The 244,723-nt window shown below is 42.8% G+C and overlaps 4 protein-coding genes and 1 pseudogene across 38 annotated transcripts; 3 read left to right on the forward strand and 2 right to left on the reverse strand.

Moving 5' to 3' along the window:
* Window positions 1–24,400: 24,400 nt before the first annotated feature.
* LOC139333566 (solute carrier family 25 member 32-like) lies at window positions 24,401–28,067 on the reverse strand. Of its 2 annotated transcripts, XM_070966038.1 has the most exons (7): window positions 27,559–28,067; window positions 27,157–27,302; window positions 26,810–27,026; window positions 26,202–26,356; window positions 25,666–25,779; window positions 25,339–25,484; window positions 24,401–25,248 (listed from the first exon to the last, which is right to left on the reverse strand). In XM_070966038.1, the coding sequence occupies exons 4-7, from the start codon at window positions 26,256–26,258 to the stop codon at window positions 25,122–25,124; spliced, it is 444 nt and encodes a 147-aa protein (XP_070822139.1). In that variant the 5' UTR covers window positions 26,259–26,356; window positions 26,810–27,026; window positions 27,157–27,302; window positions 27,559–28,067; the 3' UTR covers window positions 24,401–25,121. The 2 variants fall into 2 exon arrangements, with proteins under 2 accessions (XP_070822139.1, XP_070822138.1); XM_070966037.1 differs by having other exon boundaries at window positions 26,202–27,026; window positions 27,559–28,051.
* A 574-nt stretch (window positions 28,068–28,641) lies between these two features.
* On the forward strand, window positions 28,642–35,947 carry LOC139333571 (DDB1- and CUL4-associated factor 13-like; annotated as a pseudogene).
* An 856-nt stretch (window positions 35,948–36,803) lies between these two features.
* rims2a (regulating synaptic membrane exocytosis 2a) lies at window positions 36,804–172,373 on the forward strand. Of its 34 annotated transcripts, none has more exons than XM_070966039.1 (34): window positions 36,804–37,707; window positions 57,471–57,503; window positions 58,376–58,462; window positions 62,957–63,167; window positions 63,845–63,856; window positions 74,957–75,249; window positions 104,936–105,885; window positions 113,862–114,073; window positions 115,320–115,439; window positions 116,949–117,048; window positions 117,171–117,294; window positions 118,334–118,380; window positions 118,650–118,762; window positions 119,953–120,000; window positions 122,061–122,191; window positions 122,623–122,815; window positions 123,105–123,258; window positions 125,264–125,332; window positions 127,817–127,955; window positions 128,377–128,478; window positions 130,021–130,086; window positions 130,921–131,037; window positions 134,299–134,484; window positions 136,162–136,268; window positions 136,611–136,643; window positions 142,331–142,363; window positions 144,311–144,411; window positions 146,320–146,486; window positions 153,779–154,023; window positions 168,520–168,661; window positions 168,879–168,991; window positions 169,236–169,337; window positions 169,489–169,628; window positions 169,740–172,373. In XM_070966039.1, the coding sequence occupies exons 1-34, from the start codon at window positions 37,517–37,519 to the stop codon at window positions 169,941–169,943; spliced, it is 5,085 nt and encodes a 1,694-aa protein (XP_070822140.1). In that variant the 5' UTR covers window positions 36,804–37,516; the 3' UTR covers window positions 169,944–172,373. The 34 variants fall into 34 exon arrangements, with proteins under 34 accessions (XP_070822140.1, XP_070822175.1, XP_070822144.1 ...); XM_070966074.1 differs by lacking the exons at window positions 130,021–130,086; window positions 142,331–142,363 and adding exons at window positions 123,632–123,658; window positions 147,051–147,290 and having other exon boundaries at window positions 122,644–122,815; XM_070966043.1 differs by lacking the exons at window positions 113,862–114,073; window positions 119,953–120,000 and adding an exon at window positions 113,586–113,653 and having other exon boundaries at window positions 122,644–122,815.
* Window positions 172,374–173,408: 1,035 nt separating this feature from the next.
* Window positions 173,409–175,055, forward strand: LOC139334153 (dendritic cell-specific transmembrane protein). Its single transcript, XM_070966915.1, has 3 exons — window positions 173,409–174,373; window positions 174,670–174,906; window positions 174,996–175,055. The coding sequence occupies exons 1-3, from the start codon at window positions 173,435–173,437 to the stop codon at window positions 175,053–175,055; spliced, it is 1,236 nt and encodes a 411-aa protein (XP_070823016.1). The 5' UTR covers window positions 173,409–173,434.
* Window positions 175,056–178,152: 3,097 nt separating this feature from the next.
* Window positions 178,153–189,790, reverse strand: dpys (dihydropyrimidinase). Its single transcript, XM_070966252.1, has 9 exons — window positions 189,524–189,790; window positions 187,055–187,213; window positions 186,671–186,850; window positions 184,776–184,965; window positions 184,382–184,538; window positions 183,923–184,064; window positions 182,864–183,006; window positions 179,833–180,040; window positions 178,153–178,674 (listed from the first exon to the last, which is right to left on the reverse strand). Exons 1-9 carry the CDS (start codon window positions 189,773–189,775, stop codon window positions 178,615–178,617), a joined length of 1,491 nt encoding a protein of 496 aa, XP_070822353.1. The 5' UTR covers window positions 189,776–189,790; the 3' UTR covers window positions 178,153–178,614.
* Between the last annotated feature and the right edge of the window lie 54,933 nt (window positions 189,791–244,723).

The raw sequence follows: 244,723 nt of genomic DNA on the forward strand, positions 1-244,723 counted from the left end.
CAAACAGAGCCGACAAACAATGGAGGACATCGAGGCGATGTTGTATTTGCTGCTCGGTTTATGGCTTTTTGTCACACACAAAGCAAGAGAAGAAACCCAGAAAAGGCTTCGGGCTGCAAGGCAGAACACTCTGGAAAAGTACAGGCGAGTTTGGGAATTCATTCAGCAGTGTGATGCCGAAGATGAGATGCTACGAGCTGCTAAGAGGCGATATATTAGGGTAAGCTAATGAAAGCTAACGCTAGCTTGCTAGTAATCATCGTACACAATAAGTCCATTGTACAATGTTGTAATGACTTGTAATGGTCTAAAATATGCTTGGTTTGTGTGTTTGTTTCAGATGGATCTCTCATCCCAAAATCGCCTCCATCATTCTTCAAGGTGTTGTTGATGGAAAGGGGCTGTTCTGGAATGTGTTTGCTGGAATGCCAGGGAGCTTGCATGATGCCAGGGTTCTGAGACTGTTCACACTGTGGGAGTAAGCCAGCAGGGGAAACCACTTCCCAGCTCACACAAGAGACATTGGTGGGGTGACTGCTGGTTATTACATCCTTGGAGACTCAGCATATCCCTTGCAGAACTGGCTCTTGAAACCATTTCATGACGCCGGATGACTGACAGCAGAAGAGCAAGTCTTCAACAAAAAATGCAGTCAAGCACGGGTGGTGGTGGAAAATGCTTTTGGCAGGCTGAAGGGAAGGTGGCGTTGCCTCCTGAAAAGGAATGACTGTGATGTGCAGCTGGTGAAATCCATGGTGCTGACTTGCTGCGCGCTGCATAGCCTCTGTGAAACTCATGGAGAGACTTTTGAGACTGAATGGGACGTACCCACAGCAGCAACTGCAGTTGAACCTGTGGTGGCAGCAGACTAGGGTGTAGAGGAGGAGGGCAGAGATGTATGGGAGGGTCTGATGCGTCATCTGTTAGCAAATAGCTAAAATTTTTTTTGTTTTTGCCTGTCATCATGTACATACATCGATTGTGGTTTGAGATGACTGACCGTTGACAAACAATAAACTTTTGTAATTTTGTCTCCACTTTTGTTTACCATAAATTTCATGTGTGATGATTGGGGTTGATGTGGTGTAAAAAGTCACTTGAAATCATGAGGGATAAAATGAATGTATAAGACAAATGCTTAAAATGATGACATGAACAGTCAAAATTATGGAATAAGGTTAAAGGTAAATAAGGTTAAAGTCAGGGTTACATTGTTAATTCTTGGCAAAAAGGCACAATTATGACAAATCAAAATTATGTCAATGTCAGTGTAATATATGTAAATTCTCAAATAGATACGACTTATAGAATATGATGTAAATAATCAACAGGAATGTGTTTATAATGACTGTTTATAAAGGCAAATTTGCCTCTGGGCGCCTTCAGACTCTGTAACTGTTACTTTAATGCACACATTACTTTTTGGGTTATTTTAACTGCTTAAGTTACTGTGCTGATTGGTGTTGGCTCTAGCTAAAGTGCCAAAACTATATCATACAAAATAAAACAGTATATAGTAACAGTACTGGCAAATTCAAGATGAGTACTATTTGTTTTGTGAGTGATGACTTCTTTTCCGAACAGTGTACCGCCAGGGGAAGTGTAAATTCATGACACAATCACAAGTCATTAATAAATGAACTGTTTATTTAGAAAAATAGAAAAATAGCGCAAAAATTGGTGCAACACAGCAAACTATTTACAAAAGTGGGTCAGTCTTTTTTTGTGTGGATCACACACGCCGGCTGCTCAGTGCCTGCACCATCTGGCCCAGCACGCCAAGGAAGGCCTGCGGCGTTCTGTGCGTTCTCCTCCCTTCTGAAGGCAGCCTCCACCTCCCTTGCCTGGCGTGCCTCTTCGAGGAGTATCTGGAGATGCTGATCCCTCTGTGCCCTGTTCAGCTCCTGTTGCCTCACGTCCTCGAGATTTATCTCCCCCAGGTCTGTGGCCTGCTCCTGCAGGAACAGGGACCTTTTCCTCTTGCTTAGATAATCAAGAAAGGCAGAAATAGGAGGTGGTTAAACCAAAGCAAGTTTTTTTTTTTTTTTTTAATGTATACTGTATTTGGGCAAATTCATTCATGATGTGAAGCTTGTTTATTATTTCGTACCAGGGCCAACACGTTGCTGTGTTGTGCTGGAAGATGCAGGTGCCCGTGTTGAAGCTGCTGCTGGAGTAGGGGCTGGCCCAGGGGTGCTGGGGCGGTCGTCACCGGTGGTAGTGGCCGAACTCTCCGCGCTTATGGGAAGGGAGTCTTGAACAAAAGAGTTCACACACAGGACTTCAGTACAAGCACAACACAAAATGGCAACATGTACGACACAACACATCAGACAGTAATAATGCAAGCTTACGTCATCAGATGTACACAACCGTTGGATATGCTAACTTGAAGCTAACTGGCATTGATGGCTAACTAGCTGGCTCGCTGTTGTTACTTTTTACATGTTTGTCTTTAAACGCACAACACTCGTAACATGTTTAAGTGAGATTTCCCCTAACGGAATAACTAATGTTAAAAGTTGTATTAAAGCAGACTATGGACTAAAGTCACAAAAACACTTACCATCCTCCACCATCGCTTCCAACAAAGACGTGGCCGTGTCGAGGCCACCCGCCCTCGCCCACGGTGATATTTTACGAGCAGCCATTTCCCTCAAGTGAGAATAAAGAATAAAGTCAGCGGTTGCTGTTGCCCGGCATTACAATGCAGGGGGCGGGATTGTTTTTCCGGTGTTGGACGCGCTAGTGGAAATGTAGCAATAGTGTATGACTCTCACTAGTACAGCGTCTTCCTGTTGCTTGTCCTGGAGCTCTTTAAGAGAGAATATAGGTAACGCACTTTGGCCTGGTGGGGTGAGCTTCTGCACGTCATGGGCCAACCAGGAGATCACTCTCCCTTTCGACCCCTCCTCCCATTCCATTTGGCCATCCAAGACTGCTGTCACTTCTTCACTGCTCATGGTCTGACATCCCACCTCAGACTCACACTGTTTCACCTCTTGACAGTTTGTGCTCATCCGGAAGACATTCTGTATGGAATCGTCTCTGACCTGTTGGGCCTCTTTGAGCAAGACACCATATGGCTCTGTCACGATCCGCTCACTGACACGTGTCTGTATGAATGGTTGTCTGCACAGAGCATCGGCGATGACATTCTTGGTGCCTGGGATATACTGGATGCTAAAGTTGTATGGTGCCAACTTTGCCACCCACCGCTGCTCACAAGCATCCAGCTTGGGCTTTGTGAGGATGTACGTTAGCGGGTTGTTATCTGTCCAAACAGTTAAAGAGTGCCCCTTCAGCCAGTGGCTGAACTTGTCACAAACAGCCCATTTGAGGGCAAGAAACTCCAGACGGTGAGCTGGGTACTTGGTATGTGCATGAGTCAGGGACTTGCTCGCGAAAGCAATGGGACGTGCCTTGCTCCCCCCCTCAGGGACTTGAGAGAGTACAGCGCCCAACCCATCCAATGATGCATCTGTTGAGAGGATGAATGGGCGACTGAAGTCAGGGTGAGCTAGCACTACAGAACTCAGCAGAGCAGCTTTCAGCTGGTTAAATGCGTTACTCTGTTCTTGAGTCCAATCTCTTGGGCTGAGTCTCTTGAAGTGCATAGCACGTCTTGCGTTGGCCCTGCCTGTTGCAGCAGCGGTCAGGGCGAACAGAGGCTTTGCCATGCTGAAGCAGCTTTGTATGAATCTCTGGTAGTACATCACCATACCGATGAAGGATTTGATTTTCTTTGCTGAGGGCGTGACCCCATCCTCCATCATCAGGTCCACTTCACTCATGGCAGTAATGGCTTGCACTTTCTCTGGGTCGGTGGCGACCCCATTCTCGTCAATGATATGACCCAAGAACTTGACACTCCGCCGAAGGAAGTGACACTTCTTTGGGGCCAACTTCAGCCCGTGCTCTCTCAGCCGACCAAAGACCATCTCAAGCCTTTTGATGGCTTCTTCCTCATTTGGGGCGAAGACTAGCACATCATCAAGGTAGCACAACAGCATCAAGAAGTTTTGGTCTCCGAAGATGTTCATCATGAGGCGCATAAAGCTTGCTGGGCTGTTACACAGGCCTTGTGGTAATCGGTTGAAGTTGTGGAGGCCTACCAGTGTGGTGAAGGCTGTAAACTTTTTGTCCTGCTCGTGCATGGGGATGTTATAGAACCCCGATGTCAAGTCCATGGCGCTGAATACAGTATTTCCCCCTAGCGCGGCCAGGCAGTCAGCTTGGTGGGGTACTGGATAGGCATCCTTCACCGTGCAGGCGTTAAGCCACCGGTAGTCCACACAGATACGCAACTCCCCATTCTTTTTCCATACGAGTACCAGAGGATAGGCCCACTCACTGGAGGATTTGCGTATTATGTCCTTCTCTTCCATCTCAGAGAGGGCTTCTCTTAACTTCTGGTACTGGCCTGGTGGAACACGGCGGTATGGTAGTCGGAATGGGTGGTCATCTGTTAGGTGGATTCTGTGGACGAAGTCCTTGGCATGGCCACAGTCCAGTTTGTCCTTGGAAAACACGTCCCCATACTTCTGTATGAGTTCCACCAGCAGACTCTTCCAGAAGGGAGATACTTCACATGAGTTAATATCGATTTTATCCAGTCCAAGACTGTTAAGTGTGTTCTGGAGAGTAGGAGCTACAGGGGTGCTGTGGGCATGGTATATGCCCTTCTGCATACTCTGGTTTTGTGCCTTCAACTCTATGTCATGGGCGTGGTTCATGCTGAGCTCAAATCTTCCAACGCCACACATGGCGAAACATCAGCCAGCTTTGTGTTTCTTCTCAGTGTTACAGGCTTATCACTTGTGTTTACAATTTTTACCGTCACCCATCATTGAGGCCACGGTTCTCCCTACAATGATGTCCTTCTTGTGTGACTGGGACTTTGACGGCTCCATTAGTATGGCACTTCCCTGAGAGACAGGAGCATTACCAGGAAGCTTGCCCCACACTATGTGCTCATGCTTGGGCATGAGTGTCACGGCATTAGCGAGCTTTACAGTTCCAATGGTGTCTCGAATCGCTTCGCCCTTCCATCTTGTTATGCCTGAGAGCATACTTAGGAGTTATTCAATGCCTGACTCACCAGAGGAATTCGCTTGGCTCATCACACACCAGTAGCTGGGGTCTCTCTTGAACTGACGTACCAGGTGTTTGATCACATTGCTGCCTACTATCATCTGGTCACATTGGCCTGGTACAACCAGTGTGGGCATGCTCATTTCCTGTCCATAGACACTCAACTTTAATTTATATATGCACTTGGGCCGCACTTTCACACCGCCACAGCCCACCAGAACGATATCCTCATCGGATTGAGTGCTCTCTGGTGGCAGTCCTGCTTTGTGGAGTTCCTCTTCAGCGCCTTCACTCATTGTGCAAGCCATAGAGCCACTATCAAGCAGAACCCGCAATCCGATTTGGTCATTCACCAGCACGTCAGTGTAAAATAAATCGTCTGCCTTCTCAAGCCTGTGTATGTTTTGGTAAATTATGACACTGCCGTTCTGAGCAGACTTGCAGCTTTCTTCATACAGTGAGCATAGGTCTTCTTCTAGTTCGAGGGTCTGAAATGATGCACTCACACTTTGCCCTCCGGAGTGTGAGTGACTCAGTTTCCCTGGTTGGGTGTGCGGCTCCCTGGCTGGGTCTGGTGTGGCGTGGCTCTTGTGCAGTCTCTCTTCTGGTGACCAGGTTCCAAGCATCCCAAACACCTTTTCTCCTTCATGCAGTGTTCACGTGTCATATGAGTCTTCTCGCCACACACACGGCAGGGTGAGGGGCGTGACCACTGGGTCGGCTGTTGAATTGGAGAAGCCATCCTGGTCAGGAGGCTTTCCAGCATGTTCAGCACTCTTTCTAATGCCCCTGCCTCTGGAGTGGTGACTGCACTCTTTTTAGCCTGTGCAGTGGGTTCTTGAACACTGGCTCTCATTGCAGTTATCTCCTCTGCCATAGGGCTGCAATTAGCTGTTGCTGCCGTTGCCGCCACAAATCTCTCCGCTCTAGAGGGCCTCTTTCTTGTCTGATGTTCCCTCTGGTGCTCATCGATGGCCTCTTGGACTTCCATAGCTGACCATTTGCTGATGGGCTTACACCTGAACACACTGGAGAGGTCAGAGTCAGGGCAGTTTCATATGAACATCATGGCAACTTCCACTGACATATTCTCCATCTTCCCTCCACTCTTCCACAGGTGTCTGTCAGCGTGTTCGGCTGCTGTATTTAGTAGTCCACTGGGTTCTCATCCACATCTGGGTGGACACCTATTGGGCTGCACGGTGGGGCAGCAGGTAGTGCAAGTGCCTCACAGCAACAAGGTTGCCGGTTCGATTCCCGGGTCGGGCCTTTCTGTGTGAAGTTTGCATGTTCTTCCCATGCATGCGTGGGTTTTCTTCGGGCACTCCGGCTTCCTCCCACAGACCAAAAACATGCTCATTAGGTTAATTGATGACTGTAAAGTTGCCCCTAGGTGTGAGTGTGAGTGCGAATGGTTGTGTGTTTGTGCCCTGCGATCGACTGGTGACCGGTCTAGGGTGTACCCCGCCCCTCGCCCATTGACGGCTGGGATAGGCTCCAGCAGAAAATGGATGGATGTCATATATTATTTCAGGATCTGCTGCCTTGTCAGAATTACTCTTCAGCCTTACCTTGGCTCGCCCCAACAGGTGACTGAACACCTGCTCCCCAACAGAGCAGTCCCTTTTGCACAGCTATGTGTCCATCACATCTATCCACTCTTGGATGGTGTATTTGTCTCTGCCATCTCCTCTATACACCACTGGTTCCGTGGCATCTGTCTTCACTACAACACTCAGTCGGGACATGTCAGGTGTGAATGGTGAGGGATCTAGCAGTGGGAGAGTACTAGGGGGTGGGGAACCTCTTACAGATGCAGTTACCTGGTTGGCTAAAAGGCGATTAACAACAGAGTCACCAATCTGGGTCCCTAGCTCTCCTAGCAGGTCACGTATCTGCCCTAGGGTGTCATTATCAGTGATGATGGGGGTGGAAGCCTTGGGCTTTGCTACAGGTGTGACATTGTCCATACTCAGACTAGACTTGGGCTTCACTATGGGCATAGAGAGCTCTGGCTTCTCTACAGATGTGGCCTCATCCATACCTAGATCACTACCGAAGCTGAGCTGCCCTACCTGCTCTTTGACTGGGGCACCTGCGTATCTCAAGCCTCTACCCCTCCCGATACTAGAGTAAACTCCATGGCAGTTTAAATGTACTCAATACAGTGCAATACACAATGTGATAAATACAATATGATCGAACAGTTAGCTGTGTAAAGCCAGTATGGAAATAACCAGCAGTTGCCGAATTAAGAGGGAAAATTTAAAATGGAGATGTTTTGGTTTTATATATATATATATATATATATAAATATATATATATCATCGCTGTCGATGACAGGTATCACGTATCTCCACTTTTAACGATTTTGACTTTCCATTGGCTAAGGAATATTCACATTCTCCTCCAGCAACAGGTAGCATTGGGGATCCAAGTTTATTACATCATATATTTAACACGTATCTCCATTGGGTGTCAGAAGTGTCCATCAATGCGCGTATCTCCCGCCTCTGGCCCTTCTGGCCCGCCTACCCTTTGTTGAGGAATAGCATCTGTGGAAGTCAGAAGCCAGAGTCCGGTCATCAGTTTCGTTCACCAGGAAGGTAAAGTATAACCGTAAATCTATTGTATGACAACTGTGTTCAAGTTTTCAACTAGTTAACAGACATTCACGATTGTCATTTGCACGTAGTATTTCACATATTTTCGTTCTGTACAACTCAATCCTGAGGGCTAACCGCTAGCTAACCTTAGCCGGCTAATGGTGATTAGATGGCTAACATTAGCTAGCATCCTGTTGATACTGATAATTATGTTTCAATCTAAAATGAGCTTTGTTGCTGCCAACCTCTACTAACGTTGCCTGTATATATGATTTGTCATGTCCGTAAACACAGACTGTATACCGTCAGTACTTGGCAGACTTATCATAGCATCTAACGCTAGGCTAATGTTGTCCTTGCATCGAGCGATGCCGTTCAAAAACTTTTTATAACCATGACAGTGTTGTTTACGTTAGATTACTGACCGAGATGTATTCATTGACGTCTGATGTGTCTGTTATGTGATGTCTCTCACGTTAGAGGAGCTATGTGCAATAGCAAAAGTAAAATACAGTAGAGCAGTTGAGGCAGAGAGGAGGGTCAGCAGCAGTGACCTTTTCAAGATCTTTTCAAGATTCACCTGAAAGTGACAAAGATTCGGAGGACTATGTTCCTGATGAATCAGAAAATGAAGGTAGGTATTATTATTATTGTTGTTATTTTGGCATCTTTTGTTTAGAAACCTTCCCACAAAAAACTGTACCTCAAAGAGATTTCACAGATCTCACAATGTGAGAACATTATTTCACAGTAAATGTTTTTTAATGTATGTTTATGTGTTTATCTTATTTAATCAGAAGGACAAGATGAAGTGGACTCTTCAGGTGGTGAGGTTCGTCTGGGAAGGCGGAGGAAGAAGGCTGATCCTGAAACCTGGAAAATAAATGTCCAGAAAAGGAGGAGAATGAGGGGTCAATCCTATCTCGGTAGGAGAGATAAAGAGCCTGCGTTGAAGGAGGCGAGACATATGGGGATGCCCTGCCAGTCTGTGGCCTGCCAGTCTGTGGCCTGCCAGCGGTCCTCTAAACTGCACTGCAGACAAGTTGACGAGTCAAAGAGGGAGGAGATTTTTAAATACTTTTGGGAGAAATTAGACTCGAGAGAGAGGAAAATTTTTGTCCAATCTTTAGTGGAGGTAAGCAGTGTGAAGCGGCGGCAGACAGGAGCAGATGAGTCCAGGAAGTCAGCATCCATTTTTTGTCACCTTGTTGTGGATGGTAGAAGACTTCGAGTGTGTCAACGCATGTTCCTGTCAACACTGGGGATAAAGCAATGGTGTTTTTTGAAGTGGGTGGGGAGAAGAGGGAAGAGCCCTGAACAGACTAAAAGAGTAAATGTGAGAGTGAGGGCAGGGACAGAAGCGCAAGAGTTCTTGAAGACCTTCCTTCTAGACTTGCCAAAAGTACCATCGCACTACTGTAGGTCGTCCTCTTCGAAGATGTACCTGGAGCCTATTTTCAAGTCTATCAGCCACCTCCACACAAAGTACAAGCGCTCTTGTGCAGAACACGGTTTCCAGCCTCTGTCAAGGCAAGTGTTTTCCACCATTTTTCACGACCTGAATCTTTCTCTTTTTCATCCCAAAAAAGATCAGTGTGATACCTGTTGCACATTCAAGGCTGGGAACCTCGACGCTGCCACGTGGGAGGAGCATTGCATTAAAAAGGATACCGCACGAGCCATGAAGCAGAAAGACAAAGAAGAGGCAGGTGAGAAGACCTTGTTGGTGTGCATGGATCTACAGGGGCTCCTGCTCTGCCCTAAGCTGCAAGCCTCCGCCCTTTATTACAAGACCAAGCTCAGTGTTCATAACTTCACCATCTTTGACATGAAATCACATGATGCAACAAATTACCTGTGACATGAGGGTGAAGCTGGTCTTTCTGCCAACGAGTTTGCTTCCTGTATTGTGGATTATCTTGAAGCACACCCACTGTATGATGAGTACATCCTGTGGAGTGATGGATGCGGCTACCAGAACCGAAACCTGCTATTAAGCAATGCCCTCCTCAAGTTTGCCACTGAAAAACAGAAGCCAGTGACACAAAAGTACCTTGAAAAAGGTCACACACAAATGGAATGTGATTCTGTGCATAGCGTGATAGAGAGAAGACTGAGGCACAGAGAAATCTGAGTACCAGCTGAGTATGCTGCAGTGATCTGGGGTGCTCGCTCCAATCCCAGGCCATACGAGGTGAGGTACGTCAACCATGCTTTCTTCAAAGACTTCAAGCAGCTGAACCTCTGCAAATCCATACGACCAGGAAAAACTGCCGGCGATCCTACAGTGCATGACCTCCGAGCAATCAGGTATTTTATTATACACATACATTCTCACACAAATGCTGCCTAATTATTTTTAGATACTACATAGGACATAAAAACAGAAAGAAATAACCATGTATGGTTTCACTTAGTTTTCACGTTAGATTTCATCACTAAATAATTCCTTAATGTACTGCATCAGCATATTAATAGATCTGACAACACATATTTAGAAAACTAGGTATGAAGATTATCACAACTTCTTTCCTCTAAACACATCATTTCAATGTGTGAAACATCAAATACAGTAATTTAGCTTTATTTCATAACATCCATTGAACTACATTTCCAGCCAGTATGCTAGCTTAACAAGCCATTAAGGGCAGAAACAATAACTTGATGAACACACATCATACTTATCTCTGAACATAATCTCCAGCTTGTATTTATAACAAGAATGTCATCACAACTTAGCATCAATACTTGAAAAAGGAATTCAACACACCTTCTATGTTAATACACTGTGTAATCTCTGTCCACTGTCTGTCTTTTCTCGTCCAATTCTTTCATCTGTCTATTAGGTACAACGTGGATGGCACTATGGCCTACAAGATTCATCACTCAGATGACTGGACACCCTACCCATGCTCGTCTCTCAGAAGAAAGAGTGTCACTACAGTGACCCCACTGTATGCATCCAGCCAAAAAATAAAAGAACTCAAGTTCAGGCACCTCCAAGAATTGAAGAAGGTTTTGCCACAAGACTTTCATGCCTTCTACGACGGACTGCAACATGAGTGATTGCCATCACCAGCTGGAATCAACACACGCACACACACAAATGTTCATAGTTGTGCCAAAGTAGTTAAGTAGTTACAGTTTCAGTGCACAAATCAGTTTTGTTTGATGTTCTGTTCTTTGTTGTGTTTTGTTGTTGATGTTAAATGCATTATTAATAGCAGTATTCAGTTTCTCCAAATCGTATGTGTAAATCACATCCAACTACTGAGCTGTTCTGGTCAGTGGTCACTGTATAGCTGAAGCAGTTGTTTTCCCATTATGTTATGATTTTTATTGGACTGTCTGCAATGAGACAGTCTTATTGGCTACAGAAATTCAGGTGTGAGGTTTGGATATTAATTTAAATTGTAGGCCTGCTCAGTGCTTACTCATGATTTTTAATGTGACTAAATCCCCTTTTATACTGACAAACTTGCTGTTCTCTTCAATGGGAAAGGGAGCATACAATATTCAGTCCTGAGTCAAATTACACTGCATTAGTTGTAGTTGTATTAGTTCAGCAGTGATGAAAACACAACACCCAGGTCGGCACAATATTGTCACACTTTTCTGGCAGAGGAAATTAGGGCTCGTCACCACTTTTGCTCCTTTTTCATTCACATGAGCTGCTTGACAGCACAGCACAGCACAGCAAAGTTTACAGCAAACTGAAGGTGTGTGTAGTGATGAAGAGCTTGTGTTTAGTCAAGCGGCTAAACAATGTATAGCATTTTACTATATTGTATTTTGACATGTAAAAACTTAATATTTATTTATTCTTAATTAATTTTAAGTGCTCAAACACGTATTTATTTCATTAAAAGCCTGATTTCCATTTCCTGTCTGTTCATAATTATAATTGTGATGTTGTCATGTATTCTGTGATGTCTAAACTATTTTTTTTTAATTAATGAATGCAACGAATTCTATTATTGAATCTTGATTAAAGCAGTTTCACTCTATTTGGTCATCATTATCTGCTAACATTTAAAAATATAACATGTTAATATGGTTGTTAAAACATCTTAACAGCTTCCCCTGTTTTGGGGGTTTAGGGTATTTTTTTCAGCAGGCCAGTCTTCCAGGAAAAGGATCCCCTCCTGTCTCCCATTAGCAGAAAGTGCACTTTATGTTAAGGATGTTTTTTTTTTTCGGCAGAACACCTGCAGGATTTGTAAAATGTAGCCAAATGTATCTGTTCAGGAGGAAACACTGCACCGTTTCTTGTACCAAAGCGTCTTAATAGCCCACCGATATACGTAGGCCGAAAGGTAAGTTTCTGCAGTAATTTGTGTGGTGCAGTGTTACGCAGGAACAGAGAAATTATGACAGGGGTTTAGATGATATCTTTGGGTAAATAACGTTAGGTTTTAAGCAAGGGATAGACGATAAACTCTGTATATAGTTTATATATAAACTATGTATATACACACACACACACACACACACACACACACACACACACACACACATATATATACATACATATATACATACATACATATAGACACACACACACACACACACACACACACACACACACACATATATATATATATATATATACATCCATTATCTATCCCTTTCGGGGGCTGGAGCCTATCCCAGCTACAATGGGCGAGAGGCAGGGTACATCCTGAACCGGTCGCCAGCCGATTGCAAGGCCACATGCAAGGACAAACAAACATTCACACTCACACTCACACCTACAGACAATTTAGAGTCATCACTTAACCTAATGTCTGTGGGAGGAAGCCGGAGTGCCCGGAGAGAACCCACGCATGCACGGGAAGAACATGCAAACTTCACACAGAAAGGCCCCGCCTGACCCGGGGATCGAACCGGCAACCTTCTTGCTGTGAGGCATGCGCACTACCTGCTGCGCCACACACACACATACACACACACACTTACTTGCTCACAGCTTGACCTCTGTGATCTGCAGTGGCTGATCTGAAGCATCCATCAACACCATTTGTAGCAGCTGTATTTCTGCGTTGTATTATCAAGTTAGGTGAGACGCACACCGGGGTTGAGAATTGATGAGCATTTAATCTTCAGAATGAAGGAAAAAGAACAGGCATCACACACACCAGTCAACACTTCAACTCTCCACCACAGCTCAGAGCACACACAGCTCTATGACGCTAGGTGGTATAACGCCAAAACATCGCCCCAGGGGAACAAAGGGCATACACTTGGAAAACATCAAAAGAACCTTTCTTTTCTTTTTTTCACAGAAGGAAAAAATAATTTTGGGGAAGTTCATAACACAAAAGAAAGATTTTAGGAAAAATAAATAAACAAAACATAATAACAAAATTTGACTTGGCTACATATGGAGATCCTATTAACAGTGATAGTAGGGCAGCCATCCTACCCTGTATCACTTCCACTTCCTCTAAGTGGGCCGTTCACCACCAACCTCCAATAGGGTTCGAACAGCATATGGCTGTTGATGATTTCCCAAGGTTCCAAAAGCTTTTGATCATTTGTGCCAATCAACAAATTCACCCCGACATCAAGTTTGGGAATTTAAATCTTTTGAAGATAAGGCCATTCTCTGAGATCTTTTTCTGTTATAATGTTGTGTGTTGTAACTGGCATGGTTTGCTGAGTGTGAACCTCAGGTAAGTCACCTGTTGTCATCATAACCAGCTACTTCCAATCCAGTCAGAATGTGAGTCTTTACAGTTTGTGCTTGTCCCATAGTTCGCAGGAAAATTTGTGCGTGGATGCCGTCCATGTTTAGCTGTCTCATCAGGCATTCTGTACAAAAGGTAGCTGTGCTTCCTGGATCCAGGAAAGCGTGAGTTGTCAAAATTTTATTTGCATTCTTGGCCTTTACTTGTACAGGTTTAATTGAGAGAACACATTCCTGTTTACCGGCCCCAGTATGAGCACAGGTCTGCTGAGGGACGACAGCATTTCTTGGCTGTTCAGATACTCTGGGTTTAGCTGCAATGTGCAGCATTGTGGGATGCTTGGAGTTGTATACATTACATGTTTAACGGTTTCTGTGACTGTTCTTAAGTTGCTACAATATTATGCAAAAGTGAAAGGAAAGAAGTAATTTTTCCCCAAAATGCTTTCAAGACACATCAACCATCAAAACACAAGTGTGAGCTCCAGTCAGATTCATCAAAAATAACAGAAAGAGCTGCTGTTTCAAAACAATGATAAAGGCTTTCCATTGGCCTTCTGTAGATGGAAGGTTTCAGTCATTACAAGAAACCATGTTTAAAAATCAAACAACATGCTTTTTCCAGAACGAACTGGAAGGCTGCTTCCAAACCAAACCATAAACCTGTAGGATGGCTGCAAGTTTACATTCACATTATTGACATCTGGCAGATTATCACACTTTGTTTTTGTACTTCTGCTGACAATGTTTTTATCGTTAGGCTTGTAAATGTGTGACAACACCTGAAGTTCAAACATTAATGCTCATTCACACAACATGCCCCTTGTTTGGCACTCAAAGGGAAATTAGCATTAAATTATTATTTTATATACTGTACATGTGTGTGCAGATTGTGAGTGAGTAATGAAAATTGCTGTAATTTTGCATCATCATGTTGGTTGAAGGTCTGATACACACATTTAAAGTTTCCTTTCAGCTCTTTTACGGTTTCTTTTTCAGTATTAATGATCAACATGTCGAGTTTCATGTATCAATCATAGTGACAAAACCCCTCAGAATTATTGCCCCCTTATGCTTTTAAGCCCCTTTTGGTTCACTCTCATCAACACTGTTTCTTGCAACAGCTCTGATAAACCAGGTGTGCACTATATACCTGCCCAGCATCAAAATGGCAAACAGGCAGTTAGTTAGATAGTCAAGGAAGTGGAAGATGTAGCAGGAAAAAAGACAAATATTCCTCTCAGCAATTACAGGTGACCAAACCAGAACTGAAAGGAACACTGCATTGACCGAATGGACAGAAAAGAACTCCAAGTGAATGCTAATGTTGCTTCAAGTGGCTGGATGTGCAAACAGGTGCACTGACATGCCATCCAGAACTCTTTTAGTCAACATTAGACTCACAGAATAGTAATCAGGTGGACAGACGTGTGTCTGTAATAGATAGAAAAAAACAGCCATGAAAAAAACATTTTGTTGTTAACACTGTGACTTTATATTTTGTTACTGATACTGTTACTGGTGATTTATCCGTTTTATAGCTTTATTTTGAAGGAGTCGCTTTATTTTGAAGTTGCCAGAGCTTCCTGTGCGGAGACAATGCGTTGGTGGTGTCATTCAATACAGAGCTACATGAGACTAACATCGTGTCGTAGTGTTTGTACTGACTTTCTGCCCCTTCACAGGTAAGAATGTGTTCAAAAACACTGTTGTGATTTGGTAGTAGCATATATACATTAATTAGATCGCGGAAATGATAGCTACATGCAGCGGGAGTTGTTGGCATCACCTAAACTAACTCTGAGCAAAGTTGGGCCAGCCGCTTTCCACGTCTGTAAGCTAGCGCCCTCTGTATCGCGCGTTATCGGCCAAGCTACGTTCGGCAGAGGCGGGAGAGTGACTTGGTTGTCCGAGAGATATTCTTGTGAATTAGTATGTCAATTACAGCTGTATTTGGAAGGTATAATAACATGATTTTGTGATTTCACTAGAGTGTATTTGTCATTGTTGTTAAAAAGAATAAGTATTTTAGGATTTGAAGTTGATTTAAAATGTTAAAAGTAATATGAGTTCATGATTATAGGTATGTTGATTGTTGCAGGAAGATATTTCCTTTGTTTTCATTGATATTGTGTTAATAGGTGATGATGTATTCTGTTAAGATAAAAAAACAAATGTAATCATTCAATACAGAGCTACATGAGACCAACATCATGTCGTAGTGTTTGTACTGACTTTCTGCCCCTTCACAGGGGTGTAACATGTCATTAACTGAAAGCCTTTAAAGGATGAGTTGTTTAATAAAATTATTATGCGATCTAATCCTATATAAAAACACCTTGTGAGCCTTTTGAAAACAGAGACTTTGGAGGGCACAACCAGATCAAATTAAGACAGACATTTGGCTGCAATCAAATTAGTCAATTTAATTAAATTAAATTAAATTAAATTCAATTCAATTCAATTCAATTCAATTCAATTCAATTCAATTCAATATACCTTTATTTGTACCGTAAGGGGAAATTCCAACTTACAGCAGCATCAGTGAAAGATACCTAGATAGCAATCAGACCCCGCATCGGATCCGTTCCGGACCTTATGAAGCCTCCGGAACGGAAAACACATTCGGATCGGAGTCCACTTGCACGGCGGGACAGATCCAGATAGGATGAGGATCACGGATCCGGTCCAGCTCTGGCCCAGAACCAACCCAGATAGCAATCAGACCCCGCACCGGATCCGTTCCAGAGGCTTCATAAGGTCCGGAACGGATCCGCAAAACACTTTCGGATTGGAGTCCACTTCCATGGTGGGACAGATCCAGATAAGATGAGGATCCAGTCTTGTCCGATTCAGATCTGATTTTAATCCGTTCATTCAGTCGCTAATTTGCTATTGACCCATTCCAGAGCCCCTGTTTAAAATGTCTCATCTGTCCAAAATTAGTTACATAAATTTAATCCAACATCACACTGACCAAAATCTAAATTTTCTATAAATAAATTTCATTTTACCACTGTGTGCAATGGCAATAAAGCTTCCTTATTCTGATAAAAGCTTTAATACTTGTTATGACCAGTGTATCTTAATTAATCAATATTTGCTTTGATTAACACTTGGAAAATATAGAAAATAAATTTGAAGCCACTCTATGGTTCTTAAAGAAGTACAGAAATTCTACTATAGGTGCGTTGTGAGCCACGAGCATGGATGGCCACGAGTTGGACAACATCCAATCAAATTCCTTTGAAACACTCAGTGTCTGGCCTCAAACATACAATATCTCACCTGTTGGATAACGCCCAATCAAATTCGTTTCTCGTGTAAACTTGGGTAAAGTCAGGGAAGGGGACAGGACAAATGGCCATTTCGGTACGACTTTAAGTCTTTACAGTAAACACTACAGGGAATATTGTTATTGTTTTTTTTTTGTTTTTTTTTATTTGCAGAACAAACTGCAATTCCTCATTTAAGAGATATACAGAAAACTTTATATACACAATATCAATTTAATTTAATCAATTTAAACACCAAATACTATTTTAAAAAACTGTATTTCAAAAAAACCTAGAAATTTTAACTTGAAACAGATACCTTCAGATATCTCGACACTAAAGCAATTCTTCTTAATGTGACTGTCTACTGATCCTCAGGGGTGACGCTGCTGACAGTGGCACGCCTCCTTGAGCTTCCCCTATCTGCAGCAAGGCTGAACCACCGTATAGCATGCCTTTGGATCTCGTCATCGGTGGCAGAACGGACAGCATGATTTTTTCGCACAGAATCTGTAATCACACAAAAAAATATGATTTTCATATAAATTGCAAATGACAAAAAACCTTGGGAGCACCGACCTGTCAAATTGACAGGCCAGTCACGCCTTCCGCGGTCAGTTCACCCCCTCCAAGATACTGCTCCAGGTAGGGCAGAGCATACTATGCTCCCTCGTCCCTGCTGATGGTCTTCTGGCCCTGCTTCCTGATCTCGATGGCCTCCCTGATCCAGCGCTGATGTTTGTTTTCTATAATGCGGGTCACTCTGGCGTTCTCCCAGTTCATGATGTGATTTTCCTGTTTACAGTGGTCTGTGATGGCTGACATGTAGTTATCCTGCTGTGCCTTTTCTTTTATTACTCTTGTTAGTCTTGTTGCTGTCTCCTTCTCACATTCCTTCTTATATTCTTCTTTCTTGTAATGAAGCTACTCCCTGTCTCCCTGATGTATGTTTTATTGCATGATAGGCATGGATTCTCATATATGGTGTTGCACTTGTCTGGATGTATTTTATCTTTGGGATGAACCAGGATCTGACGGAGTGTTGTGTGTGGTTTGAACCAACAATACATCCAGACAAGTGCAACACCATATATGAGATTCCATGCCTATCATGCAAACAAATATCAGGGAGACAGGGAGGAGCAAGACAAACAAGAGCAATAAAAGAAAAGGCACAGCAGGATAACTACACGTCAGCCATCACAGACCACTGTAAACAGGAAAATCACATCATGAACTGGGAGAACGCCAGAGTGACCCGCACTACCATCAGTGTCACTCTGCTGAAGGCAGAATAAGTCCGCCGAAACATGTAAGGTAAATGACCTAAGAAAATCATGTCTGTGATGAAAGAAAATCAGGAAAACGATTCTAAAAAGAAGACATGAAGAACTTGGTCCAACTATGGTTTTGTAGTCCTCTCCACTCCCTGAAAAAGTTGCAGTGGTGCTTGTGCGCATCTCTGTGTGTTGGGTGGGGCTTAAACAGAGTCCTGAGGTGACTCTACTTTCACATTTTGTTGGCTTTAGATTTCTACCTAGCTTCAAGACCGTAGTGTGCTTTCAAGTGGTTTATAGTTACTTACGCAGGAGCAATGTCTTCGATGCCATCTGGCTGAAAGGCTTTTTCCCATTTATCCCCTTCCAATTAAGCTGTTTTTCAACATCCACACGGGTCCTCCGTCTTAAGGTGGAGCTGGAGACAGACACAGTCTTTCTATTCATTATGTCTACAAGAAAAATTTTAGAAACACAAAGGACACATTTTAACCAGTACCTGTGGTGTTTTTTTTTGTTTTTCAAAATAAAAACATGCAGGTACACTGGTCAATAGAACATTTTCACTAATGACAATATTTTGTTATGGCTAATATTAAGGAGGCATTATATTTTGGGGAAAGGAAGAAAATAAACACAAAAGATGTTTTGAGAATTTTTTTTGTTATTTGTTTTTAGGAAAAAACTTATTACCATATTTAAACAATTTTTCAGCAATAGATTAATTTGAAAGCACTTTTTTTGATCACCATCTGTTTATTACAAGTGTCTGTAACCTCCTAGATGCAGCTTTGACTTACAAATGAGCATCCTGCTCACTTCAATTTGGGGTGGTTCTCAGTGAGTTCGCTTTAGAGTGATAATTTTTTTTGTGTAGTTGGAACTGATGGGTAGTGCATTACCTGCAGTAGTTTACGCTCTACAGTCCACACTGTCTCTGGTCTCAGTTTGAGGAAGCCTGTTCAACTTTCAGGGCCAGGAGTTAGGAGTGTACTGCTGTGGATGGTGACATGAGTGTGTCACCCACACACGCACGCACGCACGCACGCACGCACGCACGCACACACACACACAGCACACACCTGAGGAACAAGAACACACCTCAAGAACACACCTGTTTGCCGTGTGCCACGATTAATGACATGTTACAATTACACCCTAGTACTTGTGAGTACCTGACCCAGCAGGACACTGCTGCAGGTGAAGACATGCCGCTGTGATTTATTTTCGTTTAAAAAAACGAAAGAAAAGAAATTTGAAAGAGCGGCAGTGAGGGTTATGATGGCCCACTGCTATATGACCGTGGAGTAAACACTGTTTCAGAATGAAAATTTGAAGCAATATTGCCTGCACTAGACGGCTTTATGGCCGTTGAGAAAGCCAAAAGGCTCCACCATGAGTGGCACGTAAAGTGAAGGTGAACAGTACAGTATAAGGTGGGTGCATTTCAGTATGAATCGCATTGAAAGCTTATATTTTGGTCAAAATGTAGAAAACTGTTAAACATGTCTGGCGTCTGCGTCTTCCGTTAACTTTAATCCTGATAACTGACAGCTCGTCGGGCATGCTCCTTTACACCCACAATCACATTGGGTGCATATCTCATTCAGTACACTTTAAATTAATTAATTCAATCAGTATACCAGCACGCAGCGGTATTCATATTAGTTTTAGAAGGGGCTAAGTGACCTGCATCCTGTTAGCCTAAATAAAGTTAGCAACAACAGCCGGTCAGATAAACTGCTGGCCAGGGTAGAAACCGTTAACGTGCCCGTGACTGAATTAAATTTAGCAGAGGATTCGATGTTAATGAATCAGTTAAACTTATAAACAAAATCAAATGCTAACTTTAACTAACTCAAATCCACCTCAGATGATGCTAGCTTATATTTGGCTATTACGGTTGAGCTATCGCCAACTTAAAGTATCACAAACACGAACACTAAAAACACCATGGGATTAAGAACTTTGTAATTTTACTTGTAAATGACTGAAATGAATAAAACACGTCTTCGTTTCGTCTTCATATCGTATCGTGTTTTACTTACGGTGCTGGTGTCCGCTGCTGCCGTCGGAAAGTTGGAAGAAAAAAGTAGCACGTCCGCCAACTCTCCGCGGGGAATGCGCCTTGCGAAAATACACTGTGTGGAGGCTGACCGTGTCGTCGGGCGGATGTGCCGACGTGAGGGCGGATCCGCTGCGGAGTCTTTTGCTATCTGGGTAGAATTAAGTAAAAAACAGCACGTATATACAAAAGAGAGTAATACAAGGTTCCGGGCCTTGTTAATAAGGCTGACAGCAGACGGGAAAAAACTGTTCTTGTGGCGTGAGGTTTTGGTCCTGATGGACCGCAGCCTCCTGCCAGAGGGGAGTGTCTCAAAGAATTTATGTCCAGGGTGGGAGGGATCAGCCACAATTTTTCCTGCACGCCTCAGGGTTCTGGAGGTGTACAAGTCCTGGAGAGACGGGAGATTCGAACAGAGCTCCCAGGCGACTCCAGGTGAGACAGGGCTCGATGGAGGAGGAAGATGAGGGTATTGTCCACTCCGATGCCAGGCTGGTACACGAACCGCAGCGGGTCCATGGAGGAGCTCACCAGGGGGCGCAGGTGGACAAGGACCAGTCGCTCCAAGGCCTTCATGAGGTGCGATGTTAGTGCCACCAGCCTGTAGCAGCTAGGGTCCTTGGGATGTGGTGTCTTTGGCACAGGATGTCTTCCAGAGTCGCAACACCCTTCCCAGCCTCAGACTCAGGTTGAACAGATGTCCAAGTCGTAGTCTTAGTCGTTACCTGACCATGCATGCGTTTATTTAATACAGGAACAGCACGAAACCCTAGAAGGCCTATAGAGAGCCACTTCAAAATGATGAGCTACCGAATATATCTTGAAGCACTGCCTGTACTGAGCTGGCATGCAGTGCTGGCAGTGCTGAATCCAATTATCTACAAAGATTTCATGTGATTTTTATGCACCCAGCATTCGGGCTAATCTCCCTAAAACACAATGTAGCCTTTGAAGTGTTGGTATTAAATGACTTGTGTGGCCTTTGACTTGGTCCTGGAACATCAGAGTGGGAACATGCTTGATCTCATACTGCTGAGGGCCAAGAATGTAACAGAACACTGCCTTTTTCACAATGTGGCTCCTGTCAACACATCTTTCTGGTACCTTGCTTGTTACCCAGAGTGCGACATGGGACATCTTATTTGAGCCGTTGAGTTTGTGGCCTTTCAGCACCTGTCAGCAGGGCACCCAGTCTGAGATGCTCAGAGGGAGAGCAGAGCAGAGAGCATCGGCTCAGCCCTCGGGGATGGGCTGAGAGGGATCGTGTTATTGTCCATCATCACATTGAGACGTTGGCTTTTGCTCCCAGCTTTATTTAACCTGCACACCTGAGTTCAGGCCTGTACTGACAATACTGAAGGAATCATAGAGTCTTTGTTTTTTAACCTGTTGCCACCTTCGGGATTTGTCTCTGATTTGACAGCTCATCATCATCATCATCATCATCATGTCTTCTAATAATCTTGTGTTCTTCGTCTTTGTCTGCTTTTGGTGCTGCTATTTCAGGCCTCCTATCCTCCACGGGGAGCTCAATCACAGAAACACTCCCCACAGATGAGGTTCTGCTCTTAACACTGTGGGCCCCCTCCTGAGTCATTGTTGGCTTGCCCAGAACACTCTTCAGCTGCACCCAGAAAAAAGCCTGCTGGTTGTCCTGCTGGGACCACTCAAGGTACGTCTTGTTACTCAGCATCTTCTGGTCCAGTACTGAGCGACTTGTAGCGAGAGGGAGCACGGATATCAAAGAAGCAGCAGGGAAAACAGCGTTCAGAGCCGCAACAGTTTCCAGCTCGCTGATTCAGACTCATTTCAACCAAACCAGAGCGGGTGATGGTTGGAACAGTGGGAAGACAAACCAATGAGGTTTGAGTACGTTTTATTTTGTTTCTGCAGGGTTTGAAGGGAGTGTGTTTGACGATGATAAAATGACTCATCCTGTAGATGGGGTCTGGTGGCTTTTGTGAGGCTGATAGAGCAGAGTAACAATCTGAGGCTCTAAGTGGCAAAAACAAGCAATTTTAGTGGAAGCTCTTTTGATGGTGTACAATTATCTGCAGGAATTACACTGCAGCCATTTTCAGGGCTGCAGCTTCTCGCTCCAGATTGGACCCGTTCCAAAAATTGTCACGAACGACTCTACAGCTAAGATCAGATCTGTGTATGAGCGTGATTCAGATCTGTATGCAGAGGACCAGCTGCCTCCATCAACTCGGGTGCAGGAAGAAAGGTCTCCTTTTGTTGCCCGTCTGCTGCTTCTTGTCTGCTTGGCTTTACCTCTTTATGGCGTGGAAAAGGTGAGAAATAGAGGATACCGAAAGGATCCTGATGCTGACAAGGTAAGACAGAGTTTGCGCGAAGATTACCATGTAGCCGCTGTGATCATTTCCAAAAGTAGACATGTGGCATTCCAGGAGAAATTTTGTAGCTTCTCAGAACGAAAAATTCACCGGAAATACCAATTTGAGAAATATAAGGAAAATATAATGATTGTACTGAAATGACGTTATTGTCACTTATTGTGCATCTCTGTATGCTTGAACGCATCTCTGTTAACATGCGCATGTTATGTTCCTAAAACTACTCCTGGGATTACTTTTTCTTGCGGAAACAGCTAGCCTGGCTCTGTCCAAAGTTAATATCCACCGCTCTCTCTGCTGCCTTGTAATCACTCTGCCCACGGGTTTCAATGGTAGCAAAGGGGGTTGGTTGCTCTGCGAAGCCTCATTCCTCATAAGGCCCGCTCTCCATGGCGTGAGCCTCACCAAGACCCCAGTGCCTCTCGCCATGACTCGTCTTCTGTGGCCTAAGGGCAGAGCGCCCCAGGCTTCAGAGTCAGCTGTGACGCTGTCTGATAGCAGGATGAGAGGCTAGTACACCGTGCACACACACACACACACACACACACACACACACACACACACACACACACACACACACACACACACACACACACACACACACACACACAAACACCACTGCCCTCCCTTACTCCCCACCGTTTGTTGTCATGCTGCTTTGCCAGCATCGAACATAATGAGACTGAAGCTCACACACGTGTTTTTATACTTTACAGAAAGGAGATATTGGAAATTTATCACAAGTTGCAGCGTTTTCTTGACCTGTGATTGGCCAAAGTCTCTCATTGCAGGCAAGATTTTATAAAGCCCATAAACAGAGGCAAGAGGAGGTGCAGAAGTCTAGTTTTCTGTCAAACCACTCCAATTACAATATGCTGAAAGTTTATTATGGAATCTTTGGCCAGTGGTGCCAAAATAAAACTTCCTACAGCAGCTTCAATGAAATGTACCTAACAGCACCTCTAAAGCTCACTAAGTAATGTGATATCTTGTTTAATCCATTGAAAAACGTAAGTGTAAAAACTACAAGTTGCGGTTTGCAGGGGATTATGTGCTGGAAGCTGTAATTTCTGAAGTTTCCACAGGCCGCCTTCAGTGGCTGCTCCCAGCTTTTGTTACCTTTGTAGCATTTGAGCACGCACAGGTACTACATTTCCCCCTTCATAAACAGTCATTTTACTTATTTTTGTTGCCTTTGGATGGAGCCAGACTTGCTGTTTCCAGTCTTTATGCCAAGCTAACTCACTGCTGACTGTAGCTGTACACACAGATATGAGAGCATCAGTCTTCTCTCATCTTGGAAAGAGAGTGAATAAGCAGATTTTCCTCATCCTTTAAGTGGTTATTTAACTGCTGTGCTAAAGTTATACTCTTCCAATTAGGGTTTGGAAAATAAAACAATGAACGTTTTCCTCCTCCTGAGACAGTCTGGGTGTTCCCTGGATTTCATTTGTGTTGTCTTCTCTTTGCTCCCTCCAGTTGAAGGGCTGTGTGAGGGTGTCAAAGCAGGGTTGGTGGATGTGGCTGTGTGGGTGGGGACCTGTGCTGACTACCCCAGAGGTGACGCGTCTACAGGGTGGAATTCAGTATCCAGGATTATCATTGAGGAGCTGCCCAAATAAAAAAAAAAAAGGGTTTGTGTTCAAGGGAGGGACCAGCGCTGGTCGTTTAAGTGTATGTTATCTGGCCTTCAAAATGATCGGGTATGGTTTGCTGAGGGGTCACAGCATCACTGATGGTAACTTGAATGTTTTTGTTTTCTTTCAGTGCCATACTAGTTGACAGGCCTATAAACAAGAATACTGTGTCATTCTGTCTTACATAAACTTTGTACTGTAGCTGTACTGCTCATGGCTGCTGTTGGTTTACAGTAACCATTTAACAGACATCGCAACAAGACACTGACGATATTTGAACTATGTACTCATGTGACCTGTTTGTATTCATTATTACTGTTAATAAAGTCTTTTTTTAAAGAACCGAACACAAACTATACGACTCCTTGTTGAGCAGCTTTGAAATACCACACATTTAATTCAGTGTAGCCACAAAAGCAATAGATTTAATGTATTTGTCTGTATCAAATACTGACAATGCAGTTTATGATTTGTTGCCAGCAAACAAAGATAATCTGAACAAACCTATGAACTGAGGGATAAATGTGTTGGTGTGTCGGGAACTAAAATCACCTCCGTCGCTGTGGTCTGTAAAGGAATAATTTAAGACACAAACTCATTTTACACACACAGGCAACTGGAAACCTGAGAAGATTTGCTGTTGATAATCAGCTTTTCACATTTCAGCCTGCGTCCCTTTCTGCCATCAGAAAACACCAAACGGAAACAGAACTATGGGGAAACACTGAGCAACCTCCTCTGACATGAGCATGATATGCTGATACACACATCACTTTTAAAAAAGACAAACATCGTGGCAGCATGTCCTTTGGTGTGTACGGCAACATGATTTTCCCATGAGTCAAAGTGTCTGTTATGCATCAGTGACAAATGCCATCTTCAACATCATCACATTTCACTAAAACACAATTTGTATTTAAAAAACAAACAAAAAACTAAACACAGTTCATTCCATTAGACAGTTTGGCATCTTCTTCATTCATTCAGTGCAAATGACCGTTTCACATCAGCACATTTACACGCACACTGTGCATAGGGTTCGCTTTCAGTCTCATACTTTTCGCCTTGTGCGTCTGAATGGCTCAGAGTCGTTGCAGCTATCCATGCCATGCTTTAAAGCCTCATTTATGTTTTCCCAGAAGGAAACTAGACACATTCTCATAAACTACGAAGGTGATGCAGCAGGCAGGAGTGACACGAATCACGTTGGGGATGATGCCTTTGTAGAAACCAATGGCGCCTTCGTTCCTGCCGAGACAAGGGGGAAAAAAAAAAAAAATTTAGACACTGAGACTAGATGGCATGTTCGGCTGCTTTGTGAGTGGATCAGTATCATACCTCCATGTCCGTCTGATGACATCAATAACTCCATTGTATCTATTGTGCTGGTCTTGCAGGCGGGCTCGCACCACCTGATATAGGTATGTTGTGGCCACAGCAAATATTTTGGATAATGCTGCCATTGTGATATATTCCAATGCGTTCTGTTTACACAGATAAACAGATGGAGAGAGAGTGAGGGAGCAAAGTAGGAAAACTGATGAGTCACTGCTAGTTATCAACTGTGGGCAGAGTTTTATTAAACTGAAAAGTTACAAGCCTGAGTTTTATTAAACGCTGAGCTTGTCTCCAGACTGCTTGTGACAGATGGGGTTAATGACTCACCAGCTTTGAATCTGAAGGCGCTTTCCTGTATTTGTTGTAGTCTCTCTTGAGCTCTTCGTAGGCCATGAACTGCAGTGCTCCATGAGATGTGCCAAACAGACCAGGAACATAACCCTATGACAAGCATATTATTGGAAGTCAATCTTTCATGGCGTACTAATATATCCACAATATCCATCATGTAGAAGTGGGGAAGCCTTATATTTGTAGGCATGTGCTTATTTAAAAGCTAATTTATCAGGTTTTTATCCTGCCAGGACAATAGAATTCACATAAAGCTAAAATGTACCTTAAAAATTCTAGATGTTATGGCCAAAACCCAGGGGTTGTTGAGTTCTCCACTAAATCTAATGTAGGCTGGTGATGCCCTCTAGTGGTGATTCATGATCAATACAAACCAGCATTTCAGCCCAGTAGGTCAAAGGGCAACTGTTGCTGTAGTATTTCCTCTACCAAACAGCTTACCTGTCATTGGGTAAAACAAGCATCTTGTGCACTGCTATATTGAACATACAAAGATACCCCTGATATCTAACCTTGTACAGTCCGGGCACTCCCTCGTGGCGGTAGATCTTGACCAGAGCATCGATCATCCCCTTGTACTGTTTACCAGTTGGGTCAGCATTGTACTGCAGCACCAGTCGGGTCTTGGTCACCCATATTGGGTTAGTTATGGTGAGCGTTAGGGCGCCTAGGTGAGGACAGGAAGGCACATTAAGAGTGAGGCTGACCGCATGTACCAAACAGATTCTCTGGAGTGCATTCAGCAGCTACTTTAATAACCGTTAAGTGTTTTTAACATTATTAACAGCACGTCTTGACATCTATTATAAAATGGTGAGAGTATAGTCACATTGACACCATGAATCCATGAAACTAATTAACCTCTTTTAAAGAACGACATGCTGGTATCGTGCCATTTCCTGACTCACATTAGATCCCAACATGCCATCTGAGCAGCAAGAGCATTTCTAGCTTAATGCTTCATGCGTGAAAGGCTGTTGTGTGGGCAAACTACGAGTCAGGTGTTTCTAATAAAAACCCTACAGAAGCTTCACTTTCAGCCCCTAACTTTAACTGGCCCGTGGGAGGCGGATCAATGTGCCCCTGTGAAACTAAAATGAACAGAAGGAGTTAGTTTAACCTAATTTGTGTTTGCCTCCTGCCTGAGGAAGCCAGCTCAGAGCAGTATTATCTGGCTGTTGTTGTTGACTGTGTGCTGATGGTGTGTGTGTGTCAGCAGGGCCGCAGTGTTCAGTTCCACGTAAGGCCAACTTGCTGCAGCTGCAGAGACCAGGTGCTCCGTGGCACTCAGCTCAGTCTGACGATCCTCCTTCGTGTATCCTTTGATTGCACTGTAGCTGTAAGGGAGGGAGTGTGGGAAATAAGACATGTTACAGTTACATTTCCTTTTAAAAGCCCAAAACAATTCATGAAAAATAGCATGACGCAGACATGGTCCGAATGGTTTATAGCTTATAGGTTACGTACAACAAGAAGTAGAGACCCCAAGATGATCCAGCACCCCAAACATTGGGTGTCACTCCCTGGTACAGTCCTCTCAGTCCCTCCTGCAGCCACACACTCTTCATACAGTGCAATATGCCACTGTACTTTGGTCTTAAATCCAATCCTTACTATATTGAAAGGACATCAAATACCTTTGTTAAGTCATGTCGTCTGAAAGCCATAGCAGCATGGTATCGCTGTCATCAAGCAAATCAATTTAAAAATATACGATTTCTAACAGGAGTGCTGAACATATGTTTCCATGCAAGCAACAGAAACAGTAGGTTCACACTTCCCAGAGCTCCTCAGCGGTATTATTATTATTAAGCATTACCGATGACATGATTACGACATACAGTGATCAGGACTTGAAAAACATTATACCTGCAAATCTGATTTTGACCAGATCCAGAGGGTGAAGCACAAGTGTTGACACCACACCTCCACTGAGTCCCGCGACCAGATTTTCTATCTTGACATGATTAAAGACCTGTCGGACGTGTTCGGCTATTGAGAAGGCAGAAATAGGTTTACGTGACAGACCTGGTTCTGGGACGCTAACGGCGCCTGGATTTGGAGCGGAGCTCATGTTTACTCGTAATTAACTTTTAGCTAGCTCCTGTCAGCTAGCTGTGTTAACACCGCGAGGTAAGGTAATGCTAAAATCTTAAACCAGTGAGACGACGACTCAGTAACACTGGGGCAAAATGCAAATGTGGTATACAGACGGTACTAATTCCCGGAAACTTCTTCATTTTCTAACTAAGTCGAGCCACGTTGTTGACATGCGGTAATACTCCATAGCTGCTGTAACATTAAACATCATGTCATGCAACGGTGCCACTGCGCGACCTTGCTGCTAGTATTAACTATCTGTGAAGCTGCAATAATTTAAGGTGCTTCCGGTTGTAACCTTCAAAATAAAACCACTTTAGATGAAATAGGTATGTGTTGGGGGATCAGCACTGAACTTTGTTGACGTTGAAAATGTGAATGGGATTTTTTTTTAAATGGTCTCAAGACATCTGAATGACGCTGATAAAAACGACAGTAATAAGAGTTTCAAAATTTTCCATGAAAAATTTACAGTTCACATTTGTTCAAGCCTGTGTATTTTCTCATTATTTATCTCTTAAAGAATGCTGAATACTTAATCATTATGTCGATTATGTATTGCCTCACAGCAAGAAGGTTGCCGGTTCGATCCCCGGGCGGGGCCTTTCTGAAGTTTGCATTTTCTTCCCGTGCATGCGTGGGTTCTCCCCGGGTACTCCGACTTCCTCCCACAGACCAAAAACATGCTCATTAGGTTAATTGGTGACTCTAAAGTTGCCCCTAGGTGTGAGTGTGAATGGTTGTCTGTCTTTGCATGTTGTCCTGCAACCGGCTGGCGCCCGGTTCAGGGTGTACCCCGCCCCTCGACCGTTGAAGCTGGGATAGGCTGCATTCCCCCCGATCCTTAGGTGAAAGTATGGAATCTGACCAAACGCGAATGTGTCCGCACGCTCCAAGCACATGAAGGTTTTGTCCGGGGAATGGTCGTCCGCCACTGTGGAACATCCTTCTTTACGGTGACTGCTGCCCTGCAACATCTCAGAAGACTTTTCCCAGTCTTCTTTAATTAGCTGACCGCCAATGCAGCTTCTGTTTTCTGTCTCGGCATGCTGACTGTGACAGGTTGGTGACGACAAAACAATCAAGCAATGGAAAATAGAGGTGCCAGGTTATGGAGAGGAAGAGGAGCCACTCAACACTATTCTGGGCAAGGTATGATCAGTGGGCGTCTGCTGTAGTGTTGTTATCAAAGACAGTTGTGGTTACATTGTGATTATGGTAAAATCCTGCTCTTTTGATGACCATGGCCTCTGTCCTCTCAAGGGACAGTGAAATATCACTTTTTTATTATTGTAAGAAAAGATACTTGCCCCCTGCAGACAGTCTTCACAGGACTGGACCACCACCGGAAGGAGGCTGTGTTTGCAACATGTGGCCAGCAGGTGGACATCTGGGATGAGCAGAGGAGCAGCCCAATCCGCTCTTTCACCTGGGGCATCGACAGCTTCAGCTCTCTCCGCTTCAACCCTGTGGAGGTAAGACACAATGTTTCCACCAAACTCAGACGGGCCCTGTCTTGTCCCTGAGTGAAGAACGCTTTGTCCATGTCCATACTCACATCAAACTGGTTCTAGTCAGACTTCTTTAAATCCGCCACCCTGCTGATGGCCTTTGAAGTCAAATGAAGACTACAAGTGAGTTGAGGGTGTTGAAGATTGTTGCAGGGAGAGTAATGCATGTGATAGTACTTGTGCACTGAATGAAGTCTTCTGTTCACCTGCTCAAGAGTCAGTACTCCAACAGAAGGATTCTTACATGTAAAAATGTTGAGCTCTGCATCATTGTCAGACCTTCAAAACAGATGGGAGATAAATGCACTTTCCCATTGTTGTTTTACTGATGTGTTTTCCAGTAAAGTGCAGTTTTATTCATGGGCCTAATTTTGCTCTTTCTTCATCTCCTCAGTCTCTACACATATGACATGAGGTACCTGGAGCAGCCAGTCACAGTGCACATGGACCATGTCTCTGCAGTGCTGGATCTTGACTACTCTCCCACTGGGAAAGAGTTTGCATCTGCCAGTTTTGACAAAACCATCCGAATCTTCCCTAAGGATGGTGGCCGCAGCAGGTCAGTAACACCAGTATAAAAGATGACCGTTGTCTTTGTGTTATATGTCTACAGTGATTATATTAGTGGTCCATAATCAACTACTATTTCTGCTGGTCTGAATGAGTCGCAGTAGAGTAAGCAATACAAGGCTTTTACTTTACTCTGTATATTTACTTTATTCTGTATATATATACATGATCAGACTGTGTTGATTGGATCACATCATACCTTTTGAGTGGTTTATTGATATTTAAACTAAAGAAACAGCAGCACCCGTGTCTTACCTACTATGGCAACTCAAAATGTCTGCTGTGAAATCAACCTATTGGCTAGCATAGCTGATAATAGTTTCTTGGTGATAAAGCTAGTATGGCATGCTAGTTGTTATGACTGACCTTCTTACCCACCAAAAAAACAAAACAAGACATAGCATTTATTTGGTCGCTATGTGACGTAATGGGACATGCAGTGCTCTTTGTTCTTTTGTCGAGCTCCAGAACAAATAGCCACAGTTGTGCTGCAGTAGCATCACATCAAGGCCAGGTCCAGCCTTACAATGCTAAATAACTGTGTTGTAGAAACATCTGAGAACATTTGGAACTTGGCAATGTGTGGATATATATTTTTTTCCTGCCAGTATAGACCTTTTATACAGCACATTTTGACTTGTCATAACAGGTTAGTAAAATTAACAGTGGTCTCAATTAATCACACCAGGGCCATGGTAGTGAGAGTAAAGCAGGAAGAAGTGTGACATTGTTGTAGAGCCACAAATTAGATGAATAGGTCCACAAAACCTGGGATTTTAACAAGCGACACTGCTGTTAGCAATCCAAAACATTATTTATAGGTTTATGATAAGTGTTGCAGCAGCATCGTGTTCCTGGTCAGAGTGAGTGGTGGTAATCCTGTGTATTGTAACACTTGATTCTGTATATGTGCTTATTTTGTTTGCTAACAAAGGTGCTGTGCTGCCTTATTTTTTTTTCTTTTTCTTTCTTTTTTTTCTCTCTTTGAAATTTAGGGAAGTGTACCACACCAAACGCATGCAGCATGTCATCTGCATAAAGTGGTCAGCAGACAGCAAATACATCCTGAGCGGGTCTGATGAAATGAATATCCGACTGTGGAAAGCCAACGCGTCTGAGAAGCTCGGAGTGGTGAGTCCTGCCTTGTCTTCTCTGTCGTTCCTGCTTCCACTTGTGTTTTCAGCTGTTTTCATATTTAAGGCAGCTTGCTGCTTATTAGTGGTGGCCTGTGTACCAATCAACAGCTGTATTTCCCTCAGCTGTCAGATGCACTGTATACTGTATGTCCCTCCAGTCTCTTACCTGATCTTGTTTTATGAGTTCGCTGCATTCTTCCACACAGCTGTGGCCCTGGGCCCACCTCAGCAGGGTAAGCGTGGGGGACTGTGCCAGGAGCTCCTGTTGCCAAATGCCCTGATGGATGCTGACTTAGGGTAGAATCATTCTCAATAAGTACAATGTACCAGTTGGCACAGCTACTCCTGTGGCAGGTGGAAGTCCAAAAAACTCAAAAGACTTGTGCGGTTGTTTGTCAGATCGGCAACAAAAGATTCAGCTAAAACGCTCACATCTCTATTGACTTTTAATATCTGGTTTAATAAGGATCGTGTATATTCTGTTCACGTAATATAGGCTGTGCTAGCAGAAACGATGGCCTTAATGTATGCTCAACTGTCACATAAAGCTCCTGTAAAATGCTGGGAAGTGTTCCAGTGCCCCAAATCCCAGTTATGGCTGATTAATAAAAATCAATGGCGTCTCATGTGCCATCACCAACAGCCATCTTTCATTCCTAATCGGATTCACCCTTGCTTATTCTCTTAATGCAGCTTCAGAGTGGAAAATTGGCCCGCTTTTGGCACTTGTTTTACTGTCCCGGTGTAAGAGAAGATTTATTCGCAAGCTTTGCACTTAAAGAGATCAGACAAGGGCTGCTCCTATCAGCAGTTTAAATCGGCCAATCACTTAAAGCGGGCTACTCTGAACATAATGAAGTATTAACAATCAAGTTGTTCTGAAAGGGTCTTTAATTATCAAGAAATGCTGAAATGCTGAATCGAGGCTTTGTCTGTATCTGAAGGCATCACACTGGGCCGATTGGGACTTCTCTATCAGTTGCAGCATATCACTTTTTTTCCCTCATAACTTTGCAGCAGCAGCCTCTTGACTGCAGTGTAAATAAGGCCCTCTGTGAGACCTAAAACATGTCGAATCGATCAACTCCTGTTTATTTTCAGTCCGGTTAAATTTATTTGCCCTGCGCTCAGAGCCTCGACTCATCACTATCAATTCATTTAAGGTTGGAAAGTTTGGACTGACTGACATTGATGTGCTGTGTTACTGTTTGGCTTGTGTGCTCCATTGATCAAATGAAGAATATTCAGGTATTTACAGTCTGATCAAAGACACCATGTAGCATCATTAAAGGAGAATGGGACATTATTACAAATTGAGTCTCATCTCTGTGGGTTCGTCCATCATTTCTACTGCTTGCAATCATGCTGTGCTTACCAAGTTGATTGCTGATGTCAGGGAACATGGCGGCATTGCTAGAAAGAAGTCAGAGAGGGAACAGCAGCGCAGCAAGAACGGCTTCAGTCCTCTGCCCGTGTGTGCACTGGAAGTGTTCAGCGTAACGCTGCTGTGTGGTCACTCATGTCCGAAGCCAATGCGCAGCCAATGTAGTTACACATGTGAAGTGGACTTGAAGCTTAAAAAGATATGCGTGTGAGTGCAGCTTGAGCTTCGCACAGCCGGTGGAGACAGCTGTATTGATTACAGATAGAAGCGCATGAGTTCCTCATTTGACCTGGGCAAGTGGAATGAGGCTGAAACTTCTCCTGTGAGGACCAGGAGCAAGAAACACGAGCACTCAGGCAGTCTTTGGAGGACTCTGCGGCTTTAGCAGTTAGTAGGTATAACACCGTCAGCTGCTCATATGTTTGACTGTTTGAGAAAAGGATCAAACTTGATGCAGCATAAGCAGAGATCAGCTTGTGATCCATGCATTCTTCTCTCTGGTCAAAGCGAGGAGCAGGTTACAGAGATCTAGTCAGCTCACTTCTTTTTGACGTCACTGTGTGACTCCTGGCACGCTGCTGTAGACTCTCTAATAATTGTCTCTATGTTGAACTCATTCTTCAAGCTTTTTGACTGCCCCTGCAATCATGCCTCTGTTGTATTTTCATATTTCTGTGCTAAATAGGTACAAATCACATGATCCCCGCTATCCAAACAAAAATCTAAATGAAGCCTCATCCTCTGCTATCTCATATCCATCTTGTTGAGATTATACAAACAGTGTTTAGCAGCCTAACCGTGTGTGTATCCAGGGGAATTAGTTTAGTCCAACAGGATCAGCGTCTAACAGCTCTTCTCCACCAAATTGAATCTGAGACAAATCATTGCTTTTAATTAGAATAAAAGCCTTCGAGGAGGGCAGCCTCAGCCAGGACGAGTAGCTGGTGGTTTTTACGAGGGAGACAGAGAGGGAGGGATGTTGTTGAGCTGGTGTCTTCACTTTTTTAACGGACATCGATTCCGTTTTGAATGAGTATGTTGTCAAAATGAAGTTGCTTACTGTACCGGCCAGCAGTTTATGATGTAAGACAGGGTCCGGTAACTGTCAGTAATTAACAAAATGCCACCTGAGGCGAATGCAAACTGCCTCTTTCTAGCCTTTTATGGGCTTGTTTAAGAAGTAGAAGTAAAATATAGTAAGTTGGTGAATCATATCAGCAACCATCTCCAGCCTGACACTTCTCTCACCATCAGAGCCCACTGTGCTGTTCACATTCATGTTCACGCTGCAGGTATCAATACAACTTTACAAGTTAAATGCCTGTAACAAGGCCACTGACTCATCTCTAGAAGGTATCCTGCTTCTCCATTCAGAGAGGGTCCTCCTCTGTAGCCTGTTCTGAAGGATACACTTCTCACTAGAACAACAGCAGCATTGGTGGTTTAGATGCCTAAAACTACCAGTGTTTACCTGAAAATGATGTTTTGTGGCAGTATGAATTACTGTTGTCTTTCAGAAGCAGCATTTTTGCTTTTTTCCCCAAAAGTTAGATGAGAAGATTGATACAACTCATGTCTGTCTGTTGCCAGCACGACACATCATGAACCAAAAAAGCAAATGAATTTTGTGTGAACGAACTCACATTAGATTCATGTTTCCAAGTTGTTTTCTTGGCTCAATAAGACCTCGACCTCACCAGTTCCCTATATTTAGCAATGTAGTTGACAAAATAATCTCACTGCGAGCTGCATTTTTTTAATCCACCCCACCTTTCTTCTGTTTTAACCGCCTGAATCTAACTAACCTTCAGCCATAATGACGGCAGATCAGAAAACAGTCGTAGAAGCCATTTTTGGGATACTTTGGAACACGGCAACAGCATTTTTCTTTTCTAACAAACTCATCCTCTCTTGTTTCATGTAGCTGTCACCGAGGGAGAGGGCTGCCACCAACTACAGTCAGAAGCTGAAGGAGAAGTTCCAGCACCACCCGCACATCAGACGCATCGCCCATCACCGACATCTACCGAAGAGCATCTACCATCAGAGAGCGGAGCTGGGGATTATGAAGGAGGCTCGCCGCAGAAAGTACGTGTTCATTGTTTCTCCTCTCGGTTCCTTTTTGGAAAACGGAGCTCGCTAATTTATCTATAGGAATGACACGACGTCCCCTCTGCGTCGCTGTAGAGGTGATGGGGTATGTCTGACCTGCGCAGTCACACCGACCTCATGGAAAATCTCACAGATGGGACTGCCCCCAGTGACATGGTCTCAGTAGGCCTTACATACTCATCTACAGCTCGTATGGTGGATTGGTTGTCCCAGCTTGCCCTGCTGTCCAGTGATTCATAGCTCAGTCTGTGGCTTTTTTTTCCTTTTTCCTTTTTTTCCTAATTACTGGTTACTGGTATTGTGACACACCAGTCATGTGTTTGGACTGTGAATGATTTACTATTCATGCTGTATGCATTATTTTCAGAGAGCATTAGTGTAGTCGCTGACGTAGGTGTTAGGTCAACAGTCTCATATTCAGTCTCTTCGTCCTTTCTGTTTGCTGATCCCTCCCCCCCTCCATCCCTTCCTGAATATTCTCACCAGCAGATTGAGTCACTCGCATCTCTTCCTCTTTTGTTTTCCAGGGAGAGTAATGTCCGCAAGCACAGCAAACCCGGAACAGTTCCTGTGGTGTCTGAGAAGGAGAAGCATGTTGTGACTGTGGTCAAGTAGACGGAGGCAGAGAAGAGAGCATAGGACAGAGGGGCTGCCATCGAGAGATGAGGTGGAGCCCAAGATCACACCCACATGGGACACGTTCAGACTGCTCTCACTTAAGAATAAAAGAAAAAGGTTGAATGTGTCGGTCATGGGAAGAGCAAGTGACCAATTGAAGTACAAGGACACCAATTCCAAAGCATTCTTTCTCCGCCGTTCACTTGAGTGACTAATTCCCACCACTATGACAGTTTAAGGAATTAAGAACAGATTAAATTGATCTCATGTTTAAAGAAAGAAATGTGCTATAGTTGATTATTAAAACTAGCAGAGACGGTGTAAAGGTTTCAGTATGCTTCACATGACAAAAGTGTTCTGCTCCTGAAAAAGCTTGCTGTCGTAGCCTCATCCTGACATCGAGAGCTTGGCAGTGAAGTTCAAACGCTGTTCTGTTCACACCTGACCAACTGCTCCATGAAGTGCCGTCAACATTAGACGATCTGACCAACATTTCTTTCAATGCATACTGACGCCTTCAGGTTGTTTCCTACTTTTTACTACTTTTTTTTGCTAATGCTGTGACATCTTAAGTTGACTTTTAGCCATTGTACTGGACATTAAACCCTGATGTTTGTAAAATAACCAGCCTGAAAGAGGGCAAAGAAGGTGGGTTTACCATCAAGAGTGGCAAGGACATTTTCCCTTCAGTTTTTCCATGGTCCCCCTCAGTTCTGGAGTATTTAATTACATTTTTAGCTGGCACACCACACTCAACTCTGTATCTCTAAGGGACCTACACTCTTATTTGCTGATGTGTATTTATGATAAACTTCTAAACTAAGTGTAAGCTGGGAAAACATGTCATTTCCAAAAAGTCATGATCTTGTTGCAGCAGATTACTGCAAAGGTGCTGATTTACTTAACAGCCATAATGAGGTAGAGGCTCTATCCTCTTAATGTTGTCTTTCAAATCCGATCAGTGCCGCAGCGTCAGAGAGAGAGAGCTGTGTTTGGGGAAGGGTTTGGGACCACGAGGGTGGTCTTAGTCAGGAGTCAGATGAGAATGTGGCAGTTGAGAGGATTTGCAAAAGGGCTGCCGTGAACGTGAAGTTGTGATCAAACACTGAAGCATCTGGATGCTAAAGAAGTCCACTCTGGTTTTCCAAACAGATAGTGACGTGTGACTCCCGGACACTTCAGTTGTCGCAGCATTTTTTTTATTCCTTCAATGAAGCGCATCCACACAGGCCTCTTATAACTGCTCAAAACTACCATCCCCAAAACTTCTCCCATTAGCTGCCAGCACAGCCAGTGTGAGCTGACTGGAACCACAGCCACACCTGCGCTACCAGTCACATTCTGTATCTCCCCCCACAGCTCCCCCTGCTCTCACTGTGTCATGATCTGGTTATGAAATATGCATCAGGCTCCTGTGGCAGCGCTGCTCCAGCTGCTCACAGTCCCTCCACTCCGTGTTTTTGCGGCTGCTGTGTGCCTGCTGTCAATGAACATCCAGCGTCCTCTCGGCTTTATTCTTCTACGTGTTTCCATCGCTCCGCCTCTTCTTCCTATCTGGATTTTTTTCCCTCCTCCTCTCTCTCTATCTTTCTCTCTCTCTGTCTCTCTCCCTCCCTCCCCCCCTCCCCCCACCCTCTCTCTCTCATTGCATCCATTTTTGTGCATTTAAGAAATCTCCAAGAATTACCAACCTGGAGGAGAGCGAGCTAACCGGAGTGTCAGAGGAGGGTTAAGGACTCCAAACGAAAACAAACAAGGACGGAGCGGGCGGCTTTATTCCAACATGCCAGTAAAAGCTTTCTAAAGGATGGCCGCGATGGGTTAGACAGGATTTAACATGACTGCGAAATAAAAGGCAAGAGTTGTTCTCTAAATGTATTTTTCTACTTTTCCTCTGTGGATGGATGGATGGACGGAGGCGTGTGTTTGGAATACCTGAAGGTTGTAGCCTTACAGCCCGTGCACTCTCGCAGCCTTTCAGGGCATCTGTATCTAATCTCGAGTGTTTTCTGTTTCAGACGTTTTCATGTGTAAATTCGCCGTTTCAGCCTGCAACAGCTTGAATATTGCGAACTCCCCGCTCGCAGGCAGCGCTCATTGGGCTGCAGCACGTTTGATAAAGCCCATTATGAGCGTTTAATAGAAGAGGGTGAAGCCTGTAATTCATATTTTGACGCTTGTTTCTTGCAGCACAGTGTACTACGCGCATGATACCCCCAACCAAGATGTCATGCCGTCTCTGAGCCACGGTGCCTCCAGCAAATCCCACCGCCGCTTTGCATTTTGACAGCATGAAATGTAAGAAAAATATCGCGCAGAATGCTGCTGGTTGACGGTGATTTTTCTCGTTTTTTTTTTTTTTTTTAATTTTTTTTTTTAGCCACTGTGTGTAAAAGATGTCTGCTCCACGCGGGCCCCGGGGCGGCCCTGGCCCTGCTGCTGCTGCTGCTGCTGCTGCCGCCTCAGCGGCCGGCGCCATGCCGGAGCTGCCGGACCTCAGCCACCTCACCGAGGAGGAGAGGAAGATCATCCTCGGTGTCATGGACCGACAGAAGAAGGAGGAAGCGCAGGAACAGTCGATGTTAAAGTAAGAAAAGGCGGGCATGGCTGCTGTCGTTGCTGGTGAATAACCCCGGGTGTCTGTGGGCTGCTGTTACAATGTGAATTTCCGTAAGCGTCTCTCTGTGAGATGCAGGTGGATCATGTTGCCTCTTGACAGCGAATCCCCCCCTCGCCTGCTTGTCGTCTCTTGACTCCCCCTTTAGAGGATACTCTATTTGAATGGCTGAGTATCATTTTATAATGCGGCATACACTCCAACCTCTTTCCCCCCACTTTGTTGTAGCTCGAGCTGTACTACAGTGGGCCGGGTTAGCAGCAGCGGGCGCCATTTTCACGTAAAAAGCACGCCAAATTGCTTAACCTTTCCCCACGAACGTCACCGAGATTACACAATATGACACTGGAAAGATCATTTAAGGTGTCCTTTGTGGTGATGGCGCACGCGGGGTGTGTGTGATTTCAACGTTAAAGTCCCGGTGGACCCCCCCGCTCCTCTTGTGTACAGATGTCGCTCGGAGCTGTTTCAGCACCACGGCGCTGTCCACTGTAGGCTTTTAGTTTTTAAGGTGGACCGGACTGTTTCCGCCATCGTCGCTTTAACCTTTACCGCGTGAGCCATAACTCTGCTTTATGGTGGAGTATTACACTCTGTGGGCTGGCCCGGGTCGTAAAAACACACTCACTTGATGTAGTGTTAATTAAAAAATTTGGTTTGACCTGCTTAGGGAAGCCGTGCTAATGAGAGGAGAGGGATTTCGGGGCTGTGGCCTTAAATGTTTCCATCCTGTTGATTTTCTTGTAGTGTTCTTCTTCAATGAAAAGGATGCAGATGCTTGCATGCTCACAAGGCAGGTGACGAGCGACCTGACTGTTTGATTTGAATGCAGCATAAAAACCACGTAGTGATGAGTAAGTCTATCCAAGTTTCTGCTGGAGATCTCTGGCATGGTTTTACTGCTGCTGCAGCCTCCCAGCATGGCCAGTGACATTAGTGTAAAAGATGTCTGCCACTATCACTGGAGCTGTTGTCCTCCATCATCGGGTAAATATTTGGGCCAAGGCAGCATTCCTAATGGAGTGAAAGTTGTGCAATCCCTACCTAGTGCTGCTGCATGACAAACATGACTCATGTACTCCAAGACATGGCTACCTCAGCCGCTGCGGTGTGTGCTGTGTGAATCATCCAGGCCTTTTCCGCCTTCCCTCTGCTTTCACTGTCCTCCCCTCCTCCCCAATAGCTGAGTGTTTTTCCTATTTCTTTCTCTGAGGTAAAGGGGATTGTCAGTTTTAGTCACTCTTAGTCTGACAGTGATGTCAAAGCCTTATCATGACTGAGCATGGGCAGAAGAGGCTGTTCTTTGCCAGGGACATGACTGACTGACTGACTGACTGACTGACTGACTGACTGACTGACTGACTGACTGACCGACCATAATGTTAGATAACTCTGATTTCAGGCCACACAAGCTGAAAGCATACAAGACATCGGGCGGTCAAAGAGGCCTTTGTATCGATTGCTTGCATGCTAATTTGCATAAGAATTATGTTTCCAGCACGGCATGTCTCCTGCATGTCTTGGTTACCTGGGTTTTTATCTCACCAGCAGGGCTGTAATGCAGATGCTTAGCCACTGACAAAAGACATGGAGTTAATATTAAGGGCTGGCTGCCACCTTTTTGTTGTGTTTGAGAGATTCTGGTGTGCAGGAAGGACCTCTTGACCCCTTTTTTGCCCCGATAGTAAAGTTTTATTTCAATATATTTCACGGCAAGACAAGTTCTCCTGTGTTCAGTCTATATGTGCAAGGTGACTCATCATGAGTCATCAAAAGAGTAAATCCCCACTTTCTTTGCCTATGAATCACACAAGCATAACATATCCTAAAGGAGCATTAATATGCTCAGCCCTTGCATAGGTACAACTGCAGTGGATTAACTTGTCATTGGATGGTTCCTAGCATTTTCAGCAGTGTCGGAAACAAACACCCACACTGCAACATCTAACCCTATAGCCCGTGCATCTGCGCTGTCGCGGTCACGGTCCAATCCCACAGCGGCTTGGATGGCTTTTTGGGAAAGTGGCAGTTTGAACATCGAAGTGTGTAATCTAACAGAGGGAATCCTGGGAGGATGGAGGGATGGAGAAGAGAGGGAGGGAGAGAGAGAAGCCTCCAGCTGCAGGGCTTGCCAACTTGCTGTCATCTCACTGGAGGTGCTACAGAGAGCGTGGATGGAAATCCAGTGCTGCTGACTCGCATGTAATTAGCTACCCTCTCTTAGGCTGCTCGTTCTTAGCAGGCCCGTATATGTGCGTGTCTGCATGTAGAAAGTGTGCTGCGCCAATGACAATCCATTTCTTAAAGTCCATAAGGCGGCGCTCTACACATCTAAAGCTCATTCTTAGAATTCTGTCCTAGAAAGCTCATCAAAGCTGCAGCCATAGAAGTATAATTAGTTCATAATCTTAATATTTCTACATACAAAGACACGTACAACTAAGCATGGCTCCAGGTGCATGTGTTCCATTAAACTGAATGCACAGGCGCTATCAGCTGTCTTTGCTTTCCATGCATCAGTGAATCTCTGAGCAGTACAGTAATGATGGTTATGGGATGCTCACCCCCACCCCCACCCCCACCCAGACACTGGGTATCCTACAGGCAGGCATCAGCTGCCTGTGATGGGGTGACCCACAGAATGCCCGGGGCTCCACTTCTCCTTTGTCCCCATTCCTCCAGTCCTCAAGGGCTGCTTTCTGGTTCTGCTTGGTGGTTTGAAGAGGGGAGCAGGAGGGGGTAGTAATGTTCTCCATCCTAACTCTGACTTTCTCTTTCACACCTCTACCCTCTAACGCTTTGTCATTGTTTCTATTTCTCTCACTACATATAGTGTTACCTGTATGTAAGGGCATGGGTTGATATTCGAGCGTACACACACACACACACACACACACACACACACACACACACACACACACACACACACACACACTCTCACCAAAGAAAGATGGCAAAACTTTGACCTTTAGGTGACAAGATTTGTGACACATGATGATGATTTAGCTGTCTGTCCACTTTAAAGGCCACACGACACAACAGTAGCATCCCAGTAAATATCCTAGTCCCAGTTCTTCCTTGTGACAGAGTTCAACTCATGAATTGGGGGGACTGTGTCATTCACTCAGGGACCTCCTTCGACAGTGCTAATTATACTGGCTGCCTTGTATAAGGGACTCCCACTGAGATACAGCTATTCCAGGGCTCTGAGGTGTCTGCTGCTCTGCCATCTATTTGGGCACCCCCATTTTTTTTTCCACAGGACCAAGGCTGCCCTGCGTTCCTGCTCTGTTTCTGCATCAGGAACATAATGTGTATCATGCGGTGTTAGGATGTTTCGTCTCAGAGATGAGCATTGTGTTTAAAGACCCCTGTCCGAGATCGTTTTTGTCCTCGGGGCCCCAATATTGGAAAAATAGATATTTTTTGGAATTTGTAATAATGATTTTTACATCATTTTCAATTAGTGTTTCAGTATTAAAATCTATCAACAACTGCACCTGTGCATTACACTTCCACTGAAGTGGGAGACTTGTGAGAGACAGATGGAAAAAGAAAAAAAGGTCAAAATTGAAGCAGCAGAGACTAAGATACCCTAACTTTGTGTCCATAATTTGTACTTTAAAAACACTATCCTACAATCCCCATAATGCAGCGTCCTAGAATTCTTCTACCCTCCCATGCCTGGTATAAGTGCATGTCTTTCAACGAGCCCTTAGTCTGGAATGTGAACTTCCTGTTAAACATTTGTTGGTTCAAAGGCCACATTTAGATGACCCTGATGACATCATCAAAGATATTTTTGGAAAAATCTCTAGAGCCACAGAACGCTGATTCGTACTCTTCACAGTGAGTCAACTGAATTTCAGCCATATTCCTCAGCCCTGTTTTAGATTTGATCTTGTTGCTATGTACACTGTCACACTGTAACTATTTACAGTACTGCATCAGCCTTCTGCACTGTACACTGAGAGGTTTTAGTGATGAGAATCCACAAGATATTCATTTTTTCAGTTGGACATGTCATTATGAATGGAGCTGTGGTGTAACTGAAATGTTTGCATGACTAACAAAAGAGCAAGGATCTTATTTTAATGATCCAAATCCAAATCAGCTGGTTACTTAACTGTACTTTGACTGACCCATCTAACAAGTCTCAAAATCATACTCCTGGTTAGCGAGAGGTGTAGGGGGTTGGTGTGTGTATGTGTGTGTTCAGCATGAAGAGCATTGACCTTTGAGCTCAGTGTACCAGCTGGGGTTAGAGCTACAGAGAGGCCCTGTGTCCCTGGAGGCTATACAGTAGGATCTCAGCCCCTCTGAGAGAGCAGGAGTGATAGAGCACACACACACACACACACACACACACACACACACACACACACACACACACACACACACACACACACACACACACACACACATTATAGAGGCCTATACATCAAAATTTAAATTTTGTTAATATCTTAATTCATTTTAAGAACTTGAATAAATGCACATGAGGTGACCACAACTTGCTGGACAGAGACAAACCTGGCAACCCAAAGAAAACACTCTTTGTGAGCTCTGCAAACAAGAGCAAGAGGCAGAGCAACACGTCCTACACACAGTGTAGCCTGTGTAAAGACAGGAGAAGCAAATCTTTACCAAAATAATAACGATAAACTCACTGTAGAAGCTGCAAAATATCCAAAATATGAGGAAACCAGCAAAGGCATACTGGAAACTGTACTGAGCTCTTTCAAAACATCGTTGCATCTGTGTCATGTAGTATAATTAACAGTACGTTGTGTGGTGTATGATGCAGTATAGAGTGTGGTGTGGTCACACACTGTAGTTCTCTACTGTAAACCTTGTACAACCTGCTATAGCAGTACTGTACTTAGTCATGTTTGTGCCAATAAAGCGAATTTGAATCTGAAAAAAAAAAAGAACTGAGAGAGAGAGAGAGAGAGAGAGAGAGAGAGAGAGAGAGAGAGAGACCTATGGTTGTGAAATGAGGCAAGGCAATGTTCAGAAGCTTCCCACTGGACAATATACAGTACACACACGCACTCTCTCTCTCTCTCTCTCTCTCTCTCTCTCTCTCTCTCTCTCTCTCTCTCTCTCTGCCTTCCTCTTGTTCCCTCAGCTCACTCACCCATGCTTCCTTTCCTTCCCATGCAAAGAGCAGATTCTGTCATGAGCGTTCCAGAGACTCCCATCCCCCATCACTCTCCCCAAGGGGGAGAGAGAGAGAGAGAGAGAGAGAGAGAGAGAGAGAGAGAGAGAGAGAGAGAGAGAGAGAGAGAGAGTGGAAGAGTGGATGCTGTCTCTATAAAGCCGAACGTACGCCAAATGAATACATCATCATGCCAATTAAAGTAACAATGTGTTTTGGTTATGGAAGGTTGGCATGTTATCAAGTTAGATTGGCTCAGCTGGACAGGAGATCTGGTTAGAACACAATTGCCATCATTAAAATGATATAAAAGATATGAAATTCTATATTTACAAGTTGCTCATTAGCTGTGAGCTTTTATGAGGGGGAAGTTGCATCACTCCAGTGTCGAGGTCCTTTGGCACTCGCCTATCCATATGTCTTTTTCTACATTTTAGCTAACATTTAACTTATTGTATCTGTCAGATTGCCTCCAGCCCTGGACGTGTATGTGCTCCTTTTCTGGTTTATCCTGTGCTGTATACTTCCCCAGTTGACTGAAAGTGTTTGTATGTGGGCTAATGATGCTACAGATTTGCCTTGGCTGAACCACAGTGGTATTATTTTCTTTGTAGGATAAGGCTGGTGTTGTTTTTCTTGTATATTTTTCTTCCCATCAATCGACCAAAACTGGCCCTGTGTTAGTCTGTCACTCGCTACTTTTCAGACCTCCCTGCTCTGCGGCACTCAGACCCAGACTCATATGTATGCTTTGCAGAAATGTATTGATTCGTCATTAACACTGAATGCACCATACGCATTCAGCAGAACTGTATTTTGGGCCACATAGTGAATGTGAGTTTAATATCCACTGTCTGTCCAGCTCTGTATTTGTCTACACCAACCACTGACAAATACACTGTGCCATTTGATGCTGGGTAGGTAGTGTACAGTGAGTTTATCAGAGATTTTATGTAGGAAACACAAGACACACAAGGTTAATGAGAGCTATGAGACTGTAAATGGTAAGATTGTGGGCCTAAAACAACAAATACTATGAGTTGAAAATGCTTAAATGCTACATAAAGCTGGGTGGAGATGTGGTGTGGTGTGATAGTTGTCTGCAGGTTTTTACACACAGCCCCTTTCGCATTACGCATGGCATTTGACCAATTGTCCACACAAAACTATTGATTTATTCATATTTAAAAAGGCTGGGTTATTTCAGCTGGGAGTCGTAATTTTAGCAAATGCCACTCAAACAGGAGTAAATATGCATTTGTAGGGGACTATTTTTATCAGAGGGTTGGTGCACAAGAGAATATTTATGGCAGCAGTGCGGTGCATGTGTGATTGACTCAAAATAAACTACAGTGCTTATGTTCAGGTTAATAAAGGAAAGTGTCATCAGGGACATCAATGTGGCTCACTGATGTGTTTTTAATAGTTTCTGGACTACCATGCAGCTCTTGCGTCACAGAGGAGGTTCAATCACGCTTTGGCTACCCAGGCAAAACTTGTTAGTAGGATCAGTTCATTGTTGGTTTTGGTTGTTTTGTGGGATTAGTGTTGGGGAGGAGAGGACTAATCAGGATAAGTTGAGATGGAACATAAGAGGAGACGAGAGGGCAGGACAAGAGGACAGGTTAGCGTGGGAGAGAGGAGAGGAAATGAGAAGGGACGAGAGGACAGGAAAGGATAAGAGAACAGAGAGAAAATGAGAGGAGAGACATTGACGTCTGAGATGCTATCAGGTCTCGGTGCTGATATGACAGCCTCAGTCCCCATTGACGGAGCAATCAGCCTGCCATCTCCCAGAGCCTGCTATTCTGTTGCGTGGCACAGCACAGCATCGGCCTCTATTGTCTCTCAGGGCTTTGTTCTAAATAACATCTGCATTTGTCAGCATAGGTTTTATTCTCTTCTGGGCTTTTATCCCTCAAGCAAAGTTTGAAGGGATTTTCCTGCCCCTGGCTGCGCAATTTGAAATGCCCTTGGCGAAACATGACAGTAGGAAAATATTTCAGAATAAGAAGGAGGTTGTGTTAACTCGTACAAGGGATGTTGTGTATTTATAGCAATGGATGATAAAGTGAACACTGCAGTGCAGGGTGATCCCTTTTTACTGTATGTGTTAAATAATTAGTCAACAGAGCCTCAAGCTGCTGTCATTTAACTTTATTTAAGCAGTTAGTGCTGGACTGGTAAAATCATGAGCAGATGCCTTCTATGTGAAGGTCACCAGTTCAAATCCCCAGCTAGAGAAAGCATTGTTTCTACTCCAACTTGCAAGTGAAAACGTATTTGAGAAATATGATGCAGTGTCTTACTTTCCCCATGTGAATAGATGAAAAAGAAGTGTGTGATTGCAACATTAGCGGCTACTGATCCTGGACTGAGCCAGAACAGAACCCAGTCACTGCTCCAGCACTAGAACATCTGGCCTGTTGTTACATAAGCCTCCCAGCATGCTGTGCAAGAGTGGCCTGATTGAGACCAACACAGTGCAATAGTAATGCAGATAGAGCTGAATAGTAGGTTACGAAGAGGAAAAACAAAAAAAAGGGAGATAAATAGGAAATGCAAAAGGGCGCAGAGGAGAAACATGCGAGCGAAAGGCACCGAGAAGGGGCCACTTTATCACTTTTATTGCCTGCCCCCCTCCCTATCCACCCTGAGTAGGGTCAACGTAGAGGAAGATATACAGCATCTGACCCTCTGAGGGAGGCCTTGTGCTTCTGGGGAACATATGTGCCTGCTGTAGAGTAGCTGGCAGCGCTGACGTTGAATGTATCTCTCAAAACTGTGGGGTAGTGCGACGATACAGTTGAGACAAATCAGCACAGCACACTAATGGGCTTTACACCACGCTCACTAATAGAGGAGGCCAAACAGGAAGCATGTTTGCTACTGATTTGTGTAAAGGGAAGGCTGTGGGACAGGTGCTGTGTCAGTGGAGATATTATAGTGAGGTGTGGTGTCTTTTCTATCTCCTGTGACATTCCCTCAGGGTTTGTTTTATGATTGTTGAACCCTGAAAGGTCACAGGAAAAAGACATCTCTCCACTCTGTGCAGCAGAGGTCTCAAACCACATGGCCTGGAGGGCCTGAATGATCCAGGTTTTCATTCTGACCGGGCTTCACCAGTGAGCTCTTAGGCTGTGGATGATGTGTGAATCAGTCAGTCACAAACCTGTGACAGAGGGTCTGCCGTACAGCATGCAAACTGCATATGTACTGTTTAAGTCTGTGTACATGTACTGTAAGCAAGGGAGTGAAAGCAGGAGAGAGGGACAGAGACATGTGGACAGAGAAAGGGAGAGACAGTTATGAGGCTGCTGAATGGCCCGTTACTAAAGGTGGAACGTGGCACCAGGTCATCTCAAGCTGATTGCACTCAAAGCGTGAGAACCCTCATGCTGTTAGTTGGACTATTAATAGTGGAGGCATTCAGCTTTCTGCAGAGGCCGGCAAGCAGCCAGACATCGAAACAGGCAGCAAGGCCTGCGGCCATTTAGGCATCCAGGAAAGCCAGGCAGCAAAGCAGGCAAGCTTACAGGACAAGCTCCAACCACCAATAAGACAGAGGGCATCCTCATGAAGAGGGAAAGCGTTGAGTTAATCAACAGAGTTAATGATAGAACAGCTGATCTATTCTATCTATTGTTAACTTTGTGCTTTGCTAAAGAAGTGAATTAGTTTTGATATTATATTACTTTAACAACAACAGAACCATTTATTACATCCTGACATAAAGATGACTTAGTAGTTCAATGTAGTTCGAGATTTCAATACCTCATCCCACTTTTCTGATGCACATTAACACACTTATTGTAAAGTGGCTGTTTGCATGCTCACTTATTAGTGTATTCATCAAGCGATGTTATAGCAGCTAGGAATTAAAACAGAAGAGAAAATTTATCTCACAAAAACTTTGTAGAAATCTTGTTGCTTGTTGAAATTAATAATAATAATACATTATGAATAATTTGTTTTGATTTGTCACAAGGAAGCAGGCTGGTGGCATTCAAACAGAGCCAAGTGCGAGTGTGGTAGCTGTTGAGGCAACAAAGAAAGTCCTGCATCAGGGGAATGAACAGTCCTGCCGTTGAAAATGAGAGGAATAATGTTACATTTGGAGAAATGGGATTGATTAGTCGTTGGTATATATGTTCAATATGTTAGATCTTGTTTGTTTATTCTGCACACAACCAGAAATATAAAGTGACAACTTATGATTTTAACCACGGACAGGACTGGTGATGTATGTGTTGCATTTATGCAGCAGACAGAGTGGCATCTGGTTCTTAACTACAGCATCTCTCAGCAATAAAGCCAAAAAGCATAATTCTATTCTTTTAATTTTATTGACTATTAATCCATCCCTCCATCCATTTCCTGCCCCTTGTCTGGGTTTCAGGTCACAGTGGTTGCAGGCAAAGCAACGATGTCCACTTCCCCCTCCTCAATGTCTAAACTGTTTCATAAAACCAGTGTCTTTGTCCAAGCGGTCAAGCAGCTGAACATTTAAGCTTAAAGAAAGGCCCACTCCTAGCAGCAAGCTAACAGCTAACACTGTCCTAACAGCTAAACTAACGTCCCTCATGCATGCCTTTGATACCAGCAGGTGAATGTTGCTGCTCCTGAGAAAGGAGTTCTTGAAGTTTTTTTTAGACCTGGACAACTCAGGTAAAGTTAGACTCACCCCAGAATGCAAGCTCACACATTTCATATGGGCCACCTTAATAAGTCCTATTTTTGGTAAACTAAAACCCAAAATAAGCTATTTTTCATGTTGCAGACTCTTAAAAATAAACACAACACAACCCTCGTAAGGATTTTTGTCCTAGATTTTGTGCTGTAGTGAGAGAAACTCAACAGAAGGGTGTACTGATACAGGCCTGAAATGAGTTTGCTTACTTTTTCATGGGTGTAAGAGCTGCTGCGAACCCAAATGTTAATTGTCCTCAGCCCCAGATGCTTTGCTCTGTGTGTGAGCTGGTATATTTACTAGCGGTAGTTTACACAGGGCGCTCTAATCTCTCCTTCCCTGTGTGTGTTTGTTTGTGTGTCTGATCGTGTTCTGCTCATTCAAGACTCAGCTGGTCGGAGCAGGTGCAAGCCGGTGACTCAAACACGTGCAAGCTGCCTGGCCGGCCCTTCTAATACACCTTTGTGTGGCCCAAAACTCAAACCATCCAGCGCTTTCTATAAACAAACACAGCCTCCCTGTATTCGTCCGACGCACGCACACAAATATACTACACTCTCAATGAAACACCCACACACTCGCACACAGCCGCTCCGTGGAGGCCTCACAACCAGACAGTAGAATTTATTATGTAATGATTGGTTCAGTGATTCTGTTGGAAAACTTTACGTTGCTTATGCAATCCCTGCTCACATCATAACAGGGTTTTTTTAAGGAGAAAACACAATAACTGATCACATGATATATCACTGATATTGCTCTGAAATGGCTTGCTTTATTCTTTTAGAATTTATTTCCTGTTTGCCCTGCACATAATTTATTTTCCAACTTTTATTGCTCCCTCGTGCCGTCGTAATTCTCCTTCTATCGCTTTGATTTGGTTACTGTTGTTAAAGGTCTGGCAGGAATAAGGGGTTTGATATTTAGCAGCATTACAGCGCTTTACATGTGCCGTAGATGCTGCTGTAGGTAGATTACAAAAGCAGCCGACTGACATAAACAGGGGAGGATAAAGAGCAACCATTATTATAACGTCACTAATGCAGCCGTGGCCCTTATATAAGCCCACTGTTTGAGCACCACACACAGGCGCTACCATGTAACCTACACGAGGACATACTGTACAGCATATAGACCACTGCTCACACTGCCTAGGGCTGAAGGTGGCTTTGTGGGAGCTTTAAATGCATTATTCCACAGATTCACTATCTGTATGTGAGCACGCTTTAGTGTATTCACGGTTGCTTGGTTTGTGTAGTCTTGCGTGCTCTGCAGTATCCACCATGAAAATAAGAGTGAGGAATAAGAGGCCTGTTTTTTTCATCACCATCATCTGACACTGATCAGGACAGAGACACAGAGAGCCGATGGTGTGATCCCAGGATCGTGCCCCTCGACCGAAGTCTGATGGAGGATCTCCTGCTAATCCCTTAATATCACTTGTCCCACTGAGATACTGCTGCCATCGCCATGGTGATGCTGAGATGGCCTGGATGTGTACTAGTGGAACGAGGAGGGGGGTGGGGGGTGGGGCATTACTGCACACCACTGTAGAAATCCTCCTTTGTGAAACATAAATACAGTCATTTGAAGTAGTGTCTCAAGGCAGGAAATGCAGGCATTTAAAGTCACCAGGCATCAGGCCATGAGGAGGAGGAGGAGGAGCAGAGGGAGGAGAGGAAGGGGGGGTTGCTGGGTTGGCTGTGTTTGCTGTAGACGGCGAGTAAAAGCTGGTCGCCTTATCCTCGAGTGGGCGGCTGCTTGGATGGTTTGTTGGCTGGTTGGCTTTAAATCTGCGTGGAGAGGCGACTAATGCAGGGGAATCCTTTGATTTGGGATTTTACAGCAGCCAACGTCAACCAGATCTTTCTGCCATCGGACAGATGTTGAGAGACAACAAGTTCAAGTTAATTTCAGCCGTACAGCACTGTGGTCACATCTGTTTATTTGGCTGAATGTGCCGACCTTTAAAGCCCCTATGGTGTGTCTTATGTGGTCCGTGCTGTGTATGACTTGATGAGGTAGCAGGTGCCTCATTTCCAAGCCGTGAAGCATTATAGCAGCAGTATTTTAGCGAAGTGATGGGTGTAACCTGTTTGCAGCGAGGCGGTATCAGATTGCTCTTGTGCTTGTCTGCCTGTGTACACTGTATGTAGTTTGGTTAAGCAAGCTCATAGTGACGTGCTGTAGCTTTGAATTGGGACAGGAAGGAGTAGAGCAGGGTATCTATTACCTCTCTATTGTTAGCCATAGCCGGGCTATTATTATAGCCCAGAGTGAGACACAGACAGCTGACTGCAGTTTCAGTACAGCCCACCTACTGCTGCCAGCCAGAACAACAACATCACAGAGGGTTTTGTACGTGTTTGAGGATGACACTAATGGAAGTTGAGTTGAGCAGCAGAGAGCTGAAAGTGTGATCACTAATTCTACTACAGTTGATTTTTTTTTAGCTGATGCACTTTTTTTCTCTTAAAAGATGAAACCTGAGATGCTCCAGTTACAAGATATTCACTCGCCAAAGAGACCAGGAGGAGAGGCTAGGCTTTTGCTGACTATGCGACTGGAAATAATAAGGCAATAGTGAGAGTGGACAGAATTGGCGCTCGAGGTTTGATGCTTCACCGTGTGTGTGGTAAAGGGTTAGAGGAGGACATGGAGCTGCATTCAGCCATCTCTGTCTGGCCGTTGGAGCTGGAGATTGGGCTAACTCAGAGGGCGGTGACCTAGCCGTTGTGGTGTTGGGGCTGAGTTTCTGCATTATTCCCAGTGGAGCTGTTGAGCCGTGTATGGGAGGAGCTGTGACGTTAGCATGCGACAATGTCAGCTGCCAAGAAAGTGCTGAGCACAGCCAGAATAAAATGTATCTGTGTCAGGGTGAATAAAGTGGGCTGACAGGAGAAGTAACCAAGCATTCACATCCAGAGAGAGACATGTCCGTACACACACCATTACCAAAGCAAACAAGCACATATGTGCAATAACACAATGCCTCTGACTAAATGTTGCTCATATAGTTGACACTGTGCAAGAAACTGTCTGTATTAGAATGAATATTGTGCATATGTTTCCTGCAAGCCTTGCATGGAAATACACTTGTGAATGTGTGGGCTGCTGGGTGATTAGCTGACTCTTTGCCACTTGGAAATCTCCCAGGAGGGGAGATATGGAGCAGCTCAATTGAATCCTGGCAGGTAATCTAAGGAAACAGATGGATTTTAGTTATATTTGGCAGCAGATTAGCCACTTCCCCGTTGCTCAGAAAATCTGCTGTTGCCAACTCTTGTTTGACAATCTGAATATTAGTCCTTGGTCAGGAGGTCTGGCTTGTGCGCTGTTAGATTGCCTATTCTGATGAGTGCGCCCCGCGGATTCAATCCTATCTGTGCTTTCTAAGGCCCAGCTGTGGTAGCTGGCCAACCCCTCCACACCGAGGCGCTTGCCCTCTCGCCGTCCCCCCTGCCCTGCCTATTGCGCTGTGCCAGCGCCCCGTGCCAGAGGAAGTTATCAGCGCTCTATCCCCTGCCCCTAATCCTCTCTGAGGTGGAGAGAAAGTGTTAAGTAGCACTTCTTCTGGCATTTACTGGAGAGGTAGAATGAACAGGTGTCTCAAGACCTAATCGTCTGTCTTTAAATGAGCTGCTATTTTTAGTGCACTCTCTCCCTTTCTCCAAGATTTGCAGGGAATGTACAGTAGAGGTGGTACAGTGGGAGATTTCTGTTTTCTATATTCTGCAGGAATAATGCTGACAGTCAAACACAGTGCATGTTGATTTTCCTTATCTGGTTGGGTGGAGTACAGTAACACATTTGTATAATGTGGTTGGAGTTTCTGCTCGATTTTACAGTAATTACATTTTTCTTCCTCTTAACTATCCAACATCTGCTTATTCAGTGTTGCTCCCACATTTTGGACGTTTCTTTACAAGTATATAATAAATATTGGCTTCATTACATGCTGTATACACTACATTTTAGTGGAGTTTTCTCTGCCATGAATAACCTGCACATAACGTATATTAATAACCGTTTTTTACACCTGTGTTGAAAGTTGTATACATAATATTATACCTCTGCTGGTCTCTGGTGTGCCTCAACACCTGCAAATACTCTGTTGCTGGACCATTTAGGCATTTATACACGTGACTTGCTGCTGAATGCTGGGTCCCGTTAGCAACGATTAACCATTGTGTCATTTAAAATGACCTGCATTGCATGTGTATTTCTTCATTGTACTATTGTCATACGTAACATTTTCTGTCAGGAAACTTTTATTTTTCAATTTAAAACCAAGACCACCAAGAAATGTGACTATGGTGTGGCCTGTTTTTATGAGTCTTCCTCACGAAATACATCATTACAGCATGTGCATGAACATCATACCATACTGTACCAACATGCAATTTGTATCGTCCTGTTACAACCAAGGCAAAAACAGAATTTAGCAGCGCCACAGTCTCCAGTGAGACATTCCCCTGTAGGTCACTTGCCTCTGAATGAGTTCTGACAGACATTAACCTCATCTCCTGGCAGTACTGACCGGCTGGGATGGTGTTAATGATGTATGTAGTTGGTATTTACTCACTGAGCCAGATTACTCCCTTATGATCCAATTATCACTCAGTCTGTAGTGGACTCAGAGGGCCTGCAGGGTCACTGCTTAGCCATGAGATCCTCTATTACAGATTTTCTACTTAAGTGTTGTTGCCAAGACGGTTCTGCATCTCTTGATCTGTTCAAACTGCCAAGCATTGTGGGATGCCAATGTGCTACACTAAAATCATTTCCGGAGGCACGTGTAGCATTTCAATGTAGCATCTCTGCTGGGAAGTGCTGTCAAGTCAGTCTGACGTACGCTCTGCAAGGAAGCTCTGCAAAGAAGCTCTGCAAAGAATCCACAGCAAATCAATACACAGATGCCTATGGATGTAGACATGCAGCGCAGACACCTTCGTCACAGTGTAACAGGGCTCTGTAGAAGCCCACATTAACGTTTAAACTGAAGTTTAGCTGATGAGTTGGAAGCCATGTTGAGGCTTGATTTTTCCTCTGCTCATTATAATATGTGAGAAGTCACACTTTTCCCAGAGGAGTGCGCCGCCGCCGTAGATCTCACCACATCCCTACTGTTCTTAGCTGTTCCAACAACATCCGGCCGACGTTTGAGAAGGAAAGGTCCTGAGCAGCAGTTTGTTCAAAGACAGGATTAGAAAGACAGAGAGAGACCTCAGAGTGACTGGCTGGGCTTACCCGGCACACTTTGGGCAGGGGAGGTGGTGTAATTGCAAAGTAATTATGCCTTGGGTGGCATGTGTGGAAGCTCAGTACAGTGTGACAGAGACTACAGTGTGTGGGGCTGCTGTTAGTGCCTAAAATGGACAGAAGAAGATAGTAACTGTTGATCTGCAGCCAACAAATTGGTGGAAATTCTTTTTCCTGTTATTTTTGACATAGTTTTGATGCTGATACAGCAGATTGCATAAGAAAATTGTTGTGTCCCGTAGCTGCTACCTGGCACCTAAATATCTTTTTCTGGTGATAGTTTCAATAATGAGCCTTATTTTTCTGTTTCATAGAGATCTATGTTGTCCAAAGGGTCTTAAAACCACATCAATGCCCCACATAGGTTTCCTTCATTGAAAATAGACAGACTAACAGATTGTTGGTTTCAGTGTTTTTGTAGGATTTGCTGACATTCACAAACACACACTTCAGACCCGAACCCGTAGATGCATTTAACTAGATATCTATCATAAAGATAAATAAACTATCATTTCCTAAGAATTAGTCAGTGGAGCCAATAAGTGAGTAAGACCAAAACAATGAGCCGAGAGATGCTAAAACACACTGTAGATCCGAGGGGACCTGCAGGCTCGGCTGATAAAATGTTTCCAAATGTTTCTTCTGTAATTTGTCAGTTGATTTTACAGTCAGTGCCCAAATGTTTTGACTACAATATCAATGAGCGACTGCGTCCTCCGTGCCAGGCCTTTACTTGGCATCTCGTTCAATGAAGTGGGCGGGCGTCTGTTTCTGCTGCCCATCACAAGTTGTTAGATGCACATTAGCTGTTGCTGGACCTGCTGTGGTGGACGTGACATGTTGCCAGCATTGTTCCGGGTGTGGGGGAATGTGATGATTCAGGGATTGTTGTATAGCTGTCACATCAGTGCATTTGTCTGAACACAACTGCGGCAAAGCAATAGTTTATGGTGAAAGAGATATGGAGAGTGCACAGTTTATAGGGAGGTAGGCTGTGTTTTAAAGGTCCTCTCCTCTCCTCTCCTCTCCTCTCCTCCTCAGATTAATTAACTCTCTGGGATCTTACTAAAGTTTTCAGGTCCTCGTGACAGCCTGCTGTTAAATTATCCTGCTGTCTGTACAGAAGGAGCTGCATCAATCCAGCTCTACTAAGGATCTCACTCCTGTCTGAGTTCAACAAAATCCTCAGCCAGAGAGCCATGGATTTTGACATTTCCCAGGGGAGAAAAATCAGTGTTGTCTTTCAAGTCGTTCCTTAAAGGGCCAATGCATGAGCTTCAAGTGGATTTTGTAGACATCTTTGGTGCTCAGCAGTGTAACTCGTTGAGGACAGTCCAGATGATGGACAGCAATGGTCGCTTGCTGTTGATGTTTGTCTGTAGTGTTGTTTGTTAGTTTCCTTCACCACGGTGGGGTTACTGCTGTTACTGGTGCACGCATCACCTCCTGTACAAATGAGACTTTTTACAGACAGATCCATGTGGTGGCAGGCAGCTATGGAAGGCTTTCTGCTTATTGTTTCAGCTGCAATTGTGCTAAAATAGGTATAATAACAAACTGACAATGAAGACTAAGAAAAACAGACTGTGACATTTGAACCTGTGTGACAAATGTGACATTTACAAGCAGTTACTTCAAGGGTCCCTTTCTTGTGTCGGCAACTGGAGATATTTGTCCTCGCAGAAGGATCCGCTGATTATTTTCTAAAACTTTGTTTCTAAAATGTTAGAAACTTTTTGGAAATATTACAATTAGAATTTCCCTGAGCCCAAAGTGAGAAATTTTTGATGTTGTCCAGATATTAGAGTCACAAACAGACAAAAACCAGGAAATATTCACACTTAATAAACTGGGAGCAGCAAATGTTTGGCATTTTTGCTTGAAAAGAGACTCTAACCATTAGTCAATTACCACAAATAGTTGCAGATTTATTTTTTTGCCAGTTGACTAATTGATTTTTTGGCTTTACTTTGTTAACATAACCACATGCTGTATCCTCCGTCCTTCACTGAATTAACAAAAGGCTGCAGGTCAGTTTCACTATTTCATTTCCTTTAACTCCCTTCTTCTATTTTCTGTTAATGCGTAATTTCCAAAAGACATGACAGCAGCACAGAAACAGAATCAAAAATGGCTTAAAATCTTCATGGAACACCAGAAATCTAGATCTTCCAAGTTTATGCAGCACAGCTGTCCACTAGAGAGCAGTGTCACATCAGTCATCGTCAAGCCTGCCTGCTTCCCTATGCAAAGCCAGAGAGGCAGAGAGGGTTAAAACCCAAATACAGAACAAAATAACAACAGAGACTAAAAATACCAGCAGCATGTGGCTGATTAAGACTCCAAACTGCCACTCTGACACAGAAAAAAGAGAGAATCCTACATTGATTTGATTGCTTCTACATGAAGCTTTTCCTAACTTTGTACCAGTGCTTGTTTCTTTTTTTCTGTGTGTTGGGGGGGGGGGTGATGGGAAGCAGAGTGCAGGTTAAAGAGCTGGAAAAAGGAGACTGTGTCTGCCCTGCAGGCCTCCTCAGCAGCCAGGTTACTGAATGCGTCACTTGTGACATTTTACACTCACTCATTTTACTGCCCCATGTCAAATAATACACTGTGCGCTCACACTCACATATGCACACGAGTACAGTACACACATGGATATGGGCACACGCACACTGGATGCATAGACGGATACTCACGCACACACTCTGTCCGGCAGCCGTCCAGGCAGGCAGGCAGGCAGGCAGGCAGCCGTCCAGGCAGGCAGGCAGGCAGCAGGCAGGCTCGATCAGATAAATATGAGGCTTGTAATGCGACCACAGAGACGGGTCTGATGGGATCAATAAAGAACGGCGCTGCAGGTCATCGGGAGAACACAGCGAGGGGATAAATATGGACTGGCTCATCGGAAAACAGAGCGGCGAGACTGATGGGTACACAGGACTATATCTTCTCTCGTATGTTCTCTCACCCATCTGACGCAGATCAGACAGACAGATTTCTCACTCTGGTGTGCTTTACCTCTGTTGGGAGGCTTCAGTGTATTCTGAGGCCCTGCATGAGAATTGTCTTAGCCTCAGTATTTGTTTGGGAGTTCATTTGGCGTCCACTTAGTGTACAATTACAAGTATTGGATTTTTGCTTGATGGAATGTAGTTTTTGGTGGACATTTTATTCACTTTCCAATAGATTTTGTGAATGAATTCTTCAATATCAGGCAACTATTAGCTGTAGTTTGTATAGTAACTCTGCTTTGAGGAGCTTTAACTGTCTTTAATGGAGGGTTTAAGTGTCACATGACCTGAAAGCTGCTTCTGAGATGTGACACTTTGCTGCTGCTCTGTGTTTTATATTATAATTTTAATATCTGTGAGTTTTGGACGGTTACCTGGACAAAACTAGCAATATGTGATGTGGACATTGGGCCCTGGGAAATTGTGATGTGCATTTTTTTAATGAAAATGTTCATTAGCTGCAGCCCTCATGCTAAACCTGAGTGCTGGTGTTGATATGAGCTGACAAATATAAGAATTTAAGGTGTCACATCGCTCAGCATCTCGGCCGCAAACAGACAAAATCCAATTAACACATTCCATTTCACACAGCTGTATAACACTGACGATGTTCTTTACACAAGTGGCGATGAAGTGTGTGAAGATGTGACGTGTGATTCTTGGCAGCAACTGGTCTCAGTTCTGCTGATGGTGACATCTGCACCTAAACCAGGAGAGAATGGCTGAACTGGCAGCTTCAGTGTTAGATGGTATGCCGTGAGTGAGTGTGTGTGTGTGTGTGTGTGTGTGTGTGTGTGTGTGTGTGTGTGTGTGTGTGTGTGTGTGTGTGTGTGTGTGTATGTGTGTGTGTGTGTGTGTGTGTGTGTGTGTGTGTGTGTGTGTGTGTTTGAGTACTGGTTGTGTCTTGGCTACTTCTATTCGTGAATCAAATCAAGATGATCAAAGTGAAGTGATGTTTACATGAGGGATGCTGCAGTTAGCTGTTCGGCTAACCAGGCTTTCAGCCATAATGGGTCTAATCATGCATGTGTTGCTCGGCTTAGTTGAACTTTACACAAAACGAGCCACTGCCTCCATCCTCCCTTCAGCTCAGCGTGCAATTCAAGGCAGCGCTCAAATGTCACTCAGCTGGATTGCTCTTCTTGCTGGTGACTCTGAACTTGTGCGTGGTTATTCTTTCATGGAGCTGGAAGGCTCATGCTGACAGAGACCCCTGCTCATTCTGAATTTCTTCAACTCTTTGGTGTTGAATAAGATGCTTGTCACGCCCGTCCATACACCATGATAGAGGGTGTTACTCACATGAAGCGGCCATTTTTAAGCTTAAGTTTAAGTCAATCTCTTATTTTAAGTCATCTTTAAAGTCATGGTGAATGTTCATTTTTTTCATGTTGTTTACCTCATCACCACTGTCATGTTCATCAGAGCATCATCTATAATATCCTGAATATTATTCATATTATAGTTGAAGTATTATTTATGTCATACACATTTTCAGTGCTATCAGTTGTGTCAGTACTTTGTGTCTTAGCTTGTTTTCCTCATCTCTTTGTGTTCTGTATGCACTGAGCTGTGCACACCTTTTTTTTATTTTTTTATGTTTTAGGATCAAAGAAGAACCAAAGCCTCAGCCAGCACAGTAAGTAAACTGCATTACCCAGAGTGCTCAAGGCTTTGACACTTCTTCCTGTCAGTCGGTGCTGTGTGCTTCATGTGGCTTTCTCCTCTTTGTCTGGGAGGAAAATGAAAGAAATGTCGCTAATGTCATGGAAAGCCACTGCGAATGCAGAGTGGCCTTTTATTTTTTAGAAGCTCTGAAGGAGAAGCGTTGCCCAGATTGTTCAGTTCTGCGCTGGACACTAAACAGACGGCTTCCATGACATCAATGACAACGGCTTTCCCTTTCTATCAGCTTTGTTATAGCCAGGCCCCAGAACCCTTTCCCCTTGTCCCTGGTCTCTCACTGGCTGCCCATTCTCATCCAGTGTGTCATCTGCACTCTGATTGGCTTGTGCAGACTTGTAATTCAATCACACATGTGGACTAGATGCACCAGCCCTGCTCCACTGTACTGTAGCTGCATTTTGACTAAATCCACCTGTAGATCCACCCTGTCTGATAACCTGACCCCCACTGCACCACCAGGCTGGAATAATGACACTCCAGTTACCCTCAGCTCAGCGTTTGATGCAGCTCTCATTTCCATTGGCTGTAGAGCTTTCCTGCTTCTTCTGTCCTTCCCTCGACTATACGCCTGTCTGTATCATCCTCTCTTCTTCTATCTTCCTCTCTGTATTTCTGACACTGTGTCTGGTTGTCAGTGTTCCACTAATCGCTGCTCTGCCCGTGTCCCGGCCTTCTTCTCTCTCTGCGCTGGTTGTAGTGAATGTCCCTGCTATTGTTAACTTCTTAGAATCTGACCTGCCTCATAAAAACCGCTTTCAGGACAGATTGTTTTCTCCCATGATGACTCACTGTGATGTTCCAGTCACACTTTGCTTATTTGAACAGGTGGTTTAGTGGGATCACTGAGCTGGTAAATAACGTCCTTCAGCCCCAGCAAAAGTCCCAAAATGACAAGGAGCCAGAGCCAGACGCGTAAGTAATAGTACAGACCCCTTTTGATCTCCCCCCAGCAGGCGCAAACATACAGCGGTGACCCAGCAGCTGGACGCACAGTATGTTTGACCCTAGTGGATATTAGATAGCGTTACACAGTTTCTCAGTGTGCTTCTTGAAGCGTACAAGGAGAGAAGTGGTGGTGTGGGAGTGGTGTGCCACGCTGCATTCGACTTGTGACAGTGACATAATGGTAATGCTCTGTGACGTGCTACCAGCACCAATATATTAAACTCAAGAGGAAATGCAATGCATTTCATGTGATGAGAAAATGGCATAAAATAGAGTTTATTACCTCGTGTTATATACTGCAATGCTTCTTAACTCTCATTATTTGTTCTGTGATTAAAACACCAACAAGTACATTGTTTTATTAATGCTTTTTGTTTCAATTAATTATATTTCAAATCAATACACTTTAATGGGGACAAAGAGTCATATGGAGCTCCAACAGCCTGTCTCCTCAACAGCTGCTAGTGCTGCCAAACTAACCACATGACCAACTAAGGTAATGCAATATGGTTAGAGTTGGGTGGTTCAGGTTGTTCGATAATATTTATCTACATATTTTGTTCTACTCAACACTCAGAGCTCTGTTTATTCTCATACAGTCCACTCAGGTACTTATTTACACCTTGGACAGCAGGTGACTGCAGTTAACTCCCAGGCTGCTGTGTGATAGACGGGTCTATGGAGTTAAATTAGTTTAAAGTGCCTAGTCTACTACAGATATAGAACAATATAAAGACTGATGAATTTTAAGCCTAAATAAAAACAATCACATCCCAAGCAACCTCAGAACAACAACCTGTCTTTCAACTGGAGCAGACAATGGTAACTGCAGACAACTGACCGAAGAAGAGGAGAACCTGGCTTGTAATTTGTGGTTTTCTAACAATATGCTGGAGAGTACAGGGGAAGGAGTTGTTGGAAACTCAATGTAATCTCTTAAAATTCATTTATTAATAGCTTACATAGCAATTGGTTTATTAATATTTCTGCTGGAGCGAATGGCAGTGAGTAGCTTCAGTCAGTCATCTTGTATAGTTTTAAACAAGTTTCCCAGAATACAGAGTGAATTAGTCAGCTAATAAGAAGGTTTTGAGGAATTGAGCTGCATCCATTCACAACTTTGTGCACTTTGTTTCTTTCCACCATTTTATATGAGTGTCCAAATTCTTAGTGTAAAATCTGTGCAATATACCATATAGTGTCCAAAATCCGCATTTCACTGTAAACTACTGGGTGTTTATCATGTATGGAATAGTGAATAAGTAAACTGGGGAGTGATTTAGAGTTTTTTCAGAGCAGACATTTTGACTTGACATGGAAGGGATAGTGTAATCCACTACACTGACACTGGCCCTGTCCCATTAAATGTCCCAGTGTGTCATGGAGGAGCCAGCATGACCAACACCAGGACTGTGGAACATGCACACCTGAGTGTAATTTAACCATTATCAGTGTTATTAATTACACCTGACCTTCTCCAGCTTTTCCATGTCAGCTGTGTAAAAGGCCCAAGGGCCGCATCCCATTTAGTTTGGCTAGTTCCAGAGCCCCAGTGTTGTGCATGATAGCTAACTGTTATGGTACTTAAGTGGAGCTGAGGCATCCTTAATGTTATTAGCTACACCTGCGCTCCCCCTGCTTTAACGAGTCACAACGTGTGCCCTATGAAAGGTTGTGGAAGGAAGGCAAAGGGTTGTGAGAGGCCACGGCAGAAGACTCATGCTGGAGTGAACAGAACTTAGCAACTTCAATACCACTGTTTACCTAATGTACATAGCAAAATTGTCCCAAACTGCTATTTGTGTATGGCTATGAGTAATGTGAAAAGGCAGCTAGACAAAACTAGCAACTAGCTTGGGCAAACAGTAAAGCAGCTAGCAAGCTAAGCTAACAGTTCATGGAGACCAAAGCAGAGCAGAGAGGAGGATGAATAATGTACTGATAATCAGTCACAAAGTCAGGAACTTGTCTACAAATGAATGGTAATGTTGTTTTCTGCTGGATGTGTAGCCCAAGTAAACAACTGTTGGATAACTTGTTAGCCATATCAGCTTGTTAGGGTTGTGGGTTTAGGTAGTTAAGCTAATGTTAGCTTTAGGTCAAGAGCTGGAAAACTTTGGTATATATAACATGACTGATTAAAACAGAATCACAACCTGAATTTCATCATTTTCAATTTCACAATGGAGGAATTTGAGGAAGGTGTGAACATCTTTTAATGGATGCTATTAATGCTTGTGCAAGCCAATTAATACACCGTCATGTCCATGCTTTCAGTGCCAACATGGTGCGTTAAAATGATGGAGGAGTTCAAATTGAGCTCAGTTTGCAGCAGAACTAGAATCCAGAAGCTTGTAGAGAGCTTGTAGTTCACCCTCGCTCTTGATATGCTGGGTCTGTCATGTGTCCAAGAGGGAGGCTCAGGTTACCGGCTGTGTGTAGCTGCTCTGGTGCGGCCCAGAGGTAAGAGAGCTCCGATACGCTAGCATGGGATGGGACAATGAGCAGCGTATGATTACTCGTCAGCAGTGTCACCTACATTTGACCGTGTTTGACCGAATAAGTAAACCCCTCTGGAATGGGCACAGTGTACCAGCTGCCTGCTGCCCCTTCAGTCTATCCTTGCTCCACATTTATTCTTTGTTTTCTTCTTCATGCGCTACTCATTTGTTGTGTCTAAATCCTCTGTCTCTTTAGTCTCTACTTAAACTGTTGGTTCTTGCTCCTGGATATCGCTCTCAGTGTGCGGCTTAGAATAAACACATTTAATGCAGACTGTGGTCAAACTCGTAGAACTCTCACCAGTGAAAATGGCTTTTTTAAAATGTTTTTTAACACCTCTATTTAGCTCCCTGTGAGAATCAGAAGAAGGGACTTCATACAAACCAAGGGAAAAGTAATCACTGGTTATCTTAAACAGCTCTGCTCAGTGACCTTGTCTGTCAGTAGAGCAGTGGCCCCTCGTCCACGTAGTGACACAGCATCGAGCGCATGTCCCTGTAAACATTTGAGTGTGAGGGGAGATTAAGTGAGAATAAAACATGATTGTTTGCAGTCTTATGTCCTTGATCCTCTGAGACAGTGGCTTTACCTCTTGTATCACAGTCTTCATCGCTCTGTTATCAGGCCCTCTGTCAGTAAATGAGATTCGGTGGGATCTGTTAAACAAGGCTACATACTAATCTCTGCTTGGTAAACACACAAAGGCTGTGACACAATTAGCCCTTTAATCCCTCAGTGGGTACAACGAGGGGCACGCCGGTGGCACTCTGTCTAATGTTTAGATGGCACAAAGACTCTGTAACACAAGCACACACGCACATGCAGTCTTTAGGTGGTGTGTGGCCGTTGCATTTGGGCTCTAAAGGTCTGGTTGTGGGTAAAGGAAGCACGTTTATCTCAAACACAGAGCTGTATGTGGTAAAAGGATAGCGCTGCTCAATAATTCACAAGTGCTAATGAATGTTGCAGGGGATATGTGGGGCGAAACCAATTCTAATCGCCATATTATGAAGTCAGCCCAGTGTTTAGTTTCCAAGGAGACGCTCAATTGACATGTGTCATACAAAATGCATGTGAAGAGTCCATGCAGGTTTTTTCAGTGGCCTCTGAGGACTTGTTTGGAGTTAAGGATCTACTATACAAGATCAGATGCCATCTATAGGACGCAAACAGAAACACAGTAGACGCTGCACTGATGAATGCGTAAAGGATGGGCTCTACTGTTTGACCACCTATGATTTCCTGAAAGTAACGCAACAGAGAGATCATACTTGTGTGTGCTTAGAATATCATTATCTAACTGTACGGCTCTGGGGTGTCTTGCCTTACGACTGTCCTGATATAGAAACACAGGTGCAAATGATTCATTAAACGCAGGGGAACCTGAGAAAGTGGAATTAAGTGATGTTCTTAAACTTGCAAAGCAAATTTGATACGTACACCCCCTGTTTTTGGAGAGGTGCGGTATCAAAGGAGGAGCTCAGCTTTGAAGCTTCTGAGGTCATGGTGTCTGCGTTTCCTTTCATAACCTCACACACTGCCCACGTCTGAGGATATATCAGTTAGTCTGTCGATGGTAGGAGCTCATTGTGCCAGTGTGTTCATGAGACAAGGACTGAACGCATATCAGGCTGGTGGCAATAAGGTTTGCAAAGATCCAACAGAAAAATAAATATTAATTTTTGCTCTATGTCAAGACTAACATTAAAAAATCCTGCATATATGAGTTTGTGTGCAGTTGTCTCACTCTGTCATTTAAAGTAAAACAGCACTTTCTGCATAAAATAACGCTATAAGGCTGTAAGTGCTGTGGTATGTGGCATTGCTTCATGATATATGTTTGTCCCTTTACAAATGAACATGGAATAAATCAATAAATCAAACACAAGCCTGCTTTTTTAAAGGCCACCAAACTTTTTCTCTTTTTTCCTCACCTCTGTTCTTCCTATTGCCCTGCAGGAAGTTGCACCAGCAGTTTGAGTCGTATAAGGACCAGGTTAAGAAGATGGGAGAGGAGACTAAGCCGACTCAGGACCAGAAGAGCGAAGCCCCGACCTGCGGGATATGCCACAAAACCAAGTTTGCCGATGGCTGTGGCCACCTCTGTTCATATTGCCAAACAAAATTCTGTGCTCGGTGCGGAGGACGAGTGTCTCTGCGGTCAAATAAGGTAACGCTGGCTTGCATGTTAGGTACTCTGTATTTATAAGGACACACACACACACACACACACACACACACACACACACACACATACATACACATGCAGATGTCCCACCCTCAGGCTACTATTTGAAATCCAAGGTTATGAAACATTGCAGGGAAATCGTAATCTGGGAACTCGGCCAACAGTGTCTCTAATGGCAACTAATGTTTTTCAGATTATCAGCATCTACTCCAGAGACTCTCCTCTTCATGCCTGTGTTTAAATTGTGTCCACACATGTGATTCACAGCAGTTGATTTGCTATTCATGTTTACTGTAACTTACAGTTGTTCTATATCACCACTGGAGGGAACTGTTCTTCCTTTTCTTCTCCCATAAAGGAATCTGATTGCTGCTTTTGTATAATGTGGCACTCCAGTGCCTAACTAACCTCTGTAAAATCCTCCCCACAGACTAAGCCAAAGCTTTTAGTATTAGACTGCTTAAATTTGAATCATGAGCTTGAGTGTTTTTATGCGATGCCATCCAATCCTTTGCTGTTGGAGTATGTGACAGTACTACCAGGACCTACTAATGCCACTCACAATCTCTCTCTCCCTATCTTTTCTGCTCTCTTCCCCCTTCCCCATCTGACTCCCTCTTTCTTTCTGCTGCATTCCTGCTCTCATGGAATTGCAACAGGAGGACAAAGTGGTTAGCAAATCCTTTTTCTGCGTTTCTTGGAGCTGTGTCTGAGCACAAGCATTGTTCATCGAAATGCTGTGATATGTATATATGCACATACAGCAGCCAACCATGACACGAGACACCAAGAAACGTCCTGATTCGCCTTGTCTGTGAGTCAAACAGAGATACAAGCAGTGTTAAAGGACAGAAGATGACTAGCATTAGAAGTAAAAGGGACAAAACTTAAAGAAAGCTCAAGGAATAACAGTCTCATATTAAAGGTTTCTACACAAGGAGCATATGTGTCTCGAGGAATATTACTCAGACAGAAAACAGTTGTATAATATCTTCCGGGGCTCTAGAGGGAGCTTTGTAAAGTCTGGAAAAATAACCCTGACGATATCATTTTTTGGAGAAGAACAGAAATGACTGGATTGAACGACATGTTTACCAGGCAGGGAGGGTACAATGAAGCATCGTGTTGCATTATAAACTGTAGCATTCAGTGTTTTTGGAGTTAGCCCTCACAATCGCACTGTTTTTGTTTCCTTTTTAATCTTATGTAGGTACAGTACTAAATTACTGGAGTACCACTTCAGGCATAATATTTACATTAAAACTGGACCTTGCTTTAGACATATGAATGGAAATGTACCTGCAGAGCTTATTTGGACTGTTCCTGATTATCTTGTAATGATATTTACCTCAGCAAAAAGTTGAGGGAAGTAACTAACCAGATTATTGGTAAAAAGGGTCAATATGAAATCTCACACCCCATCCAAGCTCTCCCAATTCAATACCAACATGTAGTCCTGAACGTAATGTGCCATATGACAATATAGATCAGAAAGGGAACGCTATAGTGACTGATTGCAGTATTGAATAGCCTTGGGGATTATCTATATCTGTGTATAGCTAACTAAACAAATATAGCATCACACAGACAACCAGATGAACACTTCATGGGGGTTATATCATTGTCCTTGTCCATGTATGACATACTGTAGACTCCCCACAGCTGTCCTATCCCTAACCTGCTTGTGTTTAGCTGTTGACTGCCAAGCAGTAATCAGACAATCTATAGGCCACATTGGCAGGAAGTATGTACCAGCAGGTTTGATCCAAACAGCAGAGCAGCAGAACCACCGGGAGAGACCTCTGCCCTGCTGCTCCCTCCACTGCCAAGACCCCAGTTATACAGGCTGCCATTGTTTGCTGGTAGATAATAGCTGGGAGATCAGTTACCTTGTTGTACAGATGGTGTTGAGTAATAACAGTGGCAGCAGGCTGGCGATGGACAGTTGGAGCATTGGCAGAGAGGCCCTGGGATGTGCCACTGAGGCAATGCCCTCCATTTACCTGGTGGTGCCCTGGCCTCCTGGAACTCAAGGTCAATTCTCCATATATGCGTGGATGATGGTTTTAATGTAGGGATGCTGTAATTGAAATACAGCTGCACTCATCACAGGAAGATGCAGGAGTAAACATTTGATCCCAGTCCAGAGCGGTTTTATTTGTCAGCACTTAGTCACTCCACTATGTCTGTTTTCAACAATGCTGCCATATTTCAAATATTTTTGCAGATGTGCATTCAGCATCAGAGTTGATAATCCAGGAAATAGCTCATACGTAGGCTTGTCTTCAGCAGGGGAGCAGAGTAAGCATTTATGGCAGGATACAGAAGTTCAGATGGCAGCATCAGCCAGAGGAATGTAGAGTGAGCAGGAGAGGTGGCGAGGCCATTAGGGTGTAAAAAGAGGTGCGTTAGTTTACGAGTCGTCCTGTCATACACACAGTCTGTTCTCTATTCATCTGGTAATAGAGTCCAGCGTCTCCGGGCTGACCAGAGCTAGTCAGAGCTAACAGGGTCAGCAGTGAGGGTAGGGCTCGGCCTTTAGCTGAGGCCAGGTGAAAAGATTCTTTTTCAGCTCTGTGAGGAGGAGACGTCACTGAGCTCAAGTGCACGCTAAGTAAGCAAACATATGCGAGTAGTTCGCAACTGACCTGATGTCAGCATAGGTGACTTTGGTTGGATGGACATTAGTGTAGAACTTATGTAGATGATAGAACTGTAGAAGTAAGTTGTTTTGGGGTGACTACACAGGGCGCTGGCTGTGAGTTAGACTTGTCATACAGTCTACACAGTAGCCCACCAGGACTATTGTGATATTGATTGCTGATTGTTTTGTGTGCTCATGTTGTAGTCAGAGGACAGAAGCTTTGATTACTCTGCTACAAACAATGGGCCACATTTTGGTGTACCCTACCAGCTTGTCTGAAAGCTTGTGTGTCAGTGAAAGAGGCGGCAGTGGTGAAATCTGCCCTTTTTCCATCCGTCTACTCTTTCCCTCTCTCACAGATGGTGACAGTAGTGGCGAGAGAGATCTTGTTCTGTGAAACGCCATTGAATATTTACAAGTCTGGGGCAGCTAGCAGGGCTGTGGCACACTGGAATATGATATATAGAGACTGAGAGTTAAACAGCTGGTGAGGGAATGTAAGCTCGAAGATGAACAGCTCTGCTGAATGACCAGTGTTCAGCTGAATCTGCGACTCATTTGATGTATGGTCACAATTAATCACCGTGCCTTATCGCAACAAGCTGAATAAAAGATATAAAAATGGCAATTAAACTTCTGCGTTAGCAATCCCTGCTGCTTGATTGTGCCAGGTCGCTTAGCCTCTACAGTAGATACATGAACAACAAAGTACAGAGTGACGTTTTGGGGGTAAAAATATAAAATGCCTTTGATATAGATAAACTGTGTGCCAGTGTTGTGAAGTCCTCAGAATCCCTGCTTGTAGCGGTGGAGCTCCCCACCATTTCCTCTGATGTGGCTTCAAAAGGGCCCGAGGAATCAACAGTCTCCAGGGAGGAAGTCATTTGTGATTAAAGCAACTCTTGAAGATGTTACATGTGCTTCTCGGCCCCCCTCAACATTTCTGCTATAAAATTGAAGGGGAAGTACTCCAGGACTTTATAGGGTCCTCTTTCAGTTTTTAACAGTGCTTTAGTGAATAGCACGTTGCAGTAAATGAAATAGATTTGTGAGTCTCTAAACAGCACCACAGGAGTCATCATCACGATTAGAAGATGCCATATGGATGCATGTGCTGTGACCCGTTGGACAGTGTATTCAAAATCTTCACTTTCTCTTACTGATTTTGAGTAAAGCTTCATAATTATTCAAATGCGTTAAGTATGTCTTTAACTAACTAGTGTACCAGCAATGTCAACATAAAGAGCTTTGAACTGCATGTAATGTTACAGTATCTTTGCAGGAGTGAAGACAGTGTTAACAGCAAGTTTGAAGCCCTCAGAATATCATTAAATGTGTTGAAACGTGATGGAAAATGACCGAAGAAATTCATTTTCAGCTCCTTCAAAGGGGTGGAAGTTGTGATGCTCATCATTTGCATCTGTGCTGCAGAGCTGGAAAACATATGGCTGTATACATTTTCCTCAGTTGTATTTGAGATTTCTGTATTATGTTTGCATCCCTGCATTTTGCAAACTGGCCGTACCTGAACTTTTACAGGATGCTATTGCTCCATTGTCCGCTTGTGCTGCATGTGGGAAAAGATGATGGGCATACTTGAATATGCTGTTTTCAGGATGATAAATTGGGAGCTTGATTTGGTTTGACAATACACCCACCCCCATCTCTAATAAGCTCCTAAATGGTTATCATCACTGTTTGACTCGTTAAGTGCCCGTTTGTTAAAGATTTAAGAGCTCAAACGATCTCATGAAAAGTTTAGTCACATCGTCTTGAATTCTCGAGAACGTAGCCTAAATATTTCAAGTCGTTTTAACTCACATCTGAGAGGCGGTTATTCCCACAGAACGCGAACATGCCAGGAAGTGTGCTGCGTTCACAGTTTGTCACCTTTGGCCCCGTGACTTCATGCTCCTGCGCGCGCCTGACAACATGAAGAGACATGGGCTGCATAACGATGACGAAGACTGTGTTCTGTGTTTAACTCAAGCCCAAGAAATGCTCACAGCACAGACTGAGTCGGAAATGACAAAGTGTGCTTGTTAACGCTAACAGTGAGAGGAGGTGGGTGGGTGGGGGGAGCGTTTCTCTGTCTGTCTCTCGGACTGTGGGAGCAGAGCTGGGACGCGCCGCATATGTAACGAGCACTCATCAACTCCGGCAGAGCTCTGCCTCTCTATTACAGATGAACTGATCCAGCTGTGGAGGGAAACATAACGTGATTTGACGCGCTCCTGCCCAGCTCACGTTTCCTCCCCGTAAACGCACTGACATTGAGTCCCGGGTTGTTTTGCGCGGTTTGATGGATCCAGCGTAACGATCCCAGATTGGAAGCCGTTGTTCTTTAAAAAAAAGATGAACTGGCGTCTTTGGATGCCGTAATTGCTTTTTGCTGATGGAAAGAGAGAAGAAGACTGCGCTGGTTAGTCCCGGATCGGATGTGGTCAGTTGAGTCTCCGGTGTAACCTTCACGGTGCTGTCGGGACTTGGAGCTGTCCGCGGTGCTGAAGGTCGGCAGTTTCTTCATTTTCAGGAGCGGCAGCTGCGGACAGTCGTCACCACATCAGCGAGACTCAAACACACGATCTTTCTGCACGGGCACAGTGTTTTCCCTCAGCGGCACCATGGGTAAGCTGAGTGAGCATGAGGCTGTGACTGCATCGCGTTTTTTTTTTCTCCACCGGTCATTTTGTTTGCCAGAAATGTGACCATTTCAGTCCTCTTGGGGAATATGCGCTGCTGTCATTCCTCACAGAAAACCTGTTCACAGAGCATTTCAGTCGCATACGCCCGTTTGAAGACAGCACATATGTGTGGATTTGATGTTTACATCGAAGTGTCTTCCCGACGTTTCATTTTGCTTCCACAGATGACACACTGTGCGTTGTGGCGGTGACAGCGCGTCATGTCTGTTCACATGTTTCACACGTTTGTTCAGGTCTGAGAGGCTGAGGGGGGTGTAAAAGCCTCTATTTCGCATTTCTCCAGCATTTCCCTCCTCTTCCTCATGTGTCGGAACTTCAAACAAGGAACATAAATATTCATCAAGTCTATTATTATTACTGGCGCGCACACTAAAATTAGAAGCTCATTAAAATGTAATTCACCACGTGCAGCCAGTGCTGGAGCATGTGAATGTAGGCGCTCCCCTTTCATTCCCATTGGCCGCCATATGAATCACACCAAAATGCCCTGTAAACTTTTTCTTCTGGAGAACTGCCTCAGAAGCCGTTAACCGCTTCCACGGGACAAAAACAACAGACGTCACTGTGTTATTTGGATGGAAGTGTGTTAAAATATGCATCTGCGATGTAGGAAACATAGCAAGAGGAGGAAAGATCTACTCAATGTTAACCTGCTCTTAAAAATGATAGTAAGAGAACATATGAATATTCATGGCGTCACCTGTCTTAATATACATTATTCATTGGCCCATGTAGGAATTGTAACATCTGTCAGTGCAGCCCATCACGCTGGTGCAGCCCACAGCTGTGGCAACGATTTGCCCAGGAGTGTATTAGATTGTATCCTTATTGATGCCTGTGTACTTAAGCTGGATTGAGTCCAGACTGGGATGTTCTGAGGAACACTCCACTCCTCCAACAATGAGTCTTTAATGAGTGGTTCAGTTCACCTCAGTTCAGGTGAAGGAGAGAAACACAGAGCAATATGATACCTATGACAGGTCTTCTACCACCACATCAATATTGCAGCATGTGCCATCTCTGCTCTTGACTTTAGTTCTTTTGGAAGATTGTTATTCTGCTTTTTTGGCCTTTCTTGCAGTTTCTGAATGGAATCAAATAAGGGGGACATGCATCTTAGACCACTGACCCACCAGGATTCCCACATCATTTGGTTTAACTCTCAAATAAAATGAATGCGACAGCGATGGCAGTCGCTGCAGAGGCCCTCTCTGAGCAGGCTCCCGTGCCATCAAGAGGACCGTTTTAACAGTTCTGTTCCATATACCGTTATGAATGAATGAATGCAAAATGAAGGAATGTAAAAATGGAGCTGGTTTTCCATTTGAGCACACTGTGATATGCCCGGAAGGATAGTGCTGATTCACTCTGAAGCCTCTGTTAAGTAATGTTGTAGTGCAGTTTAATGGCCACAAGAGAGAGCTGAATGCTCTCTCTTCAGGCAAATCTGGCTGGTGTGTGTGTGTGTGTGTGTGTGTGTGTGTGTGTGTGTGTGTGTGTGTGTGTGTGTGTGTGTGTGTGTGTGTGTGTGCGCGTCTGTGTGTGTGTGTGTGTGTGTGTGTGTGTGTGTGTGTGTGTGTGTGTGTGTGTGTGTGTGTGTGACTCCCCCAGGAAAATTTTGAATGGGGCTGGCAAAAAGAACATTGCTGAAGGGTACTTATTATTTCCTATATACTGTATTTTTGTGATTTTTGTGTAGTATATATACTATATAGGGTAGGACTGTTAGACACAATATAAGGTGTTTTTCCAAATCTGAATCTCATCATCTTTCTGAGACAGGCCATATGGCACACGTCATTTTGGAATAGATAGTCTGTCCTTCAGTGGCATCCTTGGCTGGCGTTTTTTTTTTTTTTTTTCATTCTTACAGCAGACACTGTTTTTTGGGGGGAGATTGTATTTGCCGGTATCACTGAAAACAACCTCAGTCTGAAGAGAAAGTATTAGAAAGGAAATTATTTATTGATCCCATGGCACTGGGTGTTTGTTTCCCTTAATTCAGTGCCTCGGTAAACACCCCATATCACGTTTAATAGCGTATATATCTTTGTGGTGTTTGCAACTTGTGGTGGCGCTAGGTTTTTAGCTTTCTATTTTTAGCTGCAGGTTCAATGACTATGAAATGTGCAAACACAGGGAGAAATGGCCCTGCCCGAGGGCTGCAGCCCCCAACCCCCTGCCTGCGCTCAGCCGTGAACAGTTAAGCTGAAGGGAAGTAAGTATGTGTGTGTGTGTGTGTGTGTGTGTGTGTGTGTGTGTGTGTGTGTGTGTGTGTGTGTGTGTGTGTGTGTGTATGTGAGTCTTGGGCGGAATGGCTGCGGTGAAAGTGAACATACCTCCAGCTGTTACAGCTGCTTGACCTGCGTGTGTGTATCATGCGCACATGCATCTGTTGTGGTGTCTTTGCGTCTATGTGGCCTGTTAGGGAATGAGGGATGTCCATCAGCGTGGGTTGAGCTCACACTGTCTTTGTGCTGCGTCCCTAGACAGACTGTTAGCAGCCTCATGCTGCCAGTGTGACTGAAGACAGAAAGAAAGTGTCATGAATGAAACAACGTGTTTCTGTTACTGTCACGTATCTGGGGCTGGGATGCAGCATGATTAGATTTTTCATGGAATTTTGGTTGTTTCTAAGATCTGAGAGATTGGAGAATTTAGAGTAGTGTCACATAATGCTAAATCCCATTTCAGCCTAGATGCTGTTAGCTTAGGCTACTCTTTCCTACGAAGGAAAACCTTATAGCTCATGTCCCACATGTTTCTCTATCAGTTCATAAAACTCTTTAACCCCTTGGACCCATGTAGCCCTTTCAAATCCCTTTGGATAATCTCCAAATGTACTGTCATCAAGCTCAAAACAAGGCTGTTTTTATTTTGCCGTTCATGTAATGTTTTGGACGTATGAGGATTCAGCCCGGCAGTGACATTTTCCTTACTTTTGCTTTTCCTGCCTAATGCACTGTATAAACATCCATTTTCATTCTGACTCTGTTCCAAAGTGCAAATCAAATCCAAGTATTGATGTCTGGAGCTCAGTGTGCTCAACATTTACTGGGCCCATGCACGTTTTTGTTGGCCCATTTTCTTTCTTTCTTTCTTTCTTTCTTTCTTTCTTTCTTTCTTTCTTTCTTTCTTTCTTTCTTTCTTTCTTTCTTTTTGAATACTAATATGCGATTATGTATTCAGTGGTGAGATAAAAGAGCTCGACATGTGGAGTCCAAGGACTGAGAACATGGTTAATTATTATTGGCAGACTGGAGAGGTGCACAGAAACTGACTCTATATTAATTGTAGTGTGGAGGAGTAAATATGTCGGTCATAGGTGCAGTTTTGTGTGAAGGACTCTGCTGTGCTGTTTGAGGGAGAGGGCAGATTTCAGTAATGCATGTCATTTATTTATTTATTTATTTATTTTACAGTACTCTTATTAGAATACATACAGTGATGTGTAAAGATAAAAGTCCTCTATTTCCACCTATTAGTTATTGATCAGATTGTGGAAACTATAGCAGACTTGTTGAGGTGAGGTTAAATGAGAGGCCTTGCACATCCTGAGGGTGTAGCTTGTGGTGCGCAGAAGCAGGTAAAATAATATAAAACTCCTCTAAATATGTAAACACTTTGTAACAAGATATTACTGATCCCAGCCTCTCCTCTTCACTATGTTACTGCTTCGGGGTGTGACCACGCTGCTTCCTTTGCTCAGTGCTGAATAGGGAAATCTTTTGCTGGACAAAAAGAAAATAAAATAAATCAGATTTTTGAATTTGACGTTGCCTGTATGTGCCCATCCACCACCCCCGCAGCCTACCACTTAAATTTCTGTATTACACCTTACTGTGCACACCATCTTCAGCCTTATGTGTGCACCCGTCATATTTATTAAACCCATTGTGTGTGTATCGGACCAGTAATCATTTCTTATTTGTTTTAGCAAATCTGTATGATTTTTGCTGTCTTTGTTTTAATTTGAGCACTTCGGAGTGGTAGTCTCTGTTTCCAGTTGTGCTCTCCATGTGATAATTCCACTTTGAGATAAATTCCTCTGACCTCTTTTCATTTGAAGACATAATGTAAATCAAATTACAGTTTGTGTGCATACATGTGTACGTATGTACATGTGTGTAACTTCCAGGTACAGTATGTGATGTGTGGCTGATTAGCAGGAAAACTGGCCTCAGCGGCTCCCGGGTTTTTTGCTGATGACTCATGGTTCACTGCTGAGCTCTCACCATGACCCCAGTTAAAGAGGCAGCCATGGCCTCACTAGCTACACTCCTCTGGGACACATAAAGCACAATTTGTAGCCTCTCTGCTTCCATTGTGTGTCAGCACAGTTATAGCCTATCTGTAACATTGATGGCTGGTCATAAATGCCTCATGTGTCAATATCATACAGGCCAGTACATGCTGCCTGCGGAGTGATGGCTGAGCTTTTTTTCCCCCCTTGCTCTACGTTTCAAATGTAACTAAAATAATTCATCATTGTTAGCTAGCATCTTTAAAACAACACCCGTGGTCTAAAGTAAAGCAGACCACAGCTCCTGTGTTTCCATGCTCTAAGGCCAAACACAGCCTAGCCTGACACAAAAAGCTTTGCACTTATGACTCCAAATGTCAATTTGATCTTCCTACCTGCCCACACGTGCACAGGAACAGAGGGATGCATGCTGCTCAGGACTCGATGGATATTGAAAGGACAGATACTGACTGCTAGATGCACTGTAGTTGTTGCTGTTACCGCAGGCTGCTGGTCTGAAGAGGATGTAGACAGGTGCCAGCTGGGAGCTCCATGAGGAGGTTTATAAAATCCCTCCCAGATTTTGTACAAGCGCCACGACCGACCAGTAAGCCACCAGCTCAGACACATGGGCGCGGTCTCTCACTGACTGCCCACCCATGAACACTGACGCAACTGAAACTTGAGTTGTGTAATTGGAAGTCTGCTTTTTCTTTGACCCCATCCTGGCACCCCATCTTTTTTTTTTCTCTGTGTGAGTGTGCAGACTTTACATCTCATGCTACAGGTTGCCGACCCCTTTGATGGTTTGTTTCTTCCACAGCGGTTCCTACGCTGTATCACCCTGAGCTTCAGGCCCAGCTAGCCACTGCGTTAAGAAGCTGTGGTTTAGGCTTTGGCTCCAAATCCAGCCTTTGAATCACTGCAGCCAGTAACTGTACAGACCAACACAGTTTGAGCAAGTTCAACATATCAGTCAATTTTTATTTGATTCAATGCTTACTTGAAAAAAAAAAATGGTGAGCTGCAGACCAACTGATGGTGGGTGAGGCAGCATTCAGGTCGTGCTCTCACTAATAACAGTAATGCACTGACTCAGCACTGGGACTGTAAAGGCGGGGAGTGTGGTGGGGGGCTGCAGTAGCTCTTGGCTGCCCTACTGGCTGTCTGGCCTGTCAATCATTTGGCAAGTTCCGAGTCTTCTCAGGCATACTTAGAAATCACTTTAAGCTGCTGAGTGTCAATGAGACGGTGTGGTCACCTTGAGGGAGATTCATGTTTGACTGTAACAGATATCAGCTGAGGCAGTTTTTACAAATAAAACCACAAAAGGACTTGGACAGAATGCTGAGCTTTACCATGTAATGCGCATGTTCGTCTGTGTATATGTGTGTGTAGTCATCAGGGCTCCTGTCTGCTCCTGGATTTATGAGGCTAATGTGGTGAGCTGGCTGCTGGGGCTGCAGCATAGAGCAGATAAAGGCACAACAGTGCGGAGTAGTAAAAACATCCACTCTCCAGTCCTTGTAGAGCATAACAGACAGAAAATGTTGCGAGTCTTTACTGTTTATCTCACCAAAGTGCATTACCCTCAACTGCATTATCTGTACTTACTGTTCACCTTACTTACCTTCATTAAGATGTGAGTGATTTCTGTCATCATGAGTTGTGTGGGATCTACACTGGTGCAGTTTGCTAACCAGAAACAAGAGTTTAACAGTAAAGTAATGCATCATAACAAGTAAGAAAACCAAGAGATCTACAGGGATTATTTGGGCTCACAGACTCAAATTCTGATAACCAACATGATTTTACCTTTCACTGATATCGAAGGCTGCTGCATGTGTAAAACTCCTCATCATTCACCTCATCAACATGAACTGTCAAGATTTACGGATATTGTCGCTGTGGGGTGAAAACTCCAAATTTGTTGATTTCCTTTTGAGTTTAAACTCCTTGTCCAATCTAATTAGTCACACCTAGTTTCTGAAAAATTGGCATTTTGGATGTAAAAAGATTTTCACCCAGCAACAGCGATGTGCCTCACAGCTATGTTACAGCTTTACGTAACACAAACACCCAAATCACCCCATTACAGCTCATCATAGGTTATATAAGACAACCTCTGCCTGTCAATCACAGTTCCAAACTATTAACACCCCCTTTTTCTTCCCCCCAGGTTATGTGGGTATGCAACTTGTGCCGAAAACAACAAGAAATCCTCACCAAATCGGGGGCGTGGTTCTACGGCTCGGGGCCTGGTCAGGTGCGGGGCGTGTTTGAGGGCGGGCCGCAGGGGAAGAAGGCCAAACTGCAGGACCCGTCCCTGTACCCCTACCAGGGAGCCTCAGGGGACTTGACACCAGCGTCAGACAGAAGCAGACCTCACGGCGGGCTCCTGCCCAGACAGGCGTCCCTTGACAACGGTTCGGGTCTGAGGTACTCAGTGCCTGGCGACGCACCCATAGACAGGTCAGTTCTGTGTGTGAAAAGAGACGCATGCGTCTGCTCTATGCTCCATATGAGTTACGCTCAGTTGTTTTCATGTGTGTGTAAAGTCAAGTAAGTTGTTTGAATGGGGAGTAATGCATCACAGACGTAAAGGACTTGCATATGAAGGTGCATGGCTGTAACTGCACAAGAGCCATTTAGCATTAGTACAAAGACATGTAGCCATTGTTTGAGTAGCGCAGAACAATGATTCAAGCCTGGCATGAGAGCAGTGTGTCCTAGCAAGCCAGTCAAGGTCCCATATAAAACGACTTGTACATGGAGCCCATGAGGCCTATAAAGGAGACAGAGACACAGATACTGTATCTGGCACTAACTCAACAATTCTACAACAGTCATCCACCCACTCACTCTCTCTCCGTTTCACACACACACACACACACACACACACACACACACACACACACACACACACACACACACACACACACACACACACACACACACACACACACACACTCACACACATACAGCACCCAGCACATATCAACACAGATGCTATGAGCCAATCACAGCTAGGATGGGGTGCTGGAAGGTGAAGGGTGTTTGCAAGAATATATACCATCTCTGCCTTTGAAGAAACAGCATTTTTTAAAACTCAAAAAATGGTTTTGGCATCGGGAGTGTTTGCAGGCTGGTTGAGGCACAGCAAGGCTTGAAACTTAAGCATTATTAAGATGCTTTTGGAGTAGGAAAGCAAGAGCAGGCCTAATTGCAATGCAGAACATTGTGTTCCATTTGTCACATGCACTAAATGCCCGCTCTGAGTAGCACACTCTCAGATGCTGACAACACGGACATGCTGTGCTTGTGAATCTTATATCCAGTTACATATTTCTTGCTACTGGTGTCAAAGGAGGTAGTTACTTTGATGTCCACATGGGGGCTCCTTCCTCTGTCTTCTTCCAAAGGGAGCAAGCTTATAGTCAGTATCTACACACTCTCTTGAAATGTAAGGCAGAGAGCCGTTCCAGAAAACCTCTCTGATATTCTTCTTTCCTCCTCAGACGTAAGGTAACTTGACATTTTTTCAATGCATCCTTAGACTTTACTTTAGCTATTCTAGACTCACATGTGGACATATACAAGATAATTAAGACTTTTCCCCTAGAATGTCTGAAATTTTTTTCAGTTTGGGACAACAAGCCTGTCATCTGTAAAATGAAACGACTAAGGTCATACTGGCAGCAGTGAAACTCTTGAAAGGAGCACGCCCCCTGTTTCTCTCCTGTGTTACAAAAAGGCTGTATCAGGTGTTGTTTTCCACAGCTCTTGGTCCATCACAGTAAGCACAGCCCACAGGCTAAGAGTTGTCTTTATCTCTGCACTTGTCCTCTTTGCCCACGAGATCAGACTTCCTGATGGGAAGACAGGAAATGCGGCCTATGTGTTGTGCCATTGGTTGGAAAGCAAACCCGGCAGGTGGCCTGAATCCAAAGGGAGGGTGGCTCTGAATTAGCTTTGAGACGTTATTATATATATATATGTGTGTACACGCTGTGCATTCAAATACACATGACAGGATTGGTGAAGTGGGAAAGGAGGTGATCTCAATCCAGCCCATGACTCGTATTTGCCTGTTTGTTCACATTCTCTGCTGACCTTGTAAATGTATACAGTACAGTATGTAGCACAGAGACAAACCAGCCTGTGCCCACAGTATGTTTGGACACACAACTCATTAGTCCTGTGTCCTCTCTCTACCACCGCAACCTTGTACTTACTTCTAAATACACTCAGTGCCTGGAAAAATCGGAGAGCTTCTGGGGAAAATTGTTTAATTGCTTGATATTTTGCTCCAAATGGATGTTTTGATGGATATATCTAACATACCTGCCCATTAACCAACAGTGAGTGCTGGAGATAAGTGGCCATACAGTACTTTCAGTGCTTTCACAGCACTGTAATGAAGCTGCTGTGCAAATGTGACACATACTCTGAAGCATTGTTATAGCTCCAAAATAGATGCTTTTTTCTGCCCTGTCCTGGTAAAATTTTGTTCCCGTGCTATCTTTGCTAAATCTCTCATCCGTGGTGTTTTTGACTCTGAATACACACTGTGCAGTTGCCCAATAAAGAGCAGGGCATCATCTGCACATGCAAATTGTCAAAGTTACCTTGATGCAGGATAACAGTTGTGTGTCTCAGTGTCACTGGAGTACATTGTCCATCTTCTCCTCAAATGCTGGCTGCTTTAAGCTAGTTTTAACGGATGATCATACTGACTATAGATCAGACTACAGATCAGACTGCTGCAAGCGTTCAGTCATCCAGTTTCGCTCCGGTCCAGGCCCTCGCCACTGTATGTTAATTGATTGCATGGCCAGAACTGTGGAGATGGTACCAGGGAGCCATTGTCGCTTTGGCATTGCCTACATTCACAGTGACACAACAGGAAACTGGCTGTCTGAAAATTCAAGAGGTAATGCTGATGATGGATAGCAGGGAGTCCATAAATAGAACTCCCACTGCATAAGCACCAAAACCCACTTTCATTAATCTTAAAGAATGTTTAAATTAACTCCCGGATCTGTTCTGCTGAAGAAAGGAGGGGAAAAAGCTGACAGTCTATTTATAAGGAGAAATAACTTGGGAAGGCTTCTAATTTATCTTGGTCTCCGAGGTGTCATTTGAATGAACACACAGATATGCTGGGACAGCTGCAGTTTTGGGTGAGGCTGATGAAACAACAATGATTACGCTGAGATTGGAACATACTCACTGGTGGAATTTCTTCAGATTCTGCATATTTTTAACACATTCAGCCCGGCAGCAGAGCCGTTCAGCCTGCCAAAAATGTTAGAAGAGGAACACACTGGGCCTGGACTGGCCCTTTAACATCCAGCCCAACCCGGTCCATAATAGAGCTGCTAAGGTAAAATATTGATATTTGACTTTATTTTTACTTTTCAAGTAAGTTGATTTGGATGATAAGGTTGTTAGGTGAACTTATTTGGAACTCACTGCTTCTGTCGTGGTCCTGTGCAGCTGGTTTCTCATCCCCAGATCTCACCAACGGGCATTTTTCACAGAAGACATTTCGCCATGTCACAGTAGCAAAAGCGCAGGAGTAAATAATACAATTAATGATGGCTGAATTCCATTTAGCTGCCTCAGTTGTCAGGGTCACGGCACGCTGTCACACTGTCATGGTTTGCTGGGACACTTGAATGAAACAGAGACATTGTTAATGTTATTAATAACACTAGTGCTTGTCATAGCAGGAGTCCTCTTCCTGCCTCTTATTTTCAGATTTTCACAGCCTGCTCATGTGTTCTAAAGAATTTTGCTTTCACCGTAGGCTGTTCAAATTGATGCTGCTTCTCATGTAAAGGTTTTCAGTGTCTTTGAACATTTTGTGCCATGAGGGGCTAATTTTGAATTTTGGTGAGGATGCAGTTAACCTGGGAACGGAGAATTGATTACAGTGTTTCATATAAGAGGCTGGATAGCAATGGATGGTATTTTAACTAAGAGATTTCATGGTAGTTATGCAGAGATAGAGATCTGTGAGCCATCATCACAGTAATAACGTTATCACAATCCATCATTCTATACAACACATGCAGTTGTCTTGCAGCCTCTTGATATAAGACTGCATTATTGTAATAAGGAACTACTGAATGGCCACTTACAGTATTTGTAGGGTTCCTATGCTTCGTCTCTTCAATATTGAAGATCATACACACAGACTGGTCATCTTCTTGCCAAGGCAATGGTCCTTTATACTTACATATAGCAGAACACATGTATAAACCTAAAAAAGGGTCACAATAGCTTTGCGTTTGAGTGGTTCCACAAAGGCTTGTTGTTGTCCTGTGATCATATCAAAAGCTTTGCATCTCCAGCTTTAAGGAGCCTCTTGATCCTCACTGGACACTTTTCAGCAAATTTTGACTCTTTACAGTTACATGCAGAGGCACTGACTGAAAAAAAGGAATCAATGAATAAGTAACCCCCCCGGGAACCCCCCCCCCCCCTTTTGTGTGCCCTTTTCTCGCAGGCAGACACTCTCCCTTTCAGAGGTATGAGGACTGTCCTCTGTCATTAGTAATGAGGAGCTGATGCTCTGAAGTCAGATATGGAATAAAAGGGGGGAAAAACCCGACGACAGCGTCGTCTCTCTCCTCTGTGTTGTACTGTGGTCTATCTGCTGCTGTGCGAGTCCCAGCGAGTGCATGGCAGAGGATGGAGAGATATGGCAAAGAATGCGCTTGATTGCATATCAGCTCCGTAGTGTGTGTGTGTGTGTGTGTGTGTGTGTGTGTGTGTGTGTGTGTGTGTGTGTGTGTGTGTGTGTGTGTGTGTGTGTGTGTTAGGGCGAGTTTGTGCTCTTCATAGGCGACGGGAAATATGAGTTGAATGTGAGGCAGCAGCTGATGCGCCGGTAAGGGATGCTGCTGCTGCTGCTGCTGCTGCTGGCTGCCGTGTAGGATGCTTCCCCGCTTCTCCTCTCCTCCGGGCGCTCCTTCGCCTCTTCCTGCACACCGAGAAGAGATTTTTCCCACAGCGAGAAGAAGAAAAGGCTCGTTACAAGCACCGGCACTACCTCATCTTTCTCACTTCAAGTCCGAAGCATTATGACCGACGGATCCCGCCCGGAATGCGTCTTATTTAAGGACACTTTTTACCAGGAGCGGCAGGAGAAATATGGAACTTGATCGGCGTCTTTTCTGCGTTTAATGCGCCCCTGGAGATAATAATCACAAAATACTGAGGAGGTATATGTGTGGAGGGGGGCGTCCGGAGAGAGCGCAGGCTTTGGGATGTATTGTTGGTGAAAGGAAAAAGGGTGATCACTTATAAAAGGATAAAAGAAAACGGAGGGGAAAATGCAGTTTGAGACATTGCGTCAGTTCTGTAGCTCGGTTTTATCACATTTCAACGGGGCTTTCTCGGCGCCTCAGAACATCTTGCAGACGGAGCTGTTCGAGCAGGCGTTGAGCAATATCGGGTGAGTGATTCCTTTGTAAAGAAATGCCCTGATTTATGAGGAAGGGCTTCCCCGTTGGTATGTCAAACGAGTAGCCTATTGGGGGGGGTGGGGGCGGGGGGTTGTTGCGTTTATCGATCGGCAGCCAGCCTGCGTAATAGCAACCTACAGTATAGTACTGTTACTGCTGCTGCAGATATTTCCTGGCTGGATGATGGGGCCGATCAGCGACGCTGCCGCGGTTTGCTGTGTGCGCGTGCGTGCGCGCACATGTACCACGTTTTGGGGTTGGTGGGGGTTGGGGGTGGCGAAGACGAACCGTTTAGGTAGACTGTGGCCATGCCGAGGTGTGACTGTGCTGTGCGCGTAGCCGTGTATGTATGAGTGCGCGTATGCCCCAGCGCACCGCTGCTGCAGCATGTGTGCTGTGTAGCCTCTGCTGCTGCTGCTGCTGTGCCTGAGAGGAGAACATGAGGGGGTGAGCAGGCTAAATGTACATTTTCAAAAGAGTCCAGAGCTGGAGACAGTGAACAGCACACACAGCACCCCCAACACACCCACACTCAGTCACACACCCACATCTACCTAGACGCTCAAACACAGGCGTTATGTTTGGGCCAAAGTATACATAACAGAGCAGGTATGACGTATTTGATAAAATACTGTCTGAACTGCAGAAAGCCATCAAATGCATTAATACAGATATTACCACTGAATTCTGAAATATATCATAGCAAGACTTACAGAGCTTTGCTTTTCGTTATGTGAAAAATGGAACATTTTACCACCTTGCCACAGAGCTACAGCGTGGCTGCAACACAAATCTAAACTCATGTGGTATTATTAGCACAAAACATGTTTTTTTATTTCATTCCCTTGAAAAGAAGCGCTTCTGTGATGTCAAGAGAGAAGTTGGATCTCACTTAGATTCGTTGGAGCATATTATGATTAGTCTGCTAAATGCTCCGTTCCCCCATGGAGAGGCCCTGTTCATCTGGCCAAGCATGGCTGTTAGACAGATCATGCAGACTGCAGAAGGGCTTCAAACTTGCAAACGGACTCACGTTCCTGCAGCCTCAGGGACGAGAGAACACGCAGGCCACTTATTTCTCGCCATAGGGGCAGGCTCCCTATCTCCACACCATGCACTGTCTGTCTCCGGGGACTGCGAGTCTTTCCCTCTTGTCCCCCACCCTACCGTCAGAAATAATTTACAGCATTGCTGGGCTCTCTGCCACCTCACATTACATGGCCAGAAAACTCAGCCACTGGAAGGGCTGAACAGGGGGCTCTGTGCCTGGAAACTGTGATCCAGCAATCATCACATCTGACTGATTAAATTGAACTTATTTTCCATCACTAGCCTTTTTTTTTCTTCTCAGCAAATTCCCGAGTTTCTGAATGGCAGTCGACGACAGGACTACGCTTATCATTTCTATGCTAAGTTATTATTTTGTTGGAGATTGTTGTTCTCATTGGCACAACTAACTGGTAGAGTGTCTTTGTTTTGAATACTGTTGAGGCCAGTGTCAGCCTGTGTGTCCACTCATTTCTGGGTCTGTAAGTAGTAGCTCATTGGTGCAAACAACAACGCAACTCTGCAGACCAGTAGTATGTGCTGTTAGTAGTGGCTAGCCAGCTTGGCCATCCATTCGATCAGGGTTTTTTGTGCGTGAGTCTGTTTTTCTCCCTCTCTCTGTTTCTTGTCCAGGCCAGGGCTGCTAATGGGCTGTATGCTTTTAGATCCAGCCTCCATGTATTATGCATGTGTGCGTCAGCAGAGGTCCTAATGGGGTGTGGGGATCTGTTCTTAGAAGGCCTGAATGGTTTTGAATTGAGTGGTCACTACATTTAAACTGCAACCATACCCCACCCCCCCACCCCACCCCCCCACACACACTATGGCAGCTCTTTGTGCTTGCTTCCCTGAAATGATACCAAAGTGTGTCTGTTGTCAGACACAGAGGGGAGTTACTGAGTTTGTGGTACACATCATATAGTCTTTCCCCAGATGTGCCTTTTGCAAAGTGTGTGATAGAGTAAGTGGGATATGAATAGCTACATACTTTTCTGCATAGATGCAATAGATAGATGCACAGACGCAAGCAGCACTGTCTTTCAAATCCAGCATATTAAATAAGACCCAAATTGCTGCTGTTTAAGGATTCCAAACGGGCCGCACAATCTTGGGTGTGATTTTAGTGAGTCATCCTCATTCTCACAGCTGTTTACTTCGTCTCATGCTCTCATATATTGTCCTCCTGCAGTGACAGCATATCTGCAGCTGGCACTTGTGAATGTTATAGCTTATGTGTGCCGTACAAAGTGTACAGTCACACATAGGAGGAACACCAACTTGTTTCCACCGCCGTCAGTTCCACACTAAAGGTTCCTCTGAAGTGGAAACCCCCCGGCTTTCTCCCCCTCCCACACCCATACCCATCTTCTCACTTGTCCCCTCCAGCGCTGTGGTTGCCATAGTGATGAGGTGTAATGTTTGATCAATGGAAATGATGATGTATCCTCGCTGTCTGTTAATCCGACGATGGCAGAATCTGATTAAAAAGGCTGCGGAAGGAATGGAACCAGGGATGTCATTTCTCACAAAATTATATAAGGTGTAGTAAAGAAACAGGAGGGTGGAGTAAGTCACTTTTGATTTGCTATATTGTAAATTTTCATCCCAAATTCTACTCTCATCTGTGAGACACCATTTTATTTAACTGCCTTCTGTCTATATAGGTGTTGTCTGCTCTGACACGTTAACAAATTTCAGACTGATGTATACAATTGCAGACAAATATGTATATTTTCTGTACTTAAAAACATGAATTATCTCCATTATCTGAGAATTAATCACCAAATACCTTATACAGAGAAAGACCGATGCAGTTAAAGCTGAATTAGAAACTTGAATTAGTGACCCCTTGAGCATCTTAGTGGTTTTGCATGAGTTGTCACAAAGACGCCTTTACGTCCTCCCGTTAGGCAGAGAGAATGTGAATGCATATACAGCACAGGAAAGGTTGCATGAGTTGCTTTTCAGCGCTGCATCTACAGCAGCTAATTTATCTGTACCTGTCCTCGACTGGGCCAGTTAAGCACTGTGTGTTTGTAAGTGCAGTGGGCATCCTTTCATTGCTTGCCAGCAGAACAGTGTTACATAACAGACATGTAGCTTTTGGAGTTCTAGCAGTCAAAATAACTTGCTTTCCAAACCAGCTGCTGTGATGTTGAAAGGCAGCTGATTGGAGTGTTTGCTAGGAATATTAAAGGCTTCAGCTTCAGCTACATCTGATGCTGCACTCACTAGAGGCATCTCAGGTGTGGGCATCGTCTGATCATCTCTGGACATTTGTTTCCATACTCGTCTGTTTTGGTTCAGGTCTAGTTGATGTGTAAATCCCAGTCCTGCATGTTTTGCACCAAATCATACTCTGGATGGATTAAGCACACAGAGTGAGGCATATTGGATTTACAATTTTACATTGATAACTTCATTTAATGAAAGTAGTCAAATTGAGATCAAGATCTCTTTCACAAGACAAAAAAAAAAGAAAAACAAACATAAGAGGACAAACACATAATCAGACCAATGAAAGTGCATAATGTTCAAAGAGCAGTCAGACATAATGATGCAATGACATCTTTTTATTTGCACTGCTCCAAAAAAGGAGTTTGAGAATGACATGAAAATAACATGATTATTCAATCTAAAGTCTTTGAGTAGCCTCATTAACTATTGAATCCAGTCAGCCGTGCACATAACAGACGACACACGGTTTCCACCCTTGCAGTCAGCCTGCATTGTATTGATAACAGACATTCGTGGATGTGAGGTGAGAGGAGAGAGAGAGACAAAGTAAGGAGAGAAACCAGAGAGAGGAAACAGAAAGTACCAGGAGGAGGCAGGAACACCCAGGCATCAGTCACCATGGTGACAGAGCTGTAGACGAGGAAGACATAGCAGGCTGCAGCTTGTGGGACTCTGAACCCCTGGAGCCCCACATTCATGTCGATGTGACAGAACTGGGGGAAAGGAGAGGAGGAAAAGAAGAGGAAAGGGGTATGAGGAAGAGGGGAGGGGAGGAGGAGTAGACAGACTGCAGACCTAGAAACAAGAGACAAGGACATGGATCCCCAGCAGTCCCTCCCTTGGCTCTTCACAGTCCTGGACACTTGTGTTGATTTGGGGGTGCGTCCACCTTGGTATATCATTGGCCACATTGTAGTATATATAACATCAACCTATCCCCTGTTCTTACCCTTCAGGATAAGTTGTATATTTTGTTTTCCAGCAACACCCCACTTTACACTCCCACCGTAACACATTAACGCCTTGCGGATGCAAAATCAAGCTGACTGAGCTCTTCCACTGGAGCTACTGGGAGTTACATGCCTTGCTGAAGGCAAAGCCTACCAACATTTTCCCAGCCAGCCTCTCGGCAACCATCACCTCTTTTTTTCATCACTGTGAGTACTATAAAGTAGCGCACTGAGGGTTTAGGTGTGGGAGTCAGACTGAGACTCAAACTGTATCCTCAGTAGTTCCAAAGCAACCTTCAGTCCCCGCCCCCCAACATCCCATCACACCTCGCCCACACTCAGCCCACCCTCAGCCCCATAGTGTTGTACCCGGGTGTTGGCGGCACTCAGCAGCTGTAATTAAGCTGGCCCTTTATTGGTTTTGTCCTCGCCAAGGGAGATGTGCGCAGAAAGAAGGGAGGCCCTGGTTTATTGCCTGGGTGTCTAAGAGAGGGGTTATTATGACTGCACGCAGGAGAGAGAAAGAAAAGAAGTGGATAGAGAGAGAGAGAGAGAGAGAGAGAGAGAGAGAGAGAGAGAGAGAGATGAAGTGGAGAGAGTTGGAATGATAGCAGTGCAGAGAAAAACGGGATGAATAGTGCGAGAGAGACAGCGGTAGAGGCTGAATCGATATGCTCGACTCCCCTCTGCTTTCACCAAATCATATCTCAGCATCGGGCGGAGAGCGAGAGAGGAAGAAAGAAACAGAGAGAGGGACAGAGAGAGAGAAGCGGTAGCTAGCAGTGGGCTGTGTAGCCAGATAAGCATCAGGCTAATGTCCCTAGCCCCAGGCCTGCTGCCACTGCTGCTAATGCTGTTACCCAGAGAGGGAGGTGAAATTGCATTTGCCGAGGTTTGGTTACAGGTTGTTACAGCGTGGTCCCATGGCCAGAGGTACATGTGATGTCGCCCACTAAGATATACATTATGTATAGGTTCAACTGGCCAGCCGGTTCTCAGCGATGAAACAGGATGAAGAAGGTACAGAAAGAGTCACGGAGCAACAGAGGGAAGATGGAGTACTCTAACAACAGAAACGCCAGCCTGTGCTGAGCACTGACATCTGGCCTCTTTTCATGTTCATGCAGCGAGACTGATTCCCTCAAAGGCTGAATAGGCGTGTGTGCACGTGCATTTGTTTGTGTGTGACCCTCGGCCTTAACATGTCATTAATGGCTGAGTTACAGTACGCACAGTGTACTCCCCGTAAAACTATGTTTCACTTCAGCATTAGAGGCTGCTTCCAGTTCTGCCCCGGGTCTTGAACTTCCTCCTCCCTCCACTCACTGATGGACTAAGGAGGAGGCTGCTGAGTGGTATAAACGTGAGAGTCAGCCCTTCTCTCGGTGCGTGTGTGTCCTTGTGTCTCTTTGTGAGAGTGCATGTGGCGGCACTCGTATGTTCATGTGTTTGAAGCCCAGTCCCCAGGAGGTCATTTTTCCTCTTAAAAAGCCTCTTTTTTCTGCCCCTGAACAGATGTCTGATGTCATCTTGTTTTTAAATAGCCAAGAGAGGGAAGAGAAACTGCATACACCGCATGGATAGTGCTTTTCTTTCAACCATATGCCTTGATGTGTGATGCTATTTGTCAATGTCAGTAACCATTTAACACTTTGGAGGGGTTAAATTTGACTGCCGTAGCTGTAGTAGCTTACTGTCAATGTAGGATCGCAGTGGCAGCACATATACATTTATTATTCCACAAATCCTCCTCTGGCCTTGATGGTCAGTGGAGTTGCTAATTGAAAGCTAAGGCTCTCTCCTGCTAATGGTACTTCACAGCATCATCATTCTTGTTTTACATTTGATTTATTGATTAAGGAGGCTTATAAGGTCAGACCTTTGGAAGGTCAAGAGGTGGACTTTCTTTGCTAAATCCCTGTTATTCAGTGCAGCTAAGTCCACATGACACAACTCTCTTGGACTGATGTGTAGGATTTATTGGCGTCTAACGGTGAGATTGCAATCAACTGTTTACCCCTCGCCTCACCCCTTCCTTACCCGCGAAAAGTGCAAAAGGTGCTCTCTGGAGCCAGTGTTTTGTTTGTCTGTTCTAGACTACTGTAAAACATGGGGCTGACTCTAGATATAAAGAGCTCATTCTAAGGTAACGAAAACACAACAATTCCTATTTTCAAGTGATTATACTCTGATGAAAACATAGTTATGTATGTTATATTCAATTTCTGGGATATTCTGCCTATAAATCTCCCAAAATCTTACACACTGGGCCTTTAAAAACTACACTGAGAGTCAGTTTATATTAAGCATTTTCTGTGTACAGAATCCATTTAAAATCCACTATTACTTAGTAGTCTATATATACAGCGATTATGCTCTAGGAACCTGTTTTAGTAACATAGTGATTCTCCCATTACTATTTCCACTCAACATGCCCAACGCACAATTGACCTGATAGCATAATATCTGCATGCATTGTTTCATGAATGGGTAAGAGACTGCCTTACACGTAATCCTGTTGCTGTGCCCCAAATCCAAATCTATTTCATGCTCCAATTTATTCAATTACCAAAAATACACTTGAAGAAGCTGTGTGATAAAGCAATAATGAAAAAGCTTAATCTAAACATCTGCGTCTATCCAGCCCATTGCTATCATCATCCGTCTCATCCCCAGCCCGTGCTCAAATCCTCTTTTGCAACACTGATGGTATTTCACAAGCTCAATGAGATTAATTATTTCCATATTTTGCAAACATTGCACCATGTGTGCGGCTCCCCCGTCTCCCCGCATGTGTACAATTAGCTCAATTCATTTGTGTTGCAAATGAGCCGGCCCTGGCGGTGCTCGGCGGCCTCCCTGGGCCTCTCCTGCCATGCTGCGGAGAGGAGAACCCAGCCGAGGAGTGATCAAAAGCCTCCTTCTCTGGCAGGCAGATGCTGAGTAAACACAGAGAAGAAGCAGCTCCAGTAACTGTCTCCTCCCGCCTCTGCTTCTTGCCTTCATTATTTTTGGAGTCTGCTGGCTGGCATTAATGAAACCCCATGTAATATTCATTTAATTCTCAGTGTTTACTAGTTCATTAGATTTTGGGATAGTAGTTGATCTGATCTCCAGGGGTGGCTAGGGAGAGGAAAGAAGCTGACTTTGAAGGTTTTTCTTTTTTCACCAGCCGGGCTTCCTTCCATTTATTCATATGTCTCTCTTGATCCTGCTCGAAAACCATTGACAGTCCTCTCTTTGCTTACTGAGTTGCATAGCGTTCCTCCTCCCTCGTCTGCCTCACCACACTTCTGCTCTCATTTGTACAACTATAACTAAAGTTTTTGGATTTTGGTGCAGTGGTACATCAAGATGGAACAAAGGACCCAGAGATCTGAGCTGTACACAGCATAGATGAGTAGTGATACATCTCAAAAGGTGGGTAAACATGATTCAGGAATAAGAATGAGGTTTGCCATCTCCTCACATTCCTGGTTGAAGAGAATGGCTGCCGCAGATTAAACGTTTTCTCAGACCAGGGCGTCTCCGGCCTGTTCAGCTCCCCGGCTTGGGGCATGTGTTACAGACGCTGTCCTATGCAATTACAATTAACCCACACAGCCCTTTGGTCTGGGGCTCTCTGCAAAGGTCTGACCGTGGGTTCATCGATTGAGACGTTGGCTTGTCAATGCCATTGAGCGCAGGAGAAAAGGTCTTTCTGCTGAGCATACAGGGACACAGCGAGTGGCTTTTTCATCAGACGAAGAGGAGAGGCGAAGCTTTGTCACAAAGCTCACATTTTTAAATATCTGGGAAAAAGTTCAATAGGTCATGTTGCAGTTGGGGAAGAAATGGAAAAAGTGAGCAGTATTTTTGCACACAAGTGGATGTTGTAAAGCCTTTTTTTTAAGTGCCCTGTCATTGCTTTGATGAATTCCTCTCCTCCTGACAGTTCTTGAACTGCACCTATCCTGCATTAGTAGTGTGGTTGGATTTTCCAAACCAGTATTTTTTGGGGGGTGAAGCGACAGGGTAGCTTTAATGAAGTAAGCATTAAAATGGCCATTAAAATCTATTTTGTGACATCTCATTATGTGCTAAAACTTGTAGAAAGTAATTGGAGGACAAGTATCTTCCATATCTATTTCCTTGTTGGCTTTTCCAAACTCTTCGGTCCTTGTACTTAGCCAAGCCGCACAATGTTTCTTTGATCTCGATGTGAATATGTGTGTGTGTGTGTGTGTTTCTGTGTGTGTGTGTGTAGTGACATCTCTCAGACAAGAAAAATGTTTCAGAAGGGAGGCACCGTCTTCCCATTATGCACTGCTTCCTGTCTGCCTCCAGGCAAGCCTTCCAGCAGCCGATCTGTTTGAATTCAGCTTAAGAGAGACTTTAGGGGAAAGGCAACCAAACTGGAATAGAGAAGATGGGGGGAACAGCAGTTTATTAATTTGAAAAAATGCACTGAAATAAGGAGCATTTTGACAAGAAAATACTTCAATATGCTTTACTAGCTATAGTACCAGATCAGGATCGAGAGATCATCTGATGTGGTCGCTCTGGTGGAAACCATTGCACACGGCTCCCATTATTCTGCTTTCCTGCACTTTCTAATATGTTGTATGCCTAACTTGGCACACTTCAGGAGGATACCCGTGTCTCTCGCTTACTGTCTAAACAAAAGTTTGGTACTTTTTGCAGCTGTTAGCTTAAATTATGTCCTTTGCTGCTCAATTAGAGAGAGCAAAATTTGAATCTTTCCAAATGAGACCATTAAGGAGTGATTTTTCAGCACTAATCTACTTTGTGTACAGTGTTGAATTTGCATGCCTGATAAAGATAAAGCAGGATAGAGATTCTCAATGCTGGTGTTATGATATGAAGCCTGCTGTGCGTTGCTGTCAGTTGCCTTGCAGTCACACTTTGTTAATCAGTGAGTGATACTGTAAGTAGTATACATCTTGATTTGATTATGCCCAGGGCCCAGCCGCAGAGATGCATCGGGGTAACTTGGCTGCTCTGGGTTCCCTTCCCTATGGATGTAATAGGAGAGTGTTTATGCCTCCTTTCTCTGCCAATCTCTGTCTTTCCCATTGACAGTAGGCCACAGTGACAAGCATCATCCAAGCAGCTGACCAGTTCGTAGCAAAGAAAGAGGCGATAAGGATGAAGCATACTACATGTGATCACACATCTGTGGCTTAAAAACACTGAGATTTCGACACTGAATCACCTCATTTTTGCACAAGGCTGACTTCATGGTCTTGAAACTGGTTCGAAAAGGCGTGTAGTGCTACCCCCACCACCACACACAGAGCTTTTACTACAATAATCTGTTGTATTATTATTAATTTATAAATGATGTGCTAAAAATAGCTGCTGTGGTGATAATCGTGAACTGTGCTGGATTGCCAGAGGCAATGTGCCGTGTGTACTGCTGTGAAGCGAAGGCACGTTTAAATGGAATTGCTGCAGTCAGGGGGCTCCCTCATGTTTTCCTTGTGTTTTCTCTTCATTGTGTAATTGCGGTACTTAAAATTCAGTGTTTCCTCTGCCACCGCGTGCGAACGCTCTCATAAAATACTTAAGCTTGTCACTGTTGTAATTTTGCTTCACTGTTCATTGTGTTGCATTAGTAAACTACTATATCAATTGCAAAATTGGATCCACTTCTGTTAGATTTTTGTCACATTAGGGTATTTGCCATAACCTGATAGCTTTTTAGTATTGTCCAGCTTTTAACTCTCCAGCCCACTCTGGCTTTATAATGTGCCAAGAAATGGTTTGAGCATGAATGGACTTTAATCTCTGGAGTCCTTTCATCAGAAATTAACACGTTCACTCCAGCCAAACTCTAGCAGTGTACAGCAGTTACATCTTGAAAGTGACCAAGCAGTGCGTGGGAAGCTTCTCGACAGAGTTTTGAATGTGACTTTTTCTCTGACTCAACAGTGCTCTACTCTAGCCTCATTGAATGTAATACTCTGGTGTGTAGTAGGGGTGTCAGCTCTGAATGTATGAGTTGTAAACTGAGGGAAAGTAGCTCCTTATGTATATTTCTAGGCTGTACTGCAGGTCTGTTGGTCCAACACTTTGGTCTAGAGTGAAATATCATGAGGACTATTGTATGAATTGCCTTGAAATAAAGTAAAAATGTCCCCTGAGGGTGCAACCCGAGGACTGAAGTGATCCTGGACTTTTAAAGTAATGCCACAGCAGGTGAAGACGCTAATGGAAGAATACCTCTACGTCTAATGATTGTTCACTCCAGCCGTACCTTCAGATCAGTGCTAATATTAGCATGCTAATATGAGATTAGTGCTAAAGTTAGCATCCTTACATGTGGAATGTTAGCATGCTAACCAAGCATGACAAGTAGAGTCTGAGAAGTGCTGTTTTAAGCCACTGCACACAGGGTAAAATCTTTTTAATTGACATAACACTGTGACGACGCACAGATTCATTAAAATCAGACTGCTAACTTTTACTGTGTTTTTAAAACCGACCATGCAGTCCAAATTTGGTAGGAGTATACTGCAGCTTCCTGCTCTAAAAAGATAAATGCTGTGAGCAGGAATGGGATCAGGGGGAATTTGAGAATGTCAAGTGGGTCCAGAGGTTTTCGGAAGAAATATTAGATTGGCATTGGTAACAGTAGATGACCGGGTCTTTTTCTCCCTCCACTTGTTCACACGCCACAGAACACTGTGGGGACAGTCATAGAAAAGTGTTGTATGGGACAATGGAGGCCCAACCTTGAACCCATCATGAAGAGCTATATAGCCTGGACCCCATCACCATTTGTCAGCGATGATTGGACAATAACCAAAGACGCATTGTTCACCCGTGAATAGACCTCACACTCCTTCTTCCCACCGACTGGATCACACTTTCTGCAGCTCGCTTGTTCCCCATGTACACACCCCTCAGCCCTGCTTAGTGTTGTCGTATATTCGGAACAGGGAGGGCTTGGCTGTCTGCCGCGTCGTGCTGTGCTGCTGCAGTCTTATCTGTTGACAATAATAGACTCAGAGGAGTTGGGAGAAAAAAGAAAGAGAGGGGTAAGTGTATGTGTGGGGAAATGGAGCGACCGACGCTACGAGCCCATGCCAGCCCGGACCACTGCTGGTTTCCCAAGAGGGTCTTCAGTCCGTCCTGCCCCAGAGATGTTATTCTGGGCAGCAAGGATTATTAAAGCATCCTCTGACTCACCCCTCAGCTTTTTTCATTACCTCCTCACTTTCTGTATAGCCAGACAGCCACACAGCGTCACTGCCTTTGATTTCAGATGCAGCTTGCTCACTGGAATGAAAAATGCATACTTAGCAGAACCAAGAAGAAATTCATGTGTGGAGAGAGAGAGACAGAGGGTGCGCGTGTGTGTGTGTGTGTGTGTGTGTGTGTGTGTGTGTGTGTGTGTGTGTGTGTGTGTGTGTGTGTGTGTATGTTCAATTACTTGTATGTCAGAGAGAAAGAGATGGGGAGACCATGGTTCTTAAGACATTTTTTTCAGTGCAGAGATACAGCCCAGTGTCTGGTTACAATAGAATTTGCAGGGTTACAGTATGAATAGCTCAACAAATCTCAATATGTTCTCTACACAGAGCACTTTGTGAAAATGAACAATGACTGACAAGCACAGAGCAGTCAACATGCTACAGCACAGCAGCTGGCAGGTAAAGGAGGGATATTCCTTCATGCTAAGCCGGAAAGTCCTTGTAATGTGTTTGTGTACAGGGGATGATAGTGTGAGACTGTGAATAGTTGCATGCTAGTGTTTACTCAGTTTATGACACCTTAATTATACCTGCATGTGTGATTGTACAGCAGGGTGATACATGAGTGCTGTTTTGGAGTCTAGCTTAAAAATCATACCTCATCATATTTTTGATGACCTCCAGTGATGTAGCACAGTGCGCTCCAGTGTGTTTGAATACACCATGACATGACTGATGGGAGTAGTTATTAACGTCACTAACAACATTAACATCGGCTCAGTTCTATTTACGTTTTCCAGCAAGCCATGACAGTATGCCAATGAGCCAGCATGCACCATACCAGGACCATGAACTGAAGCAGCTAAATGGAAGTCAGCCATCATACATTTTATTATTTCAACCTGTGCTCAGGGTCTGAAATGAACACCTGCCAAGCATCAACACCGTGTGTAGATTTTCCATTTGGCAAGTAAATCTAGCATGGCTATTGCCACAAAAATGCACATATAAATGTCTGTAAAATAAATAGTCATGTAAAGTCATTTTCAGTCATTGTATAGTCATGCTGAGTTTCTACCACTCCTGGCAACATGGAGTTTGACACACACACACACACACACACACACACACACACACACACACACACACACACACACACACACACACAGGGACAGGGACATAGTCTATTCAGATGCACCTCATAAACTGAAATCTAGATGGCTTTGTATGGCAAAGCGCATGGGCGAGGACCATTCATGGTGCATTCAAGCGCGCCTCGTAAATGCAGATATCTTCACTCAAATGGCCACGAAGGTTGTTTAAAACTAGAGAGTTATGATTTTTGTCTCATATTACGCTGACCTACATAGGCCTACATCTGTCATCGCTCTAATGCTTTGTCATTACAGCATTTTTAATAATTAGATCATAAGAAAATCATAACGCTGTCCCATTCATTTGTACATAGGCAGATTTTAAAAATTCTGTAAAAAATATCTTATCAGATAGTTTACAGCAAACTGAACTATATTCTTGTACAAGGGGTCCACAAGTACCTCTGTGATAACTTTCAAGTTGTTTTACAGCACTTACTAAAGTCATTTATTAAAGTCATACCCAATATACATACATTTTGGCCGGTAAAAAAATATGCCTGGCCCGTGGGTTCTGTCATCTCACCCCTTGGGAGGTGTGTCAAAAAGTTAATTTTGAGCACTGCCTGTGCTGTTCCTAGTGTGACATGTCAAAATGTCGTCTGTGAATTGGGCCTAGAAGTGAAACTGTCTGTTATTCAGAGGGAAAGCTGGTTCTTGTCTGCCATATGTTGCAAACAGGGTGTTATGTGGTTTCTTTAGAAGGGGCGATGATGACGTCTTTCATGTGGTGATGTAGCAGTAAGGTCTGGTCATGGATGAGTGCCAGTCATGTGTATCTTCTCACATGTTCAAGTCCTTGAAAAATGTTAATTACCCATTAGTGTTGTGGTGTTGATTACTTACAGGCCCTCCAGAGGACACCCCCACCCCACCCTGCAGCAGTCCTCTGTATTATACTGTACTCTGTTCAACTCAAGCTGAAGTCGCTAAGCATAATTACAGACAGAACTCCTGTGCTGCTCCAGTGAACTGTCTGGCTGTTTGTCTGCTCCACAGAGGTGTTTGCTTTATTAAATTCCAAGCATGGTGTGCATTTTTTTTTTGTGCTTCACTCGGTGTTCTTCGCAGTATGATAAAAAAAATGTGCACATGCTCTGCTTCTCTAACCTTTCACTGTAGGGAGGGGAGAAGCAAGCAGCAGCGTAGCAGTCCTGACTTGTAGCTAATCTTAATGGCATATTCTGTTGGGGCTTGGCCTACATAGAGCGCTAGCGGTGCCTCTTCTTAAAAAGGAGACCTAACAGGCGGTGCAGTGCGGAAGATGTATGAACCATACAGATTATAAACATGAACACAGAAGGCACCGGTTGGTCTGATCTTAGACAGGAGGATAGAGTCTGTTTTCTTGGAGCCAATTAGTGAATACACTCACAGAGCTGCAGACACTGTCAGCTGAACTGATAAATGTGGGGCTGCACGACTTTGTGTCCACTTGCTTCACACAAAACTTTCCACAGAGAAGGGACGCTGTGTGAGGGAGTGGCTGCCATCTGTTACTGTGAATGAAACTGGGCTGCATCAGGCTGTGTGCATGTGTATGCCTTATCATTTATTCATTCTTTATTATAAAGAGAAAATCTAACATATCTTTTTTTCTTTTGTTTTATTACTTCTGTAACACAATCATTATGTTATTTACATTTTTGCGAACATTTAGGCAGCGTGTTAATACACATGTCCTGGTGTTTGAGAAGCTGTCTTGAGACCATGAAGTCACAGGTTTGAATGTTGTAACTACGTATGACAACTTTAGCTATCATGGATAAAGAGCAGGTGGATTCTTACATGTGTCAAGATGTGATTTTACATTCTCCACCTTAACTGTGTGATGCATGAGCAGCAATAAAGGTGAGCCCGTTTAAACTTGTCGTAGCCAGTGTCTTGTTTCCAGATAAAATCCAGATGTGATTGAATCCACTTTCTTTCAAGCCAACTGTTAGCCAGATCATAAATCTGATTAGAGTCCATCTTGGTTTTCTCAGGCTGTGTGCAAATCAGGCCGGCCCTACGACAGTCCAGACGGCGGAGGTATCGCACCTGATGCTGTTTGGTTACTGCCAAAAGCACTGTAGGAGGACTAAATTATCCAGTTGTAACTAAACTGCTAAAGCAAGTGCTTGTGGACTTAATCTCAAATGCTAGGTAGAAATCTATAAACTAACACAAACACACAACTCACATAAGTGATACCAAAATTTTCTCGTCTTCGTGGGCTGTCAGTCATCTGGCTAGAGTGCTTTTCAAACCACATCCCCATTTCAGTCCAGGCCTTTCAGTCCTTCTCTAATGTGTCTTTGTTCCATTTACGCTCGCCTTTTTTTTCTAATCGGACAGCTGTCAGACCCGCCTCAAGATGTATGTAGCTCAGCGTCAAGTGGTCACTGATTCCTGTCGAATTTCAATATCAACATGCTGGCATGTTATTTTAGACATTAATGGGCTGGTGGCTTGGTGCCTTTTCCATTGAAGAGAGATTTGGTGGGAAAGCTGTTGGATAACTTTACTGCGGTGGGTATAGCTCTTCCTAATCCATTCCTCAAGTATCTGCTCTCCTCCAAGTTACTGGTCCATCTTTTCTCTTACAGCCCTTTTCCATTTACATCATTGAGATGCTTCTTGAAGCAGTAGAAGCAGATGTACCTGAACAGTGTCAGCATCAAGGGTGAGCTCTTAAGTAGATCTGATGTGCAGGAGGGGAAATACAGAACAAAATCTTCACGGGACAAGGTGTACTAGAGGAGTGAAGTAGGAGCACCACTTGAAAGCACCAAGGGAGATTTTATTCCAGCACAGAACAAGAATTGTTTGACTTCTCACACTTTCTGAAATGCGTAGATTTAAACTGATTATAGCTTGACTGGTCAGCACGATGCCAGCGAGGCTGAAGGGAAAATGTTCTGTTGCAGTACATGGCATTTGTTGGAAATCCAGCTGTATTTAAAACTGAAAATTCAAAAATGCAGCAGTACATGTAGCATTCAAACTTCACTAGTACTTCTCAGGCTCGCTGTGTCATCACTGATGGACTGAAGTTGTCTTCTTGTCTCTCAGAGTGACAGCCAGATGCAAACACCACTCAAAGCTACTTATGGTTCTGCAGTCTGGCCCCATCCCTGACTCTGTGGTGATAAAAAGGTCTTTTTCCATTTCCCCTCCCTTGAACCTCCATCCTGGGAAACGCTGTGTCAATAACCCATTCCCCACCTGCCCTCCCTGATTCCACACCCCCGTCACTCAGCTGTCACCAGCGCCATCACAAACACAAGACCCTCTAGTAGCGTATCATCAGTCCAACTCAGAGCCCATCTCATGGGAGGGCCGGGGTGAGGAGGGAGGAATGAAGGAGGGAAAAGCGATTGGAGAAACATGGTGACAGATGTGAAAAGTGGTGAGAAGAGAAGGAAGAAGAGTGACGAGAGAGAGGCAGGAGGAAAGACTTCAACAATGCCCAGATACAGCCAGTTGCAATACACCCACCCGCCCACACACATGCACCGAGCAGACTTATCGAACCAGGTCACTGAAAACCAGCTACGTCATCATAGTGCAGAACCAGGAAAAAAAAAGTCTTAGATCCCTTTTATGATGCACAGATATTATGGGATAGTGAAATCTCTCTCTTTCTGTCTCCCTCTCTATCCCTCCCTCTCTCTCTTTCTCTCTCACTCCTCTGTATTTGATTTGATGCCTGAAAATCCACCCTGTAGATAAAACGAAAATACATAAACCATGTATTTTGTTCAGTTTAAGGTTCATAAGACCTCGGGCTGAATGAGATTAGCTGGGACCTGCTCTGCTTGCGATTGGTGATAGATGTCTGCTAGTAATCAACCAAGGAATGTAATCCTTTCCCAGGCAGAGGACTGAGCGGCCGGCGGGTTGGACGGGGTCACTGCTTGACCTCCAGCCAATCGTAGCGATCACATGATGATGGGGGAATTAAACCGAAACATCAGCTTGCTTTTAGGCACCCAGAAGCCTTTGCAGCAGGGTCATAAACTGTGCCATCTATCCATATCAGGCAGTGTGGCGGGGCATTGTGTTCACAGCAGAACGTCAGAAACAAAGCAGGCCATGCTGATGCTATGATGTGTTTGGACATGAGGGATTGCAGCTAAACTGTCAGGTTGCTGCAGGATTTTAACCTGCTTTAATTGTACCAGGTAACAGGGGGCATTGGATGTGTTTCTTTTACTCTGCGGGGCATCCCACATACACAGCAGCTGGCTGAGCAAGTCTTGGAAGGAGAGTGACGCTGCATCTGTAAATGGACCGTTCGAGGCGTTTTTCCTCCTCTCATCTCTTCTTCTCTGATTGCTCTCAGTTGAGACACGCACATTCAGCTTGTTTTTCTTCTGCTCTTGCTTTCTTTTTGGTTATCCTATTTCAATAGAGACCATTCCAGGATGTATTGTTGTCATTAGTGGGCCAGATTCCCTCTAAGCGGAGAGATCTGCAGCACGGCGCCACTCATTTGTTCTCATTTGACTTCTCTCCATTATCCGCAAAGTAGATGTGGCACAATCCCCACGGGGGCAGCGTTGCATTTTCACCTTGATTGCTTTTGGCTTTCTTATTTAACATGTTTCTTCAGCAGCGGCAGAGGCAGAGCAGACAGAGCTGGTGTCACACGCTCAGTCCGGAGAGCACCGCTGCTGGACTACGCTTACCGCTGCCGTGTGAAGACCATCCATAGCCCTCTAGAAATAAAACAAGGGCATTTTTAGCGCTGGAGGAGAGAGGACTGGAAAAACAACAAGGGCCTGGTCGTAGGCTGCGAGCCAGCCCCGGTGCTAGGTAGTTTGGATTGGACTGGACTGCTTCGTGAACGGTTTGTAGACAGGAGGCCATGTGTTTGCGTGGAGCAGCCAGGCAGAGATTTGAACTGAACTACATCCCAGGATTGGACAATTACTCTCAGTAAGGCTGATTATTTCTCATAATTTACATTGTTGGAAACAGTGTGTCTGAAAAATATATTATAATGCAGTGTGTTTAGTGTGAACATGTAAACATTACACACAGAGGGTGTGTGTCCTGTAGATAATTGTAATTAGCAGGTGATGTATCCCATGTGTATAAGGCGTTATCAGGCAGAATGAAAGGCAGCTTGCATGTACAGTAGATTGTGCATTTGTACAGTACAGTCAATCTTTTTTTTTTTTTCCTTTGCTCTAACATCTGCAGTTAATTCTAAACAACACTGCAACAGTAGTTTTCTTTGCCTCGGGGAAAATTGTCACAGCAGGATTAGAGAGCAGCGGCCTCATCATGGCATCTTAGTTTTCACAGCATCGCAAAAGGTTAAAGTCGCGGCTAAGATCTATGAAATGCCAGGCAAAGGTATTGTGGTGAAAGGCTGAGCAAGTGTGTGTCAGCGTGCACACGCGGCGAGGTGCCGACGCATGCAGCTGAGAGCATGAAACCGGCAACGGCTGTGAAAGGTTCATCACTCCTCATTGTCTTTCAATTATTGATCGTTCCACTTGTGGCATTTGGTTGGTTTTAAATGGAATATCAGCATAGCCTATGGGAAAATGGGTGTGGTGCCAAAAGCCCACGTTGTCTAATTCACTAACTGGAATTCTTCAAGAAAAGGCCAAACTCTCTCTCTCTCTTGCTATTTTTGTAAATGTCTTTAAATCCTATCTTGGTCATGACAGTGGCTGTTAGAGGAGGGGGAGAGAGAGAGAGAGCGACGTGCAGACAGAATGAGACGTGGAGGCAAAATTAATCATATGATCACAATCACAATTTTGGCTTCCACAATTAATTACGCTTGGTCGTGACGCTTCGCATGTGGAGCGTCTGCTCTGTTGCAGTAAATCTATAAACTGTTTGACCAATCACAGGCGTTTGTTTGGAATGTGCTAAATGTCTGCGTCCAGTTTCCCAAATAAAGAAAAAGCGGAATCTTTATGCTTCACAGTCTGGAACTGTAATATAGCTGCATTTTGTCTACAGTATGTGGCACTATTATTTGTTATGAGTGTTGTTTCTAATTTTATTCAGTGCAATATGAAAGTCAAGGCACTTTTGTTGTATTCAAGTTCATTTAAACTTATTTTTAACTATAGTTGCATGAATAATGTGATAAATAATCTTGATCCCATTTTTGAGCAAAAGATTCTTATTTTAGTAGTATTGTGCATCACCAGAGTGGCGTAAAGATCGTGGACTGTTGGCGTAAAAGAGACAGTTGTTCAAGGCTTTTGAATCTCAAGGCTGAGGCGTTTTCGCTGCACAGTAAATTGATCACTAGCCTGTGTGTTGCAGATGCTCTGACTAAATGTATGTATGATAACCCTCCCTTTTTTATCGTCAACCCACATCAAATGTTAATGATTTGTGACCACAGGGGCTTCCTGCTTGATCTCAGGCCTTTCATCGTGGAGCTGAGGCGGTGTTACACACCCATAAACACACAGACTGAGAGAATGACACAGTTAGACAATCTAGTCCATTTGCAGCCTGGGAACTGGGCTCCGGCTGTGGATGTTTCTGATCGGATCCCGTCACTAGGTCAGAGTGGGAACACATCTGATGAGGCAGAGCGGGAAAACCTCGCCACAGACAGACCCACTTCTCATTACGCCGGTGTGTAATGGGGAACTTCACCAATTGGTTTTTGTGTGGTGTTGCAGAAAATAACGGCACATAAAGGTTTTATCATGGTGAGCATGTCGGGTCACTTCTAATCTTTTAGGGTCACACTTTTTAATCTTTCAGGGCCATAGTGTAATCCCATGATTTTTGTGAGCCACGGATTTGATACATTATGCCGCTTTTGATAAGGAGAGTGTACTTTAAAAAGATGATTATAATATTGGAATTACCTTTAGAGCAGTGGAGGTGTATAAGGCTGTGCTTAAAGCAAAAACAAAAGCCATGCTTACACGTGGACGCCTGTGTTCTGATTTACAATGCGAGAAGCTTTACCCCTCTCAACACAGACATGCTTTGTGCACTCCTTTACGTTACATGTCAACACATGATGCTTCTTCCTACTCGGACGTCAGAAATTACAGCCGTGCTATCAGTGTCACAGGTGTGTGAATCTGCTTTTCCCTTGTAAAAGTCCTTCAAGTCATGCAGTGAGTCCACGGTTACCCCCTCTGAACTGAATCTTATTTTCAACACCGTCCTTGTCGGCAGCTGAATGAGGCCTCGTACTTCCTACACTGTCACAGCAGAGGATTTCTATAGATAACCCAGAATAGGACAACGGCAGTAATGAGGGCTGCTATTATTCCCAAAACAGGCATGTGCAGAGCGGTACAGTGGCTCTTCTCTGTATTTCCACACTGCTCCATCCAGACAATAAACACACCTCTCTATTATTGGCCTGTTATGATGATTCACTGCTGTTTGATCTGCTGCACACCGCACCGCCTGTGCTGCAGCTCAAGCCATCTCCACGTTAGCATTACACACGCATCTTGCTATATAAGGGTATGTGATGGAGGGAGCACGTCACTGTGCGGTCGTGACTCAATCGTTGCAGCAGCCAGGCTTCTGTGCAGCATCATAGACATCACGATCCCACGGTGTCCCATCCTGCTGCTTCACGCTTGAGCCTGACAAGCGTGGCTGAATGCACCATGCGCACCAGCTGCATGTTTAGCTAGAGCTGGCAACTTCCATGGTTTATTTCTTCCTGCTTGGACCAAATCACATACGTTGTCGACCATCTCTCCCCTTCCCCTTCTCACGTTTTGTCTCTCCCCTCCCCGTCTCTGTCTGTGTCACCGAGGATGCAATGCAAATCTAAGATCAGCAGAGTGTGTTGTGGCAGAGCTGTGGAGAGCTCAGAGGTATCTGCAGAGAGGCTATTACAGTAGCAGTGGCAGCTGGAGCAGTGGGGGAATAATGCACAGCACAAAATTTAGTGCTGCGCCACCGCTCTGTTATACTTACTGAGGCTGGTTTAGGGCTGACAGAGTTAGCATCATGATGCAGACGCTGATGGAGCGGAGTGTCGTTGTTAGCTTGCTTGCTAGCTGCCATAGACATTTCTCTGTTTGGACAGGAAGGACATACAAGGCTAAAAGGGAGCAGGGAAATGTGATACTTGTGTCACGATGAGTTAGAGCTCATCAAAGGGCAGTTTGTTAATGTTTGTTGTAGTTGCTATGCACATGTTCTATGTGAATGTGTGTGTTCGAGGTGTAGGGTTTCAAGACGACATCCCGTAGGGGACATTAGCCTGAAGCCCTGAGGACATGCTGAGAGTCAACGTGAAGCATTTCTTTGGCAGCCAGTGCAGCACACATAAAACACACACACAGCTGCAAATATGGAGGCATGCACAAGTGAACGCACGCACCCATACACATGCGCGCACATAACACCGCCCTCCATCATCATGGAGTGACTATAAAGAGATGTTTCTCATGCTCGTCACACACTCCTTCATCCCCCACTCCACATTTTCTCCCATCCAAGTGACGCCGCCTGTCCCCTACGCCAGCATATAATTTCTGCTGCCGCTTCACTTTGGATTTGTGAATGAAATGCTGCTCAGTTAGTATCCAGGAGCAGATCATGAATAATGCAGCAAGCCTCATGCGTTTCCCCAGCCGTATCTGAGGCTGCCTTTGGATGCTAAGGTGATTGGAAGCATTTGTTTGGATCTGAAGCAGGAAGGAGAGTCGCTTGTGAGAGCGAGCTGCAACACAGAGATGTTCTCTGGGCCTTTGTTGTAAATAAGGATGTGTTCATTAAAGCCCATTAGTCTTGTTTTTGTTGTCTGCATGTTCCCACTGCATCACTGTGCTAAGATGTTTTTTTTTTTGTACTCCATTTCAAGGAAATCACTCAAACCGTAAGTCAACAAGTTTGCGGCTAATACTGCCCATCTCTTATCTTGGATTTGCTGTCGATGAAGTAATGTAGTAGGTGGCAGTCTGTCCTCTCAGAAATTAATGTGTCATTCATCATCATTCATCATTCATGTGTCATTTTTTCTTTGGAAAAACATTCCCTCTACCAGGTGTTCACAATGGCAAATCTAAATACTGTCATTATTTCTGTTTAAAATGCTGGCACTTATTAAAGCTGTACTGAAAGCTTTTGACCACTGAAGAGAAGAAAGTAAACTGCATAACACTGCCTCATGTTGCCTGCACATCCATCAGAAACACTGCCATCCTGATTGATAATTGGCTGAAAACTGCATGGAGCTGAACTGAGATATTGATTCTGAGTATCAGTCGTACTAACAGGCTTTTCACGTTTCTCAGAATCATTCGGATTCAGTTGTGATATTAAAATATCCCGAATAGTTTTAATATGAAAAACATCCATGTGTCATTTAAAGGAACATTAATTGGCCATTTGGAAGCAGCAAAACAAGATATAACAAAACACTGACATATTATCTTTTTATAAACTGAGTAATCCAACAGACACGACGCAACATTAGCATTCAGATGGAGTCATGTTTTCAGTCCAAGAAGTTTTAAGTTGCTCTGCACAAACGTCTGAGCGAATATCTGTCTCTGCAAAATGCTCCAATGTATTTACAAGCTAGTTGCTAACTTTTTCTGCCTTTTGGTGCTGTTGTGTCCAGTGGGTTTATCAGAGCTTTTTGGCTGCAAACAGCTGCCAGCTGCTGCTGAAACTTACACTGATGAGACCAGTGAGGGCCAATCAAACAGTAAAGTTGTGGGCCATCAACAAAACAGTGAGCTGAAAGACGTGTTGGGTATGAAATGTGCTGTGGCCCTGAGGGGAACTGCAGTTAGGTGATATACTCTCATCACAACTTGTCATCCCTTTAACATAAACACAGTCGTTTGATCGGAATTGGATTTGCTGTTGAATTTTAGAAACAGTGCAGCTTTAAAGATGATCATTAACTAATTCAGTCAGCCATTAAATCTGGAGGAATTTTGCTGTCTGGTATTTTGGGATTTTTCTGAAAATGAACCATACAATTATGTTATTACGTCCTCGCTGCTAATAAATCTTGCTTTTATGTACTAGCTTGGCTAGAATACACAATTTGTACGACGCTATTGCTCAACCTGCTACTACTTACTACTGCCCCACTCTAATAGCCCATATTTTAACTGCACAGTAGGTCACGAACTATCCGCAGTGCTCATACATCCTTCTGTCCCTCCTAAAATCTGGCACTTCACTTCAGTAAGACTGTGTAGTGCTCAAAATAGAAATTCAACACAGAGAAGACAAAAAGCATCTTTCCCACATGTGCCTCACCACAGCGCTGCTATCTTTTGTCCTGTACATTCATTATGCTCAGACTAAGCCGAATGGTCTGTGAACCAGTGGGCAGAGACCAAACCTCCTCTGTGGTTCAGTGAATCAGCCAATCAGACGTGTGGACTCCTTACCTTGGCCAGTGAGCAAGGCTGGCAGCAGTGATTTATGAAGCCCTTTGAAATTTATGGAAAGTTGTCACGTACGAAATTAAAGGGATGCTTCACAGAGCTTTTTCCTCACCAAAATGTCATTATTATTTTGGAGGAAAAGTGGAAGAAATGTAGGAGAAAAGTGGCTTATGAATAATTGATTCTCAGCAAAAAGAATAAATGCATTAATGCACAGTTAGCCTCCTCTAGGCTTTTCATCCACTTCCTGGCTGGTTTCCTTTCTGACAGTCGGACAATGATAAAATGATTGATAACTAATTTTACAAATGTGAGGCTCCTGATGGCAACCATACTTGAAAATATCCATCTTAGCAAGTTATTTTCACGTAATTTCATCACTGTGCTTCTTTCAAGATCTTACTTCATTTGAGTCTTGTAACAAAGACACATTTTATCAAGACCAGGACACATGATTTCAGACAGTGTTTGAGTTGAGTTTCAGGACATTATGATGTTTGTACACCCAAGTTCTGAAGGAAAGCAAAGAAGAAAAAAGGTGGTGAGATAAATTAGCCCTCCCTTGTGTTAATACATTGTACAGTACACACAGACATAATATGTGAATCTCCGAATCATTTATCAATGCACTATTCTCAGCACACTGTCCCCTTGCGCGCGCGCGCGCACACACACACACACACACACACACACACACACACACACACACACACACACACACACACACACACACACACACACACACACACACACACACACACACGCAGTCACATTCATTTGGAAATACAAACAGGTCATATCCAGGGAGGCTGTGTTGTTATTCTTGTGTCATCCTGTTGTTTATAATGCATTGCAAATGATGATGATTTAAGCACCTATATCAACAAAGTAATCAGCTGCTATCAAGATGAAAATGAAAGATTGCCTGTGGCACTAAAAGAGTCAAACATTAGATACAGCACTGTCCATGTGAAGCATGCAACCTTCTAAATCAAATGAAATAATCAAAACAGGATTTTAACTGCATCATTTTTTAATACGAATTCCTGGTTTTTGGGTATATTTGGAGAATGCAGGTTGCAAAGATATCTGTGTTCCTGTTTAATTGGGCCAGCTCAAGACGTATGTTTTTCTTTGCACATATGTCCTGTAAAATCTAAGAAGGTAAAATGCCGACTAACTGCATGCAAAACGTGCTTAAGTGAGAACATTAGTCAGCCATCTTACAGAGCACATATAGCCTATTGCAGTGAGAAGAGGGAGTGGTGCTGCATCCTGCTGCTTAGTCCCATTTCCCTCTCTCTTTCTGTGTATGTGTGTGTGTGTGTGTGTGTGTGTGTGTGTGTGACAGAGACGGAGCAGGCTTTCATCAGGTTTTGACAGGGACTGAAGCCCACGCAGTGCAGGGCAAAGTCAAGTGAAGCTAGAGACTACAGACTGAAGGCTTCAGCCTCAACAGAGATGTGTGACGAAGCCCTTTGAGGCTAATGCCTGACTGATACCTAACATTTCCACCTGCACACAGGCAGACACACTGTATGCTCACTGGAAATTTAATTAAGCAGTGTCAACATGCACACACAAGTCCCAGATCTTTCGCACGCATCATTTTTTATCAGGCTCAGAAATAAGCCTGGATATATGTTGTATTTTCTAAGAATCAGAGAACATCCAGTTCAAAGTGGACCAGCCACAGACTAAATTCCACTCTTTTGTTCTCATCTCTTTGATCTACAGGAAACGAAGCCCATCTGCATCCAGGGATCCAAACCAAAAATACGACCAAAGGGAGGGGGGCGACCACTCACAGTATGCCCCGACGGACGGCAACATGCCCAGATCACCGTCTGACTATGGAGATGGGGACCCTCGGCGGGCTCCGCGGGGCCCCCACATGTACCCAGATATGGATGCGTCACGGATGGGCTACCGGGACCGGCGGGGCCCCGGACGCTGGCACTCCCAGGAATACCCGCTGGACCAGGAGCTAGATGGACCTCCCAGTGAGTATGACCTCCAGCGGCAGCGGCAGGAGGAATTCCAGGCGCGCTATCGCAGCGACCCCAACCTGGCACGCTATCCTGTTAAGCCACAGCCCTACGAGGAGCAGATGAGGATGCACGCTGAAGTGGGACGCCTGAGGCACGAGCGGCGCCATAGTGATGTCTCCCTGGCTTACACGGAGCAGGATGACCCGGGCCCCATCCGGCTGTCCCGTCAGCATCTCACTGAGCGCCGGCCGCCTATGGTGGGACAGCGCTCGTACTCTGTTGACCGCTCCTCCCCCGGGCCCATGGGTCCCGGCCTCGGAGGCCACAGGACCTCCAACCACAGCCCCCCGACGCCGCACCGTAGCCCCGTGCTTGGTGACCGATCTGGGGATCTGCGGAGAGGTGACCTGGGTGTAGGCGGGGATCCCATGAGGAGACAGCAACACCATTTGGACCCCAGTTCGGCTGTCCGCAAGACCAAGAAGGAGAAGATGGAGAGCATGTTGAGGAACGACTCTCTCAGCTCAGACCAGTCAGAGTCAGTGCGCCCGCCACCCCCCAAGCCCCACAAAACCAAAAAGGGAGGAAAGATGCGGCAGGTGTCGCTGAGCAGCTCAGAGGAGGAGCTGGCCACCACACCAGAGTACACCAGCTGTGAGGACGTGGAGATAGAGAGTGAGTCAGTCAGTGAGAAAGGTAGGGGCGACACACACCAACAGCATCACTCAGTCTGCTCACTTTCTGCTACTTTCTCTGTGTGTAAATGGCTTTATTTACTGTTACTTTATACAAATGCTCATTTCTCAGATGCTTTTTCATGTCCTCCTTTACTGACATCATGCTGTTGTTAGGAAAGACAGATTTCATTTAACTGTAATTTAACTATTGTTGCTGTCTCATGTTGATATTGATTGCAGGTGTTGAGTCAAATACTATGTTCCAGTTCCCCAGTCTACAGTCTCTATATGTACTTTATATGTTTGTATGTGTATTTGTATATGTATGGCTCATTGTTTTTGAGAAAAACCTTTTTTATTTTTAAAAAACAAGTGAGAATCTGTTAAAAACATCTGATCAGAAAATGATCCACCATGATGACTACTGATTTTGTGCAAGCACTAAGATTTGCAGTTAAATTTTTTTTTTTTTTGCATAATTAGCCTCATTTGTATGTACTCTACATTTTTCTCTTCAGTTTCTGTTTTCTGAGCTTCGCGCTTCTCAAAGATGCTTTCTTTCCCCTAAACTGTGGTGAACAGTGAATCATGTCAGCAGGAAACACGACACCTTTTGAAGTGTGTGCTTTAAGTGATCTGCTTCTTTTCTAAATTCCCAACTTTTTCATTACAGACCTCTAAACAAACAAAAACAATGAGCCTTACATATGTGCAAAGCACCACTGTGTTTTATGTGTGTTTTCTATGAATCTACTCTAACAGCTCTTGTGCCTTTGAGGACGAGGCCTGTGCACTCATGAGCCTGTCAGATATGTTTCAGTGTGGATGCGTGTTCATGTGTGTGGCTGCGATTAGAATGAATATAAAAGTTTTGCTCTTTTCGTTTTGCTGTCACCTCGTGGCACACTTTGCCATGTCCTACAACAACTGTTTCACACACGCAGTCTGTTCCAATGGACAGTGTTACATAACTGACAGACAGGGGAAGCAGGCAGAGGGCTTGGGTGGGGGTGTCTAGTGAAAGACATCTGACTCGAGTTAATAACAGTTGCAATGTATTTTATTGAGTAGTTTTATGCCATCACTGCTCCACATGAATGGATGGATGATATTAGAAAAAAGGTAATTAAAAAGCAGAGGGTGATTTTATGCACACTCTCTGTTAGCCTTGACTTCTTTACTTCCATACTGTTTAGTTACCACCCATGATGATGTCATTCTTTGTACAGTGGCCCATTACAAAGTGCCAACAGGACTATGGCTCAGTCGGGTGGAGCAGGGAGCAAAAACTGATGGTGGTTAGGGGTGAATGATAAGAAGGATATGTCATGTGTCCGCTCTGGACTTATTAACCCATAAACAGGGTACTGCTTGTTCTGCTGTTGTGTGTGTGTGTGTGTGTGTGTGTGTGTGTGTGTGTGTGTGTGTGTGTATATATATATATACACACACATAACATTTATATTTTTTTTTTCTCTCTGCAGTGTACGTAATTGAAGTGGCATGCTAGGTATTGGCTCGGTCTGACCTGTCCTGCTGCTTAACTACAACAGGAAAATAGAAATAGACATTGGATCGCTCATGGCAAATGTCCTACCTGCTTGGAGACACAAGCACACTTGTCCAAGTCTATAAACACACACTGGCAAGCAAACAGTCAGAGTGACTGAATTAAATGCCACTTTGCATAGAATCAACATCAAAAGCAATTGTTTAGGCTGTTAGCCTCTTGACTGCTCCACCTGGTTGACAGTTGTCGTAATTGCAAATTGATTTTGTTGTCAAACCTGTAATTACGGAGGCCTTTACCTTAGAAATGTTAAAAGCACTGAACACAAAGAAAGAAGGAGGCACAGTTGACAAATGGAGGAATGAAAGATAGCAAGCAGGAGGAGTACAGTAGCAGAGTTTGCCTTTATCGGTAGCACTGGACCAAAGCGCCTGCCACATGCTCAAAATGTTTAAACTAGAGGAGAGGGGAGGAATTCAGTTGGTCTGCTCTGTTATGTAACTGTTCTCCCTACTGAAGGAAGCAGCCCAGCTTCGGCTCTACATTATTGATGTGGGAGTTTCCAGGTATCCAGGTAGCCATGTTTCAAAAATAGGGAGAAAAGCAGGCTGTTTTGAGGGCTAGAGTTACTGTTGTTTGTGTCTGCTTCTGTCTGCCTCCTCCACAGGTCAGCCCGCGTAGGAGACAGGTGAAAAACAAAGAGCTGAACTGTTCACCTGAATAAGTATAACTTTCCATACCAGCTGCAGAACACACTCGGACAGCCGATTATGAGGAGCTATCTTTAGTCTTTATTTACGTAGAATAGGCAGTTTCATTAATTTATGACATAATTAATTAAGGCTGCATACAAGGAGTCTGATGAATGGTTCAATTGAATTGAACCATATATTTTAAGTCAGTGTCCTTGTTTGCACTCTGTCAGAGTAACTGACAGACTTAATTATGTAATAGACAGCAGAGAGGGGATCCAAACTCTAGGCCCCAGATAAGAACATGTGACATTCTGCAGTGAATTAATATGATCAATAAAAAGCATATAAAACACAGTCAGGTCTTCACTTAGAAATATGATAAATGCATCAAGAACAATCAGTATGGACAGTACATAGAGTTTACAAATGGAACAAATTTAGCATGACCGTAGAATTGGCATGGACGTGTTGCAGCTGAACCACTTTGCACAGGTGTTTTAAATGCTGCCAGAAAGATACCAATCATGATCAAGTCTAAAAAGCTGAGCCAATGAAAGAAAGGAGTCTCTCTGCATGTACTCAAACATGCAGACGGAGCGCTCTTTGATTAGCTGCTGTAGGAAGCGTTTACCCTCACCAGGAGTGAGAAATGGAGAAAAAAAAGCAAGAGCAGCTAAGCAAAGAACATCAACTGTAATTGTATGTGAGGCCGGAGCGGGAGAGAGATGAAAAAGAGGGCAGAAAGCACCTTTTGGCCATATGCGGCCCATCAGCGTCTTGGGGTTTGTGCACTCAGCTTGACTGGGTCAGGAGATGGGTGTGTAGCAGCAGGGCAAGCATGGCGCATGTCGTGCTCTCAAATCTCTGATACCTCGAGGGAGCCGCTGAGGAGGGAGGTGGGCTTGATGGGATGAGAGGGAGGGGCGACCGAGGAGAGGAGGAGACTGGAGGAGAGAGGGTGTGCCAGCTGTAATGGGCCTGGCTCGTGCCTGCGAGCGTTGGAGACTGATTTATCACGATGGTCCTCTCCCAGTGTTTTCCTCTTTATTGATTTCCCTGACATGCAGCCTCATAATAGTGCCGAACAGACAGAAAAGGACAGGCTGGCTGGCTAACTACAGCAGAGAGGTGGACATTATGTAGTGATAGCCTAAGTTACATTCTCATTAATGGTTTTTGGGATCTGTTTTTACACCTCAGTAAGTCTGTAAGCTGAATATTAGGAAAATATTCTTATTAATAAATGCTTTTATACCTTAATGGGTAATGAGTTTTGTGCTTAGTAAGTTGGTAAGGCCTTTTGTTTTAGAGTATAAGTTCATGTTTTAGGATCTGCTTCCACCAGGACTTAAATGTGACGCTGTATCACCCAGCATGGTGACTATGTTTAAACACACACAGTTTCACCCCTGCCTCTTTTCTGCTCTGGCCCCTTGGATTGTAGTAAAAACAGCATCAATAATTAATGATCCAATTAATAGTTTACACTGGTTTTTATTGAGCTGTCAAAGTGATGGAGAGCCTGCTGGTGGTGAACTCCGCCACTGCCTGTGCTCTGCCTTCACCCTGAATCAGCACTTTGTGGGGCTTCGGAGCTGGGGCGAAACGGCAGGGCTGGGCGAAGACTGCTGATGTTCACAATTTATGGCCGTGATGAGTTTCCTGCTCCCTGAAAAACCACACAGTGCCTCGCTGGGGATCAGTGCCCAATTGTGGTGTGCCACTGGTAATAAAGCTTCGGGGGAAGAAAGAGGAAACGCTGTACGTACCTCCATGCAGGCGCCAACTCAGATTCTTTCGACAGACATTGATGGTGGGCTGGGGTGGGGGCTGGAGTGTGATGGGAGGAAGCACAGGCAGAGGTTGAGGTGAAACTGACTAGTATAACCTTGAGATAGGATCTAAATTTAGCTCCAAAATGGGCAAAATAAAGGCAAACCGCCCACTGTTTCAATATATGGTGATTTACATGATATGTTTCCTCCTCTGTCTGATCATGAATGCAGGCCTGAAGCTGTTTGGACTATCATGGCCACATTAAGCAAGTAACTTGTTCAATGAGACTGTCTACCGCGCTGAACTGCGCGCTGGTATTTATGCTGCCGACAGAAAAGCAGCTGGGACAGAAAGAGGGTAATCACTGTTGTCAGCTGTTGGTTAGAGGGCCGCATAGGGCAAAGCCTGTCTGGGGACATCCATAATGTTTTATCACAGTGCGTAAGCGTGTACAGTAAGTAGTTTTAGCACTCCCCTGCACCGTCAGATGGATAGTTCCAGGAGAGTGAGAGAGGGAAGGAGGAAAGTTAGGTTGGCTCAGACTGACCTTGCAACTTAGTCCCAACTCTGAGGATGAAGAAAACGTGTGGAAATGCCACTGGGTAACATTTCACTTTGGCAGGTATGGATATTAATATTAATAGGCTTTGTGTTGAAACACAGTCGAAATAACAAAGGAGAATGATGCTGAAGGTGGGTCACTTCCACATTTCTGTCATGTAACAACGCTGTAGAGAATAAAAATGCAGAACTTCTGTTGCAAAGATGATCTCAAAGACTAGGTCAACAATGCTTATAAGACTATGCTACATCAATAATATTACAAAATACGGCTTAATTAAAGGATAATTCAAGCTGATTCCAACTTTAGTTTTGTTTTCAGTTTTGGCCGTCATTCCGCTAACTACATTGCACTTACCAAGTTAATTCAGGTATGGGAAATCAGACAGGCTGCTTTTAAACACATTTCCATGTTAGCCAAAATGTTAGCTGTGGCTCAGGAGGGGGAGCAGGTGGTCCTTTAATCACAGGGTTTGTGGTTCAATCCCCGGCGTGTCCTGTCCACATTTTGAAGTGTCCTTGAGTAAGATTCTGACCCAATATTACTTTAGATGGGCAGGCCAGTACAGTGAGGGGTTTTTTATCACATTTCATGTCTGCTAAGTTGTTTGATATTATGGCTAAACGGTTGTCAGGTGCTTAACAAGAACCTGTATCAGCAGGTGCTTACACTGAGTAATAATGGGCAAAGCTATGAAATTAAGACTCAGGATGTAATAAACCTGAATTATCCTCAGAGGCCTTTGTTCTCAGTTAGTGTATTTCAGCTATGTGTATTTTTTCATATTGTTAGAAGACTTTCAAATGTGGCTGTCGTCACCCCGCCTTCTTCTTCCATGCAGCTTCTTTTCTATATTAAAAATCCTTTCCTCTTTACCCTTGTATTCTCCAGTCCCCATTGCCTCCTCCTCTACATCTAGAAGCATATGCAGTCTATTTTTATGCCTTTCCATCAACGTTCCCTGATTTTCCTGAGATTGAATCCTCAGCCGGATAATGCCTGAAGGAGGCCTGTCCTGTATAGATCCATTAGGTTCTACAGCTCTTGCAGGGGAAGTGAAGTGTGGGAAATGTGATGTATATGGCCCAGAGGTTGTACAAGCGCAGTGTTTTCAGATGACCTTACCGATGCCCCTGGCCCTAAGGTTCACTACAGTTACGTACATTCACGCAAGCACACAAGTATATGAACAACAGCACAAGTGGAAGACAGAATGCTGAGTGCCTGTCATTACCAAACAGGATTTCTGTGTTGTTTAAATGACCATGCCTCATCCTTCACATGCTTTAATTTCATTAGGAGCATTTCTTAATTCACTTTATTACTGAATTATAAAATGACTAGCCAGTGTAAGCGAGTAATATTTAAATGGTAATTGCCGCTTCATAATGGGATGTTAAATGCAGAGGTATGCTAAGGTCTCACGACAAGGAAATGATCAGATTCTCAGCCGTCCGACAGCAGGATCTCCCCGACAACTGAGATGATTTCTCTCTATCTTTGAACTACCTCAACCTCCAGTCCCGTTCACCTCCACACCTCCATCCACTGGGAATCTCAGCACCACCTTCAGATTCAATATTTTTCCCTCTTTCTAATTAGCTTGGAGTTTTAAGCCTCTTAATCAAATTGAAAGTGCTCACCATCTCTTTGCTCTGTGCATCCACGTGGGAAAACAGGCCAAATCCTGTAGAAGGAGTTGGTTTTGCATACGTAGCTTTCTCACCAGATCAGATACTCACAGTAAGCTTGATTTGTTTGCTTTGACAATAGTGTCACATCTGCAGCAAGAGATAGAGTTATAGGTCTTGATCTTCCTTCTTAGGGGCCAACCACCATCAGTCCCTCTCTAACCCTTCAGCTGGATTGATGAGGAAAATATAAAAATGTTAAAATAAAAAAACCTAGCCACTTGGCCAGCTTGTATTTCTAAAGGCTGCGTGTCCACTGGTGCTACTACAGAACTTGTAATCAGAGCCTCATCTTTAAAAGCTCTCCCTGGTGCACTTTAGATTGAGGTCAGTTAAGGCTGTGTGGCACTGCAATCTGAATCCCCAGTTAAACACATTAGACATCTGCCCTGCTCCCTCCCGCAGATGCAGCTACTGTAGGATAAGATAGCAGCATGCTAACTTTGTTTGATCAAAATGTGAGTAGTCTGCGGATTTGAACTTGCAGGTTGGGTCCTTGCAAAGCGTTTTTGAAGACTGTCCTCTGGAAATGAAGATGAAACCTTTAAACCAAGATATAGAAAAGTATTGTGGTCGTATGACAGGTGACCAATAGGAAGGCAGGAAAAGTTGAGCTTTGATCCTTTAGCTGTTTCAGGAGACGCACCTCTGCTTTAAAGACCCAGACGCTGCAAACAAATGAGCATTAGTGGTAGTTTTCCCAAATTTAAGACCACATTTGCCATAAACCTCATTTCTTTGTGTCACTGATATCGTGAATTGTTGCGCCTGCTCTTCATCTCAGAGTCACATTCCAATCCTGAGAAGAGCAAGGTGTACACGAATGTTAATTAATGGATTAAAATAATGTCCTGGAAGAACAGTTCCTTCCCTTCAAAGCAATGTTCTCAGCTATTGTAAAGCAATACAGCGTGTTTCAGAACACAGCAGACCCAGTGTCATTCAAAGCAGTGTGAAATGCAGTGCTGGAGCCAGCAGAAGTTGGCAAATTGTGCAAAAATGTTGCCAAATTAATTCATTGAATTTAACACTTGTTACATGAATAATATCGAGAGGATTTGATTTCTGGTTGTTGTCTGTGTTGGCTTTGGATTTGAGAATAGATGAATAGATGTCAGATCTCTGTGGCTGAGACGCAGGCTTGTGTCCACGTTGTTGACGTGGTCGAATCATTATTGATCTTTTGTGTTTTTATTATTATTATTATTATTATTATTATTATTATTATTATTATTACCTTATTACCTCGGCTGCGTCTTTCTTTCTCTACAGGGGTCTTAGAGTTGCACATGACCGTGGCCTTTTGAGCTTGAGCAGTATGTGAGAGCGTGTGTGCGAGCGTAAATGAATGTGTGAGTGTCTTGTTCAGTGCCGTGTGTGTGTTACGTGTGTGTCACTGCCTGTACGTTGTGGTTTGTGGTGTCCTCACTGGTCCCTCTTGCTGTCCTCTCTCGTGTATGTGTGCCCTTTCCCCCCACCTTACAGGAGATTTGGATGGCCATTGGTGGGACCATGCGTCTTGGCATAGCAGCGAGGCCTCCCCAATGTCTTTGGTGAGACATGTGGAGCCCTGCCTTGACCCCCCACCCCCCACCCCTTCTGCCCCTTGACTCCCATCTCTCTCTCCCTCTCTCTGTCTCTCTCTCCTCCCCCATCCCCCCTTTCTCCAGAGTCTTTTGTCATTTCATGTTTCCTTCGTTTATTTACACCTTTGCATGTTGTTTTTCTGTTTTTCTTTCTGTTTTTATCCCACACCTGTAGGGGACAGTCAAAGGGGAAAAAGAAAAACTATTGAGCAGACATTTATGTCCGAGCCGACACACACCTTATCTGAGAGGCAAAAGAAAATGGTGCGCTTTGGGGGACACTCATTTGAAGAGGACTTGGCATGGTGTGAACCGCAGGTTAAAGACTCGGGAGTTGATACGTGCAGTAGCACTACCCTAAACGAGGAGCATAGCCATAGTGAGAAGGTACTGAGACAATCTAGCCTGCATTTTGTTATTATTATTTATGACCTACCCATCCAGTCTTTGTTTGCTCTCTGTCACTAAGTGTAAATAGGTGAGATGTTTGTTTTTTGGATTTTATTTGACGTTGTATAAATTGATTTCTCTTGCGATTTTGTTCCTTTTTGTTTTTCGGTTACTTTTGGCTCCACCTTGCTCGGTGTTGCCGAAAAACTCTTTTGGGGGCACCCTCTTTGCTTGCTATTTGTACTTGCTGTTTTGCTCCCCAAACAGAAGCTCCACATCTTACAGTAGTTGTAAAGGAAGAGCATTGACACACAACCTCTCTGTTTGTCATGGCACACAGGAATGTGGGTCTCTCCTAGTTGCATGCTCGTTCTCCTCCGTATGTTGTGTTGTTGCTCTGCAGCGGTCCTGTTTAGTGCAGTTGGAACACCTTTACTCAGGCCCGTCCCTGTCACTCTGCAGCCCTACCCCACAGCACCCAGTCCAGACAGAACCTGCCCCCTGCCCAACTTTCCACTCACTTCTATAGCAAAACCCAAATGATTGTAATCGCACAAAACAGGGAGGACTGGATTTGTTTTGCACAAAAAATTCAAACATTTGTTTTTCTTTTTTCCCTTCCACTGCGCGTCTGCAATTTCACCCTACCTGTGTCTCATAGCTCTATTCTGTGCTGTCTATATTTCATCCTTTTTGATCTTTAAACTGGAACCTCCTGGTCCACCTCATTTTTTCTTGTATCTTGATCTGTTTTTCCCCCTTCTTCGCTGTCTGCTTTCCCCTCACTACTCCACTTGATGGTGCTTGTATGTTTGTGTGCAGCGAAGCACCGGAGTGAGGCTCCGGTCTTGCTGCTCCGGTTTGAACAGCTGGTTTGAGGAGGAGTGTTGGGGCTGCTTGCTTTACTCTGCATGGGGCGCTGCATGAAGCTCACTCCACCCTCACACTGGCAGGTTCACACAAGCTCTGGAAATAACACCTAACACCATTGTGTTTGGTGTTTCGTTTATACTTTTGTCCATGATTCGCAGAGGAATTGAAATTATTGGGCATGATGCTCTCTCCAAAATGAAACTGTCTTGATGAGTCAATAGAGTTTGTGTGAACTGTCATCCCTCAGTGAATAAATACTTTCCCCTTACCCCCTTTTCACTGTGGACAGTTGTCTGCTTTGGTCTAAAGTAATCAAATTTGAGTGGATGAGTTGTTAAACAAAAGGTGTGTTGTTGCTCTGACCTTGTAGCACCCGGTGACGTGGCAGCCGTCCAAAGATGGGGATCGCCTAATAGGGCGTATTTTGCTCAATAAGCGCATGAAAGATGGAAGCGTGCCTCGAGACTCAGGAGCTCTGCTTGGTCTGAAGGTAAGCTTATGATGACTCTGTCTCCCTGTCTGTCTGTCTGAAGATGTGATGCAAGCACACACGGAAAAACTGCGGCCCTGCACCATCTACCTTCCTGCTGCAGCATCGTTGTTCTACTTCCACTAAGATCTGCACGTTTGGCATATATGACCTCATCATCATACCCAGGAACTCTGGGGAAATTGGAGGATGTTAACATACAGTATATTAACTTTTCAGCTGCAAATTCTATTTTGTGGCCTCTTTTTTTGTATGTGGCTCGCTGATTTTCTCCTTGGCTTCCAATTATTGATTACATCATAGCGCTACTCAGTATTAATATTCATTAAAGGCTTGATTATGTTCCTGATGAATATTAATGAGGAGCATTTGATATTGAGCTGTATAATTTTCTGAACCCACTCACACTGAAGTACTTTGAAGTACTTTAATGAACTGCATTCAGTAGCTCAGAGGTAACAAGTCAGTCCAGAACCTGTCAGTGTTGTCAACGCCCACATTTGACAACTGAAATCTTGCATGTATGTATGTACTGAAAAGTATAGTATACAGGCTACATCTATAGGCCATATTCTTACTTCACATGGTTTAAATCAGTTTATTATTGCAGTGTAGTCACTCCAATGCCCAACACATATAAAAGCTTATGTGTTGTGGTAGCTGCTTTGGTTTGCCTTCCTTTTTTCACTGTTGCAGAAATCTGTAGGTGGTGCACACTGGTTACAAAAAAAAAAAAAAAAAAAAAAAAAAAAGCTGAGAAGCCAAAGTCCAGAAGGGCAATGGTGGGCCATGAAGAGAGAGAACAGAGAGCGGCAAGAAGGGGAAAAATCATTACTGATTGAATGAGCCTCCTGAAATGGCATGTTTGTGTCTGCTCAGTGCCTCTGTGCGTTTCTGTCCGCTCAGCAGCTGCCAACCGACTCGACAGTCCAGCCAGTCAGTCCATCAGTCAGGCTGCCAGCCTCGCCCTCACTGTCCATCTCTCTCTCTCTCTTCCTCTGCGAGCCTCCTTCTCTGGCTCCTGCCTGTTACATAAAGCCATTTCATTTAGCAGACTTCCCTAAGCTCCTTTGTATGTTGGCATTCAGCTGCCATTAAGAGGGATTTTTATTTGTATGATGCCCATGTAAGCTGAGCGGAGTGGAGTACAGCAGCTCAGGACTGTACAGTACAGCTCTAGCCCACGGGCCTGCACTCTTACAGAACCACAGAGCAGCACCAGAGTGTGTCCCTAGGGAAGAAAGCATGGACATTTTTAAAAAAACAGAGATGCACTTTTACCATTGACCCCCTCCTTGTAATGCTTTTACTGAGGATTCAGACCTCGGAGACAAATACTAAAGCCACAACAAAAAAAAAATCTGTCTTCACATGCACATGATACATCTTCATAGGTTATGTCATGAAGGGCTAGCATGGCACATTAAGGCTGCCATTATAACAGTTCAAGTTAAGTTCACATGTGTGCAGTATTTCAATGCTAATCTACTCACCTCTCTGCTTCTATAGGTGGTGGGAGGCAAGATGACAGAATCTGGTAGACTTTGTGCTTTTATCACTAAAGTGAGGAAAGGAAGTCTAGCGGACACTGTTGGACACCTCAGACCAGGTATTACAGCACACGCACAAACTTTTATTTAGATTAAATGAGTGGATTTGTAGTATTAAATATGCTCTAGAGGTGTATCACGATTTGTACATCAGATTAACATACCTCTGGTGTTTCTGCAGGTGACCAGGTGCTGGAGTGGAACGGGAAGCTTTTACAAGGAGCCACATTTAAAGAAGTTTACAATATCATTCTAGAATCTAAGCCTGAGCCGCAGGTGGAGCTGGTGGTCTCACGGCCTATAGGGTGAGAGCCCCCAGTCACCCTCACACACACGCTGCACCCTTTACAAGACAATTGGGGTGGGAAGTTATTGAGCAGTAACTGATAACGGTAACTGAGGTGTGTTTAGGCCCAGGGAGTATTTCTTTAGAGAATTATATTTGTGTTACGGTCTGCCTCTACCTGCCTCTGACCAAGTGAATACTGGGATCGTGTCCAGGCTCTTCTGACCCTGAAAACAAATAATCAGGTGGAGAGGATAATTTATTAATAGAATTAAATGCTATCCTTCTGCCAAGCAGCTAGAGCGAGGGCGACATATACAGATTGAACTGGTCATTTTTTAAAAAGGGCTTTTGTAACTAATTAATTAAACAGTTATGCAGTCAAACGTGTGGTTTTTTTTCAGGAATTTCAAAAGAGTTTCAGATGTGATTCAGTCAATCACAACAATGTGCATGTCCCAAACTAAAACCAGCTAAAGCAGGATTTATGTATCAGCGACTGCATCACTTTTGTTGATATTCCTTTCTCTACAGCGTTGACAGTTCTTGCGTCTGCAGGCTCATTCATGCCACGTCACTGCCTGCATTGCTCATAATAGCTCTGAATGGAATCTTCTATTATATGGAGACTTGAATTAGGAAATCCAGGAGGGAATATAGCTTGTGTTCTCACAGAATGTGTTTGTGAAGGAACGTCACCGACTTGTTTATTCAACATCTGTTCCTCGCTCCCTCCGGCTCCCGCTCAGGCTCAGGCTCTGTCAGCTCGGGCCTCGTGTGCGACTGAACAGCAAGCGCCCGGCAAAATGAAAGCCTGCCGCCTCTCCGCCAATTGTTTTCGAAAGGGTTAATTGTGGGTAAAAACGGCGGCACGTTTGCTTTGTCAATTGGTATATCTGACCTGCTTTGTGCTGCTGAAGGAGCTGTGGGTGAATGAAGACTAATGTGGTGCTTACGGTCATTAAAGCACAGTGCAGTCAGCATTAGCTCAAATTGATCCTTTCCTTCCGCTCCTTCTCTCCTCTCTCACACACTCACGCTCTTTTTTTGGTTTTCAGAGATATTCCAAGGATACCAGACAGCACACATGCACAACTGGAATCAAGTGAGTCTTGTCAGGATCTTAAGCCTATTTCATTACCCCATTAATCAGCATCGAAACATAGAACAAGAAAATGTCTACGAGATTTGCTTCTGTCTCTCTGTATTTCTGTCTTTCTCCGGGCATGTTCTCTTGCCCTCTTTGTGTCTCTCTTCTTGTCTATGTCTCTCTGTCTTCGTTCCTACCACCCTCCCCACTCATTTCATCTCTTCATGTTACAAAAACCAACATCACTTCTAAATAATCTGACTGTGTCGTCTGTGCACTGTCAGGTTCGAGTTCTTTTGAGTCTCAGAAGATGGATCGCCCGTCCATCTCCGTCACGTCCCCCATGAGTCCCAGCATGCTGAGGGACGCCCCCCAGTACCTGTCAGGACAGCTCTCAGTGAGTGACCTCAGCATGACTTCCAGACTACATGTGAAATCCTCTGGACTGTTGGATTGTTATGGCCACTGTTGAAAACTTAAGAATAAAACGCCTTGTGGGTTATTAAGACTGTATTTCAAAATATACTTTTCATATTGCGAATTTATAATGCAACTCAAACTATAACTTAAATCCTGGTTCATACCATTGTAGCACAGCTACTCCTCACTCTGCCTGTTGAGCTGGCTCTTTACCATCCCTGCACAGGCTTGTAGATCACGTTACTGTGTGTGTTGTCCATAATCTAGTATAAAAACCCTCCTGGGGTAAATGGGTAAAGGGCTCCATTAAATTAAGGGATAAATCAACCCTCAAGTTTAGGATCCACAGGGGAAGTAGCTTTAGCATCTGAGTATCACCTCCAGTGCAGGTGTTCCTCACAGGATTAATATTACGTATGAGGAATAGTTGGGTTTGACTAACAATGAGTTTGAAGGCACTTCGTGATCTTAAAGTTTGATCCTGTGCGAATGTTTTAAGCTTTTGTTGATGTGCTATATCAGAAAAATGGCACATTCCAAAAGCTGTGGTGTAGTTTGACTCACATTGACACCTCTAACACTATGTCAGCCAATTAAAGCAAGCAGCAAATTCTGCAGACCCCAGATCTAGCCCAGATACTACTTGTGTTCTCTTCTTGAAGCAACTGACCTTGAAATGCAAAAACAGCTGAAACAGTTCAGTTCATTGAATAAACTTCCTCAGACCTGCAGTGCCTGATGAGGAATATTCTACACAGTAAAGAACTGGCAGTGTGATATTTTTGGAGCAGTCTTTGTGTTATGTGTTTTGGGATAACCAGGGTTTAACGTCGCTGGGATGCAAGCTTTGCAGCGGAGGAGAAAGGGTCCAGGAAGAGAGACACATCCTGTGCAGAACAGAGCTGAGGAGATCAGGGACAAGTAATTATAAAGCAGAGAAACAAAGATATAAGTGAGGGAGGAGAAAGTGAAATATGAATGAGCCCACTGGCATAAATCTCCCTCCTGAAAGTACAATCTTGTGTCGTGTTTAGAGTGTACTGTGAGTCTTTGTTGTTGTTTTGTGGGGTTTTGGTTTTTATTGCATTTTCTTTTCTTTCTTTCTTTTCTTTTCTGTTTTTTTTTTTTTGTTTGTTTGTTTTTTACTATTTAATTTTGATTATCCAGAGCCAAAGCCTTAGTAGAAGAACAACGCCTTTTGCCCCTAGGGTCCAGGTAATAGGCCCCGTCTGAAGGGCACAATCTCTATTTGGTCTTTGCTCATTGACTGTTGACTGGCCTTTTTTCTGTTTCCATACTTTGGAAAATGCATTCCTGGGAAATGGCAGCTTCAAGTTTCCCTTTCAGTGCAGTGCATTGTGTCATTTTCTTCAGTTTGATTTCTTGATTTCTTGATTGTTATGACAGAGTTATTGGTACTCATTTTAACCCATTCACGTCATTCTTCCTAGGTAGTGCATGCCCAACTAATCTGAACACATTTTAAGAGGCACTCTTCCATTGCCTGATTTGACACCTGTAATTGACCCTTCCTTGTGTCTAACATTTTGGATCGCTGGCAATGCAGAAGGGTGTCTCCGTGAGCTTTTTAGGACAAAGGACTTGGGTTATTTTCTGCTTCAGTGTGACATGAACCCAGGCCTTGATAACTCGAACCCCACACACATCCACAGGAACTCCATGTGTGAGTTGCAGTGATGTTAATTAGCAGCTTGATGCAAGCTTTGATGGGTCTGCAGTTTCATGTTGCAGTGAAAAGATACCAAGTCACCATCTTGTGTTGGAAACCAAACCGCATTTTCCCTTCCAGATCAGAGTTAACGTACAAGCAAATTGTACCTCCCAAATAACGAACTTCAAAGCCGGCAAAGCTCTGAAGGTTTTGCTTTGCTCCGAGGGTCTCTTTTAATCTGTCATCTTTAATATCAGTCTGTCTTTTTTGTGATTGTTGTTTTATGACGCAGTAGAATCACTTTGTGTGACTCTGTAGTCTTGACTCCGTTAGCTTGAAGGTTAACGCTCCTGCTTGTAATTTGGGATATTTATCTCGTTGGCGCTGTTACAGCATGTTGTTTTGCTTAAGAGTGCCCTCAACAAACTTTATATGGCTCTGATGCGAGAATATTGTTATTATGCATGATTGATTACGCAGCTGTCTTCAAGGATATGCACTGTGGGTTTTCAAATTTAGAGGCGTCTAAACACCTGATACAGAGTTAGAATGGAGGTACATAAGTACGTTTTTTATGCGTCTGGGTGTGTCTGTGTGTGTGTGTTCACATGTGTACGCTTAATAAATACTAGATGTACACATTGTAAAGCCACTTTTTTGTATATTTCTAAGGTGAATCTTTCCTGAGAATTTTTGCCAATTCACAGACAGTACAACATCTCCACATTTTGCAGTATCTGGCTTTTTGGTGGGCTACAAGTTTAGAAGTTATTTGGTACAATTTGTTTTCCCATAAGCCCTCTGCTGTCTGTTTTTGCCCATATGAAATCTACTGACTTGTCTTGAATGCTCTCTCTTGCGTTGCTGCATGTATAGCTGGTAGTTTTAAATGGTGCAGACCCTTTCCATAATCATGTTTTTAAAGAAGTATGGACTAAAGCTTAGAAGTTTAATTTCTCATTTCATCTACTTTCTTTAAGGCTTCAGTTGGAGTTTTTCTTCTTCTAAGTGTCTTCTTTTGAAGTCCATACTTCCCTTTCAGTGTGAACTGTCTTCGATTCCTCTCGCAACAGCATGATTGATTTCTCCTTGTAAATGCCCTCTGAATATGTAAAGGAACATTATTTGAGACAACATCATCACTGGTAGACGGTATCATTTCAATGGAGCACACAGTTGATTTTTGTTCATTCCCGCAGAGGAAATGATGAACATAAACACATAGATTTAAAACATTTAACAGAGAAGAAAGAAACAAAGTGATTATGTATATGTACATAATTAGCATAGCATCATGCACAGAACTACAAAAATGACCACTTAAGCTGTGATAAGTTGCTCCGCCAAGCATGTGACCTGACATCATCTTAGCAGGTAGACATCTTTGTCCTTTCCCCTGAAGGGTCAATACAGGAGAAGACCCTGTGCTGTGGTCAAAAACAGTGACAGCTGAAATGAGATAGGTCTCAAGAGGAGGCACACGTTATAACTTAGTTTCTAATTTGATGAAGTAGTCTTCTCCTGCATCAGCCCCTCCATGTGTTTTTACTCCTGTTGGACCTAACCAGTCTCTCAGAAGGCTGTCTCTGCTCTGCCCCCGCAGGTCAAACTTTGGTATGACAAAGTGGGCCATCAGCTAATCGTCACCATCCTGGGCGCCAAAGACCTGCCACCCAGGGAAGACGGCCGGCCCAGGAACCCTTACGTCAAAATCTACTTCCTCCCTGATAGAAGGTAAGAGTAGAGACAGTTACCATTAACACCATTGCCGTGTGCTTCATGTCATTTCACTCCATGCAGGAAGACAGTGGGCTGAACCGAGTTATTATATGTTTTGGAAAATAGATTCTATCTTTGTGTGGATTTTTGAGACGTGGATGTGATGCCATTAGGTCTTGTGTCAAGGGTTTTTAGTCATTATATCAGGAAAGGCTTTATGGATATGTGTGTAATTACTTTGTTCACTGCAGTTTTGCATCTCGAGAAGCATTTCTTCCTCATGCACTGATGAAGAATGCAGGAAGTGGACATTTATAAGGAAATAGCACAGTCATGCCATCTCATTCTCATCAGCAGCATGCCACGGTGACGTGCTCTGTGCTGTGTCGTGTTATTGATCTGTTGTATTCGTGGCTCTTCCCTATCATGGTTGTAAATAAAAACAGTTTGAATTATTGTTCCTCCAGCGACAAAAGCAAGAGGAGAACAAAAACGGTAAAGAAATCCTTAGAGCCAAAATGGAACCAGACCTTTATGTATTCGCCGGTGCACCGGCGGGAGTTTCGGGAGCGAATGCTGGAGATCACATTGTGGGACCAAGCCAGGGTGAGAGAGGAGGAAAGCGAATTCCTGGGAGAGGTAAGAAAACCAAACCCCACCCATCAGGGACACTCACTTACACTATCTCAGCTAATCCTCTTGAATGGGGTCAAGCCTTTAACTGCGCTCTTGGCTCTTGGATATGGAGTTTTGATGTTTTTTATTCACTGTGTAGAGCTGTTATAATAAATGAACACACCTTGATCAGAGGGAAGCTCACTGTATGAGCTACATGAGTATTGTTGCCATAATTCTATCATTGAGGAAAACTAGGCTAGTTTTCACTAGAGTTAAAAAGAGACATTACCGTGGTCTCTTTCCTTCGCAGATCCTCATCGAGCTGGAGACAGCTCTCCTGGATGACGAGCCACACTGGTACAAGCTACAAACCCACGATGTGTCCTCCATCCCGCTCCCACGTGCCTCCCCGAACGCACAGCGCAGGCAGCTCCATGGAGAGAGTCCAACACAGCGGCTGCAGAGTGCGTAACTCCTTTGTCACCGACACATGTCACACAAATTTACAATAAAGAAAGAGTGAGAGTGGCCACCCTTTAAGACAAAGTAAAATCAGTGAGATATGAGTTATACTGTATGCACACTATCAGAGCCAGTGCCATGATTTTTCTTTCACATGGTGTTTGCAACTGTCGTAAGTCAGTAACATCCGTCCAGTCTATATCAATGAGCTGATGCCACTAAACATGTACAGACCAAATGTTAATCACTAAGGTCACTAAATTAATTTAATAAAATCAGGCTCTACAGCTCTACAGCTTTACCCACTGGTTTTCTTCTGCATATCTTGTCTTTGTCATCCATGTGACATCAACCGTACTACTTCTGCTTTTACAGACAAAGGCTCATATTCATACAACTCAGGTAAAGGCCCCCTGCACTTGCAGGCAGTGCTGCTCCACAGAGCATCTGAGTGTTCTCCTCTCCTCTTCAATGATGCATCCTTGTGCCCTGATTCTCCACCCCTTTTTTCCATGAAGGGTGCATGTTTCTGCTGCCTTACAAGGATTTCAATGTGGGGAGCTGGTGTAAATTTTACACCACTCGTTTGAAATCTACCCAGGGAATCAGACACGTGCACGCTCCAGGGAAACAGAGATTTAGGACACAGTGGTCTCTCCCTCTCTGTGTATTCACCTGTGAACGATCACACAATCCCATCCTGCAACCCACCGTATCCTGCAAAACTGCACTCGATCCTCATCCTAAAGTGATTTTAGAAAATCCCAGGCTATCTGCCAGTCCTTGCAGACACAATATACTTAAACTTTGACCACTTGCTTTTCCTCTGTGATGTATATTGTTTATTATTTCGCCCGTAACCAATATTTCCCCTTTTAAAAATGCACAAAGTGCTTTTGGCAAACTTTGCAGCCCATTCTGCTTTGCTTGTATTTGTGTGTCTTGAATGTGTGTTTCTGAAATGGTCACAGGATACGATAGATGGCTCCATTGCTGGTGCGATACTTTGCTTACTGTTCGTAATCTGCCTTAGCCGTGGTGGAATATTTACTTCAAGAAAGTAAAAAAAAGAGCCCTTTGATTATCTTCATGCATAAAACATTATTTTATACCGTTGTATTTCCTCTAACCAAACCCCAAAAACAGCTCGTTTTCTGGCCCTCCTCTCACCGCTGTTACATTCTGGGACTATTTTTCTGGTTAAATGCTTCAGTCCACTGTACTGTAGTCTGCGTTACACAGGACTGCTTCACTCTACTGCTTCTGGTAGACACTTAAGGTTTGCTCGCCTCCCTCACCAGGATGATTTTCTGGGCGTTTGTGTTAGTGTGAGGTGAAAGAGCTGACAGCTGTAAAAAGTCTCCAGCCAACTGAGATGAGAGGTTGGGAGCGGCACTGCCAGAGTGCAGCACTTGTCATTTCTGATAAAGCACATGTGTCCAGTTGATTTAAGTTGACTGAACGGTGAGGGTGGTTTGGGGGAGGGGGGCCGTGCTGCAGGGAGGGGGGTCATACTTTAAAGAGAGGGTACAGGGAGGGGTGATAAGGCTACTGTGGAAGATGAAGAAAGAGCTGTAAAGCCATATCACTTCTCCCACCCTGAGCATCACATGTAAATTGAATGATTGAATGTGTCATTTAAAAGTGTCACAGTTCAGATGAAGAGAGATTTACTGTTTATGTTGAAGTCGAGCAGCAAAATGCAGTGTTATTTGTTACGGCTGAGGCGTAGTTTATCCAAAATGCTCTCTTGCGGGACTGTTTGTTGTGTTTGTGGGGTGCAACATGAGTTAGAGCCTGACATTGCCTTCACTGGGTGCACGTCTTCTTGGATTCAGTTAGAACTTTCAGTTTAACCAACTCAGGGAAGCATAATACAGAAAAAGCGAGGGAATGAAAATGACATCCCCTTCTTACCCCCATCTCTCTGTCTCCCCCTTTCTCTCCTCATTCAATTACACATCGTCTTCTCTCTCTTCTGTTTCTCTCTGTCTCTTCATCTTGAAGGATCCCAGAGGATAAGTGACAGTGAGATCTCAGACTATGATTGTGAAGATGGTGTCGGGGTAATAACAGGTAATATATTAAGGTCATATTGACATGCTTATTAGTGCGTGTGAATGAGTTTATTGGTAATGGAAGTGAATGAAATCTGGAAAACAAACGGCTAAGAGACCGTCTGGACGTCGCGATACAAATAGTTTCTAATGTCTGTGGGATGTGTCACCAGCCCATATTACCATTTTATGTTTATTTGCTTTGGCCTTGAACTTGGCTAACCTTCTACATGTCCCCATCTGTCAAATGCTCCCGTGGCTCGAACAGCTTACAAATACTGTTATATATCATATTAGCAGGGTAAAATGCTGCAGCCCACCAGCAGCAGCAGCAGCAGCAGCAGCAGCAGCAGCAGCACAGTGAGGCAGCACTGAGATTTTGTCTGCCTCTGCTCTGCTAGTTGCTGTTCTGCTGTACTCACTGAGGCTCCAGCAGCACGCCCACGCTGCACATCAGAAAAGGAGAAGACGAGCTGTTACCAGCCAGAGAAAAAAGACAGAGAGGAAGAAGGAGAAGTACTTGAAATTTGCCCACATAAAATATCAACCTCGAAGAAAATGGTGTTGAAGTAAGAAGACAGAAAAAAATAGAGGCTCGTTTAGTTTTCTCATGCAAACGTAGAGCTGGCAAGCAGTATGGTTTATTCACTGCTCTCCTCTTTAATAAGCTCCATCCCTATTTTTCTTTTACTTGAAGACCGCAGAAATTGTGCCAACCTTGTTTGCAGGACAGCTGTTGGCAAATTGCAGGATGGAGGCAGCTGCCTGCACTGTTGGTTTAACATGTGGCAATACTTCACATCCCTATAGGCAGACACAGGCCACAGAGGAGAAGAAGAGAGGGAAAGAATGTGAGACATTATGGGGGAAATGCACTGGACAGACAAGAATGTCTGTCAGACAGGCAGACAGAGAGGGGAAGCCTGGGCTTGCTGATGATACCTTAGCTGAGGGAAATCCTCCTGCAGCCTCTTTAACATTCTCATCAGCCCCTCACTGCCTCACCATGCCAGTCCCCTCCACTTCATTCACAGTGAAGGGAATACCCCTTCGCTCAGCTCTGGTCGCACCCTCCTCTTTACTCAGGCTCCACCACGTCTCAGTTTATCCTGCAGTCTTTGTATTAAACTGCTGACACCATTACTTCCAAATGGGGAAGAAAGGCATTTTTTTCAGTGCATTTTATGTGACAGTCCAATAACTGCCAGGTGTCTAATTGTCTGGTACGTACAGTGCAGCGGGCACTTTTAGTCAAGTGAACACACAAGTAATTACTGCACAGGCCGTGCCTATCTAATCTTCTTTCAAAGTATAATTCATGTTGTTGGTCTCTTTTGATACAGCAGAATTTTACAAGTGAGAAATCACATTTTTTTTAATCATTTGCACATCACATTTATTCCTGCTTTGACACTCCCGTGTCCTGTTCCCTACTTCTGCACTGATGCAGCCCACACCTCTTATTAAATCCTATTAATTGTCAGTAAAGGCTCGTCCTGTTATGTGTGCTTAACAGACAGGCTGTACTCATGCGTGAGGTTGCATGTCAAGAGGAAGAATAGATTTCATTTGGCTGTGCATGGAAGTTGATTGCTCAGCTGCAGGGGGCTCAGTGTTGGAGCTGCTGTTGTGAAATCTAATAATGAAGCCAATGTATTGTTTACTTTGTTCTGTTTTTTAGCTTTGGTTTTATTCAAATCTGTGTAAGAATGGTAGAAGCGCATGTGATAGTTCCAATTCGAAATTTCAGAATTTGACTTGTGTTCACTCATGATGAGGATCATTTAGTTTGAATATTCTAATAGATTTATTCCAACTATTACGCACAGTGGCCTCCCATCAGAAAGAAAATCTTTTCATATTAATATGTCAAACTTCCTCAAGTGAAGGTCTACATTTCTTTATCATTGCCTCCAATTTTTCCTACCTTTCCTTCTTTTGATTCAGGCTTTTCTTTAACTCATTTTAATGTGCTATACACTCTATTGAATATCAATCAACTTTAATAGTGCTAGGCATTGACCTTAACCACGGCTGCTAGCCATGTCTGATTATCGTTAATGAACTCTTTCAAGTTCAATGGACTAATCGGCCTTGCAGAGAAAATTCATTATAATGTTTCTGACTTTTTAAAGGCTATTTTCATGTTTAATGCACAGTGTTAACACTGCAGAGGAATTGCACCTTTATTGAAATCTCGTCCTCCTTTTGGGAATATCGAAACTCAGCATAATGAAAATAGAAAATCTGTGACTGTGCAGATTGGCATTTAGCGTAAGTTGGATAAAGTTTGGTAAGTTATTACACGGTGGGGTTAAACTTGGTCTGCATCATTAGCTGTCATCATTTTTCATTAGCAAATGCTGCAAATTTAGCTATTTCAATCACTCAGAAATACAGGGAACACAAGGTGTTAACAGTTCAATTACAGAACCCAACGCCCTCCCCCTCTTAACCGTGCCCCTCCATCCCTCCCTTTCTTTGTCCGTTCTTGTCTTCACAGACTACCGGCCAAATGGCAGAGACTTCCAGAGCTCCACGTTGTCTGTCCCTGAGCAGGTGATGTCATCCAACCACTGCTCTCGGTCGGCTGATATTAACCGGGCGCGGTCGCGCTCTCCCAGCGTTCCCCCACCATCCAGGTAACTACCCTTGATTTCTGGGTATAGATTCTGTGTTGTTTTTTTTTCTTTAAATATGAATCCATCGAACACCCCGTTTATATCTTTTATGAGCAAACACACATTGATGGAGGATGCCTTAATTTTCCTGTTTAAGGGTAATATATGTTTTGTAACTTCGCTAAACAAATTGCTTTTCAGGTTCCTTTGAAAAATGGGAATTTGAAATCAGTCACGCATTTGGTTGTAGCGCTAAGTGTTGCTGTCCTTGCACTGCCTTCAAAATGCCACATCACCCCTGTGTAGGATGCACTATGTCTGGTGGTTACTCTGCATGCCTCACCTACTGTAAACATAAGGCGATGTGCCTCCTGGCCAGTAGGGGGCAGTGTGTGACATGTAAACTATATGAGGGGTGATCCAGTCCGCTTCTGTCACACAGCAGAAGTCTGGACCCAGCCTTTGATCTTAGGCCTTCTCAGTACAGCTCCTCCACTAGAGTGGACCACCACAGTGTGTCAGAAGATAACTACTCACCTGACAGGTACACACACAGTCCAGCTTACACTTGTGTGTAGTAGATGCATGTACGTACGTGGGCATGCATGAACAAATGCTGACAAGCACAAGTGGGGGCTGGTGAGAAGATATGCAGGGAGGTGTTGATGCACGCATACACTTTATGCACGATGCCGTCTGCCTTAAACTCTCTGGAAACTGATCACATGTGTGGGTGCTTTTATTCTTCTTATATTCCTGAATTTGAAGAGCAACTTTCTCCATTCCTTGGAAATAATTGATCAAAATATTTTGAATCAGATACAGTGGTGTGAGTTCCCTACACTCTGACCCTTGCCTCCTCCATATTCCTCTGTCATGTGTACAAACAGTATTACTCTGAACCTCCAAACGAGGAATGTCAACAAATGACAACAGCAAACACCCACTGAAAGTTTGATCATTACAGATGAAAATATATACTATTCATCAGAAATGCTGTGTCACACATTATCATCCCACATGAAAACCACACTTGGATCAGACTGCACTGCTTAAGAGGAGTAGTTAACAGCCCGTTTATTCCATCTTGGATTCAGGCAGCTGGAATTATGCAGGAAACGTTTGGAGCCAGAGCTGTAAATGCTGCATCCAGTATACAGTATTTGCTTGTGTCTCACTATCTTTATGGAGGAGGTGGTCAAGGGGAAGTGGTCAGTTATCCTTCATCAGCACTTATTTTCTCTGAGGGCTGGAAAACGTTGCTCCAAGAGTCCAATCATAGCCTTGGCACTGCCAGGCCGCGGCTACTTTCCTTCGTCCAATTAACTTTATTTGATATTTCTGAGGCTTGGCCTAAATCAGTGTCAGACGCAGAAAATGCACTTATCTAAATTGTCTGGGACAGTGCTCACTTGAGTGTATTTCCGCTGCTTTAATTAACAGTGTCCGGTTATTTATTGAAAACAGTTGAAAATGACACAGGAAATGAGTCATGGAGAAGTTGGCATTGCTCCAGGACGCTGACTAAATCAAAAAATCTCCTCTGGAATTTGTGCAGCTTTTTGTGAGGCTGGTGTCATTTTCACTGTTTTCCTACTTTTTTCAAATATTCTTGAAATTGTGTCCGTCAAAGAAGAAATCTTGTATTGTGCATGATATTAAGTCGTTTAAACATCCTGTAGAAGTGACACCAAGCAGGTTCAGGTGTCTGGACTGTGATGTTCTGCTCTTTCCTCCGTGAATGCTGCTGGTGTACTCGGTGTAACACTTTCATCTGTCTGTGTGGTGAAGCTGAGGAAGACATCTCCTCGCCATCCGATTCCTCAGCCTCTCTTATCTTCCTTGCCTGTTTTTCCTCTTTGAAACTGTTACATCAACCTTTCCTATGAACTTTCTCAGTCTCTTTATATCCTATTTCTTTGAGAAATCTCCCGATCTCTCTCCCTCTCTTTCCTCACCTCTCCATCTGTCTGCTACAATTCTGTCTTTCTCCAATCCTTTCTCTCCTCCTCCTCCTCCTCTGCTTCTTCCTCGGCGCCATCTCAGATCCATCTCTGTCTTCTCTCCTCCCTCCATGTGGTCGCAGCCATTTTCTCACCCTACCTCGAACCAGACATACTCAGCCTATTGATGATCCTCAAAAGGAACCCAGGTAGACTTTCACCTGAGCATGCATGAAGCCTCTCTGTACCTCCACCTTCCAACCCAACACGCCCTCAACACCATCCAACATCTCCTCTTCTTTCTCCTTTCATTTGGGTGCTGAACACATGGCACTGACACGAGGGCATGTTTTCTATGCACTGTAAGAACCTCACAGTGGTCGTTGACGCCAAGTCCACTAAGTCAATATCACATAACGTGGCCTTCAGATGCACTGAAGAGGCTGCTTCATATTACCCGGCCACTGTCAGTGCCATCAGTGTTGTGTTGTGTTCTGTTAAAGTATATATTTCTTCTGCAAAAGAACAAATATATGCGTACTATGTGTGACGGTCCATTACTACACTTTAATGAGAAAATGAGTGACTCCGTGGCCGTGCACTTCATCCATCCAGTATCAGCATTGCTTATTCTCTCTTTTCATCATCTCAGTCATCGTCACACAAGCATTCCTCTCCAAAAATTGACCACAGGATTCCGAGATGAGCATCTTGTCCAACAAAAGAGCGACTATAGCAATACTGACGATGGATAAGTGGTCTATGGTTGTGAAGTTTTGTCCAGCAGAGGTGGTTTCTCCTGCATACATGTTGGTACATCCAGTGTGCAGTTCAGTGTATTAGCCTTCAGTTTCTGTGTCGTCACTGTGGATCTATGGGACAATCAAAGTGTGTGCTCAGACAGAGAACAGATGGAGGAAGTCTGTCATTGAAATCCAAAAGGTGTACTTCTTGTCTCCGTTTCCAGGTTCCTTTTTTATGTAACTTCCTCTTCTGCTGGAAAAAAAATTAAATGCTGACCAGTTGTGATATTTTTTCGCCAGCCGCAACCATCGCGTGTACCCGATCTGCCGAGAGGAAGCAGTCAGGTTACTGCGTTCCACTAGGATGGCCCGTGCCTATTCTGAGGGCGCCTACTCCTCCGACTTTGACTACGAGAGGTATTGACATGCACTGCCGCTGCATCTGTGCATCCGCCATCTTGTGGTCTCTTCAAATTGTCCCTCGTCCATTTTTAATTTATCCGTGGTCGTACGTGTGATGACCGAAAATGATATCCTGTCTGATATCGGTTTTTGTTGAAGAGTCATCACAGCTCTGAGGTTGTTGATGTAAAATGATAATACACAACTGCCTCTGTATGTCGAGGCTCAGAGCTCTGTGTGTTGCTGATGTCGGCTGTATGTATTCTGGTTGTTGAGTAAGCTCTTGGCCAGCACCTGACTGTTTCTACGTTGATGTCCTTGTTTATGTACCCATGTACATTATACCAACAGCAGTATGTGTGTGATTTTTAATGTTGTCTTTTTTACATGCTATTGGCAGCTGCTTATGGCTCACTTATACAATAGCATCTCTGATGCATTGCTCTGGGCTGCACAGTAGCTTTGTAAAATCTGTGTTTGGCCTTTGGCTTCTTGTGTCTGGCCAGAATGAGCTGCTGGGCCGTTCCAAGCACGCATAGAAAGGCCTGCTGACACCCATCCATCCCCAGGACCCACGCCAGCGTTCTGGTGCACCAATAAAAAGAAAGAACTCACATCGCCCCCCGCCCACCAGTGAAACGCTGTAAATGACTCCACTTTTCTCTGTCTTCAATCTTCCGCCTGCTGCCATCTGGCTTTCAGTCAGGAATAACGTGACGTTTGTGCCATTTCTCTCCACTCCAGGAGGAAAAAAAGTGATGAGTCCTCAGAACGCAGCCTGAGAGCCTGACTGACTTTATTAAAGTGTCACAAAGTTTCCCTGAGGCCCAGCTTGGCTCGACTTAAGGCTCAGCCTATAGCCTAGATAGCCATTAACGAGAGCTCTCCGTCTTCGCTTCTCTCCTTTTCTTTTCATCTGAACCAACAGAGAGAGGAAAGTAGCTTGTATTTCAATGTTATCCACAGAGGATCAGAGTAGATTTCCCTCCTCTCTGCACACAGATGTTCATTGTTTCTGTCTGCACCCAGGACAGAGTAAAAACAACAGAGAAAACTGAAAAAGAAATGAGGGCAGAATCAAGACACAAAAGGCATGTGGAAGAGGAAAAGAAGACAGATAAGCAAAGGAGGGCATTAGTAGAGTTTGAGCCTTTCGGCAAGTGTCTTAATTTAGATTAGAAAATAACATGCAACAAAGTTTAGTCATGGTTCTGTTGTTAAAGTGCTTTATCCCAGAGAGTACCTTGAGAGGGACAAAGCTTGCTTTTCCAAGCACACAAAACTAATATTTCAGACTTGGTTGGACTCCAGTGAGAATACAGTGAGCAGTGCTATTCCAAAGTGCAGTGTGTCTGTGTCATGGCTATATCCATCAAATTACACCTAATGCGAAGTTTGATTTGTAACAGACGTAACCTTCACATTTCCCATAAATCCTTGGCTGTAACAAGCTCACGATGGGAATCCACTAATGATTATGTTGACCACCACTGTAAATGACTGCAGATAAAGAACGTTAAAGGCTGCTCGTCACTAAACGACGAGCCTGTTTTGCTGTCGGAGGTAAAAAGAACATCTCTCCTGGACAATTTTTCATACTACAGAAGGCTACAGACACTATGAGACATGACAAGATTGGTTTATTCATTGAAAAGTTTTTCTTCCACACCCTCAAAGGTTTTCAACAAAGTCATGATTTCAAATAATTTATAGAAGTCTTTTAGTGTCTGTTAGACTTATTAGAAGCAGCTCCCACCTACTGTGCAGACACCAACATGCCTTCTGCGCATTAGAATAAAAATGTTATAATGGTTTAGTTAAATATTGGTTGCTTTAGTCAACATAAACATAAATAAATTTTAACTGTGAAGAACTTCCAAACAGTGTGCATGCTTTCAAACTCTTTACTTGTGACAACTTATGTCCAAAGGCCAAATTAAATATTTCACTTTTTTTGATATGTGCAATGTGATGCAGTTTTATGGACATGCTTTTGTTTTCTTTTCTCTGTTCAAAGTCAAACAGTATCCTCTACATTATCAATGATTTTCCTGGTTGAGAAACTGCTTTTTTTTCTGCAGCTCTTCAGATCAAGATGTGCCTTCATCCTCACTGTGCCAAAAATACTCATGATGGCTGGGCATTTTTCAGGAAATAACACATAGAACAGGCCAAATGCAATGCAGAGATACACTTCACTTCCCCCTCACATTTCACTCGACCTCAAACACTCTGCAAATGAACACTCACCTATCACGTAAAGAGAGACACCACATGGTCCCTTCCATTTCTGCACAACCTGAAGACTTCTTAATTAATTCACTACAAGAACCATAACCCAGACAGGATCCACCTAGCTGTCTGTGCATACTGTCCACCCTTAAAATTAAGTACTTCAGCTGCTTATGGAGAATAATACAGACAAAGTTGTAGTGATAAAAAAAGTAAAGAATTGCATGTAAGTTGAACCATATGTACATTTCACAAAATCCAGACAGCGTGAGTGCTTATTGATTATCTGAAATTGACTGTCAACTTGACATGCAATTCAGCCACCTTGATTGGAAAAGGTGGCATTTTAACATTATAATGTTGTCTGCTGTTCTCTAAGAGTTGCTGAATAACTTCATGTTGTCCCTTTAAAGGACCATACCTGTGTTTTTGCTTGTTTTAGTCAGTTTACTAAAAAAAAAATAAAAAATACGGAAGTCATATATACTTGACATTACAGCAGACCTGTTTTTGAATGTGTTTTTTTTTCTCAATGAACATGCAGCGTTCAGGTTGAAAATCAGCTTATGGAAAGGGATGTGTTTGGTGACTGCACCCAATCAGTCCCATCCAGCTACATTTGCAATGAACAAAAGGCTTTAGAACATCATGTCAGCTGCAGATAGCTTTAGAAATCTGCACCCTGATTACAGTGCACATGTAATGAAATTTGACCACAACTGAAGCATGCATGATGTTCAAGTGTCAAGTTAATTCCGACCACAACATACAGAATTTGATTGAGTCAAGTGGCTGGGTAGTAGTTGGGGAAAACATAATCAGAAATAATGTGAAGTACAGTATGTGATTTGTAGTAAATGGGTTAAAACATGCAAAAACAAACCCAAAGAAAACAGGTATGTTACTTACACCCATGCATCTTGGAGGAGATTCGAGGTTGCAACAAATTTCTTTGGCCTCCAGACTGTCCACCCTGCCAGCAGACTGTCCCTGCCCTGCTGGGGCCCCACTGAGTGCCTGCCTATCTCTCAATAACCTCTGTAGGAACCACGGAGCCATGGATAGACACGAGTATCACAGCAGGTCCCGCTCTGCAGACCAGCGGCCCACTATAGAGCGCCCCACATCCCGCTCGCGCTCCACTGAACGCCCCCACGACTCTTCGCTCATGAGGTCCATGCCGTCTCTGCCATCTGGGAGGTCCGCACCCCCCTCACCTGCCTTGACGAGGTGTGACCCAGATCGGAGACCAGCTCAGTAGAGAAGCAGACTGCAGTTTTACTTGTGCAATCATTTCCCTGAGGCACAGCTACTCTGGAGGGAGCGATAATTTTAACATTAGCTTAAAACATCAGTAAGCAATTTTATTAGACTAAAGCCCAGTGAATATATTAAATCTAATATTATGATGCTAACCTGGAATAGACATAATGAGATCCGGTTACTTACAGCATCTAGGTTAGTCAGTCATATTCATATTAGGCTATGGTGATAAGCTTGGTAGCCTGCTGACTGAGTTTATTTGTCATAGTGACAAATTGATCAAAAGCTGTATTCACTGTGTTCTTATTCATGTCTTGCTTATCTGCAAGTCTAGCTACTCGATAGAAGATAACTGTGTGAAATTCTAATCATCCAGTAAGGTTACTTCTTCCCCCAGAGCAACTCTGCCTCAGATGAATGTTTGCATAACTAGAACTTTAGTAGAACTAAACCAGTTCCAATCCCGTCCCATGAGCTCCCACCCACCCCGAGCCTGACTAACTCACAGAATGAACCAGAAAAACCACATCACTACCACCTGCCTCCCACCCTCCCAGTACCCTGCTTCCCTGCCTCGCCTCACCTCACCTCACCTCACCTCGCCTCACCTCGCCTCACCTCACCTCACCTCACCCACTCTCCCCTCACGACTACCTCACCACCCACCCAGCCACTTTTCTGTTTTGTCCCCAAAAGCACCGGTGCTGTATTTTCTTTACACATGTCCCAGGCACGACAGTCCTGACACCATAGATAGCGTGCTGACTCGTTTTCTTTTGGAACACACTGCTCATACACTTGTGTGAGTATAGCGGTGATGGGCCAACATTTTACTTTGATTTCATTACTAACATCAACCGATGAGGTTTGTCCTGTGATGGCATTCTGTTCTTTTCTTTATTCGTTTTGAGTTGCGGCCTTTTGGGGACAGTCTGAACGCATGGTCGCACTGGTCTGCTGTTTCTGCATTGAACTCTTCTCTCCTTGCAGCTTGATGAGTCGACTGTACATGCGATTCACACCTGGCATCTTTTATTGCAGCTCAGTTCCCTACGGTTGATGTACCCCTCCACTCCCATGCCATGTGCCAAACATCATTGCTGTGTGTATTGGTTATATATGCGGAGATACAAGGCACTTTGTGGATTTCAAACAATCAGGAAATCGTCACAAAGTTGCTAAATGCAAGGAATCTCTGCGTTATGTAAAACAATGTCAAGCTGTAAACTGTTTACATGCAGCTGTAGAGCCACTATTAGCACTGTCACATAGGAGATTTAGCTTTGAATTATTAAAAAATACGACAATCTCTCAGTGCGTTGGTACAGCTGCTGTCACTGATTATCTCCAATTGAGCCTGCCAGTGACTACCATCAAAGAAGTAAAGATGTGATACAACATACCTTATTTAACTGATCCTGCATAAGTAGATCATGTATAGTCTCCCTCTATAGTAGATAGCTTTACTCTTTTTGTTCAGCTTTACTTTCTGCAGTCAGAACTAGAGCTTTCCCTTTTTGTGTTAAATCCCTGTACTTTTCTCACACTGTGATGTGGGTGCGCCATGGCCAGGCCCTGCATCTGCCATCAGATCTTGTCCTAATCTGTCCCTCACCCCATTGTCCACTACTTTTTGTCATGTAGGGCGCATCCTCATAGTGGATCAGTCCAAACCAGTCCCACCAGTACCCCCATGTCCAGTAGACGAGGACGGCAACTCCCGCAGCTTCCACCCACGGGGAAAGACAGAAGTAAGTCACCTGGTTGCTTTCTACTTGTATAACACATTATGTCTATTGAGTAAGGGCATCTTTATATTAGTGTGTTTCTGTTGTGGTATAGTTTTTATTCGGTGGCCCAGCAGATTGCGGCTGAGGAAGAGCTTTGTTTTGACAGTCGCTGCTGACTCTCACACTTCACTTTTTACTGAGACAGGAAGGACTGTTATTTGCTGATGGGATCTCTCAGTATAAGCTGTAGATTATATCATGTATGCAGGGATTTTTCTTTGTTGATTTATGCTTTATTGGTGTTTACTTTTGCCCTCCATCCATAACATCTTCTACTCGGTTCCTTTTCCATTTCTCTCTCAGAAGATGGAGACGAAGGAACAGAGCCTTGTGAAGGTCTGTACCTGAATGTATGGGTTTAGTGTTTCAGACTGGGAGTGCAGGCTGAGCCGCACCTTACTCTGAAGGCCAAAACCCTGTCTGCAATGATGGGTGGATGGGTTCACTGGAGGCTGCTCTTCTCTGTGCTCCTTGAATCCTCCCTCTGTTGCAGCTGTGTTTAACGTACAGTTTAGATGTCCTGTGTCATGGTGGAGGCCTGTCTGGATCCTACTGTCCCAGTGTTGTGTTCAAACGTAGCCTCCCTGTTTCTGTGTCATTTAGCTTTTTGGACTGCTGAGACACTTCGCCAAAGCTAATACTGTCTGTACCTACCAAACAGGGTAAACTCAAGGCTTTGAAAATGGTTTAAAGCGCAATAGTTTGAAGCTCTCACATCTCCACAACTACAAAGAGACATTTGAAGTCACATTTGTTCCTCAGCACTCCTCTGGCAGATGTTATGTGTCTTAGCGACTTGTGACGTGTACTGTAAGAAGAATCGTGTTTTTTGCTTGTGTCTTTGAGGACTGTTGTAGCTTTGCGGTGATTGGAGGGAATGACTGGGACAAAGATAGAGAGGGTGTAAAGCTCAAGCACTTCTGGAGAACTTGTCAAAGCACTCGCAGAACTCTTTCATCATTGTCAGAGTCCATGAGGGCTTTCCCTGTCTTCTGTACAGCCGCCAACCCGCCCCGCTCTGTCTCTATCTCTGTCTCTCCATCTTCGTCACTCTCTCCTTTGCTCTCCCTCTCAGTCCCACCCTTCTTCTGTATCTGTGCCATCTTTTTATCACTGAAGCTCTCTCTGTCTCGACCTCTGCGTCGCTTCTTTGTGTCGCCTTTTTCTCTTCACTACTGCCCCCGTCTCGCTTTTTACTTTTCCGCTGTCAGGCAGTCTATCTTTACCCACTTCTCTCTTTCTCTCTCTCTCTGCTGTACCTTTCAGCCCAGTGGCAGTGTGTGGGCAGTGGGGGGAGGTATTGATCTGACCTTGTGCTGTAGCTCCCACAGAGCCGTATGGCACTCAGCTTATGCCTGTGTGAGTGTGTCCGTAGCTTTTTGTGGACTGAATCCATATTATTGCCTCTTGCTGATTACAAAGAAGAGCTAGACTGTTGAGAAACCTGCCGTTGTTTGTCTTGCTGCTGTGCTTTGACATTTAGTCATATGTCATACTTTCACATACCTAATTGTATTATATGTTATCTGTTTATCTGTGGCAACTCCTAAGAGGGAACAGGGGAGGAGTTCAGGCCACCTGAACCCCAACATGCTCGCCCAGGTGTGTTTATCACTGCAGAAACAGCCTTTAAAGCTGTCCTGAAGCACTGTGTTTTCATTCATTTTTCTGAAATATGTGATGCTCTTGACTCCTTTCTTTAGAGGAACCTATTTTTTGAATGAGAGTAATGTACAGTATGGGTTTATGTACATTACATTCATCCACTGGCTTGAATGAATGACCAGACTGTTGGCAGAAACTGGAGCTCCCCACAGTTTCCACTTCCTACTTTCCCATCTGTTAATGTGGTGTGCCGCTGTCCTTTGACTGTGTGGTGCTATTAGTCAACACTGCCACAGCTACACACTGACTCAGTAAATACTCAGTGTAAGGTTTCTAAAAAGCCACGTTCTGTTTTTAAATTGTCTCTAAACATTGTGCTCTGAGTCATATTCTGCAAGGCGAATGCTGCTGTAAGACAGTTATATGTTGCACTGAGTACAGAAACAAATGCATGGTACAATGAGCCACGCATTGTTGTATCATTAACCAGAAGTTCAAAGCATTTTGTGTTCTGGCTTTTCTATGCTAACTAGTATTCAGTGTCTTGGGATAGCAGGGTGTTTGTGTGTGGTCTGTGTTTGGGCACATACAATATGAGTTTGCCATGTTAATGTGACTTGCAGTACCAGTGTAAGATTTCAGAGCTCCATCTTTTCATGGGCCTCCATCTGTCTCTCCACTAGCAGCAGACTGTGAGGAAAAACCCCAAGGCCCGCCAGTAAATGGGAGGAAAGGCAAGTCCTCTGAGTAGTGTGATGGTGTGATTTTGCTGTGTGGGTTTTCTCAGTCAACACAAGTTCTCCACGTGCGATATTCACAAGCATCTGTGATTTCCAATACTTTGCTACTCTTGGTGACTCTTTCTTCTCGTTGCTGTAGCACGTTTACTGTATATGGTCCCTTTATTCATACTGCCCTTTGTCCACATTTCATCTATTATATATAGAGTGTGGTTAATTCCTATGGAGTTGATTTGGAGTAATGAGATTAGAGTTGTGTGTAGCTGAAGCTGACGTTAATATGTACAGAGTGCTGTCGCTGTGACCTCTGCTGGTCTGTCATTCTCTGGCTCCAGTATGACCCTAATCTGCGCTCTTCATGGATAGAGGTTCACTCTGCTCAGCTCACACCACCTCACAAAGACAGGGCTCTCCATTTCCATTGTAAAATTGCCAATCACTTTAATTAGACATGGATTATGGAACACACACGCACACACCCTGCAGAGTACTGCCTTAAGACTGCATATATAACTCACGTTTAGGACAGTTACTTGCAATCTTTTTTTTCTGCCAAAAACTGCTATAACATGAATGATTGCATCTCAACAAGTAATAATTAAGGGTTGTATTTCCTGCATTTCACTCTGCTGTAGAAGTACTGCAGAGTATAATCTCTTATTTTTTAGAACCTTGTAGACTGTTTCCTCTGTTGGCCAGCAGATGGAGCAAAGTTCATTGTCTTTGACGAGGAGCTGTCCATGATTTCAGTGCTGAAGTGGCAAAGAGGTTGGGTAGTTTCAGCCTACACTGTTTTCAGACAGCAGAAATGTTAATATATGAATTAAAACATATAATAGGAGCAAATTTCTATTTTAGCTTAGATTTTTGACCAAAATGTGTAATTTTGCATTAAGCAGTCTATTTTGACTGTTTTCTTTTTTAGCATATTTTGTGTGGACCTTCCTTGTTCTCTTCATAATCCAAGGTTGCTAAGATTGCGTGTGTGCGTGTATATATATATATATATATATGTGTGTGTGTGTGTGTATGTGTGTGTGTGTGTGTGTGTGTGGCTGTGGCTGTAGAAGTGACATGGGAGGACCAGCAGCGAGGGCTGAATGGCTCGTTGTCTGATGGAGGGACACAGCCCCCCCTCACTGATGCAGGTTGGTTGGTCTGGGTGTGGATTTCTGACACTTTATGTCACTTTGGTAGAGGATTAGACATTTTTCACAATCAATAATATGAGTCCATGAGCAGTAACCACCTCATTTAATCTGTCCTGACGGTGTGGTCACAACAAACCGCCTGATCTGTGCCTTGTCATGGTGTGACGAGTTCTTATGAAATGAAAGTGCTTCTCTCAGAATGTAGCATCCAAACCAGTGCTGCGAAAGGTCCATGTTGTCCAGGCTGTGTGAATGAAGTGTATATTATTGATTTCAGAGAGGAATCATTTGTAGACCAGGGGTCACATAAACAAATCTGGTCAATGACAACCCACAAACATTAATGGTCACAGCTTCTTGAGAGCTGCCTTCAAAGGGACTTTCATCACCAAATTTTCAAATGGACTCATATAAACGTACACGCCTTCAAAATCTAAACAGCACTCTACCAAAGCGATCCGTCCTTGAAGAGTTTTTCTGTGCTGTCCTTCACAGTTTGTGTGGACTCTTATCAGCTGGATTGCAGCCTCACCAAAGTCAGACCTGGACAATGTACAGTAGAAGCTTGATGTGAGAAAAATGTGGAAAAGGAGCAAGATGAAGGAGAGCTTGCTTTGCAGATTTGGTAAGGGTCAGTAGGAGTATTTCCCAGGTCAGCCTCTGGATGGCGGCTGCTGTTTTTCCTCTGTTTGCCTGCTTGGTGTGGTTTTGCAGTGCAGCGTAGAGCTGATGTTTCTGTAGTTTCATTACCTGAAACAAAAAATGGATTTTTTATTTTACAAAAGTAAAGTCTAATGAGATGCCGTCATCAATGGACGGAATCTCGTTGCTTTTGACCCGTTCACTGTGAGCTTGCTGTTGCAGCTGTGCTCTGCAGTCTTGGGACAGGCTTCATTCAGAGGCCTTTGGGTTAAATAAGATGTTTTAATACCATCCAGTATTAACCCACAGACCACAGGAGACTTTTCCACGCTGTGTTCTAGTTTTTCCCTCCCATCTCTGTCTTAATATATCACTCTCTTATCCTGATGACCTACATGATGCGGCTTAAGTACGGAGAAAAAAAAGATCACTTGCTCTCTTGATTATCATTTGACTCTCTAATGAGATGATGTTCGCTGCCACAAAGACATGAAAGCTGGTGAGACAGATCTCTCACATTGTCTTTTTATCCATGTGACACTTCATAATTCACCCTAATGGAGTACTAATTGAGCTAAATGCAAATTCTGCATAAGGGGGTATGAAAATTAAGTCTGATCCGAGTGGGCTTCTTTTGCCCTCTCGGCTGTCACTGCTGGTTTTGTCAGGCTCAGACTCGCGCACAGAGATTAAACAGGAAGGTTGGGGAACAGGATGGTGGACAGAGGGGGCAGCCTGACTCTGCAGAGGGCACTGATGATTACGAACTGTCCAAGAGTTGAAGCCATGATGTGAGGTCGCGGGGATCCACCAGTGGTTGATGACAATACACATGGAAGTATCTTAATTGCAGATAGAGAAATGAAAGCACAGTTCTTCCATGGAGCGAAGGAAAAGAAACAAAACCCTCCTCAGAATATTCTGGGGTCTCAGCAGGCTGAGCGGAAGGAAAGAAAGACATGAATAATAAGAAGAGAAGGAAAATATGTAATCAGAGACAACAGAGATGCCTGAAAGCACGTTGGTTTTGTTGTTGCATAACGCTCTTTCACAAAGATACTATAGCTGTGTACTGTGTGTGAATGTGTGTGTGTATGCATCTCAATGCGCACTCTGCGCTCTGCACAGGTTCCGCTGATATTTTTCTCAGTTTTCACGTTCTGTGCTGAGACGCTGTGAGGTAGCCGGCTCTCTCTTTTGTGTGCTCGCTGCTCTGTGCTTTCAGTTTGTGTTGTTTTGTGTGTTTTTTTTTTTTTTTTTTGTTAATTTCCTTTCCTTTTCTGTTAGTTTTCCAGGCTGTCTCCCCACAGTTGCCCCATGCAGACTCAAGTGACATCCACTTCTCCTTTTACCTTCCTTTCCTCTCCCCCCTCTCCCTGCCTCCCCTCAGAGGTCTCGAGTTTCTGTCTGGTTTGGGACATTAACATCTCTTTACTGTTTCAGCTCTTTTTCCTTTAAAGCACAGAACCTCACCTTCCCAACCTTTCCCCCCTTTCTTATTTCTAATAACTAAACTCTTAGCCTCTACCTCAGCCTCTCCCGGCCTCGCACCCTCTTGCTCTATTTTGACTTCTCACTGTGCCCATGGTGGATTTTGTGTGTTCTTGGTGTACACTATGATTTTGTTTGTGTGTTCTGTGCTCGTTGTTTTGTCATTGTCGTGTCGTATTGTTGTTGTGTCGTGTCCCTCCCTCCCTCCCTCCATCCTCTTCCTCCTCACTCTGACCCTACAAACCTGACATGCTCGCTGATCTCGGTGATGGCGTCGCCCTTGCTCCTTCCTTCCTCTTCTCCTCCGTCTCTCCCCCCTTACCCTTTGTGCATCCTCTCACATCCATCTTCCTCTCCTCTGTCTGTGTCTGTCCATTCTGTGATGTGATCCCAGAAGACGCGGACTCACCAAGTTGGACGAACTCAGGTCTGTCCCTTCTTCTTCTTCACCTCCTTTCTTTTCAGACTCTTCTTCTTCTCCTCCATTTATTCACTCTGTGTGTCTTCCTGACTTGCCCTCCCCGCCCCACCTCCCCTCATCTCGATCGTCTTTTCTCATCCCGCTTTGTTCGCCTCCATCCTCTTCTGCCGTTTGCGCTCCTCGTTGTTCTTTAGATGACGCTTCCACCTTCTTTGCCACTTTGCGCTCTTTTCATTTTGCTGCGGACAGACTGCGTGTGCTTGCAGCTCACAGAAGCATGCTCATGGTCATGCCACTGTGGTGTCTTTGCAGCAGGTCTTGACATTAGACACTGTGTTTTTTTCTACCAAGAAACAACTTGCTGTCAGTGTATGACCGCAGAATTCCCTTTTCTGGATTACTCTGTCTGCTGACACACATTTTTAACATTAATTTTGTAGTAAATATAACTTAATTGGCAAAAGATATAAAGAAACAAGGCGATATAATCTGAATGATGGAGCTAATAGGGGCCAATAGGCAGATTTTGTTACCTTTGGACAGAGTGAGACGAGCTGTTTCCCTCCATTTCCAGTCTACATGCTAAGCTAAGCTAACCGACTGCTGCTATATTCTTAAGAGAGTGGTAACAGTTTTCCATCACAGTCTTGGCAAAAAAAAAATAGGTCGCTTTGTCAAAGCCATTGTTTACTTTACTAAGTCATCAACCCTTTCTGACTGCACTTTAACATAACAACAAGTTGGTCATCAACACAGTTAAAAGTTTTAAGGTTGAAAACCTTTGCTGATGTAGTGCGACATAACATGCAGTTTTGCTCCTGACATGAAATCAGCCTTTCACTGTAAGTTAGAGAGAACTAAAGACATGCCAGTGTGTAGGCTGTGAGATGTTACTTAAGCAGTGAAGTAACAGTAATCAATGAGCCAGGAGAGGCAGAGAATAGACAGCAGTCTAATAAGAAAAGATCACTCTGCCTCACATATGCAGTCATTCATGCGCTCTCAGCTTTTACTGCTTTTCTATGTCTGTTTGCGTGCGTGTGAAGCTACAGCCATACTGTATGTACGCATGGCACTTGTACATCTACACCTTCACGTTATCATTGCTGCCATATGACACAAAAGTAGAGACAGAGAGCAAGTGGAGAGAATGGAGATGCAGGTACAGCTACAGCAGAAAAGCCTTAATTTGGTGGACGTAGCGGCTTTAGCAGTCAGCATTTGTTGTGAGGGATTATTATGCTGTTTTATTCTCTTTTTAGTTACATAAAATGTTTTTAGTTCTTATGCAGTGGCATCATTACTTCCACAGAACAAGGTTAAGCTTGTGTATTGATTATCGCGCCATGTTGGTATAATGCAAAGTGCTCTCGCAGCAATATGAAACAAAGCACAGTGCTTAGACTTTAGGAGATGAGATGGGCAAACAGGACGATGTGATGATGTTGCAAAGAAGTGAAAGAGGGAAAAGAATGGATCTTGCAAGCCTTTCGCTTGGAGCTGAGAGGGATGCGTTGGTCAGTCGGATCAAACAGGAGTGTCGTTTGCTGTCAAAGGATTGGCGTTTAGCTGGAATCTCATGTAAAATGTGTCCCAATGTGTGGCACAAGCAGTATTGGAGGGCATATATTTTGTTCATTGTATTACTAGTAAGACTCAATAAATTGTGCTATTTATTATTCAGTCAATTAAAATTTATATTTTAGTCCAGATTTTCCATAAAGTTCAATGAGCCTGGAATTGCAGCTTGCCTTTACCAGTCAGTATTTTGTGTTTGTGTTTCTTTGTTAATACAGCCAACCATTCAGCTTTTTCCCATTGGATCTGTCCTTGTCATAGCTCATAGCTCATAGCTCAGCAGAAACTTGTCTCTCACCGCAACAGTACGTCCCTCCATCAGGCCTTTCTTCGCTGCCTCAGCCCCCGTCTGACATCTCCTGTCTCTGTGCTTAGGTATGGACATGGAGGAGAGGAGCAGGCAGATGAAACTGAAGATGAACAAGTACAAGCAGGGAGCGGGCTCCGACTCCAGACTGGAGCAGGACTACCACAAGGTAAAAACATGTCCATGTATGCTGGATGTGTGTGTGCTTCACTACCTCAGATTCAAGGAAAACATGCTGCTGAAAACATATATCGACAGTATACTGTCTGCATGGCTGCACTGTGCATAGGCCATATGGCACACTTTGCAAGCAATCATGCATGTACACATGCACATGTCAACATCACATTGCGCATGTGTGTTGATGTTTGCACAGTGTGCATACTGTATACGCACAGACAGAGTCCCACAAACATGCCAAAACAGGTGAATGCTCGACTCAGTTCAAAGGTTGGAAAACACTGAGGTGGATTCATTGGTTTGTTAAAAGGTCAAATCACACAAAGCTTAATATATATGTATCTCCACTCACTGCGAGTCATACTGAGCCAAGCAGATAGTTTTGGTTTGACATTTCAATGATGAAATACCACTCAGTGACAACATGCCTTCCCAGAAACAAGTGAGAGATAATTCCCAGACCTCACTTTCAACAGTTTTTGTTGGGAAATATTTTGAACACCCAATAGGAAATAATAATGATAATAATTCATGTTCACAGCAAGGTCTGTGGATTATCTTGAGTAGCTGGGAGAAGGTTTCTAGTAAGACACATGGCAGCCTTTCAAATGTCATTCTTCAGTGCTGTGAGCCCCTCAAACAAAAGTGGATACCTCCTAATCTTAGCACATAAAACCAAAGTTATCTGCACGGCTGGATACAATGAGAAGTAAGGGAGGACGTGTGCTTTCTCTTTCATTTGGGTGAGCTGAGCCTTTAAGCCTTTCATCGCAAATTCAGAAATGTGACAGTGAGTGTGTGCAGAGTCAAGTGTTTACTACTTCCTTCTGGAGAGGTCATGAACATGTTTAGAGAGCCCTGGTGTCTCGCTGCAGTCTGGGCCAAGCCGTGTGAGACAAAGGCTCCATGTCCAGCTCTCCTTTTAAGTCTGTGGTATGAGAGCTATTACGTTAGGAGCAGCCAATGTGTTTGCTACAAGTCTATAAAAATCTGATTATACTGCGAGTTGTCCTCTGTTGAACATTAGCCTCCTTGGAAGCGTCATTGGACAAAACAATGCTCTCACTATTTTTAAACAGGGCAAGAGTGCTTGCCTTTAAACAGCAGCGTAATACAAAGTGCTGTCACCCTCAGCTCATGTTCTATTTCAGTGAACACTCCACAAAACACACATGGAGGATGTTATATACACCTCCAGTTTTACAGTTTCATTCACAATTTAATGTATGTAAAATGATGTATTATCAGCAAAATATACTTAAAATATGGGAAGTAAAATTATGCATTATATCACTCGATTGTTATTATTACTCATACATTAGCATTAGCAGGATATTAATGTTGTATTTGGTGAAGACTCTTTTTAGTCACGCTAATTGCCAACAGATGACAACTGTCAAATTTTTAATAAGGCCCACATAGCAGTTTAATCTGTCCATGCTGTTGGATATTTTCACCTGTAATCATGCATCATATTTTTCCTCAGACAGTATCTCAACCCCAAACCTTATATGTTTGTACTTCTTCAATGTCTCTTTGGTGTATTGCGCTGAAGTACATTCTGACCTTTCAAAAGGCACACCTAATACACCTTATGTAACAACATCATCCCTCCTCTCTCTTTCCGTGCTCCTCTGATAGCTTAACTAATAAGTCTACATTATTCACATTCATCAGTTCATCAGTTATCCTTAAAAAGCTAAAGGCATACGAGCGGCAATTTGTTTGCACTGAAAGTTCATTCCCTTTTAGAATTTTGTAAAGTTTGTAATAGTCTCATGTTGAAAAAGTGTCTCCTTTGTAAGTACTTAATGAATGACTACTTAACATTTGAAAGACAATCCAAAAGGACGGCATTATAATAACCCTCTACACCTTGTTTTTGTCCTCTCTGCAGCGTTCAGGCAGAGATCCACGGGGCTCAGATAACCTGTCGGCCAAGTCATCGGACAGTGATGTAAGCGACGTGTCCGCTGTGTCGAGAACCAGTAGTGCCTCTCGGTTCAGCAGCACGAGCTACATGTCTGTCCAATCAGAAAGGCCACAAGGAAACCGCAAGATCCGGTAGGCTAATGTCCGCACGGGGCGCAGTGAACTTTGTCTTTAAACTCATCGAGCTGTTATCAGGAATGGACAAATCCCCCTCAGCTTTGAACATGCCACGTCCAGACATTTTCAGCTTCGAAACTGTTTGCACCTGGTTAAACCTGAAGAGGGAAAATGCACAACCCCCCACCCTCCCAGCCACCTGAGCGCTGTGTGTCATTTTCTCACTATGATGAGTTCAGGTTTGGCTCCGTTTTAGAGAAATCTGGAACCAAACGATTGAACTCTGCTCATTCAAGCTGAGGGGAAAGTTTGTCCATATCTGGCAACACACATTGAAACATAAAACACATTGCATCTCTTTGGGTGTTGTCTCATATCAAAGCAAAACAAGAAATTCATTTGCATGGCGCTTTTTGTAAGTCTACATTTCTGTTTTCTGTTATTTGGAATCAGTCTGCTTTTGATCTTGGCTGCACTGTGTCTGTGTTTGTCTTTCCTGTTGTTGACAATATTCATGCTTTGTTTGGTTTTCTTTCTGCTTTGCATGTGCTGCTCTCTTGCTTCTGTCTCCGTCTTCAGCCAGTTGCGATCAAGGAGCCAGTCTCGGGAGGGGGATGAGCATTTAGGAGGAGTTCTAGAGGAGGAGGAGGCGGGTGGGGGAGGAGGGGAGGAAGGGAGGAGGGTCAGTAAAGAGGAGAGATCGCAGGGAGGAAGGAAGGGATCAGGGGGGAGGGTAGACACAGACAAGGAGCATCAGGAGGATTTGGTGGAGAAAGAAGAGGACTTGCATCAAAGGAGTATCTCAGAGACTGACCTCAGGTAACATGCGTGTGGCAGCCTCTAACTGTAGACTCCTACTAACAAAAGTGAAAACCCGTATCCCTCAACGACCCACTGACTTTAGCACATTTCTGTTACCATGTGCGAGGTAGAGTGTGGTGACTATCCTCCACCCTTTAATCTTCATAATTATGTACAGTAACTGTGGCCCTATTAACCCTTATCAATGTTAAAGCAGAGGAGCCTTACTACCCATGCAGCCTGCTCAGACTAAAGTAGCAGATCAGATCAACATGAGAAACAGTTCAGCAAGCATTTAGGATAAAGTCGAGGTTCACTCAAATCACAAAGACAGAAAAAATATTTTTTATGTGGCCATGCAGAAAGGGTTCAGTTTCATTTGCTGAGGTTTGAAGAAATCTTGCTGGAATACAATGCAGAGAACTAAGTGTGCATGTACAGTATATATGCATGTACGGACGTATTCATATATATACGTACATATATACATATAGTCGCAGTCAGGAGGGGAAGTGAGTGGGATGATATGAAGATGAAGGAAGGTGATTTTTTTTAGTGTTAGCATGTCAAACCATGCAGCACAGGAGGGAATAAGGAATAGCTTCCTTTATTCACCAATCACCAGTTCACTAATCCATAGATGTCACTGTCATCGGGTTTCATTAAAGACCACTTTCTGACTGAAAAACAGTACAAACTGTTGACATTGAGGTCTGTGGATTATCCTGACTAACAGGACGTTTTCTAGATATGCTGCTGCTTTTGAGAATGACAACAGAAAATACAGTGCGGTACAATGGAGCTGAATCAAAATTCCATTCACCTCCTTCGTCTTGGGGCAGAGGTAGACATCTCAGAGATCAGATCGCAAAACCTTGGTGAAAAAAACTGAACCCACATATCTGCATGGCAAGCAGATAGTGTGTTGATACATTTCTCTTTGGCACCTTAAAGCCACACCATAGCAACAATGCTTTGGTTTTCCCCTCATGTTAACGTCTGCCTTATTTCACCATGGTTACCTTTGCCTTGTGTGCCACTCTGCAGAGCATAATTTAGCTCAGAGGCTTTCTTAAGTATTTATATTTCACCTTGTAGCATGAAGACAGATGTTCGTTTTTAACTGTAATCAAACACACATACATGACTGAATGCATGTATGGAAAACTTTTTTTTTCAAATTTGATGCATGCAGACTGTTTTCGTTGAACATGTTAAGACTATATTTAACACAACACCATTTTCCTTTGGCCACAAGAGAGGGGAGCTTCATTTCTGAGGAGCGTACGACTACCAGGTGTAAAAAGTATGTCAAGAGCAAATTCAAGAACAAATTGATTTGGAGTCTCACAGCAGGATTAAAGCTTAGCTTACTCTCCAAATAAGATGTCTTCACTATCAAATCACATTCACAGCAGGATCCAAGTTAGTGCTTCTTACTCACATTAGTACTTCTCATCGCCTGCCTGGACTTGAGAGAAAACACATTAAGATAAAAGCTATACCGTCTTACGTGTGATTAACTCTCCACCAGTGTGTACAGTCTGATTAATAACATGCATATCAAATGTCCATGGCTGAAACGTGAGCAGATCCACTGAAAGGTGTACAGGTGTAGTACCTATGCAGAGCGCTTTCAGGTCCAGATCGATGCTACAAGAACGTCTAAAAATAAATCAACGGACAGCGCGGACAGTTGTGTTTATTGAGGATGCAGTCTGTGTTGCTTCACTGTTTGTCTGTGTTGCTCACTGCTGGGATGTTGTGTCAGCATTTTGTCTCCGTCTGCTTTTCACATGCTCTCTGAGTCCTACAGTGTTGCTCTGCACCTGCAACTTGTCAAACCAAATCTCCCAAATTCCTCCTGCTGCTCCTCCTCATGCCATTTCTCTCTGTGTAACACGCCCTCATACCTAGACTGTCAACCAGCCATCAATTCACTTTCAGTGAAGTCAATGGAAACTGCAATGCATGTCAGAAAAAGACATGTTTGAATTTAGCTTCTATATTCCAGTTTGAAATGTCTTCCTCCTTGACTGAAAGTGAGCTGGAGTACTCCTGCTTTTAACACGCTGACAGCTCTTACCTGTATGATCACCCCCAGTTCCTTCATGACAGCTACAGTATAAATCTAATAATTGACCTACTTTTGAACCACATGTGAGTGTTTTCTGGGACAACAAACACAAGAAAACATATACTAGGATAACAAAAAAAAGAAAAAGAAAAAAAATATATGTATAACAACAAAACACTGAATTCTATGACAGTCAGGTTTACTGAGGATGTTCATATATATATACGCATACACAGTAAATAACTAGGCAATGACTCAGAATGCTGTGATTTACAGAGATGTAGATAAAGAGTCAGCAGTCACAGGATCAGTGTTATATAAACTGATGTTGACAAGTTACCTGAAATAATGAATCAAATATTCAACAGTTGTCCTATTTTTACTCAGAGGTGTTTACACAACACATACAGCCAAATGTCATTCTTTCACCAAATGATAAAGTCCCTGAACAGTTATGAAACAAGTGGTAGCTAGGCAGCAGGAAAGGTTCAGGTGAGTCGTAACTGTCACACAATATCTTGAAGAGAAGCAGTCCTTCAGTTAAGCACTTGTTCTAAACTGACCAGGAAGTTGAGGGACACATTATTTCAGTATATTTCACCCACTGTTGTGCTGCTGCCCAGCATTGTGCTCAGATTTTGTGAATCAAAACGGACTTTCAAATAAGTGCTGCGTGTGTGACGCTGTGTGTGTGGGCATGGACGCCGCGCATTTCAGTTCCATTTGTTGATTTTCAGCGTCATAAGCTGTGTTTGTTCCGTATGTTCTGAGATAGGAGAAGGGCCCATGTGCTGTTATGTAAGCTCTGCCAGTGACGACACTCACAGCAGCCTGTACAGTGAACTTAAACAGTGAAGAGAGGACCGAGCCTTGCTGTGATACTGCACATGCTGAATACAATCAATACTGTGACTAGAGCTCTTTCGAGAAGACAGGAAGTGAACATATCCAATGATACCTGCCTCAAATGATTCATTCAAGTTCATTCACGGCTCAACGTTGCCTCCAACTACATTCACTTATGACTCATCTCTATGTATTGAGGTCACAGTGTAAATATGCATCGGCTACACATTAAACAGGCTCGCTCACGTCGGCTTGGCGTGCAAACACTGTGATAGCCATATGTGTTTTTAGTCCATGAGCGCTCACTGTACAGACAGGCAAATGCACACACGTGGCTCTGAGCTTATGTTTCTTCCAGTGGTTTTAGAAAGTACAATAAGACACTTTTAAATCCCTCTTTGCCTCCATGTCTCTTTCATTCAGTGTTGTTGCCTGGGTAGTGGCTCACTACATGAGGGAGAGTGAAAACAGAGGCTGATGCTCACCCCCTGATCCGCCCACCCCACCCGACTCAAAAACAGCTTGTCTGCTGATCTGAGTTACCTCTATGCCTCATGATGACACCTCAGTGTGAGCTTCAGAGTTGAATTAATCACTTCAGTCTCTGATGAAAAACTTTGTAGCCATGTTGACAGGCATGCACGCATGCTAATGCTTAGGCTGGGGCCACAGTTGCCATGGAAACCCCTATTTCTGCTTCACCTGGTGAAGAAGTGTGAGCCTCTCTGTGAAAGGCTAACAAGATGAGGGGATATGTATGGGAGGACAGGATGCACTTTGAGTGCACATACAGCATTCATCTGTTTCTTCCTAATTGGGTAAAAGAAAGCTGCCTGGCTTAACAGCAACATTTAAAGGACACATTTAAGGACATGGGCTGAACGGTGGGGCAGCAGGTAGTGCGCGTGCCTCGCCGGTTCGATTCCCGGGTCGGGCCTTTCTGTGTGGAGTTTGCATGTTCTTCCCGTGCATGCGTGGGTTCTCTCCGGGCACTCCGGCTTCCTCCCACAGACCAAAAACATGCTCATTAGGTTGATTGGTCACTCTAAATTGCCCCTAGGTGTGAGTGTTAGTGTGAATGGTTGTGTGTACTGTATGTGCCCTGCGATCGGCTGGCAACCGGTCCAGAGTGTAAAGGGATAAGCGGCATAGAAAATGGGATGGGGATGGGATTTAAGGACATGTAGCTGTTTGCAGGCAGCTTTAAATATTGTTTTTATTTTAAGAACAAGTCTTCAATGTACTGTTTGCTGATGACTTTTAATGGCCACCAAGTGAAAGGCAGAGATAGCTCATGATCGTATGTTATTGTTATCTTACAATATGTAGATTATCCCATTATTATCATAAAGACAGTGTGGCGTCAACACCTCTGCAAGACAGAAATGTCCGGGCTTTGTTTTGCCTTGGGAACATCTTGGCCTAGATGAAAATGCATGGTGAGCAATCTGCATGATGAGGAACACTATGTTCCTTGGGCTGAGGTTGAAAATCCAAAATCCCCAGAGAGTCGTCCAAGCAGGCACACTTACAGAGTGAGACCGGCCTGACTGCCAAGACCTGTTCAGAGAGTGGAGATACAGTAATGAGAGGGATGTTTGGGGAACAGCGAGTCGACACTTGTATATGTTTATTTTACAGTCACAGTCAGTTGGACCAGCAGATTATCCATTTGAACCAGATGGAGTTGAGGTAAAGAGCATGATAGACATTTTAAACTTCCTCCTTGCTTCCTGTGCACAGAATAAGGATTGTCCTACTGTAGATGCAAACATGCTGACTAGTGCAGTGTGTCCATTTAGACTAGAAGAACATTAGTCCCATTAGGTGAATACATCACATCTAATTTTCAATTAATGAGTAGTTTTCAATGCATCATGCAACATGAATTCTATTTGAAAGGGTCTGCACTCATGTTTCTCTGTGCCCATCCATTTTAAACACGCAGTGGGCAATAATTTGGAGAAGCAATAATGCCCCAGTCCAACTGACCTTGCTACTGTGCAGATATTTGATGTAATGGAAGAGGCAGCATTATCACCCTGTGTCCATCAGACGAAATGCAGCCTTGCTGTGATGATAGTGAAAGAGCATGTCACCTGTACCACATCAGCCCATGGTGCTGTCCAATATTAAGGCGCTTGAAGTTGGCTTCAAAGCCTCTGGGCTGCATTAACTGATCAAAGACACTAAAATCCCCCATTGGCATCCAGTATTTATGTATTAAAGTACAGGCTGATCCATAACAGAAGCCACTGGCATTAGAACTGGTATAAACAAAAGTCTTTGTATGTAAGGCTGAGGTACAAGGTGTGTGCATTCTTTTAGAGCACATCTGACTTATTTCACCACCACCTGGCAGCCAAAATAAGATGTATAAACAGCCAAAAGTTAGCGTCTGGGACAGGAGCTTTCTTTAGAATTCAAATGTTTAACAGGAGCCATTGTCTCACTCTCTCTCTCTGGCACCGTAAGACTTGAAAGGACAGGAGCTGAGCTATGAATGCCTGCTAGACTTGGACTGAAGCTCAAGCATGGGTTAACATTGAAAATATAAGCGTCGCCCGCCTTCAATATCAACGTAATGCAATAATTTTGTCTGACTCAGAATCCTATAACAGCGTCAGACATACCCTTGATTATATACGATCCCTTTCTTAACTCTAATGCAACAGAGTTGACCACTAATGTCTAATATATCAACGCGCAGAGTTTGAAGGAGCCTAATTGAAGTAATTGATGAGTCAATTGTCTAAATGCATTGATTCTTCCCCCATTTTAGTCAGCGTGTCTCTCCATAAGTTGTATTCATAAGACAGTTACATGGTGGAAGTCAGACACTTTAATTAATGAATCGTAGCCTGAGGGTGCTACACGTAACTCATCCTATTAACAATGCAGAGCCTGTGATACAGAATGTAATTTGTCTCTAAAAGATCATTTTGCTAGCAGAGCTAAAATAAGACCTTAATTTGGACGCTGGCCTATTTCCTTTCAAACAGGAAGAGCTGAGGTATAATCCTGATGACAGACAACTTTTCTTTCTGTGTGCAGTTTAGTGTTAAAGTACTGTGACTGTGTGTGTGTGTGTGTGTGTGTGTGTGTGTGTGTGTGTGTGTGTGTGTGTGTGTGTGTGTGTGTGTGTGTGTGTGTGTGTGTGTGTGTGTGTGTGTGTTATAGAATGTAACACAAATAGAAAACAAAGCAACTGTCACAGGTCAAAATAACCAAAAACTTAAGTTAGTGCTCAGCTGGATAAAGCGGAGTGTGTGATAGCTGATCTTTCACTGCATGAGGAATCTTCCAAACACATCACGTCCACTTTAAACCCTAAACTCAGCTATACTGTAAGTCATGAACTCCTGTACCTGAACTCTGTCCTTCTCTCCTTTTCACCCCACACCTTCTCATCTTCTGTCCCTCTCCTGTCCCTCTCCTCTTCTGTCCTCGTCTCCTGTCTCCTCCTCCATCATCTCTCCTTTCACATCCTCTCCGCTGGCCTCCTCTCTCCTCTGGCCTGTCCTCTCTTCTCTGTCCTCGCCTGCCCCCCCCCCCCCCCCCCGTCAATGGCGGTGGCTGACAGTGACTTTGCATCCAAAATGAAAAACAGGCAGATGGGCTCGTCGGGCGGGATGAACATGACCAAGAGCACGAGCATCAGCGGCGACATGTGTAACCTGGAGAAGACGGACGGCAGCCAGTCGGACACGGCGGTGGGCACGGTAGGCACTGACGACAAGAAGAGGCGCTCCAGCATTGGTGCCAAAATGCAGGCCATGGTCGGCATGTCACGCAAGAGCCGGAGCACCTCTCAGCTCAGCCAAACAGGTAGGGCACCCGTGTGCACAGCCAGTGCACCGTATCTATGTTCATATGTGCATCTGTGTTCTGTGAGGGTTCCTCTGTTGTTCCCTGTGCTGAATGTTCTAACACCGCTGCTCTCTCTTCTACAATTCTTCCTTTTCTCCACTTTTTCTCCAGAAGGACTTTGGGCTCACAGCAGCGTGACATTTTCCTCACATGCTTTTCTCTCTTTCTTCTAGGCAACAACTCTCCTGGATATTCCTTTCTCTTTCTACCTCCTGTTTTTTTTTTTTTTTGCATTTGTCTTTTCATGCGCAATGCTGATGATTTGTTGTGCTTTGGTGATAATTTGTTTTTTCATTTGAGGAAATGAGTTACAGATTTGTGCTTCCTGCCGCACTAATGACCTCAGCTGCTTGTCGCTGGTCATGTTTTGCCGCCTTTCAACACTACCTCAAGCTGTTTCTATGAGTGCATGTGAGAATGTGTGCACTTTGGCGATATAGACAGAGACAGGTGTGTGTTTATGCTGCCGTTTACAAATCTATTTTCCTTCAACTGAATCCACCAATATGTGTTTTTATGTGGTGGAAAAGATTACATTTTTTTACAAATTGTTGGTTTCTTTGTAGATAAAAGAGCTTGGTCTGTACCAGCTCTATATGGAAAGTGTCCTGAGACAACTTCTGTTGTGATTTGGCGCTATACAAATAAAATTGAATTGAATTGAATTGAATTGAATTTTGCAGAGCATGGGGTCATTACTTCTTACTTCTGTCTTCAGTGTGTTTTTTTTCCTTTTTATCCTACTTTCTTTTCAAAAGCGCTCAGTAATCATTTGAGAGAGGTCGAGGTGCATTAGCTGATTCCAGACAATGTGAAGAACGGCCTAGCAGGAGGCGTGCAGTGATGTCTCTGGCCAGATAGACAGATTGGGTTCTTGTCTGTTCATGCAAAGGTCACTTCCCCTCAGCGGCCTTGTCTCTCTGCTGCAACTCGAAGCATTCAGCATAGGGTTAGGGTGTGTGTATTCATCTCGCCTATTCAAACTTAAAGTGGTCAATAATCACTTCTACCGTCAGCACTCTCTGTTCAGATGTGGCTACATCACATGTCAGTGGGACAGAGGAATAGATGTAGAAAATGAAGTATGGTGAACGGAGATGAGCAAGAGTGCTCACATGGCTCTGCACTCTCCTGAGGGCTCATGATGTGACTGACACATGGGCTGCTGCCTTGTGTCTGTGGATTAATAATTTCTACTAATTATCAATCAGGTCAATCAGCATTACTTCGAGTTGTTTCAGTATAGTACTATTTAAGATGTGGCTTCTGGAAGACAAAAGGAACTGTTGGATCCTCCCTGTTCACTGTGAAGCAGTTCTCCGAGCCTCGTGTTGTTGACTATTAATGATGGTTGTGTTGCTGAATGACTCCTCTGGAGTTTACTTTTGAGAACAGCCCAAAGACAACTGCCATTTGTTCAGATTTTTGTTTTAAGGTACCCATTTGAAGAGTTTAACACAATCACTGGAACAAAGTTACACACGTTTTGTCCCCACTTAGACGCTGAGCAGCCTGAATCTCCTAGAGCTATTAATATTTCACTCAGAGCTTCTAAGTGCATCAGATGGAGTTTGTGTGAGCGTGCATACATCTGCCTTTCAGTATTTGAGATCTGTGTTTGGTTCTGCACCAGCACAAACACTGCCAAGCTGCTTTTTGCCCTACTTCCACGTGTGAGAGGCTCATCGCCTGACTGAAGGGTGCGTTCAAAGGCCGGTCGATTTTAAGACGCTGCTCCACAGTTCGTGTGCACTACCAAGTGCTGGTGGAGGGCAGGCAGATCAGCCAAGCGACACGACTCTGGTTTTGACAAACACAGGTCAGTCAGATGGAATGGATGTGCTCCCAGGTGGCCGCCATGAGTAGTGTGTACACAGTCTGCAGCTCAAGGCTTAAGGCACTGCTGCTTTTGTCCTCTCAGTCGTCAGTGGAAGACACTCAGTTTTTCAGGAAAATAGAAAAGTATCATTATGTCCGTGGTGAAAAGTCACTAAGTACATTTACTCAAGTACTGTTTTCAAATCCAATCTTGAGATACTTTTACTGATGCTACACTATAATTCTACTCTATGTCTCAGAGGCAAATAGTGCACTTTTTACTTTTGACACCTTTAATTCTATTATTCTTTAAGATTTTACACATGAAAGAAGGAGCTTTCAAAAGAAATTGTCCCAAACTTTTTTCTTGTGACTTGTCCCATAAAATTAGTGTGTAGTAGTGGCTCATTGTCATGTTCCAGCCTCTGAACCAAACCAAACATCTCCCCATTAAACTTTTTTTGGTTTTAAATATCCGTTCAAATTATACAATATTTCACAAAAGCACAAAGACTGTTGCTTTTAATTGTACATTTACTTTAACGAATTGGTATTTTAACTTCAGTAAAGGATCTGAGTACTTGTTCCACCACTGACTATGCCAGAATAAATATTTGGAGTGCGTGAACAGTCCCAACTGCACTGAAGGCTCACTTTGAGCACAAGTCAACAGTTCCATGACAGGACCTGAAGCTTGAGTGCAAGGGGGCAGTGCAGAGCAAACAATGGAGGAGAGAGAGCAGACTTCACATGTTCTCCTGTGTGCGCATGAAGCACAGCACCCACTGCAGGTCACAGCCTTTAATGAAAGTCCAGCAGTGAAGCCTAAACAGACAGCAGGACATGTCTCATGGATGGAGAATAAAGACTCTAGTTCAGCATGAGACAAAGCACAGTGACATAGAGCCCGTGATAATGAAAACAATCATTTTTCTAACAAATTAGATCTTGTTTTTTCTTAGCAGAAATGAAATTAACAACAATGTTGCTGCCAAGCAACAGAAGCGTTTCAGAGTCAGCGCTGATTCGATGTGAGAGCTGGATCTTGGCTTGAACATGAAATGAATAAAATGATGTTAATCTTGCACACATGCTCGTTTGTGGGCTTATTGGTGTTACACTGGTCATCATGAGCAAGCTGAAACATCAAGTTGATTTATTATGCTCAGCTGTCCCATCCACCAGTCAGCAGTCCTGTGGTCCCTGCTATTGTACATTATGTTTTAAGCTCAATAGAGAACCGCTTTATTCCCAATACCCCCCAACCAAGCTGCTGCTACACAGCCTGACTCAGCGAAAAGCACACAGCAGCACTCAGATCTTGCAAGCTTATTGAAAATCCATCTCCATGCATTCATTGGTGCATTTGTTCATATTATTTTCCTTCTGATTGGCATCCAAAAAAGAGGCCTGTTTTTCACTGCCTATTAATTCCAGTGCATTTATTATCTGTGCTACAAAGTCTCAGTGGGGGGGTGGGGGGGCTGTCATAAAAAGCATGCTGATGAAGACGTTGTCAGCAGTTTACAGTATCGACCTGCTGGTCACATCTCCAGCTCAGTTTTACCATGGATCATTTCAGGCTATGGCACGCTCTCATGTTTGTCACTGAAAGGTGCTTCGTGAGTTTTACAACATTCTGCCTTAAAAATAACTTATTTTCTGTTTTGAAAGATAGATGCTGTACCACACTGTTTATGAACTGATCATTATGTGCCCGTTGGTAAAAATGGCTCTGCAGCAGCACTAGATGTCAACATCTCCACAATAGCTTTAGCAGTGTGCAGTAGTGTTTTTCTAATGCAGCTTGCTCAGGAAAAAGTGTTTCACTGACTTCTTTTAGCTTCTTTTTTTCTTTTTTTTGGACTCGTAATGCAGAGAGGGATTTGTTGTGTGAGCGTTCAGCCTTCCTTAAATTTAACTTCCTGCTTGCACCTCACAGACACTGCTGTATGTGAATAGTGCAGGATTACTTGAGTTCTCTTTGTAGGACCAGCACTGATGCTCTTTGCGCTCTGTCCAATAAGCTTACCTGAAAGGCAGCTCTTTCAGTCTGGTGAAGCACTTTTCTCTCTCTTTGCATTGTGAATTATAGGATGGAAAAGGAATAGGTGGGTTATCTTTTACAATATTGCAGAATTTTTAAGCAATTTTTTCACCATTTTTAGAACACAGCGAGCACCATGCTACCTGATAATCCATTGCAGTAATTTACCCCATAATGGCCCCTGTGTAAGAGTCCTGATGGTGTCCCAGAAACATAATCAACAGCAAGCTTTACAACACAGCACCAACCCCTGACTATCGAGGCTGAGGAGGTGCAGGAAGCAGTGTGGTAAAAACAGGAAATTGGGCCTTAATAGGCAAAAACTAACAAAGCTGCCCGCAGTGACATAGAAATAAGAAGAAGGAGTACGTATGTGGTATACTGTCAGTAGCATCTAGTTTCCTGGTCCCCTGGGTTCAGCCTTAAGTGCTTCTTCTTATGTCCTAGTTTTCTCCACCTGACCCTCAAAGAAGCTTGCTATTTGCTAAGAGTTAATGTTCTCCCAGTAAATGAAGGAATATGTATGCCACCTAATTCACTATGCCCAGAAGAGCCAGAGAGAGCAATGCATTGGCTGCTCCCTTTCTCACTCCTCTCTCACCTACACCAGGTACTGACGTAGTTTTGGACCTCCATAGACATCAGACAGACAGACAGACAGACAGACAGACAGACTGTTTTGCATGTGGTAAAATAGCTTAACTTTGAGCTTTCAGCTGGGGTAATTTATCTGAGTTGAGTTGGGTGCCTATCTCAGCAGCTCCTCCGCTAGCTGAGGCTGCTAATTAATCTCCTTGGGGGCTGGAGCAGACATGCAGCTCTCAGGATGATGCATGAAAGGAACACAGCAGCACAGGTAAAACCAAGACAGAGGGACACTGCTTCCCCACCGCTTCCTCCCCGTCGCTCTTATACCTCACTCATTCTCTCATTCCCACCTACCTGACATTTGTATCTGGCTGTCATCACATCCATTCTCTGACTTTTTCCTCTCTTTTCCCCTCCACCAGCTCTACAGTATCTCTTCCTTTCTGTCTTTCCCTCGCCTCCAGTTTATATTCCAACGTTTCTCCAGATGAGCCATCTCTGCAGTGACCTAAATATGTGGAGATACACTGTAGGAGCGGTGATGCTTTTCTAACTTTCAAATTTCATGAATGGATCTACTGCACTCTCTGTCACGATGGCCAGCATTAAGACTAGGAAGCTAAAGAAAGACAAGAAAAGTAGAAAATCCTTGTGATTATAGTTTGTGCATGTTGTGACTCAACAATGGTCCAGCTCTGCCATTCATGGTTTGCTGCAGCATCAAGACTGTGATCTGATAGACCCACTTGAATAGCCCCCAGAAGCATTTACAGCTGAAGCTGTTCCTTTGTATTTATTTCCTTGTACAGCATCCACCATGCTGGAGTTGTGTGCAGCAGATTTCCAGCATTGGCTGTTTTATCCCACAATTATCTTGTGATATTAACTGTCACACTGGGGACTTGCATTTGACATGTTGTGATGATCTGAGCCGTCTATCATCTACCAAGCCGACCACATAGTAATCATTTCAGTGAACTGCCTGTGTGTTCATTATGCAATTATACAATACATAACAGCCGAGCAAAACAACACAGCACTGCTGATATTTAAACTCACACTGTCGGCAATAATGCCTAAATCTAATGTGCTGCACTTAAGCCCGCTGTTGGATACTACTGCATGCACCTGTTCAGTTTATACAGTGTGCGCTGTAAATGCAAGAAAGTGCCTGGTTTTCATGGCTAGAGTTCACTTTTCTATGGCCACTGTACATTTTCTGCCAGCTACAGTGCAGCTGGAGAAACATTTAACAAATCAGATCACCATTAAACACAAGACAGTTTTGGATTGCATTTTAATATCACGTAGATGGATTAATAGCTGAAGCCGTGTGGTTAAATGAAGCAAAGTTAGCCAAAAGATGAGCTAGGTTTTCCACCCCTGGTACTGTGTGCCTGTAATATTTCACTGTTAGTGGCAGAGTTGACAGAGACTAAAGACAAGAGTAGGCTTACTATTCTTAAGCCACTATTCTATCCTTAAAATCAATGTATTTTCCCCTACACATGCTTATGATAGTGCCCCCCTTAGGTGCTCCACTATGCACAGAAATTATCAACTTTTTTATGCCATTAGAATCACAGCTAGGTGTTTACAAGATTACTATATGCTGGAAAGAGTGGAAGTGTTGTATTAGAGTCACTGATGACCTTATGTTTATTCACGAGCCATGATGTGAACACTAGAGTTGGTGGACTAAATAAATTGTTTTCACACTGAGAGCAGCACATGGTGTCTCTGTGCAGGCGGTGTACATTGTGTTAGCCAAGAAATTAGCCAATGTTCTTGTTTTGTAGATGTTTTTTCGATGTTGTGGTAACGATGTGGGAGCATAATTTAATGATCTATTAATATTAAGCCTGGGTACACATGTACAGTAGCCCCAGTAAGCTGTGGAAATGAAGTGGACGCGTCACTTGACAAAAACAGCATTGTTTTACTGTTGTGATTGAAAGGGAAGTGCACTTAACCATTTACTCTGGAGCAGCTTTGAGCTCTGTGTTAAAACTCGTGATCATATTTTATGTTTTTCTCACAGATTTTCCTTTTAACACAGACCATGAGTCTTCACACTGAAATTGACTATGGCAGACGTGAATTTCAGCAGACCACATGACGGATGCCTACACTTCGAGTTTATTACTAAGAAGACACACGTTGTGTATCCATCTCCACGAGCTCAGCTTAAAAGCTGTTGATTCATCTTCTAAACCCTGCCATGCTCCACCAGCTGCTCAGTGTTTTTTGCCTGCAGTGTGGCTCATGCTCCACAGCCATATGTCTGCTTTGAGACTTGGACGCAGTTTACAATACACTTGTATTGTTGCGTCCCACATTACAGTACAGTACACTCTTGCCTCCCTTCTGAACTGGACTAAAAATGAACTTCCATCCTGCATTTTTAGATTTTTAACTGCTGCTAAAAATATCACATCCTCCTAGTTAGTTTTGTCAGCAGCACTCAGTCGAAGAGGAAGCCCGATGAGACAAGGACTGAGAAAGATACTGTGGTCAGTTTAGTCATGGAGCAGGAGCGTGATGCCTCTGCTCTTCGTAAAAGCGGTTAAAAACATGTTTATTTCCTCTTTCAGTGTGAGAAATAATCATGCTGAGGTGACATGTCTGTGTTGCAATTTTCGTGAGAGAAGTTTTTGCATGTCACTCTAGTTTTTACGTGACTGTAAGACAGAAAAATCAGCTGGAGTGATGTCAGCACTCTCTGAGAGGACTTGTCGTATACAGATATAAAGCTTGGCAGTATTTAGATCCCCTTTCCTTCTCTCCATCTGTTATACTTTCAGTGTTTGCACCACTGAGTGGAGGGAGGCAGCCAGGGGACAGACCGTTCCAACTGCTACACCTCCTGCATTTCACGTTTCAGAGATGCCCCTCACACCACCCACTGAAGGTGTGAACCTTTTCAGTGAAGGTGTGAAGAGAATGGAGGATGCAGAGTGTGCACATGTTTGGGTGTGAAGCCTTTTATTATATACGAAACCTGAGCTGTGACATCGTTGAGAATAATTTCAGTGTCTGTACTGTCGGCTGCATTAACCTGACACACATAGTTCAAAGATGTATGGATTGGTATTTTTCGATCAAACAATGTCTCTGGGAGAAGATGTCGCTTGAAGTGACAAACAGAGAATTAGCACCAAACTCTGCAGCTTTATGCACCTTTTATCCTCTTAAGATCTGTTCTTTTTTGCTTCACTCTTTTACAAGTCTCACTGCTCTACCTGACCTCCATACACAGCATTTTCCAGCAAAACAGTCTGTGAGCTGCTTTTTCAGTACCAAACTGAGTGAAGTACAGAAAATCTATACTCAAATAAAAGTGAAAATTACCTTTTGGAAACCCACTCAAGTAAAAGTCAAAAAGTTCCTGGTTGATAAATTATTCAAAGTACAAGTTACTTTCCATCTTAGTCATTTTAGGGTGTGTGGGCCAGTGCAAAATAATCCAAAAGCAGCACTGAAGTTGGCATGACGTCAGAGTAACTGCTTCCTAAAGCAAACCAAGCCCAAGAGACCATTAGTTCCAAGGTAGGTTAATGTCATTATCATAACATGAAAGATTAACGTTACACCTGGAAAAATAGCATAGCTAACGTCGGCTAGCTAACGACATTTTCACCTGTGGTATGTGCAGCTTACTTCAATGTGCTTGCAGAGGTTAGAAGAGGGGTTTTTAAAAGCTGAGATCTCAGTCATAACAAACTTTTCATTATGTGACAGACCCTCAATCTGTGCAGTTAGAACAGGCTAGTTGTAGTTATAACGACAGTATAAAGAGCAAATATGGCAAAGTCAAAAGTTGATTACCAGCTCAAAAATATACTTTTACAAAATGGAACATGAAAAGTATTAACCATTGCTGCTCAACAGTGCCGACAGTGGAACACCTGGCAACCTTTATAATATATTATTATATAACATGATGTTATACCTTATTTTGCAATTAAAGCTGTTTCCCTTTGTGCTGCCCCTCATCTTTGAGGAACTGCACTTCCAGCCTGCAGGACTGGTCTGCATCAGGGTAGGCAGCAGGGAATGTAAACTGAGGGAAGAGAAGATGTTTCTCCACCTTTGTGCACGCACCGGTGTGTGTCTTGGTGTGTGCGTATTTAATTGCTCGTGTGTGTGTTTGCCTACATCCGTTCACGTGAATGTCTGGGTTAGAGCCCTCCATTAAGCTGTGTTTACAGTGTGTAGGGCCAGAGTCGCTCTCTGACGCTTGGCCTGGCCAGACCTCATCAATCAGGAAGACTTCCGAAGGCTTCCGCCTGTGATCCCTGCGACATGCCAGACGGACCTTACACACGACTTCTGGGATATTACGTTCTGTTGTTGTTGTAGAATTGGTAAGATTCTTCAGATTCCCGCCCTCTGAGGTGCTTGTGATTTCCAGTTGTTCGGTCAGAGTCGAGTAGGTTTGTCATAGCTTGGAGTAGAACCAGATACTGTGTGTATGTTGCACAGTGTGTTTTCATGTTAGTCTGTACAAGTCATGCTGTTGGGAAATCAGTGAGCACACTCATTGCCTAAAATGGAAATTCCCCATCAGTTAAAAATTTAACAAACGGACTTATGAACGTCCTTTAAAGCCTCATTCATCAATTAAATAATCTGTCTGTGATTTAAGTGACACATTTTCCACAAAGAGACATTTGAAGTACGTAGACACAGATTCCTATTTTTCTTCAGGCACAGTTTTGATTAGCGTTTCAGATTTGTTTGAAACACTCTAATCTTTGATGAATAGGCCTTTCTTTTCTCAGTAATGTCGAGAATTATCTGGCAAATGAAAGTTTCCGTGTGGCTTTTCATGAAAGGTGCAGAGCCATTGAACAAACGTGCACGTGTTATATTGAACAGACTGTAATTAACCTGTTTTTTTTTTTCCTTCAGGTGTTGTGTGCCATGGGTGGGTGTATGACGATGAAAAATGTTTAGATCCTTCTTTATTTTTCTCCGCCATTGTGCAGTGGGTGGACGGGTAAGAATAAACTGTGCCAAAGGTGCAAAAGTAGAGGCAAACAACATGTGCCAAATGTTTTGCCGCCACGTGCGCAATGACGCACTCGCTGTTAGACAGAGGAGAGATGAACTGTCATTTTCCAGTATGTTCTGGGCCATTATTGCCATATAAGTCATATGAGCTGTCATTGCCTCCACGGCAGTTCACGGGAAAATACATGAAAAAAAGTCTGTTCTTTTCTTTGATAATTCTAACAATGATAACTCTAAGTTGCGGGCTGGTTTTGTGTTACCTCGCAGCAGCAGTTTAGCAGTTCAATTCTAAAAATACTATGATTTAACAAAGAATCAGCAGACAGAAGAAAAGCTCACCATCAGAAATGTGTACAGCATGGAATTAAGTTAAGGTGATGATGAAGAGATATCAGTAATGCTTGTAACTGATATATCATCAAGATATCATCTGTGCAGTGGACTTTCAAAAAATCTGAACCCCTCCATTCTGCTGTTAAAAAACAATCAGGTAATCAGGCCAGAACTGTAGGATCATCAGTGACCTCCTGCTGCTGGCATAATGTTTACCACAACACACTGCACAGCTGAGCCTGATGGGAAAGTACTTGTCTTTTTTTTTTTTAGGTATAACAAAGATACAAATTAAAACAAATGACCTGATGATGGTGCCAGATAAAAAGTGAAGGGGTCACCAAAAATGATTAGAATTCATCATAAAGGGAAGATGAATGTGTGCACAGGGTTTAATGGGAAGGAGATCGGCAACGTCATTAGGATTCATCCTCTTATCACCATGAATGCAAGATATAGCAAAAGAGTCAGGCACCAAAGTCAGTTGGCTTCATCCCCTGGGGACCATGAATGTCTGGAGAAAATTGCATGGCAGTCCACTCAATCATTGTGTCTGTGTGTGACCTATCATCAGAACGGCAGAATGTCTTGCTGCTAGAATGGCTGAAAAACAAAATACGGCTGATTCTTTCAAAGACAGAACCTCGTGTAAATGAGCTTTTTCTTTTTTTGATTCATTAAAATAGAGACAATCTGTTGAGTTAGCAGGAGCACTAAATTATACCCTTTCACGAAGAAAGACCCTGAGAGGACTCATTAATAATGACCCAATTGTTGCATTGTCCAGTAACTGAGTGTTTCTGCCGCTGTAAAAGTCAAGTGTTGTTTTTGGCTGTGCTGACCTAGATGAAACCTGCAAATTGATGTCATGCATTAAGAGGCTTCTTCATGGAAGTAGGTTGCCGTGTCTCTTAGAGTGGATCTTTTGCCTCAGCTATAACACTACAGGGAGCTTGCTATATTTGTAATGTTGCAGAGTGGCACCATCATTGTCATGTTCTGGGCCTGTTCTGCCACATGCATGTTCAGAACAAAAGCACCACTGTTGGTTCTCTGGTAATTTATCAAAGCAGCACAGTTTCTTTTACCAAGCAGCAGTCATAACAGTGAACAGAGGAGCTGAAGTTTAGTTTAAAGCCATACATTTGCTGTATGTTGCCACTCACACACTGTGCCAGCAGCAGATTTATCAGTGTCCCGGAGACCACCTATGAAGAAATCTTTTCTCTTAGTCCCGCTGTTGTGTCTTTCTGCTCTGGACTGTTTAAATAGGCTGATGTCAGCTGGCCACAAATGGTTGAAATACAGTGAAAAAAGGGCCATGTTTAGGTGAGTTTGACCCTATAGCAAGGAGCTTGTCTGATTGTTTGAAAGTGTGGTTTGTGATTGATCAAGGCAAACTGAATTTCTCATAACACAACATAGCTGGTGTCATAGAGGCTGTGGAAGGAAGATGGATGACGTTTTTGAGGCTGTGCACGTGAATACGATCAACCTCTCATTCTTAGCAACTGTGAAAACAGGCAGCAAAAGCAAAGTGAGTTCCTCCCAGCACAACACAGCTGTGGTATTGTAGTTATGGATGAGAGAAAAATGAAGTAGCAGAGTTTGGCACGTGAACTTTGAGTGATCGCCATGTAGCTGAAGCCCTCTCATGGAGGAGCAGCGCAGTTGGCAGACCTAATGACAGCTTGTTTTCTCTGGCCTCTGTGGATAAGATGAAGAAAGGGGGGGTTTTGGGGCAGGGGATGGAGAGAAAAGGAAAATAACAGTGATGAATAGCACAAAAAAACGACAGCAAGCAGAGGGTGAAAACAGAGGGAAAAAAGATAAAAGAAGAGGTTTAAAAATGGTCAGATACAGACAGGGGAGGGGGAGCTGAGTATCTCTGGGTAGAGCTCGTTCACCCGCAGAGTCCGCCGAGGTGCGCCTGAGCAGCCTGGCTCCCTGATTGGCGGAGCTCGCTGCAGCTCTCTCCCCTCCCCCCTTGAAGAAAGAGGTGCAGCAGGAACGTCAGACCCAGACAGCACAAGACTCAGCTACTGAGGCAACGTTTTTTGTGGAGCTCTCCCTAAGATGCAGTCTACAGAGCATCTCAGGACAGACTAGATGCTAGCACAGACCTGATCTCCTGCAGCATACAGTCATCTGCTACTGGGCTTAGGAATTTATCAAACAGATTAGATTTGAGTTTTGATTTTGTAACCTTTGCTAGTGAGATCTGGTGCATTTGCTTCAGTGCATTGAGCAGGACGGCCGCCGGTCATCATGGGCAGGCAGGGGCACGATACCTCTGCTGCAGCTCCTGGGATGCGCATCCAACGCTCCCAGAGCAAGATGAGCCTGTCTGCGTCGTTTGAAGCACTGGCTGTCTATTTCCCCTGCATGAACTCCTTCGACGAGGAGGACGGAGGTGAGATGACATCCAGGGAAGCGCCACGGTGGCGGCAGCAGCTAGCTGGAGGGCAACAGCGCTGCTTAAACCTGCACAGAGGGAGGATATGGATTTAGGAATAGTGGGAAGATGCAGAGGTGTTGATTGTAGGGAGAAGTAGGGCAGGTTGAGAGATGTAATTGGTTTAATTAGGATGACAGTGTGCTATTTTAATCAGGATAATAATAAGATGCTTGAGCTGTACTGGATGCCTCAAGAGTAGTCAGTTGTTATCAATTGTGAAACTCACATACTACCTCTGCTGTTTGTACTGCCACCCGCACTGTTAAGGTGCATTCTTATAGGAACCGGCCAGTTTGCTGATATACTCTACTCATGCTTGTCTAATCAATACCTCATTTCATCTTGATGATTTTAAACCTGAGTCCAGGAATGAAAACAAAGCATCCAGTCACTGGAATGAAACATTGTTTCGCATCTTGTGGGTGGGAGTGTTTATTTAGCTCAGGATTACAACGTTGCTCTGTGAGTGTTGCTTCAAATTTGCTGAACAGTAGTGATGACGCCGGCTGTATGTGTTTATATTTATGCCTCCCAAGATGCTTTTATCATTTCTTTTTCTAGAGGCCGGGGATTTATTTACAGAGAAACAGAAAATGTGTCATAGATTTGCAATGCAGAGGATTTAGTCTTTTATGCTTCTACTGATCTAAATATATTTGCCTGATCACACCAGCCACAGCTTCACACACACTTCCACTATTGGCCACCGAGCAGCTCTGGTCTGGCGAGGCTGAGGACTGAAGACAGCGACCTGGTGACGAGTCAGTTTGTCTAACTTTTTGGCCACTGCTGCTTCATGCTTGACAGATACTTTGCAAAAGGGCTTAGCCGCCACATTCTCCAACCATAACACTCCTGTCTTTGACACGTTTGCCTCATCTGCCATTGCTTCACATGCAGCTGTGTGAGTAGTTTTGGTTAAGTAGAAACATACGTATGTGATATATATGTATGGGAACAGGATTTCAGAGTCTATGTTTTCATAGATCTATTGCAGTTTGCAGTTATATAGGCTGGGTCTTTATCTCCTATTATAATGTGTGAAGATCAGGAAGAGGAGATGGAAGCCAGCTGAAGAACTGAGGGTTCAAGGCTGAAAGTTTAAGCCTGTGTGAGATGGGACACAAGGCCACCTCTCCTCTCCTCAGCTCCTCTTCTGATGGGACGAGGCAAGAGAGAGGAGGGAGAGTAAAGACGGCAGGCCCCCAAAAAGAGCCCGTGACGAAGGCTGGATGAGGTGTGCTGTGGTCTAGATGGGACACATCCACACAAACTGTGAAATTATTAAGTGAAAGTCACATCAGGTCTATGGATAGCTGATTGGTTCATCACTTTGCATCTGGGGGTTGCAAACAGTGAGCTGCCAGTAACTCAGTGTGATTACTGTCATGATTATGTGACCTCTGGGAAATAACGTGATGCTCGCATTTTGCATTCATTTGATTAGATACGGAAAAAGGAAACTGTAATATTTATAGTAATGTTTAGTAATGCTGAGATGATTAGTCTGCACAATTTCATTTTAAGCTCTGAATCATCTTTGCTGTATACTGTGATGCCTCTTTGCTCACAACGGAGAATTTTCTTAATGGGATATAGAATGAAACATAGTGATGCTGTGTGTGTGTATTGTATTGATGCTGGTTTCCAGGTGTGTGTCTAGCAGTTGCGCATTCACTCTTTAGCGCAGGTATGTGTCCGTCTGCCACGGGCACAGCCACGTGGCTCCGCACGCTGGCTGTCAGGCAGGCTGGGTGGAGATGAGCAGCAGCAGGGCTAATGGAGGGAGTCAGCTGTCATCTTGGATCAGCACGGATGGGGGGCAGACGCTGGATGTTTGTAGGTGGAGCACGGACTCACTACAAGACCCCCGTAGACAGACAGAGCAGAGGAGGGCTGTGCATGTCGCTCTGTTCAACAGATACGCAAAGAGTCCGCAGAGCTTGTTGAAGTGACCTTGTTTGATTGTCACGGTGAAATCACGATGATCCTTATCAGCACAGTCTAGACTCGATTTCTTTTCGTTCAGTTGTCTTTGTCTTTTGTTTTCCCTCTATGAGCCAGTGAGAGCAGGTGTGTCAGTAATAGCTCGCTCTATGTGTCACACAGGGATTCATTATCATGGACTGACAGTTTCTATCTCTCTGTCCCTCCCTCCGTCTCTCTGTCTTTGTGTGGTTCACTCCGCGTGCAGAAGCGGGAGGCAAGAAGTTACGCAGCACGATCCAGAGGAGTACAGAGACGGGCCTGGCCGTGGAGATGAGGAGCAGGATGACTCGGCAGGCCAGCCGGGAGTCCACAGACGGCAGCATGAACAGCTACAGCTCCGAGGGAAAGTAAGGAGACGCATAATCTGAGGAGGCTCGCACAGATCTCACTGGGGTCTTACTGAGAGCAGTTTGTACTCCATTTGATTATTATTAGGCTTCACTCTTCCTAATCCTCACAACGTTTATTAGGCTGCAGCCAGTGTCTGATTTCCACTTTCGTCTGACATCAACAAAACTGTACCTTCCATCTCCATGGTAACCTCTTTGTCTTCCTCTGCTTCAGTCTCATCTTCCCTGGTGTGAGGCTCTCCTCAGATGCCCAGTTCAGTGACTTCCTGGATGGTCTTGGCCCTGCTCAGCTGGTTGGACGACAGACGTTGGCTACTCCACCAATGGGTGAGAACGCATAGAGTCCATTTATACAATACATTTACACGGTAGCTGGTAATGCTTGAAGGAGTTAGTAAAGCAAAGTTAATCATCATGAGAAGCATACATGATTTTACTGCTTATATACTGTATATATGTACTTATACCTCACTAACTAATAGAATATAGTATACTTATACCTTATATACTGATAAAAATCAAGTCAGTAATGTGCTGAAAGTTGTCTATTTTTGTCATTTTTGTTATCCAGGTGACATCCAGATCGGTATGGTGGAGAAGAAAGGAGCGCTGGAGGTGGAGGTCATCAGAGCCCGTGGCCTTGTGGGAAAACCAGGTTCCAAGGCACTGCCAGGTAATTTAAGCTCTCATACTGTCATTAACACAGGATGATACACACTTATCTCATATCTTCAGCATAATGTAGATGTACAATAAGGATGAAAACGCATGTTTCTTTAGAGCTGTGGGGTCACGCTGTAATGTTTTCACGCCTCTCTTCTCAGCACCATATGTAAAGGTCTACCTTTTGGAAAATGGAGTCTGCATAGCCAAAAAGAAAACAAAAGTAGCAAGAAAAACCTTGGATCCTCTTTACCAGCAGCAACTGCCGTTTGAGGAGAGTCCGGGAGGGAAGGTTTTACAGGTGAGAGAGCTCTCACAGTAAATAAACAGTCTTATTAAAACAGCTTAATGTCTCACTGTTTAAAATTGTCTCACCTTGGATTCATTTCTGTCTCTGTGTTCGTCTCTGCAGGTGATCGTCTGGGGGGACTATGGACGTATGGACCATAAATCATTCATGGGAGCAGTTCAGATACTGTTAGATGAGCTGGACCTGTCCAACATGGTGATTGGCTGGTTCAAGCTCTTTCCTCCTTCCTCACTGGTGGACCCTACTCTGGCCCCACTGACAAGAAGAGCTTCCCAATCCTCACTGGACAGTTTCTCTCGATCATAGCAGCGTGTGGACTGATAGCGTTGTTGTAGCAGCCAGTGTTGCGATTACAGGTCACGCCCCCCGGTTACACTGCATGCTTGATGTTGTGTCTTCTGAGCCTGTTTCTAGGGGTGCAAACGTGATCCTGTGTTTTAAGCAAAATCGTTGCACACATTGTGCACGTGGCGAAGCGTGTTGCAAGCGCCTGGCGGCCGGGATTGCCGGGTGTTGTTGTTGTAGTTTGGAGGAAGCTGGAATGAACTCCTTAGCACGAGGAATCCATCAGTTCCAGGTTTTCATCCAATTCGAAGCCATGGGGGTCAGTACTGGGAACCGCTAAACGAGTTCTACAGAAGCCCTTTTCGAATGAAAAATAAATGTTCTGCTTTGATTTTTGTTTTGTTTTCATTTGTTTTGTTTTTTTTTCTGTTTTTTTTTTCCTTTTAATGTCAATGTACTTGTATCTGAAGGGGTGACAGTGTTTCAAACCAGATGCTTGGTCACGCCACGCCAACAGACCTAGCTGTGTAGATGGAGTTTTGGAAACCATCACTTTGGGTGAGGTGTGTCCCAGCTTATATCCACACTCCCCCAGACCCCAAAAGAAATGCCCACCATACTCTAGGTTTATGTACTGAATCAAACCGCACTGGTAAGTCACCAGAAAGACTTCAAAGTTAATCAGAGGTAATATTGAAGTGAATACCATCAACACTCCAGAATATACAGTAGCAATCCAAACCCCATGAAAAGATGTACAATCTACCATCGTTCTTTCTCTGTTGATATATTGTATGAAAATTAAATGAGAAAAAAAAAAAATATTTTTTTCCCTTTTTAGTTCATTTGCATGGACACAAATTTAGCTGAATTTAAAAAAAAGAAAGAAAATTATTTTCTTGAGGCTGCAACTTGCAAAAAAGATGAAGAAAAATAAATAAAACAGATCAGCCATTTTCAACAATTTATATTATTTTTAAAGATAAATTTCACTAGTGCATGGTTTTCAAGGGGAGTGAATGCAACATCGTGATAAAAAAAAAGACATTGTTTATCATTCTTTAGACCATTCATGAGTCTGTGTTTTGCAGACATGCAGATAAGGGAAACTTAAAGGAAACTTTTGGAGTTATTTAACAGAAAATGTTTATGTGACAAAAAGTGATAATGAAAATAAATGTAAATTATTTATTTCATTGTAAAAGGCTCATGCCTTATAAAGATAAACATTATGTGCAAATTGTACATGTTTCTCTTTTTCTTCCTTGTCCCAGGGTACTTCTCATTGTACTATTCATTGCTACCATTGTTCAGTCCCCTGATATTGTCCAGATTTTAGGACTGGTGGTTATTTTACAGTTCTGTATTGTTTCAGGATGTATTTTATTTCCGATTTGATTTGTTTAACAAGCATGTTGAAAAGGATTTTCTGCAACATGGCTTGGGCACACCTTACAGTAACTCAGCATGTTTTGATAAAGATGATATTTGGAATTTTTGCAGTTTCTTGTACAGTGCATGTCAACTTCATTACTTTTCTCCCTCACCTTAAATTGAACTCTACAGCAAATTAGTTCTTGGTCTTCCGCGGCCAGTTATTGAAGTTTTAACAAAAAACATTCCACCCCCAAGGTCATATTTTCTTTCAGGTTTTTGAGAAAAAAAAGTGACAAGGAAAATATTTTATATTTAATGGAGGTTGATGAAACAGTTGTGATTGCAAGTGTATTTTATTTCAGTATTGTTGACGAACATGCAAAAATAATCTGTATTGGTACAGCAAGAGGTCTATACCTAATCAAGAGGCAGCGAACATGCAAGAGATGTATGTTGCTGTGGTTCAATTTTACAGGCACTGTTTGTGAAGATGAGCTAATCACAAGTTCAAATAGCAAGGGATATTGCCACAGAAAATGTTTTTTTTTTTCTTGTTTTAATGAAAATGAAATTAATTTACTATATTTTTGTTAGTTTTATTTAAAAGCCAAGACCAGTTTATTTTTTATTTTCTATTTTTAGTAATTAAAAATACTTCTCATGTCTGGGAAGTATATGAATCTTATAGTTGCAGTATGTCTGAATGAAATTGAACTGAGGCATTATTCCTTTTTCCATATGACGATAATATGTTTTAATGTCCAAGAAAACCTTGTCGCTGTAACAAGCTACAGTATATATTTTCATTTTGATTTTCATTGTACATACCTTTAGATGTCAGAATTTGAATAAACAAGCTACCATGAATAGACTGATAGACTCTATTGGAACAGGAAAAATGCCTCACATGATGATAAAGACATATGTTATTTATCCTTTTGAATGCCTTTTAATTTTCTCTTTTTGGTGCAATGTGTTAATGCCAAGGCTATGTCTTGGTTAAGTATGGTTGAGTACAGAGATTTATGTAAGTTATTTTTCAAATTAAAAATAAAAAATTGATATTACACTGATGCCAAGTGTTGGGTGATGACAAGATACACACACACAAGAATAAATACTCTGTAGAAACTGCAAAAAAAAGTATATATGAAGGAGGTTTTAAAGGGGCACTACAATCATTTATCATGACACGTTAAAAAAGGTAATAAAGGTGACAAAGGTAATGAGACTCTTTCACGACAGCCTAGTTTGTTTACGTTGCTGTATGGGACAGTTCCACAGTGTCTCAAAAACCTAAACACTGACTCTTCATGAGCTTCAGGGGGAAGCTGCTCATGTCAAGATAATGCTATCAATATCGAGTTATTTTCCCTGTTCAAAGTTCTGATCTGAATCCCTCCAAAGCAGCCATCTTTCCTTGAATTCAACCTTGTTTATTATAGTACAATTCAATAACTTTCAATATGACAATATTACAGTAACCTTGAAAATCCTAAGCCTCATGTTTCCCAATCACTGTGAAGAGAAGTTTACTGACACCTGCTCCTTTTAAAAGATATTTTACTGCTTTTTTCAGGTTGGCAGTAGTTGAAATGTCGTAAATAATCTGAATTTATTCATACATTAGTGGTATACAGCTGTGCAGTGCTCAAGAAAATGCTTCATTTTTGCACCAAACTCACAGTCAAGTCTCACACACTGTCAGAATTCAGCCCCACATTAGCCTCTGTGTGCTTCTGCTTTTGGTTAAAAAATAGGGATGACTGGGAGATGACGAATGACTGAGGTTTGAGGGAACAGAAGAGTTCTTCCTGTTTTAGCCGTATTTAAAGAGCCTGCAGACTGCATGCATAACAGCAGATGTCAAGCTTTTCATGGCAGGTTTGTGCTTTTATTTGTGCTTTTATTTCATTAAATCCAGGTTCACATATACTTACAATACATTATTTTGATATCCAAAATGTTTTTTGTTTTTTTGTTTTTTTCCAGATTTAACTTTGGACAGAAAGTTTATGCCATACAGTTGAACATTAAATGTTGTGTATCTTATGCAATTATCTGTTCTTCTATTTGTTTCCATGTTGTCGTTGCCCTCCAGCATTGGCTGTCCCCCCCACTATCTTATATCCAGGATGCTGCTGTCATGGATTGCAATAAAACAGAGCCTGGAGGATATTGGTTATCTGGCTGTGGATGTTTTCACAACTGGAAAGAGGGATGGCATTCGAAGAACTCTCATCCTCCTCCTCACCTCTGGTTTCTCCAGCCTCCTGCTCAGCTCCCTGCTCCTCCTGCACCTCCTCTTCACCCTGAACTATGAGCTAGCAGTGGCTGGAGGGATAGCTGGCTGCTTTGGGACACTGCTGACAGTTGCCCTCTTCCTATCAAAGAGAATAAGGTGCTTGGGGACTCTCTTTGTGATCTCTATTTTCATGAAGAAGAGTCGGAACCTGCTCCTGACCGCTGGGACCAGCTTAGTGGTTCTTAGAAACATCCGCAACACCTTGGAGAACCTCACAGGCCTGGTCAGGAGTATGATTTGCAACCTGAAAGCAAAGAAAGCAGCCATCATTGATCCATTCAGTAACTATGTGAAGATGCTGAAGTGGCTGGGGAACATGCTGAAGGGGGTTACAGACTTAGGGGTTCTGAACCTTGACTCCAAACTCAAGGTTTCACCCAGACTGGAATCAGAACAGTTCAGGGAGAAACTCACTGACGCAGAGCAGAAGCTGAATGAAACTGTAAAGTATGTGCAGTCCCTCATGAATACAGTCTCCTCTGTGAGCGAGAAGATGTTTCCAGCCATCAGCTTCCTCGTGCTCATGATGTTTATAGCTCTGCACATAAAAAAATTCTGCAACAACATGAAATACGAAAACAGGTTCATCAGCAGCAAATTTATTAGTTTTGATGAGAAGCAGAGGGCGGAGGGAAAGCCCCACGTCCTCCCCCTCACTCCAGAGGAAGAGAAGCTATACATCACTGTGCCGTCCGCCCGCCCTACCACCAGAGAGGGGAGAGCTATGTTGAAATTTGGCATTCCAGTTGTCTCCCATTTTGTATCTTGGGTGATATTTATAACTGTGGATGCCTTATTGTACTGTTTTATCGATATTGTAACAACAAAGTTATCAGAGCTGGAGCCATTCCACGTCCCTTTGTTAATCAGCATTCAAGTAAGTATGTTGATGCAAGTGTGAGAACCACTGATATATTTCTGCATTTAGAGCATTTGTTGCAGTCAGACAGCCGCTGAAAACTTATTTAATTATCTTCTCAGGGGATTGCAACTTTAATAGGTATACCATTTGGTGAGGAAAACCATCAGCAAGACTTTTCCTACTCTTTGACTCTGTTTGAGAAGAAGTGTCTGCCTAAGCCCAAGCTGCTGCTCTATAACTCTGTAGTTCCTTTGGCTGCCATCCTGCTCGCCCTGCTCATTATGGGTCTGATGGCTGCCAAAATGGCCCAGCTCAGGCTGATGGTCTGCGAGCGCTTCTTCTTCACCGCTGCAGAGGCCAGAGTGGAATACCTGCATGCCAAAATCCTGAGGAAGAGATCAAAAAGGAGGATGCGCTGCCTCACATCACTCTATTTTAAGGTATGTGCTAATGTATTCTGTAGTTATGTTCAGACGTGTATAATTCATAATAGTGACATTTCTTTTTTGCTTTTGACTTCTCTTCTTAGCCACAGTTCTGGTGCCCACTGCTCTTCAGGCCTAAAGAGGATCCACAAAGTGTTGTGTGAGAAAGTTATTCTTTCTGTTGCAGGATTTTTTGTCCAATTAATAAGAAAGCATATGAAAACATAAGAAAGTCTCCTTGTAAGGCCAATTTTGACCTATGGGTTCTGAATTCAACTTTTATCTCTGCAAAAAAATAGTACTGCACTGCTCAACTCCCAACTCTGTGCCTCTCTGGACATAAATAATATCCTTCAGCTACCTCAGTCAGGCTTTCGACCTGGTCCAATAACTGCTGGAACTGGAAAAAGTAACATAGTGTTGCACTGTTTGTAGATCTGATTTGACATCTACCGTTTATCATACATTTCTGTTAAATAAGCTGCTTTCCATTATTTTTGATGATTATGCTTACAGCTGCTTCAAATCAGATCTTTCTGGTGGAGTTCAGATGCTTTCAAATCAAGTCCGCAGATGGTTGATAAGAGTGTACCAAATGGATCAATAATGGGCCATAAATAGTATTCATTTCCCAAGAGAACATTGCAATGACCATTTTTATGCTGATGATACCAGCTTATTTCCCATTCATGACATCCAGACCTCTTTTATCAATTTAAAGCTTGTTCTAGCACTAAGTACTAATAATGAAAATCAAGCACAGGACAGCATACAGAGCTTTTTGCTCCTTTCAAAGCAGGAAAGCATGACGCAGTCCACTGTGCTATCTACTCCACATTATGGAGATAGCATGAATACAAACATCTGTAACACTAGATCACAGATGAGGATAGATTTGAAAGTTCTCATACCAGACACAACTGAGGGACTTGAAACTTTCTGATATTTATAATAATATTTGTGACTGCCATAGTGCAGTGCATTGTGTGTGTGTGTGTGTGTGTGTGTGTGTGTGTGTGTGTGTGTGTGTGTGTGTGTGTGTGTGTGTGTGTGTGTGTGTGTGTGTGTGTGTGTGACTGCTTTTTGAATTGTCTTGTGTTGTATTTATTTTTAACTAATTGTCTAGTTAATTTTCTATATTATATTTCATTGGATATTTTTTTTAAGAATAAATATGTAGTGCTTAAACACTGTGCCCCATTACTTGTCTCTGCCTGAATGTGTCATTGTTATTCAGCATGCAATACAAGTTAATTAAGTGAAATCATATTACATGGAAGAGGACAGTGTGTCAAATAGCAATAATGGTAACCATGAATAACAGTCCATAAATTCAACACTTTCATATTGATAATAGCCAACCAATTGCAGACTATATATCAAAGGTTTATAATTCAGTTCAGCTTCAATGAGTACTGAGCAACTGTGAATTTAATTTTACTTGTGTGAGACATTACATACATATTACATCATGTTCATTATATAACAAGGCAGATGATAGTATTCTACGATGAACAGACTCCAAACTGTGGGCATAATCCATGAGAACAGGATATACTGCACAGTGTATATTTAGGATAGATGCCACTGTAATGCCAGCTAACCAAATATATTTACAATAAATTAAATGCCATGAAAGTTCTGGGCTTGTTGGAGGCATTGATGCACTTGCATGTTTTACTGCGCACCTCTGATTTGAATTTACAATTATGGATTCATGATGGTTAAGTTATTTCTAAGCACTCTGTATTTGTTTTAATAAACAGATAATAGATGAAGCTAAACAGCTTCTAATAACCTAAGAGGTAGGCTTCTGTATTTTACCTCCATGTGCAATGCTTATCTGCAGAGTGTAGAACAGTGATATTACATAATCTAAGACAGATGTCCCCTACATGTGCAATGAACAGCACTGTCCTCTTTCCACTTACACGCTGTCACTGTCCATTAACATCTTGCAGGTGTTAGAAGGTGAATTCTTTTAACCTTTTGTTACTGCTTCATACTGTTTGTACACTTGCTCTTATCAACAGTGTTAAATTTCTCTTATTCATTTAATGTATATTTAAAAAAAAAAAAAAAAAAAACTATGGACAAAAGACACATTTTTTGTGCGTTCCTGTATTGTTACTGGTGTTGTTGTGTTTTACATTATGTCTCCACTGTTTTGATGTTATACAATTAGTTATGGTGAGTAATGCAGTTAGACCATCAGCCATGCTATGTGTGTGATTTGTGACATGCTCCCCAACATGACCGTAGGCTATTGCAATGCACAAAAACTAATAATTACTATACTGTACTTACTATATTATTGTTATTATTGACAACAACAACAACAATAACAATAATAATAATAATAATAGAGCACTTTTATATGTGGCTCAGTTTCAAAAAAGTCAATGACCTACTAAATTATTAAATTATTTTAATCATTTCCAACTCTGCTGAAATGGTCGGCATTGACGTAAATAATGGACCTTCAGTTATATGTGTGGAATTATGGTGATTCAATGTTTAATGTGAACCATTACCTCGATTTCCAAGTTAATTTAAATGTAAAATCACCATTATGAACTTTTCCATGTTCCCTGTTATCTACTTGTATGAACTCCAATTCTCCAACAGACCCAAGGACACATCTCAGGTACGAAGTCTCCACTGTACAATCCCACACTGCCTGCCCCACACCGTCCCTTCTATTGTCAGAGGAAAGAGGAAGGAAGTGGTACAGCTCAAGGATGAGTAGGCCTCCTGTGACTCACACGCTGCCACTGACCCGTGTGGCGACCTGATAAGCTCACATTATGTCTCAACTGGCCCTGTGGCATTATACCACGCCAGCATGCCAGCCCAATAGGAAGCTGCCACATGATGCTCGGTGACAGCCACAGACCTTTTTACCATGGGAAGGAATGAACGCAGTCCATACATGGGCATAGATGGTGTGCAGATGATTATGTGCCATCCTGCTGAATATGCAAATAGAGTCAATCTGGGTCAGCAAAGGAAATCTTAATACTTGCATGCATGTCAGTGCATTTTAATGACTATTTCTTCAAAGGGAAGGATGCTTTTGGGTGAGAAACACCAGTCCTGTTACCAATGGCAACAAACATTTTGGAAAAAAGGGTTGAAAATTAAAAAAGCAACAGAAGAATCAGGCACATTTACAATTAAAGTCAGTTTTTAAAAAATATTTAATAGTAACACTTACACGTAATATGTGCAATTATTTAATGGTGAACGCTCCGGTTTGTGATCACGTCACATGTTTTTTAACTTTGAAATCATGCGTAGTAAGCCCTGTTTTCATCCCTTGGTTGCATAATGGATATTGGAGCAAATCTAATTTTCAGCAGCACAGTGGTTTCTACTGACCTGTGTAATGAGCTGAGCTGACCTGGAAACATCACACTGTTGAACAAATATAACAAAGGTATTATCTGCCAACAGAGCACTGGCCTAAGTGTTGATCAGAGCTGACCTAACGATCAACACCACCAACACCTGTACTACACACTGTGATTAAAATGACTGAACAATGTGTGTATAACTAGCAGAAATACGTCAAAGAAATCACATGGGAAAAATGTAGAAACCACTCAGAACAGTTTTATCAGTGAGGCAGCATTCAGTTGTTTTGACTTTGGTAGCGCCTGGTTTGGACCGCAGACACACAGCTGGAGATTCAAAGTGCCTTTCATGTTCTAGGTCAGTTCTTCATACAGAAATGACTTTGCCTTCATAGGGTTCTCTGATCACAGCTGTAGGCTTCCCCACCTGTTGGCCAAATACAAAGCAAAAAGAAAGGTTGAGTGACCTTTGTGTTCAGTAACTCATCAGGATCTAGTTGCTAAATTCAATGTAGGTCTAAATCTCTGTTCTCTGAAAGGCGCTTTGCACATAAGCAGTCGTTCTGTGTCCCCTGTTTCATGTATGCTCATTTTATGAACAAGAAATGATGAATTAACAATATAAATTAAACAAATACAACTAACCCAAGCTATCTTTATTGTTGGGCTGCATTATAATCACTCCCCCAATGACTCACTCACTATTCCCTGAAAAGTTTGGAAAGTAGAGAGTTATATAAGAAGGTCGATACTGCTGCTAGAGCCAGAAAGCTTATCTTAGCTGACAGAAAAGAAGGATCTGACCTGGATCTGGTCCAAAGTTTAAAAAAACCTACTTGTTTGTATAATTTGTGCAGGAAGTGAAGAGCTACAATGACAATGACTGTTTTGGCCACTTGGGGGCAACAACAACACTGACACACTGGTAAATTACCTACTAAGATGATATGGTGAACTTGTTAGCACAGTTGCCTATTTACACATACGAACATTAGCATTTATTTTAAGTAGTGTTTCTGGCCATCGGGCAAAAGAGAGTCCAATATTCACTCTCTCTCAGCTCTGTTTTTTGCTCTCCACCAGCTCCTGAGGGAAATATGTGGTACCTTAGTGGCTAAAGGCTCCACTATGCTGACCAGCTACTCGCTAAATGTGTGTGATGTAGTGAGAATAAGATAAAAGAAACAGTAACAATATGGTCCATAAATCCAAAGCAATGATGTGAAAGTCAGAATGGTCCTGTGGAGTGAAGTCTAGAGTCTGGTTTGTCTCTCGGAGTGACTCACTTCACATTACACACAGTCATCTCATAGCCACTTTAATAAATACTTACATAACTATGTACTGAACGTGCTATTGGTACTATGTATGTTGTTTCATTTTAGTTTTCAAAAAGCGCATTTGATTTTTGACATTCAAATAAAATGGCTGATAATTTCATGCACCAAGTAGCAAATAGGGAGTGATTTTGGACACAGACTTGAAGCCCTCAGTTTGAGGATACCAGTGTTGGGTGTTTTTTTTACTAATTTTACTAAGTGAGGTGCTATTTTCTACAAATGAAACTTGTGGGGGCTTGACTGACCTGCTCCCTCTGCTTGATTCTTTTGTAAACAAATTCAGAGAAGGGCTTCCTGTGGATGAATCTGCCGTGCCCTGGTGACACCTTCAGTTGTCCTTCCTCGTAGACCACTTTGCCTCTGGAGATGGTGACCACAGGGACACCGTGGCACTCCATACCCTCGAAGATATTGTAGTCCACAGCCTGGTGGTGGGTCTTGGCTGATATCTTCCTATCGAGACACAAGATACAACTACAGGTTTGCAAACAGTTACTGACAGCTACTTTAGAACCAAACATCTTGGTCACATGCAGCCTTTGTGGTAAAGGAGGTAATTGCTGCATGCTTTCTGAATAGCAACATAGACCTATTGTGAAACCTTAATGCATTCTGTTCTGCTCTGAACCTGATTGATTCAGGCCGAGATGTACTCATACTGCAGCTTGCTTACTGTGCAGCAACAAGCAATATAACACAATGTATTATTTACAACTTTTGCACATGTGACGCTCTCCTCTGTCAGGCTGGAGTGGGGCGCTGAATAACAATGAGCTTTGATGTAGAGACACAAGACAGACGTCACTTTCAAGTCTTCACCCAAATAAATTTCGGACTGCTATAATCGAGTTTATTAGCAGTTATGATTAAAATACTTCAAATGATTTATCTAAAAGCACTCATGGTAAATATGTCTCTGACAGGAATAAGCAAATCTCATTATTCAATACTGTTGCTTGTACTGTGCTATGCTACTGCTATGATCTCTCTCCAACCACATGTAACCAGTGTGAGTCCAATCAAATACCATTCTGAGATACTCGTACTTTGCTGAAGTGTTTTCATGCTACATATTCTATGGTATAGAAGGCATTATTGTTGCTACTCTCGAACCTCCAATCACAGCTTCTTAGCAGTAAAAGGAAAAAGCATTACTCCATTTAAGTTGATATGGAAAACCTGTTAGCAAATAGTTACAACTCATCCAGCAGATACAGAGCAACATTAGCTTTTAATTGAATATATTCCACTCTCCTTTTAGCTCACTTTGTGGTCTCCACCCCCTCCTGAGAAGAATATTTGGCTTTTCAGCAGCATGCACTGGTTTGAAATGATGTTAAAAATGGTGAGAGTGAACCAAAACTGTGAAGTTATGAACCATAAAATCAAAGCAATGAGCTGAAAGACACAAAAATACACTATGGAGCTGCAGGATCAGGTGATATATCTCTGGAGGTTCATCTCCACAAGAGACCCTTTTCACATATAAGTAGTCATGAATGAATGAATTAAAAAATGTTTTAAGTAAAGAACCTGTACTTCCTGCATGCAGTTACTAATAGTAGTGGTAGTAACTTATTGCAATTTCTAGCACATTCTCATTAGAATGGTTGAAGGGCTTTCTGGAAAATGCAATAATTCTCTTGGAGAGTAAACCACAGTACAGATTGATGATGTCTCACAAAAATATCATATCTAGGTGAAAAGATTAAATCAGTGAGCGACAGTGAAATAAATCTGACTCAGCCAGAAAGACACCAAATGTCTTTTTCTTTTTTTGGGAGCCCTCATTTCCCCCATTCACACATGCACATTTCCTGTTGATTTGTAAAGCCTACTGTGCACTGACAAAAACAAGATGTGGCCTCATTATTCAAATAGCCTAATTATGAGAACCAAGGCAATTGACTGAGCTTCCGAGTCATTTCTGGTTATGCAACTGTTTGTGGCCCCTGGCCTCGGATGTTACAAAGCGACACTTGCGCTGAGGGCAATTAATTACACAGTTTCACAGATGAATTCACGGCTGCAGCAATCAAACATGAGATGCTCTCATGCTTGAAAGGCACTATAACATCGATGGACATGCACACATGGTAAAGACAGAAGAAACACAAACAGGTGATGTCCGAGGATGACAGGCCCGAGAGGATCAAAACACTGTCATCTCCTCCACAGTGAGAAGGGTGAAGGTATCAGGTCTATGTTACCAGTGAATTCATTTACAGCAAATTACACTGGGGTGTAATGTGTTCTTCTCCAATTCACATCAGTGACTTCCCTGAGGGGCTCAGCCCAGATTCTCCAGCAAACAGTGCAGTGCAGTTCTGGGTTATATAAGCCTGAGTGTGCTACAGTACGCCAGCTACTGAAATGCAAACTGTCCTCTGTGTCTGCATCTGTGCATGTGCACCGCAGAAGAGCACATTGTCCTCTGCTCCATATCTGGGACTTTGTGAGAACGATCAGGAAAAGGGAAAGAAACAATCATGTGATCAGCTTTTATATACAGCCATATGATACTCTGAGCCTGAAAATAGCCTTAATACTGTGTGTTGTGTACTATGAAAATTGGTTTAGCTCCCACGTGAAATGTTCGTCATCTTTAAGATCCTCACCATGACCCATCAGCATCATCCCACTGATGCTGTGCGCATCTACCTTATGTAAGTGAGTAAGAATCGCTCTTAAAAAATAACCAAACATGGTAAAGGAATTAATCATCCCGACAGTCTTTTTTGATGACTGATGAATGTGATTCATATGCAAATTGTGTTATGCTTTCATTTGCAGCTGTAGATAAGTGATGACATAGTGTGACTTTTGGATATGGGCACAAACGTAATCAGCTTACGTTAGTGTGTGTGTGTGTGTGTGTGTGTGTGTGTGTGTGTGTGTGTGTGTCTGTGTGTGTGTGTGTTGAGGTGGCAAAAGATGACAGATGCACCACTTCTCTTTTTAGCCGCCTGTATCTACATCCTGTAAGCTTTACTGCTAAACTTTATAAACCTTATCGTATTCAACCGAATGCTTGACACCCTGGAGATGTGCTTTCAAGTTTGCCCAGTGTTTCAGGAGCACCATCTGCAGTTGAAGCTGCTGATAGCACTGGCAGAAAGGTTGAACTTGCTGCGAGATAAGAGAGCATTCAGAATGCGCGATGGAGCTGAGCACATCTCAAACTGTAGACACACCCAGAGTCCGAGAGCTTACTTTTCCTGCTCTATTTCAAAAGCTTCCTGCCATACTGCTGAATGACTGGAGTCGGGTCCTCACCTTGTCATCTTGGGGTCCCATATAACCACATCAGCATCTGAGTTGCTGGCAATACGGCCTTTCTGTGGGTAGAAGTTGAAGATTTTTGCAGCGTTGCTGCTCGTGACAGCTACAAATCGATTCTCGTCCATTTTGCCGCTGTGCTGAGAGGAGGAAATGCACAGAGCAGTCGCTTTGAGTAAGGGGCCACAGTGGATGACAACAAAATACAGAATTAGCAGACCAAAGGTCAGTGTTTAACTGTGCAGCAGGCAGCTAATTTTCTGCCAAAATATCATCTAATGTGTGATGTGTAAGCACTGTTGCAAGTGGTAAATCTTTGCAGTGGCCTTGGGGCAGCGGAGCTGAAACACCATCTTCAACAACAACAACAACGGTGAGAAAATGCAACGTCTGCTCTCTGCAGCAGTCTGCAGCTGCCAGAGTTTATTGCCTTTCTGTTTGCATTGGAGAAAAAAACAGAAGTCCTTGTATTTCAGTTGAAATAATACGAAAAGAGCAGAGTTAATTAGAGTTAACACTTTTAAAATAGGACGCATTTTTATGTAACCTGCATGATGAAAATGCATGTGTGCACCACTAAGGATTAAAAAAATGTACAAAGGACCCTTGCCCACTGTTGTGGAGATGCATATACAGGGCACCAAAACATGACAAATCTTCGTGACTTGACATCAGCAAAGGGGCCCCCGTAAGAGGCCTGTAATTTTAAGTGATGCATATTCTCCCAATAATCTGGCCTCCATACATGATGAGTCAGCCTTGATTATGCTTCACAGTAAAAAGTGTCAAGCTGACGTAAGATACATCCAAAGCAAATAGGGACTTTTAATTCAAAAAGCTCAATTTAATTTGAGGTTAAGTTGTTGCTCGCTGTGTTTTATGCATCTCTTTACTCAGCCCACTGCCTGATCACTGCCAACTGTGTAACTACACAGATAATGACGGGAAGCTGCCTAGTAGCTGCCAGATAGCTCATACTTCTGCTGTTTCAGACTTTGACACAGTCTCAGTGTTGAACAATGTCTGATAAATTGCGATCATATCATTCGGACGCACCACTCCTTTCTCCCAGATGACAGACATCCTGTCCTCCACTCCGTTCACTCCGTTGGGGATCTTGGTGAAGTCGTCTTTGCCGAGAGCCTTCTGGCACACTGAGAAGGTGCAGTTGTCTGTCCCCGTCACACTGAGATCATCACTAGCACATTTGATAGACAGATACATGTATGGATGAATGACAGAATAGATGTTAGAGTGAACAAATGAAAATAGAAAGCAGTTACAATTATTTAGTCATCACTGAGGCTCAGTTAATATTCAAAGTTGCCCATTTGTGTAAATTCCAGTCTGTATCACTCTGTCACGTCAGCCTCAGCATCTTTTCCTCTGTACCCCTTCAATGCTCTTCCAAAAACCAATAGCTCAAATAGATGAGTTACAAAAACACTGGCGCTTTGTAAGACTTTTTTTATCTGCAGTGACATTATTGGTTGCTACGCTTTCAGTTCCACCTACTTGGCCAGCAGGTCCATGAGATACCCAGGAGTGCTGGGGTCAGGTCTGAGTGGAGGACCCATGACAAAGGCAGCAGCATGGGCCCACTCGTTGTGCCAGTAATGTGTACCGTCAGTGCCCAGTCCAGCTGCAATGGGCTCCCCGAACACGACACGACCTGCAGAGAGAGAGAAAAAACACTAGAACTAAATTGAAGCTTTTCCACTACGACAAGAAAAAAAAAGTAAATGGTAGTGCTGTTTTTTTCTTTCTAAGCATAAAAAAGAAAAGATATTGAATATCAAGACTGAGCATGAAAAGTGACTGGCTTTGGCCTTCAAAAGGTCAAGTGTAGGGCTATCATCTCTCAACCTTGCCCTATTCCAACAGCAGGCGGCAGCAAGCCCACACTCACCATCTCTGCGTGCATTAGACACCACCTTGGCGGCAGATTTGCTCATGACATGGACCACATACAGCGGGCAGTTGACAGCGTGGGCAATGGTGATGGCCCGCTGGGTGGCCTCTGCCTCCACCTCCTCTGGTCGACACAGCTCATGGCCCTCTGGTCCTGTGATACCCAGAGACAGCATCTTCTTAGCTCCCTGTTGAGTCCCAGCAGGAATGGGGACAACAAGACAGCATAAAGGTTAAAGGAGAAGGATGGATAACAACGGCACAGTATCCGTCCAACAGAGTGGGGACAGACTTTAACTAACATAACTAAGCTAAGATTACAAGGAGAATATGAAAACATGAACCAACAAGTCAACATGGTGCTTTAAAAACACTTTAACCCTTGTGTTCTGTTGACATTGGCTTTACTTCCTTATTGTTTTGGGAAAAACATTAAAGTGGTGACTCTTTTTGCCAGAGACTGGGCAATGTGATGAAAATGATAAAATATTGGGATAACAATAAAGTATTTCCAGCATATTACAACAAATAAGGTTTGTATGTTTTATGTTTCCATATGTTCAGTATGAGTATGTTATACTACATAGTAGTGCTACTATTGTCAACACCACTCACAAATACAGAGAATTGTATTTGACTGTGTTTTACAGCTGAGGTCTCAGAGAACCCAAAGAAAAGTAAAGCATCAGTTTCTGGAGCAGACTTTTGAACTATGTGATTAGTTCAAAGTCCTGTTTAAAAGCAGCTCTCATTAAATTAGGAGAAGAGGTATCATGAGATATTAACCTGATTGGACAGTGTTATGTAATGTATGTTTTTGGCTGCCACTGAGGGCCCAAAGGACCCAAAACAGAACATTTGCATTAACAGTATAATTCATGCTTACTACACCTTTAACACATTTCCGACTGTCAGCATTAATCATGTGTTTCCCACCACCAGAGACCCACGTTTCATTTTTTTAGGCATTTGCTGCTTCCTAGTGGTCAACTGTTGTCATGACATTTGAAAAATATAAATTCATGAAAACTGGAAACATACAGGTCTAACAAATACCATTAATAATGATCCCTGTCCATTATGGCAGTTAGCCATTAATAATTAATTATAAAATTAGAATACAAAGGCCTTGGAACCAGCACATGCTAATGGAAAAGGCATTAATGTTACTAACTACACTGGCGCTTTTCTGGATGTGACAAATGAACCTTTTTTGTGACAATCCTAAAGCTTTTCTAAACACTTGCTCTCATTGCTACCACAGACAGTGTCCGTGGACCTTGAACCACCTTGAACATGCAGGGATAATCAACACGTCCCTTCAATCACAATTTTCAGAAATTCTCAAATATTAAAATGCAATTTGGCATTTTCTTTTACAATTACTGTCAAAATGTCAACTCTTCCAAGACAGGATGCAGGTCTCCTATAGGAAGAAACACTTAGCTTCCATCATGGCTAAACATTAACCCACTCTTGTCTCTGGACTGTGGTGTGTTTACACGTGGAAATTATTTACCTGATCTGTCCTCACCAAATCTGTCCGGATAAAGAGGACTGCAGCATGTATGCTTCTCTACTAATGAGATGATTAGGACTGATCTTGTTGAGATTTGAGTTGTTGGTCAGTTTTGCATGACTGTCCATGCAAGGAAGAATGACCAGTGTGAATGTGAAATGTGTTGAGTCATTAGAGTATTTGTTAATGCTCTTATTATATTACAAACACTCTGATTGCACTATAACAATCCTACTTCAAGAGGACATCAACAGCCTGAGAGTGGAAATCACATGCTAACAAAAATGGGAAAAACCAAACATCAAAGCAGCTCTTCAATACAAGTAACTCTGTCCTCACTGAGTGAACAGGTGATCATGTTTGCTCATACTGACCTCTGCAATCAGGTCTCCATTCTCAGCATGCACCTGAGCAATAGCGCCGATCTCCTGACACTGGGAGAAGGCAGCGTACAACTCAAAGTCCTGCAGCATGAACACATCTTTATAGGCCATAAACATCTTGAAGGAATTAACTCCCTTCTCTTTGGTTAGAGTCTGCATCTCTTCTTTAACCTGGACAAGAGAAAGGTTTGGAGTCATTCAGTGACCATGTTTGTGATATATCGCACTGAAAAATTGGGATTGTGAGGAAATACAAATCCCATTTGACAGTTCTGACTCCAGTGTATTTGAAATTGACAAATGTGTCTTTGATGTAGCCCTTTGCCAAAATACAATGTTTTTTTTTCTGTATTTATGAATGATCCACTCATTCACCTTGTCGCTCCACCATGTGACAGCGACATGCAGCGAGTAGTCGCAGCAGACCTTGGGGTCAGCTGTTTTACGCCAACGGTCGTAGGCCTCCAGAAGAGATTTTCCCTTTTGGGGGATGACAAAGTCCAGGATCATTGTTGTTCCTCCTGCTAGAGCGGCCTGGTGAGACACACGTTACCACACAGGTGCAAGTTAAACATTTATGTCTGAATGCCACCAGTGCACTGATGCCTAAAATAAAAATAGCAAAAATAATTTGAAGAACAATTTATTGTCCGCTGAGGCTTAGAGGAAGGCTAGTAAAAATCTTTTACAACTTCATTTTGATAATATTTGGATAAACTGTCTATCAAAGATAAGATGGTATATGGATACATGCAGGTTATACTGGATGAAAACAGATAACTGTGCAAGAGTACAGACATTATACACAAATGTTTTCATGTTGGTGGATTTCACTTCACATTGCTCAACATATTGTTTTAACCTATGACACCTTTATCAGCACAATGTCAATACCAGTGTCACTCAGAAAATAGCAGAATTGTTTTGTAGACTTTTTTTGTTGATACCATCGATACGACTTAAAACATTCTAAAGCTCATTATGGTGAGCACACTGACAGGGACAACACATAATCTGATTAAGTCGCCCGGACAGCATCCGTGAAGCTATGTGAAGCTTGCAGTACAGTGTTGGGCTTTGACGGCTGTTTCACAATGACGACCATTAGACTGCAGTTTGATGTGTTGTTTAATCAGTGTTGGATGAGAATTTGCTTTAACTGCTACATGTTCTTTCCATTTTGCCACATCAAAACATTTTGCAGTGTTGTGAGTGATGCATTCAGACAGCCACTCTCTGGCCCCTTTGCTCCTCTGTAAGATGCTTCATGTCACTCTTACACCTCAATTCTAAAACCTGTGACTGTCATACTGCTGATCACAAGCTGCTGATTAGTATTTGATTTATTGTGATTCACTTGTACAGCGGCCTATAAAACAGTAATATACAAGGGCGTGGAGTTTCGATGTAAAGCAATATGCTTGTGTGAGGCTCTTTGTTAAAAAACATGCCACCCCTTTCATACATGTAAGCTAAGTCAGACGAGTTCAAAATAGACTTCAGGTTTACAATGAAAAAATAATAATTAATTTTGAGTTTGTACTTTGTACTTTTTTACACTCTACTCCTCAGGTCAGAGGCAACTCCTTTCATTTGATATCTTAAGTTGCAAGGTGGTCTGCAGATTCTGATTGATTATACAAAACATAATCAACACATACATTTTGATGCATTATTCTATTTCAAGAATTTAGCTGCAAGCAGTGATTCTGGGTTCAAACCCTTTCTCAGTGATCAGAAGGAAGCAGCTCAGCCGGCTAAAATAAAAGCTGCGAGCAACAGTAGGCTTCACGAAAGTGAGCAAAGTCACTAACAGCGACAGTGACAGTGACTGAGACCAATCACACTCTTCTTTCATCGTCACAGAGGCTGCAGCATTTCAATAAGTTTGCACTCAAACTTGTCCCAGCTTCATCAGATTTGAACGAAACTCAGTGAGCATGTTCAGGAGACGTCTCCAGTGCAGGATGTCTCCAGTGAGTTAAATCAGGACTGCTCAAAAGCATCTTGAGTTATGAGCAAATTTGGCCAAGCCCGCTTGCATCAGTCAACACAGTACTTCAGATTTTGGTTAATATTTGCCTCCAGTGTCCACCTAAGCTAGACTGTCCACTGGGTTCTGGGCAACACATCTTTGGTATTTTTGATGCCTCCTTTAAAACGTGCTGAAGATACTTCAGTGGGCCTTTTCTCAGAAGATACATACCAAGACTGTTTCATGAGTTATGGCTCTGGCCCTTGTAAACCTTTTTGGTTGGTGGTGGCCATGTTTTTCACCATGTGGATAGAGTCAAAATCCATGTTACTGTTTATCAAAAAGTCTAAATGGTGCAAAAGCACATTGAGTGTGTGAAGCAGTTAAAATCAGCTCCACCTTTTCCAGCTGCAACATTAAAGCGATCAATATGTATAACCCAATAGCATAATAATAAAATACATTATTCAGAAATGGGCCATTCTACATAATGAGTACTTTTACATTTGGTGCTTTAAATACCTATTGTTATGCTACTACTTATGCACTTTTACTCAAGCAAAATTTGCTTGGTAAACGGTGGTCCTGCTACTTTGACTTCATTAAAAGACCCGACTGACGTGACACAAGCAGGATGTAGTGATGAAGATGAATATGCCTCTGAGACTTATTTTCAAAAGGCTTTGTAACTTTAAATAAATGTATTCATACATTCTAGGAAATCAAACAGTAAACTAGATGAGATGATGATGAGAAAGCGCTCAACTTCTTTTATTACTTGTCTGTCTGCGTCGAGCTTGACGCACTTGGATGTGTCAGGAGCTCTTCCTTTTCTAGCTGGTGTGAAGTAAAAGAAGCGTCTTCTTCACCTTGGTACCTATATGGAAGTCGTCCACAGCCTTTGTGCCCATGAACGCCAGCTCCATATGTGTGTGCGTGTCGATGCCGCCCGGTATCACCAGTTTATCGGTGGCATCGATGACTCGCACTCCACCTGGGATCTGAAGATCCAGCCCAACGTGTATTATCTTCCCATTCTTGATGTACACATCGGCGATCACGGAGCAGTCTTCATTCACAACTTTCCCTCCTTTTATGAGGATCCCGCTGGGCTCCGCCATTCCTGCTGAGCAGCGCTCACAGAGTGCTCCAAGAGTTTGTGCGAAGTGAACAGAGGTGACAGCAGACTGGCCTGTCTGTGCACTCAGTACTGCTCATGAATCTCACTGACGCCTGGTGGTCGGCTCCAAAGTTCATGTGAGTTGTGGATACAGGCAAAGTTGCAGGATAACAGCAGTGTGTGTCGGACACCGCCTTGATCTCTTCCTTACAAAAGGCTGCAGTGAATTGGTCCGCCTCTTGACGCTCACAGCACTGAGCTGGTTTCCTGGTTCTCTGCGGTCAGATGATCCAGCTGGATGTGGAGTGGTTTGTTTTTGTTTTTTTAATCTAATTTTTGGTCGCCACAGGCCTGTTTTTAAAAGAAATGTCACCCACAAGTAATGTGATGGAAGTCATGTCTGGATTGGGACGCTAGGGGGCAGAAAATGAGCCGCTGTCCTTCGTTGACCCCCCGTTCCATCCACTCTGTGCATCGTGAGTGCGCCATGTCCCCTGCAAGAGGTGCACACGCACATTCCATTAAAGACATTCATTCACGAGGAAGCACAATAAAAAGTGGAACAGGGCCGTTTTTTTTTAAGTTTTCCCCCAGATTTACAATACAACATTCTGGAATTATATGTACAATGTCTCCTCAATAATATGCCAGGCACATTAAATCTGTTAGATTAGTGCAAAACACATATAGATGTCCGCAGTGTAAACAAGCACAACCTCTCATAACAAACTGTGTCATACAGGATTTAATACTGTAAGCAGTCCATTATTTATCAGCCACGGGAGACCATGAAACCACACTGCTCTTTGATTTTCTTTCTCTAAATGAAGTGATGCATTCTCCACTGGGCATGGACGTTAGACTTACCGACTTGAGGTGCTGTCTCTTCCAATATTGTCACAATCTCAAATGAGCTTGTGTGCACTATAGTTATGAAGATTGAATTTGATGTGGCATAAAGCTGTAATGTGCATTGTCAAGGGGCTGCAGCACTGACAGCAGAGTGTGAACGTGACAAATGAACTGGGGTTTGAAGTGGTGTGTTAAAAGTGTTTTGGTCACCTGATGTCATATTTAAATATTTGGTGTAAGGTGTTCTGATCATTGCTCTCATGGGTCATTTCATCAAACTTTAGGCCTTTTACTTGGCAAAAATGATCTCAATAAGCCGTTTAGGACATTGGGTCCTTCTGTGTAGAACGAAAGTAATTCCAAACATTTCTTATATGTTGGATTAATATTTATACTAAAATTTATGCCATCCTCACTCCTTCTCCTTGGAACAGAAGATGAATTGTCTTTGCGAGGGTCATCACAACATTAATTGTATGTAAAAGGTAATCAGCCAGAGCTTGTCCAAGTGAATAGTTTGTTTGTGAATGTCAGGCATGATTCTGTGAGCAGAACATGATTAAAGCTGATTGAAAATAGATTCTAGTGGAAGGTTTTGACACTGGGTTCAATATAATGAGGTAAAGAATCTCAATCACAGCAGACAGTTGGTCAGATTGTTATTCATTTACTTTTGTACTTTGTAATCTTTATTGTGGAAATCTATCAAAGCATTAATCTTGGTCTCAGGTTTATATTAATATAATAAAATGTAAAATATCTGTTCAAAATCTGAGAAAAGTCAAGATACAATTCCTATTTTAAGCATGTCATGCAATCAAATACATTTTGAATGAAGTCAATATTGTACAGTCAGACTATCATGTGTGTACAGCATGTGTGTGCACACGTGTGTGTGTGTGTGTGTATAGAGAAAAGGAAATATAGAGCATGTGCACACACATACACAACTGTACATATTGGTCAATGGTCTATGCTGTTTGCGTTTCTTCCAGTCCCACCAACAATGACAGCAACGAGGCACCCAGTGAACTGAAGTGAACACTGAGCGACAGACAGCTCACCCAAATGGATTTTTCATTCTAGCTTGGTATTTCAACCACGCAGACCTTAAGACCAAGCCTCCAACAACACACCAGCATGTTGATTTTCTGACAAGGGGAAGTAATCTTCACAGACACACTGAACCTGGTTCAACCCACAAAGAGCATACAAGGCGTAACCCCTGCCCCACCTCAGCCTCTCTGGCACACAGACCAAGGATGAAAGTCACCAAACTGGTTTAGAGATATGTGCGTGCACTTCAGGACACCACTGGGACATGTGTTAGTAAGCAGCCACTTACAGCAAACACACTGACATTCAGGAATACATGGGAGTTACTGCCTACGTCAAGCAGACTGATGATGTGACTCACATTAAAACCATCACCATGTGATCCAACCAGAGGCCATGGCTGACAGGGGAGTTCCACAGGCTGCTGAAGGCCCGGAGGAGTCGCAGACATAGCTGGTCTGAGAACAGCCAGAGCCAGCCTGTCTTGTGGTATCAGGTGCGTTATGGGAGATTAGTGTACTCTGACAGTACTTTCAGAAATTAAGGTTATTTCTTAAAATATGTTAAATATGTTTTAACATCTTAGTAAAACGTTTGCACAGGATTTGGAATTCAGAATTTAGTAGATTTACTGCAGCGTTTCCCCTGCCATTGGATACAAATGGAACATGGAGATAAATAAATAAAAAAAAACACAGCTAAACACAGAACATCTGGCTGGGATCCCGAATGGCTTAATAACCATAAATACAGCCCTTGGTTATATTATATTTAGTGGAGAATGTGAAGGAAGGATGGCGACTGTGGTCAGGAAAACTCGATCCTTGTTTCTTGTTTCTCTACGTGAAACTGTATTTTTTCGTAGTTCGGATGTGGACAAGAATAGGGTGAAGGATTTGGGACCCGGCTGTCCGGATTTAAACATTTCGCAGCAGACTATTCATACCCGCTGATGCGTGCTCAGACTTTAAGCACAGTGCACGAAAAAAAAAAAAAAAAAAAAAAAAAAGCTACTGCACGCACTGTCGGGACTGAGGAGACTGCAAGATCGACAGGGCTAGCAACTGCAACTCTGTCATTTCATTAAGGGAATTACCGTTCAGTCGTCGAGTGATGAGTGAGTGTGTTATTAAATGGTGAGTTGTGTTATGTTGTGCTCTCCAAATGTTGAATTGTAAATAGTTGTATTGATTGCATATTGCCAGCCAAATACTGTATATACTGAACATGTTCTGTTAAGATTAGATTAATTACAGTTTTGATGATAGTATAATTTGATTTGGTTATTGCTATGGCATCCATGGTGCCTATAAATTGTAGACTGTGCTAACAGTGATTTCATGGGCAAACTAGATGACAGTGTATCTGTTGATGGCCACAGTGGAAGTGTTTTATTGTGGAACATAATGTATGATACTTAATGTATTTGAGACATTTAACTTGATATAGCTATACAAAATACTGTACAGTATGTACAATTCATGTCTGGTGTTGCCATCTAGTGGTTGAATAGGAAAACCAAATTACACAATACAATGTAACACTGTAAAGTTAGCTATCTGACTTGTATTTATTATTATTTTACTCATTGAACAGATCATGTTAGCCATCATCGCAAAAGTTGCCCCCCCTGAGAAATTTGTCCGGAGCCGCCACTGACTAAGGGGTCATTTTTACCCAGGCATTGTCAAATGTATGTAACTCTGTTATAATAAAACGAATAATAAAAAAAAAAATTTGTTTAATGTTTGTTAAATGTTTAAATTATTTATAACTGATAGAATCTCAATTATGTGTAGGAAATTCCCCAACCACAATGCCTTGGTGAAGTTCTTCAATCAAGTGCAGCACAGAACAATGCACAAAGTACCAATGTGTAATCAAGCATGTTCCATTTGTATGCAATAAATGCACCTTATTAAGTCACCCTCTCCTTGTGATCTTGAATACAGTCTGGGTGAGCAAAAATTTGAATGCGAATATCATAATTGTAGAATTGCAGACTGCTTGCGGTGCCACCTGACTTAAACCAACTGCGCCAATACACCATCCCACGCGTCTCGTCTGTTTAGGGTTTTTTCGGTGAGTGCCACCAGGCCTGAAAAAAATTCTATGGGAAACACTGTACTGGTCACTGCTGGTTCTTCCTGGTTTTGACAGTATGATTCGTGCTACTGTCACTGATTTAGGTAGAGAGCCCATCTGGTCCTGCCATTTTAACAGATTCCACGCCATCAATAGCTTTGCCTGTTTCCTCCTCTTTAAGTTCTGTTCTAAGTACAAATACAAATTAGGTCTGCACTCAAAATATTCATTGTAGTTTTGTCAGCAAATCTTATATGTTTGGGTTATTATTACTGATGTATTCATGTCTAAAAAAACATTTCAACATCTAAGTGGATTAGATAGAACTTATTTCAACTGTTTATTCAACTGTTTGTTTATTGGTTTGATTTGTAATCAGAGATGGAATGTAAGAAAGTACAGATATTCAAGTACTGTACTTAAGTGTAACTTTTAGGTATCCTTAAATTACTTAACCACAATTTTATTACTCTACATCTATCTGTCAGTTTGATGTGGTGAATGTCAAAAAATACAAAAATATTTAGAATTAGCTTCTCCTCAACCAGCTCCAACACTTAATGCTGCTTCATGAAAAAGATATGACATAATTATGCAATAATATAACAATATTAAAGTAGAGGTTCTGCATGATAGTTACTATCATATAAGTAGGGGAGTAAAAAGCACAATATTGCTATTATTGTAATTAAGTACAGTACATAAATAAATGTACTTGATTAGTTTCCACCAGTCGTTACAGTAATCCTTATAACTTATCAAGTTCTAGTTGAAAGTTAGTCCTTTTCTTGTGCCTTTGAAAAATATTGATAAATTATCAGTGAACTGGCTCGGTGCTGTGACTTGACACATTAAATTAGTAACATGAATTCACTACATGCAGGTTGATGGTTCACTAAATTTTTCTCCTTTATAGAAAGTAAGAGCAGCTTGGAGTCCAGTGATGTCTCTGTCAGGAGTGGAAAGAGAAAGACTAGTGCTGACAGAGATCCTTCACAAAAGAGTCCGGCTCAGAAAGCGTGGGAGCCAGAAAACGGAAAGCCTCCAAAGACAAAGACTCCACCAGGAAGAGCAGAGGACCACTGAGTCTGAACCCAGGTTAAATGTGTCTAAGAGGACAGTCACAGACAATGAGGACAGACTAAGAAAGAGACAGAGGGTCTCAGAACTGGACCAGAGATGTGAGGACGTCACCTCATCCTCAGTGGAGGCTGAAACACCCATGAAGAGGGACGCCGCCACCACATCCATCACAGTGGAAAGCAGCAGAGTGGAGGTCGAAGCTAAATGTGAGCAGCAGAGGCTGCTGGGTGAGGGAGGCTTCAGCTTGGTCTGGTTACAGCGGAGCAGATGACTTCTTTGTGGCAATAAAACACATTCCCAGGAGTGATGCCATCTGTGGAAACGTCGCTGAGAATGGGAAGACCCTCCCTCTTGAGGTGGTTCTTTTAAGAATGATGGCCAGTTGAGAAGAAGGATCAGTCGAGAAATCTGCAGCCATTTCCCTGCTGGATTATTATGATCTGGACCAGGAGCTCGTCCTGGACATGGAACGTCCAGTCCCTTCCATTGAACTCTTTGAGTACATCCAGGAGAATGATGGGTCCCTGCAGGAGTGAGAGGCAGCCAGTTAGCTTTAATCTAAAAATGCTTCCCAGCGCGGATGTCCCACGCTTAAGGCTCATTGACTTTGTCCTGACCTCAAAACTGACCTCAGGTCATGTTACTGTACTGATGTCTCTTTTTCACTATACTTGCTGTCTTTAAGTCATTTTATAGCATGTCCAGTGAAACCTGACCCAAATAAAAGAGCCCAAACATTACCCTCAAAAGTTTTGCCCTATTCTCCCCCTGCTACTCTAAGTCACAGTACAGAGACCTTTGGAAAAATGGAAACCAGGGAAGTCACCTCAGTTATGCAGTCGCTCTTTTACTATGGCTGACACATTTTAGCTCTTTGTTTCCAGGACTCTTTAAAACGTTTTTACAGCAGACACAGTTTATACTAATAACATGAATGAGACCTCTGTCCAGTTAAAACAAGGCACAGTAATGCTTTGGTACAGTACATTTATCATGTATTCTATGATCCTCTCTTCGGAAAATCTGTGACCACGATCACCAGTTGCCAAAATTATGGTTGCATCGTACAGAGGCTGGGAAGCTGACAGGTCAAAAAAAGTGAGTGCGTCTTTAGGAATTGATTATATTTACTACTAAAAAAAAAAAAAAAATCCCAAATACAGCAGGCTTCTGATAATGCTGTGATATCCCCGGAGCATGCAACTGCCTTTCTTTCATGGAGAGTTGTTAGCCACTGGGAGAGATTAGCATTTTACTGCAGTGGATTGGTTGTCTGCGCCGCATCAGTCCAGACAACTTTTCTCATCCATTAGTGTATTACGAAAACAAGACACATTGGAGAGACAAAGATGCATGCGCTGGTGAGATAAGCGCACGCACAGGGCTTAGGAACACCTAACCTTCACAGTTGCAATAAACAATAACATGTGACTTAAGAGGATTTACATAAGATGAGAGGAGTAATCAGAGGGAGTGAAAAACCAATGAGGCAGCAATGGCATCTCCTCAAAAGTCTCTGTGTTGCTGAATGAGGAAAGTTGCCATTCCGCTGGATTTAGAGGAAGGCTGTTGTTATCATTTTATTTCCTCCACCAGCACTACAAACCAACACAGATGTCAGTTTCTTTTCGACTGCATTCAAATTCAGTGAGCACAGCTCTGAGTGTTGACATGGTAAAACTCTGGCATTAGAAGGGCATAGCATGCACAAAAAGTGACATAAGATAATACTCAGACAGATTATCAGCGCGCTCTGCTCAGGCAGAAAGAGGCTTGTTTACTGTGTTTGCGCTAAACTTCACACATCACACTGCACTTACAGCAAAATGTGTGTTAGAGATCTGAAATGGAAAAAAAGATGGCTTATAAATCTGTCAGTTTGTCATTTCTACAGCTGCTTTGATTACTTTCTTTTGGTAAACCAGAAGAGGTCTTTGTAGGGAGTTAAATAATCCCTTGTTTCTCCTTTTTCATCTTTTATCTAATTAGATTTAAATCTATTCTTGTCAGAGTTGCTTGTATTTTTGTAAAATAAAAAGGCGCTCTATTTTTAGTCTGCATTTTCCTTTTATCTGACTGGATTAAAGAAACAAACGCAAGAATCCAAGCATGTACAAGCAGGGAAAGGATACTGTAAACAGAAATCTTGATGACCAAGTGGAGCTACTTGGAAAAAGTGATGACTTGCATTACTGCAGGTTTAGCACACATTCTGGACGTCTTCCAACTTGGTGCACAATGAATAAAAACCCTAACATCAGGCTAACCTCTCCCAGTTTAGCCTGCCAGCCTCCACCTCTGACAGACAGGAAGCAGCAGGCGAGGCGGTGCATTCAGCACCCCGATGGTCAACACCACTGTTCCTCTCTCTCAACACCACTGAAGACCCCTCTGTCAATGCTTACTCGCCTCATCCAAGATGGTGACAAATGATCCATCTGGTCCAATCACAACAACTTGGAGCATGCTCAAAACTGTGGAGATGATAGCGGAGATCAGGAGACGGCCCTGTCCTTCCTCACCATCCTCACTTCCACCACGGAGCTGATTTGACCAAAGGCCTCTGGTTTCCTGGACGGGCAATCTATCAGCACCTGAAGATGGAGGCAATCATAAAAACCCCTGCAGAAGATGTACTTTTCAAGTTCAACCTGCCACAGGAGCTGCTCTACACACCAATCTCTGTACACACACATCAATCACAGCCTTGTTTTGACAAGCACCTGAAAGGACAGTTACAGTGGCGCTCTGCCCACCCTCCTGCACGAGTCAGGCAACAGGCAGGGAAATTCAGCACAGGCGCCTCCCACCCAGGTTACGGCTTATTTGATCTTCTCTGGCATTTGTTATAAGGGGCTATACCATAAAACAGGCAGACACAAGAACAGCTGTTCCACAGGAAACACCACACTCATGAGTCATTCACTCATGCATGTGAATGTGTCACAACAGTTTCTGAGCAATGACCAGTAATTACTATGGAGTTATGCATTTTACAAATGTCTGTCCGTACTGTACATACATCACTTATATTAAATATTCACTTATTGTACAAACGTTGGACCTTTTTTTCACAATGCAGACTCTCTACATATGTTTCTGTGTGCAACAGCTGTAGATAAGACCACCTCTGCATTTAATTTGTTGTGTACTGTATTAATTTAAATGTATACAAAATTTTTTCCAATGTTCTTTGCACTATTAAAATTCTCTATTGAATATTATTATCTTCACTCTTGCTGTCTGTGTGCATACAGTAATCAATCAGACTTGCATCCTGGTTATAAATTTGACCTGTGCATAGCCACAGAAATATTGTTTGTACAGATATTTATATATCTATCTCTATACACTCTTTTCTATTTTATTCTATTTCACATTTTTATGCAAATTAACCATTAAAAAAAAGGAAAGCCTTTTGTATGTTTGTTTTAGCCGTGCATTTAAGTACATCACGCATCAGCCAATTAACTGATTCTGGTCCAGATTCTGATTCTGAATATTCAAGGACACAAACGAATGGCTGAGGATTGCATTACCACTAATTGTAGTCCAGATGGCAGTGTTCTCCTCAGGTTGAAATTGAAATGTGACCCGCTCTGACTGCTGAAATATTATTAATTGTACAAAAAGATCACAATTACCGGTATGTGATATTAGGTTTGGAAAAATAATGCTCAGAATAAGATCTTTGTATGATCTGAAATGGTGATGCATGTTTTTAAAACATGTAAATTGCAGGTATGGTGTTTAGGACATCTTTGGATTGTATGTGTTATTATTAATATATCTCAGATATTTCTGTAATATTGTGAATGGCTTCAGAGACTGAATTATGTGTCATGTTGACTGAAAATCAGAAATGGAAGATGCATTACACTACAAAGTGATCTGTATAGCATTGTCTGAAAGATGTGTCTAGTGGTAATTTGCAGCCTTAAATTAGAAAAATAAATATCCATGTAATAAGGCTTCAAATGTGACATAAAGTGATGTAAGATTCCTTGACACTTGGCCTACGAAGACACTATGAAATCTGCAGCTACTTCAAAACATTTGTCAGTCACATTGTTGCAGCTCAAGCATCACAAGGCAGCTGTTAAGCAGACTCTAAAAATGTTAAGCTTCCAACAATGGGAGGCAGAAAATGTGAAGGGAAACAATTAAATTACGCCTTGCATGAAGTTTGCTTTTCATTTTGTGAGGCAAATTTAGTGCCATGGTTAATCATTATGCTGTTGAACACGATTTGCAAAAATATTCAAGAGCTTTATGTGCCTCAGTGCCCCTTCTGTATTGAAAAATAATGGGCCTCTATCCAATTAAAAACTGCATTAAATCTCTAAAGTATTACATGCACTTTACTGGTATCTCTCTGATTAGGCTTTTCTGCATGTGCAGATGCTGACAGCACACTGAGAAAGGGTGCTTTGACTGACTGCTCCCTTTTAAATCTAGTTCAGGAGTTCAGGATTTTTATGGATACAGCCAGTGCATGCATGCATAGATGCTGAAAAATGAACTGTTTTCCACTGAAATCATAAATCTGAGAGAAATCACTTGTGGAGGGAAACAATTAGAACAAACTAGAACACATGAGAAAAGTCATAAGAAGCAAAATGAAAACCTGTTTCATTATATTTGACAGTCAACACTGTATGACGTTCCTCCATTTAAATTGTATTTTTCCTTGAATTCACTTTCAGGTTTTCGCAGATCTTTCACAAAAATAGTTGAGCACAATGCCTGAGATGATGCTGAATGTGTCCACAGTGAGATATTTGCCGGGGCTTTTTGTATTCATAACAGCCCTTATGTTTTGATTCTAGCATTGATAGGCAGTGATTCATTGTTCTGCAACAGAGGCACCAGTCCAACATGTGAATGGATGATTTATGTGACCATCTGTTTTGTTTTGATCATAATTTGATTATCTCTTTTTGTGTGATGACTTTCCATGTCAAGATCCATTTTGTTACACACATGAACACACACAGACATTGCACATGCACACATCCCTCACATGTACATGCACACACCCAAACACATGCGCAACACAACTTTGGAATAATTGAGCTGCCTCTCGATCACTGCCTCAAACCCACAGTCCACATTCACACTCTCATTCTTTTAAAAACTGACCAAATTATGATTACAAGTAACGAGCAGGATAGTTGCACAACCGACTCACTCTCACTATCTATTTGTGTTAATTAAAAGATTTGCAACTACATGTGTCTGCAGATAATCAAAATGTCTTCTGCAGCAGCACTCCCAGATGCATCGGCACTCCAGAGCTCATTTGCTTGCTGCGATCTCATGTTTGTTTAGAATTAATCAATCTACCCACAATTGAGTTAATTAATTAGTGTTTTAATGCTACTCTTTATAATTGCAGTCAGATGAGTCTGCAGACAAAGCAATCACATTAATGCAAATACAACAGATAATTGTTATCCAAACTTCCTCAGCAGCACCAGCAGCAGGGGAGAAGCTCTTACTGTACTGTCGAGCTCGTCCCGGGTCGCCCTGAAGAAGCACTAGATGGCACCATTGAGCAGAGTTTCTCCTCGCTGTCCTCTTGTCACTTCCTGGATATTGTTCAATTAACCATCCTATACTGTCCTCATTGGGGTGGGTGGACATATGCATTGAGGGATGGATGACATGAGGGCCCCCGTGATACCCTCACGTGTAGATGAACGTCTATTAAGTGTTGCAGCGATGAAATAAAAGGTCACTGTTTCTAACAAGTGCAACACACAGAACACCCTGTTTAAAAAGTGATATTTGTATGTATCTAGTGCGAATCAAAGGGAATGCTCTCTGCGCGCCTGCTCACTCCCCTGATAATGTTTAATTTGGGTTTTCACAAGAGGCATCAACAGCGTGACCTTAGAGGCTTCTTTCACTAAATGTCAGGGGCTGTGTTCTTTTCAGGAACATTTTCCACAAAAGGTTGCCCTGCGTTGCCCGCAAAATGAAAAGCATCTTTTGCCCATTCTTTCTGCATCTATGTACGAACAAACCCTGACAACGCTTTATTTTGTGCCGGCAGGTCAGCGCTCATCCCTGCTGGACATAAAAGAGTACCGTAATTGGGTAAATAATGCATGCTCTCAATGTCATGTTTAGGAATCCTGCTCCAAAAATGTCCACGTTTTCTCTTTTTTTGATGACAGGGAAAAAGTTTGCAACATTGCGTTGTTTGCATTGTTACTCCTTAAAACTTTCCATCATTCAAATTTTATTCACAGCATCTTCATCATCATTATCATCACCATCATCACCATCATTAACCGCAGCTCATTTTGAAATGCATGGCTTTGTAGAGTACATTTTTGTTTACCCAGTTCCTGGTGTTTTTCAGGAATATGCTTGTATCATTCAGCAGCCTCTCAGCAAGAGCCATTATTCCCTCATCTCTTTAGTTTATCTCCTCTGATGATCTGCTCAGATAGATATGACAGCTGAATAAATATGCAAACGTAGTGCGCAGCTCCACACTTCACCACAGAATTTCTATTATGCTCTCAGATTTAGAGACGAACAGTATATTGAGATAACAATGGGACTCTTTGGGGATTTGGATGAATGGGGTTTTTCTTCTTTATCATCTTCTGATAAACTACGGATATCAGCTGAAAAAATCAAGACACTTCTCACTCATTCGCTTAGACTAATTAAAAATCTCTTTTCACAAATGAGCTGTTGATACTTTCAGAGGAGATCTTTGAATGTTAGAGAACAAAATTTGATTCATAAAATCATACTTTCATTAATTAACTTAGTCAGCAATGCCACGTCTTTTACTCTTTTACCAGCTCTGCTGTGTCCTTCAAAATCTGTTTTATTTGAAATAAAGATGAAGTGATGGCATTGCCAGTGTTTTCAGTGCTGTGACCTAATTACCTGTGGGGAGGAAATGAAAGGGATGACACAGACTATTAAGCAGATCATTAGTAAAATGTGAAAGTTTCATTCAAAAGAAAAATAATATTCCTTTTTAAGTTTCAGCTGACCTAAAGCTATCTTTTATTCAGTTTTGCAGCTTGTTATTTCAGCATATCAATTTTTGTCCTCAATCCACCCAAATAAGAGTGAGATTTTTACAAAATACAAAAAAAATTGCAAAAAATAATTTCATATAAAAAAAATCTTCAGAATCACAGCATGCACTGATTGGTGCAGTGTCGGACTTGGGCATATGTTGCCTTTTTATAGCATACTGGTGACTATCTCAGCTTTAATACTTTGGGCTTTCGCCTGGCCCCCAGCTCCCAGCATGCTTTGAAACATGTAAGTCTCTTTTCAATCAGTTTTTCAGCATAGCATCGATATTGGCCACATTTGTGGCAGAGGAGGCGCTTTGGCAGCTCCGTTTGAAAAGAATTGCCATGGGAGGGGTCGGCTTGACCCAGCTTTAATGCAAAACTGAAAAGGAGAGGAAACAAAAACGCTACTATATTTAACCAAATCTGCAGCTTACTCGGAAAACACATGATAATGATATCCTCTTAACACTCCTTGCTGCAGAATTACAGCCCTCACGGCAGTAGGGGCCAAGATTCAAGACTAGAGAGAAGACACAGTTATTACAGCACAATCATTTTGTTGTGACTGTGTTTCTGGCCTCGTTCACCTTACTTGGTCAAAAGTGCAACACTACAAAATGAGCAATTAATGAGGCAATGCTATGACTCGTTCCTCAGAAAAGTGTGCCTTAGCCTCAGATCCTAAATAAGCACTTGTAAATGTGATTATTTTCTTGCCGGGTTTTGTTCCGGCACCACAGTTATGTTAATTGAAGCACAGCATTGTGTGCACGAGTCTGACTAGATTTCTCTTAGTTTACTGGAGCAGCAGCACCATTGCTCCCTCATGAGGAACTGTAACTTCTCTTTGGTTGTGACTGAGTGTCCACATGCAGCTGCTCCTTCCTCGGAATATACTCTAAAAATAGATACATCTTCCTTGACAGGTTTCTTGTTGTTTTTGCTAAATCTTAATTAGCGATTAGTTAGAATAATTCTCAAACTGATTTTTTTTTTCTCAGTGGAGGATGGTCTGTTATTTTAATTAAGCAGAGGTCAGAATTATTAACTCAGCAGGAGTGTGTTGAGCAAAGCTGTGGAAATCAGCAACAACGCTACACATCGTGCCACTCAACACACCGATGCACATTTTATCTCCCCCGTCCCCTCCCCTCCTTTCACACCAAGCTGGGAAACAAGAGGGGAAGAGAGTCTTGGGAGGGAGAGGGGGGACTTTTGTTTCATGTTACGTTGCTCACTGATTCCTTTTGTCTACTGGGTTGATGCTGCCCCCCCAAAATTCTGCTGTTGGAATAGTTGGATGACGATACAGTTGAAATGATGGTGAATGATGATGATACAGTTCAAATGATGGAAACATCCGCTGGGTTTAGGAGGTGGGGGTGCGGTACAGGACGAAAAGTTGAAGCATTGAGAAGAAAAGAGAAATAAAGGTTCCATGAGAGAAGTAAAAAAAAAATGGAAGTGGGCTCAGAGAGGAAAACGACGGGATAATTAAAGGAGGGTGAGCGAGAGAGAACCATGCAGCTCACGCAGAAGAGAGCTGATCAGACTATAAATCAAAATGTCTCTGTTATATCTCGGTTCAGATCTTTTGACAGTATATTGCTTGTTTTCCTCGTGCAACATGGCAGCTGGCTCCACATCAAGTGGATAGATGTACAGTCTGTAAAGACTCCATTTTCAACCACCTCTAACGTTGTGAAATCTAAAAACACAAATGTTAACGCGGCAAATTCACTCAAGACTTTGCCCATAAAAACTTCTGGCGCTTTAAAAAAAGCTTGTCTTCCTGGTTTCATTCTGGACTTTAAAATCAAGTTAGGCAGCTGATGTATGGTAGATAGCATATTAGTTAAACTCCACAGCACAGTGACTTGGTTAATATGTAAATACAGAGAGATGAATGCAAATTTCAGCAGCAAAGAACAGGGTTCATTCTTGGGTTTTATTTGTTAGAAATCTCTGCAGGGAAAGATTGCGAAGTGTTGTACATTCTGTCTGTGGCCAAAAGGCAATTACTGCCAGAAAGCTTTTGACTCCTTCTGATTATGTGATGCCTTTCAAAAAATTACACAGATTTCACATCACATGCTGAGCATACCTCGGCTTCAGTTGGGAGCCTCAGAAGAAAATCCTGACATTCATGCACGCCACCCCCAAGCCCCGTATCTACTGTTGGCTTTATTTTGTCTGTGGAGACGATGACAGACGAATAGAAGGGGGTGCTGCTTCCACTCCCTGGTCAGCACTGCAAAAAATATTCATATTAACAAGTTATTTTGTGTAGTCTTGATGTTAAAATCCAATTTCTAAACATAAAGTGTCTGCTTTAGCAGTCAAGATGGTGAGTTCACCAGATTCTAATACAAATAATCTTTTCTTGACACTATTTGAGTGATGAACTCTGTCCAGCCTTAGAATTATAAGGTTCTATCACGTCTTTGTGAAACATTACTTATTTACAGGTTAGAAACAATTTGTGTAGGTTTAGTTCAATTTTATGCGCTAATGGAAAAGGTTCTATCTGCAAAGTCATTCTCTCACTTGGTTCTGCATGGTTCCACCTTCAACAACCAATCAGTGTTTAGAATGGAGGACCAATCATGTTCTGCTTCATTACTGTGTCGCCTCACTGCTCTGAGACTGAGGTTAAGGGTTATGATGAAATGTTACTCAATTGCTGACAAACTCATTTTAGCTTCATTCCTAGATAGCTAGCTTGCTATGGCAATGTTAATTACATAGCATATGCTATTTTTTGTTAGCAAGAAGTGTTATGTTTATTGAATTAATTTGAGTATTAGAAACTCCAGTTATACCTCAGGGAGGACAGCAATGAAGGCTAACATTTGATTACTATGTTAGTTAAATTGAGATTTCAAGCTGCACTAAAATGTTAGTGACCTGATGCTAACTGTCCTGTGCTGCAACTGGGTTTGTGTCTGTCTTGCTTGTAACTAGTGTACGTCACTGACACAGTGATGGCACTGACTACATTCAGAGCTCAGACACTGACAGCAATGAACCCAGCTGTTCTGGCCAAAAGATTCAGGTAAATTTGTGAGCAGGAAAGATGAGAACTTTGAGTAACTATTGTTGCTGTCAATAGAACTTAATGAAATATAAGTTCAATTCAAATCTGCCACTGAAAATCTGTGATGTGACCAAATGCTTTAGTGTGTAAATTAGAAGCATGTAGCTTAACTGTTGTCTGTGTTATTGTAACCTACGGTCTAATTTGTGAAAGCTATAAAAGTCCTATGAGTAAGGATAATAATTATATGTATAAATATAATTTCAAGTGGAAAAAGAGTTCTCAGAATTAGGAGCTTCCATCAGAAATCCCCTGAAGTCCAATAAAAATGTAACAGAATAGTGATGTAATTATATATTTAGAGTTCATTGTGGACATTATGTTGACCAAATAAAAAGATTTTCACTGTATATCGATTTCCAATCTGGAACTCACATCCTCAAAATCACTGAACCTGATAATTCACCCGTCACATGTTGCATTTGTCAGTTTTCTAGACAATCCTTCCCAAATGTGTCAGGCGATTCAAAAATTCTTAAAACAAAAAGTAAAAAGTAAAACTGCATTGTTAACAAGCAATATAATTTTATACTAATGCAAAATGGTTACATGACAAGGCCCAGTGCTGGAAGCAGCGGCTTCTTAAGCTGGATATTTTTTGCAGTGTGCCCTCAGAAGCGTTCAGGTTGCACCAGCGTCAGTCTGGGGCCTCAACACTGACTGACACTCTGTGAATGATAGTGAAATCTAGCAGGTGCATTTGGCTTGCATACCTCTGATCAGTACACCGCTGTGCTTGTCTTCTTAGCTTGCTCTGTAATAAGCTCCTTCAAAGATCAGTATGTACACCCCCCCCACCTCTCTCCTGATAAGATCTGGAATATGTAGTTCTCTCCTTCCCTTTATTCCCAACTCTTTTCGTTTTCTTAAGAAAATGTCAGTTTAATCATATCTTAATGCTTTGATAATGGGGTTCTTTTACACGGGCGAAGAACAGTCACTTCAGTGTCTTAAAAGCCCAGGATGTGGAGGGAAGGAGAGAATGTCTCTAAATTAAATTTGCTCGGGCCCTGCCTCTGCGCTGTGTATGTGCATTTGTGTGTGTGTGCGTGTAACAGCGGAAACAGAGGCTCTTTTTCACCCCTCTTGACAATCACACAAAACATGTAATTGTTTCATGTGCGCGAGTGGGGACTATTAATATTTAAATGTCAACTTGCTTAATCTAAATAATTGTGAAAGTTTAAACGGAGACTAAACAGGAATGTCAACTTAGACCAAAACCTGCTTCTTTAAATGTATGGCGCGTGCTTTATCTTTACTGCTTTACTTTAGTACTTCACATAATGAGGTGCAGGCATATGAGACTTTTTTTAGCTTTTTCCAGTATATCTCTATCTTTGCTGTTTTGTATATAAATTATTTCAACAGCAAATCGCCAGAAGGAAGTGGCAAAACAAGAGCGAACAAATAAATTATTTGTAAAGTGTCACTGCATGCTAACAGAGAAGGAGGGAGTGCGATGGTCCCCAATGGAAGTGCGTGTGCGATTGTGCAGGTGTGAAGCCAGCTGCTGGGCTCCTGAACGCCCCCCACTTCCCCTGTCACTCACAATGACAGGCAGGTGAGGCAGCGAGCGCACACACACTCCCTCAACTACAAGTGCGCAACTGTTAAGGTGTGTGTTACTCAAACGCCATAAGGGAACTGCGTGCTGAACTTATGCGACTCAGAGTGTTGGGAAACAGGGGAGGAAAAGTTGTTCATGTTAGGTAAAGGCTCTGCTTCTCAAACAAACCCTGAATTTGGCTTGCATTGTGGAGGAAGAAAACTTGTAGGAGCACCACCCACTTTCAGCCATTTAGAGAGTGTGAGAGGGAAAGACCAGGGGGCATATTTAAACAGCCCTGTGGCTCTTCCATGTTGCTGTCAGTCCGCTCTGAGACCGAGACAGTGCCGGCTGCAGCATTGTCTTGACCTACTTGTGACTGGTTATTGCGCTGAATTAGAGGGATGGCTGACAAAAACAGCTAACAAAGGGAGGGGTAAAAACAGCTTAAGAACAAATAGCCATTTCTGTTGGAGTTTTGAGTTCTAATCAGTGAAGCAGAAGCCAGCGGAGAGCAGGGGAGTCTGCATGCAAAAACATTATCTGCGTCTCAAGATGGATCCTTGACTAATCCCGCTGTCTGAGCTCAACGCTCCCAAGATGCTCCGAGAGGAGGGAAGGAATACTGGAGGAGAGGAGGTGGTGAGGGAAGGGGACCACAGATTCAAGGGGGGAAAAAAGCCAGTTTAGTCTTCCCACAGGCCAGTGTCAGTTCAGGGGCAACATTTTGGCCCTAATTGCACTCTCTCCAGCAGCAGCAGATTACGGTTGGGCACCCCCTTGTACAACCAAACTGAGACTGTTAGCTGCTCTAGATCCTTATTAGCATCACACTCATTTTGGCCAAGCATTCAAGACTCCAGTGTTACCATTCTACGAAAAAGCATCATCAAACTGCTAAGAAGACGTCCCCCTTTCATCTTTTAATTAGTTAGTTTGCATTGGCTGGTACAGTAAGCGGCGGATTTGTTATTTATTTGCTGAAACACAGGCTGCCACATTATTGTGTGGCTCCACGCAGGCTGCTGTCCTCTTTGATTCAGGCTAATGGAGTCCCACCAAGCTACATAATATGTGCTGTATGAAAAGCCTCTAATTCCAAATCATCTTAAAGGAGCGATGCGTACAGCAAGAGAGAATGTCTGCACAATGACACACACACACACACACACACACACACACACACACACACACACACACACACACACACACACACACACACACACACACACAAGAAAAAAAGAAAAGAAAAGGAGGGAAAGAAAAGAGAACACAAAAACTCCATGTGATTTTGCCTGGACATGAAACCAATTTGTTCAGAGGACCATTTTACTGCCATTCACAGTATAAATGATTAAAGGGGAGCTACTTCACATTGATCTCTCGCACAAAGCTCAATAAGCAACTGTAGCTAAACAAGGAAGTGCAAAGATTTTGCATTCTTTTCTTTTTGATGCAGAGAGTATTACAATTTATTGAGCTTACAGTTGCATAAAATGGTGAATTTGTGCTCAATGTATTTGGCTCTGAAAATGCATGCTCAGTGCAACGTCTGCCATTTAATTGTGTACTAATTTTCAAGCAGGGGAAAGATATTTCGTGAGGAGTGAAAGGAGAGTCCAGTGATGCGCTGAACTGTGTTTAAGCTGTTGCAGACTGCTGCTGCTTAACAGGACTCTGTCACTGGCACTCTGTAAAACTGTCAGGGTTACCATTGAGATGAATCTAAAACTGGCCACAGGGTTATTTTTAGACTTGGCTGCAGGATAAAAAGTTTCTGAGCCCCATAAGTAGGTCAGCTCAAGTGGTGTTCAGATTGCTGTTATGTACAATTACTGAAAAGTAGCATCTCCGGTTGAGAGCAACTTTTAATCCACACTCCAGTGAATGAGCAAGTCAACTTCTCCCTCACCAACTTTTTTAAAAAAATCGCCCCTAATCCGCAAACAGTTTGTTCTACAAGTTGGTTTTGTCAGCGTACCTGACGCGAGCGTTGTGTCAAAAAACAGCTGCTGTAAATTTGTACAGTTGCTGCGGCTTTTCCTGCTGACTGGAGGCAGATTTCATGCAACAGATCTAACAGTTTCTTACAGCTACTGTATGTTTCTCTCACTGTAACCCCGAGTATCTGAACAGCGCTGTTTGTGCTGATTGAGGACGTGCATTATAGCACCATTCAGTTGAAACATGTATGTTCAACCTTTGTTCTAGATATGCTAGGTTGTGCACGGTTGATTTACATTGCAAAAGCCAAATGCAGGGTTTCCTTTAAAGTTGAATGTGTTTTGTGTTTACTGCTGCTGGCCCATGGTCATGGCAGGAAATATCTCACATTTTCAATTGCTTTTATCTTGCCAGTTCAAACCTTTTTACTTTCATGAGGTGCAAGTTTCCGTGCGGTTGCAGTGTTCTATGTAATGAGAGCAAGCGCGGTCAAATAAAACCCTGCTGCATAAAGACGCTATATCACAACTATGTATTCAATTGCATTAATTGAATAACAGGAGGAGAGCAGGTGACAGTGCTGGAGTGAAAATGATGAGCGACTGTTACAGTAGCGCGGCCTCCATTCCAACTTTGACAGGTAAACAATCTAATTGATTTTCCATGCCGTCTTGCTGGACTGTTCAATGCCATATTTCCAGTTTAAACGCAGACCATTCTCAGTGTTTGCAGAACAGACAAGCCCGTCATCTGTAGCACTGAAAACATGTCAAGTTAGAACGAGTAATTTGTGGTGATGAATGACAAGTGCAGGCTCCTGTTCAGTAGTCTGAGCGCTCATTAGAAAACACATTTTCAGATGTCACCAGGCTTCTGTGTTTTTGTACTTTTTGGGTAGAATAAACAAATATCGCTTGAATACTGCAATGTCACAGAAATGAGCAGAAGGAACTTAAACCTCAATTGACATGTCTCACGCAGCCGACTTTTTTGAACGTTGACAGCCATCTGTGTGGATTCCTTTCACTCTCCACTAATGAGCTGTGGGTTGAGGAGACCCAATCTACACAGGCCTGTCCCTGGGGCCCTGTGCAGCTGCCGGGCACACACACTCATGTACATGCACGTACACACAGACACACACACACACACCCCTCACACGCAAACACACAAACACACAAACACATACAGCCACCAGCTTCCCTCTATGTTTGAAAGCACACTTTGGCTAACTAAGATCTGAAGTCGCACAACTTCACAAGAGTATATGTTATTTTCTTGCACCACACACACTGCCGCGTGCCAAATAGAGAGTGTAAAAGTGCCAACACCAGAGTAAAAGAGAAGCAAAAAAATAAAAAAATATCCAAACAAAATACAAATGCTGCACATAATGCTTTGGTTGTGGCAGGAGCGCAGTGCAACTGTTGAGTGTGTTTTTGCAAAAATGTGAGATAAATTATTTAATTTTATACCTTCTGTCTATGTGTGTCTTGGTATATGATAGTGGGCATGTGTTTTCATATTTCTGAGCAGTAATGATGTGCATAAGAGAGTGAGGGAGTGCCAGGCAAACAGACTGAGAGACCTCATGTGTAGAAATGGAGACAGTGCAAGAATATGTTATTAAGTCAAAGTTTGCACGGCTATTCACGCTTTCCCTTCCTCACATTCCCGTACCTGTAAATGTTGTGACAATGTGCGGAAATCTATTTGATCCCTATCACACACAAAAGCAGATGAGCTGGAATGCCACTGATACAGTGTGTGAATAGGAAATGACAGGAAGAGCCTAATCAATGTCCTCCAGGACTGGCAACTGCCTCGCCTTTGTTTCTTTTTGTAAATACAAGCCTCTTTAACATCACAATGTAAGCCATTATCTCGCCTGGCAAGGTAAATTTTGGGGGGAGCCACACAAAAACATACGTTTTCCCTCAGCTTGGAGCAGATCAGTCGGGTGAGATCTAAAGTCATGCAAATGTTACAGCAGAAAAATACTGGCAAAACTCATTCTAATTATTCCATATCAGCACATTTGCATGGAATGGATTTTTTTTTTTAAGACGGGAAGAGTTTATGATCAGCGGAGCTTGGGCATGGGGGCTGTTTAGGAATTCACAGCATTTTGATCTAATCACAAAATCAAAATATTCATGAAACACAATGATATCTCCCTGAAGCAGGCGGCTAGCCATTAATTTTCAAATTCAGGTAATTTATTAACACTTATCAGAGGCTGAAAAAGCCTTGCTCTGTGTTTGTAAAGTGGGTGAGAGGGAGAGAGGAGTTCGAGAAAACTGATTCCAGATGATTTATAACGCTGTGCTGGGTGCATTTTCAACCAGGTATTCAATTAGAATGTATGTCCAATTTTCTATTCTAGATCTACAGTTAAAAACTCTATTAAAGCACCATTTTCCTTTGCATACATATCTATTATCAGCATTCACGGCAAATTTGATAACTCTGGCTTGGGCTCTGTCATTGTTCTCTTTTTATGCTCATTGGTCTTTCTCTCTTATTAATTGGGAGAGCTTTGACTATGGTCTACGAGGTGCTGCTTGGACATAATATGCAATATTTTCTTGCCTGTAAACACTTCCCTTCAGCATCCGTTCCCATGAATAGAGACACTATTAAAACATCAAACTCATGACTTCAATTAATATCACTTTATCCACAACAACACTGTGACTATTTGACCTTTCTGGTCCTGTATGGCACATATGTAGCTTAAATAATGGTGGCAGAATTACTCCTCAAAATGTGCTCCTAGCTGACCATAGCTGACCATCATATCACCTAGTTCACTAACATTCGTTCCATGAGTTGAAAATACCATCTCCAGCTGACTTTGTAAACATTTCCAGCTGTCTTGTTTCAAAACCTTAGAGCATTTTCAGAGGAACAGCTTTTAGGTTGAGGACTTACCAATGTGTAATGTAACAACAGGCAACAGGCTTTCTAAAAGTGGGTAAATACTATACGGTGCATGTGCTAATCATGAATGAGGCTTTTTATTAACTTAAGCTGTAATTTGAAGCAACAATTCAGTTTGCTAATGAAGACCATCTTGGAAGCAGTGTTGGACAAAGAATGCGACTTCATTGCTTGAGTCAAAGTAAACATGTTCCTTGTCAAATATCACACCAATAAAAGGGAATGTTGTTCAGTCAAAATTTTACTTTAGCCAACGTACTCAATTCCTTGCTTTTGAAAATAAGTATTCAAAAGTACATTTGCATTTTAATGTAAGTATTGTTGTATTGTTGCTACATGCAATAATACAATAACGACTCAAACAATGCACTGTAGAATACGCTGTTCGCCAATTTCACTCCCCAACACAGTAACGTTAACTTAGCATTTTTAGCAAACAACGGTGACCAGGCTACTAAACAGACAACTTTACTTAAAATGTTTATGTGGAATCAAATGTTTACATACCTCTGCATGCTGTCTCAGGCTGGATGTTGAATTTCTGTGTGAACCCTTCTTCATTTCAGACATCTCAGACACAGATTTCAGACATGGCGATGGCTGTTTGAGAGAGGCTTTCAGTGAATAATAAGATATGATAAGTCAATATTATTTTCTTGTTGTAGCTGCTGCTGTGTTAATACAATTAAAGTCACTGTTCTTTATTACTAAATATGCTTTAATTCTTTTACAGTCATGAATGCAAGATACTGTACATGAGCATCATCAAAGCAACCGTTTGAGTTGTATAAACCTCTAATTTTGTAGCGTACAAGTGAAAGATATATCCAATAAGGTGAACTGCTGAGCAACAGCTTTAGATAGAACACACTAACAACTCAGGCCATCTGGGTGTATGTGAATCCATCTGGGTGCATGTCTCCTGAGGGAGGGAGTCAACTTCTCTCAACTGCAACATTATGATTTCATACTTCTTCAAAGTGGTCATTATATCTTGCTCTATTTTAAGGCCGGAAAGCATTTTGGTTTCTTTAAACAGGTAAAGGGAGTGAATATCAATGAGCGTGTTCATTAATATGCACTTTGAAGCTGCATCTATCATGGGAATATGTTAATAAAGACAAAAAAGCACTTGATTAAGTTATTGTGAATCATATCTTCCCAGAAATTAAAAAAAAAAAAAACGCATCTTTGCATGTTCAGAATGAGTATGGAGACTCATTGCATCACTGAAAAATCATCAAGGGGATTGTGTGGGAGTTTTTTCTTAATCATTCTACTCCACTGTGCCAAGATTGTATCTCATACCTCCCATTGTATATTTAGCCATCTCAAGGAAACAGCCAGTGACACATCTTCCCACTGTTACACAGACAAAGTGGTGTGGGGAAAAGGATGATCCAAGGACATGGGTTAAAAAAAAAAAAACCCAAGGCCTGGATCTCTTTGTCTCCCAGTAATATTGCACGGTGGATTCAAACAGCCCCTGAAGCTGAGCTGAGCTGAGCCCTGAGCTGTGATCGCAGTGTGATAACAACCAGATGGATCAATACTTGTGTTGTAAAGGTTAAATGATGTTATGTTGTTCGTTGTTATTGGACATGGCATGTCACACTACATGATACTGACACCTTTTTCTGCCCTTCCTCTTTCCCTGCTCCAGGTTGGGTTGAGGTTGAGGCCCTGCGATGATCCCAAGAAGAGGGTCAAGTGTTGAAGCCTTCACCTACTCAGCTAGTGAACCGTCTCTCACCACAGTGATTTGTCCTGGCTGCAGCTTAAAGGTCCAATAAATAAAATCTGAACTGCCTCACAATCAAAATGACCATCTATAAGGAGTCTCTGGCGTTTTGGTCAAAATGAATGACTTAATTACCAAAAGAAATTTCTGCCCCTCAAAACTCTCTTTCTGGCCTTCTATATGCAGAGTTTTCGAACAGAAGTCCATTTGAAAATTGTAATTTTTGGTGATAAAGTTTCAGGCATGAGATGTTTTAGAAACCCAATTTGCATGAATGATGTGCATATTCTGCACCACAAGTAGCATACAACAAAAACAAAGAAACTGGACATGCAACTGCCATGTGTGCAATGTGAAATACTCAGTAATGGTTAAAATATGGGGCTGCACGGTGGTGCAGCAGGTAGTGCGCGTGCCTCACAGCAAGAAGGTTGCCAGTTCAATCCCCGGGTCAGGCGGGGCCTTTCTGTGTGAAGTTTGCATGTTCTTCCCATGCATGCGTGGGTTCTCTCCGGGCACTCCGGCTTCCTCCCACAGACCAAAAACATGCTCATTAGGTTAATTGATGACTAAATTGTCCGTAGGTGTGAGTGTGAGTGTGAATGGTTGTTTGTCCTTGAATGTGGCCCTGCAATCGGCTGGCGACCGGTTCAGGGTGTACCCCGCCTCTCGCCCATTGTAGCTGGGATAGGCTCCAGCCCCCCGCAACCCCGAAAGGGATAGGCGGTATAGATAATGGATGGATGGATGGGTTAAAATATGGACAATAAACTACTTTGACTAAAGCCTCTATGTGCAGAATTTCACATTTCTTAATTGGTGCTTCCACCAGTGGTACTAGAAAAAACACTGTGGCAGACAGCAATGTATTACCTTGAGATGAACATGCTGAAAAGACCACACAGACCTTCCAGTGCCAATTTTCACTGGAATTGTGTCTTTTTTCTACAAACAAAAATTAAAGCCTGATTAATTTGAAAGATCTTACAACCATAAAAATTGTAGTGCCTCTAAGTTCAGGGTTAAGATGAGGGTGAAATGTTACGACCATGGTTTGCTCAGGATTCCTCGGATTCCACATCCATCCCACCAGCTAGTTAATTGTTATTCACCCGGTGCTCCAGCTGTACATCACTCACTGATTAGCTGGCCAGAATGAAAACCAGTAGCTCTGGGTGCAGCAGATCGGGATCAAGTAGCACAGGGTTAAAGTTGACTGACTAAACTATTTATTTAATGGCCCTGCACACCCACACAGGTGTTTTCAATTTGGGCTGATGAGACCTCTGCTCATGGTGAAGTGGGGTGGAGCTATAATGGCTTGATGAGGTCACCAAAATATATACACTTCAAAGAATGATAAATGTGTAACCTGTCCCACCTCAAGGTGCAATGGAAATAATGGGCGAATCAGGGAGATGCCAATCAAGTATAGCCCGTATATACCCACACATTCATGAGAGGAAGACTAATCAGCTAATTTATGTGTGGATGTACCAAGAGTGGGAAAAGGTCTATTTTTCCCCTTAGCCAAAAATATTATCTCTCCATCCAGATAGATTTTGTGTGCTTAAGCAAGGCTTGGAGATGCTTGCCATCATCCCAAAATACACTTTCCAGTACTGTTTCAATAATCCAATGACACTGATGGGGACGGTTGGGACACGAGTCACAGTCACATTGTTCGTGCTTATTTTCTGCAACTGAAGTAGCATTAACTGACATATTGACATAATTTACTGATTGTAAATCTAATATTCATTCCCCTTTTAGCTCTGCTTTGGTCTCCACCAGCACCTGAGAATATTGAATATCTGGCTCTCTCATTACCAAATGCTCCATATGTGCAACAGCTAGTTGCTAATGTGTGTCTGCTGTTTGGTACTGGGAGGGTAGCGTACAGTAGCATTATCACAGTTATTTCATTGCTGGTGCTGGTGCTGCTGGAAACAAGGTTGATGAGAGCTGTGAGAGTGAACCAAAACAGTAAAGTTGTGGGCTGGAAAATCAAATCATCAATCATCACTGGAAGACACTTAAAAGCATCACAGAGCTTAAGGGAATTGCAAAGTTGGGTGATAATTCTCTGTGGGTTTGCCACTATTGGTGCCACCTTTCACCTTGCACATAGTCATTTGAATCATTGTTAAGAGAATGATATTGATTAACTAAAACATTCCATTCACAAACCGTTTATTCTTAATACCATAGAGGACTACAGCTTACATTACCAGTCACATTACCACACCCAGCAATTAGCAGCTTAGTCTTTACTTGGCTGCATGTTGACGACTCCGACTCTTGTTTCTGAGGTGCGCAACGTGGCAGTCCTGGAGGATTATCAGTGCTCCAAATTACATAACTGAACTAATGAGATACATACTCACACAGTTTCAACCCCTATTCCCACCGGGTGCCTCACTGGCGGAGTGAAATATTCCTCAGCTCCCTGTGGACTCCCTGCACATCGCAGCCTGTCTGGGGAGAGGAGAGCAGAGGAGGCGAGCGAGCACAGGGAGAATATGTAGAGAGGAAATAAATGGAGATGTATCGTCTCCAAAAGGTCTGACTGACAAGTAGCTAATATGCTGTAATTGTTTTGCGAGTGGATTGGAGCTTCTCTCTACACTGAACCAAGGTGAAAATGACTTCTTAGGCTAAGTGTTTGTTACACTGCTGCTTCTTTTCTGTTGCTGATGCCTCATTAAATAAAGGCTACAACAGGCCCAAATTGCTGTGTGTATGTTAGGGGTGTATTTCTATCAACAAACATACTGCAGGGGAAAATGAGTTGTTATAATAGTTGCCTGTGGACAGGGACCCTGAATATTATTTCTACCAATTCAATACTAAACAGCGTGATTGTTGACTTTGTGATAGGAGTGAAACTGAGACCAAACAAGCACTTTGGGAAGGAATAGCACTTAAACCATTGGTTTCCTCCACTGTCTCACACAGTGCAGAAAATTGAGGTCATGCTGTCATTTGTATTCATGGTAATATGGCACTGCAAATAACAGTCGGGTTTGTTTAAAGTTCCATGCTCCAGATGTATGTTTATGCTTCACAACCTGGCACCCAATTCATTCTGCACCACAGACCACTCTGCTTGTAAATCTCAGCTAAAACCTCAACCTATTGATTTATACCAGATAAGAGGAACAAAGCTAACATATTGTTTTGGTGCTATTTCTCCTTGAACATGCCTCCGCCGACTTTAGTTCAAACACAAACGCTGCTAGTCACACCAAGTATGTAAAATATTGGTCCTGCTTGTACCTGTTGTCTAAGTTATTACCTGCTATATTTACTCCAGGTGACACTGTGATCAAGGGAGACTCAAACACAAGGACTTCACACGACTGCTTTTATGAAGAAATGTAACGCTTTAACAAGAAGTAAGGGCAACAAAGATTTAGCGGAGACACATATCTTCAAATGCCCAAACCCAAGTCGCTAGCCTTAAAAGCTAGTAGTTCCCTCTTAGTACTGGTTTTCAATCTTCACCACACTGATGAGAACTAAATTTGTACAACACAAGCCAAGGAGTTAAAGTCCACCCTAATAAAAAGAGGAGACAACCTAACTGGAGGGGAGAGATTCAGTGCATTATTTATCATGTTACAATGAGCTTATCCCATAATTACTGCATGGTAATTCCCTTATGGATGTCAACTGTGTTTTTCCCCTCTCTCCCCATCCAAATTAAAATCTACACTGTCTTCTTTATCATTCTAACTACTCTATATTACCTCTAGAACTAATAATGAGCCTTTTAAAAGACACTTACCTCAAAAAGCTAATTGTTTTTGTTTGATTTTGGTGACACTTTATCAAGACTGGCTGTTAATTAATAGCAATTATACATTAACTATTAAAGGAGGCACCTTATTAATTAATGGCCTCCGATGCAATTAAATTACAGATGCACACACCAATTTAGTAACCAACTTTCCTTAATCCTGCGTAATTTCAAAGGGATTTCAGAAGGGGGAAAGTGATTCTATTATTATGGCTGCAGTAGGTGTTAATTAAGAAGTAACTGGCGGGTGCATCTAATATGGATGCTATTTGTGTGTGTGTGTGTGTGTGTGTGTGTGTGTGTGTGTGTGTGTGTGTGTGTGTGTGTGTGTGTGTGTTGGGGCAGCCATGGATTTAGGCTGGGTTTGTGGGGTGCTGGGTATTTGCGCAACAGAAACACAACGTGGGAATTCACCCCACACACCGAGGCCACATTTCTGCTCCAATAGCGAGCTGTTTCACTGATAGAGCTGTGCTCCCTTATGCTGCCGCTTGAGTTGTATGATTCTACTGTATCTGCACTTTCCCCCCTTTTGCTTTATTCTGTATGCTCCTCCTGAATCTGTGTCTTTGAGGTAGAGTTTCCATTTTGCTTCAGGCAATAAGAAACAGGGTCCTCATGCTGTCACTGAATCTCCTTGTTCATGGTTGAGTACTTTTTTGTTTTTCCTACCTTTGCAATGAGGTTTTCTTTCAAACAGCCAAGAACACAAATTATAAGGCAACTATCTGAAACCAAGAGGACTTGTAGCATTATATTCACTTTGTGCACTACTTGTTTTTAATAATTTGGCTCACTATCCAACCATTCTAAAGATGGTTACAATGATACAAAAGGTTTGTGTCTTTACCTGAGGTTATCATTACCAAACACATGTCGATGACCCTGCTGTAGAAATTTCGGATTAGAAAATGTCTTTTTTTTTTTTTGTTATTCTAAGCCTGTGAAAGTATACAGCGTCCAATAGCTAGGCGGAAGTTAGATGAACAAAGAGCAGCTCGTGGGACCTGCGTGTACGTACACTACCTCCTTCTATAAGGTTTAGAAGAGTAATGCAGCTCATGGGGGAATATCCAAGTCAACACGCACGCTGTCCGATTATGTTAATAGTAAATCCAATTATGCACTTATAGCATAATGCTTGAGAGGGAAACTAGGCTCGTTGCCCATGGGGTCCTCGAGAAGTGGGACCAGTGGATGTTTCTTTTGCAAAATGGAGGAATCGATAGTTGTTCACGCTCAGGAGACGTTGAGTACACAGTAATTTCCTCAGTGTCTGTGTTTGTTGCATCAATGTCACTTAAAGTATTAGGAATGGTCAGAGAGGTTGAGAATCCTAATTCACGTCTTAAAATCTGCTCCATGAAAACAGGGAGTCAGTTAGTTCACTGGTATTAGTCCTCTAGAATATCAACCTGAATATCTTTTGGTTTTGGACTGTTGTCACCTTGGGCTCTAATTTTTCACCGTCTTCTGACATAAATAAAATGATTAATCAACAATGTAACAGTCCGACTAATTGACACTAAAAATAATCATTAGCTGCAGCTGCAGAACATTTTGCACCACAAATGCTTCTTACCCATGGGAGCTTGTGTCTTCATTTCTGTAGATTCTGATGAAAGCACAACATATCTTGAATAAGAATTTATCATTTTGGTCTAGAGTATGTCCGTCTTTGCCTCTGTTTTAGTATATACAATAGAAATATGCACATGCAGCTCGAGCAGTCCTGATCCATGTGATTCAGACATTTGCTGTTTATGCTGTACATGAAACGCCCTCTGAAACACCCAACTGTCTGTGTCCACGCTAATTAATGTTTACTAAACTTGAAAGCCTGTATAGGCTACACTGGGAACCACAATTACAAATGTGCCTTCAACAACAATTTGTTTCTTGGGTGACAGAGAACATTAAAAGTCTGACTTAAATGAGCGTACAAAGCTAACAAACACATGTATTTAAACTATTTCAGCCCATTTTGATCCCCCAAGACATCCTATCAGTAACAAGCCCCTGATCGGAGAAGAAACTGCACAGCACAGTCAAACCAGCAATTAGTGCAAATTAACAGACATTTTCAAAAATGTCTTTGCTTAGAAAATGGCTGCTTTGTAGTTCAAAAAATTCCCACTTTGGCCTTAGAGTTGGAGTGTTTCCAGCAAATGCTTAAATCCTAAAATAAGTACTGCAATCTTCTGGCACAGACACACTGTAATGCTTTAAAAACAATTTAGCAACTGTCATCGCTGTAATTACAGTAACTAATTACCATCCTCAGCAAACAAATAGCTTAACATAATACACAGGCCCAATCAATTTTGAAGAAATGCAAATTCCAAAAGCAAAAAAAAAAGGACATTTTGGCAAACCTGAAAGAATTACAGGAAAATAACACTTTGTTTTATCCACACATAATTCCCAGGGAATATCATATCATAAATATTTGCATTCAGTTCTTATCAGGACATTTGCATTTGCCTCTTATCAGTCAGCAAGCCAGGCACTGGCAGATAGGGAGAGCTGCCTCCACGCCATACACACATTTCTAATGAGTCACGTCGCAGGCTGATATCATATTTTGGCTAGAACTTTATCACCAAAACGAGGAGGTCATTTTCTCCTGGAGTTGGCTCATCTTGGAACTGTCTTTGAGTTTTTTTTCTCTGATGTGATTCAACTGAGATTCATTTTTTAAAGCCCACAAAAAGGATTATTTCCTCTCCTCCCCCAACCGCAACAGCCCCATATCAGTGGCACGTATGCTTGCAATGATTATCATTCTGTCATAAAATATTTCAGTTTTATCAGAGTATTATTTTATTTGCCACAGCATCCCTCGGAACAGAGACTCTGGGGAAGGGAAGAAAAAAAAAAACAACAACAAAAAAACCCCGAGCTCATCTGCATGAACAGCAGTGGATGACAGGCAGGAGACTCTGCTCCACCATCTCATTTTGGTAGACATGTGCAACAGTTTCCAGGGGGAAAAATTAAAGTAATTGTTTGATAACATTTTCAAAAAGGTATTCCACAATAACAATTTCATGGTGCATTGCAGAGTATAATTATAAATCAGCCTTTTTTTCTTGGACAGCCAAGGAACACTGGGGGTCAAGTAAAGTATCCTAGTCAAATTCTCCTCTCATTAGTGCAATCGCTTCTCTCTGCTAATTATTTCCTCCCTGTCTCTCCCCCTCTCTCTCTCCCTCTCTCTGGATTATCCTGAGCAACGTGCAGCATTAGGCCGAATGATGATTTAATATATTTTTTCTTATTGAAATGTGTTGTTCTTGCAAATATGTTTTGCATTAATTACAGCTTGATGTGACAAAATGTTAAACATTCTTTTGATGTAATGTAATCATGCATATGCCAAAATGCATTTATATGCATGCTCTGCGTTTTAATGCAATTGGGCAGTCAACATATTTTTTTCAGGTTTAGTTTTGTATGCAATTAAAAGACAAAATGCATTTTCCTGCCCACCGTGAGGAGGACGAGAAGAAGACGTGGAATAATTGAGAAAATTCAAACACAGAGTAATCATTAAAATGTGCTGTAAGGAATGGATGTGACACATAAATGATTCGCTCTCCAAGTAATTCACATGTAAATCCAAAACAGAAAAATGCCAGTGAAATGACAGGGACTTGTGATTAACGGTGGACAACAGCGGCGGCTACTCTGAAACAAAGCAGGAAACCGATAGTAAGGAGTGTGACAAAACTAAAACAGAGTCATCCCTCTTCCTCTCATCTCTCTTTGGCTGTCTCTTTTTCTGGAGTCGGGACGAGCTGTAAGGAAATGCGAGAGGGAATGTATTCATCTGCAGCCCTGCCTTCTGGAGGTGGGTCTCTGAGCCTTTTTCCTCAGTCCTCATTATGGCTCTATGCCCGCTGCAGCTTGGAGGAGGGCAGCTGGATCACCTTAAGGATTCTCCTTAAATCTTATCTCAGGCTTTGTTTAAACAGAGGAGGGGAGACATTCCACTAGGCCCAGCCATAGACTGTGGGCCCGGCTCTCAAGATCTATCAAGCGACATTCATATAATCAGCAACCTCTTTTTTCCAAGGAGGAGAAAAATGAGGAAATTTGGATCCCTAATGGCTTGCTGTGCACAGTATTGCGATGTAATATTACTGTACTGGATCATTTCCAACAAATCTGTGACTGTAAAGTTGGGAAGACATATTTCCTGTTACTTTTCTTTTTTTTTTTTTGCAGCAACACATGTTGTGTCAAACTGTGCTGCTATTAACACACCATTAACATATTTGATGAACAATTACACAATATGTGGTGTTAAAAAACTAAGCTTGCAGGTGTGCTGTCCTCAGTCAGTTCAATGGTTTCTTTATGACTAGCAGTACAAAGTATGTGGACATTATTACAGACAGTGTCTCCACTGGAGCTCATGTTTTGGAAGACCCGGAATCTGGCACGCAGCCTGAAGTCTGCATGGATGGTGGTGGCCTCCAATCCCTCCACCAAGCCTGACAGACCTAATTCAGGCCTGTTAACTAGCTGTAAACACCATGATCTACCATCATGCTCTACTCTGGCCCAGGCTGTACAGAAACATTAACTGTTTGTCCAGCCAATGAACTTTCTTTCTCTTTGTCCCTCTTCATCTTATTGCAACTATCAACCTCCTGCAGGTCTTCCGCACTTTTTTCTTACACTTCAGTGTTCTCTTTCACTGAAACATAGCACCCCTTTCTTCAGTTTACGGTATGCATTAAAAAATATCTAATGATCTAGGTACTTTGAACGGCTAAGATTAATGAAAAATCAAAATGTGATGTGAGATCAAGATTTGACTGATCTCAGTAAACTACATGTTCTGGTCTTGCACTAACTTAACACATTTCTGGGAACTAATATTTAATTTTTTCTTTCAATAATGGTTGGAGAAACCTGGAGGATCTTTGCCTCAACTGAAACACCAAAAATATTATCCCCTTTTCTACCAACTAAGACTTAAACTGTGCTACTTATATGGAAATACGTAAGACCAAGTTCTATTTTTCAGTGAAGCCAGGTGAAACCAATCTGTTAACTAAACTTCAAACATGTCTTCAGGGCATAAAGACATGGATGACCTGCAAATTTCTCCTATTAAATTGGGACAAAACTAAAATTATTATTGGCCCTAAATGCCTTACAATGTAGCCACTCCGGATGGCACCATTGCAAGAAATCTGGGAGTTACTGTAGATATGTCGTTTAACTCCCACCTAAAACAAAATTCAAGAACTGCTTTTTTTCACCTATATAACATTGCAAAAATCAGACACATACTGTTTCAAAATGATCCGCAAAAAACATATTTCTCCCATATTAGCTTCTCAGCAACGGCTCTCTTTAAAATCTAGAATAGAATTTAAAATCCTTCTTCTTACCTACAAAGAACTAATTGGTCAGGCACCATCATATCTTAAGCAGTTCATAGTATCCTATCACTCCACTAGAACACTGCACTCGCAGATTGCAGGTTTACTTACGGTTCCTAAAGTCTCCAAAAGCAGAATGAGAGCTAGAGCCTCCAGCTATCAAGCTCCTCCACCCTGGAACCATCTTCCAGCCTCCGTCCGGGGTGCAGACACCCTCTCTAGGTTTGAGAGCATCCTTAAAACTTTCCTTTATGATAAAGCTCACAGTTAGGACTGGCTCAGGCTTGCCTTGGACCAGCCTCTAGTTATGCTGCAATAAGTTTAGCCTGCCGGGGGACTTCCCATGATACCACCTGCATGTGTTCATGTCCCATTAACACATTAGAAACTTTTATTATAGAAATATTATTGCTATTATATACATATACTATCATATTAATATGCACATATTACACTATCATATACTGTTATTATTAGTCATACTTATATTATTACTGTTGCTGCCATTGTTATTATTGTCACTGCCATGCATATCGCTCTCTCTGTCTGTCTGTCTGTCTGTCTGTCTGTCTGTCTCTCTCTCTCTCTCTCTCTCTCTCTCTCTAAACCCAATCAGTCAAGGCAGATGGTCGCCCACCCAGAGCCTGGTTCTGCTCAAGGTTTCTGCGTGTTACAAGGAAGCTCTTCCTCATTGCTGTCGCCAAGTGCTTGCTCATGGGGGAATTGTTTTGTCTGTGTGCGCATTTAAGAGTATGATGTAGACCTGCTCTATATGGAAAGTGTCATGAGATAACTTTTGTTGTGATTCGGTGCTATATAAAGAAAAACTGAATTGAATTGAATTGAATTGAATTGAATTGAATTGAATTGAATTGAATTGAATTGAATTGAATTGAACATGGCAACTGGTTATCATGTGAGATGAATGATGGACTCATGCAAATATTAATATACACTAATGTGGTCTATATAGGACTATTAACCCTCTCCCCTTTTTTATTTTTGTTTGTGCATGTATGTGTGCATGTGTTTATGTGCATAATGTGTACAATTATGCTTGTGGATATGTATGATATACATATATGCATATATCTATATTATAGATATATGCATGCAGCATAGGTATGCTTATTCATGTACTGATTTATGCAATGTGTTATCAAAAAGACAATGTGCAACTGGGCTAGGACTATCAGCTGTGTACAGTACACACATTAAAGTGTCTATTTGTAATAACATCAAACAATAAACAATCCAATAAGGCAAACTGCATTTATGGTTCATAAAAGCTACTGCAACACATCTGATTTGGAGTATGCAATTCTTATGTTGAATCATTTGAGCACTGTGTTATAATGAACCTAAAGTGCTCAATGTACCACTTAAAGTTTTATGGTACAGGCATAATGAACCATTTCTCTTTTGATATGAGTTCCTTTTAGTGTCAGTGTGTGTACTGTCCTCTGTGAGAGCCATTTAAGCATATATTTGTATTTGGTAAGTTGTTCAAATTATCACATTTCTTTCCTTGTGTACCAGAATACAGGTATGCATTTTCATTACCTGCTGTGAAAATGTTTAGGAGCAGTTTGGTGCTAGAAATGTAGAAAAGTCTACACCTTTGGACTGGAACATGATCTTCACTGTTATATGATGTAACGTTGTGTTAATTGGAAGAGCATCAAGTCGTGGAGCAGCCTGAGACATAACTTATGGAAAAGATTCCCCTGACTGCTGTTGTGATCTAAACCTCCAGATAAACCCTCATTGAGGTTTTCCATGGCTCCTGGACTTGTGGGTACACTGGTTTAGTTCACAAGAGAACAAATGGAGCACGAGTCAAAACTCAGACAATCCTAGCAGACTGAGCGGCCTTGGAAGTTGCCACTGCACCTTTCATGATTCTCTGTCCTGGAACAAGTCAACAAGCATTGATTAATGCTACCTTGTAGGATCAAGTCCAAGGTCAACTTGAAATGGAAAGATTTTCACAAAAGACAATTGTAAAAATCAGTTGAGAACAGCTCCGAAAACAGTTTGAACTGACGTGAAAGTGATTTAGGCCATGATTTCATAAAACAATGCAGGCAGCAGTGATGGATGACTGCAGATGTAGTCTTATCTTCCATTCTGGCACTATATTTACATGGGTTTTCAACATTTGTGCAGCCTGTGGTGTCATTATCTTTCAAAGTGCTTGTTGAGCAGCATTACTGGAGCCTGGTCCTGCAGCAATGGTTGGGCTGGTCTTGTACATGTGGGGTCGGCGCATTAGAGGCCAAGTTACCAGCTGCTCTCAGAGGGGGGCCACTGTCCATGCTGACTTTTACAACTGGTGAGCTGCCATCAAACCAAAGCGCTGCTAATCGCAATCTCATGAACAGCTAAAGGCCTCACAAATGAGCGCAGAGATGGTGTTATGGTGTTTGCGGAGCACAGCAGCCGGTTGCCTGTCCAAATCAAGAGGAGTTTCGGCCCAGTCTTTGTCTGAGGATCTCAGTTTGGCCAGCGGTCCAGCCCCAGCAGGGACCTGGATCTAGAGGATTTGACTAGCGCTTCGGCAGCTTTTAGAAATAATCTTGTTGGGGAGACGTTGCTGTACAGTACAGCGGTGGATCACAGTGAATGGAGAGGGAGCCTCAGCCACAAAAGAGAAAATATATGAAGCTGGTTTATCAGCATTAGTTACTACATGTATGACACCTTGATTACATGAAGACTGCAGTTCATAGTCTGGATAACAACCTTCATACTGAACTCAAAATAGAGGAGTACAGAATTAATATCAGCAAAATTTCCTTCAGGAAAATGTGGGGTCTGGTGGTTGTGACCTGTATCCTGTTACCTTGTGAATTACTGGACAATGTTTCTTATAACCCTTAAAGGGTGCAGAATTTAGCAGCATCTCATAGTGAGGTTGCAGACTGCAACTAACTGAATGCCTCTCACATCATTTTTCTTATAGAGCCCTCTCTAGAGCCGGAGTTTCCACTACTGTATAAACATGGCGGACTCCGTGGAAGAGAACCCACTCCCTCTGAGGATATAAAGAGCTCATTCTAAGGTAACGAAAACACAATAATTCTTATTTTCATGCGATTGTATACTAATGAAAACATACTTATAAATATTTTATTCAGTTTCTGCCAATAGATCTGGCTAAATCCTACACACTGGACCTTAAAATGAACTAAATTCTTAAAAGAGATGGCAATGAGTAAAATATAATGTATAAATAAAATGACTTAAAGTGAGAAAACATGAGCAGCATTTCACTGTTGTGATCTAAGCATCAGGAACAATGCATCATATTTTAGAAGCTGCTCTAATGTTTTGGATGTAAATTATTGAGTAGCAGTACAAAGTTGCATTAAATCAAAATACTTAAATGAAATACCTCAGAACTGTACTTAAGTATAGTACCAAAATTGCTTTACTACATATCATTGTAAGAATAACTGAATGGTTTCCTTTCTTGCTTTGGTATTCAGTCTTCATTATCCTAGTTTTAATTTGTTTTCGAGATGACTAAATCATCGTGACCATTTGTGAGCGCTTCTCTCTCAACCTACATTGTTTCATGTTTCAGATTGCTCATCTTTTCAGTAAGACTCACAAGCTGTCCTTACTGGAGCGTTATGCTTTGGTAATGCAAGGCCACCCTCCACCATGACAGAGCCATCAACACGTTCTGTAACCCTTTTACTAAGATGTTGCCCACACACACACACACACACACACACACACAGACACACACACAGTGAAAATTGACTGTTTGGAGCAGGGGAAATAGCATATGATGGAAGACAGGGACGGTGCTGGGTGGAGTCAGGCTGATTAAGTGATTGTGACCATTCTGTTACTGAAATGCTTTCTTCAATCCCGCAGATAACATCATCCTTGGGCTTTATCTTTGTTCTTGAACTTATTTTAAACATTCCCCTCTGCTCTCTCTTCATTACATACTGTCCTCTCCTTTTGGCATCCAGTTTCATTACTGGCGACTTATCTCATACATCCTTCCTTTCTGTCACTCTGTTTATTGTGTGGCAGGGATTTTAAGATTAGCTGTTCCCACATACCCCTTAACACGACTGTATAATGACGACTTGATGCACCAAACCAGTATGGGCTTGTGTGCTGCAGTAGGAAGGAACTAAATATTTATTTATAGTTGAAGTAAATTAATTAGACTATCTAAAGAAAGATAGCAGAAAAAGGCTGTGCGTTTAATTTGAAATGGCATATCTGCAATGCTTTTTTTCTTTCTATAATCCCACAGCAAATACGCTCTCTGCTCATATGATATTACTATTCGGAACAGATTATTTGCATATAGGTTGCAAAGTATGAAAGGGTGTCTGATATTATTTTGATTGATGAAGAAAAGTGTGCATTGAATCAACTGATATGGAGGCGTCGTATTAGAACAAGGCTGTGCTGTCTGGCTGGGATTTAAGGCACATGGCTGAATGCAGCTTCCTATTTACTGCAAAGAAATCAAGGCCTCATCATGATCATATCTGCTGTACACATAAGTCATACAGTTGTGTTGATAGATGAGGATTGCTCCTGAATGGCCCCTTTATAACGCCATGAATGCTCTATTAGAGGGACATTTAAACATATCACTGCATGCATCCATGAGTATCAAGGCAGCAAGAAAAATAAGTGGGGTGTGTTGCTCTCAGATTCTACTTTCCTTTTGATTTGATGTAACTGAGGCAATTGTTTTGCTGTTGCAAGATCTCTGCTTGTTGGCTGCATGATTGCTGTTTACTGCCCCCCCGTCCCTCTTGTCATATTTTTTTGCATGAATGTAACGTATACCTGCTGTAGCTACACTGTTGCCAAGTGCAATGCGAATGGAACAATGCTGGTGTGCACGGAAAGTGGGTCTGATACACAATATAGAATGAATGAATTGTGGCTGTCATGGTTCCATTGTTCCTCCTTTCTGGTTTTATGCAGAAGTGAATTGAAAAAACAACCTGTGTTGTGCTTCATAGAAATAAACAAGGAATCAAATTGAAAAGGACTCGGTATATAAATGCGATGCACAAAGTCAAAGAATTGAGGCGACATACACCCAGTTTTTAAAAAGTGGTTTTAAGAGGGAGGTTTTAAAGTGGCAATGAATGGGCAAGACACCCTGTCTCCTCTAAATTATGTTTCTATACTGTACAACTAATTAGCCACAGCAAATAGGTTTTGAAGGAAATGTAATGCTATCCAGATTATGTCTTCTGTAAACATAATGAGGAAGTATTGTTAAATAACATATCTGGATGTAACAAAAATGTTGACACTGAGCGTATCAGTAAAATGTCAAATGACAACATATTTAGTTTGTTTTCCACCAAAATATCCAATCTTGCAGTACAATATCTGCTTATAGTGTCTATTATTCAGCTTTTTTATGGCTAAGTCAGCAGCAATGATTATCTTTCCCAAAGCTTAACCAAAGTGTTTTTGTTGCCAAAACCTAAGCACAGATGTGAGTCTGGTTTCAAACCCCAGACTGTGGTGCTTTGTACAGCCACCATCCACACAAACCACATCCCTGTGACTCCGGTGTGGTAGTGAAATGCAGCACCTCATTCACTCAAAAAAACATTATCTGGATATAATCCAAGCAGCGATTATGCTTGTCACTGCAGCATATTTGGGAAAACAATTAAGTATGTAAATATAATGTCTAAGAGACAGGATTGTGCTTGGCCACCTTGGCAGTTCCACTGAGAGGGTGGAATGGTGCAGAGTAATTGATCATTCTTAGAAATCCAAAAATGAATATCTAGTATTGGTTGGAACAAAAGGTCAAATTTCCATCTCAGCTGTGTATTGTACCATAGCACTGAAAATATGAGATGGGTGAGTGTGTACATGTTTCATGCTACCCTCACGTAAATCTATGTTATAAGTGAAAGTACAATCTAATTCCTCTCTTCAACAAATAATAGAATAAAAGAAAACCCCCATGGTCGAAGGGAGAAAATGAAATAACTATAAAAAAAGAAAGAAAGAAAGAAAGAAAGAAAGAAAGAAAGAAAGAAAGAAAGAAAGAAAGAAAGAAAGAAAGAAAGAAAGAAAGAAAGAAAGCAGGTCTGATTGACCTTTTTCTAACATACCATGACAGATGAAGGATAATACAATTTGCCCCTTCTATTGTAACATGTGGAGACCAGGCTCCGTTAAAATCATCACATACTGCACTACTGAAGCATTGCTGTTATCTTGAGGTCACTGCTTTATCTGCACTGAAGATTTTGTGAATTACATCTGTTTCATTGTCTGTCATTGATATAGAGAGAAAACAGGAGTTCATCGTAACCTTATAATCAGATGATACCGTCACCGTTTAGATACCTGTGCAGAATGGAAAAACCTTCCAGCTTCCATCCAAAGTGATCGGGTGTCTCTTTCATTGACATCATATCAACCCTTGTCTGCACCACAAAGATGTAATTGCATCACTCAACAAGCAGGTTAAGAGACGGGGTTGGAGAAATTAACATTTTTTTTTTATATATTGCAGATTTCCCCAGTTGTTTTAATAACCCATCTCAAACCTGTGATCTAATCTACAGGAACAGTGGAAGTAATTAAAGTTTAAATTAATTACCGTCTGTGCCTGATATTCTAATAACGGCTTTGAGTTTTGTAGCAGGAAGTTGATATTTTGTCATCCGTGTTTTATCTCTCACGGCCGTGCGTGATTGTCTGCTCTTACAGATTATTAATGTAGCCAGGAAGGGAGCAGGAAATGGCAGATAAAGGCGGAGAGACTTTCCTTTCTAGCGCTCCTCCTGACCACAGTGGCCCCTCTTGACAGCTCCAATCCCCTCCTCCCCACCTCCTCCACCAGCCCTCTTCTTTTAACAGTCCCTTTATCATGACAGTATTTAGAGGAGATACCATAAGACTGAGCAGGCCTTATGACTGCTTTTGATAGAAATTATACAATTGTTCATTAGTGGCTAAGATAATGTCCCCCCTCCCACCGCGCACCCCCCCACCCTCAGCTCAGCTTTCCCTTTGGGATCTCATTTACGACCTGCAGCGTTCAGCTGTGCATACTACAGGGGCTATAGATGTGACACGGCACAGGACCTGCCGCAGACAGTGCAGCTGGAAATGTCAAGTTAAGTGAAGGGAACTGTTCGGCCTGCACACTCTAGTAAGCAGGGTACGTACCTCCCTGTGGGGTGGGTGGGGGTATGTGTGAATGTGGTGCTCTCTGTGCTTGGGTCTGTCACTCTTAGAGAGGCTATCATGTTTTTAATGGAAAATGGTCAACTAAAATCAAATATTAAGCTTTGATAACCAGGTGGAAGAGCAGTGCCTTTTGAAGTGGAAAAAACCTTTCAGCTTTCTTTATACAGTATCGCTATACACCAACTCAGGAGCTTCAAGTTGCTTCCAGACTCCTGTTTGCTCCACTTGCCTTAAAGATAAACTCAACCCTTGGATACTCTTGCACTGTTAGATCTCATCAATCTGTGCTGTTCAGTGCATTTCAGTGGTGAACAGCTGACTAAGCTGTAATTCTTGTTAAATGATATGTATTTTTTTGTTGGACCCACTTTCTGTCAAATGGCTGCATCTCTTTCTGCAGGAGTGAGCAATTCTCTACATGTCTCAGAATGCTTGGAAACCCTTACAAATGAGACTGAAACATTTTAAAGGAGAAATAACACGTTATGCCTCTTACAAATGGAAAGTTGAATTCATAAGCAGCAAAATTCACCCTTGTTTATCTTAATACACTCAGGGGTTTGGCTGCCATATTCTTTCTTGGTCTGGTATGACCAGTAGCTCATGGCAGCAAATGTTAGCTGGTATTGGCTAACTTCAGGCAGATCTTGATTTATAACTAGTGTTATTAGGTAATTTTGCTGACTTCATGACTTTAATTGTTCTACTATTCCCTTACATTTTAGCATTCACTACCATCCCTTATTTGTCTCTAGCAGTCACAATGGCTGTTGTTCAGCAAAAGTGAAACAGTCTCATTTAAAGGTGTCCTATTCTACAGTCACAGATATAACTAGAGTGGACTGATGTCAACTTGGCAAATTTGTTGGCTCAAGATTTTTATTTTACAGAAGCAGCAACTTTGGTGACTGAGGGATCAATAAATTTAAAGTTAAGCAGTAAATGTATGCCAGTGTCACCACAATAGTTTCTCTTTCTGACTTTTATTTTAGTATCAGAGACAATTTGTAATGTTATAGAAACAAAGTCAGACTAAAGTGGCTAAAGACCCATAGAAAGGAGTGTCTGGAATAAGCCAAAGCTAAGAAATGACATTTAAATCCAAGGGAAGTGTAACACAGGACCAAACATTAAATATAACAGCAGAGATCCTTTTTAAGAATTGAGAACTATAATCTTTCCTCTGGCACTGATATATTATGATTTGTCATGTGATCATCTTGGTACTTGTCTCGTAAATCCATCAATCAATTAATGTCAACAGTAACCCAAAGAGAGAAGAGTGAAGTAAAGGAGACTGTTGCAGAGAGTCATTTTGTAGTAATGACTATAGGGAGAGTAAAGGAGCAAGTTTGGAGTGCTGTGACCTTTACTCACAGCACAATGTGCCAGTGTCCATTGAGTCTACACAGAGTGATGAATGATGTGATGAATTCCTCCATGTATGACATGCTGAATACGAAACAGCCCATCACATTGTCCGATTGGCCAATTAGACAACAAATAGAAAAGAAACTAATACCCACAAAAATACCAGGCATGTTGTTTATGACAAAATACAAATATTTTGGGATGGGCTTCTATTAGTAATCAGTTTACAATATAGCGTATGTGTTCTATCAAAGACTGTAAAGTAGAACAAACCATAAAAGCTAACTGGTCAGTCAGTCACATTGAAAAGAAAAAACACAAAAAAACCAGCAGAGCTGTCTTCATTGCCAAGACTGAAGTTGGGTGACAAACAGCCACTTTCCCCCTGTCTCCTGGATCAGCTATAAGACGATTTCAATGACATGCAGAAGATCAACTGTTGGGAGAGTGAGGACTGCGAGACAGGGGCTTAGAATCGCGGCCGGATCAGAATGAGATGAACATACAATCAGAGGCAAAGCCACACGGGCTTATCTGCCCTTTCACGATGGCTGTCATCATTTGAGAGTTCCCTCGGCTGCTCCTCCGCCAAGATGAGAAGGCTTTCTGGCAGAACCGGAAAGTTTCTCTTTTCTGCTTCGGGAAAAGTTCTGGAGGAAACTTGCAGCGCCCCACAAAGGAACACATGAAAGTCGTCGAGAAGGGGGTAAAGCAGAAATGAGAAGTCAGGAGGTGTCAACCTGGGTGAGAATAACAGAATCAAATACAAGGAGGGTGAGATATCAAGCTGCAGGGCATACAGAGTAAGATTAAATAATGCATGGATCTGTGGAGGCATGGCTTTAGAACACATGCAGGGTTTTAAAATAAAGTTGTTGTTTTTTTTTTCAATTACAAGCTGCTCTTTTCTCTCCCTCTCTCTCAATTAGATGTATTTTTCTGATACTCTTCAACATTAAAAAATACTTTTCCTTCCAAGCCTTCCCGCTGTGATATTCCATGCCCGCATACTATGTGTAGCTTAATGTAAACCTGCAGTATTCTTCCAAAAACAGACCTACATCCCTTGAGTGTCATTTTGATGTGAGCTACTGATGGACTGCCGGCACATATGTCACATATACTTCATACAAAACCCCATTTGGCATTAGTGTTGTCAGGCTGTGTGGGAGATCTGTAACATGAAATGGATCCATTTCAGTGCACATCACTGAACATATCCCATACAAGGCTGCGGCCAGTGTTTATAGCTTACCCCCTGTGAGGTATTGGCATCCTGCAGTGGCTCTATATCTGAGACAGTATGGTGGTTGTGTAGTCTTTTCCCATGTGAGCCCTGCTATGTGAGGTGATTAGAGCATCTCTGTCAGTGGCTGAGGGGACAGATGGAGCAACAGAGGACTTTCTGGAGAGGCTATGGTAATTAGGAGTGAAAGGAGAGAAAATGGCGGCTTCAGAGCAACTGGGTTCAGGGAGAAGCTTTAAACAACACTATTCAAGTGGCGCAGGGATTTGTATGCCCTTTGGCCAGTCAACATGGCATTGTTATATTCATGTTAACATGTTTTCACATGCTGTGAGGCTACCCCCGCAGTATCAGCGTTGTAATACTATACTACTACAGTGTACTAGAAATAATTTTTCTGTTAATGAGCTAACAGTGACATCTATGTACGCTAGTTGATGTTATTTTCATATTAATATTGGTTAGAGGTAGAATCTTAAAACTTAAGAGCAAATAAACAAAATTAAAGCAACTGCTCGATGCCAGTGAGAAAATTTAGGTGAACTGACCCTTTATAAAATCACTTCTTGTGATTAAGAGCATCAATGCCACTCATCCCTCAGTCATGGGTATGGCCTTTGGCCAGTCAACATGGCTACTTTGCGTTCACAATTGCGTTTGCTGACAAACATTAATTTCTACATGGATTATGTTCAGAGTTAACGTTTGTTTGAATCAAATGAAACATCTAAATGAAACATTTAAATACACCAAGCTAGAGTTGCAGGGAGGTGGTCAGGGTGGACGAGGGAGCCTTAAGTAAAGACTTCGACACCAGCATCAAGGGTTCGTGTCCAGACTGGTCAGGTTTTGGCAACAAAATCACTTCAGTTAGGATTAAGATCATTGCTACAGACATGGTCTGAATTAAAACTGGCCATGATCTTTCCCAACTATAACCAAGTGCTGTCAGTGTTAAAACATCTTCAAATGGATTGTGCATTGCAAGACTGACTATTTTGGCATAAAACAAATGAAATACTATTGTCAGTGAACACTCAGTATCAGTAACAGGTACGTTCATTAACAACATTTCCTCGTCACGCTAATACGAAACATAATTCCGTATTTGCTTTTGCTAATTAGGAGACAGAGTTCCTTTGTTGTGTTCATGTTAACATGTTTTACACCCGCAGTATCAGCGTCATACAAAACACAATGTTTATCCTTTAAAGAAGCGAGCTAGAAACAAGTCCATTCAGCATTCTTACTTACTCTTACTGTTGTATAGTCACAAAGATATTTTTGGATGCATTTGCTCAGGTTTTGAGATATTTGTCTTGATCCCTGCCTCCATCTCCAATATAATCGAGAGATGCAATTTTAACCTGAAAAACCACGTCTCAAAGATCAAGATCTCTGTTCAGACACAGTATCATTGGTTCCTCTGGCTGATGTACCAGCCTAGAAGGTCTAAGCTGGACATGCTTCTGCACAGAGATATTGCTGTCTTCTGAATGTCATTATTCAATCCTGTGAGCCTCACAGCAGACATTTCAAAACAATTAACCCCAAAATGGATCAGCATGACTCAATAAAGTGAGAAAATATTTTTTGGTATGTGGCTGAACTGGCCCAATTGATTAGGATTGTGTAAAATACAGCATCAGCTCAACACTGTTGAAACCTTAACAATCATTCCTCCACCTGCTACACACACAATGAAGATGGTCATTCCTCCATGTGATTAATTGCTTTGTCAACTATCAATCTCTAGCACCATAAAATAACCGCAGGACCTGCAGCCAGCAGGTTGCCTGGTGAAATGATGGCACTGAAATCCCCATGGGGCACATATTAATGAGGCTACAGCGTGAGTTAACAATTTACCATTAAAATGTGATGCATTCTTTAATTAATTAAGCTCTCATTTATAAACATCCACCACTTCTCTCTCACTCCAAATTTGACCTAACAATGGAGTACTTAATGTTTTATGGTGGAGGCATAACATATTTAAATGTCATTAATACATGAACAGCAAGATAAACATACTCAAAAATTCTATTAGCAGTAATAGGCGGGTGTCTCTGCAAAGAGTGTCCCTCTGTTTTTACCAAATAATTCCAAATGAATTTATATTGCAGCTGACATGCCAGCTCTTTAATTTAACTTAAATAAGAAACATTCTGAGTAACGAGCCTGAGAGTAGGTAGACTCTCACTCTTTTAGTCGATACACATGCATCAAATGATTATCTTGCAACTCTTCCAGATATCAACTAACTGAAGATCTAATTTCATGTCACACATGCTCAATAAAAAAAATCAAATTGGCTCCTAAATTGGTTGGTCACTCCAACATTGAAAAATAGGTCAAAGTTTCTGCAATCCAAAGTGTCCGCTAGGCTCTATGATTGCAGATTGATATGTGGGGGAGGGTTTTTTTTTTTTTTTTTTTTCCCTGGCAAGGCAGGAGCTAGAGATCCCAAGCACAGTAGGAGTTTTCAGGAAATGTTCATCTCTAACGCTGAAGAGGAATGCGGAATCAAAAGTCAAGAAATTGGCAAAAGTGATGTTAACATTTTGATGATGAAGGATGATATTTGTTTTGTTGTCAAACCTATGTCTAATTTTTGGAGGGAAATAAAATTACTAATTGTGTTCATTTGGCTGTTTGGATCCTTGTAGGAGGAAATGATCTCACATGAATGCTGGACAATGGATCACATTGCTGTTGGTGCAAATCCTGAATTTCTAAGGAAGTTAGAGCAGAAAAGTGGATCTGAAATGAATTCTTTTACATTTCAGACGTATGTGAACATGCTCATGGTCAAATGCAGTCAATATGCAAATGTTTTCCTGCAGCCTTGGTGTGAACTGGTTAGGTTCAGCTGAGCCAAACTGCTCCGCCATAATCATTTTGATGTTAATGATGTCTGCAGAACTGCAGCATCACCCCTGTGATTTAATCAAACCTAATTTGGGTCAGTCCATTCTGGCTGCAGCTGAGCACCTCAACATCATCATTACGCTCCTTCTACCCAACCTCTGCGCTCACCTCGCCTCCTCGGAGCCTGGACGGGGCTGCCAGGCCGCAAACAGCTGTTCGTCATCTGTCTTCTCACAACCTGTCCCGCTTTCGGACATGGGTTTGTACATTCTGGTTCTGAATTTCACCATGATCCGAATCAGAAATAAGACTTTGTGTTTAAGATTTCACTTCCAAGCTCTCTCTGCCTGTGGGACCTGCTCCTTGGGCTTTTCATCAGCTGCCATTTTCGACGGCATGCAGTAATTTCATGGCTCATTGCAAGCGCTGAAAACCTTTGAAACTGCAAATGTTAACTTTGCCTGGCCTGGAGCCATTTAGGAAGCGATTAATTTAGCAAACAGAAGTGAGCCACTTTCTCCTCCTAGCCTGCGCATAATTTTTTGGGGCTTCTATCTGTATTTGAGTAAGAGTGAGCAATGTAATGACGGTTCCTGTAATTGTGGCAGTGTGAAAATGGTTCCTACCTCAGCCTCCTCTATCTCCCTCATCTCTCCTGCCTGAGCCTCGACAGCTTCGTACAGTGAGAGCACACGCAGATTGAGAAGAGGTGGAATCACTTACAACATGCTTGACCCTATTTCTTGCTGCGAGTTGTTAAAGCGTGCTAAAAGAACATGTTTGTTTGCAATTTCAGTACCTCGACGAGTGATGCCGTGCTCATATTTGCAAGCCACCGACCGAACAGGCAATTTCTGATCGTGACTATTCCATATCTTTGATAGCGGAAGGAACAATTCAATTTTGAAAAAGAAGCAACGACAGTATTGGAAGTGTGAAGCTTTTTGGCTGTGGTGCTCTCAGGAAATAGTGCGGATCCCAGTGAGAGGCTCTCAGTGTTTGCCCAGTATTCCTGGAGGCTTGTTTTGTCACAGACTCTGTGCAGCAAGGCATGGGAGAGGCAGAAGGCAGCGGGTCGGCCAGCCTTCCCCCACAGCTGTCCTCCTCCATCCTGGCACTCAGCACCACCAAGCCAATATGAAAACAAATTCTCGTCCCTCTTTGCAATTAATTTTCCTTTGCTGTGGAAAAAAAAATCACTCTTGACAACATAACATATAGCAGGTTGTGTACAGAAAATCTGGCTGTACACGGGAGCAGGAGTAATTTTTCACTCTGCTGGGAGCAGTTGTCTAGCACATATTCCTCCCCATGTGCATATAGATCAGTGCAATCCAGTGAAGTAAAGAAGTGTACCCATTTTATTTGCACAGGATGAGGGTGCCATTAACTATAGCAAGAAGTATGCAGGATGCTCTTATATTCAAATAATGTTATTTTCCATATTCTCGATTCATATTTTTGTTGTAAATTTTGCAGAGACCGTCTGAAAGATTTTGTATTGCTGATCTACTCCTCTGATGCTAATGCAACAGTCAGAATAGGCACCAAGCTCAACAGAATCGTGGAAGTTTTAAGAAGTACAAAAAAAATCTGCATGTTCGGGGAACAGCGCGGTGGGTCAAGGGGCAAAAATGACAAAAGAGAGACCAGTGGGAGTAATAGGAACGCACAATGACAATGATCCAAATTCCTATTTTGCCTCATACATTTACACTGCGTGTATGTGTGTGTGTGCGTGTGTGTGAGGGTGAGCATGTGTATCCGCGCTGTGTTTAGGAAATGACTGCTTCCTTACCTGGATGCCCTGTAACCACATCTGCATCCTGTTTTACCACGGCCACACTGCAATCTCCCCCACACCATTAATTTTACTGAAAGCCATTCACAATAACCATGAGATACTGGGCAGCGGTGTTCAAACGTTTTCTTCCCCCTTCTTATCATAAAGGTCCCACATGTCTTGGCAATATCCCCTAAATAAAAAAAAAAGATAAATTTGTCCTAATTACGTCCCTCGAACAATGTTGTTTGACGGCCAAAGACATCAAATTAAATACTATTTTGATTCTGCAAAAGTGGTGTCAAGGTCTTATATTTTCATTGCAGGTACACTGACTGATAAATATGAGGGAGAGAACAGTAATTATAGGGTGGAAATGACATCAGAAATTAAGCAAATTGTGAAAGGGTTTGCCTTGAAATGGGTTTGAGCCATGAATTAAAAAGACCATTAACTGGGAAGAGGCAGGTGTTATCCTCACTGCCCAAAACAAAACAAACAGAGAGGGGGAGGTGAGTGTGTGTGTGCTGGGGGGGTGGGGTGGGGGGGCTCTTGCGGGAAGGAAGAGATGCAGGTGTGTGTTGTTATCTATGAACAATCCCATGTCATTACCAAGTGAAGGTGTATTTAGCTGATTTTCCTCACTTTTAGCACTGTGGTAATTTGCGGTGTATTGTTCCATAAATAAACCACATTGAACTGAACTAATGTGTCCTTTACATTCAGTGCAGGGAAGCTGCCGGCACAATCAAACTATTGTCATTCTTAAATTCCTACCTGATGCCGCTAGCTCTCTCTTTTTTTAGCTGTTGAACTTGTAGTTTATATGGGAAAATGCATGTAAAATCTGCATGCAGTGTCATTGATACTGCATAGCAGCTTTTGTATTTTTAATATATTTCAATAAAAAGTTCAGTATGATCCTCCTCTCCTCTCCTTTCTGCTATATCCTCTTCTCTGCAAACCTGCATGAATTCAAAGGACTTTAAATTGTACTACAAGTAAATTGTTGCATAGTGACTCCACCAGCTATCAAAAGGCAGAGGATCAGAGTCTCATTCCACCCCATTTTGTGTTGCCATAGTTTTTTTCCCTTTCATTTTTTTTGTATCAAACCTGTGTCTAGTCTTTTCATGAGCCCAGTGAAATTTAAAGGTGATGAGAGGTCCTCTGCCTGATAGGACACAGGGCCAGTGTGGTGATCAGACAAAATTACATCAAGTTTTTCCCCCTCGACTATGCTTGTCTTTTTTTTTTTTTTTTTTTTCATTTAATCAAAGCTCTTGCAGCCTGATGCTGCCCTCTCTCTGGGCCAGGTGTCAAATGGTTTCCATTGATGTCAGTGCGGTGGTAATCACAAAGTCTATCCACAGATGCCTGCTTGCACCAGCGTTTCACTGGGGCATCACATTCTCCGCTCAACACCTTTGAGGCATGTAAGATTATTTCTGCAATCTGAAAGAGAGAATAACCTCTAGGAAGAAACTAAATCACAATATAAAGTAATTAAGCACATTATCAACGTGGAGGTTAATTAGTGAGACCCTATACGCCAGCACCATTGGTAGCATTACAAACAGACAAATGCTTTCGTTTTCGTCTCTTTTTTGACCACACTCTCGCACGCACACACGTACCCACACATATACACATGTGCACATGCGCACACACTGACTGCAGGCGCTTGATTGTCACTGTTTGGGGCTCTGAAATTGATTAAACAACTTGCAATCCAGTTTAATTAATGGAAACTATCTGTAGTTCAAAGCTATTTAGCTGAATGTTGTGCCTTAGCACTGCCCCCCTCTCTCATTTTGCTTAGACAATCGTAGAAATTAATTGAATTCTAGCATTACTGTATTGAATAACCTTTAAACAATCTTTGATGTTATAGCCCATATTAAAAGCTATTCTGCGTATAAACACACACAACCCCAGAGTTGATATACTGTTAGCCGGTGTTTATCCTTTAACATGAAAGAACTGTGCCAAGCTGTAATATCACAATACAGGGAAGACAACATGCCCAGCCTCTATATCTCTGAAGTGCAGCTGAGTCCGAAATGGCACATTGACAACAACATACATAGTTGCTGCATAGAAACAAAAGGCAAGGCATTCCTAATTATTGACAAGCAACATATATTTACTTTTCCTCATTTCAAAATGATAAGTCCTTCAAGCTCCACTCAGTGTCTGCAGTGTGAAGATGTCCCTATCAAAAACTACAGGCGTACCTGTTTGCTCAGGAAGGCTTGGCAAGAAAATACCCTCCCTTCTGTTCCAGCGCTGGGTGAAGCCATTAACCAACTTAACTTGACTTGACTTTTTTTTTTTTTCTGCACATCAGTTTTTTGATTGCTCCTTTTGTGCTTCATATCTCATTTCGTTGCACTAGAGTGGGGGAAAGTGCGGCTTTTTTGGTTTGTAACTTTAAGTGGAGATGTTTTTATCCTTGTCTCAGGAGTTTGAGGTTTAACCCTGTTTAAAAAGCAGAAACTGGGATTTGATTGAAAACGTATATCCACACAATTGTACATCTGAGCAGGGAAATAAACAAAAAGGGTTGAGAAATGGTGTATTTCTGATGTTATATTGCACAAACCGGTTTTAGATTTTAATTTAATTTAATTTTTTGGTGCTTTTCTTCAGCAGCATCATTGAATTTCATAATATGACCACACAGAACGCTGTATTGGATCACTCAGTGCTTTCACAGTTTTCTAAATTTGAGCTGAGTTAACTTTATTGCCATTACAAAAAACATTGTTAGGAACTTGGTGCGGGACAACATTCAATGCAGCTCACAAACCATCATATAAATAAGAACATATTAAAATGCACAGAGTATAGAAGATAAGTGAAAACCAAAAATATACCTTAAAGTGCCCATTTAGAAGTTAAATAACACATATACATATAAATGCAAGGCATAAGGCAAATTAAATATAGCCCCATGCCCAACAAAAACATGTCAAACAGCTGCTTGCTTGCCCTAAAACTTAAAAGCAGCCTTCTTCCCCCCTCCCTCTCCTCCCTCTCTTTTCTCTCCATCCTGTCGCCCCTCCCCCTCCTCCCTCTTTTTTTTTTTTCTTAAATGGCATGAAGGTTGAGATGGCTGGAGTCCAAGATCATCGCGCCTGAGACCACACAGATGGGGAGAGATAAAAGTTCTCTGTGAGCTGCTCACAGTGCTGCCATTTTCCACACAAGTAGAGGGGACGTGGGGAGGAGGAGGAGGGGGGAGCCACCTGCGGCCGTGACATCACCGCCTTATCACATATCATGTATCACCTGCAGCTCCACGTCAAGCCCAAAGAGACAGATTTCATCTGTCATCTCTGAGAGGATCTCAATATAATTTACTCTGCTGATCTGACATCCAGAGGAGAGGAGTAGAGTTGCCAAACCTAATCTTACAGATGAGGACTCTCTTTTTTCTGCCCAGTCATGTCCTTGTGTGCTGTTGCAAAGGGGGAGTGGGGTAGGCATATCAGATTTAGCTGTTATTGGAAAGCAGCATCATGGGTTAAGTGGCCCTTGTGGTTTCATTTCTCTGTAAACTCAGTGTTCAAGTCAACTTCCCATTCCCTTTGTTCCAGAGAAACATCACACCACTTCACATGCTGAAAATATTCCACAAATGCCAAATTTTTTGCAAGAAAAAACAGCTACATGCAAAATGTTTATCGAACGCAACATGAACGGGGAAATGCAGACTTCACCCAAACGTGCTCCTGTCTCCATTTCGTGGTGCCACTGTGTATGACTACAATGGAATAACTTTGTAGGCAAGTATGCAGAAAAGAGATTATCATACATAAAAGCCAGAAGCAAAAAACATAAGTGGTATCAAAAAGCATAACCTAATTAGAAAGACTAATCAACTTTAATGTCTTCATATTTAAGGGAGAGGGAAAGGATAATTAGTCTTGGGGTTCCGTCTCCTTTCCTCTGCAGTCATGCTACTAACAAGAGTTGATGCTGTCTAGAATGGCCACCCACATATAACAGCTAATTGCAGGTCTTCGCCCTCAAGCACCCTTCTAGTCATAGAGACAACAGGGAAATTGGCCATTTCAGCTGTGCTGGGTATCATTAATAATTAATGGCACTTTCAAGAGTCAGACTGTCCCTAAAAACCTAAGCAAGAGGTGCTTTTGGAACTATGCAATGTGTCATTTGCTCTGATAGCAAATACAGCCTTTTTGCTTTGCTGAGCTTTTTTTTTTTCTTCTCTTCCTGTTTTTATCTTTTAAGCTGTTCTGTAGAAGGAGATAACTACAGCCCTAAGATTTGTCACATCCTTAAAATCACAATTAACCATCCAACAGTTGCTGAAAAAACAGGCTAAAATGAAATGCAAATCATACTCTGGAGCACATTTCATTCACCGATATATTAACAGATAAAAAACAATAATGCACTGACCTCTAAAATGAATACGTAGTTTTGTTCTTAACTCTACAACACCTTGTACTCCATTATGCTCACATAGTCACACACATTTCTTAGTTCTTTAGTTGTTTATTACAATAAATACCTTTAATTAACCATCATCCATTGTGTTCATTCCTGTATTTATCATGGCTGGGATGGAATGAACCCTAATGGAGATTTGCTCACAAATATGATGATGACATGTTTCACAGGCTCATGACAGAAAATACAGTAATACTTCTGTTTAGGTACCTAAGCCATAAAACATGGCTAAATACAATGAAGTGTCCTCTGCTCTCTATCTGTGATCCGTGGTGACTGTACTTTGTACACAGCAAGTTTCAAACAGGTCTGTCAGGAGTTTTGTTATTGAACAGTTTATTGATGAAAGGTCTAACAAGAATTTTGACCTCACTGGAGTCTGACTGAACCAACACATACACCCAGTAACAACACTGTATGAACATAACGTAGATAATGTAACATTCTGTGCATTTCTCTGTCTGTGAGTGACTTTTTACAAACAAACACACACAGTGAAATAAAATGATATACATTTGTTTACATGTAGCTCATATATATTAATATTTTCTGATTTGGTGTAATAATTCATTTCCATGTTTTCTTACCTTCAGTGTTGCAAGGGGACGTTTCCCACTTCAATACTTATCCACACGTTGGTATTTCATCAGGTCTAATGACAAGAAAACATAATTAAAGGGAAATACTTCATTTTGCAATCATAATGATCATTTTTACGCATTCTTCTGCGAAGTCTGTGAGACCTCAAATAATGAGCTCAATGTCAACAAAACAAAAGGGTTAAGAAGTCATTAGTTTGTCGTTTCACTTCTACTTCGCATCATCCTGCTGTTACTGCACAACACTGGTGCACTTTGGCTGCCTGTTTACTGTATGAATCTTCTGACCATATGGCAGCTAATCATTGTGAATTTCACATTAATAATTGTTTTATGGGGTTGCTCAAGTGCGTAATAAAATAATAAACTCATAGTTGCAGTGTTCAAACAGGAGAGGAAGAATGATTTCCTACAAAAAGAAAAAAAGCAGCAGAAAGGCTGATCACATTTCGCCTCCTTAGGAAGTCATCCACGGCACTGTTCAAGGGTAACCAACCACTGTCTTATAACTTTATTATTCTTTCTTAATCGGTTTATAAATATTTATGAATCGCCAAAGCCACCCTGACTCGCAGCTGAGATTGAAGCCTGAGCGGAGTATGTACGTTCCAAAGCAGCCATGGCTTGGAAGGAGAGAGATAGCGTGGACAGGAGATTTGTGACAGAGCAGAGCATGAAACCCATCAGTTGATGAGTGGAAATCCCTACTTTCTAATTAATAGAGGTACACAGGCCAGGGGGATAAGGAGGATCAGGGAAATGAAATCAGCAAAAAGATACCATCACTCATTTCTGAGGTCCATTGTCACACTTCAGAATCTGCTGTAATGAATCACTCAAGCATTCTGCAGATACATTTGAATGGTGGGGAAAATTCATTGTCCGGTGGAGAGCATTCGATAAGGATCTTTTCTCTTGCCTCTCCCTCTTCTTCAGCCTCTTCTTTCCCTCTTTTGTCAAAGGGCCCTCTGATCAAAAAGCGAAATCAAGGCTCAAGCAACAGGTGCGCCGTCTGAAAGGCTGCCGCAATCTGCAAGTGAACTGGAAAGCTATCTCGGATAAAAAAGACTGATTCGAGAAGTTTCAAGGGATTTGCTTTTTGGGGTCAGTTCAAAAAGTCAGGATGGAGTGAGAGGATGCTAGAGTGGCTCCATAATTTATTTAAAGCACATGACAGAATCATTACAGAAGCTGGAATTAGTCTGAATCACTGTCTTATATCCATATTGTATTAAACTTACTCCCCTATGACTTGAAATGCAACTTCTGACTAATTATTGACTTGAAAATGAGCAAAACATAACATGACCCCTCTTATATGTTTCCCACTCTGTGTTTCCTAACGCACTCACTGCTGGATGTGTTATGTAAGATTTTTAGCGATCTCCTGCCATCCAGAGTGTCGTTGCTAGGATATGACATGGTATGTTTTACTTATTATGCGCTGTGAAGATGCAAAATTCGACATTAGAAACCAACACAAGGGGCTTGTAACCCTCATTAGACAGATCTTAGACAGATTACAGTGTGCTGTCAGCATGTGAGGACAAGGGCAACCATCATTCTGCTCACCCTGCGTGCAGCATTTTAGTGTAATAAATCCAACTTACATAATGAATTTGTCTGCAGCCGAGGCAGCTATAGCACTAACCTCTGACCTCCATGTTTTTTCTTACCAGATGTGTCTCAGAAAAGAGGTTTTAAACCTCTCGCCTGTTTGTAACCAACTACTGTACAGCATTAACAGTTTAATCTGCTGCTCTTTAAGGAATAAGAGAAATGCAGGCATAAGCCCAGCACATATTAGCTGCTGCTCACAGAACTGGCAGGCTGAACACAGCTCCTCGACATCCTGGAATGCGTAGCTGTGATGGTGAAATCTGAAGACGACATGAAATGAGAAACAAAATGCTGCATATATCTTTCCATATCATACATCCTCAGAGGGGATTTACCACAACTGCCTTTAGACATTATTATTCTTGTTTGCAAAATGCACCAAGAGCACGTTTCAAAAACACAAGTAAGTAAATATACAGTGGCTTCAGTCCTCTCTCTTTAGCCTTTGTCTTTGTTTGCTTTCCAAAGATAATTTAAGTTTTCAGTTTCTAAGTAGTTCAATCCAACCCAGGGGAGCTATACCCCTGTGAGACGAGATTTTTTTAAACTTCTTTTTCCTCTCCTTTTTTTTTTTTTTTTTTTTTACTTCAACCCTTATATCCCAATGCAATTATTTAATATACACCCACTCATAGTCTGCATATGAGATATGAATATAATTGTATGTTACTTTTTAATTACAGGAAAAATCTAACTTGTAAGATGATGGGCTGGAAGGTGCCATTGCATTGTTATTTTTTTCATCCTCGTTTTCTGATTATGTGAGCTGGGCTCCTTTGCTAAGCGATGATAAGCAGAATTTCCATGTTCTCTGCATAATTAATCCATCTTTGCCTCTCTTCATGCCAACTCTGCCGTTATCGCCTGCACATGCCTGAATTGCAAAAGAATCCTCTCTTCAATTGGAACTTATTGATATTCTAAAAAAACTGGAAATCCTCAAATTTAAGCCACAGATTGTTAAATGGATTAATTTCGCGGCAATCGCAAGCATCTAACGCGGGGAGACAGGCAAAGCAAATTGAAAGTATCTCCTGTTTGTGGAGTTTTAGTCCCAAATGATAGGGTTTATTGGCATGTTTTTTTTCTCCATAGTCAAAAATTACCATTTATTTGCATGCCATAAAATACTTTTATATGGTTGAAAATTCAG

This window comes from Chaetodon trifascialis, chromosome 7 (genome assembly GCF_039877785.1).
Source record: "Chaetodon trifascialis isolate fChaTrf1 chromosome 7, fChaTrf1.hap1, whole genome shotgun sequence".
Lineage (NCBI taxonomy): Eukaryota > Metazoa > Chordata > Actinopteri > Chaetodontiformes > Chaetodontidae > Chaetodon > Chaetodon trifascialis.

Bases quoted from the DNA above. Each gene is read 5' to 3' on its own strand.
- rims2a (XM_070966074.1), top strand. From the start codon at position 37,517: ATGTCTGCTCCACGCGGGCCCCGGGGCGGCCCTGGCCCTGCTGCTGCT. The intron at 117,049-117,170 runs GTATTACAGCAC...GTGTTTCTGCAG, and splicing joins TGTTGGACACCTCAGACCAG to GTGACCAGGTGCTGGAGTGG. The intron at 168,992-169,235 runs GTGAGAACGCAT...TTTGTTATCCAG, and splicing joins GTTGGCTACTCCACCAATGG to GTGACATCCAGATCGGTATG.
- dpys (XM_070966252.1), bottom strand. From the start codon at position 189,775: ATGGCGGAGCCCAGCGGGATCCTCATAAAAGGAGGGAAAGTTGTGAAT. The intron at 184,065-184,381 runs GTAGGTGGAACT...CAAATGTGCTAG, and splicing joins CTCATGGACCTGCTGGCCAA to TGATGATCTCAGTGTGACGG. The intron at 180,041-182,863 runs GTGAGGACCCGA...GTGTCTCGATAG, and splicing joins TGGGACCCCAAGATGACAAG to GAAGATATCAGCCAAGACCC.
- LOC139334153 (XM_070966915.1), top strand. From the start codon at position 173,435: ATGCTGCTGTCATGGATTGCAATAAAACAGAGCCTGGAGGATATTGGT. The intron at 174,374-174,669 runs GTGATATTTATA...CTGTTTGAGAAG, and splicing joins TCTCCCATTTTGTATCTTGG to AAGTGTCTGCCTAAGCCCAA. The intron at 174,907-174,995 runs GTATGTGCTAAT...TTCTCTTCTTAG, and splicing joins TCACATCACTCTATTTTAAG to CCACAGTTCTGGTGCCCACT.
- LOC139333566 (XM_070966038.1), bottom strand. From the start codon at position 26,258: ATGATCGATGCTCTGGTCAAGATCTACCGCCACGAGGGAGTGCCCGGA. The intron at 25,780-26,201 runs GTTAGATATCAG...TGCTTGTCATAG, and splicing joins GAGTGCCCGGACTGTACAAG to GGTTATGTTCCTGGTCTGTT. The intron at 25,249-25,338 runs GTATGATACTGA...TTGTCTCGGCAG, and splicing joins GTCATCAGACGGACATGGAG to GAACGAAGGCGCCATTGGTT.